The sequence below is a fragment of the Felis catus genome, chromosome E2 (assembly GCF_018350175.1).
Source record: "Felis catus isolate Fca126 chromosome E2, F.catus_Fca126_mat1.0, whole genome shotgun sequence".
Taxonomy (NCBI): domain Eukaryota; kingdom Metazoa; phylum Chordata; class Mammalia; order Carnivora; family Felidae; genus Felis; species Felis catus.
In genome coordinates this window covers 19,234,147-19,497,656 of record NC_058382.1, presented here as the reverse complement: position 1 = coordinate 19,497,656, position 263,510 = coordinate 19,234,147, and the positions used below count along the sequence as shown (strand labels likewise).

Below are 263,510 nucleotides of genomic sequence, written 5' to 3'. Positions count from 1 at the left end.
TCCCAAAGAGAGAATCCTCCCGCCCTTGTTTTGCAGACCTTGAGTGGAACCGGTGGCCAGTCCTCTGGTGCAATGGCTGCCAGTGAAAGGGAAACAATGTTTTAGGCATTTACTCATCAAGAAAGGGAGTCCTCCTCCCCCTCCCCAGGATTTGCAAGACAGAGCTCAGCCCCCTCCTCCCTTCTGATTTCCAGCTTTCTCTGTGGTTTCCATGGATTCCAAGATTGCTCCCAGCACCTGAGCCCAGAGGGAGGGGGAGGGGAGTGATGGAGCAGCCCAGACAGCCAGGGGAGGGCAGGGGAAGCTGCTCAGCGGCAGCCCCCCCTCAGGCCCACCTGCCTGACCCTCCTCCCAGAGAACCCAGAGGTTGGAGGGACCCCTGGGCTCCCAGGGGGCCTGACTGTCTCCTCCTCATTCTGGAAAGCCCAGGGCATTCCAGGAAACACGCCCTATCCTGAATGACTTCAAAGCCAGCTCACTGAGGGGCTGTCACTCCCAATAAGAAAATGCCAACTGTGGCCACAGCAAGAGGGGACAGTGTCCACACTGGCTGGTAAGGATCACACTATTAGTGAGAAGAGCCGGAGGTTTTAGGGAAGTGGACAAGGACATCCCTGGGTCAGTCTCTGTTCCGCGGGACCCAGAGTAGCAGAGAGCTCACTTGGGTTCCATATTCCTGGGGCTCTAAGGGCTAGCTGCAGAATCTGGACCACCGGAGAGAAGGTAAAAAAGGTTAACGATGGAGAATCACTGACCATCGTTCACCTGGGGGTATCCATCGTGCCCTGTTTAGTCCCTTCCAGAACATTCTTCACCCCACTCCCATCCTGCCAGAGCCCATCGGGCGCTGTGACTGTGGCTGCTCGGCACCCCAACATCCTTTCTCCCTTGAGCACAACTGTGCAGACCCCAAGCATGGCCGGGCCAGTGCCCCGCTCAGCCAGAAAGGCTTCAGCGGGCTTTTGGAGCACTGTAGTCAGAGCCAGGGTGGGCAGCTGCGTGGGCTACAAAAGGAGCCAGTCCCTGTGGGGCCTCTAGGCAGAGGCTGTCCTTCCTGGGTCCTCCCCCAGCCTGGCCCCAAGTTCTGAGAGCTGCCTCACACCCTTCCAGTGAGGTCCTTGTCACCTTTGTTTGCCCAAGTCCACCTTTAAGAGCCCTGCCTGACATGTGTGCCCGTGGGTGGGTGGTCTCCACTGGTAGGTAGATGCTTGGGAATCCATTGTGATATCAGGGACCTGCCACTATCAAGACCTCTTCGTGTTCTGCCTCAGCTTCCAGAAAAATCTCCCAGAGAGTCTTTAAAACTCGTGCCTGGCTTCACCCCAGACAAAGTGAATCAGAATTCCTAGAATGGAGACAGCACACTGGGATTTTTGAAAACTCCCTGGTTGATGCTATTGAAAGTCAGGACTGAGAGAGCTTTGGAACAGAGTCTTCCCCAGATTTGTTGATGGGGACGGTAGGGTAAGGGTCCTACCTGACCGACTTCACAGCCAGTTCCCCACTGGGTCCACATCCCTCAACTCTGCTCCAGCCTCTGGAAGGCTGCCCCTGGGCCCGGCCTCCTCCTCCTCCTCCTCCTTGTTCCTTTCCCTGAAATCCCAAATCCTTAAGACACACTGCTCACCTCTGATCCGGCAACCCCACTCCCGGGATCGCGCCCAAGGGGAAGCCTGAGCGTGTGTCTATCAGCAGGCACTGGCCAGCCTGCTGGAGGCTGAGCTGCTCCGAACAGAGCCGCGGACTGGGGCGACGCAGGGGCCTGTCAACGATAGGTTGGATAAATAAAGTCGTGTTCTCATACAGAGGAATGCACACCAGGAAGAGGAGGAATCTCAGAAGCACAGTGAGGAGTGACATCAGCCAGACACAGACGAGCACATGCTGGATGATTCCATGGCTGCCTTGCTCTCTGCAGTATTGAGTAACTGCCACAGAGACCGCAGGGCCTGCAAGCCTAAAATATTTATTACTTGACCCTTTACAGAAAAATTTGCCAACCCCTGACCCACATGGGAGGCAGAATGGAAAGAGACAGGGAGGGAAGCAAGACTTCTCAATGTGAACCCTCTTTTCTATCACTTTGGGTTTTGTTTTTTTTTTTAAGTTTTTATTTATTCTGAGACAGACAGAGAGAGAGAGACAGCACGACTGGGGGAGAGGCAGAGAGGGAGGGAGAGACAGAAGTCCAAGCAGGCTCTACACTGTCAGCACGGAGCCTGATGTGGGGCTCGAACCCACAAACCATGAGATCATGACCTGAGCCAAAGTCAAGAGTCTGATGCTTAACTGATTGAGCCACCCAGGTGCCCCTCACTGGTTTTTTGAACTTGTCAATCAATGTATGGCCTGTTTACTTAAAACAAAAAATACGGTAAAAACAAGATCAATGAAACAACATTTTTAAAGAGCACTAGAAAACTCATCTAGGGGCGCCTGGGTGGCGCAGTCGGTTAAGCGTCCGACTTCAGCCAGGTCACGATCTCACGGTCCGTGAGTTCGAGCCCCGCGTCGGGCTCTGGGCTGATGGCTCAGAGCCTGGAGCCTGTTTCCGATTCTGTGTCTCCCTCTCTCTCTGCCCCTCGCCCGTTCATGCTCTGTCTCTCTCTCTGTCCCAAAAATAAATAAACGTTGAAAAAAAATTAAAAAAAAAAAAAAGAAAACTCATCTAAACTGTGGGAAATACGAGTCATGGCCACCCATGGCTCACAGGGCCTGGAGGGGGCATGGGAGAAACTTTGGACCCTGGTGGGGATACTGGGTTTAACTCCTCCAGGCGGCCCCACGGGCGCATTCAGTTTGTGAAAATGCATGGGCTGTATGGGTAGGATGTATGCACTTTGCCCGGGGTACACTTGTATACACTTTTGCTAAACATAAACAAAACGTTGCAGTAATTGATGGGGATGCCCTCTGGGAAGATGGGGGAAGCATCTGCAGTCCCTCTTACTAAGGCAGGAAAGAAAAGGAACCTAAACTTTCAGGTGCATTTTAAAGTCAGCGGAATATTGGCATTCTGCTGGGGATGTGTCCCTCTGAGCCCCCAAAGCCACCTTGAACCCTACCACCTAGGTGCTGGGAGGTACGGACTGGAAGAGAGCCAGAGCAACCCAACCCCCGATCCTTGTCCCCCTGCAAGATCCGGGTGCCTTTCAACCTTGTCTTACGTGGCCTCTTGACACCACGGGGTGCTGGGGTCCACTCTCTCCTCCTCGAAACTCTCCCTGCTGTGTCTCCCACCTGCCCTCCCTCTGTGGAGACTCAGCCCAGCCCTCACACCAAGGGCACCCCCTCCCCGGGTTCTGCTGCAGACCATACATCCTTATAACTGCTGCCCGCACGCTAGTGGCCACAGCTTTATCTCTGGTTTAGATTCTTCCCTTGGTTCCATTTCTGTGTTGCCCGGTGGAATCATGGGGCCTCTCGGGAATCATCGGGCAAGACAAACAGCCTCAAACAGTCACTCCTTATCCTCCATTGTTATTCCCCATCTCAGTGACCGTGCAGCCAGCTGTCCACACAGAAATCTGGTGTCACCTCACCTTCATGGATACATCCCATCTGTCACCAAATGCAGCCAGCTCTCCCCTAAATATTTCTGGAATCCTCGCCCCTCCCACACCCACTGCTCTGGAACAAGCTCCCTCTCTCTTCACCAGGGTTATCGCTAGAACCTTCAACAAGGCTCTCCCTGCGGCATCTGCCCAGGAATCCTTTAAATAAAAGAGATCTAATCTTGTCCCTCCCGGCTGCTCACAGCACTTCAACCCTTAGGCTAACGCAGGGAGGTGTCAGGCAGGGCTTCATTTTAGAATCGCCTGGAGAGCTTTTAACAATGTTGTATCCCACCTTACCCCAAAACCCCAACTGACCCCAGTCTGGGGCTCCAAACATTAGTACAACTCCTCCTGCTTCCTGCTGTCGGCCCCATCTTTCTCTGGGCCCACCTCACCCCCTGCCCCCCTTCCCTAATTCCACATTCCTGGCACCCTGACTCTTATGGTGCCAACCCTCACCCACCAAGTACGCTGCTCCCCCAGCCTCGGACGCTTGTCTTCCCTCCACCCCCTGCAGGAACCACCTGGACCCTTTCCCTCCTCCTGTCTGCTGAGGAGTCCTTCCCCTGTGTGCCCCCTGCTCTGGTCTTTTCCTTCTTATCCCTCCCCCTGAGCCCTGATCTCTGTCTTCCCACTAGGACTGCACTCCAGGAGGGCACTGCTCATGTCTGCCTCCATCTCCTTGACAGAGACTCTCTCTTTGCCTAAACTCCAGCTCCTCTGACCCCCTTGTCGACTAGGCCCCAACCCTGGCCTGTAAAGGCTGCAGACCACCCCCCATCCCCCCCCCCCCCCCCCCCCCGAGAGACTTGAGCACACTCTGGCATGATTTCTGACAGCTCAAGGCCCTAGTCCTGCACAGCCCAGCCTGCCTTAAGCTCCTGCCCGGGAAAGCTGAAGGCTGCCTTAGAAATGTGCCCTTTGCTCCTGCTAATGTCTGAGGGTAGGGCCCCCTCTCCCAGTTTCTGGGGGAGGATAGGAGCCTATTTCAGTGAGCCCCAGTTAGCAACAACCACCTGCTTTTGGCCATTTTGCACTTCCCTGACTGCCCCAGCCCTGCTTGCTGGCCCTCCCCATGCCTCCCCCTTTAAACACCCAGTCACCTCCACCCAGAGGAGTTGAGCTCAGTTATACCCGCGGCTCTTTCTCCTTTTGTAGTGGCTACTGAGATCTGTCTTTACTGCCTTCACCTAGCCTCCCTCTGTCTCTCTTGTGCATATTCTGCTACCTTTTCTTGAGAGAAAGGCAGGCAGGGTGTAAGCAGGCTGGCTCCCACGTTTCTGATGAGGATCTGAGGCCCCAGGCTCTGTATGTGGCCAAGCCCACTCAGGAGGGAGTGCCCCTACCCCTAAGTGAGCACCCCAAGGGTATTGATCTCCAAGGGCTGCTCTAACAATTCACCACACACGGGGTGGCTCTAAACAACAGAATTTGTTCTCTCATGGCTCGGGAGGTCAGCAGCAAATCGGGCTGTCTGTAGGGTTGGTTCCTTCTGGAGGCTGTGAAGGAGAATTGTTCCAGGCCTCTTCCCTAGCTTCTGGTGGCTCGCGGAAGCCCTCGGCCTCCTTGGTTTGTGGTGGCATGGCTCCAGTCTCGGCCCCCGTCTCACATGGCCTTCTCCCCTGGGCTGTGTCTTCTCCCTTCCTGTCCCTTATAAGGACACTTGTCATCAGGTTTAGGGCCCGTCTGGATTCAGGATGATCTCGTCTTGAGATCCTTAACTTAGTAACCTTCACAAAGACTCTTATTCCAAATCTGGTCACATTCTGAGGTTCCGGGTGGGCATGCCTTTTGGGGACCACCATCCAACTCACTAGACCTAGGGCATGGTGGGCACCCCACCTTCCTTGCTGGTACTCACACCAGCATCACCAGGGTGATAAGACAGATCCATGGGGGAGAGGGCCAGGCAGGGAAGGTCTCAGGAGTATGGGACGGCCTGAGACAGAGGGTCTGAGAACCCCACATTCCAGCAGACAAACCCTCCCGTCCTCTGTCAACTCCTCCCCAAAGATGAGCACTCCGCTCAGAGTCAGGACACCTGGGTTTGAGGCCTGGCTCTGCCCCTCTACTCACTGTGATCTCTGGCAAGCAGGTCCCCTCTCCAGGCAAGATGAGCCCCCCACCCCCACCCCTTGCAGCTTGGCTCCAGGACTGTGAATGTGAACCACAGTACATCCTTCTCACATCTCAGAGAGTCAGGTCTCCCCCACACATCCCAGCCCGGGAAGGGGGAGAAAGAGTGGCTGGGTGTGCCTGGGGGCGGGATGTGCCTGTCTGAACTGGTCATGTGGCATGATTTGGGGAGCCCTAAACTTCCCAGATGGTCATGTCCCCACCGTGGTTTGTGCAGATGGCTTCTTCCAGCATCCATTGAATCCCCTGCAGACAGTAGGGGAGGACACATGTGGCCAAGCACAGAGCAGGATGCAGTAAGCCAGACACCATGGGGAGTCCTCTGGGAACAAGGGTGGGGTTGTGAGCCCACTCAGCAAGGTGTCCTGGAAATCCATCAGTGGGGTTTGATGTCCACACGGGATATCAGGGGACTCGTCTGCACAGGAGCCCATGGGGCAGAGAGGACCCAGATGGAAACAAGAGATCCGTACCCACGACACTTGCATGGACCCCAGACCTGTCCTAAGGTGTGCAGAGGAAGAGCACATACCTGTCCACCCTCACCCCCACACTGAGACATGTGACCTTTCCGGTTCTGGGGTGATGCCAATACCCAGGATTGGGCCCAGAGTTGGGCCATCCACATTCTCTTGTTGAAATATTCAGGTCATGGAGTGCAGCCACGACCAGGGTGTGTGTGGCCATGTTTGTGCAGGGGCTAAGCCGGGGTGGGGGTGGTGGGGGTGAGGTGGGGGGGGGTGGAGGGAGAGGACTGATACTCATTCAGTTCCGACTCATTTTGGTCTCATAACACACTAATGACATAAGTACCATTAGAATTCCCATTTTATAGATGAATACACTAAGGCTCAGAGAGTCTAAATAACTAGCCTAGGATCACACAGCTCTTCAACAAATAAGACAGGCTCCCAACCTGGTTCGTCTGGCTTCCAAGTTGCTCTTTACCACCTCGGCCAAGGCCCAGGGCAAGCCATGAATGGCATAATGAACACATCACATGGGCTTATCAGCCAACACCAAAGACTCTGCCATGATGGTCCCCAAATAACATTTTCAACAATGGTTGTATTAGGGTTGTGGGACTGTAAGGGACATTCTTCTCTGTTTTCCAAGTGTTTGTTAATGTGCTGATGTTATCTTTAAAAAGCTAAACATTGAAAAATTATCTCCCCAGTTGCTCTTGTCGAGAGTACAGCTAGGATAATTATCATTCAGAAGCGGGTGCTCAGGGGACAAGCTGGCCATTCACAGATTCTGCAAGCCCTATTTCCCCCATTTCAATTCAGAGCGCCAGAAGGTTCCACACCAGTACTGCCTTTCTGCACGTTCACACAGAGCCGTTTCTACCAACCCACAACTTAATGCTGTGCCCTCAGTTTCTGCTAAGGATAAATAGACACAATCCAAACGTGTAGATAGTCTCTGCATTTTCCATAAAACTGCTCTCACAGACACCATCTGCTGTGTTGTTCACATCCCTTGCAAAGATCCAGTTGACAAACCCCAATTCATAGTGGGAGGAAACACTCTCTTGATCAACCTGTAAACTCCTGAAGAGCTCAACCATGCCTGTTTCATTCACATAGTTTTCATTGTTTTCAAATGACCAGTGCTACACTGGGCATTTACTAAGCGCTCAAGCATTATTTGTAGAATGAAAAAAATTATAATGTATTGACTTGCACAACCAAGAAGTCCAAAGGTATGTCTTGCCTCAGGTACAGCTGGATCCAGGGATCCAAATGGTATCATTAGGTGTCCACCCTCCCATCCTTGGTTCTGCTTTCTTGTGTTGTTTGCCTCCTTTCTCAGGAAGGCTGAGTCCTTATGGCAGCCAAGACAACCACAAGAATTTCCAAAGTTATTTCTACACACCAGCTTGTGATCCCATAGAAAGAGGGTACTTCGTTCCCCCAAAGACCTAGGGAGGACTCTGGTCAGCTGGCATGGGCCACATGCACATCAAGAAACCAACCAGGATGGCTAAGGGAATGAGGTCCTCTCATTGGCCAGGTCTGGGTCATGTCCCACCCCTGAAGCAAGGGGGAGGAGTCAGCGGCAGACCACTCTGGGACACAGAGCCTCTTCTGCCTAGCGAGGACAAGCTCTAGCACTAGAAGATGTAGAGGGAAGCTTGGTGAGTCGGGGCCACCCCCAAGCCCTACAATGCCCCAACCCCGACTCCAGATTTTTCCCCCTCTGTCCTGTACTTCCCCATCCTGATAAATGGTACAACCACCAACTATTCAGTTCCTAGAGCCTGAAAAGTTCAGATTATCCTTTGCTCTTTCTTTCCCTCTCCTGTGGGCTTACGGAAACTTGAGGCATGTGGCCACATGGGCCCAGCCACCCAGCAGTCCAGCCTTGGCCCAGAAGCTGCTTGACCAGGCCTTTCACAGCCCAGGAACAAAGAAGTCATTATGCCCATTCTATGGATAAATACACCAAGGTCAGGCTGGGCTAATGATGCCTCTCCTAAGGATATGCAGAACCAAGGCAGAGTCCAGGTCTCCCAAGACTGAGTTGAGAAATACACCCCCTACTGCACCACACCTTGGCTTGTGGCCCTGTTTGCAAATGACCACCTGTACCAACAGGCCATGGCCCAAGGTCTCTGGCTTGGGAGCACTGGGTTCTCTCACTGTGGGATAGGAGGAGACAAGGCTCCTGTGTGGAGAGGGACTGGTGGCCACCACTGGTTGGCACTGAGCACATCTTTCCTCAGGAGCTCCTGGGCTTGGGTTCTGAGGCTAGCCATCACCATAACAGGCTTCTGGACACCCGGGAAGCTGCCAGATGTGTCTGCACATGGGCTAGGCTCTCAGTAAAGCAGGACCCCACATGGTGGAGGGTAGGAAGGCCTCCAGACAGGGCCAGTTGTTCCTGGAGACAAACATGCCTTTGCTCATGGGCTCCTTGGATTTGGGGAATTTTAGTCTCTGATACAGAAGAAAGGCTGTACTTTGATTTAGAGAATCCAACTCAGCTCACATCACCTGAGCCCCACAAGGTGTCTGGCAGGTGCGAGGTGCAACTCTGGGCAGTGCTGCGCTCAGTTCCTGTGCACGGTGACCCCGGGAGTTGTGCATCCTGGCCTGGCATTCTCATTTACATTATTACATATTACATCATTACATTAAATTATCTCATTCCAACCTCCCTGAAGCCCCATGATAGCCTGGTCATCTGGGCCAGTCGGGTCCTCCAGGAAGTGGAAACCGAGATGGAGTTAGGGGTGCAACAGGTTTATTGAGGGCAATGTCTGTGAGAGATAGCAGGAGATGAAGTGATTGGGCAGGGAGAGCCTCAGACCCCAGTGGAGATGTGACAAGATCTCAGCCAACCTTACAGGGAGCTGCACAGCAAACACCGCCCACTAGCGGAGCCCTGCATGGACCCAAACAGCCAGGTCCTAGTACCCCTGCTGTGCTCGGTCACAGCCAAGGGATGCCCAGGAAGAGCCTGGCTGTGGCTTGCAAGTTCTTTGCAGCTCAATGACAATCCCTGAAGGGGATAGGAGGACTTTCATGGCAGCCTTGTGACCATTTCGCAGATGCAGATGCCTGTGCCAAGAGAGGTGAGTGACTCCCAGAGATGTGTAGCTGGCAGGTGGCAGAGACAGGCCAGTGAGGGACTGCCTGGCTCAGACCATGGCCTTGTCAAGCATAGGCTATGCCCAGCTCTTAGCTGGTGAGACGCCATTTTCTGCCATTTGTCAGGACTCTAGGACACATTCCCTTCCCATTCTCTGGAAGAATGACCGCTGCAGCCAACTGAGGCAATGGCCTGTCAAAGGCCCCAGGTCCCTGCTAAGCCTTGCCCAAAGCTCCTGTCCCTGGGAAATGTGAGCAGGGGCAACAGGCAGAAATTCAGTCTTCCTGAACATCACAAAACTCTTGCTGTGTAATGAGAAGCCACTTGGATGTGGAGGCTCCGGTTCTAACAGGGATTCATCAGAAAGCTGTAGTGTCCCCCCACTCTTCCCAGGGCCATTCTGAGCCATCTACCTGTCACCCACAGAGGTGTCTTCTCACTCCCACCTGCCCTATTGCCTGTGACACAACACGAGAGGTGATTTTATGGCTGCCTTTTCACCCTACCCCGTTGCCAGCTGCCATGATTGTCCAGAAATGCTTCTGGTTTGGGTTTTAAGAACTGGGGAAGGCAAAGCTTTTGATCCCCGTGTGTCCCACAGATGGAAAGCTGACTCCTTTAAAGGGAAGCTCAGACACACGTAAGTTCATTCTCCGACCCCAGACTTTTTTCTCCAGCCCCCCAATTCCCCCTTTCAGCAAATGGTTCCACCCTCAGCCCTATTGCTCAATCTAAAACTTCAGAAGTCGGTACTACTCCCTCGCCTTAGCTTCCCCTCCCCTGATCTCAAGGAATGAGGAGCAGACCAGCAAACCCTGTGGTTCTGCGTACCCTGGGGTTACCCCTCTCTCAGCGGCTCCACTGCTGGTCTGCCTGCTTCAGCTTGAAACCTATGAGGCTGCTCTTCACCCTGGAACTGGAGAGGCCTGGTTACATTTTACATCCAGTCACCCTCCTCTGGTGGGTCTTCTGGCACTCACAGTGATAGCAGACCATGAGGTCCTCAACCCGGGCTGCACATTTCAAAATTGCAATGTCAGGATCTCACCCCTGAAATTGGTCTGGAGTGGGGCCTAGACCTTGGAATTTATGAAGCCCAGGGCGCCCGAGTGGCTCAGCTGGTTAAGCATCTAACTTCATCTCAGGTCATGATCTTGCAGTTCATGAGTTTGAGTCCCACATTGGGCTCTGTGCTGACAGCTCACAGCCTGGAACCTGCTTCAGATTCTGTCTCTCTCTCTCTCTCTCTCTCTCTCTCTCTCTGCCCCTCCCCCACTCATGCTCTGTCTCTCTCAAAAATAAACATTGAAAAAAATTTAAAAAAAAAAGAATTTATGAAGCCCTCCAGGAAGGCTAGCTTTTATGTGCATGCAACCAAGACAATGGCATAGAGCCCCATGCTCAAAGAGGGCCCTGTGCTTGGGGCTGAATCTCTGCAGCCACTGTCTTGAAATTCCTAATAATTTTTATCCTTGAACTGGTGTTTTATTTTGTAAATCAAGTCCAAAGAGACAATGGCAGGCAAGTGGTGGCTCAGTCGGTTGAGCATCCAACTCTTGATTTCAACTCAGGTCATGATCCCAGGGTGGTGGGATTGAGATGCATGTCAGGCTCTGTGCTGAACATGGAACCTGCTTAAGATTCTTTCCCTCTCTCTCTCTGCCTCTCTCCCCTACTCGCACACCTACTCTCCCTCTCTCTCTCTAAAATAAATAAATAAAAATAAATAAAAAGTTAACAAATTAAGTATTTCACCATGCATATCTTCTTTTTAAAATGTGACAATGGAACATGTGCTGAGGGCTTGGAGTGTCCCACTTTTATCATCTCCTCATATCCCAGGACGGGTTCCCAGATGCCTACTCCCCAGCCCCACCCAGCAACTGCTGTCACCTTCCACTCCCTGGGGGCCTGAGCAGAGTCAACGGGGGTTGGGAGTCAGTGTTGGGCTGCAGGATGAGGCCTGGGGGCCTGTGAGGATCTGCATTCATCTCACAAGTATCACCTATGTCCAAGGGAGGGAAGCATTAAATAGCAAAATAATAAAAACAAACAAACAAACAAAAACCCATCAAGAAAGGAGGAAATGTTTCCTGCTCTTTGAACCAGCTTTCTTGCTTGCTTTCTCTTTCTTTCTTGCACTGGGCCCTGCAATAATGTAGCCCTGCCTCCAGCAGTCGCTGTTAGTGCTGGTACTCACCATCTGAACTTATACTGGATCTCTCTACTGACAGGACCATGGCGCCTTCCCAGAGGCCTTTCTCTGGGAGAAGATGGAGCAACCACAGCTGCAGGAGAGTCCCTGGGGGCCTGAGCACAGTCAATGGGGAGAGGGGGGAGTGTCAGGGTTGGACTGCAGGATGGAGGCCTGGGGGCCTGTGAGGATCTGCATTTATCCCACAAGTATCGTCTATGCCCAAGGGAGGGAGGCATTAAATAGCAAAACAATAAAAACAAACAAACAAACAAACAAACAAACAAAAAAACATCAAGAAAGGAGGAAATGTTTCCTGCTCTTTGAGCCAGCTTGCTTGCTTGCTTGCTTGCTTTCTCTTTCTTTCTTGCACTGGGCCCTGCAATAATGTAGCCCTGCCTCCAGGGGTCGCTGTTGGTGCTGGTGCTCACCATCTGAACTTATACTAGATCTCTCTACTGACAGCACCATGGCGCCTTCCCAGGGGCCTTTCTCTGGGAGAAGATGGGGCAACCACAGCTGCAGGAGAGTCTAACAGGGCAGATGGAGGACTATCACCCTTTACCCCCTTGTCTGTCAACCTCTCTGAGCTCCAGTCCTCTGCTTCCCCCTCACTCCCTACCCATCAACCCCTGGCCTTCTTTCCACCCTCTCCCACCCCTCTGTGTCCCCTTTGCTTGGACTGCTCCTTCCAGCCTTTTCCATGGCTGGCTCCTTGGGCTTTCTTTCAGAGGGGCCCTCCTGAGCCCTGTTGCCTTTCCTCCACGGCTCATGACTATCTCTGAAAGTCTATTTCATTATGTGTCTGTGGGTGCTCTGCCTGTCCACTTTCCCTCCCTGCTTCCTGAGGGCAGGACTCTTTCCGTGTGGCTCACTGACATGTCCCCAGCACAGTGCTGGACACAGAGTCGGAGCCCAGTAAACATCTGGTAAAGAGACAAGCGAGCAGAGGACTAGCTTAGCATTTGGGCTAAGCTCCATCTAATGGAGACTCCATGAGTCTCCATCTAAGGAATGACTTCCAAGGTGCTAGGCCAAGACCCGACTGGACAGACCCTGTCCGGCTGGCCCACGCAGGGTGCGATGTGGAGCTGACCAGACCCACTGCGAAATGTTCAGCTCGTGCCATAACCCACTCTCGGCAAGGTGGCGGGGAACACCAGCGGCCCAGAGGGAAAACCATGGCTGCTTCAGCTTGAATGACGAGGGAGGAGGTGAGGTGTTGGATACACTCAATTATTACCCCAAACCCTATCATCGCTCATAATCTGCCTGAGATAAATCACAGGCAGGTAATTATTATGTCAGGCCAGGTAGCAGGGAGAAGTTTTAAAATAGCAATCAAAGAACTTCCTGGTTAATTCAAATCTACCCTGACTCCCTCCAGGGGATAGAAGTGCTTTGGCTGTAGAATTGGCCGGGCGCGGAGAAACGCAATTGCTCAATGCAAAACAGGGACTCCTGGACTTAATGTTTCTCTCTGTCAGGTTTCAGACCAGCACACCTGTCAAGAGCCCTAAATCAACGATCACCCATCCAGAGTAAATCATATTGCAGTGGCGTCCTATATTTTGGGTGTCAAACCCATACTCCCCAGCCTGCTTGCCAGAAGTCACCTGCCTCTGCTCCTGTCAGGCCCCAGGAAGCAGGCCCCTCCTCTCAGTGCTACCTCTGGCCTTTGGCCCTTGGGTTTCTCACACTAGCATCCCCTCCCCCCCCATCCAAATGCCAGCTCAAGCCACCTGGGCCCTGGGCATCCTGTACCCCAGGCCTGTACCTGCACCTCAGGAGCTCCCACGTGCCATCCCTACCCTCAGAAGACAGTGCTGGGTTATCTGCCCCTGTACTGGTCAGAACCCTGGGCTTTCTAGAGCTGAGGCTCCCCATTCTCGTTCACTTGAACAATACAGCCCTCTGGGACTGGCTCTGCCCAGCCGCAGAAACCGGTGTGGGCTAACGTAAGCCAGAAAAGAGGGGCGGGTTGACTGGAAGGGTGCTGGGCAGGGAAAGGTCTCGTGGGGTGGCAAGCACAGAACACCCAACCCACTCTGGGCCAAGGAGACCCTTTCCAGGCAGGCAGGCCTCGGGCTGGGCTGGATTCAGCCACTATCTCTGGGCTCTGGTTGACTCTCCTGGTGGCATGCCTGGGCTCCACGTGGTGGCAAGGTAGGTGTTCGCACCTGTCCAGGTGCAGGCCCACTAGGACATGGTGGACAGTGCTCCCCCTTACTCAGATAAAAGCCCTGGGGTTAGTTCTAGTGGGACCTGTGTGGCCAGAGTCACATGTGCGCCCCAGAGCCAATCACTGCGGCACGGGAGAGCAAGGTTCTGGGTTTGGGCCCTGGGTCATATGCCGTCCTGTGACACAGCGTGCAGGCTGAGAACGTGGGACAGCTGGGGCCTTCCCAGAGAAGGGGGAAAGGGCTTCGAGCGCAAGGAGGCATCCTGCCGGCGGCTGCTGTCACCGCTGCAACGTGGCCCGCCTGAGCTTTGTTTTCCAAATTAATAATTACGTGGTTTTCCTTGTAGCTTGTGCTGTAATTCCATGGTGGTGAATTATCCGAGTGGAAAAGTGCCCTTGGAGTGCATCCTCCCCTGGCCTGGAGCTCGGGCTAGCCAAAGGACAACTGCAGCAACAAGGGGGTGGGTTGTCCATTTTCTCCCTCACCGTCAGGTGGGGCAGAATTTACCCGGGATTTGTAACTGGTCAGATCAGAATGCCGCTAAGCGAGGGGGAGTGGGCAATCCCACAGAAGGCCCTCAGTACCCAGGCCCCACCCAATGGCAGTGATTTTACGCCCAGGCCTGAGCCCCTCACCCTCAGCCTGAGACCCTCCAGATGAAGTCCAAGCCCATTACTTCGGTCCCCCAAAGCCTCCATCTGCCCGCAGCCTTGTGTCCTCTCCAGTCCAGCCTCAAATCCTGCCCTGGCTGGACCCCAGATTTGGGTGGTCAGCGCTCCTTTCACACCTCTGGGCTGCTGTTCCTTCACCTGGCATGTTCTTCCGGATTCGTCCACCAGGTAACCCCTACCTGTCCCTCACCACAGAGCCAGGTGAGAGAGACTGCTCTTACCTGAGCCCAGCAGCACCCCTGCCAGCCCCCCATTCCTGGGTCCCCCCCAGGAAACAGACAGGAGCATTGGTGCCACTGGGGGGCCCTGCAGCGAGTCTTGGCAGGTGCACATGCTCTGGGGGCCCTTAGGGACCCATCTCCGGGGCCTCCCTGAGAAGCTGGAGGTGACCTCTCTACCCACAGACTTTTTTTTTTTTAATTTTTTTTTTCAACGTTTATTTATTTTTGGGACAGTGAGAGACAGAGCATGAACGGGGGAGGGGCAGAGAGAGAGGGAGACACAGAATCGGAAACAGGCTCCAGGCTCCGAGCCATCAGCCCAGAGCCTGACGCGGGGCTCGAACTCACGGACCGCGAGATCGTGACCTGGCTGAAGTCGGACGCTTAACCGACTGCGCCACCCAGGTGCCCCAGCCCCACAGACTTTTTTAAATGAGGGCTCTCGGCCAACATAATAAGACTACAAATAAAGAAAGAGAAAAGCAGCACAAAGATTAGAAAGGAAGAGACAGTATTATCATTCTTGGCAGACAATATGTTTATGTTTACCTAGAAAATCCATGCCCATTAACTGCACAACAATTAGAGCCACTGAGAGAGCCTGGGAGAGTGGTTTGCTGGAAGATAAATTGGGAAGAATCCACAGCTTCCCACATACCAGTGGAGGGCCGACTGGAAAATGAAATGAAAAAGGGGCCTCGTTCACAACATTGATGAAGCTACAAATTCTGTAAACTTGACATGACCCATGCAGGACCCAGAGGAAGAAACCATACAACATTAACAAGGACAATAGGATGTGCCTGGTTGGAGAGAAATGGTTCTTTTGCACGGGGAGACCTACTATTGTAAAGATTCCAGCGCTCTCCCCGTTTATCTGTGTTTTTACTGCAATTCCACTTAAAAAAAAAAAAAATCCCAGAACAAACTCGCTGGCGTTTGAGAGGAAAATGCACAAGTTCATCAGCAGCCATAACCCCCCGCGGGGACACCACGGCCAGCTCTCCTTACACAACCATGTGGCACCGTGGCACCGGGGGTGTTCTGGCTCCATGACCTCTGGCCTTGGTGCTGTCCCCTGGGTGGGTGACCCAGGACAGACAAGGTTGCCTACAGTGTGTTCTGAATCTGTGATGGGTAGGTGACAATCTTCTGAGGGAAAGGGTGGCGGGCCCAGGGGAGGGGACTCCATGGTGGAGTCTAGACCAGGGAGGATGGCTGCCTGGTGACGATGTCTCTTTGGGCCCTCAGGGCTCCCACCGCTGTGCAGACGTGCAGGGGAGAAGCAAGTAGGTCAGGGCACAGAGGACTCCACCTCTGTCCTGACGCTCTTCTGTGGCTTCCTGACACTGGGAGGCAGAGATCGGATCCCCTTGGTCGGCCACTCCTTTAGTTGTGACCCTGGACCGCTCTGCCCCTGATGTTTCTCCATCTCCCCATCTGTAATATGGCGGGTGGCTGCATCTCAGGGACTGGGGCTCTCCAGCAGGGCCTCCTTTCTTGGCAGGTGGAAACTGCCTTCAGATACAGGGAAATTCGGATGTCCAGCTGGCTGGGGGGTTGGGGGGAGGTGGACCAGAGCTGAAAGCCTGGGACAGCCTGGGAGAGAGGTCCAGAGCAGGCCACTCATCCTTCTACAGAGGGACGGACAGACAAACAGGCTGTAGGGAGGGGGCGTGGACTGGTGAGTGGGTCTGTGTCCTCAACCCTGCACCCGGCCTTCCCGCAAGCCTGGAAGATCCCGTTTTCCCGATAAGCCTGGGAACTGCGGTTGGAGCTGGGGCCTTGCACTGGTGGCCCAGGGAGCGCCCTTTCTTTCTCTCCCCTGACCTGCTGCCCCATGCTGGAATTGGGGACGTTTTGCCGCAGGATGCATGATGGGGCTGGGTGGGGGCTGCAAGTTCCGCCTCAGAACTTAGGTTACTCTCAGATTCATGGGAGCCATAAACCCGCGCCCTATTTCTGCTCTAATTGAGGCTATTTGTATTGTGACTAAAATAATCAGAGACAATTTTATTGGTATGTTCTAAAAAATAATTACATCCCATACATTTAAGTTACGTAACCACAGTGACAATCCGACTGGGGACCCCAGGGCCCCAGCTTGGAGGCTCTGTGTCAGAGGAGCCCTGTCCCGGCTCCAGCACCCGACACCTCCCCAGAATCAAGAGCAGAGGTGTCACTGACGGAAATGCATCCCTAAGACCTGCGGCACAGTCAGGGGCCCTCCAGAAGATGGCCAGTAAAGATTTGAGGGCGGGCATGCCAGCCCAGTGACCCCAGAGCGCTGCAGGAAAGCAAAAAGAGGGGTTCCCTGGATCCCGCCCAGACCTGGGCCCGAACTCGCCTTCAGGGTGGACATCTCAGCTTTGCCGCTCCGCAAGGAGTCATCTGCCTTCTGGTCACCCCGTTCCCGTCTGGGGACCCCCCCACTCTTTGCCCTCCAGCTTCTGCAGCAGCTGACTGTCCCGCCCGCTCTGGGGCAGGCCAATCAGAGCGTGGTATTCCCCAACCATGGCAACCGGTTCAGTGTTAGCTAAGCGTGTTACCTACTCAGCGACCTGGAGCCCCAGGGCTATCCCCGGATTTCTCCCATACACGAGCCAGCGCATCCCACTTTGGGTTAAGTATGTTCGAGCTGGGCTTTTGTCCCTATGACCCGAGGAGTCCCAAGGATGTGATTTGCATAAGGGAGGGCAATAGCCTTCATCCATGCGAAGATGCGTGGAGGTGAGTCACGTGCGGCGCCAGGCACAGCGCCACCATAAACAGTGGCTGTAACTGTTGTCAGGGGCATCATGGAGCACTCGTCACTGGTGCGAGGAGAAAGGGAGGGGTTGGGAGGGCACCCTGCAGCCCAAGAGGGGCCTCTTGTTGGGAGGTTCTGGCCCACGTGTTCATGGGAGGCAGGAAGTGTTTTCCTGCTGGTTTGGCTGTGCCCCTTGCTTTCTTCCTCGGGGCCCTCCTGCGTGGGCCTAACACAGCCGATTGTGCTCAGCCGTGGCCCTGGGTCACCGGAGGCCCTCAACTAGGCTCCTGCTCCCCTTTCTTCCTCGGCATCCCTCAGCTCTCAGCAGAGCTGACTGATGGACGCCTCAGCATTCCCAGTGGGCGCCGCGAAGCCCTCTGGGCCCTGCATTTGGAGCCGAGCAGGGTCTGGTGCGTGTGCCTGCCAGCCCACAACGCTACCAGAAGCAAATCTAAACTCCCAGCTGCTGGGAGCCGGTTCTCTCTCCCACAGCAGCCGCTCCCCCTCCCCCCGACTCCCCAGGAAGCCACATTTGTCAAAGCTGCTGGCAGATGGTGGGAGCCTTGCCACCCTGTCCAAGAAAGCCTTCCGTCTGCTGGACTCAAACCGTCTTGATCTTAGGGAGAAAGCCCACTGTCTACCTGGTGGGGGCGACACCTTCTATTCCCGGGTCTTCTCTGGTGGGTTCACTGCCTGGGGAAGGACCAAGAGACATGCTGGGGCTGGAACACCCCTGGGGACCCCTAGTCCCCCAGACCGCGTGGTTCAGTGGAGACGCTCACGCTTGCACGTGTGCATACTCACGTGTGCACACCCATGCACACTCACATGCCCCGAAACTCTCGCTTGTTCTGCCCACACCAGAGCAGAGAAAGTTCAGCAGGCACCCCTCTATGGAGCTCCACAGCACCCACATGCCCCGGGCTCTATGTGATGTAAGCCCAGGAGACCACCTGCTTCTGGATGTCCTTGTCCTCCCTGTCCTCGGGGTCCCCAGCCTGACGGGTAGGTTGTAGCTCTTAGCATCCTTGGTCCTTGTGAGTGTTGGGCCCACCTTCTCCATGGGACATTTTCTCTTTCCAGCCGCAGGAGCCTTGCCAGAGATCCCTGATTTCATTCTTTCCTGTGGTCAGCCCATACGTGCCACAGACGGCTTTGAAAATCCAGCTACCCTCACAGGCCCAAATGTGAAGTGCAGAGGACTCCAGGCCCACGGCCTCAGGGAGACATGCAGACCCAAGGTACCTTTGGTACAACCAGTCCCTGGAGTTCAGTGTGTGTGCATGTGCGTGTGTGTGCGTGTGTGTGATGGAGGCACCCTCACCTCTGGGTCTGGGTTACAGGCCTCCCCTTCTTTGGGTCCTAGAGGGCACAGCCTGGCAGTGCACATACCCCTCTCTCCCCCACCAGCGGCAGCCCCTTTCTCCCAGTGATGGCCTCAGGGATTCCCCACTCCTACCTACCTGCTCCCACAGAGCCGTCCTCCAGACAAGGGGACTCCTGGACAACTTCCCACAAGCATCTGCTCACCCAGGACAGGCAGTGCCTTCCTCGAGCCACAGTGTAGGGCTCCCGTGCCCTGTGTCGTCTCTGATCACGAAGAACATGAGTCTACCTGACCTTAGACACTACAGGGGGCACCTGAGAGTCCGTTCTCAGGAGACCTCCCCTCTCCAGCCCAGTGTCAAGGAGCCAGGCCCTTCCAGTGCAGCCCCACCAAGTGGGACCCTTGTGTCTCCTGCCAATAGCCTAGTCAGCCGGGCCTGCTCAGCTCTTCCCTGACTTAGCTGTGCAGGAATCGAGAAAGACGGGAGTGCCCTGTGGGCCCAGACGAGCCAAGAAGCCTTCATGCAGGAAGCCCTCTGCCTCCTCCCTTGGCCTCCAGGCCAGCTGGAGACCTGGGTCATGGTCAACCAGAACCTGGAGCACGTGCAGCCTCGGGCAGTGGGCAGGGGGCTGGGCCTGCAGGAATGTGGAGCCCCGAGGTCCTGTCTTCGGGCTCCCAATGTGCACCCCTCAGGGGGCTTTGGGAGACACCATCCTCGTTCCCTGCTGGTAGACGGGTAGCACAGACAACCTGGAAAGACGTAGAAGAGAGGAGGAAGGAGGGAGGAAGAGAAAGAGTAGGAGAGGGAGAGGGAGGGGAAGGGAGGGAGAGAGGGAGAGAGAGAAAGAGAGATTGAGAGTCCCTCAGAGGTATCTGGGGAAGCTGTCAGGCAGACTGGGAGCTGTCAAGGAGCAAGGGGAGTCCAGGTGGGGCTGCTAGAGGGACAAACAGCATCTGGGTCCCACAGGAGACAGGTAGGTCCACCCTAAAAACCAACCTTAAGACATCTGTGCGAACAGCCCCAAAGACCTCACTCCACCCCATCCCCACTCCTTGTTCATTTTTGTTAATGTCTATTTTTGAGAGAGAGAGACAGAGAGAGACAGAGAGAGAGAATGAGTGGGGAAGGGGCAGAGAGAGAAGGAGACCACAGAATCCTAAGCAGGCTCCAGGCTCTGAGTTGTCAGTGCAGAGCCTGACACGGGGCTCGAACTCACGAACCGTGAGATCATGGCCTGAGCCAAAGTCGGATGCTTAACTGGGTGAGAGGCCCGGGCGCCCTCCCCCACTCCTTGTTCAGAGGAGGAAACTGAGGCAGGCGGAGCTGTTCCAGGTTCCACTGTGGGCCGTGGGTGTTCCAAAACCCAGACCTCTAGACTCCTAGTCCGGTGCCGGGCTCTCGCCAGCGACTGCCCCACACCACGGCACCCGTCCATCTCTCCACTCTCCATCTGCAGGATGGGGGTGTCGAGCCAGAAAGTTGCAGATGCCCCTTCTGGCTTGGATATCCTGAGACTTCAGACCCCTCCCTCCGAGTCTTTGGGAGCCCAGCAGGAGCTCTGACAGGCCCAGAGTCCCCTCCCCTCTCATCAGTCAGCACCGGATCATTTTTTCAAATTAGCTCTGTCAATTACAAAAGTAATACCTGCCGGCTCGTTAACCTATTTCACACAGCACAGAAAATACAAGGTGGAAGCTGGAAGTAAGTGCCTCCCACCCCGGTCTGTCTCCACTAGGTGCCAGGTGTTCTGTGCAAACAACAGGCAAACCCTTCTCTATCTCTTTAGGCTCTTCTTCCTGCAGCATCAAAGAAGACAGTCCGGAGTGGGTGAGCCAGGGACAGTCCTGAGGCCAGGCCCAGCCATCCCACACCAGAGCCAGCCCCTGCCCCCTGCCTGCACCGGCCCCTCCCCGCGCCAGCCCCCTGCGCTGAGCCCAGGGACAGGGGCTCATTATCCCATCCTGTCTGCCTTGGATGCCGCAGAGTGACAGCTGTTCCGTGTTTAATTACTGATGGGCTGCGGCTATGCCAACCCATGAATAAAATTACAAGTTGTTCTGCAATGCAAATACCACGCCGCTAAGTCTGAGGGTCTGTGAGGTGCTTATTTTGATTGGCTGGCTTTTTTAATGAGAAAAGTTTCATTACACTTTAAAGAACATTAGTAATGATGAAACTCACACACCTAAAGATTTATATAGCACCGCAAACAAGTAGCAAGGAGAAGGGAAGTTATTTATAACTTCAAATATGCTCCTGCTCGGCTGATCGCATTGTTTTAGGGAGCAGAGCATTTTTAGCTGATAATTGCTTTAATGATAAATGTGGAAACTCAGGAACCAAAATATCTGAAGTGTCTTTAAAAGGCAAAAACCTCAGCTAAGATTGGGATGAGCTGACCTAATTTAGGGGAGGGGGCTGGAGAAAGGGGAGGGTGACCTCAGCAGGGCACGGTGGTTAAGAAAAAATTACAAACAGTGGGCACTGGGGGGGACTAGCCACCTGTGGGTGCCACCGGGGACAAGTTCAGCCTGTGGAACTGAACCGGAGTCGTGAGCTTCTCCTGTTGAAGCCGCCACTGCCTGGACCGCCGGACTATTTCTCCTCTGTCGTTGGGCCAGTCCCTTCCGAGTGATGCACCCACGCTCTGCGTGACCAGACATCTCCTCTGAGCCACAGCTGGATGCTAATACAAAGTGTGGATACGTGACCTAAAATCCACAGAGATCTGAAGACAGAACATCTGATCCGGCTTCCCCTCTCCCCGCGAACATGGAACTTCCCCCGGGAAGGTGGGCATTCGCTGATTCATGGGCCTAGGAGTTGTCATTTCCCACACTAAGTTTTCCACGGAGATCCTTCGCTCTGCAGACACAGCTGAGCAGCAGTGTAGCTGCTCCCGCTGGCCTGGGTCCTCGTCTCCAAACGGAACAGAGCTGACAAACGTACATTCTTTGTACTAGCCTCTGGTACATTCTTTTGCTCATTCTGCCAGCGTGTGTTTGTTGGGGGTTTACCATGGGGCCAGATGAGGAGGATAGAGCCTGAGCCTCCAGAAGCAGCCAAATGGGGATGGCAGAGACAAGCCGAGCCCCATTAGGGAGCGATAATGGAGGTATGGATGCCCAGCTCAGGGGCAGCAGAGGCGAAGGACCCAGCTCTGCCTGGCGGGAGGAGGGGGCATCAGGGAAGGGGTCATCCAAGCCAGCCTAAGAGTTTGCTGCAGGCACCCGCCGTCTCCAGGGCTGTGGAAGGGAAGGGGACTTTTAGGCCAGGAGCACAGGGTGGTGTCTGTGAGGGGGGTGATTTGGGGCGAGGTGGAGTGTCAGGGCAATGCACCATGGCTTGTCCTGGAGCGCACCTTTGCAGCTCAGAGCTGGGGTTCAGAGAGGCCCCGAGGTGGCTCTGATGGGGGCAGGGAGGGAGCCTGGAGAACGGGGCGGGCCAGCGGGCAGACCCGTTTAAAATAGTGAGAAGGTAGAGTCAGTGTTTTCTGCTTCCTTTCCCGGAGAGGTCAGCCAAGCAGGGTGTCTCCTGTCCCCTCGGCCAAGGACCCCATCCTGGCACGGAGAAACGGAAGAAAATGGGGCAGGAATCCCAAAACAGCTTGGGAACGTGTGCGCCTGCTGTCTTGTTTCTGTGCATGCGTCCACCTGTGTGCATGTCCGTGTGTGTATTGTGTGTGTGTTCCCACGTGTGCGCACGACCGTACACGCGTATGTGTGTGCGTGGCGTGTGTATGCATGTCTGTGAAAAAGCGTACGGGGTGCCCACATCTGTGTGAGCGTGTGTGCGGGTATCAGTGCGTGTGTCTCTCGTGTGTGAGCGTGCACGCTGTGTCAATGTGTGCATTTGAGACGCGTGTGTGTGTGTGCGCGCTCACCAGAGGATCCACGTCTAGAGCAGACACTGCATTGTTTTAATAAAGCCTGACACTCTGGGAGCAACTCGGTCTGACACCGTGTTTGGAGCCTCTCAAATGAATCTGGTGCAGCCACGCATACAGCTTGTTCCCTTGGGCAGCTCAGGTTGCCGGAGTCTCCTCGGTGAGGGAAGCAAATAACCCGTAACTACCACTGCTGCCCCTGGGACAGCCCACGCCAGTCTCGGGAGAAGGCAAGGGCGAGAGGGCATCTAAGGAGAGCCGGACCAGGTCCCCCCACCCGGGCCCACCCAGCCTTCAGCCTCAGGGCCCCTGAAGACAGGATAGGTGCCCCAAAGCCCAAGCGTCTGTGTACGTGCACATGGGTGTGTGGGGCGTGCACACACGTATACATAAGAGTATACGTGTACAGGGGCACCTGGGTGGCTTCAGTTGGTTGACTGTCCGACTCCTGATTTCAGCTCAGGTCATGATCTCACGGTTCGTGAGTCTGAGTCCCACGTTGGGCTCTGTGCCGGCAGTGAGGAGCCCGCTTGGGATTCTTTCTCTCTTTCCCTCTCTCTGTGCCCCTTTCCTGCTCACGCTATTTCTCTCTCTCTAAATAAATAAATAAATAAAGCATTTTTTAAAAAGGGTGTACATGTGCATATCCGTGCAGGGTGTGTGTGTGGGTGTGTGCGTGCGCATGACCTGTGTTTCCTAATCCAGAAACAACCATCTTCGTTGACCACAGATTTACTCAAAGGGGCGTGGGGAGGGGGAGAGCTCTCTGACCCGCCAGTGTCAGAGCTGCCCAGGCAACAGAGAGGTTGCTCCGTGAAATCAGGACAAGCCCCCGGCCCTGTGCACCATGCCACGGTGGGAGGGGAATTCACGGCCCGCGGTGGAGGCCTGGTCTCTTCCCACTGGCTTGTTGGAGGTCAGCGGACAACAAAGCCCGCAGGGACGGGGTCATTATTGGCTTTGAGGAGTCTTTCCTGGGTGGCCAAGTCACGCGAGCTTTGTTTCCTCTTCCTTCCTCAAGGCTGGGGCAGGTGAGGGGCTGGGAACCAGGGTGCGGCTGAGGGATTGGGAGACTGACTGAGTGGAACTTGCTGATTTTGGTGACAGCAGCGGGCCGCAGTTGTGACACGGCAGCCTGAGTGGGCCGAGTATCAGGGATGCACTAGACAGAGACAAAAGTGTAGACCGCTTGCCAAGCCGCAGGGCCAGAGGCAGAGGGGAGGTAACCCAGTGGGTGGATGGACAGAGCGGATCCAGCTACGGAACACCTCTCACCACAGACCGTCTTCACCCAGGAGCGGTGTCATTCTTGCTCATTTCACAGGCAAGAAATCGAAGCTCAGAGACATTGTACAGTGGCCTGTGGCCACTCAGCATGCCTGCTCAGAGCTCTGGCCTGCACTGAGATCCTGAGCCCATGGTGCTGCCTCCTCCATGCAGCCCTCCTCTCTTGTCACTCCAGCCAGGTAGTAGGGCCAGGAGGGCCAACAGGACCTTGAGCTGGAAAACGCACAAGGTTTTCCTTTCGCCTCAGCCCCAGGCCGCAGATCCTCATTTGCTGAATGATCTTCCTTTGCAAATTGTGCTCTAAGAGGGGGGGAAAAATGCCTTACTTTGCATTTTAAGGAAAGGCATTAGTGAGGTGGTGGGTAGAGATCTGGGTTGTGAGGCTGCATTTCAGAGGCTCTGCAGGAAGAAGAGACTGACTCTGGGTCCCAAAGAGGAGCCCAAATTATACTCAATTTTGTGAAAGGATAAAATATTAGGTGTTAATTAGTCCCTCTAAAGTCACTACCTGGTGTGTGTGTGTGTGTGTGTGAGTGCACAAGCCTCGTGTATGCATATAAATACACGTATGCATATATCTACGTGTATATATGTATATATGTGTGTGCATATATATGTGTATATACATAAATTATTATTCCTAGATGAGTTTGGGGCGAGATTAGTTTTACAGCATAAACCTAAATAGCATAGTGGTGGTTTTTCCCCCTCGGAAGTAATATGCTTATCCACCAATGTTCTCTAGTAAAAGCTTGACTTTGAGGTAAAAAGATAATCCCAACCTTAGGCTTTCTGTATTTTTGAGACTTGCTGCATGCATCCCTCACTGTAAATATGGAAACACAGAATGCGATTTCACCATAACACAGGATTGAAGCAGGGACGTCAGGTTGTAACAGGAATACGAGTGACAACTTTTATTCTGATAAAGAAAGCCTAAGCCTCACTCACTGATCTCCTCCGGCACTGATCGAAAGGCTTTGCGGATATTCATTGTCTTAATGAATTCAAGCCATGGAACCTGAAGTGGCTGTTAGTTTTCCCTTCTTCAGACAAAGGAGCTGGGCCTTCTTTATCTCCACATTTCCCAGAGACATACCATCGACTTTATCATAAGAAAAATATGTTTGCCCCTTGTTACCGTTCACAGGGGGTTGGGGGGAATGACTCCTCAAACCCTAGCCATCGACGCGCGTGGTGAAGAAGTATTCAGAGGGTCTTAGCTGACGGAGCACGTTACTTACCAGGCGTGGGCTGTGTGCGCGGAGATGGTGGTGGAAGGAGGCCTCAGATCCCTCCCCGAAATGAGAAAAATGTAAAGACGCAGACTGGAACGCCCTGCTGATGTTCAAGAGAAGCCGCGGCCGTGTTTTGCAGACTTCCGAGGAGTTTCTGCCGGGGGCTGGGCAGCTGAGCCAGACGCGGTGGTCGCTTGGTGTGGACCCAGAGTCCTCCTTCCTGGGTGTGGAAAGAAGTGAAAGAGAAGGGTAGTGACAGGGAAAGTGAGCAGATGCTGGAGGACATGATACATGTCTTCTGCTCTCCGGGGTGAGGCTTGCGGTGAGCGCAGTCACTGGAAGGGGGGGGGCCAGTACCTGCTACATCTCCAGGGCCCTCGGGGGCCCCAGCCACAAGGCCATGAGCACATCCCTGGCTGCACCAGGGCAAAGCCCTGGGTGCTAGGTGGTTTATCTGACCTGGGCATTAACTGGTGTGGAAGAACTCCTTCCAGCACTTTTTAACTCAGGGAGCACCTCTTGTCCCAGGGACCACCAGCCACGAGGCAGCTGTGCCTGGCCTGGACCGCCTGAGTGTCCACACCATGCTGAGTTCTGTAGCTGGGCTCTTATCTTAATTGCCCCTTCCCCATCTTGTTCTTGTCCAGAACAAGACGGATGCACCTCATTCACGCAGTGGGATGAAGCATACCCCAACTTAGAGGCAGAGACCCGGGAGTGAGAGTGAACTTCGTCACACAAGAGCTGAAGAAAAGGTGGATGGAACAGAAAACCATATTGTGCTAATATCAAGGAAGGAGAAAGAAAAAACCAAACTTTAAAAATATTTACTCCAGTGACAGTAAATATCTGGAGAGGCCCCATGGACGGTTGACTCGGACGAGTGACATGGAGAGTGAGTTTGGGAGGATTTTTCGGAATGCAGCAAAAAAGAACCAGACGAGGGAGAGGTAATCAGAGAAGGGACGACACCATGGAAGGCAAGATATTGGGAATCCAATAAGGGTGAGGAGTGCCAATGAAGAATAGAGCACAATTAGCAGAAACGAAAAAACATTCAAAAATGCAAAAGAGGAAAACTTGCTGAATCGAGACAGATGTGACCCGTGTGTTGAAAGGGTTCCCTGTACACCTAGACAAAATGAATAAACATCAAAGGACGGCTGGTGGAAGGATCTAAACTCTTGGATTAATGTGGAATAAGGGCCTCCCGTGACAAACATACCAGACTGGCCTCATTCCTTGGAGTGAGCCTTGCCCTGACCTTTTGGCTTCTCTTTCTCGGCCCTCCCTGCTCCTGCCGCCAACCCATCACTAATCCCAGTGCAACGTACTTGTACTTCTCCTGGTCCTGCCCCTGGGCTGCCCAGCAGCCCCAGGTGGGACACGAGTCCTCAGTGCCCAACAGGCAGAGTCTCGGCCAGTCAGGCTTTCCCAGACCAGGACCCCTATCTGCAAGTAGGATCTGGGTAGTCAGAGGGGAGAGACCCATCCTTCTTTAAATCTGGATCAATCAATGGACAAACCCTGAACAGCAGAAGACACATAACTGTTGGACCACATTGTAGACCAAATGTGTGACCTGCTGCCCCAAGTCAGTGGGCCCACTGAGAGTGTGCCCAGGCTAACCCAGATGCCACCAGTTAGGGCTGCCAAGTCCCTGACGATCTACCTACCTACCCCATGACCCAGCGAGGGAAATGGCCTGCTCACCAGTCTCTTCCGCAGCAACTGTCTCCCAGAAGGATGAGAAACATAATTAAAATCTCAGGTGCCTTTACCCAAGGGTCATTCCAGCTGGAGAGCCTAAATATCATACAGTGTATGAATGTGCTGCATTTATTATTTTCACCATGGAGACGTCCAAGGAAACTGACCTTTTCAGCTTCAATAAAAACGGATTTTCCTGTAGGTCCTTTGACAGCAGCTGTGATGGTGAGCCAGGCTGAAACTCAATATTAAGCACCAAAGAACAGAAAAGGAGGTGCCTTCTCTTGGCCTGGGGAGGGTGGCAGGGAGTTATTGACTCTCATCTGTAGTTACATATGGGAAAGGATGTGGGGGCCTGAGCCCTGCTCTGAGGAGAGGCCTACCACTCCTCTTGGACCCTGATTGTTTCGACACCCCTCAGCATCAAAAGTGCCTGTTATTCAAGCACTCAGTTCAAGGAGAATTATATTCAAAACAAAGCCACAATAGTGGGCTGTTTTGGAATTCAGAAGGGCTGGGTCTGACTTGCTCAGGATGCAATATCCCCTCTTGTAAAGTGCCCGAGAGCCCCCAGATATCCGACTTTGACCCATATTCCCCTAAAATGCAGCCTGGGGCTGGTCATCTTTCTGCTGCTTGGTCACACTGATGGCAGAAAACCTTGCAGACTTTCTGCTCCACCATAGTAGCCAATACATAGAGGAAAAATTAACAGTCAACTGGCAACAAGGCTGCCTTGCACTGAAACAAGATGTTTAACAGTAGCAAAACCTGGATTTGCTGTTAAAAATCGGTGGCTTGGTTGGGGGATGGATGACAGTTCCAGAGTTACCGCAATATGATACTCAGAATGTCTAGGTCTCCACGAAAAAGGTGAAGGAGATTAAAAAGTAAAATCTCCCAACTATAAAATAAATAAGATGGGAGGGAGCAGCTCCTGGGTGGCTCAGTCAGTTAAATTTCTGACTCTTGATTTCAGCTCAGGTCATGATCTTATGGTTTGTGAGTTCAAGCCCAACATAGGGGCCACTGGCAGCACAGAACCTGCTTGAGATTCCCTCTCTCCCTCTGTGTGCCCCTCCCCTGCTCATGCCCTCTCTCTCTCAAAATAAATAAATAAAACTTAAAAGGAATAAAAATCAAATAAATAAGATGTGGGGATATAAAGTACAGTATAGGGAACAGAGTCAGTAACATTGTAACAACTTTGTATGGTGATGGTTGGTAACTTAACATTGTAAGAGGACCATTTTATAATGTGTATAAATGTCTCATCACTATGTTGTGCACCTGAAATTAATACAATATGGTATGCCAATTATTCTTCAATGAAAAGCAAAACAAAACAAACAGTGGCTTGACCTCAGGCATTTCCTCCTCCCCCTCCCAACCTAGCCACAATGAAAGTGAATAAATTGTAAAAGGTAAAACCAACAAGGACAAACATAGATGAGGAAGTAAGAGCAGTGAGGGATTTCAGTGAATTCTGCAAGGCAGAAAGAACAGGAAGAGTGAAATCTGAGAGAGCAGAGCAGAGAAAATAACACTGGAGGTGCTTTGGAGGGGACACTGGTGAGCATGACTCCACAAAGCACAGGATGCCCAAGCTCAGGTGTGTAGGAGCTGTGTTCCTGGAGCTGGGAATGGGAGAGAGCTGTAGGGGGGGATTAAAAACAGGGCAATTGAGGAATATCACAGAAGATGGCAGGGTAGGAAGCTGTCCCTTCATCCAAGTAACTATTGAGCTGTCAGGAGCTCTCTGAAACTGCTGTCATGAAGACAACAGCCCACATTTATGCTCCTGGTGTGGCTTACAAGTGCCAGGGTGGGCAATAAGGAACTTGTCCCCTAAACATCAGGGTTGTGGGGTTTTTAAATTTTTTTAATGTTTATTCATTTTTGAGAGACATAGAGAGACAGAGGGTGAGCAGAGGAGAGGCAGAGAGAAAGGGAGACACAGAATCCCAAACAGGCTCCAGACTCTGAGCTGTCAGCACAGAGGGCAATGTGGGGCTTGAACTCACGAACCACAAGATCATGACCTGAGCCGAAGTCAGACACTTAACCAACTGAGCCACCCAGGAGCCCCCAAGGTTGTGTATTTTGATTGCTGATTGCTGCTTTAGATCACTGAGGTACTGGCAAGTCATTGCTTGAAACTCCGTGGGCTGAAGCAGTTTTCCCATCATGAGAGAATTTAGAGATAGTACTCCACCCCAGCCATTTAACTGAATGACCACAGAGACAACAGAATAGAAACTTTAGTGACTATCCACAATAAGGAATACACACTTTGCAGAAATAGCTTGGGAAACTCACACGTTGGTGCTCCCAGCCCTCAAAAAGCAAACTTCAACGATCTCTGGGGGATTGGGAGAATTAAAGTTCCAGAATTACTATAACATAATATTCAAAATGTCCAGTTCTCAACAACAACAACAACAACAACAACAACAACAACAACAAACTACAAAACATACAAAGAAATGAGAAAGTATGGCCTATTGACAGGGGAAAAAAATAATTTAATGGAAACCATCTCCAGGAAGACCAGGCATAGGAATTATTAATCAAAGGCATTAAATTGACCATCTTTAATATATTCAATGAACCAAATGAAATGTGCAAAAGAAATAAAGAAAACAAGGGAAATGATGTAGAAAACTTGAGACTATCAACAAAGAGAAATTATAAAAAAGGAACCAAACAGAAATTTTGAAGCTAAAAAATACAATAATTGATACGAAAACTTGCAGGAGGGTTTGACAACAGATTTGAATAAATAGAAGAAAGGTTCAGTGAACTTCAAGATGAGACCATTGAAATTATCCAGCCTGAAAAGCAGAAAGAAAAAAGAATGAAGGAAAATGAACAGGTCCTGAGGGACTTGTGGGACACCATCAATATAACACAGAAGAGAAAGGGGCAGAAAAAATATTTGAAGAAATAATGGTTGAAAACTTCCTAAATCTGATGAAAGACATGGTATAAACACTCAAGAAGTTCAACAAACTCCAAGCAGGATAACTCAAAGAGATGCACGCCGAGACATATTATATTCAAAATTCCAAAGATAAAGAGAACAAATTGGAAGTGACTAAGAGAGAAGTAAATGGTCATGTACAAGCGTTGTTCTCTGATTTATCATCAGAGATCGTGGAGGCCAGGAGGCACTGGGATATATTTAAAGTCCCGAAAGAAAAAAAAAAAGCTCAATCAAGATTTTTATACTTGGTAAAACTATTCTTCAAGCATGAGGGATAAATTAAGACATTTATAAATAAACAAAATCTTAAAGAAAATCTTTACCAACAGACCTTCTCTGTAAGACATGCTAAAGGGAATCCTTCAGGTTGAAATAAAAATACACTAGGTAGTAACTACAAGCCATAAGAAGAAATAACACCAGTAATTCATAGATAAATATAAAAGCCAGTATTATTACAGTTTTGATTTGGGTTGTAACTTTTCCTTTTTCTTATATGATTAAAAAGAAATGCATAAATTATTAATAGTAAATCTATATTAATGGGCATACAATGTGTAAAAATATGATCTGTGACAGTAATAATGTAAAAGAGAGGGATGGAGATGTATAGGAACAGAGTGTTTACATACTATTGAAACTAAATTGTTATTATCTAGATTCTTATAAATTTAAGGTGTTAATTATAATCCCCAAGGTAATCACTAAGGGACTAACTAAAAAATATACAAGAAAGAGAATCAAAATGGAACACATGCAAAAAAAATCAAACTAAATTTAAAAAAGGCAGTAATGGGAGAACTGAGGAACAAAAACATGTCAGACATATGAAGAACAAATAGACACATATTTGTTTCTATTTACAGAAATGGAGAGATTATAGAAAACAAATACAGAAAATGGTAGAAGTAAGTCCTTCTCTATCATTAAATGTAAATGGATCAAATTCTCTTACCAAAGACAGGCATTGGAAAATTGAATAACTAAAATAAGATCCATTAATATACAGTCTACAAGAAATGCACTGTATATACAAAGACAAAAGAAATAGAAAGTAAAAGGATGGGAAAAGATATTACAGCAAATAATAAGTGAAAGAGAGCTGGGTGTCTATATTATTGCAGACAAATGTGACAAAACTTTATCTAAACTAAGAAAAAAAGTGAGAAGACTCAAATTTCTAACATAAGAATTTAAAGTGGACACATTTCTATAGATTTGATAGAAGGAAAAAGTGTTTTAAAACAATACTGTCAATGCCAACAATTTGGAGAACCTAGACAAAATGGAAAAATTTCTGGAGACACACAATCTACCAAACACACTCAGAAAGAAATAGGAAACCTCAACAGACCAATAACTAGTAAGATTGGATCAATATTCAAAAATCTCCTAACAAAGAAAAGCCCAAGACCAGATGTCTTCACTGGTGAATTCTATCAAACATTCAATGAATTAACACTAATTTTCCCTAAACTCTTACGAGAAATTGAACAGGAGGGAATACTGCCTAACTCATTCTAGGAGGCCAACACTATACTTACACCAAAGTCAGAAAAAGATTCTTATAAGTATCATGTCAAATTCTCAATAAAATAGTGGTAAACTAAATTCAGCAGCATATTAAAAGGCTTATACATCATGGCTAAGTAAAATTTATTCCCAGAATGTAAGGATGGTTCAACATACAAGAAAGAAAATCAATCAGTAGAATACACCATATTAATAGAATAAAGGAAAAAACATGTGAACATCTCAATTGATGCAGAAAAAGCATTTTACAAGATTCAGCATGACAAAAACACTCAATAAACCAGGAATAGGGGAAAAGTTCCCCAATATGCGAAAGGCTATGTAAGAAAAACCCACAGCTAACATTATATTCAGTGGTGAAATACTGAAAACTCTTCTCCTGAGACCAGAAAGAAGACAAAGACACCTGCTTTACCATGTCCATTGAATTGCTATTCACGACTTCTATTCAGTTGTAGTGCAGGTTTTAGCCAGAGCAATTATGCAAGAAAAAGAAATAAAAGCTATTCATATTGGAAAAGAAGAAGTAAAATGAATTCTGTACACAGATGACAAGATCTGATAGGGAGGAAATTCTAAAAATACACACAAGCAATTAGACCTAATACAAATTTGGAAAAGAGGCAGAATCTAAAATCAACATGAAAAAGATAAGTATGTCTGTATACCTGTAATGAACAATTCAAAAATGAAATTAAGAAAACAACTCCAGGGGCGCCTGGGTGGCTCAGTTGGTTGAGCGTCCGACTTCAGCTCAGGTCATGATCTCGCGGTCAGCGAGTTCGAGCCCCGCGTCGGGCTCTGGGCTGATGGCTCAGAGCCTGGAGCCTGCTTCGGATTCTGTGTCTCCCTCTCTCTCTGCCCCTCCCCCGTTCATGCTGTGTCTCTCTCTGTCTCAAAAATAAATAAACGTTAAAAAAAAAATTAAAAAAAAAGAAAACAACTCCATTTACTATAACACCAAAAAGAATATTTAAGGATAAGATTTGTACACTGAAAACTATAAAACATTGTTAAAATAAATTAAAGGAGATCTTAGTAAACAGAAAGACATCATATGCTTCTGGATTTGAATAATATTATTAAAATGACACTACCCAAAGTGAACCACAGATTCAAAGTAATCCCTATGAAAATCCCAATTGTATTTTTTATAGAAACATGAAAACCCATTCTAAAGTTCATATAGAATCTCAAGGGACCTGAAAAGCTAAAACAATCTTGGGGGAAAAAACCGAAGCTGGAAGACTCACACTTTCTGAATTGAAAACTTAATAGAAAGCTACAGGAATGAAAAGAGTGTGGTACCTCCTTAAGAAAAAACATTAAGACCAATGCAGTAGAGTAGAGAACACAGAAATAAACCTTGAATGCATGACCAGTTGACTTTTAGCAAGGGTGCCAAGATGACTCAATGGAAGAAAGGCAATGTTTTCAACAATGTCTGCAACAGATGTCATCCAAAGAACTGGAAGTGAGAATGGCATCAGACTTTTCAATAATAACAGTAAAAACTAGAACACAATGGAAGAATGTTTTTAAAACTTTGAGGAAGATTTCTTTTCAATCTAAGATTCTATACCCAGCCATACTATCAATCAAGAATGAAAGCAGAATAAAGACATTTTCAGACCTTCAGACACTAAAATTATTTTCCAAATACCCTTCAGGAAGCCAAAGAACATGGCACTGAAGAACATGTCCCAGCAAAATAAGAAAGAAGAAAAATGGCATCACAGGATCAAGGGAATGGGGGATCCACACAGGAGAAGACTAAAGGCTGCTCCTAAGCAACAGCTTCACACAGATCGTAGCAAGAGGCAGAAAGTTCCAGAAGGGAAGTCCTCAGGAATGAGACAGAATGAATGTGTCAGAGCTGAGGCTCCCAGATTTTCTTGGTTAGTGGTGTCCTTGTCTTGGTCATTTTTTTCTCGGTGCTCTTAGGCTAAAAGACACAACTAACATTTCTGTTTATTAAATACTTAGGCCCAAACAACATAACCAATATTTATGTCCTAACAACTGAGTAGCCATTTGAAAACCTAATGCACATTAATTGAAAGAAAAATATTTGAGGGTGCCTGGCTCAGTCAGTTAAGCGTCCGACTCTTGATTTTGGCTCAGGTGATGACCTCACGGACGTGAGATCCATGCCCTGCCCCTTCCTGGTCTGCTGTCAGCACAGAGCCTGCTTGGGATTCTCTCTGCCCCTCTCTGCTTCTCTCTCTTTCAAAATAAATAAATAAACACTTAAAAAAGAAAGAAAAATACTTGAATTCCATTATTTAATAACTACAGTTACTTCCTAATGGGATGTGTGTCCCTGTTGGACACTGCACAGCTTCTTGAACCTTTGACTCAGGTATACACCTCCACCCTCATTTTCTGTTTTGCATCTATATTTGCCCAATGCTTGCTTTCTATCATAGTAATTACCAAAAACCCAGCTTTGCAAACATGGGGCATGATTGAAAGGAATGTAGTTTACACTATCACTGAAACAGTGAACTACTTTGTGCTAGTAGTTTGTGATATCTAACAAATACCACTGTGTTGCCCTCGAAACTTTAAAATGTCCCATGGTGCTTCTGTGTATTCACTACAACGTCCTGGGGTGCCTTGGTGTAAATTGGGAATTGTGATATTAAAGTGTATCAAAAAATATGTTCGATAGGCTCGTGGCAGGGATTTCAAAATGTGTGGAAAAAAATAATGATGGGTGTACTGAACACCAGGCAAATGAAAAAGTGAAGCAATTGCCAACTCTAGAGGGAAAGCAAAGTTTGGACAAGAAAGGAGATGAGGCGATACTTCTTGATTCAACAACAAGCAATACTTGCAAAGTCATAATAACATAAATACTGACTGTAGTCTTAACCAGAAGAGGGACCCAGGATGGTGGAGACACAGTAGGGAGGGGGGCCCTAGGAACGCTAGAAACTCATTCACACGGTGGGATATTACTACGGAACAACAGACCCCATGAATGAAGACAGAGCCAGGATTGTGACTGCGGATTGGAAGCGTGGAGGGAAACACGGGGGAGCAGGTGTAAGAGGTAAAAGCGTTGTCTCTGGGAGCAAGATTGGGACGTAGGGAAGGAGAATGTTGTTCCTTATTATAAATCTTTTGGTAATACTTGACCTTGGAACCATGTGCATGCATTGCTTTGATAACAACATTTAAACATTAAACAAAACAATACTAAAACCTAACAGATGTAACCCAGATGCCCCTTACGATCTGGATAATATTTCATATGCAACAGAAAGTCTAGGAACTCTCCTGAGATTTGTGCAGCTCTGAGCCCGAGAGTGGCAGAGATGGATTATATTCTCATGGTGCTCTAGGCCCCGGCAGCCGCTTCTCTCACTTGTCCTCTGCTTGCCATCCCAGCCCGCCTTCCCCAGCTGCCCCAGCCTCTCCAAGCCAACAAGGCCAAAGCCTGTGAATGTGTGAATGTGTGGACCTCCGAAGAGGGGGTGCCGATTGGACACCCCTTTTTTCCACGCCAGGCCTGGGCTCTCCCACTCCAGCTGGCCCTCTGACCCCGAACCCCCCACCCCAGCCTGTGCCAGCGACGTTAGCCCCCAGTAGCTCGGCCCCCAGCCCACTGCGGCTGTGCACAGACATACACGCAGACACATGCACTTGTACCCACACACAGGCTTCTGCACAAAGAGCAGACCCTCTGAGAAGAACCTGGAATGGTCATCTTTCCTTCACCGGATTCCAACCTCCCAGAAGAGAGTGGTGGTTTGAAGCAGCAAATTTTTCCTCCACTTCAGTCATCCCCCCGACACTGCTAAGCACAAGAATAACAGTGACTGTGGGCTGTGACTCACGGTGGTCCGACAACGTGATGGTAACAAAGCTCTTCCCTGGCAGCTCACGATCCCCAGGCTCTGCGTGTTTGCACGCAGGGAGCCACGCAGAGAGCCACGCAGGGTGGCCTGGCCACCATCCACCTTAACCGAATACAAGATTAGCGCTGAATGCACTTACATTTCCGTGATCCAGAAATGCAGACTGACTCACTTGGTGGGATCCTGATAGGAAGCCTGTGGTCAGGTGTTTTCGGCGTAAGGAGCTGTGCCTCATTCACCCAGAATAGCTGAGCAAGGACTTGCAGCCCCTGATGAGAGTCTCCTTCCCATGTGGGCCAAGGACTCTGTTCGAAGGGCAGGTCTGTGCCTACGGCATTACCCCAAGCTCTTGGGAAACAGCACTCTGCATTTCTCTCCCATCTCCCCGGTGGCATTGTCACAGCCCTGGGGAAAATCTGGAGTCTAATGCCTCTTCAGGGGGTGGCCAGGACCCACCTTTGGTCTTCCTGGCCTTCCTGAGGACACTGTCCACACAGATGTTCCAGAGAGGTGCTGCCTCCAGCTGGGCGTCACCAGGATGAAGCTACAAGTCTCCCCACGGACAGGGCAGCCTGTGGGAAAGGACCCGCTGCCCTTCCACGTGACCCATAGTGAAGTGATCCTCTCTACTCCGCCATGTGGGGCCCTGAGGAGAGGGCAGTGGAGGGCTCCAGGGAAACGTTCAACCTCCATGGTAAAGCCAGACCTCCAGCGTCGGCAATGAAGTCAGCATCCTTGCGACAACCAGTGACCACTTGACCTAGCCACACCGACCTCCAGTTGAGCCCAAGTGTGGACGCATGGCCTTTCCCTTAGGACTCCAGAGGACGGAGCTAGGACAATAAAAGAGGACAAAGGCCAGCACACCCAGGCAGGTTGGGCTCCTTCTTGGGCCTGAGTGCTTTAGGCTCTCCTCCCACCTCCTGGGCCATCTCATGGGCATCATCATCTTTGAACCTGTCCTCTGGAGACCACTTATTGGAGTTTTTGCCTTCTTTGGAATCTGCCTGCCCTCCCTCTCCACGCCCCTCCTGCCTCCTGCCTGGGCAGACCCAGCCTTCTCCTCTTGTCCAAGGTTCCCTGAATGAGGCCCTGAAGGACACTGAAATAGTCCTCTCTTTAGGCTGAGCCTCCACACTCCCACCCCCTTCCCCACCGCCCCAGGACCCCCTGAAAACTCAAGTGCCACAGGTCAGAGGAAGGGGAGCCAAGAGTCACTGAGGATGGCATGCCAGAGTCCCATCACATCCACATCTCCAATATTCTCCCTGGAGCAGGTCAGTCTTGCAGCCATCACCAGAATCCTGGGGCATGTGGGGTGGTGTCATCCTACTGAGGCAGGATATGTGTGTTGGGCAGGCACTGGGCTGGGTCCCCAGTGCTCTCCTGAGCTAGATGCACAAGGACTGTTGCCTCCCACTTCCTGGAAACCCCCTGCCCAAGTCCTCCACGGAAATTCCCTTTTGCTGGGGGCCTGGCCTTGAACTTCAAACACATCAGCTATGACTGCCTGAATAGCCAGCCCTGTGCCCTGGCCGAAGAACAGAATGGCGGGGAAGCACATACTGTCTGGAGACGTTCTGCGTCGATGGAAACCTTCAGTGTCTGGGAAGCAGGAAATGCTGTCTCCTTCCACAAGCGAGTCTGGTCCTCACTGGTCTCAATGCCACCGCAGGGCGGGGATCAATACCGGTGAGAGTGGAGCTGCGTCCTGAGTTGTTAGTTGTCCTTCTTGGTTTGGAGCATAATCCATAATGCTTGGCTCCCGGTGCCTGGCTCCCCACCAGCTCTGGGGATTACTGAGGAGTGGGGCATCCAGTCAGGGTTGGGGCACAGGGTCCTGGGGGCAGTTCTGGGAGAAAAGAGGAGCAGGAGGCTGAGCTGACTGTCAGCCTCTCCAGCAAGGAGCCTGGCTGCCCCTGATCTAGGGGACACACTCATCCCTCTCCCCCCAGCACCAGGTGCCCGGCCCCTCCCCAGACCTCCTCATGCAGCTGAGCAGCCCACACATCCCTGTCTGTCAAACTTGGCAAGGACAATTTGTTAAGAACCGTCTGTGCAGCCATAATGAGACTTGGCCCTTCCGCTCCAGTCCTGGTCGGGGGTGTTCCAGGGAAACAGGCTTTCCAGGGATGCTTAGGCATGGCCGTGCCGTATCCTGGCAACCAGACCCAAAGCCAAGTTCTCCTGAGACCCTGGCTCCAGCCCAGCGCTGGGCAGAGTGGGGACTGGCAGCGGTGCAGGGCTGCCCTCACTGCCCACCCCAACCCTCGGCTGGACCCGAACGGTGCAGGAGTCCACACCCCTCCTTGGGCAGCCAGCCACCCCCTGCCCTGGCGTGCTTTTCCACCATCTCCTCTCTGGGCTCCCGGGGCTGTCCTGGGGGCACCCCCATAAGGGGGTTGGAGGGGTGACACTATTCCTCCAGTGCCCACCCACGGACCCATGGCTCCCTAGCTGCCCCCACCCTTCTGCCACTTCTCATTCTCTGGACAATTTGTTTAATAGCAACAGGTGACCGGGATCAGCAGTGACTGTGGTGCCTGCAGACCTCCAGCCACAGAGCTCCCTGCCCTCAAGGCAGACCTTGTCTCCAAGCCCGGCCAGGCCATCTTCTGTGGACACTTCTGTCTGCCCTTCTGATCCAGGAGCTGGAAAGGGAAGCAGCATGCTCCCGGCCACAGACCACCCACCCTCTGTGGGAGGCCTTCTCAAGCAGGTGACGCTGCCCACAGCCCATGCAGTAGCCCAGAGAGGTGCAGGCCCCTCGCTGCACTGCAGTCTGCCTGCTCAAGCCCGCTGACCAGTCCATCAAACTACCTGCCCTCCTACAGCAAAGCTTTGGGGAGACAGGCCCCGGGCTGGAGCGGCACCCCCACTCCAGGGCTTCACATTTGGCCTCTAGTGTTCCCACTCACCAGGCTTCTGAGAGCATCTCTGATATCTCTGCCGTAGGCAGCTCTGCCCCCAGGGTCTGTGGTGGGCCCCCCCACCCCCACCTCCTCTGGGCTCCAGGAAGAGGACCTCCTGGTGGGGTGGGCCCAACCAATGGCCTCTGATCTGTTGTTCCCTGGGCTCCCCCTCAGCCCCTGTCCTCGCTGAGTCACAGCAGCTAGGAGCCTGCAGGAGAGGAGAAGGCCCATCTGCATGGAGTGGACACCATGGCGCTCCATCCAGACCCTTCTCCATGGCTGGTGCGCCCACCTCGGGCTGGGAATATTGCTGTGTACTTCCCCTGGAATCATCTCGGCAGCCAGGATGCACCTGTCCCAAGGTTATGCCCCTCGGGGGCGATCTTGCATTCTGGATGAGGAGGGGGTACAGAGGCCTGTTCCTTGCCTCAATTTGGGGTTGACTCTGAAGGGCACCTCTGGTGCTTTCTGTGGGACCGGCTGTGGCCCTCACTTGTGACCCCACTTCTCTCTCTGCCCACTCCTGCTCCCCTCATGTCCTTACAGGGGTCCCTCCTGAGAGCCCTCAGTGTAAACCCTGTGCCCCAAACTCCCCACCTCAGTCTGCTTCCAGGAAACTCAGCCTAAGATGGCACTGGGCTCTGGGGCCAGTGGGTCGTGGGGATGAGGGGCTTGTGCTCCCATCCTGTTGGAATCTTCACTGCAAGCTCAGAGTTGTAACTCCAGGTCTTGACCTCCAGCTAACCAAGGTATGGGTCTGACCCCCACGGGCCTGCCCTGGCTCACCACCTCTGTGAAAGTCTCCCTCCGTGGTGAACACTATTAATGCTCCCCCAGACCCTCTGTGATCCCCTTTGCACATCTGGGCATTGGTGCCCCAATTATAGGAGCTGCACCGGCAACTTCTCAAAGGGCTGCCCCAGGGGACGGGAGCTGCTTTGCCCACAGGCCCAGGGAGTCCATGTTCCTTGGGTAGCCCTTGGGGGTTTGTTGTTGTTTTACAAACACAAGAACAAAGCTTTCAATATCTTGTAGCTAAAACATTCTGGAAGGGAAATCAGCTCTTACAGTGCACTGACAACCAACCCGCCTGGAGTCAGCCTCATCCAGTCCCTGACTTACAGCTTGCAGGGGCCAGCCAAGCTCTTCTGTCATCAGCGGGGAACCCACGGAGGTGGAGGGAGGAAGGCCCACCAAGGCCCACACAGTGACTGGGGCAGGAGTGTGAAAGCCCAGCTCCTTGCTTCAAGATGGCAACAGCTGGGACTTAATCCAAGATGGCGGTCTTGTCTGGCCCCTTCCCTGCCCTGCCCTCTTCCCTTCCAGCCCGTCCCTGGGACCACGTGTGTGCTCACCTGGGGTCTGCTTCTGAGAAGTTCCACCAGAGACCTTCTTCTTTTATCAGAGAGAAAGCAGAGCCCAGAGAGGACTCACACACACACACACACACACACACACACACACACGCAAGCCTGTGGGCCTGTGGGATTTCCACATTTGTGTCAGGTAGGGAAGAACTTTCTCCCACTCAAGGATCCACCATGTGAAGGTTGCTCGCCCACGTTTTCCTCCATGATTTTTGAAAGCTTCGCTTGTTATAATTAAATCTTTAATCCACTGCTTGGAATTTATTTTGGTGCATAGTATAGGAAAGGAAACCAATTTAATATTTTTTCATAAACAGTTAACTAATTATCACAGCACTGCTTATTTATTTATGTGGTTTTTAAATTAAAAATGAATTAGTACATGAAATGATTGCCAAGATATTAAGTAAAAAAAAAAAAACATAGTGCAGAACAGTGTGTATAATAAGCCCTTATTTGTTTAGAAAACAACATGCATGGACAGTTCCTTAAAGGATTTATAGAGAACCTTTCTATAAACCGTTAATGGTCGTTGCCTCCAGAGAGAGGGACAGGGGTCTGGAGTGTATATCTACTTTTCACTGAATGCCCTTTGACTTATTTGAATTTTTTATCATGTGCAGCTATGACCTTTTTAGTAAAAAATAAATTAATTTTAAAAATTCAAGACTCTGTAAGTTGCAAGCAAGAAAACATAGCTGAGTTAACTTAAGCATAAAGGGACGCCTATTTTGAAGGATGTGGTGATCACCCACAGAGCCCAAGGGCAGGAGGGCTGCCGGTGTTGAAATGCCTGGAACCAGGGATGCAAATCTAACAGGACAGCCCTTCCTGCCTGTCCAACTGTCCCCATCCTAGATCAGAGCACTTTCTCCCAATGGAAAGTGTCTAAAACCCACCTGTCCCTGCCCTCTCCTTCTTCACTCAGGCAGTCACAAGGCTCCTTCTTCTTAGAGCCCACCTTCCTTTCACAGGGTGCAGGTCATTTAACTACTCTATCTGTGCCTGGCTCCTGTGGTGCCACCCGTAGGCTGAGTGATGACAAATCCCATGGAGAGTGGTAAGTTTCATTTAGAAGAGGTGACATGTTAAGAATCTTCTAGAACAGGGCTGCACCCCACTCAGTTGCCAGTCTAAAGGAGATACCATTTCTTCCTGCCTAGGAAGAATACGGGGGTGATGGGACCAATGAATTTTTGCCTTCCACAGATCTCCGGTGGCTTGCTTCCCTGGCCAGCAGTCGCCCCAAGGTCATGAGGGGAATTCTCGACCCAGTGTTTTATGGGGTCATTCCAGAAAAGAGCACTGGGGAAGATCCCCTTGAGGAGGCCAACTGCCTTGATAGTTTATTCCCAGCTAGACCCGGAGCTGAGAACTGTGGATTTCCTGAGGGAGTGAGAAGCAATAGGCTTCTGTTGACCAGGTTTTCTCTTTCCCAGCAATACATCTCTTGTGAAAATCCGAGCTGTGCAACTGCAGGAGTCCCTTATGGCTTTACTCTCTGTTGGCCCTTCACCCTAGACCCAAGAGCCAACAAGCATTAGAGGGGCTAATATGTAGCTCCTCTAATGTTGACGGGTTTCTCAGTGTTAGGCGTGAAGTCCTCACTGTTGACTTCCTCACTCACAACCTGCCTCAGTCAGCTCATTGTCTTTCAAGGACTGTCTACTTACAACTCCACTTCTGGTACCAAGGTTGATATCTCTTACTATTCTTCTGATTACACCATCCAACTAGAATAGGCTTAAACAAAAATACAGTTTTTTAAAGGCTGTAGAACTAGGGAACAGAAACGCAGGTCTCAGGAAGATCCACCGCTCAGAGCCTGGACTTCCATTGCCACATGGTTGAAAACATGGCCGCCAAACTTTCCTGGCTGTTTAAGTTACAGATTTAGTCACATGAAAGACTGACTTTCGGCCGGAAGATCTTGACGGGCCTACCTTGGGTTAGTGCCCACCCCAACTCAACCCCTTAGGCAAAGCTGGAGGTAGGGTTGAGGGTTGGGGAGAAGACAGGCACATTGTACAAGATGGCTGCTAGGCACTCACCAACTCTGTCAAAATAAGGAGCTATGACTGGAGATTATTTTGAGCTAGAAGACACCTCTCAAAGACGGACAAAATCGGGGCGCCTGGGTGGCGCAATCGGTTAAGCGTCCGACTTCAGCCAGGTCACGATCTCGCGCTCTGTGAGTTCGAGCCCCGCGTCGGGCTCTGGGCTGATGGCTCAGAGCCTGGAGCCTGTTTCCGATTCTGTGTCTCCCTCTCTCTCTGCCCCTCCCCCGTTCATGTTCTGTCTCTCTCTGTCCCAAAAATAAATAAACGTTGAAAAAAAAAAAAGATGGACAAAATCTAATGGAATAGAAGTTTGTTTTTCTTTATGTATGAGAAATATATGTGAATTACAGAAAAATCATTGAATCCAGGAAAACAGGAAACATCCTTGGTCTCATCTACTGAAACAATTACCATTAACAGCTTGGTGTTCAACTCTCTCACCCCCTCCTCCACTACATCCTTGGGTGGACATCCTTCCAGTCTTTTTTCTCTATATTTATAATAAATTTTACGTATATGTCATACCACAGTATGAATGCTCAGCCAGCTTTATTAGAGAATCTAAAGTCTTTGATCTTTTTTTTCTTCTCTGTTGCATTAGAGACGGAATGCAAATATTTCATCTCTCCTGCAGGAAGGTTTGCATATTAAGCCCTTCCTGCCCTTGAGGAAAGAAAGGGTAACCAGGTTTTTGGCTGCTAAATGATGGGCTTAATGGCTCATCAAATCAAGCCTATTGTGAAAGAATGAGAGAAGATGAGGGGTTTGTTGGCATTTGAGGTGAGCAATAAACAATACCCTTCTCTCCCCATCAAGTTTTGAACCAACCGAACAATAAAACTCAGTAATCAGGCAGATGGAGATGAAATTGTCAGCTTCAGTTTTGATGAGGCTGATGTGAAGTCCCTAGGCTCTGCAGCCCCTGTGGGGTTTCCTAATATTACACCCACCACCAATCCCTTCCCTACCAGCTAGAACAGTGGTTAGTGACACCCCCCTGCATAAGTATCTACAAAAATGGATCATACCATATACACTTTGCTCTGAAACCTGCTTTGTCCTTTATCAATACCCTTTGCTTTATAAATCTTTAATTGGGGTGCCTGGGTGGCTCAGTCGGTTAACCAACTTCAGCTCAGGTCATGATCTCATGGTCCTTGAGTTCGAGCCTCACATCGGGCTCTGTGCTAACATCTCAGAGCCTGGACCCCACTTCTGATTCTGTGTCTCCCCCTCTCTCTGCCCCTCCCCTGCTTGTGCTCTCTCTCTCTCAAAAATAAATAAACATTAAAAAAAATAAATCTCCTTTAATTGGCATCTCAGTTGTTTTAACATAGGGACTACTATGAACATCCTTATTTATATATTGTTTTTAACCTGTTTGATGATTTCCTTATGATAAATTCCAAGAAGTGGATTACATTAAAATTGTGTATGCGTATTGCTACAATGGTCTCAGAAAGATGGTAACAATTCAGAATCTGTCTAACAAGGTATGAAAGTTCCTGTTTCCCAATAGCATTGGTAATTATCTTTTTTTGCTCTTTGCAAATAGAAAAGACCAGAAATGTATTGTTTTAATTAAAAAAAATTTTTTTATTTTAGAGAGAGAGAGAGTGGGGGAGAGAGGCAGAGGGGGAGAGAGAGAGAGAGAGAGAGAGAGAGAGAGAGAGAGGGAGAGGTTCTTAAGCAGGCTCCATGTTCAGTGCAGAACCCAACACAGGGCTCAATCCCATGACTCTGGGATCATAACCTGAGCCGAAATCAAGAAATCGGACACTCAACTGACTGAGCCACCTAGGCGCCCCAGAAACATTGTTTTAATACATATTTCTAATAGTCGCTAAAGTTGAATGTCTTTTAATGTTTATTGAGGTTTTTTTGAGTAAGTAAATTTTTTTAAATATAATTTATTGCCAAATTGGCTAACATACAGTGTATATATACAGTGTGCTCTTGGCTTCGGGAGTATATTCCCGTGGTTCATCGCTTACATACAACACCCAGTGCTCATCCCAACAAGTGTCCTCCTCATTGCCCATCACCCATTTTCCCCTCTCCCCCACGCCCCCATCCACCCTCAGTTTGTTCTCTGTATTTAAGAGTTTCTAATGGTTTGCCTCTCTCCCTCTCTGTTTGTAACTATTTTTTCCCCTTCCCTTCCCCCATGGTCTTCTGTTAAGTTTCTCAAGTTCCACACGTGAATGAAAACATATGATATCTGTTTTTCTCTGACTGACTTATTTCACTTAGCATAATAGCTTCCAGTTCTATCCACATTTGCTGCAAATGGCATGATTTTATTCTTTCTCATTGTCATGTAGTACTCCATTGTATATATAAGCCACATCTTCTTTATCCATTCGTCAGTTGATGGACATTTAGGCTCTTTCCATAGTTTGGATATTGTTGAAAGTGCTGCTACAAACATTAGGGTACGTGTGCCCCTATGAATCAGCACTCCTGTACCCTTTGGATAAATTCCTAGTAGTGCTATTGCTGGGTCATAGGGTAGATCTATTTTTAATTTTTTGACGAACCTCCACACTGTTTTCTAGAGTGGCTGCACCAGTTTCCATTCCCACTAACAGTGCAAGAGGGTTCGCATTTCTCCACATCCTTGCCAGCATCTGTGGTTTCCTGAGTTGTTAATTTTAGCCACTCTAACCAGTGTGAGGTGATATCTCAGTGTAGTTTTGATTTGTATTTCCCTGATGATGAGTGATGTTGAGCATCTGCATTTCTTTTGGAAGATTGCATTTGTCTTTTCATTGTTTTCTCATTGATTTTTAAGAGCTCTTTATATGTTGAGGACAATAACTTTTTGCTCATTGTAATGTATTGCAAACCACGTCCCATATACACTCCCTGTCAAATTTTGTTTTCTGGTTTTATGGATGGTGTATGGAAATCATTTGGAAATTCTTCACCATACACATGTTAGGTACATTTATGAAGTATTTACTATATACCAGGCACTGTTCTAATTGATTCACATGTATTAAATTATTTAATCAATACAACAATAACCCTGTGAGGTATATACTATTACTGTACCAATTGTACAGATGCAGAGACAGGCACAGAGAGGTTAAATAACTTGCCCAAGGGCACATAATCAGGAATTAGGACTCAAGTCCATTGCCTGGCTGTGAAGTCCTTGATCTAATCATAACCTAATGCTGCATTTATTTACTGTAAACCCTGGAGAATCTGAAACATTTCCTTGGTTTGCGGCTGGCATATGAATGTTGAAAGTCTCCCCAGGCAGTTTTGTCGTACCCCAAGGATGAGCACCAGTGATTAGTGGTGTTTTATTTGTGTTTTGCCCTACAGAAGTTTTAAATTTTCATGCAGTCAAATTTGTCCTATTTCTATTTTTCTTTAGTACTGCATTAAGAAAAAAAGCCTTCCTCGGCCCAAATCTGTCAGTTATCAATTGCTGCACAACACTTCACTCTCATGCATAGTGGCCTAAAATAATAAATATCTATTAGTTTTTATGACTCTCTGGACAGCATTTGGGCAAAGCTCTGCTGGATGGTTTCTCTGCTGGTCTCACCAAGGATCACTCACGTGGTTAAAACTGGCAGTTGGTTCTGGCTTTTGGCTCAGATGCCTTGGTTCTCTACCACATCACCTGTCTTCCTCCAAGAACTTAGGCTGGCCTCCATCATGGCACAGTGGTCTTCTAGCTATGAGAGGGCTAAGTAGAAGCTGCCACGTCTCTTAAGGCAGAAGCTCCAGACCTGGTCCAGTGACACTTCCCTACACTATGCTGGCCAAAGCAAGTTATGAGGCCAGCCCAGATTCAAGGGGTGGAGAGACAGACTCCACTTGTTGATGGAAAGAACATCCAAAGAACACTGCAAAGCGCCACAGACACAGGAAGATAGATTCATGGGAGGACACTGTTGTAACAATCTACTGTAAGATGTTAAAATCGCTCTTCTACCGTGTCTTCTAGTACTTTTTTTGAGGGAAAATTCACACAACATAGAATTAACGATTAACCATTTTAAAGTGTACAAGTCAGTGGCATTTAGTATATTTACAGTGTTGGGAAACCAACATCTCTATCTAGTTCCGAGATATTTTCATCACCCCCGAAGGAAAACCCATACCTACTGATAGAGCCATTATTCCTTAATCTCCTTCTATGCAGATCCTGGAAACCAATGCATTCTGCCTCTATAGATTTACCTATTCGGGATGTTTCCTATAAATGGCATCATACAACATTTGGTCTTCTGCATCTCACTTCTTCCACGTGGCATCATGTTTTCAAGGTTCATGCACGTTGTGGCGCATGACCAATGCTCCATTCCTTTTTATAACTGAATAACATTCCATGGTATGGACATGCCACATTTCGTGTATTCACTCATCATTTGGCGACATTTGGGTTGTTTCCACCTTTTGGCTTTCAAAAATAGCGCTGCTATGAGCATCTAGCACTCTTGATTCTTCTCACGTTGAAATTTTGCCCACATCTGGGGTTCAGTTGTACACAGTTTGAGGTGGAAATCAGGTTCTTCCTTTTACCCCAATGGCATGTGTTTATAGACCATCCTCCTTACACCAGTGTTATCTGCCACCCTTATTGTCATGTGCTGGCATGTGCCCTTGGGCAAGTTGTGTAACCTCTATTGTGCTTTAGTTTCCTCATCTGTAACTTGGGGTAGTAGTAGTAACCAACCTCACAGGGTTATTGCAATGGATTCATACATGTCAAATGCTTTGAACAGGGCCTGGGACGTGGGAAGTGCCCATTATTATTCTTAGTATTCCCAAATTTCTACATATGCAAGAATCCACTGTGGACTCCTTCCTGTCCAGTCATTTTCTTTGTCTGTTTCCATTTGTAATGAGCATTGATTTATATTTGTTTTAATTTCCCATAAACCAAGACTACCTTCATTGTTCTTTTTTTAAAAAAAGTTCTTAGTTTATCTTGGCCTTTTGGAATTCTTCCAATTGAATTTTATCAGATTCTTCCCCCTAAATCCTGCTGGGATTTTTATTGGAGTTACTTTTATAGATTAATTTAGGGAGAATTGAAATATTTTTATTACCAAGTCTTCCTATGCCATAATATGTATCTTCACTTATTAAACTCTTATTTTATATATCACAGTACAATTTTGTAGATTTTTCTATATAGATATTATAGATTTCTTTTGGTTTATCCCTGGATATTTTATATTTTTGTTGCTATGGTAAATGGGATTTTTTTCATTATATTTAAGTAGTTACTATTTGTATACAAAGAAACTATGGATCTCGGTTTTTGTGTTGTTGATGTTCTGGTGGCTTTCATTTTTTTTTTAAAAAAAAGCACATCTTTGGGGCACCTGGGTGGATCAGTCAGTTAAGCATCTGATGTCAGCTCAGATCATGATATCACGGTTCATGAATTTGAGCCCCTCATCGGGCTCTGTGCTGACAGCTCAGAGCCTGGAGCCTGCTTTGGATTCTGTATCTCCCTCTCTCTCTCCCTCCCTGCTTGCACTCTCTCTCTCAAAAATAAATAAACCTTAAAAATTTTTAAAATACATAAAAAATAAAAAAGCATGTCTTGGAACAATTGCCTTCTTTTCTATTTTTTCCATCATTTTATCTCTTTTTTTTTTTCTTGACTTATTGCACAGACTAAGCCTCTCAGGTAACAGGCATTGCAGGCATGAGGGAGTATTGAGGAGTGGCAGTGGGTGGCAGTGAAGGTGTTCCAGTGGAACAGTGTGAATGGGAGTTTGCAGGAAGAAAAGTGGTGGTGTGTTTAGAGAATGGTGCAAAGAGAGGAGAAGCTGGTCTTGAATGCCGGGGTGAGGATTATGGATTTGACTTGGCAATGGTGGACATCAGACTGGTGTGGTCAGGTTGTATTTTGGAAGCACGGCTCAGACCGTCTGGCAGGTGAGACCCAGACAGAATGGCCGGTTAAGTCCTCAGGGATCATCAAATGAGTGGTGGTAAGGACGGGAGCTGGGTAAGAGTGTCTGCTGGTGCCCTTTGTGATGAGGGACACCAGGTCTTCTGTTGGATCAGGTCCTACGACCCTGGAGCCCTATGTAGTCTGGGGAGCACACCCAGAATGAAGGTCCATGCTTCTCCTAAAGAGGTTCAGGTTTGTCAGAACCAAGCTAATGGCTCTGCACCCCCTCCAGAAGAATGTCTACACTCTCAGTTATGCCTTCTAGAGGGCGTGGGGTTTTGTGGGTTTTGTTCTTGTTTTTGTTATTAATTGTTGGATGTAACATAAAGAGTTACCATAAAAAGTCAAGATTCCAGGCCTCAAAGGGATATGGCTCCACCCTTTAGGGTAAACTGATCTCTCACGTCAATGGTGGTGACTTCCTCATTCTGAGGTCAAGGCATCTCCAGTCCCCTCCTCCATCATCTGACTTTGATTTGCTCAGCCCCATAAGGGTCTGGGATCACAGTGGTCATCTCCAGGTTGGTGGGGATGGCTGGGGAGCAGGCCTGGGAGACAGTGACCAATGTGGGACCAGTACTTCCCCACCCTCCCCCCCCCACCTAGTATCCCCAGGACGGCCATTCAGACTTCTTCCCTACCCTCCCTATCCAGCCGTCATCAAGCAGAAGGGCATGAGGTGGCCAGAGGAGGAGCCCCCATCTGAAGACTAGAGAGGAGAAGTCAGCTCAATACCCATAGTAGCAGGGGCAACAAGGAGCAAATAGGCAACTAATAGGCAAGAAAAGAAGGGACAGCTCTGGGGCCAGAGGAGAGCAGGTTGATGGGCACTGGGGGGAGGGGCCCTGTGAGGAGTTTGGGCAGCCAGTGCGGCATGTGCTTAAAAATGGGAGTTTGGGAAAACAGGAACACTTCAAAGTCCTCAAGGGAAATCAACATGGGGGAGGACAAACCCTGGTGGAGAGCCCTTTGCTCCCCTGACCCCAAACTCCACTAAGGAACCCGAGCCCTGGTGGTGAGGAGCCTACCTGGACCACATTCTCAAGCCTCACCCTGGTTCTGCTGGGCTTTCTGTGGGGTCTGCCTGCCTTTTGTCATCTTGATTCACACAAGCATGAGAGCAATGCAAGTGTCCCTGGCTTCTGGGACACCAAAGCCCAAGAGTGATGGTGGACAGGGGACAAATCCTGATTTTCTGCCCAAGACTAGCCCTGGATTCCCAGCTGGGACTTTGATTTGGTAGGTGGCAAAATGGTATCCAGTAGAGATGCAGGTGATGGGCTGCTGGGTAGGCAGCACTGCTCCACCCACACCTGCTGGTGCTCAGCAGCCCCACCTGGTGGTGCTTGAGCTTCACCCTGGCAGGGTAGAAACCCAGCTCTATCTCTGGTAACAGAAGGTGTAGAATTTTCCAAGTTATCCTGGGCAGACCCCAGACTCCAAACAAGGTGGGAGGCCGTTCACCCCGCAAGCTGCTCATTCTGATTATGGGGATCCTGGGCCCTGCCTCAAGGAGGTCACCAAAGTTGCAGTCCCTCTTTCCATGACAGATCTGGGCTGGCAGGCCATGCTCCCACCCCATCTCTGCTTGGCTGGTTGCTCACAGTGGATGAGAAGACCCAATCCAAGCCTGGCGTCAGCTTTATTTCTATGCGTTCACATTTGCTGGGAGGAGAGCCTATCGGAAATCAGCATGGACGGAGCATTTTAATTAACGGAGCTGGTCTGAAACATTAGGCTGACGCAAGTTTGCTCGGTGCTGAGGATGATCACAGTTTAACGTCAGGAGAGAAAAAGCAATGAAGGAGATAGATCGGATGAGGCAATATTGGGAGTTTACGAATCCTGTGCATCTTCTTGTGGCTTCACAGTGATCGCTTTTAAACTGGCTGTCACCCATGCGTGAATTATCGTCTGAACCTGGGCGCATGGGGAGGCGGACAAGACATACACCCTCACACAGGACATGGGCACCCGCCCGGCTCATAATTCTTTCTTATGCTGCAGAAGTGGAGAGTGCTGCGATAGCAAAGAGAGATGTGACCCTTGTGATGTCTTTGGAAAAAAAAAAAAAAGAAGAAGAAGAAGATAGAAAAAAACCAACCCCGAGGGCAGGAGAGGAAAGAGGAGAGCTAAGAAATAAATAACAAAGCAGGATGCTATTTACATACCCAGAGAAGGCCTCTGAGACTGAGCTCAGTGCCTTGGATGTCAGTAATAACTCGGTGATGGAAATAAAGAGACTACTGCAAACCCACATCACCCGAGATGGTATCAGCACTGTCTTTGCCTTTGTTTCCAGGCAAATTCCAGCACAGCAGTGGGCAAGACAGGCCTGTTTCGGGGAACAGTGAGGTGGGTGGGGGTGGTGAGTCCAGTGGTCCCCATGAAGACTCAATTATGTTGGCTGTGAAGAGATTAATTAGAATTGAATTTCCTATTGATGTAAAACTGCCTTTTGCACCTGCTGCTGGCATCCTCATTACTGGTTTTCTATTACAGGGGATTATAAGATGCGGTGAAAGAAAGTTTATGCTTCCTGAGCAAAACTTTTAAAGCAGGTTTACTGTACTTTAACTGGTGGAGAAGAGGGTTACCTGGGAGAAATAGGATTGGACCCATTTTCTCCTTCTCCTTCTCCTTCCTTCTCCTTCTCCTTCTTCTCCTCCTTCTTTCTCCTTCTCCTTCTAGACAAAGGCACCTCCACCCGCTTCCAGAAATTTAAGGCACAGAGGTTTTAATGTCCGCTGCCCAGGTGATGAGCTGTGCGAGGGGAGGTCCGGGCTTCTCTTGCTCACTCTGTGCCTTGACACTTACCAGGATGATGAAGTGGGTGGAATCAGGGGTTCCCTGCACTCGGAGAAGTCACGGCCAGTGACTCTCTGGAAGAGAGCACCCAGAGATCTGAAGCAGGGAACTGGAGCCCCTGGGATTTCTGTAAGGGGCTGGAGGTGCATGTGGAGGCAGCATCTGTGGTCTGGGGAGAGCTGGCAAACAAATGCCAGGTGAGTGAAAGCTGCCTCCTTTCCCTCCAACTACATGCTCCTCCCTTCCAAAGTCAAGTTTAGGAGGCACTGCTTGGGAGTGGGACCATCCCTGCCCAGGTCAGGCTCAGCAAATGTGCATTAAATGGGAAACAGAGGTATCACCCTCAAGAGCCCTTTATCCTCTCCAACTGGGGTAATGACTAACCTCTTGGCCTCTTGTCCTAGCTATTAAATGGGTAGAAACCAGGATGGAGGAGGCTCTGGGAAGCAAATAATTCTCAGCAATTTTGTGTAAATCTGAATTTCATTGAAACCACCGTAAACGATGCCACCTTCCAAACATGCCCTGCATTTGGGTCTGAAAGGATGAAGGCAGTACCTCACGTTCTTACAACGGTGCACCTCACATCCCGGTTTTCTTGGGGCCCCCAGGAGTGGGAGTTGGGGGCCTAGATGGGAAGCAGGAGCAGCAGAGGGCCTGCCCACACCTGCACAGACCTGTGCTATCTTTCCCTGGTATTTGGGGGATGAACCCGTCTTGAGCCCCAGAGCCCGCAGATGTCCTTGCTTCTTCTGAGTAGCCACCATGGTGAATGCTTCCCCAGGGAGGGGAACTGGGGGTTGGCCATAGTCCTTGCCTCTCTGAAGCGTCACCAAACTGGCTCAGAATTAAGGCAAAAGGACTATCCGGCGCCTCCCCTGGCTGGGCCAGTCCCTCTCTGGTCTTCCTCTGGAAGCAGCAAGGCATCCTTCGCAAAAGTGGTTCACCAAGGAACCTCCTGCAGCTCCTCAGCCACCTGACCCAAGCGGTGGGAGCGCTGGTATCCAAAAGGGTCAGGAAGCGACCTCAGAGGTAAAGATACGACTCACTCCGAAACAGAGAGGAGCCAAGCTCTTGTGGTGGAGTTGCGGTGTCTTTTTTATGACTGACGATACTATACTCTTCACCCTGTCAAAGCGAGACCTCTGTCATGCAGTCATTCGATGAATATTGAGCACCTACCAAGTGCCGGGGGAAGCCAGGAATACAGCAGCAAACGTGGCAGACACAGTCTCTGAAGTTCCCGAGCTTATATTCCGGTGGGTCAGTGGGGCCTTCTAATTAGACAACGCGGTGTCCTTACTCCGGAGCTAGAGCCCTAAGGGAAATCTGTCACAGCCACAACCATTGCCTCTGGGCTTGTGGAGGATGAAGAAGCTGTGGAATGAGAAAATGTTTTAAAGAAATATTTTTATTGTAAAATGAAGCAGACAGAAAAAAAGAAGCCAAATAAATGTATAGCCTAAGGAGTTATTATGGAGACCATCACCATATCGAGGAACAGAACGTCACTCACGTCCCCAGAAGTCCATCATGCGCCTATCAATCTCAACTGCCTTCCTCCCTGGAAAAGTGACCCCCCCTCACCCCCACTCCCCCACCGGCTGACTCGTGCTTTGTTCTCTGGCTTTCTTTATAGTGCCTCACTTGGGTGTGCCTTCCTGGATGTATGAGGTAGTCTTGCCCATTTTAAGAGGTCAGATCTAAGAGGTCAGATCTCTATGCGTTGGACTCAGTCAGTTAAGTGCCCAACTTTGGCTCAGGTCATGATCTCATAGTTTGTGAGTTCGAGTCTTGCATTGGGCTCTGTGCTGACGGCTCAGAGTCTGGAGCCTGCTTCTGAGTCTCTCTCTCTCCTTGCCCCTCCCTGGCTCACGCTCTCTCTCTCACACACAAATAAATAAACATTTAAAAAACTCAGAGCTATCTTTTGATATATATATTTTTAACGTATAGGTTTCCCCCTTCCCTTTCTTTCCTTTCCAATTTATCTGTTGACGAATCTGAGCCTTTTGGCTCACGGTTTCCCTCAGTTGGGATTCTGCTGATCGATACCCTGGATGCCATTCAAGAGCGTTCCTCTGCATTTCCTGCAAATTGGCAGATGAATCCAGAGGTTAGATCAGCCTCAGGTTCAGTCACTTTGGCAAGACCACAGGTAGTGATGTGTTCTTTCATCAGGAGGCACGCGATGCCTGTTCGCCTCCCGCCTCTCTTTCTGTAGAGTGAACGGGGCCTGCCGGCCGTTGCTTCTCAATACCTAGATCTGTTCCTTCACCGGGGGTTTTGAAATGGTGATATTCTAATTTCATCGCTTCCTTTGATATGTCAACTTGAGTACTTCTATAAAGAGACGCTCCCACTAGTCTCCCCTGTGGCTACCCAGTGGTACAATTCACATAATAAAGGCAGGATAAATGTTTCTTTCCTTTTATTTACCCGTTTTTTGAGAGAATAAATTTGTTTCTTATCCTCTGAAGGCGGTGGTGTTTTAAGAAGTGTTATGAATTAAAGATTTAAACATATCTGATGGGTTTAATCCATTAGAATTATAATCTTCATTGAAGCTCAAATGGTCCCATATTTGGCCACTGGGAGCCTCTCGCAGACGGCTCATGTGTCCTTTTGACACAATCTTTTAGTCCCTGCTATCATGTTACCTGTTGTGGCAAAGACGTGTCTGGCTCATCTCACGCATTCCTCACTCCAGACTTGAGACGCGATCAGCCATGGAGAAGTCACACCTGGAGAAATCAGCCATTTCTCCAAGAAGTCATGGTGTCTATTAGCGGGGAATCTCTTTTTAAAAAAAACAAACAAACACAAAATGTCAAGAGTATGAGAAGACAAGCCACAGACTGGGAGAAAACATTGTAAAAGACATATCTGATAGAGGGCTGCTATCCCAAATATCCAAAGAAATAAAAAGAAATGAGCTATCGAGCCACAAAAAGACATGAAGGGAACTTAAATGCATATTGCTAAGTGAAGGAAGCCAATTTGAAAAGGCTACATCCCTCTGATTCCAACGATATGGCATTCTGGAAAAGGCAAAATTATGGAGACTGTAAAAAAAGATCGGTGGTTGCCAGGGGTTAATGGGGAGAAAGGGAAGGAAGGGGGGATGGAGAGATAGAGCACAGAGGATATTTAGGGTAGTGAGACTATTCCGTGTGATACTATGAGGGTGGATATGTGTCCTTATACATTTATCAAGACCCATGGAACATACAACCCAAAGAGTGAACCCCAATATAAACAAGGGACTTGGGTTGACGTTAGTCAATATTTGGATGTTGATTGTTGTAAATATACCACACCAACGCTGGGTGTTGTTGGTAGGGGAGGCTGTGTGTGTGTGTGGAGGGGATTTAGGGGAAAATGTCCTTTCCACTCAATTTTGCAGTGAACCTAAAACAGCTCTAAAAAATAAATTCTGTGAATTACTAAAAAAAGATAAAAAACCCCATGAATGTATACTGATTCTTAAATTCAAATTCAGAGTTATTGGGTGTTTATCTAACCTTTTTTATACTTGAATTTCTTTCTCTCCCCTAAGACTCATTTCACTCTGTAGCGTACGCACAACAGTCTCAGTGTAAAACATTATTATTTCCTCAGTCAACATCTTCACTGAAAACAGGTAACATTTTTCCCTGTGCTACCTCATTCTCTTATCCCTCCCATTCAACAGGGGAGGGGCAGAACGAGAGAGGGAGAGAGAGAATCCCAAGCAGGCTCCACTGTCAGTGCAGAGCCCAATGCAGGGCTTGAACCCGTGAACCATGAGATCATGACCTGAGCCGAAATCAAGATTCGGACGCTTAACTGACTGAGCCACCCCGGGTGGCCCATAATTTATTTATTTTTAAGTAGGTTTCATGCCCAGCATGGAGCCCAACATGGGACTCACAACTGTGAGATTAAGACCTGGTCAACTGACTGAGCCACCCAGTCACCCCTGCTATATGCTTTCTTTTTTAAATCCTCATTTATTCTTACTTCTACAGATAATTGTCTTAAATCTTTATTATTTTTGAGAGGGAGAGAAAGAGCGAGCAGGGGAAGGGCAGAGAGAGAGGGAGACACAGAATCTGAAGCAGGCTCCAGGCTCTGAGCTGTCAGCACAGAGCCCGATGCAGGGCTCGAGCTCACGAACTGCAAGATCATGACCTGAGCCGAAGTCGGATGCTCAACCAACTGAGCCACTCAGGCACCCCTAGATAATTTTTTAAAAGTGCTTATTATTGACACACAGAGAGAGGGAGAGAGAGAGAGAGAGAGAGAGAGAGAGAGAGAGAGAGAGCACATGCACGTGCATGAGCCAGGGAAGGGCAGAGAGAGTGAGAGACAGAGGATCTACAGCGGGCTCTGCACTGACAGCAAAGGGCCTGGCATGGGGCTCGAACTCACAAACTGTGAGATCGCAACCCGAGCCAAGGTGGGAGGCCCAACCGACTGAGCCACACACAGGCGCCCTCTTCTATAGATAATTTCAATTTAATGTTCACCTCCTTATGTTGATGTCACTCTTTGGCCCTCTGAGGCTCATTCCCTAGTAGATTCCTCAGGAAGTTCTCAGGGGGACAATATTTCCTGAATTTTTGCATGTTGGTGTGAGCTTATACCCTTTGCACTTGACAGTCAGTTTCCCTAGATATAAGATCCTTGGTTCATATTTTATGTTCTTGAGTATCTTAAATATAGTATTCTACTTGTTTGTGGCATGTGTTGCCATCAAAAAGTTGATGGTAATCCAATCTGCTAAATCGTGCTATTTTCGCTTAGCTACTTGCAGGATTCTTTTTCTCTAAGGTCTCATATTAAACTAAAATTATGGCTCGGTTTTGGTCACTCTGGGTCAATATTTTCAGGAATGTGGTGTGACCTTTCAATATGTAGTTTCAACCCTTTCTTATTCCTGCAAGATTTTCTGGAACCATGGCATTTGTTATTGGTTCTGTTCCCTGTTTGCTTGCTTGCTTTTCTTTCTTTCTTTCTTTCTTTCTTTCTTTCTTTCTTTCTTTCTTTTTTTGTTTGGTCTTCAGGGACTCCTATTCTCTGTGTGTTGGGTGGTCTTTACCTAGCTTTAAGATTTGTCATTTTTTCTTAAATCCTTGTTCATTTCTTTTTGATTTCTCAACAGTTCCATTCCCCCCGTATCCTCTACTCCTGTCGTGTGTGTCCATCCTTGTATTCTTTCTAATTTAATTTCTCAAAATTACTTCCTTTAGACCCAGTTCTTTCCTTAGTTTGTCATTTCACTTCTGAGCTTTTCTGTTTCTGACTTCTGTTGTTTGTTCATATATCAGTTCCTTAATTTATTCTAGCTCTTTTTGAAATAGTAGGTTATAGCTTTTTATTTGCTTGGTAGGCATGCCTTTCTGGTGTGCTTTTCACTGTCTGTAGAGATGGCATTCTACTGCTAATTCTCTTTTTTCTTGAAACAACTTTGTGTGGGATATGACCTTGATCCCTTTCTCTTGCCCGTTTTTGCAAAGGTGAAATTAATTTTTCTGGGCTTTTAAAAGGAGGTTTTGTTCGAGATAGCTTTTCTAACTTCCAACTTTCTAACTTCACAAAGCTCCCTGTTTCGTTTCATGCAGTTGAAAGGCAGGTCTCCACTTTCATCTGGCTCTTCTGTTTGCTTCCTCTCTGTTCTTGCTCTGTTCAGTTTTGATCCTTCCTTCAGCAGGGTCTCCCCAGTGTGGGGCCCTGTCCTGGAAGGAGGACCTGGCTGGTCGGCTTCAGGACTTCCCAGGGGCTGGGCTGCTCCGTCCCCTTTAAGTGTTCTTACCTGATGACCCTTCGCACTTGCACGCTCTCAGAACGGGCAAAATGCCTCCTGGTTTCAGCTGCTGTCCTAAAACCGGAGCTCTGGGCTTTCCAGTGAGCACCTATTGGCTATTTGGGGGCGCTTCTGTTCTCAGGCCTGACAAGCACCCCGTTTCTTCCTTTCGCCACTATCCTGATGTTTTGGGGGATACATTGCCCATGAGTTTTATTGTGAATGTTTCCCACAGGTGTTTGGTCTTCCTACCGAGTCGGGCTGTTTTTATTAGGGGATTCAAGGGTATTCAAAATTATAATCCCCTAGCACTGCCACCATTTCCTCAGAAATACCCCAGGGAGAACTTTTAACGTCGTCACTTTAATACCACCAAGGCGTGCTTTATCACAACCAGACCAGAGGAGAAGAACTATGTAGACAGTAATTTATGTAGAACATCTTGTGCTGATGATGACATTGTCGATCCCCTCCACACATCCGAATTCAACCCAGGGGACAGTTCCAAACTCCAGCTTCTACACCTCTCCTCATCTCTCTCTAGAGCTTTCCCACCAAAGCACATTGGCTTGCTTTATGCTTCCTGAGATCACTCTCAGATAAAGTACCTGAGCCTGGATGCTTGTCTTGGGTCTGCTTTGGGGGGAATACAACCCAAGACAGACACTAAACTGTGTTCCAGGAGCCTTGCCTGTCTCAAACATCTCTTGTGTGGTATAACCTGCTTATGATTTTCAAAAATGGAGTGATGTTGGCTTAATATTTTCAAGAGTCTTTGGTGAGAGATATTTTTATTCTACACAAGTGAAATGCTTGCCTCTCCTGTCTACACACCCCTTTATTCCCTCAAAGGGCCCTGGTTGATTAGCTGTTTCCCCTAGACATTGTCTTCCCTAAATGCTAAGTCTGTTTTCTTGAATTCGGCAACCCTATTCTCTAATTGTAGAGTCTACCCTTTTTCTGGGCATGACAACGAGAGTCCTTTATCTTTAGACATAGAGTATTCTTTGTGTTTAACCAAATGTATATTGAATTATCTCCGGTTCTCTGTGGCCAGAAGTCTTATGAATGAGGTCAGGCCAGGTGAGATAGGTCAGGTCAAATGCCACCTCTTCCACGAAGCCCTCACTGATGCCCCAGGGAAGACCACTCAGCCACGTCTCTCGTGCCTCCACCATAATCTGCCTTGCATTCTAGTCTGTCTGTCTGCCCATCTGTCTGCCTTACTCCTTGACTGTGAGCGGCCCTCCCCTGTCCCGGCCCTAGCAGGCCCTCAACAAAGGCTGTGCTGGGCAGTCTAAGCCTAAAGGCAGGTGGTCCAGACACCTGTACAAGAGGCTGGGGCTTCACCCTCGAGCCTGCCTCCACCTGGTGCACCATGTCAAGCACGCCCCTAAGCAGGGCTGAGCCGGGCCCCTGCCCTGCTCCCCTGATCTGGGGACAAGGCACCAAGTCTGGAACAGGCACAAAGGGTGGACTCATTTGAGCCCAAGCCATCACCGCTATGAGCAAGCAGACAGGAAGCTCTGTCTGAGGACAGGATGGGGAACAGAGTGTGACAGGCTCCGTGCTGGGACCTGCGGGGCTGCCTTCATGCCACAGGGCCCTTCGTGTGGTGTCAAAAGAGGAGATTGTTGGGGTTTTTTTTAACCTAACTTTAAACACTATTGACAGCAAGATGTCTCCAGCACGAAAGCCAACAGGGAGGCAATGGCTCTGTGTTTCCATAGCTACCGACAGGACGCCACTGGGCACTGCTCTGAACTCTAGAGCATCTTGGGCTCTGCCTGCAGGATGAAGTTTCCTGGGCTCTGGGAGAACTCAGCAATGAAGTGGCAGTTGCTTAGCTCAGTTGCTGCTGCTGCTGCCGCTGCCTTCTATTTTCAGTGACGGGGTTTCACTTCTCCAGGTGTCCAAGGATGTCTGCTCAGAACACTCCTGCACCCAGGAATCCTGGGAAGCCGGAGATGTCCCTTGCCCCACAAATCTTCTGCAGGGCATGGCATCTGCTTCCAAAGCCTGGTGGCCTTGGCGCCTTCTTGGCCCTGAGGGGTGGTTTGGCAAGGCTGGGAGGGCAGTTTCCTGGGTGGCTGGCTGGCTTTCAGTGACGGGTTGGGCACGGGAATGGAGAAGCGGATGATACGTTTTAGCATCACCTGCTTCCAGTCTGGAAAACCCTTTGGAAGGACCGCAGAACCAAACCCTCTCGGGCTTTTCCGGTTTTCTCCTTGAGAGGGGACCTGCAGGTGCTTCTTTCCAAGGATACTTGGATATTTCCCGTGGAGGCATCTTCACACAGAGGAGTGGGCTGCATGGGGACAGGCATTCCTGATCTTCTGCCCTCGTGGGTCCCACAGAGAGACATGCCGCCTGATTGACGGGCTCCTTCTGGTCTCGTTTCCTTGGATGCGTCATGCACCAGGCTTTTGTTTTGAGTCCCGGTAGAGAGATTCATGCCGCCAGGCGTTGTGTGGGCTCCCGGCACAGTGTGAAAATACCACTTGCTCAGGATCGCCTGGAGAAGCAGGGAGGTACCTGTCGCTGTTTTCCATCTCTGCTCACCTCCGCCCACGTGGACTGTGTGGCTCGACCTGCCTGTGCTAAAGGGGTCTGAGAAACCCTTGAGCAGAACTGACTGCTTTGGGGAGATTTTTGTCTCTCCCGGGACAAGCAACAATCGCTACTGATCTTAGTGACCCCTTTGCTTTTCCAGCTCTGAGGACAAAGACCTGTGGCTCCTCCAGAATGAGGTCCCCCGCCTGGCTGTGAAATTGCCACGTGTGTGACCTCTATCTTTGTGTCACATTTCTGAGCTCCTCTGATTATAAACCTCCCAAGTCAGGGAAGTCTCAAGGTACACATCCTTACCCGATGGCATGCTCCCGGTGGCATTTGATAAAGGTTTTTGGAATGTTCCTATGGCAATAGTTTGTTCTGTTCAAAACAATCCTTTCTTTCTTTTTAAAATCTTCAAGCCCGATTCTTAATAGTAAGCATTAGATGTACAATAGCATTCAAGTTCGCATCTAAAAAAAATGCTTTTAGCTAGCTCAGGAACTCAGAAGACACTTAAGCCCCACTTTCCTACCACACGATAGAAAGATGTGAGTGGATTTATAACCCTTGGTAAGAGCACAAGGAGTTTTGAAACTGCGCTCTGGGCTGATGATGCTGGAGAGGCGATCCTGCCCTGAGAGGCCCCACTGCCCCTCTCAGACCCCACGGAGCACTCGGTGATGTCGAAAACCCTGTGCAGCCGCCCTGCTCTGGGGAGCGACCAGCAAGCTGAGATGTGCCGACCCGGGCGAGGCCAGAGGGAGACCTAGAGAATCAGCAAGCTCTCCCGATTAGGCAGCATTTAAAAAGAAGTGCCATGGGGGCGCCTGGGTGGCGCAGTATAAGAAGTGCCATGGGGCACCTGGGTGGCTCAGTCAGTTAAGTGTCCGACTCTTGATCTCGGCTCAGGTCACGATCTCACGGTTTGTGACATCAAGCCCCACATCAGTCTCTGTGCACTGACCTCGTGGAGCCTGCTTGGGATTCTCTCTCCCCCTCTATCTCTCTGCCTGTTCCCTGCTTGCTCTCTCTCTCTCTCTCTCTCAAAATAAATAAATAAACTTAAAAAAAAAGAAGTGCCATGAATTGATTTCATACAGTAATCTCCTTATTTTAATAGTCACCTCAGTTAATAATGAACAACACAACACATAGCCAGAAAAGGAGGGTCAGCGATGTCAAGGTGATGGAATAGAGAATTATGCATAATGAGCTTGTTTGTATCTGGATGTAGATAGATGCACGGCACCACCACAGTGGCAACAGCAGTCAAAGCCGTTTACCATCTCGGTAGAGGAGACCGCCCCCCTGCAAGCCTAATTCCCACTGTCTTTGACTGACAGTGAGAAAGTCAACTTCAGCCCCATCCTGCATGACACGAATGCTGAGTTAGTTTGGTCCCAATGAAATACCACTAACTGAATTGTGCCGTATAAATAGTCTGGAATTTTAAATTCTTTACCCCAAAGCAAAAAAGAAAAATCTCTGTACCGCTTGTGCTCAGGGTCTCTTGGACCCCCTCCTGCAGGGAACCCCCACCTTTGTGTCTTCTCCCCATGATGGACAGGCCACCGGAGGAGGACTGGGCTCAAGGATCTGCGGGAACTGAAGGAAGGGGCAGCAGACCGCCCCAGTGGTGTTTTGTTTGTGTTTGTGTTTTGTTTTGTTTTGTTTTAATTAAGAAGCACTAAAATGAACTTGAGCTTGGCAAGACCTCAAGACCTCAGGCTGGCTCTGAGCCCAGTTCGCACGGATGGGCTGGACTTGGACTTGGGCCTGGCTCCCTCCTGGGCTGTGGGGTCAACAGGGGCGTGTCTGTAGACCCTCTCATCTTCGACGGGGGAGGAGGGCTCCCTTCCTGGAGACCCCAGGGGTCCCCTAGCCCTCTGCCCTGGTTGCTGCCGACCTCCCTCCGGATGCTCAGCTCTCCACTTGGCTCTGTGAGACACCCTCCCTGCCCTCCCCCCCTCCCCCACCCAAAGGACCTTTCAAGAAGTCCTTTTTTTGTTCAAGGTAGCCACAGTTTTTATTACAGGCTACCCAGAAAAGCCTATCTGCTCACCAATTCTCATTTGTGTTAAGGGTGGACACTCGCATCACTGTAGCCTGTGGCAGAAACCTACTCTTAATTTTATTTATTTATTTGTGGGAGACAGAGAGACAGAGTGCAGGTGTCTGGGATGTGGGATTGCCTGGAACCCCCAGCAGCATTGCTAATGTAAAGGACGTTCACACCGGCATCCTGGCATCAGGAAATTTCAGGCTACTCAACAAAGAAGGAAACAAAGGGACCCATTCCTTCCAACTTCTCCAAAGCCCAAGGGGTGACAAGAAAGGCGAATCGGGTCATAGGGAGAAGAGGAAAAGGGGCAGGGAGGGGACATTCATCTAACATGGTCCCACATGGCCAAGGGAACCTCTCTGGGCCTTCCTTCGGGTGAAGGATTTTTAGGAATTGTGGCATCACAAGGTCTCAAGAGCCTGGGCTATACTCCCCTTACTGCTCAAATGGGAAGGAAAGGCTTGGCCACTGTCCCACACCAAGGCCACAGCAGAGGCAGTTGGGGAAGGCAGCTGTGTCCCCAGGGAAGGGACTCCCATCTGAATGATGCCATGGTCAGCATGTCACAGTGCAGCGAATTAACTTTGGGAAGCCCCGTGGTCACAATACTTCAGAGGCCAGTGCAGGACAAGATGCTTGACACCCACGTCTTGAGGGGGCTGACCTGAGTGACCCAGAGCAGGCCAGCCTTGTGATTCTGCTTTCCAAAATGTTCTCACACCCGTCACCTTATCTGTGGGTCCCTGCTGCCCTGAGCAGGGTGGAGTCTATTTTTGCAAATAAGAAAACAGGCTGGGAAGGGCTAGGAGACACGCACAAGACCACCCAGCCCATGCCTTGGAAAGCTGAAACACCCCCCACCTCCGACCCCCTGTCCATGCCTTTATTCTATTCTTTCTCCCATGGGATGCAAGGAGATAAGGTGTTCCGGGATCTGCTGCTCCAGAGGGCTCCCACCCCTTCCCTGGAACCCTGCTCTAATTCTCACAGAATGGAAGGTATAGGACTCAGGACTCAGCCTTGCCAGATTCATAAGCCCTTCATCAAACACAAGGTGCTGCCCCACTGTCCTGCCTTCAGCTCCCCCGCCTCCCCCACAAAGGTAGGCGAGAATCTTCCCTCAAGGGAATGGTCCGGGGATCTGGAGCCCAGGGAGGGGATGGTTCGCCTGCCACCCTCAGCCGAACCTGGTTGGGCCCCCTCCTCCTGCCTCTTTGACAACAAACAGAGTGGCTTCTGAACCTCTCCGTGACCTCCTCTGGGGCCTGGGGTGTGGACTTGTGGGGGGATCCAACGTAAATGTCTTTTCACCTTAGTTGGGATGAAGGGAGAAGTTTGCCACTAATCTTACAGTGGAGACACATGTGTCAGAAACTGCAAGCAAGCACACAGGGCTTCACGCCGGAAATTTACAGCGTTTCTCCGCCTCCCTCGCTGCAGAGGCCAAACCTGACTTTCAAAAAAGGGACACGCAGCCCTTGGCAGATCCCGAGGAGGAAAACACAGGGCATGTTGGTGCCAGGGGCCTCGGGCCCACTTTGGGGATTTCCCCGAGGGCCTCTCAAAATAAGAAGCAAGTCTGAGTGACGAATTGAAAATGTAGCGTATGTCAAAGGAATGCAGCCCTGTTGATTTCTAGCAATGTCTGCCTGAATATTAGATGCAAATAAGTGCTAATAAGTACAGTTGGAAGCGCTAATGGAAAAACCGTCCTTCCCAGGAGGATCACTGCACACAGATGTAGGGGGAGCTGAGAGGGCCTGGCGGGCCCCACTTGCTGCTAGCTTGGTCCTGGTAAAGCCTGTGTAGACATGTCCCGTGCAAGTGGAGCTTGTGTGGACTCATCCAGGGGAGGCGCTTGTGGTTCAGAGCCTCCTCCTGGCTATAAGGCTGGGCTCAGGGGATGGGAACCCCTCTCCCCATTCCCTCCCCGCTGCCTCGTGACCGTGTGTGTGTATTTGCCTGCAGGAGTATGCATGGTACTGAAGACGTTCCCTGGACCACCAGGCTTCTTTGGCAGGTGCCCAGCCAACTAGTGGCCGGGACCCTGGGTGGTGAGAAGGGACAGGGACTGGAGGTGTGGAGACAAGCGGGCCCAGGGGCAGGTACAGGGCCAGTGTTCTCTGGGCTCATTAGGCAAGTAGCTTTCTGCTCACTTCACCCCCACCCTCGCCTTTGTTCACCATCTTCTTTCCTCCCAATCTGCTCTGATAGCTTTTGGATAAGGATGCCACTGCCCTGTCTTTCCTGACACTTGAGTCCTTGTCCCTGATATTCTGTTCATCCAATCTATACCTGACTGAGGAGGAGTAGGGCACTTTAGCCACACACATACCCCACCCCTTCTATATGCAAACAACACACATCCAGTGGTGCACAGCTAGGCCTAGCACCCTGGGTCTGGAACAGTCTCTGAGCTCAGGATCTTGGAGAGGGCATCCCACTGAACCCCTTCCACTTTGGAATCAGTAGCCCCACCCTGGCTCTACCACCCTCCAGAGGTGTAGACTCCAGCAACCTGGTGGCATCCTTGTATCTTGGTTCCCTCAACCATGAAACGGAAGTAATAGTGCTTACTTTGTTGTTACAAGAATTAAGGAAGATCATCATAGTGTTGGTCTGCTAAAGTTTGTCTTCTCACCTTTCCTGTTCTCTCTTTGAATGTGCTGAACTCACCTGGGGCATTAAGGAGGGCTCAGGGCTGCCCTGGGCAGCCTGAGTGCCACCCAAGCCTTCCAGAGCCCTACTGCTGGTGGCTCCCTAGCCTTCCTCAGGAGTGGCTCTGCTCCCTGCCAGGTCTGCCCCCGGCTGTCCCCTCCCTGGTCAATCAAAGGCCATGAGCCCACCCCACTCCCCAATTCCATCCTACGCTCTGAGTCAGCAGGGTGGAGACATGAGGCCAACCAAACAGCAGATACAATGAGAGGAGGGTGAACATCCTGTATTTTACTAAAGCGTTCTCTGCAGCTTCTTCAAAATACTGGGGTTCCCCTAAAGATTAAGGGGTGACTGATTTTACAGTTTCATCAAGTTCCTGTGAGAAGCCAGCCTGCCTTCCTTCCCAGAACCTGCTTGCCCCCTGCAGGTGGGGGCTGCCTCTTCTCAGGAAAAAAACAGGACCGGAGTCAGAACCCCTGCTCTCCCCTTCACATCCCTGCTCTGTCCTGGTGCTCTGTGTGGCTGTGGATCCGTCGCTTCCCCACTGTGCTGTTGATGGCATGTACAGGGAGCAGTCGGCTGACCCACGTTGACCTCGTTCACGACTCCCCTCCCCCACCAGATCTCAGGACGTGACCCAACCAGGACTTCAAGAGGTAGCCCTCGAGGGAGAGCCTGGGTCAGCAGAATCCAGAGCCCAGGAATTCAGGGAACGGTGAAGACACTCGGGACCGCCCAGGACCTTGACCAAATTCCACTGAGGCTGAGGCCCAGGGATCCCCCAGAATGTACCTAGGGATCGGTCCTCTGCGTTTCACCAGCCCCACGCCCCCGCAGCGTCGGGTCCTGAGCGTGCGCCCCTGCCCAGCGGCGGTCACGGCCCGCTCCGGTGACGCCTTGTCATTTTCCCAGGTCGGCGCCGGCGTGCGACCCACCGAGGCAGCGGCGGCACTCTGGCCGCGCTCTGGAGCCAAGTGGCAGCCTCGAGTCCGGCTCTCAGGGAACCCGGGAGACGGGCGAGGCCCCCAACACGACCGCCCCCACCCCCGCGGCCGTTGGACCGCGCCCAGCAGCGGCTCCTTCGAAGCGCGCGGCCCGTGGGGCCGCGGGAGCCGCAGAGCGCGCGTGGGCGCGGCGCCCGCGAGCTCCCGGGAGGGACCCGCAGATCGCAGGAGTGATCCCCTCTCCGCCCGGCCCCCGCCGCCACCGCCACGGCGGGGCGGGGCCCAGGCCGGGGGCGGGGCGCCGGGCGGGCGCGGCGTTATTTCCAGCCTTTTGCCGGAGGCTCCGCTCGCACTTCGCTGGGAGCCTTCCCGGCGCGCAAGCCGGATCCGGCGGTGCTGCGGGGAGAGAGGAGAGGGCGGCGGCTGGAGGTGGGAGGCGGGGGACGGACCCGACCCCGGGCCGAGGAAGAACACGCCACCGCGCCCTCTCCCCCTCCCTCTCCTGCGCGCTCCGGCCGCCGGCCCGCGCCGCTCGCCTCACCCACCGCACCGGGCTCCGCCTGGAGCGGGAGGAGGCCCCGGGCCCGAGCTGGGGCGGAGGTCCTCCCTGCCGCCCGGGCGTCCGGGAGCGGAGGATTCGCCGTGGAGTACCGAGCCCGGGCTGGCGGCGCCCGCGGCCCCGCGAGCGCCGGCTGCGCCAGGTAAGTGCGCTGCGCACCCCCTGCCCCAGCCCTGTCCCCGCCCTGTGCAGGCTCCCGGCTGGGAAGGGCGCCCCGAAGGGTCCCGGGAGGACCCGGGACTGCACTGCGTCCCGGCGCCGAGAACCTACAGGGTTAGGTGTCCAAATCCGCGGGCGGAGACAGGGCGCGCGGGGTTCCGGTCCGTCCGCGCTTTGGGGACCGGCTCCAGTAGCGGGAACTTTAATTAGACTTTTGCTCCGTGGCTTTCACTTGCCGCCGCGCGTCTGCGAACTGCCGCCCCTCGGGCTCCCTCGGTCCCTGCGGATGCTCTGCTGATGTTCCCAGCCCTGGGTGCCGGGCGTGTGGAGGCAGCGTCGGCAGCGGAGAGGGCCGGGCTGGAGCGCCAGGGGCGCCCAGGGCTTTCCCGCGCGTTCGGGTCTGGGACTCGGGGGCGGGTTGCCGCGGGCAGGGGCGGGGGAGGAGTTAGGAGCTGCCTGGGCTTCCTACGGAGTGGCGGAAGGTGCCCCCGCGCTCCGTAGCGCGCGTCCCCACCCCGCGACTCTCCTGGGCACCGGCCTGTTTTGTACTCGAGGCGAGTGTGTGTGCGTCAGTGATCGTGTGAAGGTGTGTGCGTGCGAGTGTCGGGGAGGGAGGGAGTCCGAGCCTCAGGCGGCTCTGGTGGGCGGGGGAAGGATCTGCTTGGCCGCCGGACCCAGCCGAGCCCGGCAGCGGCTGCAACTCCCAATTACTAGCTTCCAGGTTTGCACGCCAGCTCTGACCTCGCGGGAGGCCGGCCCCACCAGGCGAAGGTGCGTTGGCGGGTTTTGGTAGTGCCAGTGTTGACGCTCGGGTCGGAGGGGACCCCTGGCCTCTCCCAGGCGCAGGACTCCCGCCGCCCTAACTTTCGCCGTACATCTGGGCCCCAGGCCCCGCGACCCCGACCCGGGGCTAGCGCGGCAGCCTCACAACGCCTTCGGCTGTGAACCCTGGCTCCCGGGTTGCTCTCACTGAGAAGTAGGGGCCCGATCCTGGAGCTCAGAGTCTTAAGCTGTTTAGGGTCTGGGGGGGGCACCGGGTCCTTGAAGCGCCTCCCAGTTGGACCCTGTGCAGTGATTGGCTATGCTGGGGAGACTGGGCGGCAGAGCGGTCCTGGGCTGGCCCTGTAGCAGAGCTGGAGCGGGAGGCTGTTTGAGGGAAGGGACGGTAGCCCCCGTGGAGTGCATGGTGGGAGAGGCGGTGGCAGAGGGATAAGGGGCAGACTAGTCCCTTCCCCATTTCTGGGATGCTTACAAGCTGCACTACTAAACCCACTTTCTTTGGGTAACCTCTCACATCCGAGTTCACCTTGACCCTTGCCTATGGGTGGGCAACTTCTCTGAAGTCCTGCCCTAGAACAGCGTAGCCTCTCCAACGGAGTGGGAGAACCCTTTTTAAGATTTCCCAACTCTCATGGCCTCTCTTGCCCACCCTCTGTCCCTGTCCCACAGGCAAGGCAGACAGGCTGCAGGAAGAGGTGACATTCTGCTCCCTGTGGGAGACCCTTTTTAAATCCAGATAGTCCATCACATAGGGCAGGACAGGGGCTGAGGAGCCCCCTTGGGGGGGAGTTGGAAACACAGTTCAGGGCCTTCATCAGACCTACCTCGGTGAGATGACCCACAGAAGGGATAAAATGCAGACCCTGAACGAGATTGAGTCTCTTAGGGAGATCAATAATTTAAAAGCGTTTGAACACAGTGAAACCTCAAAATCAGGCCCCATCCCAGAGCCTAGCCCATTCACCCTGAGACACATCGATGGCACAGCTTATTTATTTATTTACTTATTTACTTATTTATTTATTTACTTACTTGGAATCAGACTCCACAGAGTGAATTATGTTCCCCTGGTATTGATTTTTAAAAAGACCCCAAATTAAAAAGTCAAGGCTTTCTTAAAACAAGGTCAAGGATTAATTATTTATAGAGAGACATCAATCAGCTGATGTGGGGGCTCATTTATAAAATGCCTGAGCGGGCAAAAAGGAGCATGGGCTGATTTTCTCTGGCTCCGGCTGGGAGAGGAGCAGGCTTTTCTGAGCTCCTGGCCTTGGCAAAGCTTTCCTGGATTGTGACCGGAGGAGGATCCTTTGTAACTCAGCCTGCTGTTTGAGAAGCCTTTTTAATCTTGTAGCCAGAATACCACTTGGGAAATTTCATGCATATTTGCTGTGTTTCCATAATGAACATTTACTGATTACAGAGTATCAGGGGAATTTCATTTTTTAAACATTTATTCAAATGTCTGTTTATGTAAGCTAATAAGTCTGGGAAAGTTGGGCAGCTACTTTTTTGCCGGATGGTTGTCGGGAAAGTACGCCTCGTGGGCTCACTGCAGAATTTGCGTTGGATTCGTTGAGAAGGTGGGAAGTCAGAGTCTCCTGGTTGGAAACGCCCTGTAGACTGCTTGACTGCTCTTCACTGAGAGTTTGTGCCAGCGGCGACCTGATAGGCTTTTTGTGGTTTTGCTGATCGAAGAGATGGGCGCTTAAAGCTTTTATAGTGATTTTGCTGATGCATTTTGGTTGGAGGCACCTGTGGTGGGCGCCGGAGTCTTATGGGGGCCGGTGGGGGGAGGTGTGATGCCCCCTCCCCTGCTGCCTGGCCTCAAGGGTGACACGTCTGCCTTAGCTGTACTTGCAGTGCCTCCCATGTGTGGTAGCTACATCGGAGAGCCGTGGCGCAGGGAGGGAGCCTATACGCAGCAATGTGGACCCAGGGCATGGCAGTGCCTAAGTGAACAACTGTGGCAATTAGATCCAGTAAACACTGTGTAAAACAAGGGCCCGGCCTTTCAGCTAATCAGAAGGTAATGAGTCAGAAACAGGAGATCTATGTAGTCCTGGCCCAGGGAGATCAATGTGGCCCTGCTGTGGGACAGTGAGAAATTAAAAACAAACAAACAAACAGGATGGTTGTCTGGATGTGAATGCGGGAGATGGTGTCCTCGAGCCTCAGGAGGTGTGCTGGGAGCAGGCAGCCTGTGTGGTGACAGCACGGGGACAGTAGGTTCCCTCGCACTGTCTTTGAGGTCACAGCCAGGACTAGGCTGACCCCAGAGCAGTTGTGTTCCCTCCCTCCTTGGAAAAGTCTGCCCAAAGGCAGAGGGAAGCCCTGCATGCAAACAACCAGGGGAAAGGGCTGCATTAACTCAGGTGGCAGAGGACACAGGAGATGCCGTCTCATTTCTTCCCGGCTCGAAGGCGTGTGACCCTGCGGTCCGCAAATCACCGTGGCGGAGGATGAAACTTACAAATTGGTTGTGGGAAAAAGTTGTGACTTTTCCCCTGTACAAAACTACCTGTCATTTGTGATCTGGGGCTGTAGCGTGCACCTGCTGGCCCAAATACAGCCTCGGTCACCACCGGCAGGATGGGGAAGCCTGCATCCGGGGGGCTGACCCCGAAAGCAGCCCTGATTCCCTCTCAGAAGCCACCTTCCGGGAAGTCCTGGAGTGTCCACACGCAGGCAAGGAGCTGGGTCTCCCCACCCCGGCTCCTTACCTTGAAGGTGGGCCGTGCGTTTCTGGGAAATCAGTGCTTTTTGCTGCTGGTGACTGAGGGCCAGAGGTGGCCCTGGCGAGCAACAGTTATTTGAACTGAATTAGAGTTGTCAACATTGAAGTCTGGAGCCAGATGACCCCATCCCACATCCCCATGGTCGGACCCATTGTGGCTGTCCTTCCTTCTGCCATCAGTGAATGTTTGAGGAGCAGGTGTTAGGTGTCTGTCTCTGTGCCAGGCTCCGGGGACAGAAAGTGAACCAAACTAAAGAGCAGCCCCTACCCTTGCGGACAGCCATTCCCTCATGACTGATTCATCACTCCCTGATTCATGGTCTGCCGGGCGACGCCATCACTGAACAAATAACCGACACGTGTGGTTCTAGGCTGTGAGAAGCATATAAAGGAAACATCTGGGTGTTTCTGAGATGCAGATAGAGTGATCTGAGCTGGACTGGGGGGCAAGAACCTCCCCGAGGGGATGACACTTCAGCTGAGGCCTGAAGGAGGAGCCAGAACTAAGCAAGAAGGGGACGGACAGAGGGAGGGAGAGAGCTTGGCAGGCATAGCGTGCGAATGAGTGACAGGGAGCGTGGAGGGCCAGCCAGGAGCCGTGGGAAGGCCCATGTGGCCAGCACAGTGGAGGGGTGGATGCAGAGCCCTGCCCATACAGGGCCTTGAAGGCTAGGGAGAAACTTAGGACTTGACCCTAGCAGCTGCTGCAGAGGAGGGAGCCCAGTGAGGAGGGAGCTACTGCAGGAAGGGGACGGAGGTCTTAAAGAGGAGCAGACCGAGGGGAATCTGCCAGGGCTTGGTGTGGGATGGAGGGTGGTAAAGGCCACTGGGACCCTGACTTCTGGGTCACCAGTGGGAGCTGTCAATTCCCTGAAGCAACAACTTCCCCCCTCCCCCAGCCCTGCCCCGCCAGACCAGGAGTCCCAAGCTCCTGTCCCCTCTGGCCGGGTTTTGTCCTCCCGGCCTGGGGCTCAGGCAGCTGCTTGTGTAGCCCTGCCTCCGTGCCCCTGCCCACATGGCCCAACTTCTAGCTTTTCTGTAAGCTCTTGGGCCTTCTGCTAGCTTCCTGCCATCAGGCAGTGAGAGTCAGTAGTGACAGTCCAGTGCCCCATGCTCTCTAATGAGGACAGGCTACTTTGATGCCCACTCTCCTCCGGAGCTGATTGTCTGCAGGGCTGCCGACCAGAGGTGGCCTTGGCCTGTGTGTCATCCCCTGAGCGTCCTGGGACCCTGGTAGGTACTTTATCTGCCACCCACTTGTGCCTGACCTGGCAGCTGGCCAGCACCAGAAGGATCTCCTCTCCTGTGCCCTTCCCTCACTCCAGCCTTCTCTCCTCCCTTCCTCCCTGTGGGAGCCAGTCTGGACCTGCTCCTGCCCTCTGCTGGGGGCTCTGCCCCAGGCTCAGAGCTCCCCCGCTCCCTCCCATGTCAGCGGATTCCCTGTGGCTGTCTGCAGCTCAGCTCAGCATCCCCACAGACATCGACTCCGTCCACCCAGCTCTGCAAGACAGAGCTGGGATGGGGGGAGCGGGTCTGTGAGTCACCCCGCTTCCCGTTGTGCCCACGCTGCTGGCTGTGGGCCCTGAGCCGAGCGGCCGCTGAGCTGCAAGCAACAGCCCAGGTCGCTGTCACCTTGTCCTCACTCTGCCTGGGCCTGAGCCAGCTCCTCCCCGGCTGGGCCAGACTCAGGGACAGGAGGGATGAGAGCCAAGGAGAGGATGCTAGGAGGTACAGATTACTCCTCGGGCCCCAGGCCTTTCGGGAGCTGATCTCTCCAACACTGGGACCCTTTGCTTGGAGGGTGGCCTCCCCGGACTGGCCCTCCTTCGTATTCTGGCTGCTGCCTCACCACCATAGACCACCAGACGTGCCCAGGTGCTCATCTGTGGGAATGTGGCACAGGAGAGCCCTTCTGCCAGCAGCCCCTAGCCCAGGTTGACTCACACTTGGCAGACTAGTCACCCCCCCCTTCGAGGCTGCCTCTTCTTGGGGGCTGACTCATCTCCCTGGACAAGACCCATCTGCCCAAGCCTCTGAGCAGTGAGACCCTCCTCCAGCCCTGAGATATGAGGGCTTTGCTTCCCGTGCTCCTGAGGGGAGCATCCCAGACACCCAGCGGATACTGACTACAGTCCTTCTATGGGCAGAGCCGCCTGCCACGCCCCGGGGAGGCTGAGTGAAGGTACAGCAGGTGTCACTGCCGGTACGCATATCTCTAGCTGTCTTGGCCATGGCGAGCTCCAGAGAAGGGACTCGGTGATTGCCGCTGGCAGGCTGAGTGAGCACAACCGTGCAGTCTGGCTACACTGCTGGAGCCACTGTGTGATGCAGGCACTCTGTCTACGCAGGCTGAGCCAGTGCATGGTGCAGGCAGTCTGTCTATACTGGTTGAGTCTAGGGTGTGAGCGCTGGGACCTTCCATTTAGCCTGTGCCAGCCCCGTTCCTTGAAGGACTTCGTACGAGGTTCAGAGCTCTCAAAGTCTCTGTGGCTTCAGGTGCTGTGCCTGCACCCGGGCTCTCTGACACTTCCCTTCAGACGCTGGCCCTGTCCGTGAGACTCTGTGTCCCAGAGCCGAGGTGGTTGAGCCCCATGCGCAGTGCAGTCAGTCCACACTGGTTGAGCCCAGTCCGTGGTGTAGGCGGTTTGTTTGTACTGGTTGAGCCCAGCACACGATTCAGGCAGTCTGTCTACACTGGTCAAGTCATTGCATTATGCAAACCATCTGTCTAAAATGTTCGAGCCGGTGCTCCAAGCAGGTACTCTGTCTATACTGGCTGAGCCAGAGGGTGATGCAACCAGCCTGTTTTGGCTTCTTTTGCTCCTTCACTAGGAATATTCTTTTCAGCCCCTTCCCATGTACACTTCTGGGTCCGATTCGAATCCTCCTTCCGAGAAGGTTTTCTTGACAGCTCCCTCAGCTTTCCCACATCTTATTCCAACCCCCTTCGCAGAGGCTGGCGCCACGCTGGGAGCAGTGTGGATGTGGGGCCTGGTGATGCCTCATCATCTCACCCGGATGTCCGCTCCCCGGTTTTTGCGCTGCGGGCTGAGCCTGTTGCTGCCTCTGGGTGCAGAGGCTGCCCGAGGTCAGCGGACCTTGCCACCTCACCGTCGTCACAGCAGCCACACACAGGCCTTTTCTCACAGGAGTCCCACGGGCGGGGATGACTGCCTCAGTGTGCATGGTAAACGGCCTTTCTGCGGTTGGGTCTGTCTTGCCGTCTCCTGCTTAGATTTGGGGCCTCTTTGTCCATTGATGTCGTCTCACCTCCCGAGGGTTGGTGTCATGTGCACATTTAATGTCCATTCATCCCTGTGAAAGCACTATCTGTGCCTCTCATTTATCTCTTTAGTTCCCTGGGCCATGAATTCAAGTGTCAATGGACAGCCATGACAGCTGCCATGTCAATGCAGCCAGCTCGGTGTTATGAAGGAAGCCAGCATCTGGGGCCAGACTGCCTGGGTTCAAATCCCAGCGTCACCACTTGGTCACCATGTGAGCTAGAGGCTCAGTTTCCTCATCTATAAAATGGGGATGAGTAGAATCCACCTCATGGGCCATCGTGCTTCACATACGGCCAGCCCCAAATAGTGGCAGTATTATTACCGAAATTATTATCTCCTATGTTTGTTCTCTTGGCTGAAGCTTATTTAGTCCCTTTCTATCTCTAGTGCGAGGAAGCATGTCGATCGGGACCCTGCCTGGCAACATGACACATGCTTAGGGAGCATGTGGCCCCACTGGCTTGTGCCCTCTAGAGTCTCGCCCTTTCTAGGCAGGTTCCCATCCATATCTTTCCCTGTCCTGTATTCAGGACCTTTTAAAACTTTTGAAGTATAGTGTGCCTATCAGGATTGTGCAGTGCAGTGAAAATCTGCAAGCCAAACATGCCTATATGCCAGCACCAGAGCAGGACCATTGGGGCGCCTGGGTGGCTCAGTCAGTTAAGCACCCAACCCTTTTTTTTTTTTTAATTTTTTTTTTTTAACGTTTATTTGTTTTTGAGACAGAGAGAGACAGAGCATGAACGGGGGAGGGGCAGAGAGAGAAGGAGACACAGAATCGGAAGCAGGCTCCAGGCTCTGAGCCATCAGCCCAGAGCCTGACGCAGGGCTCGAATTCACGGACCGCAAGATCGTGACCTGAGCTGAAGTCGGACGCTTAACCGACTGCGCCACCCAGGCGCCCCAAGCACCCAACTCTTGATTTCAGCTCAGGTCATGATCCCACAGTTCGTGAGATTGAGCTCTACATCAGGCTTTGTGCTTTCAGCATGGAGCCTGCTTGGGATTCTCTCTCTCTATCTCTCTCTCTCTCTCTCTCTCTCTGCCCCTCCCCCACTTGCTCACATGTGTGAGCGTACTCTCTTTCTCTCTCTCTCAAAAATAAATACATAAACTTAAAAAAAAAAAAAAACAGGATCATGGGGGCACCTGGGTGGCTCAGTTGGTTAAGCGTTCAATTTTGGCTCAGGTCGTGATTTTGTGGTCTGTGAGTTCAAGCCCTGCGTCGGGCTCTGTGCTGACAGCTCAGAGCCTGGAGCCTGCTTTGGATTCTGTCTCCCTCTCTCTCTGCACCTCCCCCCCACTCACACTCTGTCTCTCTCGAAAAAGAACAAATGTTAAAAAAAATTTAAAAAAAATCATGACCAGCGTCCCGGGGGTCCCTGGGTCCTCTTCCAGACACTTCCCCTCTGCCCCAGGTAACCTCTATCCTTCCTCGGAAGGGCACTGATTGGTATCCTTGTTTTAAAACCCGATGTAGGTGGAATCAAAAGACTGTATGCTTTGGGGTCTGGCTTACCATCATGTTTGTGAGATTCACCCATGTTGCTGTGAGTGGTTTGTTCACTCTTGGGACTCCATGGTGTGAATATACCCCAATGTGTTTATCCATTCTCCCGTGGATGGACATTGGGAGCCGGGCTGCTGTGGACATTCCTGCACGTGTCTCTTGGGCGTCTGTACACATTTTAATGAGCATATACCTAGAAGAGACTTGCTGGGTCTCAGGATGTGCGTTTTTTCGTCCCATGTAGAGGCTGCCAATTTTCTAAAGTGGCTGGTTAATCCCCTCCGTGCTGACACCAGTTAAATATGAGAGTTCCAGTTGCTTTATGTCCTTGTCACTACCTCATGTGGTCAGTCTTTTTCATTTTAGCCACTCCATGAGTATGTAGAGATATCACACTGTGGTTTTAATTTTATATTTCCCAGATGGCTAATACAGTTTATTTTTTATTTGTATGCTAAGGATATGTTGAACTTGAAAACGTTATTAAACAAAGTTGAACATTCACTTCCATCTCCAAATTGTGGTTATCTGGAACGTCTGGGGGTGCTTGCGGTTCCCTCTGCGGGGTGGGTTTGAATCTGCCACGTTGGAATGGAGGGTGGAGTAGACAGGCGTTTCTCTGGATGAGGCTGGGGACCCGGCCACTGGCCTCAGAATCACCCCAGGGGCCGTGAGAGATGCAGGTGCTGGGCCTCTGCCCCGGCCCCCAATCACCAAGTGAATCCTGGTGATCTGTCATTCTCTCTGTGGCTCATCTTTCCCTTCACAAATTCCATGAACATATACCACCCTGTCCGTCCTGTTCCCTGCTGTGACTCAGTACCTAGAACAGTCCTGGCACTGAGCGGGCTGGGGCGGGGGGGGGGGGGGGTGCTGAATACGCACCGAATGAAGGAGCAGAAGATAAAGCCTCCCGTTGACCTTTGCCCTCTCCCACCCCAGCTGACTTGACCGGCATTTGTTGGTAGCCTAGGCTGCCTTGGGGAGGGCTCTGGAAGTTGGGCTCTTGGACTTTGGAGGGTGTCCTGTCCTGGTGCTGTGTCCCTTTAAATGACCTCCTTATCCCCAGAGCCAGCTTCCGACCGATGCCTTTGGGTCCTAGGTTCCAGGCTCTCTGCTGGTGCCTCCAGAGCCATGTTCACCCCCAGAGCTCCGGGCACTGGCTGTTTAGGAACGTCTCCCTGGGTGACCTTATTTCTGATGGGCTTGTCTATCTTTGGGTCTCTCTGGAGAAGCCTGAAAGCCGCCCTTGAATGCAGCACTCCACCCCTGCACCGTGCAGCTTCCTCTGCTTTCTGAGCACCACGTTTTCACAAACGACCTGCCCCTGAGCCAAGTGAAGGCGAGAGGGCCAGGTCAGTTACCACCTCATGCATTCAGGCTTATCGCATTTTGATGGGAACCCTGATAAAGCCCCCTTTCTCTGGGTGTGGCTTGTTCCCATCCTCCTCAAGTCTGATATTTGTTACTGTAGAGAGCAGCATGGCCTGGGGGATGAGAGTTCTGGGTCAGACCCCTTGGGTTCAAGCCAAGGTTCTGTTCTTGTTGGGTTTTGTGACCTAGACCTTGCCCCCAGGAGACAGAGGCAGATTCACACACAAGTCAGGCCACCAGCAAAGGGGTGGCTAGGGTCACTGAGATCTCTGAGGTTGTGGAGTGAGGACAAGGGATGCTGGCTGGGGCGTCTGTAAGGGGGCTTCATGAAGGAGGGAGGCCTCGTCTGGTCCTCAAAGATGGGGAGGGGAGAGGTGGCACCTCTCAGTGTGAGCCCCACTCCTGGGAGCCCGCAGGGAAGGAAGTGCACTGAGCCCCCACGAGAACATAGTCTAGTTTACCCAACACACAAGGGTGTAGAGCCATGATCAGAGTTCATTGGTGAGTTATGGAAGGCTTCCTGGAGGAGGTGAGCTTGGGACTGCATATCAAATGCCAAGAGTGAGAACTTTATCCTGGTGCCAGTAGAAGTTCTCTCCAAACTGCGGGATCATGGGGGCACGGACAGCGTGAGCCAAACACCTTTCACTTGAAAATAGGGCAACAAAGAAGCCATAACAGACACATTGTTTATGTGATGTGGAGGCGGGTATGCAAAGACGAAGAGCTAAAAGCAGTTAGGGAAAACAACACCTTTTTTTTTTTTTTTTTTTTTTTTTTTTTTTTTTTTTTTTTTTTTTTTTTTTGTTGGAAAGACAGATGAGAAAGGTTGATGCTCTTCTGTGATAACTAATATGGAAGGTTTATCAAAGTTTAAAAAAAAAACAAAAAAAACCCTTGACACTTTCTCCAAAATTGATTTGAAGACTTGGCAGATTTGAAGAATCATTCAGTAGCGTTTTATGGGTCGATGCTAATTTGAATCAGCAGACCCGTGCATCGCGCCAATTTACTGCCAAACCAACATTAAGCACGGACCTTTCGTGCAAGGTTTATAGGCGGACAGCTCATAAAGATGCATGCTTGACAAGTATTCTGCTTCTCTTAGGATGTGCAGTATGAAGTGTTTATCAAAAACCAACTAAATCGTCCTTGCCTTTTACTCGTAAACAATCTCCGGGGACTCCAGGCCTGGATCGCAGGCGATATTTCATGCAATATTTCCCGTGCAGTATTTCACCACTCCGGGTACTGGTACATGGGGAATCTTCGTCTCCAAAAGCCCCGGGTAGGGGTAGGAGAAGGAGCCCTTTGGGGTGGAGGATGCCCTTAGGGACCGCTTTGGAAATAACTTGTAACCCGGGCCGTGAGAAAGCTGGTGACATTCTTCCTAGCGGGGGTCTCCTAAAAGGAATCAAATGGCATCTGTGGCCCCAAGGAAATACATCTCCTGCTTTCGCTTTTGTTTCCTGCGCTGATGTGTGATGGATGATCGCCGCATGTCTCTCTTGGTTCAAATACGCATCAGAACCTCGTCCATAAGGAGATCCCTGAGCTTTATTTTGCACGTCAGAAAGTGCTTAACGATGAAAATTACCGAAACTCCTGTCCGTCATCACTGAAAGCCGCGGCTCATAGTGGCCACAAAGGAAAAGTGGACTTGGGTGGTGCTGGGCTTGCTACTCTGCACCACTCCAGCCCCCCCAGTGCCGCCCAGCACGGTGGTAATCACCCGGACTCAAAGGAAGCAGGTTGCTGGGACGAGGGGGGTGCTTAGCGTGCAGACCGCCGGCAGCACAGAGCCTCGTGGGTTTTCGCAAGGGGAAATTTGATCTTGGGCAAATGTCAAGACGTTTTTGAAATCTGTGTTATGATATCAGCTCATTGCCAGCGTAGGGCTTCATCTGGATTTCATAAATATTGTATGGACCTCGGCCAGCTGGAGAACACAACAGCTACCCCCGCCCCCAACACGCACACGCGCGCGCGCACACACACACACACACACACACACCATCAAAATTGCAATCTATTGCTGAGTTGTCATGAAAAGCCAATTGGTGATATTTCAATCACAATGTTCTTGTAACAAATTCCATTCAAATTCCTTCCGAAAGGGAGCTGAGCCTTCCTCCTGCTGCTGAGAGAATGGTATGCTAAATGTAGCTTCCTGGGGCCCTGGCAGCCATCCAGGGCTTTGTAATTTATAGTTCTCCTTCGTGGTTCTCCAAGTGACCTTGGAACCTCCATGCTGGTGGATTCCTCAGGTTCACACGTTGCCCTCCATCCTCTCTTGTGAGCACGGTCCCCAGGCGCGCTTCCAGCACCCAGCAGCCCGGAGCTTGAGAGAAAGGATGTGAGCAGGGGCGCCCAGGGAGCACATGGCAGGTGATTGGAAGATTGCTTGTTGCTTGTGACCTTTCCTCTGAAATTGATGTCAGCCACGAAACAGTCCAATATTGTGTTTAAAGGCAGCCTGCAGGTGACAGGAGCCTCTCTCCAGCCCCAGCACACAGCAGGTAATCCTGGAAAAGAAGGGGAGGGACACTCCACAATTACATTTCATCAGCTATTTTGGGTTGGGGAATAAACAAAATGGCCCAAAGTGCTGCTCTTACAGATTCTAGCAGAGGAGTGGCATGTAAGAAAGATTAATGCACAATTAAAACCCATGTACGGGTAAATTACAGGGTGACAGCTATCTAATGCAAACACCGCAGACGTGTAATTAAGAGGAGTTACGGGCTCTCGAGGATGGATTTGCTGAGGAAAGTGTGAGGGAGCTGTCTGTTGGAGCCCGCAGGACAGGGCCAGGCTGTCGGGACAGCCTGGTGGCTGGGGAGGTGGTGGGGGGGGGCCCATAGCCGTTGGGGGGGGGGGCGCCCAGGGTGTGATGGGAGCCACAGCCCGCCTCCTCAGCTGAGTCTTGTTTCAAGCTCCCAGCCCTTTCTGGGGCCACCCTGCTCCCCTCCTCCTCCTCACCTTTGGCTCTGTGGCAATGAGCGCCATGGATGTCTTCTTTTACGTTTTTAATTTCTCCTGCTTTGTCAGCTTTTTAAGGAATATGTTACATTACGTGGAAATTGGATGCTAACAAGATTTGTATGAATAAATTAGACTCTTAACTTTTTATGTTATTACAGAATTGAAATGGACTCTAATGACAGTCAGAATTAATGTTCTGTTTCAAATAAATGCCGGGGATGTGACTGAATTTTCAGTGCACTCTCCTGTCTTGAGTCTCTAGCCCTTTTCTGCGAGGCCTTTCGGGAGAGAGTGAGTCTCTGGGAGACCTCCCGGCCTTTCCCATGGGGCCGCCTTCTCGCACTGCCTGAGAACCGCGGGGCTGCTGGGAAAATCTCCTGCTCCCGCTCCCCCCGCAGTACCCACCCCCAGTAAGCCTGGCCCTTGGCCTGGGGTGGGGGACTCCTTGTCCAAGATTACACCCCATCTTGTGTCCTCCAGCCCCAGAGCACCCTGTGGACCAGCTGAGGTCTCATTGTGTTTCCCTCTGCTCACTCCTGCCCTCCTCACTTCCCACAGGGGTCTCCCCAGAACCCGCCCCAGGGAACTCAGCCCACAGCACTGGCTCTTAGGGATTTTGGATTCCCTACACCAAGCCTCTGCCAGGTGGGTCTCTTCTGCTGGAATCACAGTCCTCAAGGACCAGCATTGTTCTTTCTGCCCCTTGTCACCTTCTCGAACCCAAGGCTGGGTGAGTTGCTGACCGGGTCTTGGCCTCCGTCCTGGTCCTTCTGAGTAGGGTTTGAACAGCAGCTCTGAGTTGGAGGCAGATTTGGAGGGATTTTCTGTGAAAAAACTCTGATGTCCCAAAGGGGCATGGCATAACGGGTTGAGGACACTGGGTTGTGGGGACTGGTTCCCACAGCTGATGGGGGGAGGGAGGAAGGGCCTGGTAAAGTGAGCAGAGAGCGGGAGGCAGCCCAGACGTGGAGCGACACATGTGGGAGATTCGTCCCCACTGCTGCCGGGACTCACGGCAACAGAGAGGTGCCGTCTGGGACTCCAGGAACCTTACCCCTTGGAAGGGGGCATCACACCTCAGTTCCAGCTGTCCTAGCAGGAAGGGGTGGGGGCCCAGGGTGGCCAGATCTTTGAATATTCAAGAACAGGCAGATTTTAAAAAATTTTTTTAAGCTTATTTATTTTGAGAGAGAGAAAGCACACATGTGTGCACACACAAGCAGGGGAGGGACAGAGAGAGAGAGAGGGACAGAGAGAATCCCAAGCAGGCTCCACGCTGTCAGTGCCGAGCCCCACGCGGTGCTCAAACTCACAAACCGTGAGATCGTGTCCTGAGCTGAAGTCAGAGGCTCAACTGACTGAGCCTCCCCGGCAACCTGGAACAGGCAGATTTTTGTGTAAAATCTATTCCTTTAGAGTATGGAGACTAATTCAGAATTTAAAATCAAAGTCTCACACTGACCAAACAATGTTATCTGTGAACTGCATCTGGCTTCTGGGCTGGAGGGATTTGCACTCCAGAACTTTATTGGCAAGGTGGCCAGTCTTCCCTCTGGAGGGTGAGGGCCAGAGCCCTGGAAAGTTACAGGAACTGTCAAGACCACAGGCCATGGCTGCAGAGATGGGGGCCTGCAGGCAGCGGTGGCCTGCCCAGATGTGGCCTCTGTCCTTCCCCCGCCATCTGCTGGGAAGGAGGTCCTCGCCGTTGGGGTTTGGGCATCTGGGCTGCTGGCTGGGCCCTAAGTATGGTTGGATTCTGGCAAGCTTAGCCTTGCCCAGTCGGGCCACTCAGCTTGGGGCTCTCTGGATGCGTGGGTAGCAGAGAAGTCCATGTGGACCCTTACCCTACCTCTGAGGACCTCACCTCAGCGTTCCTGTCTCCACCTTCACTAGTCCTAGAAAACCCCTGCAGCAATGCTTTAACAAGAGTAAAAATAAGATTAAAAAAAAAAAGTAAAAATAAGAAAATAAAAGTCTCACCACCCACTCAGCGCATTTTCTGGAACCGGGGTTCCCATACATTGTTATAGAGAGGGAATATCTTATGTTTATATCTCTTTCTGTACATAAACCCATAAGTCCTATTCATTTTATAAAAACGCAATAATTTTTATGCCTATGCGCATAACCTGTTTAATCACTTTATATATCACAAACGCCTTTCCGGGGTAATGGATCTATTTCCATCCTGCTTGTGACACCTGCACAACATTGCTTCGTAGGAATTTATCATAATTTACATAAACAGTTCCCCTTTGGACATTTTAGTGGTTTTCATTTTTGTTTTTTCGATTTTAAAGAATGTTGAAGCGAACATTCTTGCTGTATTCCTTTGTGTCACTTCAGGATAAATTTCTCGAGGTAGAATTGTTGGCTCAAAGGGTATGCTTGGTTTTAAGACTCTTAATATTTCCCTACAAATCACCTTCCAGAAAGACCGAGCGGCGCACGAGTGTGCCGTTTTCACACCAGCGAATCTTCATTTTTTAAGACTTTGTCAATTTGGTAGGTTAAAGAGGGGCATGCTTATTGCTTTTTAAAAAATATTGAATTTTCATCAAAGTAATACATCTACATAGTTTTAAAAGCATATGTAAGAAAAGGCTCGTAATAAACCCAGCACTTCTCCGCTTCATCCCTTACCACGTCTCCCAGTCCTGCTCCCCAGAGGCAACCACCTAGGACTCTTCGAGCCACTTCCCTGCCATGTATTACTACCTCTATATTTCTGCATAACATGTATACTGCAGGTGTAAAATGGCCAGCCAACTATCACAGTACCATTTATGGGGCACTCACCCTTTGCCGACTGATTTTCAAATATGCCAGCTTCCTCGTTTGCTTAATTTTTATATTTCCTGGGGCCACTTCTGGACTCTTCTGTTTTACTCTGCCTATTCTAGGGCCAGAACCCATACATCGATTAATGTATCGTATGAACACCTTTTTAATATCTTAGAGGGCAAGCATTCTCCCCTTATTCTTGTGTGATATCACATTTTTATTGTTTCAGGTGCTCTTTAGAAGTATTGGGTTAAGTTTCAAATAATACCCCATAGAGATATGTGTTGGGATTGTGCTTCATTTATAGATAAACTTAGGACACTTTTGTAGATAAACCGGCCTTTTAACACATTTGTTTGTTATGTTTTGCCATATGGAGTCTCGTGAGCCATTTGTTCAACACATATTTCTCGAGAGCCAACTGTGTGGCAGGCACTGTTCTAGACATTGGGTATACACCAGGAAACAGCAGAGGAAGATCTCAGCTCCTGTGAAGCCACCATGCTAGTTACTTTGAAAAGCCAAGCAGGGTAAGGGGGATTGGAAGTGGAGGGGGGGCAGGGGGGTGGTCCCCATTGTGAAGGTGAGGCATGAGCAAAGATGAGATTTGAGGGGAATGTTGGCATGGACCATGCGGATGATCCAGACCAGCGGTTCTCAACCTGGGGCAGCTGTGCCTCCAGGGGAAGTTGGGGGGTGCTACTGGCATCTAGTGGGTACAGGTCAGGGATGCTGCTGAACACCCTACAATGTACAAGACAGTTCCCACAACAAAGAATGGTCTGGCCCCAAATGTTGATCATGCCAAGGTTGAGAAATCCTAATCCAGGAGAACATCTGCCAGGCAGGGAGGCACTTAGTGAAAAGTCTTAAGCAGGAGTAAGGAAGAGAAAAGAAGTGGAGAGAGGGAGGGCACGAGCAGCTGGGAATGAGGCCACAGAGGTAGGGGTGGGAGGGAATGGGGAGAAGGCCGAAGATTTGGGCCTTGTAGGGCAAGGTAAGTAATCTGGCTTTACTTGCAGTGAGGTGAGGAGCTACTGCGGGGTTTTGGACAGAGGAGTGCCATGATCGACTTGGGTTTCAAGAGGATCACTTTTTTCACTGCCATGCTGAGGGGCAGTGAGAGATGATGGTCTGAGCCAAGATGGTGGCAGTACCGTGGAGCGAATAGGTAAGATTCCAGATCTATTTTGAAGGCGGGATTCCCCATGGATTAGATGCGTTGTGAAGAAAGCTTTTGGTCTGAGCCCCTGGAAGGATGAAGTCACCCCCCAGCTGAGCTGGGAAAGACAGTGGGCAAAACTGGTGTTGGAGGGGTTTAGACGTTCAGTTAACGATAGACGATATTTGAAATGTCTCACACACGTGCAACCGCAGATGTTAGATGTTTGGTTGGATATACGAGGGCGGAGCTCTCGAGAGAGGTTGGAGCTGGAGATATAAATTTGGGAACCAGCAGCACACGGTTTTTGAAGCCACAAGACTGATTGAGATACATAAAGGAGTGCGCGCAGGAAGAGAAGAAAATAGGACCAATAGCTGACACCTAGAATATTCCGACAGGAAAAAGTCAGGCTGATGAAGAGGGACCAGGAACAGAGGTCCAGAAGTGACCAGTGAGGTAGGAAGAGAGCAGGAGAGTATGAGTATGGTGTCCTAGAAGCCAGGTGAGGAAAGTGCTTCATGGAGGAGTGCATGGTCGTCTGTGTCAAATGCTGGTGGCAGGTCAGGTAAGATGAGGACCAGTGGTTGACCAATGGATTCAACAGTGTGGCCTAGGAAAAATGGCTTTGGTGGAGTTCTGATCTAAGTGGGGCTATGAGAGAATGGGAAGAGATGAGATTGTGAATATGGTAACAAGATGCTTTGCTGCAAAGGAGGGCAAAGAAATGGAAAGGTAGCTGCTGAGGGAAGGGGGTGCCGAGAGGGTCTGTTATTGCTTTTAGGATGGGAGAAATCACAGCATGATTTTATGATGATGGGAATGATCCAATAGAAGGTGGAAAATTCTGTAGGAAGGAGAGGAGAGACTTTCCAGAGTGAAGTCCTCGAGAAGGTAAGAGAGAGCATTGAATTTGGTGGAAGTAGAGGAACTGGCTCTGGGAGCACAGACACTTGAGCTCTGGAGAGAGCCAAGAAGGCAGACTAGCGGTACCAATATGGCGACTGGAATCTGGGAGTTCTCTCTCTCTCTCTCTCTCTCTCTCTCTCTCCACCCACTCTGACTTTATTGAGATATAATCACATACCATACCATTCACCCATTCACTTATTTTTAAGATTTTTTAAAATGTTTATTTTTGAGAGAGAAACAGAGCGCAAGCAGGGGAGGGGCAGAGAGAGAGGGAGACACAGAATCCAAAGCAGGCTCCAGGCTCTGAGCTGTCAGCACAGAGTCTGATGCGGGGCTCGAACCCACGAACCGTGAGATTATGAACTGAGCGGAAGTTGGATGCCCAACTGACTGAGCTACCCAGGTGCCCCCCCCCTCATTCACCCATTTAAAGTGAATAATTCAGTGCTTTTCACCATGTTCACAGAGGTGTGCAACCATCACCACAAAAGGAAACTCTGTCCATGTTAGCAGTCACTCCCTACTTATACCTCCCCAGTCCTAGGCAACCCCTCTTCCACTTTCTGTCCCTATAAATTTGTCTATTCTGGGCATTTCATGTAAATAGAGTCATGTAATATGTGGTCTTTTTCTCTTTTTTCAGCTTTTTTTTTTTTTTTTTTTCACTTAGCTTAATGGTTCCCAGGTTCATCCATGGGCATGGTACTTTATTCCTTTTCATGGCTGAATAATATTTCACCACAATTATTTTATCCTTTCATCTATTGATGAACATTTGGGTTGTTCCCACTTCTTGGCTATTATTAGTAAAACTGCCAGGCACACATTTGTGTATAAGGTTTTTGTGAACATATGCTTTTGTTTCTCTTGGGTACGTAGAGAGGAGCAGAATTTCTGGGTCACTTGGTAAGTCTATGCTTGACCTTTGGAGGATTGTTTTCCAAAATGGCTACACCAGTTTACATTTCCACCAGCACTGTACTGGTACTCTAATTTTCTTCATCTCCTCACCAATACTTATTATTGTCTGTCCTTTTGTTCCTAGCCATCGCAGAGAGTGTGAAGTAGTATTTGATTTGTGTTTAGTATTTGATTTCACTATAGTTTTGATTTGCATTAGCCTAATGAGACATGATGTGGAATGTCTTTTCACATGCTTATTGGTCATTTGTACGTCTTTGGAAAATGTCTATTCAGATCCTTTGCCCGTAAATTGATTTTGTTTTTTAAGTTATGGAATTGTAAGAGTTCTTTTGTATATTCTGGATACAAGTTCCTTATCAGATGTATGATTTGCAAATATTTTATCCCATTTTGTGTATTGTCTTATCACTTTCTTGATGGTATCATTTGCAGCGCAAAAGTTTTTAATTTCTGATGAAGTCTGACTCACCTATTTTTTTCTTTTGTTGCTTGTGTCTTTGTTATTGTGCCTGAAAAGTCCTTTCCTAACCCAAGGTCATGAAGATTTACTCCTTTCTGCTTTTTTGTTCGTGTTTTTATTTAATTTTTCTCTCTAGTTGAATTGGCAAGTATTCCCAGGATAATGTGAAATACTAGCAGGTTTCCCTTGTTCTATTCCTGACATTAATGTTTCAACATTAATTATGATGCTGTCTATGGAATACGATTTTTAGAACTTAAAAAAATATCCCATGTACATTTGTGTTTATAAATAATCAAGGACTCCTTCCCCCCAAATTTATTTGATCTCTCTATGGAGATAAACATGGTTCTTCCCCTTTGACCTATCGATGTAATAAGTGGTACTAATAGATATTCTAATATTGAGCAATTCTGTATGCATTTCTGGATTAATCTTAATTTGTTGGGGTACATAATTATTTTATTATACTGCTGTTTAATAGCCAGAAGTTTTATAATTTCCTTTGTGACTCTTTGACTCATGAATTATTGAGGCTCTTAAACATTTCAGGGGCAGTTTTTCCTTTTCTGCTTTTCAGTCTTATTGCATTGTACTCAGAGATTGTGGTTTGCATGCTATTAACTCTTTAATTTTCTTTTTTTCTTCTTTTCTTTTGATTATTTAATTTTAATTGAGAACTGTTTTGTGTCCTGGTTGGTATATGGTCTTTATTATTATTATTATTATTATTATTATTATTATTATTGTTACATTTGAAATGATACATTCCTTCTAATTGTTGGGTGTAGAATCCCATCTATATCATCTATATATACCTATATCCAATCTTTAGCTCAATCTTGTTACTTGTATTGTTTGTATCTTTTTATATCCTTATTTTTTTGATGCTTAATTTATCAATTTCATAGTGAGAGGTATTAAAATTTCCCACTGTGATTATGAATTTGTTAATTCTTTTTTGTAATCTTATCAACTTTTACTCCATATTTTTTAAAAGCTATATTGTTAGTTGTGTATAGGTTCAAGATTGTTATATTTTGTTAGTGAATTATTCCTTTTTTCTTTGTGTAATGACTCTTTTAATCCCTATTGATGCTTTTTTGCCTTCCATTCTATTTTGCCTTATATTACTCTTATAAAAACAACCTTTGCTTTGTAATTTACATGATATATCTTTTTAGTATCTCTTGACTTTCAGCACTTCTGCATCATGTTTTGGAAGGGTCTCTCACAGCGAGTTAATCTTTTTTTCATGGTTACTGGTGTATTTGCATTCTTTTGCTTTCTTTTGTGTTTTCTACTTTCCTTGATTTTTCATTTTTTCTTCTTTTTTAAAAAATATTTTCTGTGTAATATTCCATTTTACATATATACCACATCTTCTTTATCCATTCATCAGTCAATGGACATATTATTGCACAGCCATAAAAAAGAATGAAATCTTGCCATTTGCAATGACATGGATGGAGCTAGAGAGTATCATGCTAAGTGCAATAAGTCAGAGTAAGACAAATACTGTATGATTTCACTCGTATGTGGAAGTTAAGAAACAAAACAAATGTGCAAGGGGAAGAAAAGAGAGACAGAGGCTAAGAAACAGACTCTTAACTGTAGAGAACGAACTGATGGTTACCAGCGGGGAGGTGGGTGGGGGGATGGGTTAAATAGGTGATGGGGGTTAAGGACGGCACTTGTTTTGATGAGCATGTATGTAAGTGTTGAATCACTAAATTGTACACCTGAAGCTAATATTACACTGTATGTTAACTGGAATTTAAATAAAAACTTAAAAAATATTTTCTGCTTTCTCAAGGATTAATTGTACTTTCCCGCCCCAGCCATTTTGCTCCCTCTACTGATTGGGAAGCTACACATTCTATTTTTTATTCTTTCAGTGATTACTTTTACATTTTTAATGTGCATACTTGACTTAATACAGTATGAATAGAACCAAGATTTCTGCCTTCATCCATTACAACACAATGATCACAGAACACGTCAATTCTGATCATATTCCCATCTCATGTCTTTTGTCTAGTTTTAGCACTATATTAATAAACTCCCCAATCTTTATCATTATTACTGTGTTATTATTTACAATTAATGGTTATTTAGGTTGACAGCTGTTTTCCAGGGTCTTCACTCACGCTTGCTGATTGCATCCTGTCTCTTCTCTCTGGGTTCTGTTTCCAACTGCTTCACAGAATGGATACTACGAAAAGTATTTCATAGTTCTTTCAGGCAAGACTGTGGAAACTCTCTTGGACTTTGTTCTTTTCAATATGATTTTGCCCTGATTGGTTGAGCTGGGTCTAGAACTCCGGGATGATACGTGTTTTCCTTTAGTCTTTGGAAGACCTCATTTGTTGTTTTCTGGTCTCCACTATTTGTCAGAGGAGCCTGGAGTTGGTCTACCCATCCTTCATGGATAATATCTTTCTAGATGCTTTTGTGATTTTCTCTTTGTTTTGATATTCCTCATCTTCACTCAGATATATCTAGGTATATAATTTTATTTCCCCTGCTTGGGAGTTGAACACTTATTTATTCAATCTTATGGCTGTCTCAAGTTCTGAAAAGTTTTCAGTCATCCTCTCTTCAAATAGGTCCTTTCCTTTATTCTCAGTGTTAGCCTTTGAGATGCCAGCCACATGCATGAGGGACAGTGTGGCATGACAGGTGAGAACATGGACTCTACAGATATCTGCATGGATATGACTCTACTTCAGTGCTTATTAGTTGAGCAAAATCACTTAAACTCTCCATTTCTCAGTGTTCTCACCTATAGATTGGCATGGTAATATTACTAAACTCTTAGGTTGTTGTGATAATTAAAGGAGTTAATATATGTAAAGTGATTAAAATAGGTCCTGGCACGTGGTCAGCTCTATGTGAGTCTTAGTTACTAGTGTTCCTTGAAATGCTCCAGAGACCCTGCACCGACACTTAACATGTTTACCTACAGATCATGATTGTAAGTTTTCTAGATGGATCTGACTTTGCTTCAGTCCCTGGGGATGCATTTCTGCCAGTCTCCATCATCATTAGTATTATTTTGGACCTTCTCATTTTATTCTCTTCCTTGGAACCTCGGTGTCATATTTTCCCTGAATGTGTGCTGGGTGGTTTTGCGAGATTTATGTCTCGTTCACTGCATCTCCTGGCTTACTAATTAATCTGTTATTAAACTCTTGTATTGTATTTTTAATTTCAATTGCTCTTTTTTTTTTTTTTACTTCTAGAAATTCTATGGAGATTTTTAAGACCTCTGTGCTTGTGTGTGTAGTTTCCTGTTCTTTCATTGTTTTTAGTCCTTGTACTCAATAATTGAAAACATAATTATATTATCTTTTCGGGTTTTTCCTTTTCACAGGTTCATAGAGTGCTGCTAGTCCTTATTGTTTTCAGCTGATTTTCCTTCCTGGATCATTTCCTTGAGCAGATTATAATTTCTATATGATATTCTAGGGAAGCAAAAATTATCCAAACTAATTTAAGATTGGTGATTTTTTTTTTTTTATGGTAGCCTTGTGCTTCCTGAGTCGTAAAAGTGTTGCTTCAGAACATTTCAAAAATTGTTTCTGCTGAGAATCCCGTGGATGCATCAGTTGGGACCCATTTTTCCCATCATTTCTATATGTGTGGATTCTACACCACACAGATAGTGTAAATCTGGACTCCATGGCCATGGGCAAGGTTGGGACTTCCATTCTTTCTGGAAACTGCCCACCCCCCAAGATTCTTTGTGTGTCCCCAGAGTAGGGTTGAGTGTTCCCACCCCCATTTCACTGAATGGGATGCTTTCTAGAGACTGAGTTTTGTGCAGGACCTCCCTTCCTACTCCTTGTCACCTTGTCACAAGAGGGATGAGAGCCCAGGCTGGATCCCTGTCCCTTGTGGACACTGGCGCCCCTGTCCTGGCCTCTGGGGTCTGCCATCTGTCGCTCAAGGCCTCTGGGGCACCAGCTGACAGTTTATGCCTCCAGCTCTCACATCTCTTCATTTTTTGCACCTGAGGATTTCCTTTTCTTTCCTTCAAGGTCAATTATGTATTTAATGATTTTATATTGTGTTCCATCCAGCATTTCCATGCATTTGGAGCTGGGGGTGATGATGATGGGGAGGGGGAACTACATGTCTGCCATAATCTTTTATTTAGGGTTTTTACATCTAGAGTGACAAGCAAGATTAGTCTGTAATTTTATTTTTGTTTCATCTTTGGCAGGTTTTGGTACCAGGGTTATGCGTTATTCATAAAATTAATTAGGAAGTTTTTCTCCTTTCTTTATCCTCTGGAACATTTTAAATAGCATAGAAAATTTCAGTTCCTTGAAGGTTTGAAATTTTCTGGTGAAATCTGTCTGAGGACTATGCCTCTGGGGGTAGGGATGATTGTTTTCCACACTTACTTTCTAGTTGGCTTTTCTACTTCTTAAATCGGTTTGTATAACTTCTGCTTCCCTAGACTATCATACGTTTAATCAAGATCTTAAAACTTATTAGCATAAAAATTCCATGTGGCATTCTTATATTTTAATAATTTTTTTTGCATCTCTGGTTATATCTCTTTCCCATGAATGCTTTTTTCCTCTTTCTTTTCTTGATTGGACTTTGTCAGAGATTTATATATTTTATTGACCCTTTCAGAGCAACAGCTGTTGAGTTTATTTATTCATGCTGCTATTGAATTCCTAAAAATCAGTACTTCCTCCTGTCATCTTTAATCCCCTTTTGAGGTTTATTATCTTGCTCTTTCTCTAATTTTTTAAGTTAAACGTCTAGGCCATTTATTATTTTTTTCTTTAAGAATGGAACACTTAAAGCAATAAAACTTCCTTTGAGTACAGTTCTGGCCACATTCCATACATTTTGGTGTGTGCACGTTGTTACCATCATAATTTTTCCTAGCCGAAAATTGCTATTTTTATCTCCTCTTTGAGTATTTCATAGCTTTTTCATTTTCCTCTTGTTGTTAATTTCTAGTTAGATACTATTGCATCCCATACATTTGATAAAAATGACAATATTTTCTTGAAATCGAAATGATCTTGATTGTAACTCGTACCCTTATTTTATGTTCCACAAAGAAAAGAAAAAAATCTCCCACTTCTAACATCCTGTCAATCGTAAGCTGTATCTTGGTTTCAGAGATGATGTGAAGAAGTACATCTTAGAATGTCTGAAAGGTGGAACTTATCACTCATTTTAAATGTAAGTACATCGAGGTTAGAGAATGTGACCTCTCTTGTATTAGTTCCTTGCAATAGATTTGAACCTGGTATGCAGTCTGTTTTTATACATGTTTTACTTGTATTTGAAAATAACGTATCTTCTCTATTTGATGGCTAAAGGAATACACACACACACACACACATATATATATATATATATACACATATATACACCGCACACACTATATATATTTCTGTACGTTCCGTATATATATATGTACACTCACACACGTGTATATAAAATCAATCTTGAAACAGTGCTTTTTCAAAATGTCTGTATCCTTGCTAGTTTTTGTTAGTGGCTTGATCTTTTCCATTTATAAGTGAGACCTGTTAAAATCTTCCACTCTGGAAGATTTGTTCACTATCTTCGTGACTGCCACTGTTTGCTTTAGAGTTGACCCTTGGACAACGCAGGAGTTAGGGGCACCTACACCCATGCCGAATAGTTCAGTATAACTTTTGACTCCCTCAAAACTTTGCTAATAGCTTACTGTTTAGCAGAAGGCTTACTGATAACATAAATAGTCGATGAACATATTTTGTATGTATGTTATAGTACCTCACTTTTCCTTAATGTTTTTGGTATCTATAGGCTGCATGGTTCATCTGGGAGCTTTTTCAAATTGTCACAAATCTCTCAAAAATCTCTAATATATTATTTGAAAAATCTTTGTATATAAGGGGTGCCTGGGTGGTTCAGTCAGTTAAGCGTTTGACTTCGGCTCAGGTCATGATCTCACGATTCGTGAGATCGACCTCCGCATTGGACTCTGCACGGAGCCTTCTTGGGATTCTCCGTCTCCCTCTCTTTCTGCGCCTCCCCTGCCCTTTCCCTCTCAAAAATAAACTTAAAAAAAAATAACTGTTCCTGGCCATGGGCTTGTTTTGAGGATTAAATGAGATGGTACATGTAAAATGCTTAGGCCATGGCTTGGCATACAGGAAGCACGACTAAATGTTAGATGGGCTTAATCCCTTACCATTTATCGTCATCACTGATATTTGGGATTTATTTCTATCACCTCATTTGTGGCTTCTGTTTACTTCTTTCCTTTCTTGTGCTCAGTGTAATCGATGTTTTATTTCTTTTTTGTCCCTCTGTTGATTTGAAAACGATAGATTTTTTTCCTATCCTTTGAGTACCCTTAAAATGTTTATGTACATATTTATACATTTTTTAGCATGTCGAAAGTTATCATCTCTGTCGTCCTTCAAAACAGTCAAGGATCTTCACCTGCGGGAACTGCACACTGAATGGTCTGTCCCTGTATCTTCCTCCTTGTTATAGTTGAGGATTTTTTTGACCTTAATACAAAACAAGTATTGTCAATAGATAGAGTCAATAGTTAATTCAGTTTGCTGACACATTTCTATCAATATTTGTGTTTTTTAAATCCTGCTCATTTCTCTCTGGGTTCATTTTTCCTGCAGAAATGTATCCTTGTGTAGTTTTTTCACTAAAAGACCCCTGTTTTTATTTTTTTAGTTTTTCATTAAAAAATAGAATGACTTCTATTTACCTATAGCACTTAGACAAAATAAATTCTCCTTCACTGTCTTCTGGGCATCTCTCTCTCTCTCTCTCTCAAATAGATCTCTGTATGTTTGTTTGTCTTGAGAGGGAGTGCAAGTAGGGACGGGCCAGAGACAGAGAGAGAGAGGGAGACAGAGAATTCAAAGTGGGCTCCAGGCTCTGAGCTGTCAACACAGAGCCCGATGTGGGGCTCAAACTCAGAAACTGTGAGATCATGACCTAAGCCAAACTCGGACATCTAACCAACTGAGCTTGCCCAGGTGCCCTGGGCATCTCTTGATGCTAAGATGTCTGCTATTGGTCAAACTGTTGGTAGATAATCTGTCTTTTCTTTCAGGTAAACTTTAAGATTTTTGGTTTTGGTTTTGGTTGTACCAAGATGGGTGAATTTTTTTTTTTTTTTTAATTTTTACCCTGCTTAGCAGTGTGTATACATTTTCAGTATAAGAAATCATGTATGGGGTGCCTGGGTGGCTCAGTTGGTTGAGCATCCGACTTCGGCTCAGGTCATGATCTCACAGTCTGTGGGTTCGAGCCCCGCGTCGGGCTCTGTGCTCACAGCTCAGAGCCTGGAGCCTGTTTCGGATTCTGTGTCTCCCTCTCTCTCTGACCCTCCCCCATTCATGCTGTGTCTCTCTCTGTCTCAAAAATAAATAAACATTAAAAAAATCATGTATTTCTTCAATTCTGGAACATTCTTAGTCATATCCCATCAATTTATTGCTTTTCCTGCCAGTTCCCATTCTCTTCTTCAGAAACTCTGTATTCAGTGAATGGGATGATTCTTTCCAACAATTGCGTAAGATTCCAGTGCTTGGATGGACCAAAACTTAATTAAACCTTCTGGTACTGATGGGAATTTATATTTTTCCACCTTTTTTTTTTGTTCTATTAAAAACAATGCTGTAGCCAGCATTTTAATCTCTCTCTTTTTTCCTTAGATTGTATTTTTATTGCATTCTGTTAGATAATGACTTCTCTGAGGTTTTTTTTTTCCCATAGTGAAATATAAGCCTATTTTTCTAACTACTCTGTGAGTGATTGAGAAAACTATATTCTATTTGTTGAGTTCAAAGGTATAAGAGAGAGTGCAGAGTTTAATTAGTCAAATCTTTAATATTCTCATTTAACTTTGCTTGCATAATTTGTTCATTTAAAAAGTGTTAAAAACTTTATGACTGGGGATCTCTCAAGTCTCCTATTGCTCTAATCGTTTGCTTTATAGACTCTGAAGCTATGTTGTGAGATGTATCGGTGCCTATGTGTAGAGATCACTCCATGGATTGACCCCCCAGTGTCCACCGAAGCCTTTTTGGACCTCCTTCATGGGCACTCAGGTCTGCCAGGTGCCCTGACCTCCCAGTGCCTGCCCAGTCACCCATCCTGTGCCTGCTGCTCTGGGTTTGCAGGGATCCCTGGCTGCACCTGCTTTGCTGCTATACCCTGAGCAGCTTTCCTCCCTGAATACAGGCTCCACACCCCCACCCCATTTTTATATCTGTTGGAATCCTTTCAATGGAAATTGGGTGGGAAAGGAATTAGGTTGTTGGTGCCTGTTGCCTGTGCCCTTAACACAGAAGTCCCTTTCCTTCTGGTAGCAACTTTCCAAGCATGAAAGTTCTTTCCCTTACTCGGCTGACCTCCTTCCTTCGCTCCAGCCTACCCATGTGTCCAGGTGAACGCTGTCCATTTATACATGCGTTCATGGTTGGAAGGAAGGTTTCCAGCACCCTTGGCACCTACATGGGGACACAGAAGCTGTGTGGGGCTGACAGGCTGGGCTTGATTCCAGGAGAGAGGCTTCTCTGCTTCCCGGCTTGTTAACAAGGCCCGGGAACTCGTTCTGCTGATGAGATGTTAGCGTATGCCAGCAGTGGCATCTGCTGGGTACCTCCGGTGGGCCCGGCACTGGGTTGGGTGCGTTCCCGCGTGACCTCATACGTTCTCATGGCAAAGCCGAGAGAACTGCTAATGAGGAGGAACCTAAGGTTCAACCCCATGGGTGTGGTCTTCCAGCCAGTCAGGGGTCCAGAGGGATTTTCACGCAGGTCCTCTATTCCTGGCCACCTCGTGAATTTCAGCTGGGGTAGAGCTTAGCACTCCCTGGAGCCCCTTTCTTAACCCAAGGGAGGGTTGACGGAGCGCTTTGCATGAGGGACAGTCTGGCCTCCACGGCTGGACCATCAGGGGAGAGGCAATGCCCACTGCCCAGCCACATTGTGCCCTGTGGCCTGCACAGCACCTGCCCCAGCCACATGGGGGATCCTTGCTCCTTTAGCCAGGTGTTTACCCAGTGCTACTCAGGCTGCCTGTGGGTGGGCAGAGTGGACAGATGGATGGCTGCCTCCGAAAGATCTCTTCTCCACCTGCTGGTGGATTTTTTTTTTTTTTTTTTAAAGAAAACTGCAGGGGTGCCTGGGTGGCTCAGTCGATTAAAGCGTCCAACTTCAACTTAGGTCATGATCTCGTGGTTCGTGAGTTCGAGCCCCACATCGGGCTCTCTGCTGTCAGCACAGAGCCTGCTTCAGACCCTCTGTCCCCTTCTTGCTCTCTGCCCCTCCCCCACTCTCTCTCTCTCTCTTTTCCTCTCTGTCTCAAAATAAATAAATAACTTAAAAAAAAAAGGAAAATTGCATACATCTGGTGGGAGAGGTTCATGCCCCTGCTACCAGACTTTTGCTTGGGGGAACCCCCACCCCCATCCCTTACCGCCCCTCCTTCAGTCCCTATGCCACACATTCTAGGCACAGGGACCTTTCTTTGGCCAGACTCAAGCCGCACACCGCGGTCCCTTGCTTCCGGACTGTTTGCATCACTGGGAACCACGTGAGGGTGTGGGAGGTACGGGCTGGCACACAGTAGGTGCAATGCTCAGTGAGGGCTGGCAACCAGAGGGTGAGGTGAAGGTGGGGAGATGGTGAAGGCAGGGGGAAGAGGAGGAGATGAAAAGGTGGGGGAGGATGCTCTTGAGCCAAGCACCAGGTTCTGCCTGTTCTGAACGCCTGCTGCCTTTGCTGCACTGTTCCCAGAGGGTGCCAGCTCTGAATGCCTGTTTAAGTCACTCCACGAAGCTCAGCTTCTCAATCTGTTTTTTATTTGCAAGGGCCAGATTCATCTTCCTTTTTTAAAAGTCAAGCTTCTGAGAAAGTCATTTAAATTCACAGTGATTCTCCTTTCAAATAGCTTCTTTGAATGGGGTTTTTGGAGTCATGGATCTTAGGGGCTCTGCCAGGAGAGGCTGAGGGTCGTGCAAAGACTCATTGACAAGGGTGCTTATTGTAGATGAGGCCCCAGGGGTCCTCAGGGCGGGAGGTCTCTTCACATAATGGGGTGTGTGCCAGGGACCTGCAGTCCGTCCACTCAAGGTCACTTTCCGAGGTGACCAATGGTTATTGATTCTCCTGGGAAGAAGGAGAGCTCGGGCAGCCACCACTCCTGATGTTTGCGTTCACTGAGATTAGAGTTTGCAACGCCCACACCTTGGAATATTCTGGACAGCTAAGGAACATGAGGTAGATCTGTACGTACAGTCTGGGAAACATGTCCAAGATGTGTATTTTTTTAATGTTTATTATTTTTGAGAGAGAGACAGAGAGCAAGCAGGGGTGATGCAGAGAGAGAGGGAGACACAGAATCCGAAGCAGGCTCCAGGCTCCGAGCTGTCAGCACAGAGCCCGATGCAGGGCTCAAACTCATAAACCGTGAGATCCTCACCTGAGCCAAAGTTGGATGCCCAACTGACTGAGCCACCCAGGCACTCCCCAAAATGTATTGTTAAGTGAAAAAGCCAAGTGTGGACAATACATACACATACATTTATGGCTAAAAAACACATAGATGTAAAAACGCCACAACTATATATTCACTATTTACATATCTGTAAGTACATATCTAGAAAGGAGTCTGGAAGCAATTACAGCAAATTACCCCAGTGTGGAGTGGCCTGGATTGGGCTGGCTTTCAAAGGGCTCTTTAATTGTACTGTTTGATTTTTTTTCTGTGAGAATGTATTCGTGTGTGTGTGTGTGTATGTGTGTGTGTAATTTAAAGAGATGTGTGGATTTGGAATTAACGCTCTTCATGATTTACCCTGAGCTTCTGGGATTTTCATTTTTATCTCTTCAAGTGATGGTGTTGAATGGCTTACCCAAAGTTTATTGGACATCTCCAATGGTTATTTGATGATTGATAAATAAATCACATGTATAGTTTAGGTCAGAGGTCAGCATACTTTTTCCTAAAGGACCAGATAGTAAGTATTTTACCAAAAGGTCTCTGCTGAATCTGCTTAGCTCTGCCACTGTCACATGAGGCAGCCATGGGTGTTATGAGGATGAATGGGCGTGGTTGTGTCCCAGTAAAACTTTATTTATAGAAACAGGTGGCTGGTAGGTTTTGGCCTGTGGACTGATGGTGGCTGATCCCTAGGGGTTTAATTGAACCTCAAGGCACAGATGGGTATGAAAATAGAGAAAAATGGCAAATGGAAATACTTTAGGAATTTAATCAGAACTGTCATGTTGAAAGCATTGTTTGAGGGGCCACAAAATTAAAAGCAAAATAGTGTGGCTTTTCTCAAGCACTGTCCTGCAGCCTCTTCCAGCTGGACCAGGGTGAGGGAGGGGCTGCCGGCACCCAGGAGAAAGGCCCTTGGATGAGTGCGTTCTCTGTGGCTGTGGCAGAAGCAGGCCCCCTGGAAAGTGCCCCAACAGTTCCCCGATCCTGTGTGAGTCTGCGAGGCGCCTTATCTTGCACATGGTTGGCCCTCAGCGAGCTTTGGTAACGTGAACAGGGCTCCGAGTGGCCCGGGGGAGGCGGTAGACAGGGTCCGACTTGGGGCAGATGAGACACATTGCCAGGTTTGGGGAGAGGTTTGGCATCCCTGCAGCTGGCTGCTGGGAGCTGAGCCTCTCCCAGGCTAGCCTCTGCCCTCCTGGATGGGGTGTCAGAACTGTTCTGCCTCACTCAACTTTCTCCTGGGTCACGGGGCTGAGGTTAAGCACCACGGGCTGCTGGACAGGAAGGACTCATTAGCGCCCAGCTATGTAGGCCATGCTAATTAGACACATAGCTGGGGATGGAACACTTGTGTCTGGCATTGAGCACCTCACACCCCACGTGACTTGGAAGGTCAGGCGACCCCTAGAGAGTGCGTTTCCTCTTGTCCACACCCACTGCAGCCTTCCATGCTGAACCATTGTGTGTGTGCACACGCGCTTGTGTGTGAACAGGTACACACATACACGTGCAGATGGGTGTGGCGGAAAAACAATCACTAACACACAAGGACCTGAACGTCCTCTCCTCCCAGCTTCACAAGGGGAATTGTGCCTGCTCAGCATTTCCCAGGCCTCTGTGTGTAGTCAGGGTGACGAGAAGAAAAACAAATCCCGTGGTCCTGGAACAAGAGGGGACAGGGTTACTCAAGGAGGAGCAGAGTTGTCACAGTGGAGGAAAGAAGGGAGTAGAAGGAGGGGGGCGGGCAGTGGCCAAGGAGGCTGAAAGCTGGGTGTGAGGGGAGAAGGGATTGGGGGTCCGCTGCTGTGCATACAGGGGAGATCTCAAGGCAGGATGGAGACAGGGCTCTAACAGGCAGCTGGGCATTACCAGCGGGATCCCTTTTGTTACCTTGGGGAGCTTTAGGGATAGATTTAATTAGAGGTTGGTTGTTAAATGGGTATTTTTAAAATTCAGTTTGTTTAAACTATAAAAACAAAAACAAAACCAGTTCGTCTCTTCCACCCCCCACGTTCCCCCACCTCTGGCAACCACCAATCTGTTCTCTGTGTCTATGAGCTTGTTTTTTCAAAAAACTGTTTATGTATGTTTAGATTCCTCATATAGGAGAGATCATATGGTGTTTGCCTGTCTCTGATTTATTTAATTCAGCATTATGCCCTTGAGGTCCATCCCTGTTGTCACAAATAGCAAGGTTCCATTCTTTGTTATGGCTGAATAGTATTCCGTGTGTGTGTGTGTGTGTGTGTGTGTGTGTGTGTGTGTGTGACCACATCTTTATCCATTCAGCCATCGATGGACAGTTAGGTTGTTTCCATGTCATGGCTTTCGTAAATAATTCTGCAATGAACATGGGGGTGCGTTTATCTTTTCAAGTTAGTGTTTTTCATTTTCTTTGGATAAATACCCAGAAGCAGAATAGCTGGATCATATATGGTAGTTCTGTTTTTAATTTTTTGAGGAACCTTCACACTGTCTTCCACAGCGGCTGCACCAATTTGCATTCCCAGCAACAATGCACAAGGGTTCCCTTTTCCCCACATCTTTGTCAACGCCCGTTTTTTATCTCTTGGATGATATCCATTCTAATAGGAGTGAGATGATATCTCATTCTGGATTTGATTTGCATTTCCCTGATGATGAGTGATGTGAAGCATCTTTTCATGTACCTGTTGGCATCTGTATGTCTTCTTTGGAAAAATGTCTCTTCAGATCTCCTGCCCATTTTTAATCTGATCGTTTGCTTTTTGCTATTGAGTTGTATGAGTTCTTTATGTATTTGGGGCATTAGCCCCTTATCAGATGTATGATTTGAAAATATTTTCTCCTATTCAGCCCTTTCATTTTGTTGATGGTTTCTTTTCTTGTGCACAAATTTTTTAGTTTGATGTAGTACCACTGGTTTATCTTTGCTTTTGTCGTTTTTGCTTTTGGTGTCAGACTCAAAAAATCATTGCCAAGACCAAAGTCAAGAAGCTTACCACCTATGCTTTCTTCTAGGAGTTGCATAGTTTCAAGTTTTTCATTGGAGTCTTCAATTCATGTTGAGTTATTTTTTGTGTATGGTGGAAGAAAGGGGTCCAGTTTCACTCTTTTGCATGTGGCCATCCACCATCATTTGTTGAAGAGCCTGTCTTTTTTCCCATTGTGTGTTCTGGGTCCTTTGTCATAAATTAATTGACCATAAATCTGTGGGTTTAATTCTGCGCTCTCTGTTCTGACCCATTGATCTATGTTTCTGTTTTTATGCCAGTACCACAATGTTTTAATTCCTATAGTCTTATAATAAAGCTTGAAATCAGGGAGCATGATAGCTCCAGGTTTGTCCTTTTTTCTCAAGATTGCTTTGGCTATTTGGGGTCTTTTTATAGTTCAATACAAATTTTAGGATTATTTTCTCTATTTCTATAAAAAATGCCATTGGAATTTTTATAGGGATTGTATTGAATCTGTTGATTGATTGCTTTGGCTAATATGGACATTTTAACAATATTAATTCTTCCAACCCATGGGCATGGAATATCTTTCCATTGGTTTGTGTCTTATTCAATTTCTCTTCATTATTGCCTTACAGTTTTCAAATATACAAGTCTTCAACCTATTGGTTAAATTTATTACTAGGTATTTCATTCTTTTTGATGTGATTGTAAATGGGATTATTGTCATAATTTCTCTTTCTGATAGCTCATTATTAGTGTATAGAAACAACAGATTTTTGTGTATTGATTTTGTATCCTTTAACTTAACTGAATTTATTAGCTCTAACATTTTTTTTTGATGGACTCCTTAGGGTTTTCTGTATATGAAATATTATGCCATCTATAAATAGTGACAGTTTTACTTCTTCCTTTCTAATTTGGATGCCTTTCATTTCTTTTTCTTGCCTAATTGCTCTGGCTAGGACTTCCAATATTATGTTGAATAAAAGTGGCAAGAATGGACATCCTTGTCTTGTTCCAAATTTTAAAGGAAAGGCTTTCAGCTTTTCACTGTTGAGTTTGAGGTTAGGTGTGGGATTGTCATATGTAGCCTTTGTTATGTGTAGATACATTCCTACACTTGCTTTGTTGAGAGTCTTTTTTGTTTTTATCATAAATGAATGTTGAATTTTTTCCATTGCTTTTTCGCATCTGTTGAGATGATTATATGATTTGTCTCCTTTGTGGTATATTACATTAACTGACTTATGAATATTGAATCATTCTTGCATTTTTGGAATAAATCCCCCTTGATCATAGTGTATGATCATTTTAATGTATATTGAATTCAGTTTGCTAATATTTTGTTGAGGATTTTTGTGTTTATTTTTATCAAGGATATTGGCCTCTAATTTTCCTTTCTTGTGTCATTCTTGTCTGGTTTTAGAATCAGAGAATTGCTGGCCTTGTAAAAAGAGTTTGAAAGGGTTCATTCCTCTTCTGTTTTTTTGGAAGAGTTTGACAAGGATTAGTATTAATTCTTTGAATGTTTGGTAGAATTCACTAGTGAAGACCCGTGGTTCTGGACTTTTGTTTATTCAGAGGCTTTCGATTACTGATTGCACTTCCTTGCTAGTAACCAGTCTGTTTGGATTTTCTATTTCATCATGGTTCAGTCTGGGTAGCTTCTATGTTTCTAGGAATTTATCCATTTATTCTAGGTTGTCAAATTTGTTAGTGCATAGTTGTTCATAGTAGTTTGTATCTCTGTGGTATCAGTTGTAACATCTCCTTTTTCATTCCCGATTTAATTTATTTAAGTCCTCTATTTTTTTTCTTGGTGAGTCTAGCTAAAGGTTTGTCAATTCATTTTTGGTTTTTCCTCTAAGAACTGGCTTTGAGCTTTTCATTGGTCTTTTCCATTGTCTTTTGATCTCTGTTATTTATTTCTGCTTTAATCTTTGTATTTCCTTCCTCCTACTAACTCTGGGTTTCTTTTGTTTCCTTTTGTTTTCTTTTCTTTTTCTAGTTCCTTAAGGTATAAAGGTAGGTTATTTATTTGACTCTTTTCTTGTTTCTTGAGGTAGGCATTTATTGCTATAAACTACTCTCTTATACCTGCTTGTGCTGTATTTCATTTATTTTGGTATGTTGCTCCATTTTCATTTGTCTCAAGGTATTTTTTCATTTCTCCTTTGATTTCCTTTTTGACACATTTGTTGTTCTGTAGCATTGTTTAATCTCCACATATTTGTGTATTTTCCAGTTGTATTCATGTGATTTCTAGTTTCATACAATTGTGGTCAGAAAAGATGTGCAATATGATTTCAGCCCTCTAAAACTTGTTAACACTTGTTTTCTGGACTAACATACAGTCTATCCTGGAAAACGTTCCATGTGCACCTGGGAAGAATGTGTACTGTGTTGCTTTTGCGTGGAATGTTCTGTAAACATCTAAGTCTATCTGGTTTAATGTGTCACTGAAGGCTGATATTTCCTTATTGATTTTCTGTCTGGAAAACCTATCCATTGATGTAAGTAAGGTATTAAAGTCCCCTATTACTACCACAATGCTGTCTATTTCCCCCTTTAGGTCTGTTAATATTTGCTTTATATATTTAGGTACGTATATGTTGGGTGCATAAATATTAACAAATATTATATCTTCTTGTTGGATTGACCTCTTTATCATTATGGCATATCCTTCTTTGTCTCTTATTATTGCTTTTGTTTTAAAGTCTGTTTTATCTGATAATCCTCCAGATTTCTTTTGGTTTCCATGGAATATCTTTTTCCACCCCTTTACCTTCAGTCTATATGTGTCCTCACATCTGAAGTGAGTCTCATGTCGGCAGCATATAAATGTGTCTTTTTTTAAAAATCCATTCAGCCACTCCATGTCTTTTGATTGGAGAATTTAGTCCATTTACATTTAAAGTAATTATTGACAGGTATATGCTTATTGCCATTTTGTTTGTTGTTTTCTGATTGTTTTTATAGTTCTTTGTTCCTTTCTTCTGGCTCCCTTCCTTGGTGGCTTGATGACTCTCCTTAGTGGTATGCTTTTATTCCTTTCTCTTTCTCTTTTGTGTATTTTCTATATATTGTGCTTTGTGGTTACCATGAGGCTTACATGTAACAACTTATATCCTATTTTAAGTTGATGACAACTTAGGTTTCATCCCATTGTAAGCTCAACATTATTATTCTCCCTCCCCCAATGTTTTATGTTACACGTCTTTTTTCTTTTTTTTTTATTTTTATTTAAATTTTTTTCAATTTAACGTTTATTCATTTTTGAGAGAGAGAAACAGAGCATGAGCGGGGAAGGGGCAGAGAGAAGGAGACACAGAATCTGAAGCCGGCTCCAGGCTCCGAGCTGAGAGCACATAGCCAGACACAGGGCTGGAACTCACGAACTGTGAGATCATGACCCGAGCTGAAGTCAGGCGCTCAACCGACTGAGCCATCCAGGCACCCCTATACTTTTTTTTTCTTATGTATCTATCCCTTAACTAATTGTAATCATAGTTATTTTTTACTACTTCTGCCTTTTAACCTTCATACTAGTTTTGTGAGTGATTAAAGTGGATTGAGTGGGTATTTTTCTGAAAAGGACCTCAGGGTTGCCAAAGGCAGCCTCAAGGGCTGAGCTCTATGTGGTCACAGTGGCGCACACGCATGTGTGTGTGCGTGTGTGTGTGTGTGTGTGTATGTATATCTAGGTTTGGACACACGACATTAGCCCAAATTGGTATAGCCAGCATCATTTCACCTTGACAAATGATGTCCATAGGAGGAAGGTGAAGAGTATATTCACTTTTTTCTATGTCCTGGCAGGCAATGGCCAGCCTCATGTGGATGTCACCCAGAGCCCTGGGTCTGGACTTGGCTGTGTGAAGGGCAGTGGGAGAAATGACATTGGAGAAAGCCTTAATGCAGCACCCAAACGGAATTTCCTCCCCTGCTGGAAGTTAGATCCAATTCACACCCTCGCGCAGCTTGAGGGCTGGCGCTGGCTCTGTTTGGTAACATCACAGCAAACGGCTGCCTCGTCTCTATTTTGGTTCTTGCCACTGCAGCTTCTTTCTGCACCTTTCAAAAAGTGTTCCTTCCTACTGGAAGGCTGGGGTGCCAAGCTCCCCCAGCTCCTTCCCATTTTGGTAAATTAAGGAACAAATGGTGCCAAATCGTCCTCGTCTCTTTCGCAAGATTATTCGTAACCAGCTTATTTTCTTTTCCTCTATTGAGTGAACGCATTAAAACTAAAATTAAATCATTACCCGAAGCACAGACTACGATCCCTTTCATAATTACATCCTCTTAATTGGCATCTGAGGGCCCAGCTCATTTTAAGGCTTGCTGGAAAATGTCTGAGACACGTTTAATTTTTTTTTTAGGTTTAAAGGTCAACAAGAATATCTTACCTTAATTTGACAAGCGTGCAGGAAATAATGTAAGACTGGTTTATGTTCAGGTAATGCACAAAGAAATCTATAAATCAGGCTGGGCGAATATTAGATGATGCCATATCGGAACCATCTGCCTTCATTCTCAGAAGAATCGATACCACAGAGAAAGCGCCGAAGATGTAGTGATTTATGCCCTTGTGTCGGGGGAGAAATATTGGCCATTTTTAGAGTCACTTCATATCATCCTAAAACAACAGGGCCTGAGGGAAAGAATGAGAGTGGCCATAACCCCACACATGTCAAGGAGCAAATCTGATGCTTGGCGTTTGATTGCCTCTGCTTGAGAAAGGATGATTCTGAGGTCCCTTCATGCCACGACTCTGCCTTCTCTGCTATCGTGTGTGGGAAGGCTGCCATGAACGCTCAGATAGTGCAGACGGGAATTAACTGAATTGCATCTGGGTGATTGTTGCGGGGGGTGGAGGCTTAGAGCTCAGGGACCCTGGGTTTTCCATGCTAGCATGCTGCTTAAAGCCCTGCCTTCCTTTCAAGAGCCTTCCCTGGCCTTCTTCATCACTGGGCTGGAAGAACACACAGCCTCCAGGAACTCTACCCTCTGTTACATTGGATGTTGGGGCTTGGCCCAACCAAGATGTCTGAAATGGGAGGAGGTGCCGCGGCTTTGGGTGGCGGGAATGAAAGTCTCTGAGCAATTAGGATTTGGAAAAATAAGTGACATTGTCTCACCACCTTTCCCAGAGGTGGTGGTCGATGGCAGGACTTCTCCAGGGAGACAGAGGAGGAGGAACAGATCAGGTGAGCCTCAGGCAGGTGTATCAGTCTCTGGGGAGGGAGAGGAGGACTTGTAAGGCTTGCAAAAGAACATTTCATAATTGGAGAACTATTCTTGGGGAGAGGTGATTCAAAGCATCAAATTATATTTTCAGACTCAAACTAACAAAGTAAAGCTTTTCACAATTTATCCTGGTGGGTGGGGCTCTGCAGACTATGGAATAAAAGAGACTTTGGCGATTTCGCTCTGTGATACTTGTGTCTGATACACTGTGGACTGTCACTGTGCGTTTCTGTTGCCACGTGGTACTACAGTTCCCGTTCCGTGTCATAAACAGAAGCGTTTTCTGTTTTAAGGTGAGGATGGGCTTTGAGGAAAAGTTTGAGTTTTCTGTTTACTACAGAGCAGCACAAAAAAGGGACTGCGAGCCTGTTATATCTCCAGTTTTATCCTTTCCAAGAGTCGAAGTTGCTCCTAACACTACAAGCTGGAAATCGAAGTAGGATCATTTCCATCGCCACAGGCGCCAGTACACTGTGCCCATGACTTTTTGCGCTAAACAAACCCACAGACACATCCTGCTTCTCGGAGCCTGGGCATGGCTGGATGCCTGGCCTGCTACACCTCCCTCTGGCTGCCGGCCGTGGAGGTCACGTTGCCGTCTGCAAACCAAAACTGAGCATCAGGACCCTTGGTTTTGCTTTTCTCTGTCTCTTTTGGGGTAGCTGACGATGCTGGAGGCTCAGATCAAGAGCAGTGCGTATCTGTTGCAAAGTTGAGACACACCTTCCTTGAGGTGTTGGCACGCTCTGGGCAGCGATGCCAAACCACCCTCATCCCTTAAATAGTATTGGACCAAGATCACATGTAATGTATTCTAAAACCTGTGGGTTTTATTTTTTTTCCTGCAAAACACCATTCTCTGCTTCACAGGAGAGGAGCTGATAGTGGAACACATCAGGATCTGAAATGCTAGTCACCTGTCTGTACGAACCCCTAGGTATCTTTCAGGACACAGCCCCTCTCGCCCCCATGGGGAAACCCCCATGAAACCGGCACAGGGACAGCCAGACCTTGCCTGGGAGGAGAAACTGAGAACATAGCCTGGTGGAGTTCATTGAGAAGGCCAGATGAGCGACTTAGCAAGAGGAGCGTGTTGAAAGTCTTGCAAAGAGTCAAATCTAGTATTTGGCTATTAGTTGTGATGAGTGGATGATAAAGGGCCCCAGGCACAACCACCTGGGTATAGGTGACACATGGTTAAAAAGGTGATCTGAGGAGATGCTGTTTGTCTGAGCCTTGGAGACCGCTGATAGCCTTGGTGATGTCTCTGAGCTGGAGTCAGGTTTCTTTGAAGTAAATGAGCTTAACTGGAAAGTAATATTAGACTTCCATTATAGGTGTTTTTGCAATGCCCAAATCAAGACACGGACTGTGTACGTATCTGTGTCTGTGTCTGTATATGTAAATAAAAAGGAAAACTTCACAGATATTTTCAGAACATGCTCCATCATTCCTCGCCAAAGCTTCAGCTTCTAGAATCTTGCCAATTTTTAAGGAAGACGTCAACCTCGCTTGCAAAGTAATTAATTACGTACACAGGTAAAAGAAAAAAAAAACTGACCAAAACACCCACCCAAACCCAAGGCATCGAATGCCATGCTGTTTTCCTAATTCTGTGAAGATCTGAACGTCCGTGAATCCACAGTGCATACTGGGTTCTTTTGGTCCGAACTGAAATTGTCAAAGGTACTTGGTGACTATATGAGCTGAAGGTAGAACTTACCTTATTTTTAATCATCAGGGAAAAGGCCAGTTGCATTCAACTTTCAAGATGAACCATTCTGGCTTGCTTGGCACTCAGCAGACAAGATTGAAGTAGTTTAGCAAACGCAGAACGTCAAAATAAATACCAGCCCTCTTGCTCATCGTAACACACGCCAGTAGAGGTGGCCCAAGGCCGTCACTGGCTGCAGAGGCATAGTGCTGAGAACGGCTGCTCGCTTTCCCTTCTTGATGAAGCACTCGACGGCCAGTTCCACGGAAGCCCTTCCCAGGAATGTCCCGGTTCTCTGTGGGTCTGCTTGTAGCCTGAGCTCCTGAGATATTTGCCAGAGACCCTCGTTAGAAGCCTCTCCAGCTCCTGTCTCTTTACCGGCCTCCATGCTTTGCTAGGTGATGTGCGAGAGGGCATTGTTGCTCCCGCCCCAGGTGGACGGACTTGCCCGGGAGAGAAGCACTTTGGGGAGCTCTGGTCACTTTCCCAAAGCAGTCACTAACATGATGGAGCACTCCCTGTGTCCCTTATTGCTCGGTTAGTCCTTATAACAACTTGTGAGGTAGTCATTATTAGCCCCATTCCGCAGGTGGGAAAATCGAGGCACTGAGGGCTTAAGTATCTTGCCCAGAGTGACACAGTCAGTGAGTGATGGAGCCGGGATTTGGACCAGACAGCCTGGAGGCTCTAGGGCCCTCTTCCCACTCATCACTGTGTGTCTCACTGTCCTGTGTACCAAGCCACTGAGCTTCCTGCACTTCCAGCCATGAAACCAAACAGGGAGGGCAGGCTTCATGTTGAGAGTGACTTACAGCTCTTTCAGGATCCAGAATACTCACATCAGAAAATCTCATGGCCAGCAAGTGGACCTAAGACACATTCAGAGCATCAAAGTAAAAACATGTAATTTTCTTTTTTAAAAAAAAATTTTTTTTAACGTTTATTTATTTTTGAGACAGAGAGAGACAGAGCATGAGCGGGGGAGGGTCAGAGAGAGGGAGACACAGAATCCGAAACAGGCTCCAGGCTCTGAGCTGTCAGCACAGAGCCCGACGCGAGGCTCGAACTCACGGACCGCGAGATCATGACCTGAGCCGAAGTCGGCCGCTTAACCGACTGAGCCACCCAGGCGCCCCAAAACATGTAATTTTCAACATCAAAATAAAGTCCCCTTACAAAAGTTCCAGTTCTTGTAAGAATGGCAGACACGCATGTTCACATCGTATCCAAAATTTCCCATCCAGACTAATTTCTTCCTTGGCCTTCCTGATTCTGCCTACCTATGTGGCCAGAGGTGTCCTGCTGCAATCCAAGCCAGATAGTGTCCCCGTTTTACTCAGGATAAAAGGCACCTTCTTGTCAATGGCCCACCGCACTGGCCGCCCATTACTTCCCTGACTGTGTCTCCTTTCCCTCTTTATGTTCACTTCTCTCCAGATACGCTGGGTGTAAAGGTATGCTCCCACTCCAGGGCCTTTGCCCAGGCTGTTCTCTAGCAATACACATGGTTCAAATATCACCCTCTCAATGAGGCCTCCTTCTACCCACTTAGGTCTTGAGCCTCCAGTCCCCCCACCGTCCTCCTCACCTTGCTCTGTTTTTTTCTTTTCTCCATAGCATTTATCACTCTCTCTTGTCAAAATGATTTGTTCATTTCTTTTGTTTATAGCACTTCTAGTCCTGGCTGTCTCTCTCCTGGTTGGTTATTTAATTCTGTGAGGGCAAGATCTTTATCTGTTCTGTTCCCGATGGATCTCGATTGCTTAGAGCAGGGCCAGGCACATAGTAGCTGCTCATTAAATGTTTACCACAGGTCTGGCTACCTGTAGAGGGGAGGGAGCGGGGAAAGTAACAGGATGGGTACTAAGGACACTCCAGATATTGATTATTGTTTTATTCTTTAAGTTGATGGCGAGTATACTGGTTGTCCCTTCCATTCTTTATATAAAAATTTTTTTAGGGGTGCCTGGGTGGCTCAGTCGGTTAAGCATCCGACTTCAGCTCAGGTCACGATCTCACGGTCCGTGAGTTCGAGCCCCGCGTCGGGCTCTGGGCTGATGGCCCAGAGCCTGGAGCCTGGTTCCGATTCTGTGTCTCCCTCTCTCTCTGACCCTCCCCCGTTCATGCTCTGTCTCTCTCTGTCTCAAAAATAAACGTTAACAAAAATAAAAAAAATATTTATGTATTTTTGAAAGAGAGAGAGACAGAGTGTGAGCAGGGGAGGGGCAGAGAGAGAGAGGGAGACAAAGAATTGGAAGCAGGCTCCAGGCTCTGAGCTGTCAGCACAGAGCCTGACGCGGGGTTCAAACCCACAAGCCGTGACCTGAGCCGACGTCAGATGCTTAACCGACTGAGCCACCCGGGCGCCCCTTTGCATACATATTTTGTATATGTGAAATATTTCATTTTGAAGAATCAAGCAGGGTCAAAAAGGCCAATTGTTACATGGTTTGTGCAAGTGGGAGAGTCCCCTTCCCCATGTGAGCATAGTGCCTCATTTTGGGGTATTATCTTAAGTCAGTGGCCGAAAATGGAAGTGCTCGGGCAGATGCGTTTGTAACAGGGGAGCTGCAGAGGGATAGAGAAAAAGGTGGGGCGGGGACTCTGACCATTAGGGTAGCTTGGCTTGGAAGGTAAACCCAGTGAAGGGCACCCGAGCTGATTTGCAGAACTGACTGTCAAAGCATATTGGGGACAGATGAGAAATGAGACAAGTCAGCTAGGATCACAACGGTCTGGGACCAGCTTCCCAGGGCAGGGTGCCTGGGGGCGGGTGTCAGATGACTCTTGGCCAAAGGGCCTGCGTCCCCTCTGTTGGCCAGAGGAGAACTGGAAAGAGGAGTGATGCTTCCTGAGCCACCAGGAAGGGCAGGGCCAGACCTGGAAAGACCTGGGTTCGGGGATCTGGCCAGAGATGTCAGAGATGGGTTGGGATTGACCTGAGCAGGACAGAACTCATTGCTTAGCTAGGTGACATCCCGTGGCCCCATCAGATCCCCAAATCCTCCCAAGGAAATCCAGTTTTTGGATGTGTTTTTACTCCCGTTCTGTTTATGTCTGTGAGACTGAAAGAATGAGCCTGTCGGCCTTGGGGAAACACTAGCCCTGACCAGGGCCTGTGGTCTCCGGGTGAGGCGAGCCACTACCGGCTCACAGCTGGGCGGACACATCTCGTCCCTGTGCATGCTGGGCAGCTTCAGTGCCTCTGATGAGCACGACTCCTTCAGAGGAGCGCCATTGATCAGGCCGGACGGAAAACAAGTGGCCAGGACTATGATGAGTGAATATTCATTTGGAAATGTCAATGCGCAAGGGGACATTATGCGTGCCGTGACTTGCCTGGCAGAATCGATTCAGGACCGGAGGTGAATCAGCTCTCTATGGGGGCTGAGGTTTCTGGCCAGGGACCCTGGGTAGTGTGGCGGGTGGGGGGGCAGAAAGGGGCCCAAGAACGTCATGAACAGTGAGGTCAGACATTTCCCGGCCATCCCACCCCTCCACAGGACTGCCTGTGTTTATAGGGTGTGGGCATCTTGTCTGGGCCCTTGTCTTCAGGGGTCCCTCCCTGCACAGCGGCCACCAGGCCTGGAGACATCTGTGTGTATGGATAGGGGTTGAAAGCCCTGAGGACACACAGCTGCTGGGGGAGAGGGGGACCTGTTGACCTTCCTCAACCCAAGGGTCCTCCTCCCTCCTGGGCACACTGCGGGGAGGGGCTTCAAGATGTCCAGCTAGGGGCGATCTCCAGTCTCTAGCTGAGACCCTTCTCCTTGCTTCTGTCAGCACATCCCACCTCTGCGGAAGTGGGGGCCGGGGCCAGGGGAGGCTGGGAGATTTGGGGCCAGGGTCTTGTCTCTTCACCCTGCAGTGGGAGGATGGATGTTCGGATTCACCCGCTTCACCCTGGGAGCCCTGGTCCCTGGCTGGAAGCTTCCTGGACTGAGGTGAGAGGTTATCACTCTTGGCCTGGGAAACCAGGAGCCCTGCCAGGTGCACTGTCACCTGGGTGCAGTCCGCCTCTCCCCCCAGCCCCAATTAACCATCTGCAGGAGCTGCTATCAGCATGGGGGAGGGCTACGGTCCCCACTTCTCCGTGCAGACTGCTCAGCTAATGAGGGGGTTTGTGAAATTTTTAATTATGGCTTCCATGCCTGGCTTAATTATTTGCATATGGCTTTTACAAGTGAGAAGAGGGCGCCTGCGTGCCGTGCTTCTCCTCAGCCCCACGTTTGACTTTAATTAAAGGCAGAACCTGAGGTCTTTCCATCACTAATGATCGTGGAAAATTAGCTTCCAATTCCCAGGGGTCGCCAGAGTGATGCACCCTGAGGCGGAGAGGGGACGGAGGGGGAAGTGGAGCGGGAGGTACAGATGGCAGATGGCCCTGCTGGGCTGCCACTTCTGAGCCCCTCTCGGCCCACCCTCCCCCCGCCCTCGCCTGCCCTCCAGACCCCTATGGAAAGGGGGGCCTTGTTCTCCTCTGCCAGGAAGGAGGGCTCACCCCAGGCAGCAGCGGAGGGCGGGGGGAGCACTTCTGAGCTTCTCATGGTCATTGTCCTGGTGGCTACAAGGCAGAAGGATGAGAGCTTCTGAAATGCCCACATGCGTGCTTACACACACAAACACATGTCCCCTCACACACATGCTCACCCAGACACACAGACATGAGCCCTCACCCTCTCCATTCACAGGATGGCGTCACAAAGACACACGTGCATGCTCATCCATGCATGTGCACACACACACATTCACAGATGGGTTCACATGGGAGCCCAGGGCCCTCTCAAGGTCCTTCTTCGCTCTCACGGTCCCTCAAGGTCTCACTGAGGCCGGGGACCACTTGGGAGCCTGCGGGCCAGTGCTGCAGACAGGAGGTAGCTGTGTGGGGAGGGCAGGCCAACAGAGCAGGCTCAGAGAGGGCTTCTGAGAAGGATGGAGTGGCCCTCACCCCCTCCCTGCTGACAGACCAGGTCTGTGCTGACGTGGATCCAGAGTGTGCCTTCCTGGGCCACACGCGGCAGGGTTAGTCCTGGGACACACCATGGGGAACAGCAGACAGCACTTCCTTTGGACTTAGACCTGAATTCAAATGTGCCTCCACTGCTTCCTCACAGTGTGGCCTTGAGCAAGTCACTCAGCCTCTCTGAGCCCATTTCCTCATCTGTAAAATGTGGTTAGTTATTCATGCAGCTTTTGTACAGAGCAAAGGGAAGAATGCATAGGGGACTCAGTAGCCAATTCTATGTCACCCCTTCCCCTTGTCTCCTAGTCTTTGAGTTTGGGGGTGCTGACCTCTCAATACCAGCTCCAAGAAGGGCAGCTTCATCCCACTGGTCCCAGGCCTGCACCTACCAGCATGGGGCATTCCCAGCCCCTGGCATTGGGTCAGGGAGGTGCCGTCGGCTCAGGGTCCAGGAGTCTTATCTCACGGTGAGGGACGGGGCTCCCCCTCTCCTGCAGGATGTAGCAAGGATGCCTGTAGGCTGGACTGTGGCTGTAGCCATCAAGCAACCATGTAGAGGCCATCTGAGGATAAAACCTGCCCAAGGACAGAGGAGTGGAGCCTCAGGAAGGACCCGGGTCCCGATGACACTGTGGAGCTACAGGATTCCCACAGCACATCCTGCTTGTCACAAGTCCTGTGTCAAACGCTGGCCTGACATTGTCTACACACAGTTGATGACAAGCACTGAAGCAGGCAAAAGCTTGTCTCCTGGCAGCTTGCCAGGCATGCTCATCCCTCCCCCTGCCCCCCAGACACTGCTGCGTTGTGCATGCCAGGGCTGAGCCTTCTCTACAAGGGCTGTGTTACTTTGCTTGGGCTGCTGTAACAGAATACTACAGACGAGGGGGCTTCAGGAGCCGAAATGTGCTACCTCTCAGTCCTGGAGGCTGGGAGTCTGACTTCAAGGTGTCAGCAGATTTGGCTCCTTCTGAGGGTGGTCAGGGAGATGTGTTCCAGGCCTCTTCCCTGGATTCTGGGCATTTTCGGGTAATCTTTGGCATTCCTTGGCTTATAAATCTCTGTCTTTATCCTCACATGGCATTCTCTCTGTGTGCATGTCTGTCCAGATTTCCCCTTTTTATAAGAACAGTAGTCTTTTAGGCTAGGGGCTCATCCTAGTGCAGTGTGACCTTGTCTTAGCTAATTATCTTTGCAATGACCCTTTTTTCAAATTAGATCATATTCTGAGGTACTGGGGGTTAGGACTCCAACATGTGAATTTGGCAGGGGCAACGCCATTCAACCCAAAACTGGTGCACATGAGTGTGTGTGTGTGTGTGTGTGTGTGTGTGTGTGCACGCGTGCACCATTGCTGGTGGATCCTGTGCCACTGCAGTGACTGTCCACCAGGCAGAGGCCAATGCCCTGTGCTGGAAGCCTGTGTTTCTGCATGAGTGCCATCCACTTACAGAGCGGTAGGACACAGCTCCTGACCAGCCAGGCTGCTGTAGCCTCTCTCCTCACCAGCTGACTCATAGGCTTTTTTCTCCTCTCCGCTGATTTTGCACAAAACTCCTTGAATCATTTTTATCCAGAGGTCAGGTGCTTTTCCCCAATATGGACTATGTTTTTCATGGCCACGGTGGCAATGGGTGGACCCTAGGTCAAATATAGCTTGGACATGAGTTTTGATTGGCTCAAGTCAGTTTAAAAAATGTGTCTTGCTTGCCAATTTGAGAATCAAGAAATTTCTGACTAAAAATCTAGGTTTCCAAACTAGAAGATCTGAAGGCCTGGGTCTGCTACCAAGGGTCATTGGCCATGTCATTCTAAAAATAACTTTCATTTTTATAAAGTGTCATATAGTTAGTATTAGAAATGGGCTTCTTCAAACAAGTGTTCACTGAAGAACAATGATTGGCCACTCTCGTTCTCATTATGAAAGTGTATATTTCCACTTGTATCTTTCTCCTTGCAAATGCAAGAAGTTAGGGCTTAAGTGTCCCTTCATTTGACACGCTGACACAAGGGCATGAGTGGGATCTCTGTGGGTGCCATCCTGCTATGGGATGCTCCCAGTCAGCTGACTGCTGCCTACATCCTTGCCCTAGCACTCCAGCCTGGCAAACATACCGAGGAATACCATGTCCAGGGATCATTAAAGACTTAGCACATTTTCTGCCTGTGTCCTTGAGGCCAAGAGATGAGAATGCATGGACATGCGACAGCAGAAAAGAGGCTGAAGGCTCAGGGAGAGAAAAACCAGACTCCCTTCTGTGTTGTTTTAAGGTAAGCAAACAAGTCCGCAAAGCCATTTGGAGACAAGGGCAAGACCACCGGGAGGAGCATGTGCCCTGCAGGGAGAGGACTACCCAGTGGCCTACCCCACCTGTCCTGAGCCTCTTCCCTCTACCCAAGGACGGTAGTATTCATCACAAATAGCCCTGTGGTATCAATCCACCAAACCAACTCACTGTTGGGGAAAACTGAAGCTCAGAAATGTAAGATGATACCCAAAGTATTCTAGTGAGAGAATGTAGTGCTGAGTGGCAAACACTTGGAGCCCAGGTCTCTTTCCTCTACACTAGTCTCTCACTGTTACCTGTGTTAGGAGAAAGCCCAGGGGCTCCAGGAATCCACGGGTGAGTGTCACAGCTGACCTGGGGACCAACAGGGGATGGTGAGAAATGAGACTGAAGACAGAAGAGCAGCAGACAGTGGATACTCAGTGGGCCTTGTGGGATATGCTAAGACATTCAAACTTGGGCCACTGAGCAATGGGGGGCCCTCAGACCCTTTTGAACAAGAGAGTGGTAGCTACTGTCCTATGACCACTCTTGTGGAGGTAGGGAGCTGTCCAGGCCCTCGGTGCTGAATCAGCCTCACTGAGGGCCTGAAAAAAAAAAAAAAAAAAAAAGATGGACAGGACACATGTAGGAGGAGTGGGGAGTGAGGGTTAGGGTGGACCCACATTTCTGACTTCCCAACACCCTGTGGTGAAAGAGGGAGAAACCATTGAGGATCAGTGGGATAGAGGAGACCCGAAGCACAGGATGTCCCCTGGAGAGAGATATGAGGCAGAGACGCATGGAGGAGGCAGGCTCCCGTCTTATGCATAGCCACTCATTAGAAGCTCCAGGTTACTCACAGCCCTGGCCCCCTCCCAGTAGCCTGAGGGAGACCCAGTTCTCCACAGAACAACCAGGACAGGGCCAACAGACTTGATTGCTCTGTCGTATTCTTAGTCTTTGAGCCCCCAGGTTGGAAGACACCAGCTGTTCTGAGGAGAGCTCCAGGGTAAATCATGCTGGACTAGTGGGGATCAAGAATGTGATGATTAGCCATGGAGCCAGCTTAGAGAGGCCAGCCTCTCCCAAAGGGGATGGCTGTGCATGTGAACTGTGCAGACCCACAGGGTACACCTGCTGGACTCCACATGACCTCAGCCCAAAGGACCCAGCTGGTCCTAGTGTGCAAGGATCCCTCCCCCTTCTCCCTCCTCTTACTATCTCTGTCTTTGCTCACCGCACATTGCCCAAGCACCTACTCTGTGCCAGGCATTATTAACAGCTGGGAATACAAAAGCAAGTCCTCTGGGGCCTCCCTGTGCCAGCCACAAGGAGAGGGATTCCCTGGAAGGAAGCCAAACCTCCTTGCCATTCTCTCTTCTTCTGGAGTCTATGGATTGCCGTTTGCAGCTTGGAGGCAGCTGCACCCTGCCAGGGGCCAGGGCATTCTAGGTTTACTCATACACTCTTTTCTGTCCATATTATACCCCAACTTTCAATTTTGAGAAGTAAATATGCAATTTTTTCCTTCCCTATAATTTTCCCTGCTGTGGCTGTGGATGTCAGAGCAGCTGGAAAATGTGAATAGCTCAGTGCTTTCTAAAAGTAAAAGAAGGCCGTGCAACATCATACATTGTCTGCTGCTCTTGGCAAAATCCAGCGGCTCTGTTGTGGCGGGGGTGGGGGGGATGCTCTCCAGGCTGTACTGTCAGGGGAACTTTTAACCCAAATAATCCATGCCCCCACCTTCCATTAGCAACTAGATAATCACCAAGAACTAAGCATGTGTGTGCACACACACGTGCATGTTGCAGGGATGTTAGTAGAGGTGAGGTGAGGGTATCTGCTTACGCAGTCAGACTTTCTGCGTGTTCCCCTGGAGACTTTCAGACCTTCATGTCTCAGTAGCTGAAGGTCAGGACAGTCTGATCTATGCTTTTGTCTGGGAGAAGCGGTGAATGGGGAGTGGGAAAGCAAGATTTGAGTCAGGCAGATCTGGGATGGCTTATGGAGAGTGTAACCCTGGCCATGTTTAGTCTCTCTGGGTCTTAATTTCATCATCCGTAAATTGGTGGCAAAGTTGGGAGATGTGCTGTCCAGACCCCCTTCCAGAACACACTGACCACCCATGAGATTTGTGGTCAGCAACCATCCCCCAGCTGTCAGCTCCTTTAGGATCTTCTTTGGCTGCAGCAGCAACTGTCTGATCTGGGGTCTTGCCTTTCTCTGGGCATGCCACATCCAGGTACTGAGTAAGGTGAGGCATAAAGGTGCAGCCATTTCTGCCTGCTACAGGACACTCCCATGGGCTACATCTACTTCAGAGCTCCCTGCCCAGCCTGGGTTGGACCAGCATCCTTGTCTGCCTTCTCCTGCTCACCTTGGCTTCCTCCCTTTTCCCTTCACAGGTGTTCATCCTTAATTAACATCTTGCACCCCAGACTCCACATCTGCATCTCCTCACAGAGAACCAAACCTGTGTCAAGTAGGGAGAATGATTTTCACTTCAAGAGGTTATTGTTCAAGGGGCTCCTGGGTGGCTCAGTCAGCTAAGCATCCGACTCTTGATCTCAGCTCAGATCTTGATCTCAGGATCGTGAGTTCAAGCCCCACATTGGGTTCCATGCTGGGCATGAAGCCTACTTAAAAAAAAAAAAAAGTGGTTACTGTTCAAAAGTGAAATGAGATGTTTATATAGTATTCAGCATGGTACCTGGAAGGTTAACAAAGCATAATACACGTCTATTCCTTCTCCTTTTCTTTCCCTAAAAACTATGACACTAAATCCCATTCCAGACCTTGAGCAGTTGTTCATAGCCTGTGCTTTGTAATATTGGCTTGGAGAAAGTGGCCCTGAAAGTCTGTGCTGCCTGCTAAGTTTGAGGGCCTGGCGGAGGGCTCTGAAGCCAGTCTTGTCCCTGTGAAGTTCATTATCCATGGATCACATCAGCCCTCTTCAAGGTTCCTCACTGAAAAGAAATTGAGCATGCAAATGCTCTTTTATCATAATCACCACGTATCCACAGGGTAATTCATAAAAGAGCTGGAAATATATTGAAATTCAATATTGTTTGAGTCCAAATCAATATTAATAATTGTTTGCATTTTTAAAGTGCAATTTGCAATTGAAAAATGCACAAAGATCAACCAGTAGTTGCTAACACATCAAATTTTCCTATTAAAGGCATAGTCCCTTAACTTTAAAATGTTTCTTTACAACAAAAGGTGGCACTGATCCATGAAAATGGTTATCTATTATTTACATGCACAACATTAGAATTTGTTTCCATTATGCATGAGTTGAAAGGCCAGTTACTTTTACTTTTAAGTTCTTGTTTTTTAAAAAATTAGACGTTTCATTTTGAGATAATTTTAGATTCACATAACAGTTGTAGGAAATAACACAGAGAAATCTCATGTACCGTTTTTCCTGTTTCCTCCAGTCCATCTTATAAAATTATAGTACAATATCACAATGAGGATATTGACATTGATACAATCAAGATACAGGACATTTCCATCACCACAAGGGTCCCTCATGTTGCCCTTTTAAATTCTTTAAAAATTAAAGATTTTTAAATGACAAAGGTGATGATGGATACAGTGGGATCCCCATCATTAGCCTTGTGTCGATTTCTGCCTTGAAATGTATTCTATCACTAAATGAGGCACTGTCTCAGCTGGGCTCAGTGTAGATGTTGAAACATGGAGAGCAGTGGTCATCTAGGGAGGGAGTGGCCTCAGCTGGGAATCACCTCAGCCAGGCAGGCCTCAGGGGAGCAAGACTTTGTGGCTTAGAAAGAACCTGAGAACACAATTTCCAGATTAACACTTGCATTGGAGCCCTTTGCTCCCTCCAAAAGGTCAAAGTGGTCTTAAAGGGAAACAGCTTGGCAGCTTTGGTCCATCGGAGCCCAGCAGCTATCCAGATTTGTGGCAAGAGACAGGTGGCAAGTGTGGATAAGGGATGTCCTAGCCAAAGGATCTCCTGCTCTGCCTGAAAGAGGCCTCGTGTGAATGAAATTCACAGAAACGCCTTTCTGTTTTGACATTTGTCTCATACCAGAGCTGCAAGGAACTTGAAACTCATCTACAATGGATATTTTGGATGCAGACTGACTCTGAGATTAGTAAATTAAGTCATGAGGGTCCCACAGCTGATTGGGGGGGAAGGGCAGCCAGACCTAGAACCTGGCATGGGCTCCCCGCTCTGAACCTGCTGTCCATCTCATGATATCTAGCTGCTTTGTTCAGGCTGCCCGAGCCACAACCCCAGCTCCCCCATGTCCTGGTCATGTTTCACATGACCATGAACTTGACCATTCTCTGGTCCTCAGCTCCTGGGCCCACATGCAGTCATCTGTGGCATGAGTGAAACTTAACAGGAAGAGGGTGATTTTGGCTCAGTATCAAGTTTTAGTTTGCTTTTGTTGATTTTTTTTTATTGTGGTAAGGTACACATGATATAAAATTTACTATTTTAATCAGTTTTAAGTCCAGAAGCATCAAATACATTCAAATTGTTGTACAGCCATCACCACCACCCATCTCCAGAATCTCTTTCAACTTCCCCAACTGAAACTCTGCCTATTAATTAACAACTCCCCATTCCTCTCTCCCTCACAGCCCCTGGTAACCACTATTCTACTTTCTGCTTCTGAATTTGACTGTATGGAATCATACAGTGTTTGTCCTACTGCAAATGGCTAGTTTCACATAACATAATGTCCTCAACGTTCATCCATGTTGTAGCATGTTGTGTTCATTGACTTGTCATGTGTTTGTTTTGTCTTTAGATTCCATATATAAATGAGATCATATGGTATTTGTCTTTCTCAGTCTGAATTATTTCACTTAACATAATATCCTCTTGTTCCATCCCTGTTGTTGCAAATGGCAAGATCTTATTCTTTTTTATAGATTAATAACATTCCATCATGTGCTTGTCTGTATGTGTGTATACACACACACACACACACACATATATATATATATATGTATATGTATATATATGTATGCACAACATCTGTTATCCATTCACCTATAGATGGACACTTGGGTTACTTCTATGTCTTGGCTATTACAAAAATGCTGTAGTGAATGTATATTACCTTTTCAAATTACTGTTTTTGTTTTCTTCAGGCAAATGCCCAGAAATGAAATTGCTGGATCATATATGGTAGTTCTATTTTTAATTTTTTGAGGCACCTCCGTACTGGTTTCCACAGTGGCTGCACCATCTGCATTCCTACCAACAGTGCAAGAGGGATCCGTTTGTCCATATCCTCCTCATATCCTCTCCTTGTTATATCTTTGTCTTCTTGATGCTAGCCCTTCTGGCTTATGTGAGGTGATACCTCATTGTGGTTTTGATATTCATTTCCCTGCTGATTAGTGATGATGAGCACCTTTTCCTGTGTTTTTTAGCCATCTGTATGTCTTTCTTTGGAAAAATGTCTATGCAGGTCCTTTGCCCATTTTTTAATTGGATTATTTGTGGGTTTTTGTATTGAGTTGTATGAGAGTTTTATATATTTTGGATATTAACCCCTTATCAGATACATCATTTACAAATATCCTCTGCCATTCAGTAGGTTGCCTTTTCATTTTCTTGGTGGTTTCCTTCACTGTGCAAAAGCTTTTTTGTTTGATGTAGTCCCAGCTGTTTGTTTTTGCTTTTAATTTGCCTGGGGAAGCATATCCAGGAAAATAATGCTAAAGCCAATGTCCAAGAATTTACTGCCTATGTTTTCTTTTAGGAGTTTTAGGGTTTCAGGTCTTATGTTTAAGTCTTTAAGCCATTTTGAGTTTATGATTGTGTATAGTGAAAGAAAGTGGTCCAGTTTCATTCTTCTGCATGTAGCTGTCCAGTTTCCCTAGCACCATTTATTGAAAAGACTATTCCCTGTTGTTTATTTTTGCCTCTTTTGTTGAAGATTAATTTATTATATAATTGCGGGTTTATTTTGGGGCTCTTTATTTTGTTCTGTTTATCTATGTGTCTATTTATGTGCCAGTCCCATACTGTTTTGATTACTATAGCTTTGTAGTTTAGTTTGAAATCTGGGCTTGTGATACCTCCAGCTTTGTTCTTTCTCAAGATGGCTTTGTCTCTTTGTGGTCTTTTGTGGTTCCATATAAATTTTAGGATTATTTGTTCTGGTTATATATAAAAAATAATATTGGTATTTTGATAGGGATTACATTGTATCTGTAGATTGCTTTGAGAAGTATGGACATTTTAACAATATTAATTCTTCCAATCCATAAGCATGGCGTATCTTCCTATTTATTTGTGCCACCTTCAGTTTCTTTCATCAATGTCTTATAGTTTTCAGAATATAGGTTTTTCACCTTCTTAGTTAAATCTATTCCTAGGTATTTTATTCTTTTTGATGCAATTATAGATGGGATTGTTTTCTTGATTTCTCTTTCTGTTAGTTTGTTATTGATGTATAGAAACACAACAGATTTCTGTATATTGATTCCATATCCTACAACTGTACTGAATTACTTTATTAGATCTAAGTTTTTTGGTGGAGTCTATATATAGTATCATCTGCATGTCATCTGCAAAAGTGGCATGCTTCTTCCTCACCAATTTGAATGCTTTTTATTCCTTTTTCTTGTCTGATTGCTGTGGCTTGAACTTCCAATACTATGTTGAATAAAAGTGGTGAGAGTAGGCATCCTTGTCTTGTCCCTGGTCTTAGAAGAAAAGCTTTTAGCTTTTCATCGAGTATGATGTTAGCTATGGGTTTGTCATACATGACCTTTATTATGTTGAAGTGTGTTCTCTCTATACCCATTTTGTTGAGAGTTTATCATGAATGGATGTTGAATTTTGTCAAATTTTTCTGCATCTATTGAGATGATCATATAACTTTATCCTTCATTTTGTTAATGTTTTGTATCATGTTGATTGATTTGTGAGTGTTGAACTATACTTGCTTCCATGGAATAAATCCCACTTGATCATGTTGAATTATCCTTTTAATGTATTTTTTTTATTTTCTTTAAAAAAAATTTTTTTTTCAACGTTTACAGAGAGAGACAGAGCATGAACGGGGGAGGGGCAGAGAGAGAGGGAGACACAGAATCGGAAACAGGCTCCAGGCTCTGAGCCATCAGCCCAGAGCCCGACGCGGGGCCCGAACTCACGGACCGCGAGATCGTGACCTGGCTGAAGTCGGACGCTTAACCGACTGCGCCACCCAGGCACCCCCCTTTTAATGTATTTTTGAATTCAGTTTGCTGATAATTCATTGAAGATTTTTGAATCTGTGTTCATTAGGGATATTGGTCTATAATTTTTGTTTGTTGTAGTATCTTTATCTGGCCTGGGTATCAGGATAATGCTGACCTAATACAATTAATTTGGAAGCATTTTTTCCTCTTCTATTTCTGGGAATAGTTTCTGAAGGATAGATGTTAACTCTTCCTTAATTATTTGGTGTTGCCAAATTCACCTGTGAAGCCATCTGGTTCTGGACGTTTGCTTGTTGGGAGTTTTTTGGTTACTCATTTAATTTCATTACTAGGAATTAGTCTGTTCAAATTTGCTATTTCTCCTCGATTCAGTTGTAGAAGATTATATGTGTCTAGCAATTTACGCATCTCTTCTAGGTTGGACAATCTCTTCTAGAATTGTCATTTTTTTAGTAGTCTCTTATAATCCTCTGTATTCCTATGCTACCAGTTGTAACTTCTCTTGTTTCCGATTTTATTTATGTTGGTACTCTCTTTTTCTTGATGAGTCTGGCTAAAGGTTTATCAATTTTGTTTATCTTTTCAAAGAAACAGCTAATAGTTTCATTGATCTTTTCTAATTTTTTTTCTAGTCTCTATTTCATTTATTACTGCTCTGATTGATCTTTATTATTTCCTTCCTTCTGCTGACTTTGGGCTTTGTTTGTTTGTTCTTTTTCTAGTTCCTTTAGGTGTAAGGTTAGATTATTTGAGATTCCTCTTGCTTCTTGAAGTAGGCCTGTATCACTATAAACTTTCCTCTTAGAACTGTTTTGCTGTGTCCCAATGATTTTTAACCATTGTGTTTTCATTTTCATTTGTCTCCATGCATTTTTTTTTTTTGCCTTCTCTTTGATTTCTTTGACTTCCTCTTTGATCCATTGGTTGTTTGGTAGCACATTGTTTAGCCTCCACATGTTTGTGTTTTTCCCAATTTTTTTTTTTTTGTAATTGATTTCTGGTTTTACACCATTGTGGTTGGAAAAGATGCTTGATATGATTTCAATCTCAAACTTCTTGAGAATTATTTTGTGACCTAACATATGATCTATCCTGGAAAAATGTTTTATGTGCACTTGAAAGGAATGTGTATTCTGCTGTTTTTAGATGCAATATTCTGTATATATCGTTAAGCCCATCTGGTCTAATGTGTCATTCAAAACTTCTGTTTCCTGATTGATTTTCTGTCTAGATGATCTAGCCATTGATGTAAGTGGGATGTTAAAGTCCCCTACTATTATTGTATTACTGTCAATTTCTCTCTTTATGTCTGTTAGTATTTGCTTTATGTATTTAGGTGCTCCTGTGTTAGGTACATAGATATTTTCAATTGTTTTATCCTCTTGTTGGATTGATTCTCTTACCATTATATAATGCCCTTCTTTGTCTCTTGCTACAGTCTTTGTTTTAAAGTCTATTTTGTTTAAGTATTGCTACCCTAGCTTTTTTTCCTCTCCTTCCTTCCTTCCTTCCTTCCTTCCTTCCTTCCTTCCTTCCCTCTCCTTCCTTCTCCTTCCTTCCTCCCGTCCTCCTTGTTTCTTTCTTTCTTTCTTTCTTTCTTTCTTTCTTTCTTTCTTTCTTCCTTCCTTCCTTCCTTCCTTCCTTCCTTCCTTCCTTCCTTCCTTCTGGTTGGTAGGGCTCATTCCCCACTCCCTGGGTCAGGATTTGCTCTGGAGGTGTGCCAGTTCTGACCAGAGCTGCCTGCTGGGTGTGGCAGGTGATAGTCACTCTGGAAGGGCACAGATCCTGGCTGGGGCTGCCCAGTGTGAGAGCCGCTTTGGAGGGGCACCTGCTGGTGGGTTGGGTTGAGTGGGGCTAGTCTGCAGGGAAATTTGGGGGCAGGGCAAGATGCTAGCAAGGTAGAGGGAGAATGTCAGAACTGGCTCCCACCAGAGCCTGCCAAAGCAGAAGGAGGACAAGAGAAAGAATACCTGCCAGCACTTCCATTCCTGGAGAAAACTCCTACATATCCTGAACCCTACAATATACATCCTAAAATTAGTCAATAAGTCCCCTTCATGAATACCCCAGGCACTTTTTAAACTGCTACTTCTGTGCTGGGTCTTGGGCCCAATGATATAGTGCATTGGCCCTTTAAGACTAGAGATTTGGTTTCCCTATAACTCTCCAGCTCTTCTGAAGGCAGGCCCTGCTGATTTTCAAAGCCAGACATCGTGGGGGCTCGTCTTCCCTGTGCAGGTCCTCAGGGCCAGGGGAGCCTGATGTGGGGCTGGGTCCTCTCACTCTGTGGCTGTGTTGTCCCTCCTGTTCATGGGTTGCCACACGGAGGGCTGGGTTCCCAACTTCATCTCTTTGGCCTTCTCTTTATGTCTTTAGCTCGGGAAAATCTGTTTGGCCAGTCTTCAGGTTTTCAGAGTGAGCTGTCACACATGTAGGTGTTGCCTTGGTGTGTCCACAGGTGGAGGTGAACTCAGGATCCTCCTTCTCCACTATCTTCCCCCACTCTCTTCATTGACTTTTGATCAACACATTCAAACATTAATTTTGTGTAGGGAGTTTCCTAGTGTAATCCATTTTATGGCATCTAAATGACTTGTGTATTTGTACATATATAATGTGCATTAATACATGGGCATGTATAGTGATAGAGTCCACATTTACCTCCACGAGTGTATTAGTCTTCAAGCCCTGTGATTTGAAATCTGCCCTACCAAACTGAGGATACAAAAGTGGTATCCTGGTGTTGAGTGTGCGCTGGCTATGTGGGAGCTTCCAGGCTCCATCAGGCTCTCTAACGGAGCTCACTTCCTTGCCTCCTCTTTTCTCACAGGATTGGGCTACTCTTTGGACGTAATTCTAACCCAGACCTGATCAAAACAAAACCACAGCTCCCTAAAACATGCATGACATTTTAGAAATTCCAGGTTCGTGGAGTGCCTCTCTTCAGATGGCCCAGACACCTCCATCTGTTAATCCATGCTCATGTCACATGAGGCACAGGTTATGTTGGTCCCATTCCCTGTGCCAGGCACTGTGCAGGGAATACAAAGATGAGAGACCTCGATGCTGCTCTCAAGGCTCTGAGGGTCTGAGATAGGTGTGTGAACACTCTCCACGTGGTAGAAGAAGGGCTGTAATTGAGGTACACATGCTCATAGGATTGGGGGTGCTGAATCCTCATCCCAGATTCTGCCAGGGTAGGACTCAGTTTCTCTACCTACTGAATTACTATCCCCTACCCTGCTTCATAAAATTCGCCGAAGTCCTGGGCAAGAGACTGCATCCATGGTGTGGTCCTACCCCTGAAAGTAATCAAGGGCATTGTAGCTTATGGCACCTTGGCTGGGCTCAGGACCCCCTCGCTGCAGCTGCGTGTTTGCAGGCTTCCCTTCAGGCTCTTTGTGTAAGCAATGGTGGGAAGCCATGCCGTAGCATTCCTAGTGGGTCTGTGGGGACAAGGCTTCGGGGCTGTTTGAGCCCGACTTATGCCTTGGCCTCTGCCTTAGGCCTCCCTTTCCTCTCCCCCTACCCCCAGAAGAAATCATGGGGGATTGGAGAGAATCCCTGCCTTGTAGTGGGGAGGATTCTGGCGGGTGAATTACCTCCCCCAGGAGTGGGGTACAGCCCTGTGCGCTGGGGTGTGCTGAGGCTGGGCCTAGGGCATTTCAGGACCTAGGTCAGCGCTCTCCCGTGTCCAGCAGGGCTGGAGTCTGCAGCCCCGCCCCAGAGTCTGAGCACTTGCAGCCATTCGTCACCCTCACAGAGCATTGCAACTTTATGCCTACGCATAAAAACTGGAGGGACTCATCCCAGAGTTTGCTGCCGCCGCTGCCGCCGCTGCTGTTAGAACAGTTTTAATTAGCTGCAGGATTTTAATGAGCTGAAATCAAGAAGAACCCCATCTCAGAAGCAAGCAGGAGCCGCACACACGGAAGAACTCGTCTGACAAAACAGATGGAGGTGGTGTTCTCAGGGGACTGGGCTGTGTGCTCCGTTTCGGTGAGGAGCAAATGAGTTACTGAGGCCAGGAGGCTGCGGAGGAGAGGCGGGAGGTCAGCCCCAGCACAGGAGCCTCGGCAGGGGCAGAGCGGAGGCACAGCCCCCTCTGCCGCTCCGGTGGAATGCTTGGTGCCGGATTCAAGGTGACGGCAGTGCCTGGCTCCATTCTCCTCAAGTTGCCATAGCAGCCTCTCTCCCGATGAGCAGCTCCTCCTGGAGCCCTCAGCCGGGAGGGACGTCATTGTTCGCTCCTGCCCGTGCAAGGAGGAGACTGACTGGACAGAGAACTTTCTGGGGCCCGGGGTCCACACACCAAGTGGGTGCTCCCATGGGCACATGGCCGGATGCCTCCGGCCGTCTCCAGTGGGGCACGGGAGCGGGTCCTCACAGCCAGAGGGGGTCCTCTGGGTGACTGGGGGAAGCATCCAGGCCTTGGAGCAGCCGCAGCCAAGCGTGTCCTTGGAGCCATCCGTCCATCCGCCTGCCGGCCTGTCGCCACTGGAGGTGCGTGTGTTTTGGCTGAATTCCCAAGTCCTTGCTTGTGCCCTAAAGTGAATTTTCCCAAGAGACAAATTTTTAAATCAGATAAATAAGGAAATGGGAGGAATCCTTGGCCTTGACCTGTGTCCCAGGAGGTGTTTACAAGATTAATTGGATTTTTTTTTTCTTACAGTAAAAAATTGGCAATGCCATTCAGGCCTCAGGGAGAGAAAGCCACTGGGACGAGGGATTGTGAGCACAGGACCTTCTGGAAACTGAGTGGGCTGTTTATTTTTCTTGCCTCACTCCTCCCTACTCCACCCCCAGTTATTTGAATTGTCTTATTGTCTGTTGGTCTTGGCAGAGAGGCAGGGAGGAAGGGGAGGGTCTTCCACTTGTCATTGGAGCCGAGTGCGATGCACTGTGTCCCAGATGGGAGCAGAGGCCTGTGAATGTGTTTACGGGGCCCTGGGCAGCCTGGCCCCAGCCTGTGACGGATCGTAGGGTCCACTTCCCAGGCAGCAGCTGGACTCCCAGGAGAGGGAGATGAGCAGCCTTTGGACCAGCATCTTCCCATTGCCTTGAAAATAACGTGTGACTTTGAAGACAAGGACCCTCACAGGAACAGTAGGGGATCAGATGTGCACACTCTCTGAAGTGTCTGGTGATCTCCTAGCTCCCCTCCACCTGTAAAGGAAGGAGGTTCCTACAGATTCTGTGATGTTGGCCCCCTCCTGGGGCATTGAAGACCCAGCCAGACTGCAAACCAGCGACCCAGGAGGGGAGGCATGCTAACCTTTTGATTCCCATTTGCACAGAGCAAGGAGTTAGCTGGGTAGGTGGTCTCCAGTGAGAACAAACACCGAGAGGAAGGTCTCAAAGGGGAAGGCTGAGGTCTGATGCTTAGGGCTGGCCGGGGAAAGCGATGCGTGGCTCTAATACCAGCTTCCCTCCCTTCACAGAGAGGGTGCTGTGTTCTCGTGGAGGGGGGCGGGTGTAGAGGGGTCAACAAAAGGGAGGGTCTCTGAAATCAGACACTTGAGTCCCTGATGCTCTGGCCATGGTGAAGGTGCAGGTCCTGGGGCTGGTTTTCTTCCCCTCTCCCCAGATTTGGGGGCAGAGATGTGGTCCTCATCCTGGTTCCACGCACATGGGCTGCTGGGGCCTGGTTCCACGTGGTGGGTTTGGTTTGGGTAGGTTCAGGAACAAATGAGGACAGGTCGTTGCTGCGGGACAGGGGTAGTCAGTACTGGCTTGTATGGTGACAGTGTGACAATTAGGGAGAAGAGAGGGCTGGCCAGTTCTTTTGTAGTCACTTGTGCAGTGCTATTGACCATAAATAATGCAATGATGATCGCATGTGCTTCTGAGTCCCCCCCCCCCTTTTTTTTTTTCCATCAAATAGAGCCTTTGGGTTGAGATTGGGTGGCATTTTATTAACAGTTTTGCCAGGTAGCCCTGTGCCCTAGCCGTAAACTTGCCGTTCTTTTTTCCCCCCCTTCCTCTCTTTCCCTCGCCCTAGGTCAGATTGGTCTCCTGACCACGTCTGTCTGACTCAGGAGGCTGGTGTGGCTGCAGGCAGTGTGTCACCACCACGGCCAGGATAATCAGGGTTTTGCAGCAGTTTCTTTACAGCCGGGGCCTTGCTGGGGCCTGTTGATGGAGTGTGTGTGCCGTGGCATATGTGTGTGTGTGTGTGTTAGTGCGTGTGCCTCTGCTCCAGAAAGGTCTTGAGCTGCGCCCCTTGCTCCCTATCTGAGGGTCTTGTCCTTGATGAACCAGTGTGTGTGACATTGTTCCCACTCTTCTGACTCCTTTCTGTGACTGCATGCCCCCCCCCCCAGGGGTTAAGCCAACTTCTCTGGGGCAGGAGGGCCCAGAGTGAGGGCCAGAGAGAGCAGCTCCGTCTCCCCCCATCCTCTCCCACACCTTGGGGCTGGCCAGGGTGGTCCCGGCACACAGTGCCTATCATTACGAAGGGAAGGGCTTGGGAGATCTCAGGACACAGGGCATCCTATGGGCAGTGTTGAGAGCGACCTTGCCCTTCAGTGGGGCCTGGGCCTGCATGGCTGCACCTGTGTCTCTGCAGGACAATGAGCCAGGTCCCCAGGACCCATCCCGGGCAGCCGTAGAGGGAGAAACCACAGGCCCCCATGAGGGGCTCCAGGGTCTGAACCTTTGGGGACAGGTGGCTGCCTGTTTTTACCCTGTGTAAGCCCTGTGGGTGTCCCTGGCAATGGCAGGAAGCAGCAGTCTTTCTTGGGGTGGGGCGGGGGGGAGGCCATTGGAAGGGAAGTCAGGGCCAACTTCAAACCTGGAGCCAGCTCCAGAGACAAAACTGAGCCCTGCTCAGCGCTGCCTCCCAAACATCAAAGCTGGGAGGTCGTGGGAACCACCTGCTCAGCACAGCCCAGAGAGCCCGGCGTTCAGGCGCGTTCCCCATGCATAGAGGCCTGGGGCAGGTTAATTAAAGTTAACTGAGTGAAAACATAATTACAGTGACTGCAGAGGGGAGAAACCCAAACCTGCAATTTAACACTCTTCAGCACCAGAGCTTTGCTGAGGACAGTCTAGTCCTTGGGAATCTTTGTCTGGGCCTGGGAGGGAAGGGCTCCTCTTACCACTTCTTGCCTCCTGCCCCCCAGGAGCATGAGGACACAGAGGGACCATAGCTGGGGCTTCCTCCCCCAACGCCTGGGTGCCTGGTCAGGAATGGGCACCCTGACCAAATTACTGTGCCTGAGAAGACCCCCGGCAGGGAAATGACCCTGTGCCAAGCAGCACATCTGGCCTGGGGTCCCCGCCACCCAACTATGATCTCAGAGGCTGCTGGAAGCTGTCCCCCTGGCCTCTACCTCCCTGAGCACTGCCCTGTGCCAGGGCTGGGGAAGCTTCCTACAAGCCTGTTTTGGTAGAAAGAGGGTGGTATCTCTAAGCCCGAACTTAGGAAGGAGCAAAGACAAGGGCACAGAGCAACCTTCCACCACCAACAGGGGAAGTTCTGGAATGCCACGTAGCATGGCCTCCTGTGCAGATCCCTCTATGGCCCCTATCCTGCTCCACCCATGCCTCCCCCTGCTGCAGAAACTTACATCCTTCCTATGAGCAGATGGCCTTGGGGTGCCCCCCCTCTTGACCCACAAGCTTGGCCCATTTGGAGTCACTGGTTGGTATTTCTGTGCCCTTCAGGAGGAACCAGGGGGAGGGGCAAGTCACCTGGGCATGCTCTGGGTCTGCAGTGGCCAGAGCAACAGGTGTCACAGGGATGTTGTCACCGGTCTCTGAACCTGGGATCTGTCAAATGCAAGTCAGGCTGCCTCAGCTCCAGGCCAGAGGGCCTCATAGTGGGAGTAACCGTGATCGGGCCAAAGCTTCAGTTCCCACTGATGCGACGGACTATCCAGTGGGGTCTCCATCCTACCAGCCCATCTGTGGGTCAGGGCGGCACAGCTCTGGCTGGTGAAGGGAGCAACCAGGAGGGGGAGTCTCTGTCCCTGGTAGCCTCTGGGCCTGGGAGGCTCCTTCTCAAAGTATCTCGCTCTGTGGAGACACTTGTCCCCAGCATCCTGCAGGGAGGAGCCAGGGCAGAGAGATCCAAGAGCTCCTCTGTCCACCAGGACAGTTATAAGGGACAAAGGCCCAGATTGCTGCCTTTTCTAGGGGCGTAGACCCTTTCTAGGGAGCACACCTGCTCTGTTGGAAGCTCAGAGAGCCTGGACAGTGCAGGGCCCATTACAGGCTCTGGGTCTCGGGGCTCCAGCCTGGGCTTCCCCAGGCAGAGGCTGGGGAGTGTCTCTCTCCATAATTTTTCTGGGGGTGCAGATACAGGGGACCCTGCTGGGAAGCTGGTGTCCCAGCAACAGGTAGTGACTGGACTTCCCTCAACCTCTTTGGGCTGGAAGGATGCAAGGGACACACCTGAGTACATTCTAAGGGATGGAGGGATCCAGGGATTATGCTTGGTCATAGGCGGTGACTGGGGCCTCAGCCCACGTAGGATGCCCTGTGCCTCAGTGATGGACCATCTTTCTCCCCATCTGCCCTGTAGACTGTGGCCTGATGGATGCTTGGTGTGGATGATGAGGGAAGAACGCACCTCCCACACCCGAGAGGAGGTGAGCCCGGAGCAAGCCCCGGATGACCCCACGAGCCGGAACGATGCGGCTGGCCTGCATGTTCTCATCCATCCTGCTGTTTGGAGCCGCAGGCCTCCTCCTCTTCATCAGCCTGCAGGACCCCACGGAGCTCTCCCCTCGGCAGGTGCCAGGTGAGCCCTTGCGCTCGGCCCCGCCGCCCACTTGCCCCAGCTTTCCTGTCCACAGTGCAGGCCTCCACGGCTGCCCTGGTGCCCAGTCTGTGCTGAAGGTCCTCGGCAGGCAAAGGAGGGGTCCTGGCCTTCTACTGGCAGGCATCAGCCTCTGGCCTCTGGCCTCTAGCATGTGGTCACTCCTCTTGAAGTGAGGGCCAGGCTGCCTGTCTCTCAGCCAGTTGTTGCTTTCGGTGAAGCTGAGGCTTAAAGAGGATTCTGCCATCTCTTGGGGCCTCTCCCACACTGTCTGGGACACCAGAGGGTGAATGGCTTCTCCTTGAGCCTGTGGCCCCCATGGGACTCTGTTTCTCTGCCAGCCCTGGAACCCCTCGAATCCAGCCCCTTGGCCTGGGCCCCTCCTGCCTTTGTGAAGCTGAGATTACCCCACCTCCCACCTGCATCCCACACGTCCCTCGTGAGCCACTGAGGGGAGCACCCTTCATGACTTACAGAGGTCTGCTGAGGACAGGTGGGGTGCAGCGGGGAGACAAGGGGAAGGATGGTTCTGGAGCCTCAGGCAGGCAGAATGTGGAGAGGGGAGCTTAGGAGGGTGCCTGCTGCTCAGACACAGCCCTTACTCGTCTCTCAGCTGGGGGCCTGGGGGCCTTTAGCAGGGAGGTCTGTGAAGGCACCCATGTGCTCCAGGACGAGGACAATATGGAAGAGTAGAGGCCGTGGATTCAGGCAGAGAGATTCCTGCACCACTCTTGCCTGCAGGGCTCACCCTATAGGAGAGCAGTGCCCAGCGCTTCCCCAGCCCCACCCTCAGCTCTGGCTGCCTCACCCCTCCTAAGCACAGATTGAAGGCCCATAGGCATCAGGTAGAAAATCCGAAGGGGCACAAGGAGACTAGAGCGGGGGCCCTGGGCCTGGCAGCTGCTACCAGAGGCCCCGGTCGGGGAGGCCAATGAGTTCATTCTTTCATCAACTAGAGGCAGCCAGGGCAGTGGGACCCCAGGAGACAGCAGGCAAGTCACAGGTACTGACTCACACCTGGGCTGGGGCCTCACAGAGGGTGGGGGAGTGGCTGTCAGAAGTGGTTCTGGCTCCTCCCCGGCTTCTGAAGCAGCAAGGACATGTGACCAAGCTGGCTCCTCTGTGGGGACCTCACAGCCTCACCTGAGCCTTAGAGTGGCTGACGGCCCTATGTCGGCAGAACCCAGCCCCATGGGTCAGGCCGGCTGAGATTGGCATCCCCAGTTGTATGGTATCTGTGCAGAAATGAGGTCCTGAACAGGGGTCCTCAAGTATGGCTTGGGGTAAATGGTGTATCCTTGGGGGTGACCCAGGGATCTTTGGTGCCTGTCTTGGTGCGTGTGTGGTTGGGGCACACACATGGGCAGAGGGTCTTTGTGATCGGGGTCTGTGCTCTCTGGGACAAGCCCGGGAGGGAAGGTGTGAGCGTGCCTTTGGGGCAGGGCCATGCCCCCGTCCATGGTACACTGCTGGGACAAATGCTATATTCCTGGGTAGAGTTGGGATCTGGTGGCCGGGATGTGTGTCCTGCCATGTTGCAGCCGGCCGTCAGATCAGAGTGCTTGATCTCTGTGTGTCCTGTGGGTGGCAGATTCTTGCCCCTCACACCAGCTGGCCTTGCCCTGCACACTGTCCCTGAGCATGTGGATCTTTTCCATCACCAGTGGGGCCAGGGCCCACAGGACGGCTAGGATCCAGGGTGGAGTGACAAGCCAGGAGAGAAACCGAGAGCCTCGGGCTGGCAGGGTGTGTGGGATGACACGAAGCTCAGAGGAGTGTCCCCCTACAGTGGGGATAGCGTGGGCCTGGCAGACCGTGCACAGAGCACACTTGGGGCTCAAGCCGTGTTCTTCTGGCTGTAAATGGAGCTGGACCACTTTCGCCACGTGGCGGGTGAGAGGCAACCTTGACGTTCTACGTAAATCACATCAAACGCAGTCATAAAACTTTAAGTAATGCTTATGTTACTTTCCCTGAGCAAAGTGTTCCTGACACAGGCTGTTTGTGTTGATTTGTTACTATTCATTTATTCTTTCCCTGTACTTCTCACAGCAGCCTAATTGTGATTCGGTACCAAGAAAGCAATATCAAAGTAATTTTCCACAACATTAGTTACAATTTTCTTCTGATCTTTCAAGTGAAACAATCCCATCCTGTTGGCTTCTCTGAGCATATAAACCTTGATTACATTTATCTGTTGGAAACCAGTGCTTACAAAGTGTATGTATCCAGTTGCATGGGTGGGTGGCCCCCAGAGCCTGGACAAGCCTTCTCCCTGTGGATTTCTGCCTGTGGGAGGTACAAAGTCAGGAGGCTGTCCTGCCATCCAGATTGGGTAAGGCCATTGGGAATGCCATCTACAGAAGGAATTCCACACACGCTATACTGGCTGTCACGGTGGCAGAAACTTCCCTGGGAACGCAGTGTCCGGGAGCCACTGTTGGTGGCGTTGACCAAGGCAGAGGGCAGAGGGGTTGGGGCGGCAGGTGAAGATCCAGAAATAAGCTTGAAAGTGGGAGAAGGAGCCTTTAGTTGCTTGTGGCCCCTCGGAGTCGGGTGTTGTTCAGATTTCTCCTGCAGAGTTATTAGGTATTAATAGCATCTGAAGCTCTCAGGGACCAGACAGCCAACCTCGCCTGACTCGTGCATTCGATGGAATCGTATGGGCTTGCCAACTTTTGTAAATCAAGCCATTTTTCCAAAATGTTTGCTGTATTTTAAATCAATCAAACCTCTTGAAACGTGAATCGCTGCTGGTTAACCTGTTGGGTAAGATTAGGTTTTGGTGTGCATCAGAGAATTCACCTATCCAAATGATTTTCCAGTCTCCAACATTGCCAGGCCACAAGGCCTCAGGAAACTCACTTCTTGACTCAAGAGACTAGACTTGCCCCTTCTGTAGGCGGAAGACTCAGAGAATAGGCCAGAACCTGGAATAACACATCCCAGCCGGCTGGCCCTGGAGAGGCAGAAGACAGACTCCACGTGTGTGGCTGGGCAGACTGAAATTGCCCCTCTTTATGAGTTTTTTCTTACGGAGGGTTTAGAACCGCCCAGAGTTGATGAGAATAATATGATGGCTCCACGCACCCAGGACCAGCATGCTCCAAATGCAGTCAGGCTGCCGCACCTACGGCCACATCCTCATCTGTCCTGATTTTTTTTTTTAATTTTTTTTACACTTTATTTATTTTTCAGAGAGAGAGAGAGAGACAGAGCACAAGTGGGGGAGGGACAGAAAGAATGAGAGAGAGAGAGAGAGAGAGGGAGAGAAAGAGGGAGGGAGGGAGGGAGACACAGAATACAAAGCAGGCTCCAGGTTCTGAGCTGTCAGCACAGAGCCCGACGCGACATGGGGGGCTCGAACTCACAAACCGCGAGATCATGACCTGAGCCAAAGTCAGAGGCTTAACTGACTGATTTTTGAAGCCTGTGCCGGTACCATATCAATTCAGCCAGAAATGTTACGATATATTTCTCACTTTAAGAGATAAGAACTCTGTTTTAAAACTTTCAATAATTCTTTACTATCCCGCGTTCAAATTCCTAAGTTGAATCCCAACTCTTATAAATACTTTTATTTCCACTTTGTTTTATCCAGTATCCGGATACAGCCCGCACGCTGCAGCTCAGAGGATGAGTCTTTCAAGTCTCTTTCAATCTGTAATATTCTCTCCTCATCTTGATTTTTCTCTTGCTATTTATTGGAGGAAACTGGGTCACAGGTCCTACAGAGTTTCCCACCGTTGGGATTTTTTTTTTAATTTTTTTTTAACGTTTATTTATTTTTGACACAGAGAGAGACAGAGCATGAACGGGGGGAGGGTCAGAGAGAGGGAGACACAGAATCCAAAACAGGCTCCAGGCTCCGAGCTGTCAGCACAGAGCCCGACGCGGGGCTCGAACTCACGGACCGTGAGATCATGACCTGAGCCGAAGTCGGCCGCTCCACCAACTGAGCCACCCAGGCGCCCCCCACGTTGGGATTTTTGTTGGTTTTACTCATTTGGTGTCGTTGTCTTCTGTTCTTTGCATTTCCTGTAAATTAAGTAAACCTAACAGCTTGAACAGATAGAGGTTTCTTTTCTTTTCTTTTCTTTTCTTTTCTTTTCTTTTCTATTCCTTCTTTTCTTTTCAGCAAGAATGTCCACGTGGTCATATGTGCTTTCATCAGGAGGCACATATCTGCCTGGCTCTCTTTTGCAATGTCAACTAGCCACTGATGATGCACCTAGATGTATCCATTCTTCCGGGGCTACACAATGCAGTGCTCTGATTTCATCATTCTTTCTTCATTCTTTTAAGTGGGATGGATTTTGTTTTAATGGGACGAGGGGAGTCGTTGGTAGTGACCCAGGAAGCCAGGGTGACGGTGGATTGATTGGTTTATTCATTGGTAAATAAAAAAAAATTTAAAACTTGACCTTCTGATACAGATTCTGTGGTTAACACACTACGAGTTCTTTCATTTTTTTGATGTTTGGTTTCTAGAATGAGTTTTCTTGAGGCAGGGCCACCCCATGTATCAGGGAAGTAGCTCTTTGCTTTCCTGAAGCCGTGGAGGTGTGGGTGGTGGATCTGGGGACTGGGCTGATGCTGGGGTGTCAAAGGGGGAGGCAGCTACAGTGACAGCAGGGGTCCCTTCCTGCTCAGGGGCCCCGAGTGCAGACAAAGGGACTGGACAGCCCCTGGTGACTTCCTGGTCTACACTAACCTGCCCCCGGGGCATTCCTTCCACAGCACAAGGGCATCCAAGGATGGTAATAATAACAAACATTGACCAGGCTTTTACCATGTGCCAGATCTTGTGTCAAGCACTTTACAGGTATTAATATGTATAATTCTCATAGCTGATTATTCCCATTGACAGGTGCAGTGCCGACCGGTCGCTTGCGTGGACACACAACGGCACTGCTGCCACTCTCAGGCACCTTACGTGCGTTTAGTACTCACTGAATACTTTCAGAACCCCAGGAGTTAAGTACTATTACACCATCTGACAGATGAGACTACTGAGATAAGAGAGGTTGAGAGCCATGCCTGAGGCCACACAGCCTTGGGATTCAGAGCCAGGATTTGTCCTTAGACAGCAGGCTGTCGCCACTGCACCTGCTGCCGTCCTAACAGCTGTGATGCTCCATATTGTCTGCTCTGGGCCCAGAGCAGAGCCTGGGCAGAGAGAAAACCTGGATGAAGATTTGGAGGCATGAGGGAATTTGGCATGGGAGGAACTCCTGGTGGATTAGGGGCAGGAGTGTGACCCGGGATCTAGACTAGTACTGCAGACATGGCCAGTCCCGGGGCCCATAAGCCCTTTTTTGGAGCATCTCAGAGGAGCAAGCCTTTGCTGCAGGCTGCGGGGAGCCCCGGGGATCCTGAAGTGGGGGCGGCTGTTAGAAGGCTCACTTTAATGGCTGCGTGTTTGGAGCTGTGGGCAGGAGCAGGGGAGGGGAAGAGAGTGCGAGGAACCACAGAGTGGTGTGGGAGAGAGGGCAGGGACCGGAGAGGGTAGATTCGGGGTGTTGGGGCAAGTACACAGGGGGATGGTGATGAGGGTGAGGGGGGCTGTTGTCTCAGTTCAGGATGCCTCTGGCTCTGGCAGATCGAGACGGGGATACCACTTACCGAGGCAGGACACGCCAGATGGGGAGCAGTTTGGCGGAGGGGGCCGGAGACCACGCGTTTTGTCTTGGGCAGGGGCATCTGAGTTGCTGGGCGGAGTTGCTCTGGATTCCAGACACACAGGCCGCAGGGGACAAGAACCAGCAATCCATCCCTCCTCCACCCGCATCTCTGCTCTCAGAATGCACACTTCGCTCCTTTGGTCTCAGACACCTGAGGGCAGTAGTGGCTGGAAGAGCCAGGAGGGCTGCCTGGAGGAGGGGAGCTGTGGTTGTTAAGAGGTGACCACGTGCTGACCTACGGCGGAAGCAGAGAGTAGTGAGACTGTCCTGGAGCCCGGGTCTCTCTGCAGAGCACACGGTGCTGAGCATCTTGCCTAGTCTCTTACCGCTAGAAATCAGCAGCGCCAGAATTCCCATGCCCGTGGGCCCGACCGACGCCAGGGCTCCTGTTTTTGTTCCCTGGAGGCAGGGCTGTGTTGGCTGGAAAGAGTGTGGCCCTCACTCTTGGTCCCATGGTTACCAGGGACGCACAGCCCTGCCCGTGCCAGATACTTGTCTTGTTTGTCTTGTTTCTACAGCAACTCTTTGTCCAGGTATGTCCCCTCGGAGCCCTGAGAACACCCCGGGTGGGTCAAGGCCACAGGAGTAACTGCTGAGGGGCTCTCAGAAACTCCCCACTGTGAGGCTGATGGACCAAGCAGAGGTATGGCGGCTGCCCCTCCTCTGCCCTGGCACCTGGGCCAGGCTGGTCTCGGGGGAGGGGCAGCCTGCTGGAGCCAGGGTGTCTGAGCTATGCTCCTTCTGGGCCATGGGAGCCGGCAGCCCCTCCAGCTTCCTGGAACCATCTGCTTTCCCCGGGCAGGTGGGTTTTATTGGAATCCTCTCGAGTCTGTTTCCTGAAACCATTTTCTAACGGCATTGCGGAACATCATATATATTTTCCACAAACCTTGCGAGGCTGACACATCCTTGTTGTGACTGTGAATATCAGAAGTGACATGTAATTGCAGTGATCCATCCTGTTAAGTAGCTGGCAATATATCATTGCAAAATCAGCAGGGCTGGGACTCTCAGAACCCGGTGTTTCTGAACAATGCACCTGCAGCATGTTCAAACTCTCTTACCAAACACCGCCGAAGGCTCATGAGGGCCGCCTCGCCCTCCCTCACCTTGCTTTTCTGTGGCCACAGCAAAGAAAATTTTACTCTAGGTAAAACCACCCTCGGAGTTTCCCATTCTTCGGAGTGCCCTCTCCTCGGCACAGAATGCATTGGGGTCAAAGTCAAGGCTGGGGGTCAGGATCCTGGTAACAGTGCTCCTTACAAGCATCACCCTTGGACTTTTGGGCCCCCCCCTTTTCCTTGTAGCTCCAGGGCAGCTCTGTGGGGTTCCTTCTGGTGCCATGGGGTGGGCAGTGAGCCGGGCAGCCCAGTCATCTCTGTGTCGGCAGGGGAAGGAAACCCGTGGACTCAACAATTGTAGAATTGGAGACCCAAGTGGCCAGACGCCCAAAGATGTGATGGCTGAGCCCACCTTGATGGGGCGGGTGCACTGAGGCAGAGTCTGCATATTTCGGGGGTACTACTCACACTTTGTTCTGTGCTAATTCTGGGGTAGTGCTGACTTAGACTTTGGGGTGAAGGGTGCCTTGTGGATGTGCAGAGGGCAATACTGATGGAGGGACAGACATAGGTCCTGCTGGAAAAGGGGGTATGGTATTAGGACACACAGCCCTCAAGTGTGGCCACCTGGAGCCCACTGATTTGGTGGGCCCCGGGGTGCTGGCTTTGGAGCTGAGTCCGGAATCTGCTTTTGGAGGTGGGGCTTCATGACAGACCCTCCCTCCTGCCCTCCCTGGGAGGCCATGTAGGCCCAGTCTCTACAGGGAGACCTTCTCTGTCCCCACCCTCTCACACTGAAGCTGGGGCATCCCCAGTGGCACCCCCCGGCCCACAGCTCCCCAGCATCTGCTTCTCTGACTGGGCCTCAAACATCTCCTCCCCTCCCTGCAGAAGACACCCTGGGGGTCTCCAGCCAGAACCTCACTTTCCTTTGGTGCGTTAAAGTATGCTAAATGAAAAATAATGAGCCTGTAGGAACTAATAACAGGAATCACCTAATTAAATTAGGAAACAGACATCCTATCGCTGTAATCTGAAAATTGATATTAATAGAAAGTGGTCCCAGAATTGTTATGCTAAAGGTTCCTAGGGGTGGGGAAATTAAAAAGGAGAGCAGAACGGAAAATTGGGACAATCGTATCCAATAAGAGCAAGACTTAGGTTTTATAGGAACTAAAGGAAAACGCTAAAAATAGAAGACAGGATCATTGTGTGGATCTAATGAAGTAATGGACAAACATGGCTTTGAAAGCTACAGAGCTCCACGTGCGTGTATGATGATAATTTTTTAAATGAGACAATGTAATTAAGCTTCAGTGTGCATGAAACGTGGTGATAGTTACCGTTTATTGGCGCCTGGCACTGTCCCCAGTGCCTTTGCTTGTTCCTCCGCCTGTGAGGCAGGCATGATTGTCCTCAGCTCAGACTCAACAGAGGGTAAGGTGGTTGCCCAGAGTCCTGTGGCCAGAGTGGCCCGAGCCAGGATTCAAACCCAGATTTAGCTGGTTGCAAAGCCCCTCCCCGGCTCACTCTGCCTTCCTTGCCCGTTGCTACTAGTTGGTGTCGTGGTCTGCATTTCTTGTCTCTTCTGATGTTTTTCTGCCGTTTCTTCAAAGTGCATTTCTTGCTGACACCCAGCGGCAGCCCCGGCCCCAGGGCTCCTCTGGTGGCTTGGGTAACAAAGCCCACACAAAGCCACCTTCTGAAATTACAGTCCAGCTGGAAAACTGGGTCTCCTATTGTGTCTGGGCCTGGGCAGGGGCCGCGCGGGGCCGCCAGTTCCGATGCTCAAGCCGGCTCCCGGAAGCCCCGGTTTCAGGTTGCGTGTCCACGGCACCGGATTGTTCCCCTAGGCCCCCTACTTGGAGGGGTGAATCAGGCTCTGTTCACCTGCGACGTGAGTCATGGCTTGGCGGGCCCAGAGCGGGGCTCAGGTGTGGGGTGACCCTTTTCCCACTCTGCCCGGCCCAGAATGAATTGGAGGGACCCAGCGGGGAGGGGAGGAGGGGGTCAAGATCTGTATGTGATATGCCCCAGCATCACATTTGGTCTGGGACGCTGTGACTGCACCTGGGCCAACGTTGAGCCCCAGGAGGATTAAGCCAGGGTGTCAGCGGGGGGAGGTGGGGGGGGGTTACTCCCAGGACTGAACTTCCTCTCCCTCCTTGTGTGCCCCACCACCCCCACCCCTGACCCCATTCACCAACCAGGCATCTTTAGTGGGGGCCGCCTGACATCAGAGCCAAACCCCCCACTCAACTCAGGGGTTCTACCAGGAGAGCAGAACTCCAATCCCGAGGGGTGGCCCCCTCTGCCTGGCTTGCCTCCCTCTCAGCCACATTTGACCTGGGGGCTTGGGGCTGTGGCGGGAGAGGGGGTGCTCAGGACCCCCTCAGATTCAGATTCAGTGAATCTGAACGTTGCACTCCCTGCCAATGTGGGGAAGGGTCCAGTGGGGTCCTAACGTGTGCTTATGAAGTCCCTCTCACCTTTCTGAAGTCCTGCCTTGCTAGTGTGGGCAGCAGAGAAGTGATTCTGTGCCAGAGAAGGGTGCAAGGACAGGGCTGTTGCTATGGTTGCTGTCCTTCTCCATGGCCACTGGGTGGTTCTTGGCTTTTTAAACCCTGAAAAGGTCATGGTGGTAGTTATGACAACAGAAGCACCGGGGAGTTGGTTCTGAAGGCCGATGCGGGTCCACAGTGAAGTGAGCCCATCAGGGACACTGTGGGTGTGGGCTGGGGCCCCGCATGCCTTGGGTCAGGCCTCGGTGGGGCTCTCACCGGGACCCCGCCTGCTGGCCCCTCCTGCTTATGGTGACACCTTCCTGGTGGCCTGAGGGTCAACGTGTGTCTTTTCCCTCCTGAAGTATTTGTAGGAAGTCAGGAGCTCAGGCAGACCCCATCTGAGCCACAAGCTCACTGTTACCTCTCTGCTGATGTTTTCATGATAAAGCTTATTTCGGGGATTTGTGGCTCTGAAGTTTTGACTTGAATCATGGTGGAGCTCAATGGACAATTCTGTTGAGGAGGACACCTTTTGGGATGAGCACTGGGTGTTGTATGGAAACCAATTTGACAATAAATTTCATATTAAAATAATTAATTAATTACATGAAATACTATACAATCATAAATAAAATAAAATAAAATAAAATAAAATAAAATAAAATAAAATGTTTTGTTTAGATGGGAAAACTAGCTTAATGGGTTCTGTTGCCCCCGATAGCTGAGGTCCTGGAGCCCCTGCACAGCCAATGGCTCCTAATGGAGGGGTAAGAAGCACCTGGGGTGGTCTTCCCATTCTCATGGTCTGGTATCCAGATGGGACACTGAGGGCTGCTTCTCACCAAGCCCTCGGTCCTGGCCATGGCATTTTCCAGCCCTCCACAGATGTTCTGAAGACCATCTATAGAGTAGACAGGCCCCCATGCAAGCCCCGCTTCCCCCAGCTTGGTTGTACCCAGAGCAGGTCAAGCGTCCAGTCCCTGGACAGTGGTTCTCAGCCCAGGTGGTTCTCAACCTGGGTTGGACCGAGGGAGTGGTCAGTGTACCTTTCACCACATTTTGGTCGCATGTCCACATGTGGCTCATCCTGGGAAGGAGAAACCTACAGACATTTGTGAATGCATTCGACCTTTGCCCTCAGGGTCTGGCCTGCCTCCCGAGAGAGGGAGATGGGGAGAGAAAGGATGAGGTGGGATGTCACTGAAAACTGTGTGGGGTCACTAGGTCCATCAGAAAATGCATCCAGGGAGGGGAGACTAGGGAACTGGGCCACCACTCGGCTCCAGCCGAGTTCTGGGCAGTGTGAGCCCAGAGTGCCCAGACCCTCTTATTTTATTTTTTCCAAAGAAGCTAGGAGCCTGTACCATATTTCTGTGAATTCTCCTGATTTTTAAGTGGCAGCTCAAAGTTTTGAAGTTTAGAAGACTGTTTCAGGGTCAGATAATAGTTCATGCTTGGTACCTCCTGTCGGCTGGATGGGCGGGAAGGAGAGGGTCTGTCCCATATCCCATACCTCGGGCTGACAACTGCCCCCTCTTGCCCTCCCTGTGCAACCCCCGCCCCCCAGGACAGAGAGGCGGTGGGTCTTCCCGGTGGGGAGGGAATTGGTTAACTATTTCCTGCCCTGGGAGACTTACATGAAGCCAAACCCCAAGCAAGTCATGGACAGTTTCTCTGGGTACGTCCAAGGGCCCTTGTCTGGTTCAGGGGCCAGGAGCCCTGCCAGATAACTGTTCATGACTTCAGCACGGGGACTGGGGGATGAGTCGGCAGAGGTGTGGGGGAGACAAGGGCCAGGGGTAGGGGCCTGGGGAGGCACACACTAAAAACCTTCCTTCATTCGCACACAATTACTCATATGCAGATATCTTTACCACTAACACCAGCAAATTGCTGTGAGTAAAGGATCTTTTATGGACAAATCTTCTTGCAAGGGTGGGCCTACCAAAGAGCTGGGAGTGGGCTGTGGGCACCCACTGGGGTGGGTTTGGGTTAAAAGGGATATCCTGTTTCTCACAGTGATGCCAGGGATGGCTACGCTGGCCTTCTTTGTTTCCCACCGGGGATACTGTCTGCAGTAGTCACATCTGTCAAGGGTCTCCTGTGGGAGGGACCAAGGCTAGCCCAGCATGGGACGCTTTGCACTTCCCTTCCCTGCTGCCTCCACGTTGGGGACGATGCCACCAGAGCTGTGAGTGGGACCAGAGAGTTCGGGAGAATCCTGATAGCATCCAGGGAGTGTGGTCTGAGCAGTGATGACGGTATGAGTGCTGAGCACCTGCTGTCTACTGCACTTTATGTGCTTTGCCAATACCCTTTCACCGCAGCCTCATAGCACCAGGTCTCTATTTTAACAGATAGGGAAACCGAGACACAGAGAGGTGGAGTCATTGGCCCAAGGTTACACAGCCAGGAAATGGCAGTGCCTTAAACTAGATCCCAAAGATGCAGGGTCTTATTGGTGACTCTGACAGCCACTCAGCTGAGACACAGTGTTGGAGGCCAGGCTGGGGGCCCGCACCACACTGCCATGTTTGGGGTGTGCATCATTCCTGTGTGTTGCAGACTTGTTCTGGTCTGTGCATACGCGTGTGTGGGTGGAGGGATGGGACCTCTGTGAATGTTGTGTGGGCGTCTGGCTCTCGTCTACAATTGTGTGAATAACCGTGTGCATGCACAACCATGGGGTACAGGTGTGTGTGCTTTGGGCTGTCAGCTCTCATGGGAAACACTTTCATGTGGGGAAGGTTGGGGCTGGCTGCTTTGAGTGCACGCTGATGCTCACACCTGCCATGAGCAGGTGTGGGACGCGCGGTCAGGGCCCAGGCAGGGGCAGGTGACTTTGGCACCACAGGGCGAGTGGCCTGTGGGTTGTCAGTCACAGAAGTGGGTGAGAAATCGCCATTCCAGTAGGAACTCGGTTCTTGTAACCCCCTTGCCTGAGACCTGGGTAGACCAAATAATGAAATTATTCATAATGAAATTACATTCATAATATTTCAGGTCGAACGATCGCTGTTCGAATTAGTTCCTTCCCAGAACCAAGCCAGAAGTAGCAGCGGTAATTAAAGGATTTGTGGACTTAAACCAAGTCTGCTCGTCGGGCATGTACAATATACGGAGCTTGGAAGATCAGTGTGGGCCTTGCATCCCCCTGGGGAGTGGGAAGGACAGTCAGTGAGAACAAGAAGCCCACACGCCAGAAGGAGGTGGGTTCTCACTGCTGGGGGCACTTTTCCACTTTCATCCATTTATTTCAGAAATATTTACTGAACTGCAGCCTGGCTGGGCACTGTGATTCTGCAGAGAGGAGGACCACGGGTACCCTGCTCTAATGGAACTCACAGGGAGTAGGTGGTGGGGAATTCTCAGTGTCCACCCTGACTCCTTCCCCAGCTGGCCCTTCAGCAGTGTCCCGGGAGTGTTGTGATGTCTGATCCTCCTTCCACTTCAGGGCTTGCAAGTTAAGGTCTGAGCCTGGGACCCAGCTAGGACTTCCTGGTAATCAGAGAAAGAGCAGGACAGGCATTTGTGTGGCTTGGCCCCCACCTAACGCAAATTGTGTCCTAGAGGAGGGTCATGGGAGCTGGGCCCCACGGCAGAAGTCACACCCAAGGCCAGAACATCCCTCCACCCAGCCAGTTTTTTTATTTCTTCCATTTGCTTCACTGAGGGGAATACACAGCCCCCTCCTTAGGGAGCAGAAAGTGCCAGAATCCCATGAAAGCAAATACCAACAGTGTGGTCAGCCTCGGCAGTATGGCTGACTGAGCCGATGTGCCCACCCATCCTAGATAAAAAAAGGACCTAAAACCTCTTTAAAATCCAAGAAAGAGGGGCGCCTGGGTGGCGCAGTCGGTTAAGCGTCCGACTTCAGCCAGGTCACGATCTCGCGGTCCGTGAGTTCGAGCCCCGTGTCGGGCTCTGGGCTGATGGCTCAGAGCCTGGAGCCTGTTTCTGATTCTGTGTCTCCCTCTCTCTCTGCCCCTCCCCCGTTCATGCTGTCTCTCTCTGTCCCAAAAATAAATAAAAATGTTGAAAAAAAAATTAAAAAAAAAAAATCCAAGAGAGAAAGAGACATCCCAGGAGCCAGAAAATGAGAGGGATTCAAGAGAAGCAGTGAGCTCTCGGGGATGCCTGCCACCGGTGCCCGGGGCTAGGGCTTTAAAAACAAAACAAAACAAAACAAAAAAACCCAGCTTCGTTCAGGTATAATTCACATGCTGTAACATTCACCTATTCAAGTTGTACACTTCAGTGATTTTTTAATAAACTTAGAGAGCTGTGCAACCATCACCACAATTCAATTTTATGGAATTTCCGCTGCCCCCCCAGAAATCTCTCATGCCCATTTATAGTCACCCGCTGTTGCCCCATGCAACCACAAATCTGCCTTCTGTCTTTATATGTTTGCCTTACGTGAACCTCTCACATCAATGTGATCATACGATATGTAGTCTTTCACGTCTGACTTCTTTCACTTAGCATGTTTGTGAGATTCATCATGTGGCAGCATCTATCAGTAGTCTGTTCCTTTTTATCCCTGAGTAATATTCCATTGCATGGCATTGTGGTTTGGCTATTCAGCAGCTGATGGACATTTGAATTGTTTGTATGTTTTTGGCTATAATGAATAACGCTGCTGTGAACATTTACGTCTTCATGCAGACCTATGTCTTTATTCTCATGGGTGGATACATAGGAGTAGAATTGCTAGTCTGTGTAGTAAATTTATGATGAATTTTTTGTTTATTTTAACTTTACTTATTTTGAGAGAGAGAGAGCATGAGCAGGGGAGAGTAGAGAGAGAGGGAGAAAGAGAATCACAAACAGGTTCTGCGCTGTCAGCACAGAGCCTGACACGGGGCCTGATCCCACAAACTGTGAGATCATGACCTGAGCCATGACCTGAGCCAAAACCAAGAGTCCGATGCTTAACCGACTGAGCCACCCAGGCACCCCAAATTTATGTTGTTAAAGAAACTGCCAAACTGTTGCCAAAATGTCTCCACTATCTCCTTTCCCCCCAGCAATGCACAAGGGCTCTGATTTCTTCACATCCTCATCAACACTTGTTATTATCTGTCTTTTTAACTATAGTCATTCTAGTGGGTGTGAAGGGATATCTTATTGTGGTTTCAATTTGCCTTCTCTAAAGACTAATGATATTGAGCATATTTTCATGTGCTTATTAGCCATTTGAATATCTTCTTCAGTGAAATATCTATTTGAATCTTTGCCTATATTTTAAATTGAGTTATTTGTCTTTTTATTGAGTTGTTATTCTTTATTTTACAGATCCAAGTACTTACTAAATTTGCAAGTGATTTCTCCCATCTGTGGTTTGTCTTTTCAGTTTCTTAATGGTGTCTTTTGAAGTGCAAAAGTTTTTAAATTTGGAGAAGTTCATTCCATCAATTTGTTTTCTTTTTTGGATCATGATTTTGGTGCTGTATCTAAGAATCTTTGCTTAACCCTAAGGTCAATAAAGACTTTCTCCTATGATTTCCTCTAAAAGTTGTATAGTATATAGTTACATACCACTTATATAACTCTATATAGTATATATTATATATAGTTTTATCTCTTACATCTATGCCCATGATCCATTTTGAGTTAATTTTTGTGTTTTGTGTGAGATAATGGTCTATCATTTTTGTCTGTGGATATCCACTTGTGCCAGCACAACTTATTGAAGACTGTCTTTTTCCCATTGTATTACCTTTGGTCAAAAATAAATTGCCCACAAATATAAGAGTTTCTCTCTGGAGTCTCAGTTCCATTCTGTGGAGCTGTATGTCCATCCTTACACCAATAGGACAATGTCTTGATCACTGTAACTTTGTAAGTTTTGAAATCAGAAAATATAAGTCCTCCTGCTTTGTTCTTCTTTCTCAAGATCATTTTGGTTATTCTGGGTCTTTGTAAAGACCATGTAAATTTTTATGTGAATTTTACGATTTGCCCATTTCTGCCAAGAAAAAGCCTACTGTGATTTTGATAGGTGTTGCATCGAATCCAACAAGCAACAATATTGAGTCTTCCAATCCATGAACATGGAATGCCTCTCCATTTATTTAGGTCCTCTTTAGTTCCTATTAGCAATATTTTATAGCTTTCAGTATACAAGTCTCATCCTTCTTTTGTTAAATGTATTCCTAAGTATTTTATTCTTTTTGATGCCATAGTGAATGAAATAGTTACCTTAATCTTATTTCTGCATTGTTCATTGCTAGAAATACAATAGAATTTTCTGTGTTAGTCTTATACCCTGCAACCTGTTAAGTCTAGTAGTTTTATTGTATGTGAATTCCCCAGGATTCTTAAATACAGGGTCATGTTGTCTGCAAATAGTTTTACTTCATTTTCAATCTGAATGCCTTTTTTTTTTTTCTCTTACCTGTCTGCACTGGCTAGAACTGCTAGTACAACATGAAATAGAAGTGGTGAGAGTTGGGGCGCCTGGGTGGCTCAGTTGGTTAAGTGTCTGACATCGGCTCGGGTCATGATCTCACGGTTGGTGAGTTTGAGCCCCACGTCAGGCTCTGTGCTGACAGCTCAGAGCTTGGATCCTGCTTCAGATTTTGTGTCTTCCTCTTTCTCTGCCCTTCCTGCATTCATGCTCTCTCTGTGTCTCTCAAAAATGAATAAATGTTAAAAAAAAAAAAAAAGTGGCGAGAGTGGACTTCCTTACTTTGTTTCCAATCTTAGGAGGAGAGCTTTCAAGTTTTCACCATTATGGATACTGGTAGCTATAGGCTTTTTGTAAATGACCTTTACTAATGTGAGAAAGCTTTTTTCTACTGCTAGTTTGTTGAAAAAACATTTTTTTACCATGAATGTCAGGTTTTGTCAAATGCCTATTCTATATCTATTGAGATATTTATGTGGTTTCATCCTTTATTCTGTAAATATGGCATATTACAGTAATACATCAACCTTGCATTCTTGATATAAACCCTGCATGCTAATGGTGTATAATCCTTTTTATATGTTGCCAGACTCAGTTTACTAGGATCGTGTTGTGTAAATTTTTGAGGAATAGTTGTCTGTAGTTTTCTTGTGATGGCTTTGTCGGGCTTTGGTATCAGATTAATGTAGGTTTCAGCATGATTTGGGAGGTATTTCCTCCCCCTTTTCTATTTTTCTTCAAGAGTTTGTGTAGGGTTGACATTATTCTTTAAATGTTGGATAGAATTTGCGGTTAAAGCCATCCAGAACTGGACTTTTCTTTGTGAAAAGATTTTTAAATTACTAATTCAATTTCTTTACTATAGATCTATTCAAACTTTCTACTTCTTCTTATGTCAGCTTTAGTAATTTATGTCTATCTAAGGCTTTATTCATTTCATTCAAGTTGTCTCATTCATTAGCATAAAGATGTTGATAGTATTTCCCTGTATTCGTTAGTGACATCCCCTCTTTTGTTCTTGAGTTTAGTAATTTGTGTATTCTTTTTTGTTTGCAAGTCAAGCTAAAAGTTTATCAATTTTGTCAATCTTTTCAAAGAACCAACTCTTAATATCATTGCTTTTGTCTTTTTTTCTGTTTTCTGTTTCATGGATTTCTATTCTAATATTTATTATTCTCGTCTTTTTGCTTACTTTGAGTTTAGTTTGTTCTTCTTTTTCTAGTTTCTTAAGGTGGAAGCTTAAGTAACTAATTTGAGATCCTTCTTTTCTAATAGTCATTGTAGCTATAAATTTCCCTCAAGCACTGCTTTATCCACTCTCATGATGTCCTGAGCCAGAGCTCTCTCGCAATATCTGTCAGATCTGCATGTCTATTGCTCCCCACCCACCCACCTCCCCTCCCCCCCCCCCCCCCGCAACTTGTATCACAACCTCAGGCTAGCTGAGATTTTGGAATTATTATTTTCAACAACATTCCCAGACATGGGATGTTTCAGACTTCATGGCCTACTCTACCTTGGGAAAACTTCAGTCACTAGGGAACCGGGTGGGGGTGATGGAAACAGACCCAGGCTAAAATGCCATAAACTCACACTCTTCTTCCTGAGGTTCAGAATTTCTTGAATAAATGCTTCTTCTTATGTTTTATCTCTGGTTCATTTCTAGAAGTATTAAATGGTTAGGTTTTTTGTGTTTTAATTTTTTTCCTGCTCTGTCATTTCTTTTGGGGAAAAGAATTTGCCAACCTCCTCACTCAGTCTTTCCAGAAGCAGTACCTTCAGGACTGGGATCATGATGTCTACACAGACAGGAGATGAGGTCTACGGCCTGACCAAGAGCTACACTGGAGTGCAACTGCTCTGTAAATAGCACCCTCAGAAGGCATCAGAATCCCTGCCCACTGGCTCAGTTTGCTTAAGACAACCCCAGTTTACACCTGTGGCCTGGTGTAATTATTAGCAGTGTCTCTCCCACACTTAGAGGTGACTTAATTTTGATGACAGATCATGGCATAGATGTCATTCTGTAAGACGAAAATGTAGCCAGAAAGCATGGGATGCAAGAAATAATGCTAAGAAAATAAGTTGTCAGTATGTAGATAAAAATAATAATAAGCACTCATTTTGGGGGGGAGAGGTTAGGAACTGCAATGATGTGGAAGTTCAGATGGGGGACAGTAATTGGAGTTAAAAATCTAAGGGGGGCGCCTGGGTGGCGCAGTAGGTTAAGCGTCCGACTTCAGCCAGGTCACGATCTCGCGCTCCGTGAGTTCGAGCCCCGCATCGGGCTCTGGGCTGATGGCTCAGAGCCTGGAGCCTGTTTCTGATTCTGTGTCTCCCTCTCTCTCTGCCCCTCGCCCGTTCATGCTCTGTCTCTCTCTGTCCCAAAAATAAATAAACGTTGAAAAAAAAATTTTTTTTTTAAATAAAAAAAAAAAATCTAAGGGAGTCTAAGTCTGTTAGGGAGGAACACTGGGATCCTAATAAACTTTGGACTTTATTTTAAAATATGGCTAGGGGCGCCTGAGTAGCTCAGTTGGTTTAAGCATCCGATTCTTGATTTCAGCTCAGGTCATGATCTTACGGTTCCTGAGATTGAGCCCCATGTCGGGCTCCAAACTGACAGCATGGAGCCTGCTTAGGATTCTCCCTTTCTGCCCCTCCCCTGCTTGCATGCACGCATGCTCTCTCGCCCTCTATCTCTCAGAATAAATAAATACTTTAATCACCTCCTGTTTGCCTCACCGGAAGGGGTGGATTCCCAGCCAGTGGTTATGAGGATGGCCAACACTCAGTACTGGACAGATGAGCTCAACAGCAGTTGATGAGTCACGTGTGCTCACAGCCTGAGGAGGACACTGCATGCCATGCAGGGTCACAGGGAGACTGAACAGCAGGAATCAGCTTTGGGAGGCAGACCAGTAGTGTCAGGAGGGTGGGGTGCTCCCTGGTTCTCTCAGGAAGATGCCACTGGCTATTTGAATAATTCCATGAGCTGGTAGGGCATTGATACCTGTCCTCAGGTAAGCAGGAGCTGTGTCTGGTCCCCTTGATGAGGATGGTTGTTTGGCTGGGGGATCTCATCTGCAGGAGCAGAGTGGAGAGGGAACTTGCAATGATGCCTCCCATATTTTACCAGGTATCAAGGTAGCACATGACATTGAGCCTTACTTGTAGGCCTTATGCCGTGGTGGCAGAGTGTCCCACAGAACCGAGTAGAAGAAACATGTCATCCCGAGTGGGGGCTGCCTTGAGTCAAAGTGAGCTGGAGAGGAGGCTCCTGCCCCAGTCACAGGACTTCCCCAACCCCAGCTAGGGTGCCGGGACCCTGGTCATCCTCTGCCTCTCCACTCTGCCTGTCTGTATGTCCATCCCTCTTGCCACCATCTGTCTATCTTTGTTTACAGGGACATAGTCCCAGGGTCTACGTTGTGCCTCCTTCAAAACCAGCATAGCTGGAGACTGGCCAACCATGTGACCTCACCCCATGGACAGCCACCAGGCATCAGCCATGAGGCCCTGAGCCCAGCATTGATGTTTCTGGCACTGATATCCCCTACCTGCCCTAGGTAACCCCAGTGCACCTGGCACAAGCCCGCCATCCCTGACCCACACAGGGAGTCTGTAACCTGGCAGTGCTTGCTGCCATTTCCAGAACCAGTATAGTCCAGTGGGTGGGTGACGGGCTGTGCGGAGGTCCATAGCTAGTGTCTGCTCCCCCAGTGTAGGAGTGATGACTGGTCACCCCTGGCAGGCACTGCTGCTTGGGACCAGCCCTGGCATACTGATCAACAGCAAAGGAGAAACAGGTTCCCACCTCAGGCGTCTCTGAGGCACTGTCGCAGATGCGCCGTGCAGGTAGGGGCAGATGTGTGGGCAACACATTCCTCCCTACTCCCCACTCCCCACTCCCAACTTCCTGGGGTCTCTATTCCTCAAGGCACGTGGCTACCAGGCAAAACCCAGACATTTTGGGTTATTACTGCTGCACAGGCTGGGACTGGGGGTTTTGAACCTGCCGGTTATTTTGAGCCACAGATTCCCCACAGAGCCTGGCTGGGGAGTGCAGGGCTGGATGAGAACATTCGGCTTCCATCTACCTAGAACCAGGAAGGGCAGCTACTACATAGATAACTGTTCTCAACCTGGTCTGCTTGTTAATCAGGCCTGTGGAGGTGTTAAAAACCTGATGCCCCAGCCGCCCCCTAGACCCAGAAAATCTGAATCTCTGAGAGAGTCCCTCAGGCAACTCCATTGTGCAAGCAAGTTGGAAAGCCATTGGATTCCGAAGAGCGTTTCTTGACTTTAATGTAACTACCAATCACTTGCATAACCTGTGAAATTGCAGATTCTGATTCTGTAGATCTGGGTGGGGCCCAAGATCCTGCATTTCTATCAGCAAGTGCTTATAATGCTGGTATATATACCAGCAAGCATATATACTGAGAGCTTCCTGAAAATGCAGGCTTTCAAGGCCTGACCCTAGATCTGCTGAATTACAATCTGCATTTGAACAAGATTCCCGGTGGTCTGAATGCACTTGAAGGCTGAGAAATGCTGGTTTAGACTCTAATGGCCCAGCAAGCCTAAGAGAGAGAGAATGCTTTCAGCTTCATCAGGGATCAAAGGCAAACATGTCTTCGTTACCAGATGACAAAGCCTCGGGTCCTTTCAGCTGCTGGCAACTCTTTCAGGAATTAGGACCCAGCTGAATGCGGCTGTCCCTTTGTCCTCCCCAAGCCCCCTGCTCCAGCCTCTTCCTTCTCTATCCCACCCTGGTATGAGATCCTGACTCTGGGCTTGCCCTAAGCCTCTGAACTTGGCTCAGCGTTGTGAATCAGCCCAGCCCATGGGAAGGACCGTGCAGCCTACTGAGCACATAGCACCCTCTCCAACACAGCTTACCACCCCCAGTCCACCCTGGCAGACACCTGACCCCAACATCAAGGCCACAGTCACCTTTTCCCACACACCCACTTCTCTCTAGATGACTCATCCAGGATGCTTGCTCTGTTTTCATGTTTGCCCAGCTGCCATCTGAGCTGTAACCCCCTTCTCCAGCCAGTAAAAAGCTCCAGCCTTGCTCTTGAACAAAGTCACTCCCTCTCCTTGCACCCCAGTCCTTCCCTTCCCCACTCACCCAGGGCTGCTGTTTGGTCAAGGCCAGGGGTGTGCTGTGAATGGCCTGAAGCTCCTGATCCACTGTCCAGCACTTGTCCCTGATCCACTGCCTTGTCCCTGATGTGGTCTGAGTCCCACAAGAGCCCAGACCCAGGCCTCTATTCCCTGGGGTGGATAACATGGGGATCTTGGCTGGTGTATTGCAGCTTCCCCTGGACCTGGGGTCAGGAAGGGAAAGTAGATCCAGAGGGCCAGTTTCTGAACTGATGGGGATAGGCCTTGAGGGAGCACTAGTAGGTCTGTGATTTAGTAAACAGAATACAGTACTTTCTGGGACTGTCAGCTCTGCATCCCAGCTCACTTCTGGTTGCCTTGGCAACTCAACAGGTTCAACTTCTTTTTTGAGCATCAGTGTCTGCTCAGACAGGAGGTGACAGGACCCCTGGAGGTGTACAGATCTTCAGATGGCAGACAACTTGGCACTCAGGATGACCTTCACCTTCCTGCTGCATTATCTGGCCTTGGTTGTCTCCTAGCTACCTGCACGATCGTATGATCCTACCCAACTACCTATCCATCCATTCATCTGTTTATCCAGAATGTAGTTGTTGAACACCTGCTATGTGCCTGGCCTCATGTTGGCTTCTTCAGACAAGCGTATGAGTTCCTGGCCCTCCAGGTCAAACAGGAATGTCTCCGTGGGTCCACAGGTACCTGGGCAAGCTTGGAGGTCAGGAAGTCCATGGGGACTTTTTACCAGCACATATGGGAGCCCATTTAGAAGATAATGTGCACTGCAAGCCTGCCTACCATCTGCCAGACCCTTCTTATGTACATGTGATTTGCATAAACACAATCACAGTCCACATACTATAATCTGTTTTCTCTCGCCTATCGCTACATGGTAGCCCATTTTTCACATTGATCCATGTAGATTTTTTCTTTACGCCTTTAAGCAGCTTGATGGTATATCATTGGTTTGTTTAACCAGCTCCCTACTGATTGATTTATGCTTAGGCTGTTTGCAGTTTGGGGCTAGTTCATGAATCATTTCTATTTCCTCTGTTGTCATCTTTTTCTGTTTGCTTCTCTTGGTCTCTCTCGTGTTGGAGGCTGTCCTCACATGCTTGGTGGCCCGTAGATATCTATTCATAGTTGAGAGTGGGGCAACAAGCACCTGATTGATGTGGTGTGGACGGCAGGGCTTCCTTCGTAGTGTGTGGTGAGAAGTCAGCCATCTTGCTGGAGATTTCCAAGGGTGAGAATGTTAGTTCCCTCTCACCACCACAAACCACCATAGACCGGAGGGCTCAAACAGGAGACGTTATTCTATCAGTCCTGGAGGCTAGGAATCCATGTTCAGAGTATCGGCAAGATTGCTTTCTTCTGAGGCCTCTCTCCTTGGCTTATAGATGGTGTCTTCTCTCTGTGTCTTTACATGGTCTGTCCCTGTCTGTGTCTGACTTTTCTGTTGTGAGGATATCAGTTCCTTTGGATTAGGACCCACACTAGTGACCTCATTTTAACTTCATTTCCTCTTTAAAGACCCTGTCTTCAGTTGCATTCAGCTATCTGTCCCCTTGACCCCGTGGATTCTGTTACCACCCTCCAACCACTTTCTGACTTCCAAAAATGTATTGGAATCTGTGCCATCCTCCTTCCAGTTCTCTTTGTTCCCATGGGCATCTGTTTTATTCCTTTGCTGTCATTACACTGGGACTTAGGAGGAAGATGAGACAGATGTACACATTCGGTCCACTCTGTCCCCCCGCAAGCCTCCTGGCTTCTCCCCAAGAAGAGGGATAAGCCGCAGCCTGCAGTGGGGGGCTCTGAAGCAGGATCCAGTGGGGAGGGCTTGCAGTTGCCTGGGGCTTGGTGCGCCTATGGAGCTGCCCTTTGAATCCTGAATCCCTGTTGCTGCTCAGAGAGGGAAGGAGCCTCCCTGGGAGGCTCGGGTTCCCAGGGCCTGGCACCTGCCTTCCTGCCAGCCTTCTCTCCCCATCATCGGTGATGTCATAGGTGTGACACTCTCGAACCAGAGACAAGGTGGGTGTCTGACACCTCCAAAATAATACGTGTTTTCCAAACTGTTGCTGAAGCTGCTAAAATGTTTTTTAAAACCATTTACACTTCCCTTGGTATGAAGCAAATACCTTCTGTCAGCCGGGCACGGGTCGGGAGGGGGCGCGTAAGACTGGAGAAGCCAGATCAGAGCAGCCCTGGGCCTCAGTGCTCCCTGGGGCATAAGGGTGGGTATGGGGGAGACCCAGGCCTGGGGAGGGGGGTGGTGTCCGCCCTGTGTCTGTGAGGGAGGGGGCCTGCAGAGTGGGCAGAAGGGGCCACACAGCAGTTACCGTGGTGGCAGTGATCTGTGTTTGGTCCTGATGAAGTTTTCCCTTCCAAGGCCTCTCTGTGCCCTTGCAGGGGAGCAGGGTTGTATCTGAGGGTACACTCCCACTTCTGGCTTCTGTTTTGGAAGGTCTGAGCTCATCGAGGCGTTGTTCTAAGGAAAAGGGACAGAGGGGATATCTTTGAAAGACATGAGGCAGATTCAGTGACCAAAGCTGAGAGCAATGGAATTTGCCCAAGGCTAGGAGGCGAACGGTGTTTGGGGCTCCCTGGGTAGTGGGTGACAGGCCCAGGGAGGTGGACCCTGGGGAGACTAGACAATGCCAGAGGGTTACACCATGCACCTGCTTATAGTGATCAGGGCGACCAAAGCAGCAGAGGGCCCTCCCTGGACACCCTGGACTGTCTAGGTCCAGTGGCCCAGCGGGGGTGGGGGTGGGGTTACTTCACAGGACCCCAGGGAGGGGGAGGGGCCATACATGGCTGAGCCTGGGGCTAAGCTGCCCTTAGCAGGATGGGGCCTGGAGCAATATATTTTGAGTTACAAGAGATAAAGAAACTTGTGCAGTGGGACCCAAATGGTTCACAACAGGCCCGGGCTTTACATGGTGTGTGACCTCCTCCTGCAGGCAGCACTCCGGCCAGCCAGGGAGGTGACACCATGTGCCAGGGAGGCTGGCTGGCCTGTGTTGTGACAGCGCCACTGATGCAGCCCCACACACCCTCATATGTGTCGGCTGCTGGATGACTGCGGAAAGGCTTAGGGCCGCAAAGGGGACACTTCCCTTTCTGAGAGCTTCAGCACCATTTTCTCCGTGGGCAGCACTTTGGTAGGAGGGCAATCCTGCTGTCTGCCTCAGTGGCTCACTCCTGCAGAGGCTGGGAATTTACCCCCATGAGCCAGGCCTGGCCAATTAGAGAGCCCTCCAGTCAGGGGAGGGAGAAGACCCAGAGGTTTCTGGTATGTTGGGGAGTGGCAGGGACGGACTGTCTGGGCCCCGTGCCATGCACACCACACACCACACCACCATCCCGTGGGCGTCTGTTCCCCAGCCAAAGTCATGCCCAGCTGACTCTCCTCCTCCAAGCCTGGCGTGTGCTCACTGAAGAGGGGGCAGCCCTTTCCCCACCTTACCCCCTCAGGGGCTCCCCCGGGACAGAAGCACCTCGTGCTGATAAGAACCGGGTAGCTTCTCCACCCCAAAGCCATGGGGAAGCAGGAGGTGGGGAGCAGCAAGGGTGTGCAGCCTAGGAGCTTCCAAGGGCAGGACCCTGCTCACTTACCCTGAATGCTACCCCTTCGTTCCTCTCCCCCTGCAGTGGTCGGCCTAGCCCGGGAGCTGGGGCCACAAGTGGGAGAGCCCCCATCAAGGATGACCATGGCCATTGTCGCGGAAAGCAGAGGTAGCCGGCCCTGTGCTCTGGCCTAACCTGGACACAGGGAGGAATGGTACTCGGACCCCAGCAGACCCAAGCCAGGGCAGCCAAAGCTTGGTCTGATCCGAGATGCTCTCTGCCTGTCCTTGGCCTATACCTATGGCCATTTCCAGGCTCAAGGCCATTTGGTCCAGATATGCCTGCTCTGTGGCAACAGGAAACCCAGGGTCCACACATCCACGAATGAGACCCCTGTGGGAAGTGATAGGGCCTGACAAGAAGGCTGCAGTCTCTGGAGACCTTTCCTGGGGTCCCCGTGGCCACTCCTTAGAAACCCACTTCCAAGGTCCCTAGAGTTCTGTTGGCATTAGAGTGTGCACTTGGTGTGCCACCAGCAGAGGGTGCCCTGAGCCAGCTCATGACATTCTAGTCTGCCCTCAGTCCTCTGAGACTAGGCACCCCAAGGACAGGACTCGGGTCTGTTCCTGTCTCTGCCCACCTCCAGCCACCTACCCACCTCCCATCACCGTAATGGATGCAGGACTAGCACATGCTTGGTGCTTAATAAATATCTGTTGAGTGGTTGCGGGGATGAATGGATGGACAGGTCGATGAAAAGGAAAGGAAGAAAGAGGGAGGGTGGAAAGGACAAATGGATGGATGGCTGCATGAATGGATATATGGATGGATAAACAGACGGATGGGTGGGTGAGTAGATGGATAGATGGATGGTGGGGTGGTTGGACAGATGGACAGAGTATGGACAGATGGCCGGGTGGTTGGGTAGATGGACAGAGGATGGACGGATGGCTGGGTGGATGGATCAGTGAGAACGTGGATGGGTGGACAGATAGCTGGGTGGACAGATGGATAGGTTAATGCATTCTAAGAAGGAACCGAAAGGTCAGGAAAGGTTTATTGCTGGACTGAAGCCGTGGCCCCATCTATGGATGAAACTCTCTTAGGAAACAGAGAACACTTAATAATACCTCCAGAAAAAGGACCCAGTTGGTGATATTTTCTTGCAGGTCTCATGCCCAGTATTCCTGTGTTCTTGTCACCAGGTTCTTGCTCTGTCCTCCCTGTTTCCTGGGTACAACCCTTCCCCCCCTCCACCCTGGACGGGGCATTCAGGACTGGAAACCGGAAGGGGCGTGACTGCAGAGATGAGGTTTCTGGGGAGAAACTACTGTTTCCCACCCGAGTGTAACCGCCGGCCCAGCCTTTGCTGGCAGCACTCCCTGCCCCTTACCCGGACACGGCCCTTCCTTCCCCTGCTTCCTGTGGTCTTTAGCAGGGGTTCTGGTATGAGTACACTAAGTGGATCAATCGCGTGTCAGCCCTTTGCCAACAGCGAGCCGCATCAATCAAGTGCTGAGTGACAGCTAATCATTTTCCACCTGGTGTTCATCCTTGCAAAGATCCGAGGGCTCTGCTCCCAGACCTGCTGGAGACCAGGAGGCTGTCAGACTCTGCCCCACTCCCCTGCAGTCTGAGGGCACTCTCCCGGCTGCATTTCCAGCCCCAGCATGTGATCACGCGTGAGTGTAAGGCTTAGTGGGAATCTGTGCCCACCCAGGGCCTGTGAGCACACATGTGCCTGTGAGTGTGCACAGATCTGCATGTGTGAGCATATCTGGAGGGTGAACACCCGGCCCGTGGGACATGACATGCCTGAGGGCCCATCCGCCAGTGTGTGCATATGGCTGTATGTGTTTGTGAATGTGCCCGTCTCTATGTGTGTGCGTGTCTGTGTGCACATCTGTGCACATCTGAGTATCTGTGTGAGTGTGTGCATGCACAGGCATATAGGAACACATGTCTATGTGAGCATGTGTCACTGTCTACATAAAGGGGTGTGCTAGGTGCCTGTGTTTGTCGTCAGGGTGCTGCTGTCATCAGGGTGCCAGAGGCTACAGCCCCTTGGGTACTCCTGAGTCCTCTCCTGCAGGATGCCCTCCTTGTACCATCTCAATGTCACTCCTATCCTAGCTGGTGCCTGGAAGGGACGAGTGGTGGCCAGAGCCCTATGCTCACTCATTGTCCCTTTCCTGCTGGAGAAAGCAGGTGCTAGAGAGAGGAGGGCAGCTGGAAGGGAGGAGCGTCCTGGGTTGACAGGAATAATTGAAAGGGATGGCATCAGGTCAGGCTGTATTCAGGTGCTGCCTTGGTGTCATCAGAACTCAGCTTCTCCATTCCTCCCCTCTGCTTTCCGCTATGGGCTTCACTCCCAGACAACCTTGCGCCTAGAGGTGGCCCTTGCATCTCCCAGCCTCCATTGTCACCCTAACTTTGTCACCTGATGCTCCATGGGACAATTCCTATGGCTGGGGGATGGACTAAGCCACTGGTCCATCTGGATCACACGCCCCTCGTGGCGTGTGTGGTGTCACCCTGTCCAAACCACAGGGTCCGAGAGCAGGGAGGGGAAAGCAGGTACGGTGGGCCAGGAATGGGAGATTTGGTGGGCAGAAGCTGTGGAGGGGCACTTTGCTCCCCACCGTTGATCTCATGTCCCAGGCATTAACAGTGCATCCCAAAGGGCACCGGGCCTGCCTCCTTGGTGCCCCCAGCCCCACCTGGGGGCTCACAGCAGCTATTACACAGGCCGTGGGGGAGGCCAGCCATTCTGGCTTTAGGCTTTCAATGACCCTGGCCTCTGACCACATGCCCTTGACCAGGCTCCAGTGGTTTCCAGCCACCCAGGCCCCGAGCTGGCTCCTGCCCCTGAAACCCAAACCCTGGCCGGGCCCCATCCACCTGCTCCACTGCTGCCTTACCTTCCCGACTGACCCTAACCCGCAGTCAATATCTGCCCTAAGCAGCTTCTCAGAAGAAGGGCAAGGGGCTGGGCCAGGCCCCCACCCCTGGGGCCAGGTACCGTGTGGGAGGGGTTCCCCCATCCTAGACGAGGACACCATGGCTCCTCTGGGTCACAGCCGTTCTGCAAAGTGCGACTGCAGGGTTGCTCACAGCAGGCAGGCAGCTCTTCCAAGTCTCCATGAATAATTGAAAACACCTTAAATGTGCGCCTGCAGCATGGAGGATGCCCCCTCCCCCACTGTGTGTAGGAGCAAGCCCAGCCAGTGCTGCCGGGTGGGCCCCATCTGCCTGGGATGGCGCTGGAGTTCGGGGCGGGGAGTGCCCTCTCTCCTTCCCCATTTCCCTCCCCTCCGAGCCCCCAGGGCAGGAAAGGGTCAGCTGGGAGGGCTTGCTGCCGAAGGCAGGCCTGGCGAGCCTCCCCGGGGGCTCAGGGTGCACCTAAAGGCCTGCTCTGGGTGGGGGTGGAGGGTGGGACTGGGGAGGAGGACTCCGGGAGGACTGCCTCGGGGCCATCCCCGGGCAGCCCCTTCTCTGGCAGCTGCTCTAGGAACCCCAGACGGAGGTGCCACACCTGGGCAGACCCCAGCCAGGGGCCTGGCTAGAGCATAGCCAGCCTGAAGCTGTTCTAAGGCTTCTCTCTGGAGGAGGGACCTGGCAGGTGACAGGCAGAGGGGGCAGGTAGGTAGTGATTGCCCTGAGCTCCAGGGAACTGTGTGTGTGTGTGTGTGTGTGTGTGTGTGTGTGTGTACACATTGAGGGGGGCGATGTCATGAGGGCCATGAGCGTGTGTGTGTGCAAGTGTGTCACATGGTGTGGCTGGGCGTGGGGTTGAAGGAACACACCTGAGTCTGCACGTCTGTGGCTTTGCATGTCCGAGGTCCGATCAGGACTAAGAGGCCCCAGAAGGGCGTCTCCCTCTGGCTCCAGGCTGACCCCCGACAGCTCCAGGGCATCCTGCACCTGAGCTCTCTCCCCTGCTGCTCCCAGTGGCTCCTCCCAGCCCTGGAGTCCTAATCCCTCCAACCTGGGATTCCTGGTAATGACATTCATGGAAGGTGAAAATTGAAAACCAGCTGCCACATCCTTGGGGCACTGGGCCGGCCCGGCTCTCTGCTGGGCCCTGTGTGGAGTCTCGGGGGCCACACACGGCCCTTCTCCTGACTGTTCCTCCTTCCTCATTAGTAGACAGGGGTGACTCTTCCTCATTTGTTCCAAACGCCACACGAGCAGGAGACAGGATTTCGCCCCCGCCCCCAGCTCTCCCCTGTCCTTACCTGGGACCCCGGGGTCTCAGTAGAGGGCGTGCAGAGGGAAGGGGTCACGGTATGAGGGGAGTCAGGAGAACCTGGCTGGGCAGTCCGCTGCAGGTCACCCCCACCTCTGGCCCCGACCTTCCCTGTCCCCTGTGTCCCCTTGTGTGCCATCATCCAGTAATGCTAGATGCTTTGGGGAGGCTCAGGCCAGAGTGGCCTAGGCTCTCTCCTGATCCTGTCCCGGTGAGCCCACAAAGCAGCCACCAGGATCGGCACAAATATAGGTGTCCTGCACTTTCTGTCCTCTTCCTCTTCGGACGTGGAGAGGGTGATCGGCTGGGGGTAGAGTAGCCCAGCTCTACCGTGAGCCCTTTGTGGACGGGGCAGAGGGCCCTGGGACCACTGATCTCTTGAGGCGACCGTGCTGCCCACTGGGAGTGGAAGATGGGGTGTCGGGTAGGGCAGGGGACGAGGCGAGTTGCACAGCAGGTCACACAGACCTGGCCGTGCTGGGTAGGGGCACTGAGCCCCTTAAATAGGAAACATCCGGGTCCGCTTCCCTGGAGCAGAGAGAGCCACCAACTATGTGCCTCTCGACAACAGTGCCGAGCTCCAGACTTGGCAGCGGAAGGACTGGGTTTGCTTCTTCATCCCGACTGTCACAGAGGAGGGAGCTGCCTGGTAAGCAGCGAGGGAGACGAGACTGAGCGCTGTGAGCAAAGCCGGTGGGAGGAAAATGTGACAGCAGGCTTGGCCTTCGGGTCCCCCCACCTGCCCAGCCTCAGGGCCATGGCTCCCACCCTATGCACTCTAGCCTGTCCATGATTCCCAGTTGCGCCTGACCCGAGGTCCCCTTCCAGCACATGCTGAGATGATGCACTTTGTCCAGAATCACCTGGGGACCATTGATGGCCGCGCGTCTGGCTCCCAGATGTATCTCACAAATCATGATCCCCCACCACCCCATGTTTCCTTACTCCGAGGCTGTGTTCCCTGCAGGGGGAACACCGGGTATCTTGGGCATGCCCCCCTCCCCAGGAAGCCGTCCATCTGTAGAGCTTGGGGTGCACAGCCTCCAGGAGGCTGGACCGGTTCCCATGGAAGCTCTCAGCACCATCCAAGAGGTCCCCGCCACGTGGGACCTGGGGACAGGAGTGGGGGGTGGCGTGCGTGCGTCTGTGTATACACTGTGTGTGCCTGGGCTTCTGCAAGCCTGTGGGCATGCGCATCCACGCCCATGATTGTCTGTGCACACGTGTGTGCCACACAGTCCCGGAGGGGGCCACAGCGGGGCCCAGAGTCTGTGGCTGGTCAGGCTCCTGCTTCCCACCCGAGGGGCGGGGCTGCTGCTGGCTGGGGGTTGTGCATCTTGTCGCGGCCGACTTCTTTATTAATCCCTTTTGTGAGCAGACTCAGGAGTTCATGTTGTGAATCTGGCCATTTGCTCCCGTTTCGTCTGTGCCCCCCGGGAGGAGGAACACATGTTAAATATTTGCGGTTTTGCTGCGTTAGGTTTTAAAGTTCAGCCGTAATTACCGTGACCAGGTGCCAAGTGGATCTGCTCCCTGGGGAAGGCTCCTGCCGGAGCGGGCTGGTGGCCGTTTGCCAGGCCAGCCTCTGTGTGCTGTTCCCGCAAACCTGTGCGCCTTCCCTTCCCAAGGCCCCTCTGCCTTCCCTTCCGGACCCCACCACCTCACCTGAGCCCTGAACCCAGCCAGGCTGACCACCTGTGGGTGGGGCACAGATGGACGCCCCACGGTGGGTGCTCTCGCCAGAGGGCCAAGGGCAGGGCTGTGGGCCGCCGGAGCACCAGGGTGGGGGTGCCGTGAGCAGGGTCTGGGGGGCCCGCAAGCCCTTTATGCCCCATAGCAGGTTCGCAGCTGCACCTGTGACCATGGCAGGCAGAACTGCCTTTATTTCCAGAATAGATTTTCATCGTTCAGCTCCAGACCCCCAGCCGGGCTTGTGTCGGGCTTCCTGGCTATCCTGTCAGGTAAATTCAGTCCAACCCGTGATTTCTTGGGCAAATTCAGGATAATGAAGACCGTGCCATCCACTTCAGAAATCGCTCTGGGCCCAGGGCTGGGTGGGGGGTGGGGGTCCGTGTCCTCCATCTGGGTATAGGTAGATGCTGCTTTGGGGGTGGCTCTGTTGGCAGAGGTGGGGCCCTTATGCTTTCTGGGTGGCAGCTGCTTCGCCCCTTGGCCTTTCCCAGGACTACATGTCACACCCCCTCAACAATGGATCCCTGAAGGGTAGCTGCCAGCTCCCAAAATGGGTGGGGGGATGTAGTGCCAACTGGTGCCAGGCAAAGAAGGGGGCAAGTTCAGGCCAAACCTCCCATAAAGACATCCCACGGGCCTCATGCAGTCCCGGGAGGGAGCTCCTTGCCCAGATGCCCTTCTGACCATCCTTGGGCCGACTGTAGGCATCCAGATGTGCACCTGCCCTCAACAGGCTCACAGCCCACCGGGGAGAGAGGTGTGGGAGAGCTCAGAGCGGGGGAGGGAGGCAGACCCCACCCCTGACAGCTCCCCGAGTGGCTGTGAGCTGGAGGCAAGCGGATTTGGGAAGAGAATGCACCGTGAGGCAGGCTTGCCCCATTGAGGGAGCCTTGGGCCTCTGGGCAGAGGCCAGCTCACAGACCACATGGCATGGGCTGCACCAGTTCAACTTCTGGGCTTGCCCTCAGTGGACCACGTCCTAGTCCTGTGGGAGGGGCTGGGAACAGACAAGAAGGCGTCTCACCAAATGCCAACAAAGCATTCTGGCACAGGGAGCTGCGGGAGTGGGAGGGAGGGGAGATGGGCCCACTTCCGTGCTGTACCAGAAGGCCCTGCCATTTGGACATCCCCAGAGCTCCAGGGGAACTTAGAGGGAAAGCCAGTGGAGGCCCAGAGGGCGACAGGCTTCAATCAAGGTGCCTCTGGGGCAGCAATCTCATCTGAAGGTTCAGCTGAGGGTGCATCTGTTTTTAAGCTCAGCCAAACATCTGCTGGCAGGATTCATTCCGTTCAGGCTATTGGCCTGAGAACTCCCTCACTCAGTTCCTTGCCGTGCGAGCCTCTCCCTAGACCAGCTCACAACACGGGAGCTGGCTTCTTTCGTAGTGAGTTAGCAAGAGAGGGCAAACAAAACAGAAGGCTGGGCGTCTTTGTAAGTCGCTCTCAGAAGCGACATGCCGTCACGTTAGCTGTGGCCGGCCCACACTCACGGGGAGGGGGTAACAAGGGCAAGTTACCAGGCAGTGAGCTGAGAGGCTGCTACCCGAGGGGGGATGTGATTGAGGGGCTTTCGGGCGGGGGGGGGGGGGGGGGGGGAAATGGCGTGTTCTGGTTTACAGTGCAGAAGGACCACTCTGGCTGCTGTGTGGAGAGAGCTGAAGCCAGGGGACCATTTTGGAAAATCTTCACTGGGAGTCTCCCCATGTGTAAGGTGGGTGTAAGGCTAGTAATAGCGCCTTCCTCAGAGAGCAGTGTGAGAACCAGTGAGACAATAAGGGACCGTGCCCAACAGGGGGCTGGGCAAACGCTTGGACGTGGTGTTGTCTCCCCTAGGGTCTGGCATTTGCCACTGCCCCCTTCAGGCCACTGGAGGTGTCTTTACGTGTCTTTAGGAGTACGAACAATGACTGGAGACTGCTTTCTTTTTCTTCTTTTTTTTTTTTAAATTTTTTTAATGTTTATTTATTTTTGAGAGAGAGACAGAGTGTGAGCAGGGGAGGGGCAGAGAGAGAGGGAGACACAGAATCCAAAGCAGGCTCCAGGCTCCGAGCTGTCAGCACAGAGCCCGACACGGGGCTCAAACTCACGGACCATGAGATCATGACCTGAGCCAAAGTCAGATGCTTAGCTGACGGAGTCACCCAGGCGCCCCGGGGTTCAGGTTCATTCTGGAGCACTTCAGGCCCTGTGTGTGGGGGGGGGGGCAGCCAGGTTCTCTGGTTTGCCCGACTTGGGCAGAGGAGAGATTTGAAGCCCGGCTATTCTCCTCGAGGGCTGCCTAACACCCCATTTCCACCTGAAGCAACTCCCGGCTTCAGGGAAACAGGGCCATCTCAGCACCTCCACTGTATGAGCAGAGATTGGGACACAGGCAGAGGGGGTCCCTTATCCACGTGCTGGGATGGCAGGGCTTCCACCACACGGAGGGAGGGCCGAGGCTGTGTGAGTTCGGCTGAGAGCCGAGTGTGTTCTGTTGTGTTGCTGCCTCTTTCTTGAGTGCCTCTGAACACCAGCCCCCCGGGCTCCTGATTGCCCTTTAGGGACGAGGTCAAGCACATCCACCCGTCCTCTGGTCCTCAAGCCAAGAATCCTCGTTCTGCACGGGCTCTTGGGAAGCTCCCGCTCGACGTGTGAACCCTTGTTCTATTTCTCCCCGAGCTGGGGTGTTACTGCAATACAGTTCTGCTGCTAACGCCCAGAATTAGCATCACACCCCACACACCTTACTGCGGACACCAGCCACAGTGGGGTCTCCAGGCCACCCGCACTGCTGACCAACAGGCCACAAATGGAGGGGTTTCCGTGACCTCCTCCAGTTGGATAATTCCCTACAATGGCTCACAGACCCTGTGAAGTGCTCTGTTTACAAATTAGTCTTCTTATGAAGGATACACATAGGGCAAGGTCTTGGGAGGGTCCTGAACGCAGACTTTCCGTGTGCCCTGCCTCCATGGAGTCGGGGCACATCCCTCTCCCAGCACGTCAGCGTGCTCAACTCAGGGGAGCCTCGCTGTCAGGAGTTTCTATGGAGGTTTCAGTAGGTAGGCATGATTGATGAATCATTGACCGCATCACGGAACTCAGTCTCCAGCCCCTCACCCCTCCTCAGTCAGGCGCTGAAAGTTCCAAGCCTCTAATCAAGTGGTTGACCTTTCTGGTAACCAGCCCCCATCCTGAAACTGTCTGGGCACCCCCACCCCCAGTCACCTCATTAGCATAACAAAGACAGTGTCACTCAAGAAATTCCAAGGGTTTGGAAGCTCGGTGTCAGGAGTCTGGAGACAAAGACGGGTGATATTCTTTATTATACCACAGCCCGTTCCCAAGTGAACGCGTCGTTGTGAAATGCAACGTTAGCCTTCTTTCCGAATCCATTTATAATCCCCTTGTTTTTCCCTCTCCCATCAGTCCCGCTTTTAATTTATGCTATCATTTCTTGTATGCCAAGATGGAGTGGAACAGGTAAATTATTACTGGGTCTAGCTTCAGCTCCAGAAGAACATGTAACCTAAGAGCAGAGACTTCCTCTGCGTGTCACATTTAACACGTAGGAGCACTGTGCTCGAGGGCCCCCCTCCACATCTGCAGCAGACACTTTCGCCCCTGAGCTTGTGCATTTTCCAAGTCAAGCCTCCTCTTTCTGGGAGCAGACAGCAGCAGGGACCCACTGGGCACAGGGGTAGAGATGAAGGGACTGCGTGGTGGCTAGCTGGGCCAGACCCCGGGTTCCTAACTATCAAGAGAATGCCCTTCCCTTGTCCCCCCAGCTGCAGGAGCTCTGTGAGGGGACAAGGGAGAGGTAGAGCACTTACTCAGAGCTCAGGCCAGGAAGGCACCAGCTGTGGAGTCCGCTGGGAGCGGGGACCCACATTTCTGATCCAGAGCTGCCCCTAGCTGGGCCTCTCCTGCCCCCTTCTGCCATGCCCAGAGCACCACCCTGGGAGCTCAGGCTTACCTAGAACACCTTCCCTGCCTGGTAGGGCACGGGAGTGGGTGAAGACCCTGTAGGGTGAGTTGGGGTGAGGTCACAATGACAACTATGAATGATGGGAGGTAGGTTCCCCAAACATCCCCCGCCCCCAGCATCAAGCCGAGCAGCCGGTGAGTGGGCGGTCTCTGTCTCTGTCCCAGGGTCCTCGATGCTGTCCCAGGCAAGGCCAGAGACTGTAGCAAACATCAAGGCAGGGAAATCCTGGGCCCAGGGGAGAAGGAGGCATCCTTTAAAGGCATGAGCTTGCTGGCAGCCAGCAGTGCTAAGCCTGGCTTTGGATCAGAAAATCCCAGCTGTTGGCAGAAGCCAGACAATCCCTGGAAACAGCCTGGCTGGGGAAAGATGGAAGAAGAGAGGGGCGGGGAGAACTCCAGGCCCCCTCCCCCACTGGCACACAGCCTCCCGCCATGGTGGCCACCGTGGCCGCCTTGCTTCTCAGTGGGGAGTGAGGGACACATCCAGGAGAGGCTTAAAGTGCCTCAGACACAGAGCAAGCAATTGAGCCGGAGAAGAGAACTCACAGATTGATGGGGAAAGGCATCAGATGTGCCCCACAGCAGCAGGAGGACGTGGACCTGAGAGGGGGTGATGCCTGCCTCCAGCCTGGTGCTTCCCCTCCTGACTCCCCAGCCTGTGGGCGGCCTGAGGGTTTGCTCTAGTGCATTCTCTCCTGCCCTACCCCCCATGCACTCGAGCTTGCACACACACACACACACACACACTTTGCTTTCTACAGCAGCCATAGGAAACCATCCTCTCTCCCTGCGGCCAGAAGGATTGCTCACGCCTGTAAATGGAATAGAGCATCCCCTCTCTGTTTCTAATTGAGGATAGTGTTTTCTCAAGTACCATCCCACCTCCTACAAAGAGGACTGCTCCCTGCTGAGAGGCCACGAGTGGCCTCAGCCCAACAAAGCCAAGAACTTGTGACCAAGACAGACATGGGGAGGTGGGGGAGGGGGGCACGCCTGCTAGGATTGTGGGCCCAGCTGTCTCTTGGGAGAGCCTCTTGCCACACTCCCCTGCATGGACCCTCCTCTGGGACCTTCTTGGAGGCTGTCTCTAAAATTCTTGCCTGAGCCTGTGCTCCACTGAGTTTGGGGAGTCTAGCAGCCCAAGAGCCCAGGCTCTGCTCTTGGGCTGTATGATTTGCATTCGTTCTTGTCACTCTCAGTGGTGCTCACTAAACTGAGCCTGGGCCCCTGGGAGGCCAGAAAGGAGGATGGAGGATGGCTAGGGAGTTGCTTCAAAGTCCAGATGTGCTTTGGAAGTCGGCAGTGAAGAATTAGCCAGGAACTCAGCACTGACCTGGGTCCCGCGTGCCTTCCCCGGTGCCCTCTGGGACCCCCTCCCTGTCTTCCCCACCCCATGCCAACTCCTGAGGGCCCCGTATTTATTCACAAGTACGAGCATGGAGGGAGTGGGGGAGGGGCCACACCAAACTCACACGGGACTCTCCCAGATCCTGCCAATCAGAACGGAGTGCTGGGGCTGGGTGGCGATTCCTAGCTGGTACTGATCTCGGTGCTCCCCGGCCTGCTTCCCCCTGCCCTGCCTGTGATTTGCACCTGGCTGGTTCTTTAGTCTGGGACTACCATCTCCAGAGAGTGAGACCTCACCTTTACAAAGAAGGTCCCTCTGAGGGCCCTTCTGGGGCACTGTGGGATGTCTGCTTGAGTTCAGACTGGATATACAGTCCAGCGCCTCCCAGGCCAGCTGGGGTGACCACTTACCTGGCAGATGAGTGTGTGGGGGCAGCTTTGGGGACATGATGCACTACAGGGCATCCCATGCCCTTGGGGCTGTGGGAACGTCCTATCCAGACTTCCTTCCTGTTCTTTAAGAGATTGACAAGTGCCAGCAGACACATCGGCCCCCACCCCATGCCCCCAACCCCATACTATAGAAGTTATGGGTCTGTGGCCACGCAAGATACAACCCACAATGCTGTCCCCAACACACGTGAAAGAAAGAACGTGTGCTGTGTCATTGTCATTCCACACCCAAGTGCAGGGCCAGTGGGACGTGCGTTCAGAGCTGTCCCCAGAAGTGGGGATTGGCCGGGGTAGGATTCGTCATGGCCACGATTAGAGCTGAGACGAATGGAGGAGACAGTTTGCCTCCCCATGCTATCGGGCTTCATGGTCAGCTTTTCAAAACCCAGGAAATAGCCTTAGGACAAAACTCGGGGGAGCGAGGGCTTGGGCTTGTCACACTCTCCTCTGAAGGCTGGCCGTTCTCCCAGGATGGACACCTTAGTGGACCCTTCACTTGGGCATCCCCTGGGCCTTCTGCAGTTTGCTCCCTGCCCAGCTCAGTCCCCTTGCCTGATCCGAGCATCTCACTGTCCCCGTGACCGCTTGTTATGTTGCTTCTGCGGTTGATAGCCATCTACCTGGCCCTGGGCTGTGACTCGGTGCTTATCTCCAAGTTCTGGAGAATTTTCTCCTGTCATCCTCAGCAACAAGTAGGTGCAGTTTTCATTATCATAACACCAAAAAAAAAAAAAATGTAGCTGAGAAAATAGATATGTGCCTTCTACCCTACACTGGGAACATCTTGACATTTAAATCCAATTACCCTTTTCCCATTCTTGATGAGGATATGACATGCAGCTAGAGAACAGTGTGCTAGATAAATACATCACATTCTCTGATTGCTTAAAACTTCCCAGGACTGATGTGGGGACTGTGTGCCCCCCCCCACCCCCGGTCACCATCAGCCTGTGGGAGAGGCCAAGGTCATGGACCGGCCAAGTGAAGAGCCTTGGCCATGGAAATGTTTGAAAAATTTGGGCGGCATTTGACCCCTGCCCTTCCCCGAGCCATTAATTGGGGAAATGGAACGGCAGGAGCAGGACTCCCGGCAGCCTTTGTAAAGAGCCTGTGGTCATTCCGAGCTCCCCATCCCTGGGCTTTCAGCAAAACGCCACCAACCAGTCGGTGGGATTAATTAAACACATTCCCATATTTCTTCAGAGCTTGAGTTGTCTCAGAAGCAAAGAGTAATTGACTCCAGATGAATCAGGAAGCCAGTAAGGAGCCCTTATGCTATTATTCGGATGTAAATACTGGTTCTCTTTGACATCCGTAGAGAGGGGAGGCAAAGCTCCTTACCAAGTGCACAGACCCATCCCTGGCTGGAGAGAGACAGCGGGAGGAGAGGAAATTGCCAGGATTAATTAAGGCCGCAAGAATCCCGCCTCCTCTGCCTTCCAGAAGGGCTCCCTGGTATGGGCTGTGTCTGAGGAGACCAGGCAAAGCTCTCCACCCCAACCCTGCCCCCCTGCAGAAATCCATTTACAGCTAAAGTTATAGGGTTTGCCTTGACTCTCCTTGCTCACTCCATTTCCATTTCCGAGAGACAGACAGACAGACTCATTTCAACTTGGTTCCAACCACCTGATCTCTTCCCCAGTCTTGACTCAGCAGCCAGAGCTGACGCTTGTCTCCACCCACATGAGGCAGAGGGACCATCAAGCAGAGAAAGGTTACCCCACCTGACTTCACCCATCCCCCAGAAGTCATCCAAGCAGAAAACCTTCCCCCCCTCCCCTCCCATCAGGGCTGGGTGACCAGCTCTTTCTTCCCCAGAGGAGTAGATCATCCTCAGACACCCCACACAGCTGTGTCCCAAATCAACACGGTTGGTGGTGGGCTCTGTGCTCAGCGCTGGTTCCTAAATGGAAATTAAGTCCTTCATTTACTTTTTGCTGCAAATCACAGTGTGAGACTCGAGTGGCACTTAGGTTTGTAAATGCATGGGTGTGATATTGTTCATCTGCTTGTGTGCTAAATGGAATTCAAGACTCACTCCATCAGCCCTAAAACACCTATTCCCAAGGGTTCACATGTGTTTATGGATTCTTACAAAAGCACGTTTTTGTCTCTTGTAATATTGCCTAGGTAAGAGTTGAAAATGAGATCTCTCTTCTCTGACATCCAGGCTCTAGGCATCTCTCAGAAAGAGACGGTCAAAGGATCTGATGAGGTCTTGGCTGACAGACAAGCTCACATTCTGGCAAGTGGCACCTCACACACAAGGCTTTGGTCTGGTGTCGTCTGGTTAGAAGTCAACCCTCAGAAGCAGGGGTGATGATGGAGACCCTGTTATTTTCTGTGTAAGTCCTTACACACTGCTTTTGAAAAGAAAGTATGTGTTCTAATGTGTTTTCTAAGTCAATTTGTGATCGATTCCTGTAACTTGTCCTGGAATCCGATGCCAGTAGGAGGCTGTGCTCGAACCATCCAGCAAGCCAGAGAACCCCTGAGTGGAGAAACTCAAACTGGCTCCATAGGAGCAGCTCCCTCCAAGAGTTGCCTCACAATAGGTGGTGGGATTCCTTGGTGGGTATCCCCAATCCCTGAGGCCAAGGGGAGCCCCTCCAATGACCCGCTTTCTCAAGGCTCTTGTATATTTGTGGAACTGTCTCACAGAAAGCCCATGCCATACTAAGTTCAAAGTCTGAGCACCTGCCAGGCTGGGAAGACTCGGGTTTCCCTGTGGACTTTCAGCCTGTGTGGCCATGTGCCATGGGAAGTTGGGTCTGGGACAAAGACAAGCTGCTGGACTGAGTCACTTCAGAGAATTGGTGGAACAGTCTTCCCAGGGAGCAGAAAATCACACTGAAACTGATCAAGACTGGCCGGTTAAGGCATATCCTTAGACTCCTGTGGTTAAGCCACAGTGTGGAGCTTCAGCCAAAGGTCCAGACCAGTGGATCTTAGCATTTTGGGGGACCCCCTCTTTCTCCTCCCCACCCCTCTCTCTCTCTACACACACACACACACACACACACACACACACACACACACACACTTTGTTCACCATTTGAAGAGAGTCCAGGACCCCTAAAGGCCATTACATGTTCGCCTCCTTGCACAGTGAGCCCCTCTGGAGATAAATTATTTATTTTGGTATCAGCTCCCAGACCTGGTATCTTCTGCATGTGCAGATCTTGGCTTCTGAGCTTAGATTTGGACCTTGAGGAACTGTCTGTAATGTTAAAACTCACTTGTGACCATTTCGGTGAATCATGATGATGGCCACAACCTCACATAGGCTCTCCAGGGTATCGACAGACTTCACATCTTCCATTTACAAGGGCCCCTGGGAACCGGAGAACAGAGCGTGGGGTTAAACCCCCACCTAAACGTTAGGTGCTGCCCATTGTCCTGAAAGCAGCCTTGCTTCTTTCAGCTGGCCGAGCTGCCTCCACAGGGTCCCATTCTCAGAGAATTCTGCGTGCCAGGACTCTGTCTGGTTTTGATCACTTAATCGCTAATTGCTCTATTTCTTGGTCCGGCTTAGATCCCAGCCAGAATATGGTCTTTTGAGCTCCTCAATCTGACATGGTCCTGCCTAAGTCAGCTCTGCCTGTGACCTCAGTGCTGCCGGCCCCTGGACTAGGGTTGGCCTCAGACCACAAAGCTATATTTCTATTTTAGCCTGTCGCCTGTTGGGTTCCTTGGAAAAGCAGACTCTGAGACAGAGATTTGTGTGCAGGAAGTTTATTGGGACAATATTACAGCAGAGGAGAGTTAAATTAGCCTCGGAGCAAATTATAAATGTCTTACTGTTGTCCATTCCAAGTCCGTGTGAACTGTTTCTGGGACTCCTTTTTGACAGGGATGGAAAAGAACCTATTTGTTAGAGCAGTGGTCGCATACCTGAGGCCACGTAATCTTCTCTAGCTAAGATACCACACCTGCCACGGTGGTTACAATTAGAGCTAAAGCTTGATAGAGTTCATGGTCATCTGTCTTCTTCCAGAACCCATTCATCTTATGTAGGGACAAGACTGGTGAATTTTATTTTATTTTATTTTATTTTATTTTATTTTATTTTATTTTATTTTATTTTATTTTATTTTTTTGAGAGAGAGAGAGCACACAAGCAGGGGAGGGGCAAAGAGAGAGAAAAAGAGAGAATCTTAAGTAGGCTCCATGCCCAGTGTGGAGCCCAACTCAGGGCTTAATCTCACAACCGTGAGATCATGACCTGAGCCAAAATCAAGAGTCAGTGCTTAACCAACTGAGCCACCCAGGTGCCCCTGAACTTTAGAGGTCTTTAGAGGTAGTACTAATCTCTGCCATTCCTCTAGTAATACTGCCTTTGATTCAATATCCTGGTTCAGGGGATGAGTAAATTTCCAAGGCTTCCACTAGGCATTCCTGACTATGATAACTCTTGTCCCAGGGGTCACAGACATGGGTGTTCTGCCAATTATACATCCAGGGACTGGGGGAGAATGATCACTCAGTAGGGAAGTTTGTGAACCCAACTTGGGCCATTTTTTACCTGACCTCTGTATGCTCTCACTCTACCAGGAGGCTACAGTGACCCTACAGATTCCCAAGGATCAAATCCCCATGTGTAAATGTCAATTCTAGAAATGTTTGGGTGTACCCCTTCCCCCACAGTGTATACTTAACCAAATAAATGGCTACATGTCACTTTGGGGAAGGACTGGGGAAACTTTACTTTTTACACTTGCCATGATGTTATAGACTTCTTCTTGGGGACCTAACCTCTCCTTAAGTCATTTGGTTCTGGATCTGAAAACTGACCAAGGGGTCATACATACCCTTTTATTAGGACAGCTGCCCTTAGCCTCCTGATTCTTCATCCCTGACTTCTTTTGGTTATATGTGTGGATCAATACCTTTAAGAGCATCTGGGTGGCTCAGTCAGTTGAGCAACTGACTCTTGACTTCGACTCAGGTCATGATCCCAAGGTGATGGGATTGAGCCCTGCATCGGGCTCTATGCTGAGTGTGGAACCTGCTTAAGATTCTCTCTTTCTCTCTCCCTCTCCCTACCTCTCTCTATATATAATAATAATAATAATAATAATAATAATAATAATAATAATAATAAATTCCTTTGTTGGCCACGCATCTTTCCTGCCCTTAGGGTGGTCATGTTTTAGTAACTATCTTCATAGCTCACTGCAGGTCAGTTCCTCTTGGCTGCCACACCGACAGTGCTGCTCACTAAGATTCATTTATGTTGGCCAAGTACTGCCATGTGGCTTCTATCATTTCAAGATCCTATCGTCCCCCCCTTGTTATCTGGGAATCCAGGTCTGCGATGGCATCTCCCACGTTCAGCCCCATCCTACAGAGGAGAGCCGCCTCTGAGCTTCTCATCGATGCTGGTGTCGCTCTCACCAGTGAATTCTCTATTGCTTTAGCCAAGGGGGTAGCCTCCGGGACCTCCCACAGAACATCATCACGTGGTGGGTTGACCAGCTTTTCATGGATCACCTCTGAGAGTGCTTTGATCTCCTCATCCAGTGTCTGCCCCTGCAGCTCTGTCATTTCTGCTTCATTCGGTGTGCGCCATGGTCTTCTCTGTGTTTCCAAGAGCATCCTAGCAGTGTGTTACCAACATCATCTGGGGTCCTTGCCATGCTGTTAAATCCTGTATGCCAGGAGAATGCTCCCCTATGAAGTATTCCTCCTTATCCAACTTTATGTTCTGCTTGCTTATCTGACACCCTCAGAATCAAGTTTGGTGAACGCTCCTGGCTCCTGCCAGCACCTGTTTTCCAGGTCCTTCACCTCTTTCTGGGTGTGGTCCCGTTCCTCTTCACATACAATCTAGGTGTCTCCACCCCGTTTCTCAGGGTCCCAGTCCTTCTTAATCAGGCACCTGACACTGCTGAGAATTCACCTTCTCTGCAGCTCAGCCACTCTTACCATTAAGCCCCGCAACTGTCCTCTTGCTGCAGAGGACAAGTCTCTTGATAGCTCGCCAAAGAGGCAATAGCCAACCAATACCATTTTCCCTCAGTTACCATTTGCCCCATATTTCTCAACATTTTGATACATTTTGGGACACACCAGTGCACTTCCGCTGGCATGCCGTCCTAGTTCACCCACAGGAAAAATTTTGACAATCACATTCCTGCGTCTTGCCAGGGGCTGCCTGTGCTCCACCTACAGCCAGGTCTGGGGTCCTCATTGGTGGCTGGTTGCCAGGCGATTCTAGTCTAACCTTAAATCGTAGCATCTGCGTTTTCAGACCACTGGCACTGAGTGCCACATTCCTGGGGAGGAAGACTCAGAGGAGGTGCAGGGAGTGTATAGGAGGGGGTTTCCGATGGAATTGATACCTGTGGGGGGAGAGAAGGAAGCAATCGGGCAGGTGAAGAAGCTGGACTGTGACGTAGCCAGCCAGTCCCACAGGGAGCTCTGGAGCTGGGTGGGCCAGAAGAGTTGTCCTGAATTGATGCAAGAGGTCTGAGCCTTTTTACTTCACATCAACCCATTGTTGGTTACAGGCAGCCCCCAGGATAAAGATACAGCCTCAGTTGAGGTGACTGACCTCTGGAGGGAAACGTGGCTGTGCACCCCATCATCCCCCCCAGTTCCATGACTGCAACCTTCACCTCCGGCTCCCACCCCCCATCACCTGGCCGCTCTGTCCCACCTTTGGCAAGGATTGCCCAAGGCTTCGGTTGCGGAGGGGGCAGGGGGGGTATTTTTTCCACATTGCTTTGCTTACTCAAGGATCATTGAAAGTTAACTGCAGCTGATGTTATTGAATTCGGTTCTTTTTTCAGTTCTATAAAAGCTTTTTCCTTCCAGGTATTGCCGTTTGGTTTCTGAGATACAAGCACGACGTCTGCAAAACTGAAATAGCTTTTTTTTTTTTTTCACACGGCACTTTAGAGTTCTAAAATCCGCTCATACAATTTTTTAGCAATTTAATTGAGGTATAATTTATATACAGGGAAACACCTTCATTGTGAGCTTTGACAAATGTATACCATCACCCCACTCAAGATATACAACATTTCCCTCACCCCAGAACCTTCCCTCGTGCTCCTGCTCACCCCTTTCTGTCCCCGTCCCCCGCGGCACCGATGCGCCACCTGTCTTATTCTCTCGCTAGGGATCAGTTTCGCTTGTTGTAGAACTTTGTGGGTGAGACCCTACAGTGTGGACAGTGTGGCTTCTTTTGTTCCGCATGTTTGTGAGCATCGCCCACATTGCCACATGTGTATATTGGTAGTCTGTTTCTTCTTTATGGACAGGAGCATTCCATTGTACGGAAACGCCATACTTTTTATCCATTCCCCTGCTGGTGGGCATGTTCTTAGAGTTCACTGTCACAGCACACCTGGACACAGGCATCGCTGTCCTTATTGAGGTGGTGCTGGGACCGGCACACAGGTGTGTGGCCAGGCGTGGCCAGGACCCCAAGAGCCAGGAGGCCAACGGCTACCCTGCACTCCAGCATCACTTTACGAAGGAACCCTAGACAGCAGCGATCTGACCAAAGCCCTGGTGCATGTCGTAATTTCTTCCAAGCCATGTATTTTTCCAGAAGATGCTCTAGGCATTTTCTTTGGATGCTACTTGAGCTAGCATCCTGCCACGCAGTATTAATTCTCCTTTTTAATTCAGGGTAATTTGTAATTGAGGGGCAGACCTACAGAGCCATCGTTTTTGGCACATGCACATCAAAGGGACAATATATCATGACATCAGACATTTTGAGAAAATTGCTTTTCCTCCCTGAATGCCGAGTCATAAATAATTTCAGGTTGGGAATACCTCTGGTAAAAGCAGAGGTGATTGACTCCAGGGAGTGGCCTGTAAATACTGAGCCCCAGAATAAAAAATGAGTGGACTGATTTGTGGGGTCACTTCAAGTTTGGACCTTGGTATCACTCATAATAGATGCTGTGGGTGCCCTGCCCGGATCTGCTTTCCTGGTGGGTGTGCCTGTCCCCCGCTGCTGTGCAGGCTGCTAATGGCTCACAGCTGTGCCCTTAATCAGAGACTTGACCTCCGCCGACAGGGGCTGCTTCTGGAAGGCGATGCCTTCCTCCTGGAGGTGGTCTACAACCAGCCACGTGGTGGTTAATGTGCTTTGGAGGCAAGGGACAAGCAAATGATGGCATTTGCTCATTTCTGTGGTGTAAATACTCCCACTGTAGCCAGTTCTAAGCTATGTTGCAAAAATAAATGATAGGGGCACCTGGGCGGCTCAGTTGGTTAAGCATCTGACTTCGGCTCAGGTCATGATCTCAACGGTTCGTGAGTTCAAGCCCCACATCGGGCTCACTGCTGTCAGCTCAGAGCCCCACTTCGGATCATCTGTCTCCCTCTCTCCACCCCTCCCCCATTTGTTTTCTCTCCCTCTCTCTCTCTCTCTCTCTCTCTCTCGTTCTCGCTCTCTCAAAAATAAACATTTAAAAAATGTAATAAATAAGTAAATGATAAGTTGCTTAGGGGTACAAGCACATGCAAATAATACTGTTTAATAAGTCAAGAGAATGATTAACACAGAATTCAGTGAGTACCCCCGTTTGGAGAGGGATGGGATGTCTGAGAGGGGCACAGAGGGGTCCTCCGTGGTATGATAAAGCTCTGTTTCTTAAACTGGGCGACTAAGACCTGGGTGTTTCTGTTCTTATTCTTTTTACTTTATATGTATATTTCTTTATGTGTATATTTTGTACACTATTTTTTTTTTTTTGCATGAATGAAATGTTTTGTGAAAAAACAATTCTAAGGAAACCCTTTAAGCCTTGAACTTGATTTCCCCTACACATCTATGGGGCATGGCTCTTTGGTGGAGACGCAGAAGCCAGTGAAGGCTGGGCTGGGCTGGCCGCACTTCCAAGTTCACGCTCCTGACGAGCTCTGGGCTGGGGGAGCGGTGTGGCCGTGGATGGAGCCCGCCATTTTTCCTCAGGGTGGGCAGCAGGGAGAAGTGAATGAGGGGCCGTGGATTGTCTGGTGTCCCCTCCCACCCTGGCAAAGGGGAGAGCTGCCCTCTGGCCTGAGCCCAGGCCTCCCCTCCCACCCCCCCCCCCCGACCCCCACATCCATGCAATTCTTCTTTGGACCTGGTGGGGCTGTTAAACCCAGGCCATCGATACATTTGGACCTTGAAAAATCCGCAGTCTCAATTGCCCCAGGCACTCTGCTCCCCACCTGCTGTGGGTGAGGAGAAGCTCTCTCCAGTCTTCATTGCCATCAGTCTGTCTTCCACATGCACGTTGGGTGTGGCCCCACAGCCAGCGGGAAGCGGATCCACAACTTGGGGCAGAACGGCTTGTGGCTCTGTCCCTACCAGCAGCCCCGGTGCCCCTTCAGCAGAACGTTCCTTCCTCAAGGTTCCACTTCTGCTGGCAGCCTGGGCTGGGGTCCCAGCTGAGGAGGGGGAGATAGAGCGTCTGGCCCACATCGGGACACCCGGGGGCTCTTACTGTGTGAACACACCGGGGGGTTCCTGTGTGTTCCTTCACCAAGCCCGTGCGTGGGCCAGGTGGTTCACATCGTCCTATCCTCTGGGAGACACATTTGTCTTTGGGAACAAAGCCACTGATTGCCCATTATAGAGACGGTGAGACTGAGGCCGCAGACAGAAAACTTGCTGCTGGCCACCGGCTCTATGAGGATGCTCGGTGCTCAGGCCACCTTCGTTAACTAGGGGCCGGTGCAGGGAGGGAGGAGGGGCCACAGTCAGAAGGCAGCCAGGACCGAAAGCAGAGAACAAAGAGGGTCTAAAGAAAGAAGTCAGGCTGGGAAGCTCATGTCCCACAGGTATGCACAGACACCTGAGGGCATCAGAGAAGTTCCGGAAGCTGTTTCTGTTAAGGCCTGGGCTGCAACTGGAGGGAGAGCCACAAGGAGAATCCGACCCCGAGGGGAGCACTCGAGAGGCCCCTGTGGGGAGGAGGGGTGCTGAGCACTGAGGCAAGGAGGCGAGGGCAGCCCGTGTCCCGCGCTCAGCGGGGCCCCACCTTGCCGCCACCAGCCCAGCACCATGAGAAAGCAGCAGGTGGCGAGCACAGACCCTGGAGCCAAAGACAACTGGGTTCAAATCCGGGCTCAGCCATCTACCAGCTGTGCACCCTTGGGTGGCTTAACATGTGTGCATCTCGGTTTCTTCATGTGTCCCATTGGGTCAAAATCACACTGACCTCATGAGCTTCTGTAAGAGCCCAGGGCTACCAGGATCTTTTCGGCTACTGGGGCTTGGAATCAAAGCCCTCCACGCTGACCAGGACAGCGGGGTGGATGTGAGAGCAGAGAGCGGTGGGGCTGGTCACTCGGGCAGGTGCTGCAGCCTCTCCTCCGTGGACAAGCAGGCTGGTGTCCTGCCACATCTCTCCTCTGAGGCACCGTGGGTGTGGTGAGTGGGTGCACCTCCCAGAGGCCCCGGGCTGCGGAGACAGGAGACCAGCCTTCTAGGCCAGGCTTACACTCCTGGGAAGGGAGGCAGGAGCCTTTGTGGAGGGCACTGTGCCTGGGCTCACACAGTGCCAGGGTCACGAAAGGGCCGGGGTCATTGCACAGGTCAGGCAAGGCGCCGTGGCAGGCACTCTGGATCTCTGAGTGGTTCTTGCCCTCTCTCTGTTCACGAGCTGCATCGCATGAGTCCCGTAGGGCCTGAGCGCCTCCGTGAAGCCTGGAGCCAGTGCTCATGGTGACCGCAGGTCCCAGGTTCCCTGACGTGACTGAGGGACCACATTGCTCAGAGACACGCCAGTGCGGTGAGTCCTGGAAGGACCCAGCCCCTGAGTCAGGGGGCTCAGCATCAGGCCTGCCCAAGAAATGGGGACCCTCCCCAAGAAGGAGAGGCAAACAGGTCTGGAACCTGAGAGAGAAATGGGACCCAAGCAGGGTGTGCTGAGGGGGATGGTGACAGCATGGGTCACTGAGGAGACCCTCTCGGAGTCAGTGATTGGGATCATAGGGGTCACAGTGAGGGTTGGGAGGATGCAAAACTAGATGCCTTCGTCGGGGGCTCTGGCCCCAGCGAAGTCACCAAGGGGGACAGACCGCTGCCTCCTCGGAGTCTGTTGCTCGTTGCCCTCTGGGATTACCTGGGCCTGAGGGTCGTCTGTCCCTGAGGAGAGGCCAGAGTTACCGGCCGCCTGTGTCTTAGACCACTCCTCCCTCTGGGCCCCCACCCCCAGGCAGTCCACAGAGGCTACCCAGAGGGAGAGAGAGCCGCACCCCCCCCACCCCCCCGCACCAGCAGCCAGGCTCCGGGAGGCCCACCTTCTCAGTCTCCCTGTCAGGGGTCCAGAGCTATTCATCCTCTTAATTGGTTGCTCAGAGGAGACCAAAGGAAAAAAATAGGCGAAGCAAAATAAAACCTCCTTTGTAGTTTTCCACAAGTCTGGACACCAAAGCCTCATGGTTCTCGAATGAGACGCTGGACACCAGGCACCCACCCCCCAGGGAGAGGAGAGGCAGTAGTGGGCGGTGGGCCGAAGCCCCTCGCCCTGAGCCTCCCTTCCAGAATAGCACCCGTCCCTCAGCAGGCAAGTGCACCCCCACCAACCCCTGCAACCCTTCTAGCCGTGCCAGGGAGGGCCCGAGGATTTCATTATGAGCTCAGATTATTATCAAGTACAAGGGGGAGCGAAGGGGACGTTATAAGCTCTCCTTTTAATAATGAATTCCATCTCCTCTTGCATTTGGTTTTCTTGCAACAGATGCTGTTGCAGAAAATGGAACAAAATGGAAAAGCTAAAAAGGCGAGTCATTAACTCGGCCCGAAAGCCTTCCCACCAGATGTCAGGGACAGTGGGGCAGGGTGCCCAAGGCCCGCCCACCGCACCCTCGCCTGGCACGGCCGCCCGGCGGCTGCTTCGGGGACCCATATGTTCGGATGATTCTCGGCTCGGCTTGGTGTTGGGGAAGCATGGAGCCCCCCCCTGCTGTTCAATAACTGATGACCATTTTTCTCCAATTATACTGAAATTGAAGGATCCTCAGACTTAGACACCCAAGTAAAATAATTAGTGCTTAAAATGTTAATTGTGCTCAGATGTGCCTTTGCCTGTGGAGGCTGTCTGCAAGTGAGGGTGCCGGGAAGCAAGCTCTGCGGAGAGGACGCTGCCTTTGCACCTCTGCCTCCCCCCCCCCACCCGGCTGGCCTCCTGAGGAACCCCAGGAGGAACCCCCGCTGCCCGTTCGGACCTGTGATGGCTGTGTTGAGACCTCTGTGACCTCCTCCCTGGCCAGCCCACTGTCCCCCGAGCTACCTGATGATTAGAACAAGGGCACAGAGTCAGGTATGGCCCTGACCCCAGCTCTGCCACCCACCCAGCCAACCAGCGGTGTGGACAAGGGCGGGACACCCGACCTCCCTGAGACTCATTGCCCTCATGCAGAACAGGGATACTACAACCAAGCCTGCTGAAATGCCTAAGAGCACAGAGCATTCCTTTAGCTGCCCTTCTGTCCTCAAGCACCAGCAGGCCCCAAATGAACAAATACAAAAGCAACACTTCCCCTCCACCAGGGCCAGGTGGGTTGGGGGTCAGGGCAGAGTTGTCCCATTGTGGATAGTCCGGGGGCCACTTCTGTGCAGCCTGCTGGTCCCCGGGGAAGGTCCTGCAGATCGCGCCCCACGCGGAAGGGCTGTGGGAGCCTCCCACACCCGCCACCGTCCCCCCAACCTGCTCACCCACTGGGGAGAAACACCTCCCTGCCCCTCGGAGAGGAATTCACTTTCCCTGCTTGTGACTTTGCCCATGCGTGCACCCCAGGTCCATTCTCTGCGGAGACGACATGCCTAAGAGGCTTAGGCTCCTTTATGCTGTGCATCCCAAGGAAGTACGCTTAGATATTCCGTGTTCCCTGATCCACCACATAATAAGATTCCTTTATCTCTCGTTGTCATGGGAAGTGTATATGAGCTGATTAATATTAATGTGTTGGCCGATTAATATTAATATCGGAACCGATTCATACTTCACAAGGCAGTGATGTTGATGAGCACCGAGAAGCCCGGGCAGCTGTCGGGTTTGGCAGTTCCCAGGGGAGATGGCAAAATCAGTGGTGACCCCATCCGCCGTGCCTCGTTATGGCCACCGTCATTAGCAGTGTCTGTCAGAGCTGGCGTGGAAGTGTGTGTGGACTCTGATCGTGGCAATTAAAACCCTTGCCATCCGAGACAGCATATTTTATCATCTAAATAGCATTTTACATTCTCCTAACATATTTTCCCAGTAACATTGTTAAATTAGGTGATAAAAGGTTATTTCTTGCTTCTGAAGTTGAAATAACGTTACCATTATTCCTTATCTGCCTGGAATTAGAAAGGTGTCGGTATTATATGTTCTAAGGGTTTCATTATCAAAATTTGCCAGACTTCAGAAAACAAACAGCATTTTATTTTTGCCCTTGTTTAAATCAAAGATGGACAGAGCTTTGTCTTCTGCCGTCGGAGATGGCTTCTGGTGTTTGGTGGAAAGGGAAGGGTCATTTTTCGCAACAGCGAGACACGTACCCTCAGGGCCCAAGGGGGTCACTGGGGACCCTGGCTTACCTTCGATTTGGAGCTGTCCCTCTTGCCTCCAGGGAAGGCACAACCAGAGGCTGTGCCTTTAGCCAGCGGGGCTGGACTGGAGCCTGTCTGTGGCCCTGTGGCTTCCCCATCCCTGTCTCCTCTCCATCTACCCACCTGTCCAGCCCTAGCGCTTGCCTGGCCTCTGTCTCAAATCCTTTCCTCTGGATCTCGAACCATCTACCCACCACCCACCACCCACCCACCCACACGCCCAGCTGCCACCAGTGTGCCACCCACGTGCCGTCTTCCCATCACCTGTGCTCCATCACATCTGACGTGGAAGACACCCCTTGTACAACACACGAGACTCCCCCTACCCCCACTTGCCAGTCAAATGTGCCGTGAGCAGGGGCTGGGGCCACACACCTGGTAGTGGATCACTTTCTCCCAGTGCCCAGCATTCCTGAGTCACCCTGTAACACGACTTCTTATAGGCAGTGTCTCTGATGTGGCATTTTAGGCCGTGGGCTCTTCTGAGGACGACACATCTCTGCCTTGAAGAGACGTGCTGTGTTCCCCTGGGATGAATAGACCCTCCCTGACACTTGATCCCAGTTCTACCTCCTCCCATCCTCTTTCCCAGGGCTTAGATGCCAGGGACAGGATTAATTTCACCGAGGAGGAAGCTCCTGCTCTCACAGACTTCTGGCCAGAACAGAGCGGTAGCTGGTTGGCGGAAATGGTCCTGCTGCACTGTGCCCTCCCCCCCCCCCCCCCCGCGCCTTCCCCAACCCCTGCCCTGCCTCACAAGGTCAGCCTGTCCCAGATGTTGGGGGCATGGGTGACGGCGTCTCTGACAGAATACTTCAGCCAAGGACGGGAGCTGCCAGTTTCTTCCTGAACCTTGAGGCTGACGTCAGTGTTCCTCTGAGCTCTTCTTGGCAGGGTGAGGTCTCAATGGGAAGCGATCACTCTCTACTGATTGAGTGAGAGATGCCAGCCCAGGGGCGCCTGTCTGCAGCCAGATTGGTCCTCACTCTCCTGAGGAGCTCAGCCCTACAGAGCGGCTCTAGCCTGACCCATCCTGCTCTCTCCCCGCCCAAGACGGGGCTGCAGACTAGAAGACGGCCCCGGTGTATTCCAGAAGCTGTCCTGAGCGCAGAGGAAAGGTGTCATCCTTGGGAGGATCCGTTGCCCTGACCTCAGCTAGCTCATGCTCTTCGCTAGGGATGCAGCCGGGCAGACAGCGGTTGAAAGCTGGAAATGACATTCTCAGGAGGTCCGCCACCCATGACTGCCCCCAGCACCCAGGGTAGTGCCCTTCCTGTACACGTCCCGCTCTTCCAAAATCCCCGCCGTCTCCAATCGCAAATTCTCACAAAGCCTCGGGTATTCAAAGCCTGCTGCACCCCGTTCACGCTGCCCACTGCCCCCACACCCCATGTGTCCTGTGCTCCCTGTGCTCCTACACAGCACCCCCTCGCTCTGTAACCACCTCCCGAACAAACAGAAAACATGCTTGTTGCCGTTTGTAAGCAGCCCTGGCGTGATTTATTGCCATCATCACAATATTTTGTTTGGAGCCGTAAACCTCCAGACATAAATCAAGTCATTAGAAGGAATGACGTTTAATCCTGCAGAAGACGCCTCGGTGGGCTGCACAACTCTCGCCCAGCTCGCGAATCATTAATTCTAGAGTGGACGGCCCAGACGCACACCTCCACCAGCAGCGCCTCATACGCACCACACACAGGCGTGGAAAGCCGAAGGCACAAGCCGGGCTCCTTTTGTTTCTTGGAATAGCATATTCACAACTGCAAAGAGGTGCCCCAAACACACGCAGGGTCGTCTGGAAGACGGGAGCGTCTTAATTCCGCAGGAAAAACGCGCAGCCAGGTGGGGCCGTCTCTGTGCCTGCGATGGCTCACGTCGTCCTGAGAGCTGCCGCCGGTCGGACTTCAAAGGAAGCCGGAAAACAGCTCAGGACCGTCGCCAGCAACTTCTTTCACAGAGATCCCCACCACCTTCGAGCAGCCATTACACGGGACCAGGCTCCATCTGCAAGGCCGGCGGCTCCCATTTTCTGAAGACACCTGCTGAGCTTGAAGGGAAGGTTCAGAGACCTCAGACAGTGCCTTCCAGAAGCCCGGCAGCCCCTCCCCACCCTGGCAAAGGGCATTGGGCTCCCAGCAGATGGGGCCTCTCATAGTTAAGGAGGCGTCCCCCAAAACGCTGGAGACGGGAGGGGACCCAGAGTCTCGGCCGAGAGGTTGCCTTAAAGACTTCGGCAAGTTCTCAGGGCACATCACAGTTGTGAAAATTCTGGATGACATTTGCGGGGTTTGGTTCTACTTAATATTCCTGTGCTCAGAGCTAACGAGGGTGTTGTTATGCTGCGTTATGTTGGCTGTGCTCTCAAGGATGCTGGAAGGCGCAGGGCTGGGCTGCATGGTTTGTGTCTGGACAGTTTTTACCCACGCTCTGCACTGTTGCCAGCTGAGAGCTTCTGTCTGCGAGCCTTACTCAGTCTCGTGTCTCTGCATCGATATGGCCTACCCCGGGGTCGGGTCTTCTCCCCTATCGGCCTCTGTCCCCCTGGACCTCCCTGTGACAGTGTGGGGGGGGGGGGGACGGACATTTTCCTACCCTCCCCCTCACACACCGGCTCACCGAGCCCTGCAGCCCTCCCTCCTCTTCCCATCTCCCCACACTGCCTGAGCTCAGGCACCCCATTTCTCACCTGTGTTAGGATGTAAGAATCCTAACCAGTTTTGCCCTTCCTTTAGGCCTTACTCTTCTCCGGGCCGTTCCCCAGCGGCCTCTAGAAAGACCTTTGAATATGCAGCTGGCAGGGCCCTCCGTCTTATCTCAGCCATGCTGTCGGTGCCCCAGAACTGGTCACCTTCCCTGAGCCGGGGGCTGTGAGTCTGTGTGTGAGTGTGTGATGTGGGTGTGGAGCCCAGCCCACCACCCAGTGGTGAGAGGATAGGATGGCCTGGGGTTGGCTGCGGTCAGGCCACAGCCAGCCCAGTGTGGCCCTCGGCTGGCCGGACCCCAGGGCACCGGGCTGGGCAGAAGCAAGGGCCGGCCCGCCGGAAGGGAAAGGAGGTGGGTCTTGGCTGGATGTCCAGCGACGGCGGTGTCCCCTACAGTCAGCATCCACCAAGGCCAAGATTACTGCTATACTCCAGGCCTTGCCCCTCAGAGAAGGGGGCCAGAGGCTCCCTGAGCTGCTGGGGGGCCCAGTTCCTTGGTTGGGTGTGACTCGACATTCAAGGCCGCGCCTCGGGAGTCACCTCTCCTCTCAGATATGGACTGCAGCTATGCAGGCGCGTGGCAGGGATCAGCTGGACTGACTGCCAGCTCCTGCCCGCAAGTGCTCCAAGCAACTCCAGGCCGACCCTGGTGACCTGTGAGTCGCCAGAGGCTCTGTTCTGCTCAGGGGCACACGGGACGATCCCTGAAATGCAGCTGGCGATCCACGGTCTCTGTGGTACCGGAGAGCCTAAAGCTGCAGCTGCCGGAGTCAGGCTGGGAGGGAGGGCTTGCTGCCCAGGCTCGGGGCCCCTCTGGGTACAATCGGTGGGCAGTAGGGGTGACCACGTGTGCACGGCCTCTGGGGCGCCTCCGTCCCTGAGCCCCCTAGGCAGCCCCTTTGTGGGCCCGCCTCCAGGAGCCTGACTCCCCCACCCCCACCCCTGGGGGGCCTGGAGTGCGTCCCTCAGGACAGAGCGGCTCTTGCAGCAGGCCCAGGGTGGCTGGGGAGTGGGGAGCTCCAAGGAAGCATCGGCTAGAACGGATTTACTTTTGCGGCTCTCAGGGTATCGCAGGCAGCGGCTGTGACGGGTCTGACAGCCACAGGCCAGCTCAGTAATTGACGCGGCAGCCGGAACGACACATCCTGAAGCCAGCCGGAGCTGGACCGATCATTATCTTGTGACGGGGCCACCACAGGAATGAGGCTGCCCCGCCGGCGGCCTCTGATGGCCCAACTGGGTTCCAGGGAAGAAGCGCCCGTCACGGGGCTGGGCCGGTTGGTGTCGCGGGCACTTCCCCCTGCAAACAGGCAGCCTCAGGCTCCAGCATGACTCACTCATTTTTATTTCTTGGAAACCTCTGGTGGGAGTTCACCGATACTTACACCAAATTAGGCCCCTGACAGCCAAGCAGGAGGAGTGCCATTTGACCTGGCCACAGTCGCCCAGGACCTGAGTCTGTGGCTCCCTGTGGGCTCTGGACAAAAGGCAGACTCTGATTGGCTGCCGCAGCCCGGCTTGCCCCTCCTCTCACGCACCCTCGCCAGGCCCCGGACAACCCCAGGCCGGGACCTGCTTCTGCACACATACGTCCGCCCGGCTCATCCCCTTCTCCCGCATCCTGCGTCTGCCCTCTGGACGTCTACACTTGGGAGACCCCGTAGACCTCTGAAACTCAATGTGGATCTGCACCCCCTCCCCAGGAAATGGCATCAGGGTCCCACTGCTCAAGCCAGAAACCGGAATCTCCCTTATTCTGATCCCAGTCAGTCCCCAGGTGGTACTGACCCAGAGCTGGCTTGCACCAGCAGCCCACAAGGGCCCAACCCCCTGTTCACATCACTGGCTTGAAATCGGCCATGGAGAAGTGTTTACACCACAGGAATCCGCAAGCACTACAGAGTTGGTCCTCCCCACCACGCAGGGAGCCAGGGTTAAGCATTCACCGTGCACCGCCCTGCTCATTCTCCCCGGAATACTCGCCACGTCTTCCTCCGCCTTCTGCCATGAGCGCCGGCATTCAGGCCTCACACGTGTCCTCGCTGGACGGTGGCAACAACCGTGGACCACCCTTTCTGCTTCTGTCTTCCGCTCTTCATCTCAGAATGGTCCTTAAGTTCCAAAATGCTGCCAGCTTAAAGCCTTTGTAGACTCCCCTTGGGCCTCAGGAGATAAGACGAGGGGTCTTTGCCAGGACGATAAGGCCCCCAGGTTGCTGCCCCCCGCCAGCCACATTTCTCGACACCCTTCGGTCTCTCTGTCCCTTCATCCCGTAAGCCCTGGTCTCATGGTGCAAGGCGATCTCCTACAGGAAGGCCCTCGTTACCCCCAGGCGCCGATGACTTGTCACTACCTTAGGGAGACCTCACCTGATACCCCTCCCCTGTCACATGCCACCTGCTGACGCGCCCCTGCAACCATCACACGTGAACTGCTCCGTGCCTCATTTCTTGGCTAGACCGTAAACTCCACAAGGGCAGGGGCCATGACTGTCCCATTTATGGCCAGGACACGGTCACCGGTGTGTAAGACTCTGCCTGGCACGCGCAGGTGCTCAGTCCGTGTGTAGAGAATGGACAAACCGTGCTGGCCAGCATGCTGTGTTCTGTCTCCTGCAGGGGAGGCAGAGACGGGCCGCCAGGGGGCACTGGGGCTTAGCCGGCCAGTGTCAGGAACTTCATTCTCTCTCCCCTGCAGCAGCATTCACAGGCTCCTGCTAATCCTTCCAGGCTCATGTGTTGAAAGAACACACGAAGGCAGGAAAGGCATGACCTGTTCTAAGCCATGCGCCACGTACTCTCTGAAGCTGTGCACGGACGTGAACACACACGCTCCCCACCCAGAGCACGCTGCGTCACACGGCAGGATGCATGCACGGAAAAGCAGTGTGATGCACCCCCTCAGTGTGCATGCTGTCCCTCGTTGGTTCCATGTGACATGCACACGTGGAGGTACAGGGCAGTGCGTGGCCCCTGTGGGGGGGGAGGTGCACGACCCCCCCCCCCAACATGGTAGGAATTGCCCCAGGCTCTGACAGAGGAGAGCTTTGGAGCAGGAGCTGGGGACCCCTTCCTTGTGGATAGGCAGGCATACTGGAGTGGGGGGAGATGCTCAGGGACATCCCTTCAAGTGATGGGCAGATGGGTGAGTGTGGAAAAGCAGAACAGCTGTTGGGTTTGCAGACCGGCTAACTGGCTGGCTGGTTGACTGACAGGCAGCTCCAGTGCCCCGCTCTGACAGCCGAAAGGGAATTCGCCGCCCAGGCTGAGCTGACAGAGAACCACCCAGTTGAATCGTGGATCCTAATCACGGAGGCGAGGGAATGGAATCGCTAAACAAAACAAGTAGTGGTCGGAGCCGTCAGGTGCCCGTCAGCCCGAGACGGGAAGGTTCCTGCTTCCCTCCTCTGCAGACAGGTCCCAGAGTCCCCGCGCTGGTGCAGGAGCTGGGCTCAGAGGAACTCAGCTGCTGTGAAGGTGACCCGGCGATAGTAGCCCCAGGCTCTGGCGGCCTCCCTCCCATGGGCTCTGTGTGCCAGGCACCGTGCATGTTTCATTTGCACATTTACGGACCTGCAAGATGGGTGTTTTTATCCCATCTCACAGATGAGGAAACTAAGGTTCGGTGAGGTCGAGGGATCTGTCCAAGGTCACACAGCTGTGCTCTTGCTCTTTTCTTTTAAAATACATGACCCCTTGTCGAAAGCTATGACTCCGAGTGGAGTCTCCAGGAGAAGGGAGGGGAAGCCCCTCCTCTGGTCTGGGCCAAGGGTCAGGGGTTACTGTGTCGCCTCACCATGAGGTTGGTGGTCTTCGAACAACTGGAAGAAGCCCACCCACAGAGGCTGAGGCAAGAGGAGAGGGTCCTGCGGCACCACCCACCGCCCTGCCCGGGTGGGAGGCGGGGCGCTCCTGGCCTGGCTCCTGGCTCCCCCTGAGGTCCACACTCTGACCGCAGAGCAGCCGGGAGCCCTGTCTCCCTGCCCTGGGCCTGGGGCAGCAGAGGCGGGCACGGCTGTGCATGGAGCCCGAGCAGAGAATTTAATGAGTCGGATTTTCCTGTGATCACAAGTGAGAATTTAAGACCCTTCTGTGAGGCTTCTTCCATCTGAATTCTGTGCCTTGAGTCCAGGCTGCCCTCTAATTGCTGAGTGTGTTTAAACTTCAGTTTTGCATCTCATCTGCATAAATTAACAACCTGCCCAGAGGAAGGGAGCGGCTCACAATGAGGCCTCAGAGGCCGATGAGGGGTTTGCCCCTCAAAAGGGCGGAGCCTGAGCTGGTGGGAGAAGAGCCGGAGGCGGTGTGGCCACACTGGGGCCACAGGCCTGGCCTGGTGCCCCACAGATGGCAAGGGGAGGCCGCCAGTTGGGTGCGTCGTAGATCTAACCACCCCTCCTGGGTGGCGTGGACAGGCTGCTAGACCGAGCTGGAGAAGCTCCTCCAGGGGCAGCTCTCAGTCCAAGCAGCACCAGCCTTTGCATGAGCATTTATTGAGCTCCTGCTGTGTGCTAGGCATTTTGCCAGACTGTCCGACACAGAAAAGACATGGTCCTTGCCCAAGAACATGGAGAACTAACACAATCTACTGATCAGCTGGGGACATGTTTTCTCACCTCCTCCAGACTCTTCCTGCCCTGCCTCTAGAGTGCTCTTAAAGCGCCCTGAGGTCACATTACCCCCTGCTAGGGGTTGAACTGTGTCGCCTCCCCCAAATTATGTTGAAGTCCCAAACCCTGGGACCAGTGAATATGACCTTATAGAGCCCTTGCAGATGTGATCAAGTTAAGATGAGGCCATTAGGGTGGGTTCTAATTCAAAATGACTGATGTCCTTTGAAGAAGAAGAAAAGTGACAGGCACACACAACGGAAGATGGGGGCAGAGGCTGGTTTTCAGTGGCCACAAGCCAGGGAGCGTCTGGGGCTGCCAAGAGCTAGAAGAGGCTGTGGAGGGAACACGGCCCTGCTGACACTTTCATTTCAGACATATAGCCTCCAGAACTGTGAGAGAATTGTGTTTGTTATTTTAAGCCACCCAGTTTGGTGGTGCTTTGTTACTGCAAGCCCTAAGAAATTATTATACCCCTTGTGACAGTTAATTTTGTGTCAACTTGACCAGGCTGCCGTGCCCCGATGTTTGGTCAAACACCAGTCTAGATGTTACTGTGAAGCTATGTTTTTAGATGTAGTGGATATTTAAGTCAGTAGACTTAGAGTAAAGCAGGTTACCCATAGTGTGGGTGGGCCTCGTCTAATCAGTTGAAGGCCTTAAGAGAAAAGACTGAGGGCCTCCAAGGAGGAGAGAATTCTGCCTCCAGGGGACCCTCAGACTCGCCCTATGACATTGACTCTTCCCTGCCTCTCCAGCCTGCAGATTTTGGTCTTGCCAGCCCCCACAATTGCATGAGCCAATTCCTTAAAATAAACCCCCCGCATATATATGGCCTGGTCACAGAGGACGAATTGAGCCCCTCATTCAGAGCCCTTCTGTACTTCCTGCGGAGCGGGGCCTGGCAGTTCCCTCAGGGCTTTCTCCCCTGATCCCAATGAGCAGCACACCCTCCTGGCTCAGTTTCCCCTGCCAGCATCCCTGCCTCACTCCTTGTGGCTCATCACCACTGCGTGAGGACCCGAACGCTGCCGGGCCCTGCCGGCTGCCCCACGGCACAGAGACCTTTCTCACGGCACATGTGTTCAGCGCAGGAGCTTCTGTGAACAGCAGAGCTGGGCAACACTGTTCATCCGGCAGACACGCCTGCCAGGAGTCTGGGGTGGGACCGAAGCTTGGACTCTGTATCTCATACGTGGGGGGAAGCAAGATGCAGTGGGGGCCTCGTTTCCAGTGTCTTCCCTGGCTCAGGCCAGCCTGAAAGCCCTGGGAGTTTCCTGGCCTGTTGGGCAGCAGAAGTGGACCTGTGGGTGGACAGAACGGATGATGGTGGCCATGCAGGCACAGCCACCAGAAGATCCAGGGTACATAGTTCGATGTAGCTCTGAGGATCCAAGGACCACAGGTCTGAGACTGCACAGAGCAGGGACTGTGGACTCACACCCATGCCCCAGGGCCCTGCCGGCCCCTTCCGTTCTCCCATCTGTTTCCCTTTGCAGGTCTGACTCCTTTGGGGCAGCCCTGTCTGCTTCCAGGCCACAGCGTTCAGGGTAGCAGGACCCTCTCCCCACTTATCAGGACCTGGGACTGAGATTTGAGCAGCCAGAATAGCAGTCGCTGTCCTCAGACGTGGTCAACCAAGGGTTCATGTGGCACTTCCAGCCCTTTCCAGGGACTCGGGTCCTGTTTTAACTCACATCAGTGTCGCCGGTCTACACAGCCTGACCCTCTGTGGGTCCTGGGCAGCAGAGATTAGGGCTTTAGAATTGAACCCAGCAGGTCTCTCTCCTGTGACTCGGACAGAAGGAGGCAGCAGCCCATGTGACCATGAAGCCCCCTCCGCAGCTCTGCCCCAGACCCAGGCTTCACAGCCTAATTATAAGAAACTGGGCACATACACCATCATCAGCCTCTGCCTCCCCTTGGCAGGTAACCAGCAAGCTTTCAGCCAAACGCTCAGAGGAAAACCCTCAGCCAATGAAGAGTTCACAGTGTGGAGCCCACTTGGCAGTCTCAATAACTCATGCCTTGTTTATTCTCACCAATGCTCACTCTTACCGTACAGCCTGTGTTTCAACCGCTCTGCAAATGTCATCTGTCCAGAAAGAGAAAGTGGTTGTTTTTTTCTCACCGTGCAGGGGATGAAGCTTCCTTACAGATTGTTAACATTATGTTGAAAGGAGAGGACAGGTAACTCAGACGCTGAACGTGGAGCATGTACATGACCGGCCTTGGGATTCCTCTGCCGCAGGGTGGGGGTGAGGGAGACTGCGGAGGTATGCGGCAACATTGGTGACATCAAATGGAAAAGGAGGCTAGGGGTTGTGGCTTGTGTTGCTCAGCAAGCCCACTGTTTTTATTTGATTGCGTGTCCATTCGAGGGCTTGGGAGGGGCTGGTGGTGGTTATATTGAAGCCAAGCGCCGCCGCCCCCCCCCCCCCCGGCATAAGTCCCCCCACGGCACTGAGTCTGGTGGCTCCTGGTGGCAATACCTTCTTCGTGGGTGCAGCAGACGTAGGACCCTTAGCTCCCCTTCCCTGGTCACTCCACAGAGCTGTCCAGTGTCCTGAATGCAGCCCACTGTGGGGTATGCAGACCCCAGCCTCAAGGCACCCAAGGCCTTCACTTGCTCAGAGCTAGGGGTGATCTTTGTTTTGGCTTTTATCCAAGCAGTGCGTGGAAGAGTGGCTTCTTCCACAGGAAAAGTAGGGCCAGTGGGCCCCTGGCAGGGGGGAGAGCCTGTTACATTTCCTTCATTAACTTCCTGTCTTTCTTCCAAAATGGCATATGGGAGAGGGTCAGTCTTTGCCAAGTGAGCTGTGGTAAGTTGAAAGGTTGAGAACATACAGCTTGTGGCAAACTCGGGCTCCACATTAGATCTGTTGTTGGGTTTTCCACAAGACAGTTATTCTTTTCAAAGGGGACAGTTGCAGCCGAGTTGACTTTATTGGGTAAAAGTGGCCAAGAGGTCAGGGACTCCCCCAGACCGGGGCTCCGTCCAGCAGGCATGTTCTCTCCAGCCTTCAAGTGGGCCAACCTCGAAAACCCCCTTGAGGCTCAGCACCCTTCTGTCCAGTCTGCACAGATAAAATGGGACAGGTCCCACAGCCCACCACCCTCCAGGCTGTGAGGACAGGGCCAGCGGGAGATCACAGCTGTGAGGGCTGACATCTCCAGAAGCACATCCTTGTCCGGCTCCACCGGCTGGCAGGGTGCCTTTTGAGAGCGGCTTTTGAGTCCCACTCTTGGCCAAATCTGGCATGACTCATTTGCTCTAGAAAAGGAATATAAATAAGTGCCACCATACCTTGACGAGTTGACAGGATTGACAAGCAGAGTAAATTCCCGTATCTGAGACTCTGAGGAGGAGAGGTGATTTAGCAGAGCCAGCTGCCGTCACCGGCAGAAAATAATTAAGGAAACCCAGCAGCGTGGAGGAAAACTGAACGTGCAGTGAGTCCCTTTTGGTGAAGAGACCTGTGATCACTGGCTGCAGGAGGAGACCCGCGTGTGTCAGAAAGGAAGGAGCTGGAGAGGCTCAGGCTGGAATGGGGCAGAGAAGGGTAGGGGCGGGGGGAGGGGGGCTGGCAGGAGGGAAGTACGCGCTGGGATGAGAAGGGGACCCTGGTGAGGGACTCAGTGTGAAAAGACTCCTGTCTCAGGGTCAAGTACCCACTGCGTGCATCCCATGCCCCAAGGGGTGCAGCCAGTTCTATGTGGAGCTCCCCCTCAGCCTCCGTGGAAGAGTCTGGAAGCCCTGTTTCAGGGCTCCCCCACCTGTACACACATATTGCCCATAAGCTTGGGGATGCCCAGGAAGGTACGGACACCCTGTCCTCTGCCCGGGGAAGGGCACACCCCTGTTCCCAGCCCAAAGGGATCAAAGAAAAGAATTGCAACAAAAGAAACATGCAGCATGCGCACGTTCCACCTTTGTGCCACGTTTGGAACTTGAAGAAGTTCCCAGTAGGCCCCGGGAATATCAGCTTTCCGAAAAGCCCAGGGGTGACCTCGTGTCCCCACCTCCTCGGTAGCTGGCGAATGAAGGAGACGTGTAGGCACATCCTCAGACTGACCAGTATGAGGTCAGGGTCATAGCAGTGGCTGAACCTGTAAGACTGGACCTCGTGGAGAAATCGGCAGAGTCCCTGGGTCAGGGACAGAGGACCTGGATGTCCTCTCAGCAACTGGGCTCCAGCCACTGGACCTATACCATGTATACAGAGGCGGCAGGACCCCCATGGGGCCCCATGCTGGGCGCCCAGGACATCTCGCACACACAGCCCAGCAGCAGCCGGAACTCGGTCAGGTGTGCCCCATCGTGCCAACTGGAAGTTCAAGTCTTCGCTTGTTTAAAGGGTGGCTGGTTCGGATTGTGACTGTGGCCTTTGGCAAAGCCTCAGAGTAGAAACCGCCGCTTCCGTGGCACCAGAGCTGGAAAAGCCCTGATGCCTCGGTGGCCAGGCAGGGATGGGGGAAGGAGGCCGAGACTCCAAAATAAGTTCCCCCAAAGGAAATCCTCATGTTTCCCTAGGACCTCCTTCAAAACAAACCAGAGTGTGAAGCAGAATCATCTTCTCTGACCACAGGTTCACTTCCCCTGAGCCTGTTATCCCGGTGACTTTGGCCTCAGCGAAGCTCAAGGGAAGGCGGGGACATTGCGGGGTGTGGTCAGCAATGCACTGATCTGTCTTCATCTTCCTCCAGTGCCAAGTGCTTGCCGGACAATCACTCCACGCCTGGGCTCTGCTCAGCCCTTTGGGGGAGACCAGCGTGAGCAGGAGGTGGCCAGCTCACGCCAGAGCCCCAGGGCCAGCCGAGTTGGCCAAAATCTCGAAGTAGATGCCTAGGTTAGAGGACTCCCCAGAGCCAGTGGGAAGGCACATCCAAGGGAAGGCATGTGTTCCACTCCCAGGCCTGTGTGTGCAAAGGTGTGGGTGTATGTGGGATTCCGAGTACAGAAGCTCCACATGGACTAGATCGAGGGCTGGCCAATGCATAGAGAGGATGGGCAGAGCTTTCTGAAGGGTCCTTTCCCCATGGCTTAATGATAGCGTGAGGTGGTGTAGGGGTGTGGGGCAGTGCTATGAGATTCCTGGCTGTTCCACTGAGCAGATGTGTCGACACACCTGGGCAGGGCACCTTTCGAGAACTTCCAGGTCACATTGGGAGGTAAGATACTGAGAAGTCATCAGCTTGGGAGCCTGTGGGACCACATCTTGCTGCACCCTCATTTTCCATGTGGGTAGAGGAGTTGAGGGACACTCACACTGAGCCATGCCTGCTCCTTTCTGCCCCCCTGAACTGCCTTTTCGCAGATCCCACCCCCAGTGCCCTGCAGCCCGCGTGTCCAGCATCAAGAGCCCCTGAGCAGGTCCTTGGGAGCCACATGGTACTTCTGCTGCTAATATTGTCCTCTCTGCTTTTCAGGAATAAAGTTCAGCATCAGGCCACAGCAGCCCTACAACGTGAGTTCTGAGAGTCAGATAAATCTCAGCACCGGCAGCCTGGGGAAAGTTGGGGAGGGCAGGGGAGAACACTGGGAGCTCATGTTGAATTCATTCTTGGAAAGAAAAATGCGTCCGGTCCTTCCCAGGGGCCTTGGGAACAAAGCCCACGGCTTTGGCCCCATGAATTTCCCTTTCCTGTCGGATGGCAGCTTTGGACTTGTGCTAATAGAGGCAGTAAATTTGCGCCAGCCTCCTCAGGCCGCCGTCTCCCGCCGGCTCGCCTCGCCAGGTGCAGGTTCCTGGGAGGCCTGCGCCATCTCGTGGCTGAAAAGATACCTGCACCTCTGCCCAAGACCATGGCCAGCTAGGGGTGGGGGTCTTTGGGGACCGGACCTAGGCTCAGACCAGAGGGGTCAAATCCCACAGGGTCAGCTAGTTTCTTCCTTCACCCGGAATAAACTCAGGCCACAGAGGGGGCAGGGACCCCGGCCACTGTGAGCGTCTGACCTGTGAGACCCTCGGCGCCCAGCTGCCGTGTCCACCCTGATAACCATTTCTCTTCTTGACTCAGGATCTCCCACCAGGCAGTTCCCGGGATGGTGACTTGAAGGCCCCTACGGAGAAGGTCACCCGAAACTTGTCCAGCCGGGCCCCAAGGGGCCTCAACCTGCTGGTACCCGACCGGCCTCGAGCCCCCCGAAACATGGGGGCCCGTCTGCGACCCCGGCAGCGCCGCCGGCGGCTGCTCATCAAGAAGACGCCCGCTGCTGCAGCAGCCGTCCCGGCCAACAGCTCGGCCGGTGCCTTTGTGCGGCCGGCGCCCTGGGCCGCTGCCGGCCACTGGGTCACCCTGCAGCGGAGCCAGCAGGAGCGCAAGCGGGTGATGCGCGAGGCGTGCGCCAAGTACCGGGCAAGCAGCAGCCGCAGGGCGGTCACGCCCCGTCACGTGTCCCGCCTCTTCGTGGAGGACCGCCACCGGGTGCTGTACTGCGAGGTGCCCAAGGCGGGCTGCTCCAACTGGAAGCGGGTGCTCATGGTGATGGCCGGGCTGGCCTCGTCCACCGCGGACATCCAGCACAACACCGTGCACTACGGCGGCGCCCTCCGGCGGCTGGACACCTTCGACCGCCAGGGCATCCTGCACCGCCTCAGCACCTACACCAAGATGCTCTTTGTCCGCGAGCCCTTCGAGAGGCTGGTCTCCGCCTTCCGCGACAAGTTCGAGCACCCCAATAGCTACTACCACCCTGTCTTCGGCAAGGCCATCCTGGCCCGGTACCGGGCCAACGCCTCTCGCGAGGCGCTGCGGACCGGCTCCGGCGTGCGCTTCCCCGAGTTCGTCCAGTACCTGCTGGACGTGCACCGGCCCGTGGGCATGGACATCCACTGGGACCACGTCAGCCGGCTCTGCAGCCCCTGCCTCATCGACTATGACTTCGTGGGCAAGTTTGAGAGCATGGAGGAGGATGCCAACTTCTTCCTGAGCCTCATCCGGGCGCCGCGGAACCTGACCTTCCCCCAGTTCAAAGACCGGCACTCGCAGGAGGCCCGGACCACGGCCCAGATCACCCACCAGTACTTCACCCAGCTCTCGGCCCTGCAGAGACAGCGCACCTACGACTTCTACTACATGGACTACCTGATGTTCAACTACTCCAAGCCCTTTGCAGACCTGTACTGATGGGCGGGGCCCGCGGCCACTCACCTGTCCCCGCGGGCATCCCACTCTCCGTGGTCCCTCACCCGAGAGCTGACACGTACCCGGAGCAACAGGGCTCTGCGGATGTGAGGAGCCGTGGCTGCTCCGTGCCGCTGGCCCGAGGTGGAGGACAGAGGCCCGGGCCTCGGGTGGGGACTCTGGCCCTTGTTCCATACCCACTTTCTCACTCCTCGGCTGAGGTAGATGCCGGGGGCTGAGCAGGACCCCAGGAGTCCTAGCTGCATAGGCCTAGCTCGGCCAAGAGTCAGGATGACCAGGGAATTCTGAGGCCCTGAGGACGAGGGCCCCAGCGGTAAGGGATTTCCTGCAGTCCCTTAGCCATTGCCTTGTACCAAACCACGTGGTTTGCAGCTTTTCTATGACCCAGGGGGGAGGTTCCCTCAGAATGAGGTTCCAAATAAAGCACATGGTTTCCAGAGTAGCCGTGTCTACACTTTGTGTTGGTATGGGAACACACGGACCCTTCCCCAAGCTGTGGGGGCTCTGTCTCCCTCCCCAGGACAGCCTGAGCCGGGCACCCGCAAGCCCCGCCCAGGGGAGCCCAGGGTGGGAGTGGCCTGTGCGAGAGGGGCGCTCCGGTTCACCTCCCACTCAGGCTCCTGAGGCCAAGACAGGGTTCTCTGTTATCAGTACCAGCACATTCATCCTGCAAGGAGAAAATAGACCTATCCCTGTGGATGCCCACTGGGGTCCCTTCTTGTCACTTTGTGGGGGCCCCCTGAGGACGGCCAGAGCTCTCTGGGCAAACCACTGGGGTCAGCGGGGCGCTGCACAGGGGTCTCAGGGGGTGTGGCATTTCCGGTGGGAATCGATGCTATCCCTCTCCCTAAGCAGGGCTTTATCTCTGTCATCTGCAGACCCTCATGACCTTGGCCTTGGCCCCTGGCTCCACTCACCTGACCAGGCCACTTTAGAGATTTCAGGACTGCCCACCCCTAGGGGACCACATTCTGGGGGAGGAGCAGAAGCCCCCGGGGGAGGGGGAGACGTCTCCCAAAGTATATATTTTCATACACAGAAGTGGCTCTGAGATGATCAAAAGCCAGGGTGATTCTTGAAAGGTCTCAAAGTGTGTTGGAGCTTTGAGTGCGGCTGTGGCCGTTCCTGTTGGGGGTCTTGTCTGTAGTGGAAAGTGCTGCCTATTTGTAAAGGTCTGTCTGCTTCCAGGTCCCATCTCTCTGTCAGTCACATGCCCTTCTGACTCTCTCTGTGGGTCTCTTTGTGGATCTCCCCAGGAGAGTGCTCTCAATCGGTTCCCATTTGCTGGGGGAGAGGCTGCTGGGGCCCAGGAGGAGGGGACATGCTGGTGCCTGCTGCTCCCTCCTTTGTGTCTCCACCATGGGCTCTGGAAACTTAAAAAAGTAGGACAAGGAACTGAGGCTGCCTCCCACCGGCTTGGGGTCACATGCCTCCAGGAACCCTGAGCAGGGTGAGTGCCCCCTACCAGGTTCCAGCAGGAGGGGCTGGCCATCTGGTGAGAGGAACTCACAGAGGTGAGAAGGAGGCTGTGGTCAGTGCCCGAGGGGCTCTTGGGTATGGAAGTGGGGAGATGGATGGATGCCTAAGGGCTCAGAGAGCCAGAGAGGCTATCCTGTACCTCTGCCAAGGCCAGGTCAGTGTGCGAGGAGGCAGGGAAGGAAAAGGGAGATGGAAGTCACCACGTGAAGCTAGTGTCTCTGGTCGTGGACGCATCTGGTGAAGCCTGAGGCAGTGTCACCATGTCACCTGATCAGCAAAGGGAACTTCTGGGAGCCTGAAGGACACTTCACTCATGGCTGCTGCTTGGAGACTATTCGGGTTGTCATGGGACCATCCCCCCATGGTGTGTGTGTGTGTGTGTGTGTGTGAGAGAGAGAGAGAGAGAGGGAGAAAGAGACGGAGGGAGGGAGGAATGTGTGTGGGAAATGGAAGCAAAAAAAGACGTCTTGACTCCTGAAGAGTCAGAGACAACCAGGCCTGAGTTAGGCAGATGTACACACACAACACATCCATCCAAGAGGGGCTTTCTTTCTGGGTGGTGACAAAGAAGCCAGCCAATGATCATGACCACTTGGCCCTCAGCATGACCTCCCACTGTAGGCCAGAGGCCTGAGCCCCAAGACCTCCCCTACCTCCACCGAGGTGGTGCCGAACCTCAACACCTCCGGCCCCCAGCCCCAGACTCAAGCCTCATGTAGCCTGAGGACTTGAGGACAACACATGAATAAGTGTGGGTGTGAGTGTGTGTGGGTGTCTGGGTGGGTGGGAAGTGGGGTAGAGTGCTTCCCCCCCAGGGCCTGTGAGCCACAGGAACCCTAGAGTCCCCTGGAAGGGGGATGTGATGTCCAGCCAGGGGGTCAGGTGGGAGATTCGGGCACCACCGGCCTCTGCGATGTGGCCAAACCTTCCCCCCTGCCCACATCCCCACAGGCTTGGCTACACACACAGGGGCCCAGGACAGACATGGTCAGGCGTAGATGGAGAGTCTTCCAGCACCCACGTCCCCTCCCAGGCCTTTGCCAACTTCATCCTCTGGGTTGAGCTCATTGGTGGGGCTGGGAGCCCCAGGAGAAACCCAGGGCCAGGAGGTGGCCTGCCCTCACTCCCCCAGCTCCTCCTCGGCCTTTTTTCTCTGGGGAACACCCATGGCTGATCACGGGGATTTCCTCCCGGCGTCTCCCCACCACCCCAGAACTGGGCACCAGGGGCTGAGGGAGACCATGGGCCCCAGAATGGACCCCGTAATCTCCAGGAGCTGGGGGCAGGTGGTGTGGGGCTGAACAGGGCTGGAGTAATGCTGCCCCCATCTCTGGGGGCCCATGCTGATGGTACAGTGAGGCTGAAGAATGAACACACACCCTGAGTAGACTCACAGAAGCCTCGCCTGGGGAGGGGAGAGGATGAAAGGTGTTAGCCTGGCTGCTCTGGCTGGAGGGATCCACTGCTCAGGCTTGTGGGGGGAGGGGTCGGTTGAAGGCAGAGGCGGGGGGAGGGGAAGAGAGCATGGAGAGTCCTGAGCTCTGCTCCATCCCGTTGGCCTGGCCCGGCCTGGAAGTGAGGCCTGCTTGCTGCGCCCCGACTTCACGGGGCCCAGAAGGGCCTTTTTGCACCGGAGTCCCCGCTGTGAGGCGGCAGCAGAGGGTACCCAGGAGTCTGGCTGGGCTGGTGCCACTTGCGGCGAACAGATGCTTCTGTCCTCGCCCTCGCCTGTGGGCCTGCCTCCTGAAGCAAAGGGGGAGACAGTAGGCTGCAGGGCTGCTCCCCAAAGCACATGAAACCTAGGGCAAGTGGCAAGGGTCACAGGTCAGAAGTGAGTCGTTCCAACCCAGGGGCGCCTAGGGCCTGCCAGCCTGACTCAAGCGCCGTGGTGGGCCAGGCTGTGCTGGCCTCTCCCATAACTGCCCGATATACCCCTCCCAGCACCCCTGACAATATGCGCGCCTCGCCCTACTTCATAGGTAAGGAGCTGAAGCACAGAGAGGTTGTCAGAACTGCAGAGCGCCAGGACCCGGAGCTGGGATCCCACCCACGCGGTGGGGCTGGGGCCCCTCTTGTGCCATCACCGCGCCCCCAGCTCCCACGACTGTGCGGTATCGGGTTGGGCGCTGGGATGTCGCCGGTTTCCGCCGGCAAGGCAGCACTCGGCCACAAGGGGACGCTAAGTCCTCGCTCTTGAGCAGCGGCCCGGGCTTCCCCAGCCCGCCCACGAGGTGGCAGCAAAGCTCCGACCGCGCCGCTCTGGGCGCGGTGGCGAATCCCTCACCGCCGCCGGAGACCCGGTCCCCGGCCTGCCCCCCCCCCCCCCCCCCATTGGCCCGTCTTCTGCCCTTTCTCCTTCCATGGAGTCATGGGGGTCCTGCCTCCCCAGATATCTCTGGGCAGACCCCAAAGGCCACTTCCAGAGGACCCACCGGCCCTAACTCCAAGTCCGAAAACAGGCCCAGTCTCCCCACCCCGCACCCAGCCCACCTCACATGGGCCTAATGGGGCTGGAAGGTCCCGGACTCTCTGGAAAAGACAGACACAGGGAGGACGCAGAGCATGGAAGGGCCACGTGTCACCAGGGGTGAGGAGGGAGCTTCCACTGCCCTTGCTGGCTCCACTCTTGTCTCTGGCGACAGGCTTAGACTGGGAGTGGATCCTGACCTGCCTCAGGACCTGTAACACTGCCTCACTCCCCCCCCCCCCCCCCCCCCCCCCCCCGCCCCGGCAAACCCCACCCCAGCCAGCGCCCCCCTCCAACCTGACCACCACACTGCAGGAGGACATGACAACAGTCAGGAGCACAAACGACACGGGCCCGTTAGCAACCTGCTGTGTTCGTTCTCCCATTTTCCTCAAGGGTGACCTCAGCACGCATATGTGACACACTCATGCAGGCATGTCCCTGCACACACACCCATCCTCGTGAATACACACGCACACAGAGATACGGATGCACACACACATGCAGATGCACACATGCTTGTGAACTCACACCTACACACACACACAGACCCGGGTGCACATGGACACGGACACACGTCCACGCACTGACACAGACACACAGAGAAAGGTGCACAGCTAATGGCGTGCCTCTCGCGTGCCTCTCACTCCTGAAAGGAACAGGAGGGACCAGAAAGGCCCTCACTGTCCTCTGTTGTATTTTTGCTCCCTCTGTCCAGCTCTCCTTCCCGCCCTGTCGGAGCCCCCACTCACTCTTGCGTCCGAGCCCTTTGTCTCTCCTTCAAAGACGTTGCTCACACACTCACCCCTCCTTCCCCATCAACAACCCATCTTTAAAAAAGAAAAAGCCAGGGGCGCCGGGGTGGCTCCATGGGTTAAGCATCGGACTCTTGATTTCAGCTCATGTCATGATCTCATGGTTCGTGAGTTCAAGCCCCCACATCAGCCTCTGTGCTGATGGTGCTGAGCCTGCTTGGGATTCTCTCTCCTTCTCTTTCTGCCCCTCCCCAACTTGTGCTCTCTCTCAAAATAAATAAATAAACTTAAAAAAACATTTTAAAAAGAAAGGAAAAAGCCACAGCCCTACATCCCCTCCAGCTCTTGCCCTGTTTCTGTCACCTCCTGCCCTGCAAAATGTATCCGGCTGCCCCAAGCCTCCACTGGCCTTTTGCTCTTGAACCTGCTGTGGTCTACCTTCTGGTCCCACCACCTGTGGAAAGAAACGGCCCACTTCCGCGTCTTCAATTCTCCCACCTTCTGAATTCTACATTCTGTCTACACACGCCCTGGATGAGCTCAGCAGTCTCACATTCGTATGATCCCTGACCTCCAGACCCCCATGGCCAGCAGCCCGGCCCTCGCCTCTGTTGGCAAGGGTAAAGGCACATCCCTCCGAGCCCCGAATTTCTCCCCTGCAGGCCTCCCCAGCCCCAGGCTTCGTGTCTCAGCCCTCCACCCCTGCATCAGCCTGGACTCTTCCCTTCACACTCGTTCTCTCTGCCACCCCAGTCCTGAGTCCACGGGTTGCCTTCCCCCTCCAGTGCTGTCATCTTAACCCAAGCCACTGACATCTCCTTCCTAGGCTCCTGAAGCAGAAATACTCATGGTATTCACTGGTTTACGAGGAGCTGCTCTAAGCATTATATGCCTATTAGTTTATTTAATCCTTACTACAACCCTGTAAGGTAGATGCAATCATTATCCTTCTCCATTTTTACAGATGAGGAAACTGAGACACAGAGGGGTTGAGGCACTTGCCCAAGCCCACACAGCTAGTAAGAGGATGTTCCAGGATTCGAACCCTGGCAGTTTGGCCCTGGTGTCCACCAATGTGCAATCCTGCTTTTTGTGCAGCGTGGAGGTCAGAGCTCGGCTCTCCTAGAACTATGTGGTGGGTGGAGGGAAGCGGACAGAGACTGTGGCCCAAGGGATCTAGACTGGACAAAGAGGAAGGGCTGCTGGGCACAGGGAAGGTGGGGGTTGGGAATCCGTGAGCTTGGAGATGATGCGGCTTCCTGTGGCAACGAGGGTGGACCGTGGCCAGGGATGGGGGTCGGTGGCTGGCCAGGATGGGCAGAGGGAAAGGTTACTGGACAGAGATGACCTCAGTTCCAGAACTGGCAGACAAGTCATGTCCCGCAGACATACTTGGCCTCCTCGGGGGTCCGAAGATGCCATCATCCTACACCCGTGTTGCCACCCAGCTCACTCAGATCACGCCTGTCGCCTGGAGCAGCCTGTGTCTGCCCGACTGTGCTCCAGGACTGTCTGTATCTACCTGACTGTCTGGCTCAGCCCATCTGTCTGAGGACGTAGTGATGCCAGGGCCACGAGTCAGGCCTCCCCTTGGGGTACAGAGCCTGGGAGCCAGGGGTGAGGGGGTGGAAACCCGGGCTGCTGATGCTGGAAGTTGTTCGCGGGGAGACCTGAGTGCGCAAAGGGCAGGTCCCACAGACCCAGGGGAAGGAGAGAACCCAGGGGTGCAGGGTAGGCAGGGAGGGCCAGTGCAGGCCAGCAGAGAAAGCTACATTCTTACTCTGCAAGCCCATGTGCTGAATTTTACTTTTCCTTTTATTTATTTCTTCTTCTTAAATCCTGTTTCTCTCCCTGAGGCATCTAATCTATTATTTAACATTGGATTGTACGATTGAAACTCCCAGGCAAATTGAAAATTATTTGTGTTTGAGGTTTCAGGCATGAGGCGGAGGCAACCATTTCTGGGAGATCCTGGGCACCGAGGTGAAGGAGAAGACCCCGCAGCCCTGCTCCTTCAAGGGGCTGGGTGGAGCAGGGGGTCCGCAAGGCCCAGCAGGCCCCTCCCGGGGGCTCTCAGCCCTTGCGCACCCAGACCCCGAAGCTCAGGGGTCATTAATCTCCACGCGGCATTTCACTTAGGAAATGCTGTCGACACCTCCCACTGGCCAAAGTCCTCATAGGCCAAGCAGGTGCAATCAGTCACCCCAGCCCCGTGCCCACCCTGGGGGAAAGGCCTCGGTCACAAGAGAATTAATGACACGGGGACAAGGGCTCACCAGCATTTTTCAGGGGTTAGGCTCTCCCGGAATTGCAGCCAACGTTGCTGGCCTAATGGGGTGCCCAGGGGTGAACTGAGGTGGGTGGGAACTAAGGGGCGGGGCTCAGGGTGGGGCTGAAGTCTGACAGGCTTTGAGAAGGAGAGAGGTGTGGTCGTATTTGCATAGCAGGAAGGACCATTAATGAGGCCGGGAGGCCATCAGCATGCATCCATTCCACATTTTCTGAGCGATCACCGGTGTCAGATGCTGTGCGAGGCACTGTGACCACCTGATGATGGCACACATACTCTCCCAGCCCAGAACCAGGGCCCAGCATCAGGGATAACGGTGAGGCTGAGCCCGGTGAGGTTTCCCCACATGGCCCTTGGCCACTCAGGTCACTGGAGCCTCCATTGCCCCTCCAGGAACACTGGGAGAGGCAGGGGGTCACAAAGGACCGTCCTGGACCAGCCTGCTGCCAGCCCCTTCCACAGATGCTGCCAGGACTCTGAAGTTGTGCCCCCTCAGTCCCTCACTCCTTTGCGCAGCGACACCCACCCTCCACCCACCCCATTATGTCCACAGACATCTCAACTCCTGGGCAGTGTCTGGCACCAGGACTGAGCCGCTACATATGCTTATCCATTTTGCCTCCTGTCCTCCCTCCTGTGACCCAGAGCCAGGCCTGGGGACCCAGCCTGGCCCCCACCAGGGCCAACAAGAGGCTCGTGCTAATATGCGTGTATTTAGAATGAATATAACTTTGCAACCCGCAGAGCGTGCATCATCTTTGCAGAGGCTTGTGGAATATATGCAAAAGCTTATATCACACGCACATGCACACACACACACACACACACACCTCAGTTTTCAAGGAGGGAATGTAAAAGCCACATGTTTAGACAACAGCGACAAGGACTGGAACTTGTAACAGCCAGGCCCCTTTGGTAGCAAGTATAACGAATCAGTAGCTCCAGCTTCCGATGAAGGAGGCCCTTCTGAGGCTCCGATACTGCGTGGGCACACAGCTGAGCCGCAGGACCTCAGAGCCTGGGACCCTGAGTGCCACAAAGCCTTTCGATATCAGGCTCAACCCTCCCCCCTCTCCCTCTGCGGGATGTTTCATGCTTCTCTGTCCCATTAGGACCCACTTCCTCTGCTGTTTCTATGCCCACGGCAAAAACACAGGCGGAGAGCTCGCTGTGGGCCCCGCTGCCCTGGGTGGCCCCTCCATGCCCAGTCCTGACCCCAGGAGACTCCGACGGCCCCGCAGAAATCTGTCCTGCAGAAATATCAGGCAGGGGTACAAGAAGGTGTGTGGACGATGTTCACTGAAGCACGATGTGAACTATCAAAGCTCTGCAAGCAGCCTAAATATCCATGTGCAGGGGAATGGATGGACAAAGCGAGATCCGGCTCTGGCTACCCGATACAATGTGTCCATTAAGACAAATGTTTTAGTGTTTATTTATTTATTTTTAATGTTCATTTATTTTTGAGAGAGGGAGATACAGACTCCGAAGCAGGTTCCAGGTTCTGAGCTGTCAGCACAGAGCCCGACGCGAGGCTCGAACTCATGACCATGAGATCATGACCTGGGTGGAAGTTGGACGCTCAACCGACTGAGCCACCCAGGCGCCCCAATGTTTATTTATCTTTGAGAGCGGGGGGGAGGGGCAGAGAGCAAGGGAGACATAGAATCAGAAGCAGGCTCCAGGCTCTGAGCTGTCAGCGCCATAGTCCCTCTCATTCATGCAGCAGACACCTTCTGAGTACCTGTTGTGAGAGACCCACCATGCTCAGTGGAGGGGACACGACAGTCAGCGAGAACAAACCCCAGCACAGTCTATCTGGGGAGTCAGACTCTAATGAAATAGTAGCACCCAAAGCTGCAGCATCAGGACCCTCAAAGAGCTCTGAAGACAACCCAGACAGAGAAATCAGGGAAGGCTTCCCAGAGGAAGTGGCAGTGGAGCCAAGATGAGGACAAGTGGGAGAGGATGGGAAGAATATGTGCAAATGTCCCGCGGCGAAAGATTCTACGGCCGGGCGCGGGACAGAAGGAGGTTGCTGGGGTTGGGGCTGGGACAGAGAGGCTGGGGTAGATGTCATGATGAGCCACCCAGGTCCCCTTCAGGGAAAAAAGATTTCCAGTCTCTAGATTGCTGCTGGCAGACGGTCCACCACTGCCAGGTCTTTTAAGGGATCACCCAGGCTAAAGACAACTGTCTGCCTAAGGTCACATCACGCCCAATGACAAGTCAATATGGGAATAGAAAGGCCCTGTGTCCTCACAACAATTCTGAAAAGTTATCCAATTCCAAAGCTCCACATGTGTAGACAGAACAATGGCCCCCCGAAGATGTCTGTGTCTTAATCCCCAAAACTGGTGAACGTGTTGGCTTGCACATCAAAAGAAATTTTGACATGGATGGATGCATGGATGCTTGCTGATGGCCTCCCAGCCTCATTAATGGTCCTTCCTGCTATGCAAATGTGACCACACCTCTCTCCTTCTCAAAGCCTGTGGGACTTCAGCCCCACCCTGAGCCCCGCCCCTTGGTTCCCACCCACCTCAGTTCACCCCTGGGCACCCCATTAGGCCAGCAACGCTGGCTGCAATTCTGGGAGAGCCTAACCCCTGAAAAATGCTGGTGAGCCCTTGTCCCCGTGTCATTAATTCTCTTGTGACCGAGGCCTTTCCCCCAGGGTGGGCGCAGGGCTGGGGTGACTGACTGCACCTGCTTGGCCTATGAGGACTTTGGCCAGTGGGAGGTGTCGACAGCATTTCCTATGATTAAGGATCATGGAGAGATGACCCTGGATTACCCAGGTGGGCCCAATGTAATTCCCTTAGAAAAAGGAGACAGTAAGGGTCAGGGTCAGGGAGGGGGTGGGACAATGGAAGCTGAGGTCAGAGTGATGGCAAAAAGCAGCCGTGAACCAAGAATTCAGGAAGCCTTTAGAAATTGGAAAAGGCAAGGGAATTTTTCCAGAGCCTCCAGAAGGAAGACAGCCCCGCTGACCCATTTCAGACTTCTCAACTCCAGAGGTGTAAGATATTCAATACGTGTTGTTTCAAGCCACTAAATCTGTGACAAAGTGTTATAGCCGCCAGAGAAAACTAACACAGCATCTTCTCCAACTTCTCTCTCTGCCCAGTCCCGCTTTCTTCCCCTCCACTCCACGCAGGTTGGTCCTGGGAACCTTCCCTAACCAGTCTCTTGCATGCTAATGAGATCTGGTTCCTGGGAAACCCCCCCTACGGCACTGAGCACCCAGTGTTCTGAGAAAGCTGAGGTTGGGTGGGATTTCAGAGCAGATTCGCCCCTCCTGACTGTCTAGCAACAGGAGCAGGTGGGGCGCAGGCTGTCATAAGGTGACCAGGCAATTGTCAAAACTTTCACCATTGGCGAATTGGGGCTGTTTTGCCCCTGGAAGGAAATGCAGTGGTACTGGAGAAATATCAGGGAAAAGTGAAATCAGTGGAATTCAGTGGCTATGGCTAAATTCGGCTAACACTTTGATAAGAGATAAAAGGCTGAGAACCGTTAAGAGCTAAGTGTGCCAGCCGGGAGACCTCTGTAGACCAGAAGGGGGCCCTCCGTCCCCCTGCAGCGAAAGGGCGGAGAATGCGGGGGACCGCAGAGCAGCCAAGTTCCAAAGAAGATTGGGCGACCTAAGCAGGTCTGCTGTGCCAAGGCCATGCTCTGGGTGGGACAGAATGGCACGGTGACATGTCAGATGGGACATCTGAACTGATGCCCTCCAAAATCTGAGATCTCAAGATTGCCTTGAGCCCTCTGAGCCTGCAGAAAGCGGGCCAGTCTTCCCTGTCAAGGACTAATGCTCCCCTATTCTTTGAAGAAGAGCAGAGGCCTCTGTTCTGCAAGACAGGGTGCAGCTCCTCCAGGATCTGCCCCATCTCTCCTCCTGGCCACTAGCCTTGTAGTCAGGGATCAAGTCACAACATAACTAAGCCAGAGAAGTGCTGGGTTTGATAAGGAAGGAAAATAACTACAGCCCAAAGGAGCTCCAGGGCCTGTAGCCCACGGGTACCGGCAGGAGCCAGAGAGCCCAGGGGGGACTGGTTTCTGAAGGAGCATGGGCCGAGATCACGTGGCAGGGAGGGGTGGAGGGGCAGGGGCATAGACTAAAATAGGGTTGCTGAGCTTATCAATACAGAATTCAGTCTCCTAGCAAGGGCTACAGGAGATGGGGCGGACTGTGGCAGAAGCGTGAACAAAGAAATGCCTGAATTTCCGTGTTAGGTGATGGCAGAGTGTCCAGCTAATGCTGGAGTGAATGGAAGACCCAGAAAACAGTCGAGACCATGCCCTTTGGGGGCCTGGTGGACACACTGTTTGCCAAAGCAACAGGGGATGGGCTGGCTAGAGTAGCACCAGGGTCACCAAGGGCAGGAGACAGCTCACCTCTGTAGGCCAGGGCTGCTGGTAGGAGAGGCTCTCATAGCAGCAATGAGGACAAGAGGACCCCGACCACAGAGGGCTAGTGGTGGTACTTCCCCATCACAAGCACGGTGGCTACGGTTATTGCAGTGAATGGTCAGGTCAGCGTGGCAGCTGAAGTGGCCTGGCCTGTGGAGAGGCAGGGAGCCAGTCAGTAGAACAAGGTGCTCCCTGGGGGCAAAAATAGATGGGAAGCCAACAACCGTGCTACTCGGTCATTACAAAGAAATCAAGAATGGATGATCAGGAGCCTGAGGGTAATCTTCCCAATAAAAAACAAAAACAAAAGCAAAAAACAACAAACCTCAACGATTCTTTGCCCGGTTCTGGATGTAAGCCAGTTTTCAGGCTAGGAACCCGGCGACTGAAAGAGAGGTCGAGCCCCCAAGATAAGCCTATAACAGCAGAGCAACTACATCTAGTAATTATAGTCCTACTTCTTCCCCCAAAACGTACACTGGAGAAATAGGACACCCAAACAAATCTAGGACTTGATATTGATATGGTGAGGTCTGGTAGGTCATGGTGGCCTTCCTTTACAGCAGGGACATATAGGGCCAGATAATAAATGGAATGCTGGCCCAGGTCTGGCTTACAGTGGACCCAACAGATCCATGAATTCACCCAGTGGTCATTTCCCTACTCCCCAAATGTGTAATTAGAATAGACATACTTAGTTGTCTCAACTCCCTCGTTGACTCTTTGGCCTGTAGTGGGGCAGGCCAAGAGGAAGCCTCTGAAACTGCCCTCTGCCCACTTCCAAGATAGTAAATAAAAAAACACATTGCAGGGGCACTTGGGTGGCTCAGTCGGTTAAGCATCCAACTTCGGCTCAGGTCATGATCTCACGGCCAGGGGGTTCGAGCCCCACGTCGGGCTCAGAGCGGGAGCCTGCTTCGGGTTCTGTGACTCCCTCTCTCTCTGCCTCTCCCCTGCTCACACTCTGCCTTTCTCTCTCTCTCAAAAATAAATAAACATTAAAAAATTAAAAAAAAAAACATATTGCATCGGGGGGGGGGAGGGGGATGGCAGATATTGGCGTTACCCCTCAGAACTTAAAGGATCCAAGGATAACGGTCTTCAGTATAGCTCCATGGAATTGACCAGTTTAGCCCCTGCAAAAACAAGAGAGATCCTGGAGGACAGACAAGGGATTATTGCAAACTCAGCCAAGTAGTGGTCAAAATTACAGTTGCCATGCCAAACATGATATCTGTGCTGGTGCAAATTATCATGACCTCAGTACATGGTCTTTGGCCATTGATCTGGAAAATGCATTATTTTCTATCCTCATCAGAAAAGAGGATCAAAACCAGCATCCCTTCAGTTGGAATGGGTAACAGTATTCATTTACAGTCTCGCCCCAGAAATGTAACTCTCCAGCCCTCCGCCCAAGCATAGGCCCAAAAGATCGGGACTGGCTAGACAGTCCAGAATATCACACTGGTCTGCCATATCAATAACCTCATGCTAGTCAGAATGAATGGGCAAGAAGCACCTCGTACATTGTGGCCTTAGTGAGACCCATGCACTCCGCTGGGTGAGAGGATAGCCCAGTGGCGTTTCAGGGGCCTCTCATATCACTAACAATTTTAGGAGCTGCAGGGGTCTGGGGCATTCCAGGACAATCAGGGCAGAGCACAAATAGCGGCATCTTGTACCTTACCTCAAAGAAGGATGCACAACGCTTGGTAGGTCTCTTCGGGTTCTGAAAACATCGCTCACATGTAGGAATACCCCAAACCACATACCAGGAGACATGAAAAGCTGTCAGCTTTACGTTAGCCCAGAGTAGGAAAGGGCTTGGCAGCAGGTGCAGGCTGTGTGACAAGAGGTGCTGGCTTGGGCTCTCTGACAGAGAAGACCCTATGGTACTGGAGTATCAGTATGGAGTATCAGTAGTAGAAAAAGACACCATGTAGAGTTGTGGGCAAACCCCAAGGAGAGAATTCTAATGCAGAACTTAATGTTCCGTCCCCAGGCCGTGCCACGTGGAAATTTACACATCTTTTGAAAATCGCTTCCTGGCCTGCTGTGGACTTTGGTACAGACAGAGTACCTGAATGGCCACGAGACACTGTGGCTGTGCAGCCGTCATCACCTGTCTTGGTCCACTCAGCCTGCTATAACAAAATAGCATAGACAGGGTAGTTTAGAAACAAAAAAAATCTCTCTCACAGTTCTAGAGGCCGGGAAGTCCAGTTCAAGATCACAGCACCAGCAAGGTTGATGAGGGCCCTCTTTCTGGTTTATAGTTCACACCCTCTCACTGTGTCCCCACATGGGGAAGGAGCTAGGGATCTCTCTGGAGCCTCTTTTATAAAGCACTGGTCTCTTGAATGAGGATTTAAGGACTTCCTAAAGGCCCCACCTCCCAGTACCATATTTGGGGGTTAGGATATCAATATATGAGGTGGGGGAGGGGCGCCTGGGTGGCTCAGTCAGTTAAGTGCCCTACTTCGGCTCAGGTCATGATCTCCCAGTTTGTGAGTTAGAGCCCCGCGTCGTACTCTGGGCTGATGGCTCAGAGCCTGGAGCCTGATTTGGATTCTGTGTCTCCCTCTCTCTCTCTCTCTGCCCCTCTCCTACTCATGTTCTGTCTCTCTCTGTCTCTCAAAAATAAACTTAAAAAAATTTTTTTGATGAAGTGGGGGAAGCACAAACATCAGAACACGGCACTGCCCATGATAAACTGGGCTCTGTCCGACCCACCCAGTCACAAGGTCAAGTGAACCCAGCAGCATCCAGTATAAGACAGAAATGGTGCCTCCAGGACCAAGCGTGAGCAGGACGAGAAGCCACACGCAACACGTGTGAGCATATAACCCAGGCTCTCTTTTTCTTCACCACTATTGCAACAACGCCTCTCTTTTCTCACACCTATAGCCACACGGCAGGGGGTATGATCTGCTAATGAAACAGGGAATAGCCAGAGCTTGGTTCAGAGGGGTATTGGCTTGTGGTAGCAAGTTAAAAAATGTATGATGTCTGCACTGCCGCCCCACTGAGGGGTGGTCTTGCTAGATGGTGGTGAAGCGAAATCCCCCCAGTGGGTACAGCTCCGGGAAATGCCCCTGGTCATCCCCTTCGGTAGAAAGAGAAGCACTCATGGGCCCAGAAGGAGACCAATTAGAAGAAAGGACAGGGCTGCGGGGCAGTCATGGTGATGGGACGTGGCTCAAAGTGTAAAGCTTGCTCTCTCACATGTGAACATTCATTGGAGAGCACCCATCATGGGAAGGGCACTAAACAACTAAAGCAACAGAATGACTTGGCCAAGTGACATCACCCAACTGCTGGCACAAAAATACAAGAAAGGAGTAGCCGTGGGGGCAGGGATGAAGGGTATGAGAAGTCTAACACGTGGGATCTTGCTCACAAGGCTGATGTAGCTGTTGTGCTGGCTGCAATCCTCCAGCGACAGAGCCCAACAGTAAGTCCCAAACCCAGCATCATTCCTTGGGGACACCAACTGGTCACCTGGTGGCAAATTGACCACACTGGATCCCTTTCATTCTGGAAGGAGCAGTGATTCAATTTATTAGGAATAAACACATATTCTGGGTACAGGTTTGCTTTTCCTACCCACGAAGTCTGAGCCAGGCTCCCATCCAAGGACTTATAGATGCACCAGCACAGGACCCCACAAAACATGTGTTAGATAAAGGGTTACAGCAAAGGAGGTGGGGGATGGGCACACGACCACAGGCTACACTGGTCATATCACTTACTGTAGCACCCTGCATCTGTCAGTCAGATAAAGCAATGGAAGGGGCTGTTACAAGCACAGCTAAAGTACCAGCTCAGATGTGATATTTTGCAAAGATGTGGTCCCATTCTTGAGAGCAAAGTGTACACTTTGGGTTGTTGTTTTTTTTAATGTTTATTTATTTATTCTGAGAGAGAGTGCACACACATGAGTGAGTTGGGGGTGGGGAGGGGTAGAAAGAAAGGAGAGAGAATCCCAACCAAGCAGGCTCCATGCCATCAGCACAGAGCCGGACGCAGGACTTGATCTTGCAAACCGTGAGATCAAGATCTGAGCCAAGATCAAGAGTTGGACACTTAGCCAGCCGAGCCACCCAGGCTCCCCAAGAGCAAAGTGCACACTTTAAAGCAACAATAGCTTGACATGGGTCTACTCCTATGTGATATGCAGAATAATGACCCTTTCCCCCAAAGATATCCATGCCCTAATTCTAGGAACCTATAAATATGTTCCCTCACATGGCAGATGTGATGACGTTGACCTTAAGGTAAGGATATTATCTTGTATTACTAAATGAAAGAGGGAGGCAGGAGAGTGTCAGAGAGATCCAGTATGGGAAACACTCAACCAACCATTGCTAGCTTTGAAGATGAAGGGGAGTCACCAGACAAGGAAAGCAGCCAGCCTCTAGGAGCTGGAAAAGGCAAGGAAATGGATTCTCCCCTAGAGCTTCCAGAAGAAATGCAGACCTGCCTGCACCTTGATTTTTAGCCCAGCGAGACCTATTTCAGACATCTGACATCCTGAACTATATATAAAATGACAAATTAGGTTGTTCTAACTCACCGAGTTTCTGATAATTTGCTACGGTAGCATTAGGAAACAAATACACTAGATCATAGGCAAGATGTGCCTGGGAGCCAAGGAGCAGAAGGGTGTCCTGCTTACCAGCCACCTACTTGGGAAATTTGGGATTCCCATTCCCACACCCCTGGCCTAGAGATTGGCTTCTTCCAATGAACACAGCAAGAGTTTCATGAGCTATAAGCTATGGATGTTGCCTGGGCACTTTAGGCAACTTGTGCCAAGGGACCAGCAAATAAGAGTCACCATCTTGGCAGGGGTAAAGGACCCTGATCATCAGAAAGAGGTAGTTGTGAGATACACACACGCACACACACACACACACACACACACACACACACACACACAGTAGGGGCAGGAAGAAATGTATTTGGTGTTTGGTGTTTGGTGAATCCACTTGGGTCCTTCTTGGTACCTTCCCCAAGTTTGACGCTAAATGGACAAGTGCAGCAACTCTGGACTGAGGTCATGTTGGTCAGGGTTTCAGAGCTCAGGGCTGAGGGTCTGGTTACTCTGCCAGGTAAGCCATGGAGGCCAGGACAGTCATCAGCTGAGGATGGGGGGGGGGGCGGTGGCGGGGGAAGAGGAGAATTCCGAAAAGATCACCGAGGTGAGGGAACATGAGTACAGCTGTAGCCTCAGACCACATGCAGCAGTGGGGGTTGTCGTTAGCCCCACTAAGCTTCCTCTTCTCTCCCCCAGGGACAGGCACACCAGGACCCTTGAGAGGCTACTCCCCGAACGTGTATGAAGAAGTAGGGCCTGGTCGTGCAGGAGATGGACCGTGTTGGACACTGTGGTCCAGGACCCAGATCCCCCTTCAGTAATGAAGGACTTACCTCCCCAGCTGGTGGGGTCTGCAGAGAGCCTTCCGCCAGGAGCTCCCTTCAGAGAAGGCTCCAGGTGAGGAGTGCTGCCCGGCCCAAGGTCCCACCCCCATCCATGACACATCCGGTGATCAATATGGTGACACAGAGGCCCAGCATGCTCGTCCCAAATGAGAGACAATCCTGTGCTCCTTGTGAGGTCAAACGTGGCCACCGTTGGGACTGTATGAGAGTTCAGCTTCTCCCCCGGCTAACTCCTCCCTTGCTCTCCCTTTTACAAATGTCAGTGTGAAAAAGCACCCCCTGATAAACCTGCAATAACCTCCCCCCGAGTCTGCTTCCCAGGTTGCTGTGAGAGGGGGCTGGAGAAGAGGTGGGCCCGTCCCCACACACCACACGGGATGGTGTTATCCTCAGATGGAGGGAAGCCTTGGCAAGGTCTGAAGCAACAGCTACATGATCTTTTGAAAAGATCTCTTTGGCCACCAAGGAGAAAACAGATTGTGAGGGCAAAATTGACAGCCGTGAGGCCAGAAGGGTGGCCGCAACAGACATCCAGATGAGAGGTGATGATGTCTGGACGTGGCGTGGCGACAGAACCGTGGGAGGGGCCGAGGAATAACTGGATAGGCCGTGGTGATGATAAGAATGGACAAGGGGGTACAGAAGGGGGCGGATCCTGGGTGACTGACTCCCCGGCTGTCAGCTCACACAACTGAGTGGTGGGGGAGATGGGGACACTGAGGAGGAGGCCAGGCTTGGAGAGGGCAAGATCATGAGCTGGAGTCGGGACATGTTGAGTCTGAGAAGCCTCTGAGACACCCTGGGTGAGGCATCAGGCAGGTGGTGGGATGTAAGTCTGAGGGTCACTGATGCGGCAGAGATGCAGGAGATCATGCAGGGAGGAAGTGAGGGAAGGGGAGGGAAGGGGAGGGAAGGGAAGGGGAGGGGAGGGGAGAGAAGGGAAGGGAAGGGAAGGGAAGGGAAGGGAAGGGAAGGGAAGGGAAGGGGAGAGAAGGGAAGGAGGGAAGGGAAGGGAAGGGAAGGGAAGGGAAGGGGAGGGGAGAGAAGGGAAGGGAAGGGAAGGGAAGGGAAGGGGAGGGGAGGGGAGAGAAGGGAAGGGAAGGGAAGGGAAGGGAAGGGAAGGGGAGGGGAGAGAAGGGAAGGGAAGGGAAGGGAAGGGAAGGGAAGGGAAGGGAAGGTGAGGGGAGAGAAGGGAAGGGAAGGGAAGGGAAGGGAAGGGAAGGGAAGGGAAGGGAAGGGAAGGGGAGGGGAGAGAAGGGAAGGGAAGGGAAGGGAAGGGAAGGGAAGGCGAGGGGAGAGAAGGGAAGGGAAGGGAAGGGGAGGGGAGGGGAGAGAAGGGAAGGGAAGGGAAGGGAAGGGAAGGGGAGGGGAGGGAAGGGGAGGGAAGGGAAGGGGAGGGGAGGGAAGGGGAGGGAAGGGAAGGGAAGGGAAGGGGAGGGGAGAGAAGGGAAGGGAAGGGAAGGGAAGGGAAGGGAAGGGAAGGGGAGGGAAGGGGAGGGGAGAGAAGGGAAGGGAAGGGAAGGGAAGGGAAGGGAAGGGAAGGGAAGGGGAGAGGGGAATGAATCAGCAAAGCAAATTGAAAAGCAGTGAGCTGAGTAGGAGGAAAGGGGATAGGTGTGATTTCTGCTCTGCAGAGGTCCAGTGCAACAGGCAGTGCAAGCAAAGTTATGCTGCAGACACGCATGTCCCTAACATCTCAAAGACCTAAAAAGGCAAAAGTCTATTTCTCCCTTGCCATGCAGGTCCTGCGTGGGTCAGCAGGGACTCAGCTCATCACGGTCAATCAGGCACCAGGTTGATGGAGACTCCATCTCTCAACCAGCTTCCATGATTGCCCAGGCAGAGAAGGGGCGTGGGAAAGGCACACTGGCTCCTCGGGTCTCTGCCTCACATTTTGCATGGCTTCACCTAACTTCCAAGGAGGCAGGGAAGGACAGTGCTGCCCGGAATCCACGGAGGAACAGAGTGGGGAGTTCTTGGTGGCACTACCCTCCAACACACCGAGGAGAGAGGAGTGGTGGCTGAGCCAGATGTCACCGAGGCCGGGGAAGGTGCAGGTGGAGAAATGCCCTCAGAATGAGCAGACGTGGGTCCCTGTGACCTGAGAAAGAGGTGACATTGGAGACTTGAAGGGATTAAGGCTGGAAAGTGAGGACGGACTGGAGGTGTGTAGGAGACAAGAAGCCCCTTTCCAACACGTCAGCTGGGATGGGTGGAGGGAGGCAGGGAGGAGGCTGGAAGGGGCTGCTTAGACTAGAGTTTTGTTCTTGTAGTGGGAGAGAACACGAACATGTGTTGAGGCCAATGGGAGGATCTATTGAAGGGAGAGGCTAACTCGGCAAGAGGAAGACAGGTCAGCACTAGGGTAAGAGGGCATATATGTCTGTGTGTACCAGTGCACCTGAGACCCTGGGGTTTCCTGAGCTTACTGCCAGGGCCTGCTGGGCATATGCCTCGGGTCCTTGTCCTGAGGGTGGACAGCACCCACCAGTGTGTGCATCCCAAGGCCCAAGGGGTGGCCAAGGGGCTGCCATTCGTGGGGCATGTGCACACAGTATGGATGAGGCCCCCGACAGTGTGGCCTAGCCACTAGACACTGACAGAGCCTAGCCAGGTGAGACGGGGTGGACTCAGGCCAGCTCTTCCCAGGCCACCAGATTCCAGCACAGTACTCCAAGGGATCTAAGAATTCCAACTGAACCCAACGTGCCAGTTGGGTTCACAGTAGGCCCCCCAACAGTTAAAAATCAACGTATAACTTTTGCTTCTCCAAAAACTTAACTACCAATAGCCTACTGTTCACCAGGTGCCTTACCGATAACATAAACAGTCAATACATATTGTGTATGTTATATGTATTAATAACTATATTTTTTAAGTAGGCTTCATGCTTAGCAGGGAGCCCAACGGGGGGCTTGAACTCACGACCCTGAGATCAAGACCTGAGCTGAGATCAAGAGTCGGATGCTTAACCAACTGAACCACCCGGGTGCCCCAATATACTGTATTCTTACAATAAAGTGGGCTGGTAAAAAAGGAAATTCAGACTATCGTAAGGAAGAGAAAATACACTTGCTGTACTACACTGTAAAAAAAAATATGCTATCAGTGGACCCATGCAGTTCAGACCCACGTTGTTCGAGCTGTTCAAGGATCAGCCCTATATACATTCCCACACAAATTAGATTGGGAGCGCACACGCACACACACACACACACCCAGAAGGATACGGTTTGTATTAGTCAGCTTTTGCTGTGTGACAAAGAAACACGAAATCTCAGTGGTATACAAAAAGGCATTGATTTCTCATGCATCTGGGGTAGCTGGTGCGGTCCCCCCACGTGTCTCATTCTGGGGCTCGGCCTCGAGGATCAGCATTTCTTCCTACTACAGTGGCAGGATCCAAGAGGCAAGCTCGGCCACAGGACTATATTTCAAGTCTCTGCTCCTGCCACGTCCGCTAACTCCCCTTCAGTGAAGCCCAGTATCAGAGAGCAGAAAAGTACATTCTGACAAGCATAAAGCCACAGCAAGGGTAGAGATGTCTAAAGCTACTACGGGGCAGGGAAACATTGGAATCAATCATTTAACCTATCGCATTCCAAACTGAGGCTCCCCTAGGAGGAAGATGAGATAGCTGGAGGGAGGGGGGGTAACTTGTAATTAATTCTAACTACTAAAAGAATAGGTGTTTTAATTTTTTACAACATACATGCATTCTGATATCTCTTCTGCAATGAAGCAAAAATAAGGAGACCTTGATTCTCTCCAGTTCCAAACAAAATCCTAATAGAAATTTTTTACTAGTTGATTCACCTAGAAGACTGGCTAGCCATCTTCAAACAACAGATTCTGTTTTAGATCCTGACCTCACACTATAAGCAAAAGTTAATTATAAAAGGATAAGGGACCAAAATGTAAAAATAGAATTGTAAAACATCCTAGGGAGATCATATTTTGAAATATATCAAGATGTCTTTTCTTTTTGCACTTCCTTGGGTGACCTTCTAGCTTTTCAGCCAGAGGCTTGCATTGCCTAGAGGTGGAGGAGGATGGAAGAAGGGAGGGGAGGAGGGAGGGAAGGAGGGGAGAGAAGGAGGAAAGGGCGGAAGAAGCTGGGGAGAGGGAGAAGAAGAGGGGGGAGAGGAGGTGGAGAGGAGGCGAAGGAGGAGGAGAGGAGTGGGGAGAAAGGAGAGAGGGCAGCAAGCAGGCAGGAGGTGGGAGGGAGGAGGGAAAGAGTGGACATCACCTGCCAGGCAATGCCCTCTTCCAAAAGCAGTCTGGTGGGAGGTGGGAGGTGGGAGGTGGGAGGTGGGAGGTGGGAGGTAGTCTTTCCTTCCCTCTGACACTGAGAACCCACCAGTTTCAGTAAATGCATTAAAGACCCAATTCAGGCAGGAGAGGCTCTTTGGGGGCCTTGGCACAGGAGACACAGAAAAGCTGGCTGAGGGAGGGGTGAGGAAGGAGGCAGAGGCCGGGCGTGCATCAAAGAAGGGGCAAGGGAGGGCACCCACCATGCCCAGTCACGTGGGGAAGTGAGTGGCAAAAACAAAATGCAAGAAGATACACATGTTGACTATCATTTATGTAAAAGCTTAAAGCTAACACAGATGTTATCACTGTTTATAAATACATTCATGTGTTGCAAAAAGTATAAAAATGTGCTCAGGAGTGTTGCAACTAAGGGAGGGGAGAAGGGAAGGATTTTAAACTGGTCTGTATCATTTCATTTGGTTTTGATTCTGAAGGAATCAGAAGGAGAAAGAAAGAGAGAGAAGAGAAGAGAAGAGGAGAATCTTTTTTTTTTTAATTTTTTTTCAACTTTTTTTATTTATTTTTGGGACAGAGAGAGACAGAGCATGAACGGGGGAGGGGCAGAGAGAGAGGGAGACACAGAATCGGAAACGGGCTCCAGGCTCCGAGCCATCAGCCCAGAGCCTGACGCGGGGCTCGAACTCACGGACCGCGAGATCGTGACCTGGCTGAAGTCGGACGCTTAACCAACTGCGCCACCCAGGCACTCCAAGAAGAGAATCTTAAGCAGGCTCCATGCTTAGGGTGGAGCTCAACATGGGGCTTGGTCCCACAGCCCTGGAATCATGACTTGAGCTGAAATCAAGAGTGTGACGCTTAACCGACTAAGCCACCCAGGCTTATTGGATTTTCAAAAGAGGAATCTGAAATAAATATTCAAAAGTGTAACATTTGTTATATCTGGGTAGTGGGTATAGGGGTGTTTTCCATATTTTCTATATTTTGAGATATACAGTAGGGGAAAGACAGGCTGTCGATTAGTATGAGTGGTTTGATGCCATAGTTTAAAAACCATGTGCACCTGTGTCTTTGTGCCTGTGGTTCTATGTGACTCTATCCGTGTACATTACATGTGTGTGCCGTGTGTCCCTTTGTGTGTGCCACTTGTGTGAGCATGTGTGTATCTGTGTGCATGTATCTGTGCAACTGTGTGTGTTTCTGTGGCTGTATATGTCTGTGACTTTGAGTGTACATATGTGTGCGTATCTGTGTGAGTCTGTGTGATTGTGTGTCTGTGCATGCTTGTGCATCTGTGTGTATGAGCGGGAAGAAGGATGGCTGGACAAACACCAAATCATTGACACGTTTCTCTCTGGGAAAAGGGAACAGGATTTTGGTTTCCCCTTCATACATTTTACACTGTGTGTGTGTGTGTGTGTGTGTGTGTGTGTGTGTGTGGCTTTTTTTTTTTTACAATGATAATGTGTTCTTTATTAAAATTTCAAAATACTTTGAAAAAGACAGTGAAGACTTTCACAGTTTGAAAAATGAAAAGAATTTACCAGCAGATCGTTGATGCCTTCCAGGGTTCCTCTTTGCTCCCTGGGCCCCAGCCTGGTGGGGTGGATTCCATCTATCCCCCAGGGCCCTGAGGACACTTCCTAGCTCCACCCCACGGGCATGGCCCAAAGCAAGCATGAAATTTCTCTGAAGTCTTGTGTCTTATCTTTAAACGTTAGGCAACTTTTACGTTCTCCTCTTTAATGTATACATGTTTATCTTAATTATACAATCACGAGGTTTTAACCCCCAAGTCTTGGAGCCAGGGGGCCATTCAAGGGGGCTCCCTCTCCCGCACATTCCGCGGCTCCCATGCATCTCCTGTTGGAGGGAGGGGGGTACGTGCCTAGCCAACTGCAACTCGAGTCGGTGGGGGGGTGGGGGGGGTGGAGGGGGTGTAACCACAGTCTGCTGGCGGCTCTTGGAAGGTCAGCTGGAAGAGGTGGCTAACCATCATCGTTTCAAGAGCACTTACACTCTTGCAAGTTCTTTGCACCTGCCGTCACACTGAAATCTCCCCGCGTCAACTTGGTATTGTTATAGCTCTCTTGTTCTACAGGAGGATACTGAGACTCCGAGAGATGAGGCCCAAGGTCACCCAGTTGGACTCAGACTTCCAAGTTCACGCAGTGGACTGACGGTCTCCCTACAGGATAGGCCCAAAGAGAAGGGATTGCCTGTGCCAAGGAAGAGCGTACTGAGCTTTGGCCGGAGGAGGGGGTCCCGGGGCAGGGTTTCTGGCTGACCAAAGGCTGCTTTCTTCACTGTCTCAACTCTTTTTTACCCTTGGACCCGTGCAAACCCATCTGTAGTAAGTACCCTTTGTGCCGTGAGTCCAGGGTCACTTCAGTGGTCACCTGGAGCCAGAGTGGCAGCCACACAAAGTCATTTGGGGGCAAGACTTGGCATTTAAGGCCACAGACCAGGCTGACACGGACCGAGTGACCTGGAGAACCCCAGAGAGGGCCTCACAGGTCTCCAGAGGCTCCAGAGGCTGCAACAGCTTCGTCTTTCTGGCAATCTTTTTTGCACCGGGAGAGCAGTCCTGGGCGCTGCTTCTGCACCTCTCCCCAGTGTCGGAGGCCAGGCCTCTGTGGAGATCCACTGCCCTACTGAGCAGATGCTGCTCAGGGAACAGGGAACAGCCTCATCCCCCACGTCCCCCTGCTGGGAGGACCTGGCACTTTACTAATGCAGCTGGAAAGAAGGAGACCTTGGAGGAACCTCAAGGGGAGGTGGGCTGGGGGCCTGGGGCCGGCCACCCGGTTTGGCTGCCTCCACGTTTGGGTCTGGTGTCTCCGGGGGCCACAGAAGGGCATGGATTGGCATCGCTATTTCAAGCTTCCCTGGAGGTGCCTTTGGGCTTTGGGGCTTCCCTTCCGCCTTCCTTCCAGCTCAGCGTTTGGCAGGCCCCAGCCCCCAGAAGCAAGCCCATTCTCTCCCCCTTCCCCCAGGCAGAGCCCGGCTGTGCCCAGCGTGCACCTTCCTCCCCAGGGCTCAGGACAGACTAAGCCCCAGGCAGGACAAGGGCTAAACCTGATTGGTCCGAGCTAATGCTTTTCCCAGGGATTGGCTTGTAAATTGGCCAATGGGATCATTTCCCTGCTCTCCAAGAGTGCCCAAGTAGGGGTGAAGCGCGGAGCTACAAGAATCTTGAGACCAGAGAGGAGTGGCCTGAGGGCAGGCCAATCAATGTGCGGGGGACGGCAGACAAGTGGAGAGAGCGTGGGTCCTTGAATACTCTGCTAAGGCCCCTGGATCTACACCGGGGCCACTCAGCCTCCACTTGCCCTTATGTGAGAGAATCAACTTCTTCCATCTTGAAGCCATTCGGAGGTAGCTTTGGTTTTATTTTTTTGCACCCACATTCACATAGACCCTTCGAGACTCTGGTAGAAACACTAAAACTTCCCTTGGAAGAAACGCTCAAATGCAAAGTGGTGAGCCATTTGCGGGTTTGGGGGGGAGGTGGTTTCTGGTCCCTCACAGGCCATCCACAGGCCACCACTACATAAGAATGCCTGGTCAGGAGAGCTCAGTCTTGTGTCATTCCTGTCACCCCGATGCCGGCACACAGGGAAAGAAGGCTGATTTGGCTCTGAGCAGAGCGCCAGGGCTACAGGAGGAAGGCAAGAAGGGTGGGTGGTCTAGGGCACCCGGAGGCAATCCCTGCTCTCTGTTCCCCCAGAAGCTGTAAGTGCCCATTGAGCATCGTGCTGGGGACTGGGCAGAGTTCTGTGACAGCTGGCTGGTCTTGTTTTATCCCCTTCAAGGACAGGCAGGGGCAATCTGCAACCCCCCCCCCCCACACACACACACACTGCTACCCCTCAGACACGTCTGGACCTCTGCTCTCCCAGGAGTGGGTCTCCAGCTGACAGGAGACCCAGTTTGGAGTGGGGACGTGTGTGTGGCAGAAGTCACATGACTCAGCTTTCTGTTTGGTCTCCAGGTTCTCTGAGATCCTAACCACGAGGGTTTCTGGGATGCAAGCCACGTGAATGTCAGACTAATCTCTGGGCCAAGCCAGTTTCCATCCTATCCTGGTCAGGGGCCATCTCTGAGCCTCGAGGTGGGCACAGACCTAGGAGGGCCAGGCTTTCAGCCCAGGGGGGATCTGGAGTTGGGGGAAGAGCTCTGCCTTAAAACCCCAGCACCTCCCCCGATCCCTCATTTTGAGTTCATTTTACTTTCCTTATTGAGGTCCTTGTTTCTAAATATTGTCTGCAAACAGCAACAACTTAGATCACACTGGAAGCCACTAGGAAGCATCTGGAGACTGAGGTCTTGTCCGCAGCACCTGGACGCAGGGCCTGACCTACATCGTGCTTCACATGAGCACCCGTGGAGGAACCCCAAAGCAAGCACAGGTTTGAACCCACTTTTCAAAATATGAACTGTAATGGTTTAAGCTCTAGTCAAATCTACTGATAGGGCAAGTGACATTCTGATTACACTCACGTCCAATTTCGCCTCTTGGACCACAGTAATGAAACAAGGTGCATTTTACAACATGTTTCAATGTTTTCGGTCCTAATTATACCTCTTCGATTAAAAAAAAAAAAAGCCTCACCCTTGCATTGTATACCACAGATCATTAAATGCCTATCACAGTCCATGCCCAAGTCTCTCAATGTAAAAGATGGTTGACATTTAGCCAGGAACTTTTAAAACACTTGAGAATAAATTATGACCCAAACTTACTCTTCTTAATGACACGTATAAAGTTCAGCTCTTTAATAAAAGGATTCAGGAATATGAAAACAAAGTTCCCAGCAATATTAAGGAAATAAAGGTCCTGCAAAATGGTCAGTTCTCGTTTCGATTAAATTGTGCATTTTTAATATAGTTGGTATAAAGTGGAACTCTTAAAAAAACATGGAGGAATTTAAAATAAAGTGGAACATCCTATTTTCAGGGTCACCAGTACCACAGTGAGATTTGTCTCTTAAACAATGACACTTAGTATCTCTGTAGTTCCATGAATACTTTTGAAGTGTCATATTAAAACCAATCTCATGGCCTTGAGGCAAAGAGAAGCAATTAGTCTTGGAGTTGTGAATAAATAAAAATCCATTTATACACCCGTCCTTGACATGTACCTTGCAAATCTTAGAAACTTCATCTAGTGGGAAAAGAAATGTTAAATCATGAATACCAATACTAATCACATCGCCATGTGGCTTCCTAAAACAGTTTGGTTTATACCAACCTTTCAAGTATGAATTTATATGTATATATTCATCCACATCGAACAAAAAACAAAGACACCGTAGCAGACACCTTAGGAGAGAGTGGGAGAAGAGTGAGGGACACTAGGGGCCACGAGGGCCATGACAAGCAGGTTTTCAGTGGGTCTGCCCCTCAAACACCAGCTTCACCAGTGCATTTTTCCTCGTGCTCCCCTTCGCCCCAAGCACTCAAAAGCTTGGAAAGGGGGTAATTTCTGCCCCTGCAGAAGTCTGGGGAACCCACACCCTACGCCATTTGTGGTCCCAGCCAGTATTTAAGGGAGGACACAGGAGATCAAAATATTTGGATACTTGCTTCGTTTTTTCTTTGGGTCCACTCCTTCAGGGCCGGGTGGGGTTAGCGTTGATGGGGGCTTTGCTGTTCCGTGGCCCTGCGCAGCCCTGGAGAGATTGGGGCCTCCGCTCCGTAGCAGAGCAGACCTCCCGGGCCTGGCTTGGCCACAGCTGGGAGAGCAAAGAGTGCTGCTGTCAGGCCAGAGCTGGGAGCCAGAAGCCCGCAGGCGCCAGGGCGTGGGGAGCTGAGTGGGCAGCCCGTGGGCCGCGCTGGAGCTGTTGCACAGATCCCTGACCTACTTCCAGGCCCCCTTTCTGTTCTAGGAGCAGCTAAAAATCCATAAATTAAGGAAATTAACTGATGGGGCCTGCGGCATCTTTGTAAGCTATTTAAATCTATAAATTTACAACATCTTCTGCATATATCAAGTAATTGAACTAACTGCAGGGATGTAACTTTAATGAGAAAATTTCCCCCTTCTCCTGTAGTTCGAGCTCTAAAATAAATAAATAAATAAAACCTTCCCTTAGGAGGAAAGTTTCTGCTTATTCCCGCGCGGAGAAGTTACAGAAGCGCGGTCCGGGCGCTCTTCCCACGCGCCAGGTGCCCTAGTGAAGGGAAGCAGGCCCTGACTCGGTCCTCCTGCCACCCGCGCCCCCCCCCCTCCGCCCCCGCCCCGAGCGCCCCGGGTGAGCGAGGCCGCTAGAGGGCGTCTAGGTCCGGCTGGAGCTCGAGGTGGGGGCCTCCGAGCCGCTCCCGGCCGGAGCGCACCCGCCCTCCAGCGGGAGCCAGGCTCCGGCCCGGGCGTCCCCGGAGCCGGACGGGGGCGCAGTGCAGGCCAGGCGCACTAGAGACTCGGCGCACCGTTTCCTAGGAGTCGGGAAATGGGAGTTGGGGGGGGGGGGGCGGGGGATCGGGCGGGGCGCAAGGGAAAAAGCGGAGCGAGAGGAAGGTGGGGGAGGAGGTAGGAGCGGAGGAGGAAGGGGCAACCGACCCCGGAGCCCGGGAGGGACGCCCCGGGCGCTGGCCGCGGCGCCGCGGGGAGTCTTGGCCGCAGACCTTCTCCACCGCGCCGCGCGCGGAAAGGAAATGGCGCATCTGGCCGCGGGCTGCGGGCCGGGCGCCCCCCGCGCGCCCCTCCCCCGCGGTGGCCGACCGCGTGTCCGCAGACGTCACGGGCGGCGCTGCTCCCCGGCAGAGGGGCAGTCGGGGCCGAGACCCGGAGAGGGAGGCCGTGGAGGGGGAGGGGCGGCCCTGGCCCCCGGCTCCGCTCCAGCCCCGGCCGACTCGCAGCCCAGTTTCTTCCCAAGTCCCGCCCCCTACCCCCGGGCGCCGCGGCGGCGGCTGCTCTCCTCTTTGTAACCGAAGAGTCAAGAAATGTGAGAAACGTGCCCTGTGTTACTTATTTGGGAGCCGAAAATTTATGCCCAGCTGAAAGCGCCCGGGGAAATATTACATCAGATGAAATGACAATGATTAAAATCAGCTTCTCCCCCGCCCCCTCCCGAGCCCGGAGGAGGCCCGGGCGCCGCGTGGCCGGCCGGCGGGGGGCGGGGGGCTGGGCGGCGGAGGGCGCGGGGGCCCGGGCGCACCGCTCCCGGGAGGGTCCTGGCGGAGGCCCCGGCGGGAAGGCTCGGGCTCCGGGAGAGGCGGGTGGGGATCGCCCGGCGAAAGGAGGGGAACCAGCGCATTTTTGTCGCCGAGCGCGGCAGGCGCGGGCGCGCGGAGCTAATTGCGACTCTAATCCTCTGCCCCGCGGCGCAGCCGAGCCCCGAGCCAGGAGTCGCCGCGCGCTCCCGCTCGCGCTCGCCGCGCTGGGTAATTTGGAGCCGGATCGCTGCCCTTTGCGTCCGGGCTCGGCCGCGACGGGGCGCGGGCTACGGGCTGGGGCGGGGGGCTGGTTTTCTCGCCAGCAATCAGGGAAGGCCGCTGGAGAGAGAGGAGGGAGGAGAGGAGGTGGGAGCGGCGGGAGGGCAGCCGGAGAGCGGCGCGAAGAGGAGGCGGCGGTGGCGGCGGCGGCGGCCGCGAGGAGGGGAGGAGGCGAGGGGAGGGCGGGGAGGGGAGGCCCCGGCGCGCCGCGCCGCGAGGGGCCGCGCGAAGCGGGGGCCGGGGCGGGAGGGGTGGGTGGGGGGAGGGTTGGGGGCGAGAGAGAAAGTAACTCCAGGACGAGACCGGAGCGACCCGCGCAGCGAGCATAGGCGGCCAGGCTGCGCCCGGCGCCCGAGACCGGCGGCTGCGGGGGGCGGGGGCTGCGCCCGAGCCCGATCCGCCGCTCCGGCTCCGAGGTAAGCCCCGCGCGGGCGGCCACCGCTCGGCGCCGCGCACCCCTGTCCCCAAAGTGGCGGTGATACCGAGAAAGTAGCTCGGCCGGGGTTCGGACCTGGGTAGGGGCGGCTGCTTTGTCCCGGTGCCGGGCGGCGGGGGCTGGCGGCGCGGGGGCACCCAGCACAAAGGCCTGGCGCAGGAGGGGGGGTTGCCCACGTGGGCTGGCCCTGGCCCTGGCCCCGGGTGGACCCTCCCCACGCGGGCGGGCGCCGAGCTTCCTGCCGCGCGGGGCGGGGTGTGGGGGTGGTGGTGTTGCAGGTCCCGGCACTCGGGCCTCAGTGCAGGGCCGAGCGCCCTGCAGGGCCAGCGAGTTTCCGGGGTCAGCCCCGGGCTCACGCCTCTGGGGCTTCGGGGGCGCACAGGGCCCGGCTTGGCGCCCAAATCAGAGAGAAAAAGTCTCTAACGGGACAGATGTGCGTCGTCTGACGCCCACCACGCGAGTCCGAGACGGGGCGGGGGGGCCGGCGAGCTGGTGGTGGTCCCAGGCGCGCGGTCTTGGGGGCCCCGGGCGGGCCTTGCGGAGACGCCTCGGGCTCCTGCTGCCCACGGGTACCCCCTGACCTGGACGCGCGCACGGGGCACACATTCGGAAATGCCCCTCTCCCGCAGCCCAAACGCCTTTCCGTCATCCCTTGCCCCCCACCTCGACTGCAGAAAGATAAGCTTCAAGTTTTCACTCCGTGTCTCAAATGTGCATGAAGGAATTTAACTGCACGAGTGAATAACAGCATTAGTTTCAATTAATTTTTTTTTAATCCCGGCAACAATAAACTTTGAGAACAAAAGCGCTTTTACGTCCTTAATTAGGCGAGCTTCCCATCTGTGGTCTCTAAGTGTCTGCCTCTTGATTTAACTTTGTCCTCCGCCCCGCCCCCGCCGTACACCCCTCCCCGCCCTGCCAGGCACTCCGGTTCCGTGGCCACCCCCGCCCCGCGGCGCCGCCGGCCTCGGCCCAGCCGGCTCCGGCCGCCCCGAAGTTCACACCGGCCGGCGGGCTCTGCGGCGGGGCTGGCGCGCACCAGGTGGCATGCCCGCCTCCCTCCGCCGCCCTCCCCCTCCATCCCGGACAATTCCGCAGGCCCCTGGCACTCTCGCCCGCGGCTGGCGCCCAGGGCGCAGAGCTGAAGGGAGCTCGCGAGGCGCCTTCTGTTTACCTTTTATGGTTAAAATAACAGCTTAGCAAAGAAGCGACTTCACGAAGAAGCGATTTAGTGAAATCGTCTCAAGCTGCCGCAGCTCAGCCAGTTTAATCACCCCCAGAGAGCTGAACAACTGCGAACACAATGGGACACAAAATCATTTTGTGTGTAAATGAGCGTGGCATTCTGCTCGCTTCCCTCCGCTCGGCGGGCGGGGCGCGGCGGCGGCGGAGGCGGCGGGCGGGCGCGGGACCCGGGGCTCCCACCGCAGCTCAGGGAAGCGGGTCAATACCTAGCCAGTTTGGAGACCCGCGGGCCCTGGAGCACGCTACAGCGCGGAGACCCCTGCAACAGGCGGTCTGGGCGAGCCTCGGGAGGGCCGGGGCGCGCTGGGGCTGGGTGGTGGGTCGTGGGTTTGCCGGTGATGTTGAAGAAATGAACTTGCGTCTCTTACTGCACCCACTTTTGTGCTTCTGACCTCAGCAGTGGTGTCGGGGAAAGGGTCCTTGTCCAGCACAGATGCGTTGGCCGGAGGCAGCCCTGGAGGTTCTGGTGGAGGCGTAAAGCCTGGGGCTTCCAACGGTGAGTTTTTTGGTTTGCCAGTGAACATCAGGTTGCGCTTGTGATGGAGAAGAGGCTGGATGAGAACAGGATTGAGCAGCTTCTGTGATGGGTACTTGGTGTTAAATGTCACTTGAGTGAAACATTGCGCAGTCCGCTTTGATAGAATTTCCATTGGAATCCCTTCCAGCGCACTTTATCCGCAGTTGTGGCTTTCCTTGTGACTCCTCCCCCAGCAGAACCTCCCAGGGCAGGAAAACCCATCCTGAGGTCTGTTTTGGTTTCTCAGAACTTCCTTGAGATAAGTGACCTGCATTTCTTTTCTGAGCTGGCCGGAAGTCAGGAATGCCAAAAGCCGCAGACCCTGAGTAGCCCCCCAGTGAGAGTATAAATTAAACATCACTGTTTAATCGCAACCCCCACCCCAGTTTCATGCCAGGGAACCTGCCAGAGCACTGAGGGCAGAACAGATCCTAGGATGGTAACCTCACTTAAATGTGCAGTATTGACGTTCGTTGGACCTTGGTCCATGTTTTAAAATTGGATGTTGAATTTCAAGGCACAAAGTCAAACCTGCGACGGAGAAGTCCAGGTTAGGCTTGTGGGAGCCAGTGTGTGTGTATGTGTGTGGGAGGGGGTTGGTGTTCACTGTGCCCTATGAGACAGCCTCAGGTCAATGCAGAGGGCTGCATAGACCTCTTCTCCCCCCACCCCCCGCCCCCCTTCGGCAGGGTCCTAAGGTGGCTTCTAGTGACTGAGAGACAGGCTTATTTCAGGTGGTCGTGGCACACAGGAAAGTCACTAGTGGAGAAGAGCAGAACGGAGGGTCCGTTTGCTGAGCTGCTCTCTGTTTCCTTCCGGCCAGCTCTCTAGTGCCTTGCGGGGGGGGGGGTGTGATCCTGAGGGGGTCTGGAATACATTAGGCACAGACAAGACCATTCTGGGGGTCTGGGTTGAAACTGCAGAGGTGCAGGCCAGGCAAACAAAGACAAGTTTCCTCTCTTAGGCGCCCTAGGGGAGAGGTGGCTTCCTAAGTGACTTTCACTCTTCCCTATGCCCTGGCTTCTGCCTAAAGAGACTTCTCTGTGACCGGCCATTCTCACACTGCATCTTAACACCATGGAGACGGTGTTCAGAGTCCTGGGCTCCCGAGCCCATGGAGGCTGGGGGATCCTCCCTGAGCTGTGGTCCACAGGGCTCTCTGCTGATGCAAGAGGAGACACGGTTGGTAACATGGCTCTGAACCAAAATACCAGGAAAATCAGATTTGTTCTGAAACATTTTGGGGCAATAATGGTGAGCATATGTTTCAGCACTGTCATTAGCCGAATTAGACGTGGAGCTGCCCAGAAAACACGTGTGTGTGTGTGTGTGTGTGTGTGTGTGTGTGCGCGCGCGCGCGCGCGTGTGTGCGTGTAAGCTGCTACGGCTTTGGAGCGTGGGGATAGGGTAGTGGCGGGTGGAATCTGGAGAGGGCTGTGTGGTGGGGGGTCCCAGAGAGAAAATGCAGAAAGGAGGATTCCAAGCGTCTTTGACTCTGGGAGACCCAGCGCCCACGACTCCTGAGGAGTAAAAGCCCTATGGTTTTGTCGGTGCTCCCCACAGATACTCTGGGCAGCGATGGAAGCCTAGATGCCTCACCGCAAGGAGCGGCCGAGCGGGTCCTCGCTTCACGCCCACGGCAGCGCCAGCACTGCGGTGAGAGCCAGCAGGGTGGGCTGGGGCAGCGGCCGGTGGCCCCCTCTCTGCCCTTATCCCCAGCGCCTGCCTGCTTACCCGCCGCCCTTCCTCCCAGCCGCCGCAGTCAAGAGATGGCTGTTGACTGGCTGTGCGATTATGTATTTTTTGAAACAAAAATGCTCTTAATTTGATGTGAAATTTACTACATGTATAAAACTCAACGCCTTAGGTGCTGAGGAAGTCACTAATTTAGAGGTGTCTCGTTACTGAGACAAACTTGCAAAAACCCCTGAATCCCAATTCACAAATTGGTGATTCGTTTGTCAGGGGATATTTCACATCTAACACATAAGCCCGCGACCTTTAATTAGAATTTTGCAGTTTGTTTTATGCCCCTGGAGGCTGACACCTTGAAATTTTTTTTTCTTGATTTCTTATTGCTAATAAGCATCTTTCTTTTTCCCTCTGGTTCTTTGAAGAAAATGATGCAAATACACTTAATTACAGTGGTGGCCATAATTTGTCAGCTGAATATGTGATCAGGCACAGGCAGAAGTGATCTGATTAGATCTGTGATCACATTGGCAATAAAAGGGAGTGCCCAGCTCTGTTGTGGAGAAGCTCTCGTTTTCACCTTGTTTCCATCTCCAGGAGGGAGGAAGCATGTCCCGGTTGTCTCTTACCCGGTCGCCCGTGTCTCCCCTGGCCGCCCAGGGGATCCCACTGCCAGCCCAGCTCACCAAGTCCAACGCACCCGTGCACATCGATGTGGGTGGCCACATGTACACCAGCAGCCTGGCCACGCTCACCAAGTACCCTGACTCCAGGTAAGAGCTGAGCCCCTTGGAGCACCAGGCGCACGGTGGTTGTTGGTCCCATCTGCAGCCCGCTGCCAGTGGGCTCTGTCTCCTCTGTCAGCCACTCAGGCTCTCCAGGGCCCTCCCACTCTCCTGGACCTGGAGGACTAGAGTTTGGGAGGCCGAGTCTACCTCTTAAGAGATGTTTTCTGCAGGGACTTGTGACCCTGTGCTGGTGGTATTGAAAGTGCCCGGTAGAGCTCCCGACCCACCGGCAGAAGCCCCTTACGCAGGGCCAGCCCCACCTGAAAGTGGCCAGCAGCTGGCTGGGGAATCTCAGGTACCTTCAGGGTCCCCTTGAGCGAGCCTCAGGCCTGGCCTTTGCCAAGGATCATTTGTGAGCCATGCTGCATGCTCCTTGGGATCCTGGGGGAGAGAAGTATTTAATCCCGTTTCCTACTCTGACCCTTGGTTAAGTACACAAGGGGGAGGATGAGGGGAGCTGCAGTTCCCAGCTTTGTCTGTCCGCGTGGCCACTGCTAGACCCTCGGGTGTAGCAGCCGGCTCCCTTGGGCAGGGGTGGGGAGGTAGGGGGAGTTGCAGATGAGGTGTCTCTGACCAGGAGCATCCCAACAGTGCACCTGGCTCTCCGCCCAGCTCCTGGAGCTCCTGAGTCCCGGGCCTATTTGTGGGAGGTGCTGGGCGCTGTCAGATCCCCCGCTCCCGCCACTGGGGCACGTCCCTCCCAGGGACCTGGTTTCCCATTGGCATAGGAGCAGGGCGGACCAGAGATGGGCTGGGTCTCTGAGCACCCCCTGGAGATGGTACAGCACGCTGCACGCAGAGCCCACGACTGCTTGCTCCCTGGCACAGTGAGGCGGCCACCGCCGAGGGCTGAGCAGCAGGAGGGCCAAGGCTACGGGGTATCGCCCTCGTTTTATACACTTAAAAAAAAAACAAGAGGAGTTAATTAATCCCCCAGACACCAAGGGATCATCTCTGGGAAGCCTTCTTGTCAGTCTGCCTTGTCGCTGTTGCGAAGGCTCGTTGTGGAGGAGTCCTAGCGCATGGCGGCTTGGTGAGGGCCAGGGCGGAGCCCTCCACGGGGGCAGGAGTGCTCCCTCTAGGAGCACATGCTGGAGGTGGATGTAGAGTCCAGTTCAGAATTTGGGGAATCTGGGGCACAGATGGCAGTTGGGACTTCATTCCCTCGGCCCAGCAGAGGCTGAGGCCTGGGGCAGGCACTGGTGAACTTGGGGCCTCGCCGGGGCCGCAGCCACGAGGCCACGTGGCGGTGGCGGCCTGTGAGCTCTGTCTAGGATGGGAGATGGATTCTGCTTATTTAATTTCAATTTTGCCTTCTGCGGCATTCCCGGGTTGTTTGAGATAGATCATCCCTTAATCGGTTGGCGACGTTTGTGAGTGAAATTCATAAAACCCTTGCCCACAACCTCTCTGAAGAGTGTTTCTTGAAATCAGACACTTGCCTTTCTAGAGCCATCGCAGCTCAGGCCTGCAGGGAATGGCTGCCTCATTCGCGTCTCCAGGCTGCTGCCTGGGAGCAGCAAGGACAGGGGGTGGCCCTCCCCTCCCATACCCACAGGGCAGCTCATCTTTGCCCATCGTGCTGCTCTGTGGTGGGGCAGGCCTCCTCACCAGGGAGCCGAGGCCACGTGGCTCGTGATCTGGCAGGTGGGACCCTCGGCGGCAGGATGTGCCTGGAGGGGGTGGCAGTCTGCGTGCCTTCCCCGAGGCTGGGGCTCTGCGATGAATCTGTTGTTCTTGCCTGGATGGCTTCTGGCTCAGGGCAGGGCTGCTCCCAGGGCCTGAAGCTTCGGCCTCGAGGCCAACGGGCGGCGTGACCTGTAGGACAGTCAGCGGACAGTGAGTCAGGCCGGGCCTGGGAGGTGGGTGGGGCTGCTGTGCTGGCAAGAGCCCCTCAGATCTCTCTCATCCTTCTTTCGGTGAATCATTAAAATTAAAAAGAAATGTTTTTCACCAATTCCGGAAACCAAGATCAATCCCTCACCCGGTGGCATTGATGTATGAGTCACCAAGCGATGGAGAAGATTGCTAAGGTCACCGAGGAGGCGGGGGGTTCTGGGTATCAGGAAAGTCCCACCTCGGGCAGTGCTGTGAGACCAGGGGGCTAGTGCCCTGCACCCTCGGGGCCCGTGCCCACGGGACTATGTCTGGGCTTCTGGTTCTTGGCTCATCAGGGAGCAGGTGCTACCACTGGGTGGCCCAGGGAAAGCCATCAGCCCTTGCCCATAAAGAGCAGAGCACGGCTGCCCAGGGCTGGAAATGAACTCCAGGGGCTGCCGCCTCCCTCGTCCCTGCCGGACATCCTTTAGCTGCTGCCATCACAGTCCCAAGCTGGTATCCATGCCGGCTGTGGGAAGCTGCAAATTACTAATAAAATCTTCCACCGAAACATCCGGGAAATTGGAGCCAAAGCTTAAACAAAAGACCTCCATCAGCTGGGGTCAGAGGCGCCCCAAAACCCTGTAGCCTCTCTCAGAGGGTAGCCCAGAAAGGAGTTGGCTCCCAAGACCCTGCGAAGTGATGGGGGGTGGGGGAGGCGGGGGTTGTCCTTTTGTGACCATTGTCCTAACCTGCCCTAAGCTGCTCTCATCCTTGGTAGCCTCAAATCCTGAGGGCATGGAAGGCCTTTGTCCTTTGGAGAGACACTGATGGCAAGGTCTAGAACCAGTCTTAAAGTAAGGCGGATTGAGAACCTTTTGGCCATGGACCAACAGGACAACCTAGAACCCAGCCAGCCCTGGAATGTGGGTGACCCAGGAAGCCCTCTAGACCAACAGGATGGTGTGGAGCCCCAGCCAGCCGTGGCCTAGAACATCGCTTGCTGCACAGAGTGTTTGAGCTCAACCAGGAACGGGAGAGAAAGTCCCACAGGGAGGCTGAGGCTGTGGACTTGCTGGCTTGCCTGTGGATGTGGCTCTTCCTTCTTCCTGCTGGTGCCATGTTTGGGCCCTCGGCTGTCTGCTGCTGAGGACTGCCCATGGGACAGGCAGTGTTGCCTCGTCCCCTCTGTCTCTAGGGTGCTGGATGGCCCTCATTCTGACATCTGAATGCCCAAGCTCTGTGGAGGTCAGGTTTTGGGGACTTGGGCAGCTGGAACAGGCCATGAAGCCCGTAAGGCTTTCCAGCAGGGGCTGCGTCCCCCGGGCGTGGGGAGGTGAGAGAGAGGGCTCCATGGCTTGAGGAGTCCTGAGATGAGTCGTATCTGGGTGATGGCAGTGCTGGTTCCACAGGCTGGGGCCTCTCCACGCCACATCATAGACTCTGAGCGGCTCACGCGCGTCCACGAGTTAGCCTTGCCTTTTCTACAGCCCCACTGGGACAGGGGCTGGGCCATGTCCCCAGAGGGAGAATGTGTGATTGCATGGCTGCTGCACACCTGAGCGGGCCCTCCCGGCCAATGCCTTGAGTGTGCCAGGCCACCAGAGTGGGGAACAGTGTAGATGGGAGGCTCTGAGCGAGGCTCTGGAGACTCTAACCCCTCAGCTTCTGCCCCGCTCACATGCACTGGCACACAATGGTCGGGCAGAGCAGGGCCTCAGGAACAGTGAGTTGGAGTGGACGGAGGACTGGGCTGTTGGCGGAGAGGGGAGCACCCCTGGAGGGTCCTTGCTGGTAGGGGCAGTGAGGCAGGAGGCTTAGGCACCAGCTTGTGCGGGCTGGGCTAGAAGGCCTCAGTCCCAGACCAGGCCACCGTTCTCCCGGGCTGTGCCTACAAGCTGCCGCCTTGGCAGGGTTTAGCTGGTGTGGGGCCCCGCCTGCTGAAGGATGTCTGGGGGTGTCATTGCTGAGGGGACACTGCCAACCTCCCACCTGCTCCTGAGTCAAGCTCTCGGCTGTCCCCACCCCTCCTGGGGGCTCCTAACTGTCCACAGCTGGGCCTGGGGGCAGCCAGGGAATCAGCCAGATGGGGCCAGCCACCCTGGGCATCGCAGAGGCCCCAGCCCTGGCCCTGAGGCCAGGGTCCTCCCTGGAGCGGATGGGGACAGGTATCAGGGGCTCCCCACGAGCATCCTGCAGGTCCTGTGTTTCTGTCAGAACCAAGTGCCCTTCAGAGGACAGGGTGCCGGGATGGGACCTGTCTGCGTGCATCCACCAGCATGTGGGCACACTGGAGTGCGTGCTTCTGTGTAGACCGTGGTGCGTGCAGACGCATTCACACCGCAGTGTGTGTGCAAGCATGCTGTTGAGTGTACGTCTGCTGTGGCACATGCTGTCCCTCCCGCCTGCCTCTCTTCCTCCCCCAGGGCCCCCTGAGCAGGTGACTGTATGGTCTGCCTGTGAGTTTGTCCAGTGCAAACGGCTGTTTCTCTGCTCGGTTCATGCTGGCCGGCATGTCCTTTGCCTGGGCGCGTCCGGGTCTGCGTGTGATTTGTGTGTTGCAAGGGAGGGGACCGTGGGAGCCTGTGCCTCTCGCCCAGGTGTGTCCTGTGTGCCGCTCATTTGTGTGGCTTGGGCGAGGTGTGGGACCCAAGACTGTCTTGCCGGGCTTACGCGTGTTAGCTGGGTGTGTGGCCATGGGCTGGGGTATCTGACGGTCAGTGGGAGTTTTCGGGGGGGGGGGCGGGGTCTTTCTGGCAGGGGTTGGCGTGCATGGGGCAACGAGGCTATGTCTTTGTCTCGCTGTAGTTTTCCAAGCCTGTCATGTGTCCGTGGGTGCATGCAGCCAGGCGCGTCTCTCTCTGGCTGTGGCTTGTGAGTGTAGGCTGGGTATACAGCGTGTGCCAGTGTCCTGACTGCGGCCTGGGCTGCCCTTGGTGTATGCGGACATCCGTCATGCCCGGTACAGTCCCAGAGTGACCCATGTGAGGCCCCCCGCCCCTCCAGCAGGGCAGACCCTAGGGGGTGGGGGCAGGGCAGGTGGTCTGGCCCTTCCATCAGACATCCCACTCTCTCTCTCTCCCAGAATAAGCCGCCTCTTCAATGGCACTGAACCCATCGTCCTGGACAGTTTAAAGCAACATTATTTCATCGACCGGGATGGGGAGATTTTCCGCTACGTCCTGAGCTTCCTGAGGACGTCAAAACTGCTGCTCCCAGATGACTTCAAGGTAAGTCTGCAGCCGGCAGCTCCCCAGCGATGCCTGTGCGGTGGCATTACACAGGGGACGCTGTGACTTAATAAATGGACCCATGGTCGTCATGGCAACCATAAAAAGTTAAACGATGAAGCCGAGGGCTAAATCAGTTTTTCTAAACTAATTTTGTTTTCTCACGTTTTTAGCTTATTTATCAGGGTGTAACAACAATTAAGCAGTGGCGCTTACCCCATTTCATTTGCCGTGTTGAGTGAGGGACGGTCGTGCATCAGAGTTACGGGACTTAGAGGTTCCCACGTGTGCTCCTTGTCAGCAATTTGCAGGGGGAAGCCTGGTGCAAACTCAATACCTTTCAAATGAAAGGTTATCCCCCGGTCTTGGGGTGAGCCTGTCCAGGGCAGCCAATCTGGCTCTGAGAGGCTGCCTCAGTGCTGGGCCCCTCCGTGGCTCTGGGGATCCCAGAGGAAGGAAGCTTAGACCTGCCTTGAACCAGCAATTGTCCCTCCCTCCCTCCCTCCCTTCCTGTACCCTGAGGACCAATGGCCCTGGTGCTGTTTTGTCCTCCCTCCAACTGATGCTGGGTGCCAACAACCAAAGTCAGGCCGAAGATACAATGAAATCCGGGGCAGAAATGGGTCCTGTCCTCATCACACTTACAATCTAGTGAGAAGACAGATGTTCAACAACAACGAAATGCTTGAATCCCCTTGGTGGGGGAGCAAATGTTTCCTGGAAGTGAAGCGTGGTGAAGGGGAAGCATGGAGAACCTGGCCCCAGGGGGGTTGGGGGGAAGGATGCTTCCCTGGATGGCGAAGGAGGAACAGGGGCAAACAGGTGTGAGGGTCTTGGTGAGCGGGCAGGGTGGCAAGAAGCTTGGTACCATCCAGAACCAGAGAGAAGGTGTCAGCCTGGGGCTGTAGGAACGGGGACGGGAAAGGAGGCTGCTGTTTGAGGTGGGACCTTGGTGGCTAGCTCGGCATGTGGCTGGTGGCATTTTACCCTGAACGCGGTGGCAGGGATGTGAGCAGGGAGTGACAGGTCTGCTAGCCCTGGCTACTGTGTGGAGGAGGAGGGTGAGGGGCGGGAGCAGGAGGCCAAGGGAGTTTCCTGAAGGCCTTGGTCCTGATTGGAGGCAGCAAAGATGGGGCAAAGGGGCAGACTGGGTTTATGTTTAGGACTTGGCCATAGAAGGCCGTGGTATGGACCGGTGGGGGGTCAGGGCATTCTTGAGGCTGCCTCCTGGTCTTTGGCTTGCGGCCTGAGTGGATGCATGGAGGCCCAGGGGTGGAACGGGCTGGAGGGAGTGTTACACCTCACTCCTGCGTGGAATTGGTGGTGTGGCATCGGGTGGAGAAGTTCTGGGCCATAAGAAAAAATGTGTGCCGATGTCGTTTAAAACCTCTGGAGTGGATGAGAGCAGATGCCCAGGATGGCACCCTGGGGAGCCCCTGTGGAGGGAAATTGGGCTTTCCTCGGAGGGGTTCCAGAGGCTGGGGGGCCAGCAGCGGGAAGGAAGGGGCTTAGGGCCTATAGGATGGGCCCTGCTTTGGGGGTTGGGCGTCCTGACTCAGCCTTGAGCTGAGCCCCAGTGACTGGCCCGAGTCATGGGTCCTGAGCTACTCAGGGCCAGGGCACATATGGGTGCACATGTGTTTGGGGGACAGATGGCATGAGCATGCCAGCCTGGGAGTCGGCTGCCTGGGGGTGGGCTTCCCACTCCCAGACACCTCCTCACCTGCCTGCTAGAGCGGGGTGGGCCCGGCACCTGGCGCATTTTGTTGTCCTTTGGCCCTCGCCCCCTTCTCTGAGATGGGCGTTTATGTCCATTTTAGAGACGAGGAAACCGAGGCTCTGAGGAGGTAACTGATGACCAGAGGCCTCAGAGCTGGTAGACAGCATGCGGGAAATCCAACCCAGGGAGGTGTGCCCTGCCTCCCTGCTGGGCTGTGAGCTCCTCCGGGGCAGATGAGGGTGCTGCTGCTCTGTGCCCAGCCTCACTTCTCTGGGATTCTAAGAAGGCAGCAGGTCTCCAGACATAGGCACAGCCTCAGGCTCCACTAGTGCAGCCCCCTGGTCTTTCCAGAGGCCCCTCTCTGCTCCAGGGGTTTGGGGCCAGATGGGAAGAGAGCGAGTGTGGGACTTGTGGGACGAGTCTGGCAAAGGTGGACACCAACTGCTGCCTTTCGGTCAAGGCTAGACTCCTGTGCCTGTACGCATTCACCTGAGCCTCATTTCCCCCATCTGTACAATGGGTACAACCATCCCAGTCCACACTGAGCCCTGGGGGTCGCAGCTCCACAGTATTGCATGGGGCCAGGTGGCGGCGTGGGGGGCTGGCCTTGGAAAGACCGGCCCCCACCTCCCACCATCCCCTCTGCGCATGCCCACAGGACTTCAGCCTGCTCTACGAGGAGGCGCGGTACTACCAGCTGCAGCCCATGGTGCGCGAGCTGGAGCGCTGGCAGCAGGAGCAGGAGCAGCGGCGCCGCAGCCGCGCCTGTGACTGCCTGGTGGTGCGGGTCACGCCGGACTTGGGTGAGCGGATCGCGCTCAGTGGCGAGAAGGCCCTCATCGAGGAGGTTTTCCCCGAGACCGGGGACGTCATGTGCAACTCTGTCAACGCCGGCTGGAACCAGGACCCCACGCACGTCATCCGCTTCCCGCTCAACGGCTACTGCCGGCTCAACTCCGTGCAGGTGAGGGCTGCGCGCGCGCGCCCCACCCGCCTCACCCCTGCCTCCCCACAGCCCTCCGGCAGCAGGGATGGGTGGAGGGAGGCGCGGTCCCTGAAACGGTGAAGCCCTCCGTGCCATCTCACAGAAGAGGCAACAATGTGTCGATGCATAATTTATGTCCCGCTCATAATTAAATGATGGCGCCTGGGGGATGGACTTAAAAAAATTGATCCGTGCTTTTTTTTTTTTTTTTCCAAAAGGATGTTCTATAAAAATGGCCCAGAGTATTTTCAACAGAGTGTGCCTCATTTGACACCCAGAGTCTCCCTTTCGATTCAAATTGAACCCAGGCCATAGGAGCGGCAGGTCAGAGGCTGAGTGGAGGTGGCCTGGAGCCCCCTCACGCACCCTGCTGACCCACACAGCCGCAGGCGCCCAGATGGCTGCCCAGAGCCGTTCTGAACCGGCCTCCCTCCGAAGCGTCTCAGAGCTGGAGAACCCCAGATGGATGGGGCCTATTCTGCACCAGCTCTTTCAGACCTAAGAGCAGACTCCTATTTCTGCCTGAGGGCAGAGTGGGCATTGGGGGGGGGGGGGTGCGGGGGGGGGAGAGTCCCATCCTCTCCCCTCCATGCACACATTCCCCAGGCCGCCAGCCAAAACTTAACTACTTGTGGGACACAGGGGTCAGACACAGTGACAAGACCCCCCCCCCAGGGGCACAAACCCACGTGGACGTGGAGGCTGGTAGAGACTCAGACCCCAAGAGGGCTCCTCCTTCTCCCCACCCCGAGTTCCCTTGAGCTGATGAGCCCCCAGGCCTCAAACCATCTGGGACTCACAGCTCAGGGAAGCAGGTGGCTGCCCAGAGGCCAAGGGCAGAGCCTCTGTGGAGTCAGGCCTCAGTGAGGCGGGGGAAGGAGCTGGGTCTCTCCAGAGAGAGGGGGCACGTTACATCATGGCGAAGAGAAGGGGCCCGAAGACTCTTTCTGCCTCTGGATGAGGGCTGCGGACCCCTGGGCGCAGCAGGCTGGGGCAGCCTTCCCAGGTTTGGTCACTCAGGAGGACCCGGGGTCTGGCTGCTCCTGTCCCTCCTGTGGTTGCTCAACTTGTGGGCTGTCAGGGGAGGGTGGCCTTGCCCTGGCTGATGCCTACCTGCCCACAAGGCCCAGCCAGGCAGACTCTTGCAGCGGGGCATTGCTGACCATTTCTGTCTTCCCTGGCAGGTCCTGGAGAGGCTGTTTCAGAGGGGCTTTAGCGTGGCTGCATCCTGTGGGGGTGGCGTGGACTCCTCCCAGTTCAGCGAGTACGTGCTTTGCCGTGAGGAGCGGCGACCGCAGCCCAACCCTACTGCGGTCCGGATAAAGCAGGAGCCCCTGGACTAGGCCCTGCCTCAGTGCCCACCTGAGGCCGTGTGGCCCTGGGGAACCCCCCGGGGCCCTGGAAACGGTGCTGGGGAGTTCTGCCTGTGCCTGCTTAGCAGTAGGCGTGAGACTGAGGGTGGGGCTGGAGCGTCCAAAGCCAGCCCAGGGAACCCCAGGTATCATGGCAACAGAACGTGGGGCGCCGGAGGCATGCCCGCGGAAGGACCGTTAATGTGACCCAAAGATGCTGCGGTGGGGACAGTTCTCGGGGCACTGCGGCTCCCCGGCCTGGCACAGCGTTCTCCGAGGCAGGGTCAGCAGAGGCCTCCCGGCCCACTCCGGAGGAGCCGTTCATCCTTCTCCACGCGTGGCAGACTCCGCAGGGTCTCCTTGCGTCACAGATGGCTTATTTTTCTACAGTATTTAAGATGGAAGTAACTAACTGCACAAGCCAGAGAGGCCGACCAGGACCAACGCTTCTTCATCTGGTGCTCAGTTCTTAGCCGGACGTGTGCGTGCCCCCGTGGCAGAGGAGCTCCCGGGGGCCGGGGCCCAGGTGCCCGCAGAGTGGGGCTTGGGAGACCTCTGGTCCCTGTTGCAGAGACAGAGGCAAGAGTGGCAATACCATAGGAACGGAAGCAGGGCCCCCACGGGGCAGGGCTGCTGGGAGGAGGGCTGGGTGGGTGTGGGGGATGGATGGCTCTGGAACCATCCGAGACCCTCACCTTTGCTGCCACCCGGGGTGCAGGCCACACTTTGGTGAGTCACCTGACCTACCAATACCCTGGGGCTTCCAGTCCTGAGTGTTCTCACACCCGGGCTTCTGCAGAAGTCTCTCCCCATCCAGACCAGCCACGGGGCCACACCGCATCCTTACCTCAGGAACGGGCCCCACGGTGAAGGGGCCCATGTGTCAGCGTCCTCTGGGTCCCCAGCTCAGGAAGCCGTCCCCAGCTCCGATTTTCCCACACTAATATGCACACTGAATTTGAGTTAAACCGTTCCACTAGCCTGCCAATAAGACTGGGACACAAGGCATACCTGGGGCTGTTGGCCCCGGATTCCGACAAGGACTGGCCCCGAGGGGTGCTCACAGACCTGCTCCCTCCCAGACGACAGGCCCAAAGATGGACACCCCTGGCCTTGTCACCCTTCCCTGCGCCGCTGGCTCCACCCGGGTGGGGAAACCTCGGAGGGGCGCCCCAGCCAGCCCCGCGCTGTGTAACAACGCCTGTAGACTTGTATATGACTCCTTTAATATTGTAAAGATGCCGATGTACAATTGTCGTGTGTTTGTGTAAACACATTACGTTCCTAGTTCATGCCATAAATGATGCTATAAAGCGAATGACTCAGGCTCCGTCCTGTGCAGAAGCGACAGCCGTATCCCGCATTCCACGTAGCGTGGGGTGGTTTGGGGGCGGGGTTCGTCCCTGATGCCGGAGAACCAGCAGACCCTGCAGAGGTAGCTGGGGGAGGGGGAGGGGCAGGGTCCCGAGCCGGCCGTTATTTATTGCATTTGGGTGTTTCCTCTCTGCTGTGCCTGTCGCCTCTGGGCAGCACAGATTCTGAATTCTGATTCACTGCCCCTAACCAGATGCGAGCCGGGAAAAGGCAGACAGAAGGTGTCCGAGGGCTTTTGAACCCAGTCAAATGTTTGAGAGTTTCCCCTCTCTGGCTCTTGGTTGAGGCTGGCGTCCTCTTTAGAGCCCCACGGAGCAGAAGGTGGCCAGCCACGGAACTTGCAGCCCCCAGCCTGAGAACTGCCGGTCGCCGGAGCGCAGAACAGGACCTCGGTGGGTCTCTTTCCAGGGGAGCGCCCTCCGTTCTAATGAGTCTTTTTGTGTTTTTCCTCAAAGTCCTTATGTTCCAACCCACGAGGACCCTTTTCCATGCCCGGTCAGGGACACCAGCTTCAACCTGCCTGCAGGACAGGAGCACAGAGCAGCCTCATCCCGTCTGAGGCCACAGAGCAGACGCCATCAGACAATCTAATTTGCTGGACAGAGTTGCTAGCCTTTTCCTTTGCTTAGCAACGCGCCTGTGGTTGGCACATCTGTATTTGGGCATCTGAGGTTCACATCTGAGAGGAGGAGAAAGTGTGTTTATTAGAAAGGAAGTCTTGTGAAAACAGCTCAGTGCCGTGTGCGTTTTTGGATTTTTTTTTTCTGGTGTGACTGCGGGAGACTCCCTGACATTTTCAGGCAAACCATCTTTTTGATTAAACCATTGTGCTAAAAAACAAAAAGAGTAACGACCTTACTGAATGTTACTCCCGTTTCTTTACTAATTGAGTAAAATCAGGAAGTCGATTTTGCATAAATCGGGGAATTTCAGACTTTGGAGACAAAACTGTGCTCCCGTAGTAATGCTAAAATTCTAATATATGCAGTCCCTTAAACAGCACAAATTATTGATTCCTTTAAAACATTTTTGTACTTCTGGAATGAATATATTCTAAGTAATCTTTTGATCAAATACCAGCAGCATAAATGTTTCTTCTGTTCTTCATAAGCCTCAAAACTGATTATTTCTTATAAGCCCATGCTGCCAAACCTCTAGCAGTGCAGGGTGAACTAGGCAAGCCACAGCAGGTGGCTTCTGTCACTGTCCTCACATGGGGCTCAAAGCCAGGTCATAGGGGCACCTGGGTGGCTCAGTCGGTTAAGTGTCTGACTTCAGCTCAGGTCATGATCTCACGGTTCGTAAGTTCAAGCCCCACACTGGGCTCTGTGCTCACAGCTCAGAGCCTGGAGCCTGCTTCCTATTCTGTGTCTCCTCTCTCTGCCTCTCCCCTGCTCACGTTCTCTCTCTCTCTCTCAAAAATAAATGAACATTAAAAAAAAAAAAAAGCCAGGTCACAACACTAAATATCTTTTAAAAAGTGTTTTTTTTTTTTTTAAGCTACCACTTGACTGTGTTCCTTAGAATAAATAAAGGCTATTTTATAAATTACACACACAGCTTGACTGCTTTGTTTCTAATCCATTGAGGCAGCCACAAGAAGGTACTCTGGCTTAGATGATTCTGAAACCAGCACTCCTCACACTTGGCTTGGCCAATGACTAGCCCTGAGTAGCCCAAGTCCCAATTCCTGACCTCATTTGAGGAGCTGCTTGGAGGGCTGGGCCCTAAGCGGCTGCACGGTCCCTAGGCAGCCCAGCATGCACCATGCTGGCAGACCTGGGAATGAGGGCAGTGAAGAAGGCATGGGCTCCCTTCACCTCTCCCAACCCCCCAACCCTGACCCCTGTGTCCAGGGTGCAGTGGGCCTTTTGCACTACTATATTGTGTGTGTGTGTGTGTGTGTGTGTGTACCAAAGCAGTACATTTAGAAAATGGGCAGAGAAATGCAGATGTGAGCAGTGGGAACAGGATCTCCATTGAGCCCCGACCGAGGGAAGACAAATCTGGCTGAGCCGAGCAGAGCCTATGACTATGAGGTTGGAGCACTACCCTTTCTCCCATCCGGGAGGCAGACCTGCGTTCTCTGGAAAGATGGACTACCTACTAGGATGGCCCCATCCCACTGGGCCCTGTCCTCCCTCCTGACTCTCCGGAAACAGGAAAACAGCTACAGCGGCCCTGGAGGACGCAAAGACACACAAGATCGGAGTTTCTCCTAAGGAGGTGACAAGGTGGGGCATACAAAAATGGGAGCAGCCAGAGGATCTTCAGTTTGACCCTTGGTCCAACCCAATGGGAGATCTGGACAGAGGGACAACTGTTGGCCACACAGGGCAGCCTCTAGCCTTGAGCCTGACACCTAGGCTAACGCGGGGTGTTGCAGATACTAATGTCCAGTTTGATGGCCACAACTTCCATTTGGCTTTAAGGTGGATGGGCCACGAAGCTCAAGACGGCTACATAATGGTGGGCTTAGCCAGGTCACAACACTGATGAGGACATGGCTGTCCCTCTTTCTGCTTACTTCACCCCCATCCAAAGGGGGTGGCTCCAGGTAGAGAGAAGCCTCACTCTGCCTGGAGATGGGGGCCCGTGAGGTAGCCCTTTCTGGACCAACAGAAAGAGAAAGGTATTGGTGGCAGGTAAGAGCAGCATCCTGCTGAGAGCCAGCCTAGTTCTAAAGTGGCCCAAGTGAAACCCAACCGCAGTGAGAGTTGGAAGGTCAGAAAAGGAAGGCTACCCAGGAACTCTCCCTGGATCTCACAGCCCCTGCCTCAGTCCCTGCCCTCAAGGCCCAGGAAGGCCAGGTGCATTTTTCTGTGAGCTTTCAGTGGAGCAGAGACCACAGCCCCTGGGAAGCCCTTCCAACCCCATCCCCTGCCCGTAGCTGATCTTCCTGGGAACACAGGATGTCAGCCCTCTTCCCCTAAACCCCAGAGCCAGACAAGCAACGTACCTGCCTGAGCCGTGTGAGTTCAAACCTCTGAGCTGCAGGCGGAGTGAGGAGCCGCTAGGCATGGCTGCCTGTTGGTAGCTGTTTACTCACAGGGACGAAGGCCTCCTTTGTTTCTCATCCCACCCTCCTACCCCCAATGGAAGGATGTCTTGGAAGCTACCTGTGCTATTTTAGGCTCATAAAACCTTGACTTGAAGAGTGGGCTGATGTGGCTGCTGAGGCTTTGGACATCGGCTGCAAAAGGGTCCCCGCTTCCTGCAAAGGTCCTCATCTTCCCATCCACTTGATGCGCGCCACTGATGGATGGCCAGCATGTGCCAGCCACTGCGGGTGCTTGGGGGACAAGACGGCCCAGGGGACTGAGAGAAAACATTTGTTTTCCCACAAGGATTGTTTACCCGAGGTTCCGTAGAGTTATCAGGAAGAGAATTTCCCCCAAATTCCTTGATTTGCACAGAGAGCCAACAAGCTCTCAAGCTAGCACCTCCACAAGCCGCCTTTGAAATTCTAATGAGAGACCCAGTGGCAGAGGCGGGGACACTCCCTGGAGGGAACACAAAGGAGAGGGCTGGAGGTCAGCTGCATTTGGATTTTCGTCTTTATTTCCATTACACAGAACAGCCAGTCCTGACAGCCATCTCTGGGCCTGGTGGCCATGCTGGACAATGCTCTTCCTGGACCCAGAGCCATGACTCGGGGATGATAGGGGCTGGGTCACCCAGGGCCTCCCTCCCAAGACCTCCTCACACAGCAATCACAGACCAGGGCAAAGTCTTAAAAAGCAGGGGCGGGGCCAGAGAGGGGCCAGGACGCCCAAGCCAAGCGCCTGGGAGGATGCCCTCGGCGCCTGCCCTGCCCCCACCCCCACCCCCACCCCGCCACCCCCCATCCCCTTCCCGGGAGAACACAGGTCCTCACGTCCCTGCCTGGACAGCCGGAGGTGCGCCACCTGCCAGCTGCTCGAGCTGCTCCGGGCCAAGCCTGCTGCTCGAAGCCCGTGTCTACAATGTCACCAGAGCTTCCTCTTCTGTGTCCTGGACCCGGTCCAGGGCTCCCGAGGAAGCTGCGGTTTGGGGTGAGCAGTCTGCACCAGCAGGGCGGGGCGGCCGCTCCCACTCCGGACGCGGGCCACGCCTTCTTGGACGCGAACACACCCCCATTTCCCGGGGCCCACGGAGACACGCCTCGCCCTGCAGCCAAACAGCAGGAAGGCAGATTTGTACGAGTATATACAAGGTCCTGGAATTCTCGCCCGGTTGCCACACAGTCTACGGAGCATAATTGGGGGAGGTTGTGCAACTGCCCGAGAAGCCAGGGCTCTCCACGTTCTCATCACAGGTGTCCAGTGAGCCCCGGGACAGGGCCAGACGCCAACACTGCCACCTTTGGGTGGCACTGATGGCCTTGCTCCAGCAGGCTCTGCCTAGGGTTGGGGAGCCCAGGTCCCTAGGAGCTGGGCCAATGGGAGTGTGAGTTGGGGAGAGGGGACAAGGCCTGCAGCGCACCCCCCCCCCCGCCCCCACCACCAGCCTTGGTGGTGGCAACAGCCCTGCCTGGCAGGCCTGCAAGCACAGGGTTGCCCGGAAGGCCCCCAGGCAGGACTCACACCGGGTCTTCTCGTAGAGGAGGGGTCCCAAGGGGAAGCCCCACCCAACTAAAGCCACCTTCCCCACCCCATGGGGCCTGTGCCCAGCAGCTGGGCTGCATTCTCAGTCTCTAGGAACCCCATGGGTGGGTCCTTCCCTGGGGCCCAGTGAGTCACTTCCCCAGGCCCCTGAGGCCCTAGTTGAAGGTGCCTCCCTCTCCGGCAAAGCCTTCTTTGTTCTCTTGCTGGCGTCACTTCACAACCCTCTCCTCCCCTCTCACTTGCAAACTCAGGTCCTGCGGGATTTAGGGGGCACCAGCTGTGAGCGGCACAGAAGTAGGCAAACATGCCTCCTGGGAAGTGGTCTGGCTGTGCGGAAAACTGGAACTGCGCTCTGGCTTCCTGCGTCCCTGCCCTTTCAGGGCTCAGTCTCTCACCCTTCCCCAGGCAGCTGGGGAAGCCCCTACCTCCCTACACAGGTGGTGGGTGTGCAGCCCGCAGGGCACCATTATTGGATGTGCACCAGGAGGCAGGGTGCTTTGGATGCGCTCACCCTGGTCAGCACCACCCGGAGCTGCTGAACTGGCCCCTGACACTTCTCTTTCATTAGGGAGAGGCTTCCTCCGCTCAGATGATGGCAGTTACCATCACTCACTCTCCTTGTTCTTCCTTTCCTTGGTGTCCCTTGCCCTGGTGGAGGAGCCCAGTGGAAGCCCAGCCCAGGAAGGGAATTCAGTAAAGTGCTTTTAGACACAGCTTCCAGTCGGCCTCCTCTCCCCTCCCCACCTGCCAGCCCCAGCCAGACAGGCCACATGGCGGGCTCACTGTCCAGGGAGGTGCCCAGCTGCTGGGTGAGCTGGACCACCCTGTGCTAAAGGCAGCTGTTCCGCAGTGCATCTTGTGTGTGTGAGCACCAGCCTTGCAGCCAACTTGGGCTCTTGTTTTGAAGAAGTAGAAGATAATTTTTTTTTTTAAAGACTGCATGCACGTGTAAATTTTATTTACAATAGTAAAAAAAAAAAGAAGAAGAAGAAGAAGAAGAAGAAGAAGAAGAAGAACTTGGGGAGAAAAACCCCAGTGTCCTAAAAGCAAAGGAAAGATGAAGTCCATTATGGAACATCATTTGATGAAATGTATTTATCCTTCCACCGATATGTATTGCCTACTGTCTCCCAGACACTTGCAGGACCTCTGGTCAAGAAGAGGGGTTACAGGAAGCCAGGCCCTGAGCCATGTGCATTTCACCCATCAGATCACCAAATCCTTAAGCTACACCCATGATGAAGGAACACTCAATAGTCTTGTTTACACAGAAGAAGAAAGGTGTGAGGTCCCTCAGCTAACAAGGGCCAGAAAAGCAGCCCCAGCTGGCTCCAGAGCCTGAGATCCTGCCATTAAAAACAATGGCTAGTGTATTAGTTTCTTATTGCTGCTGTGACATATAACTGCAGACTTAGTGGCTTTAAAACAACACAAATTTATCATCAGACAGTCCTAGAGATCAGAGGTCTGAAATGGGTCTCATCAGGCTAAAATCAAGGTGTCAGCAGAGCCATATTCCCATCTGGCGACTCTAGGAGAGAATGCGTTTCCTTGCTTTTTCCAGCTTCCAGAGGCTGCCACATTCTTTGACTCATGGCTCCTTCCTCCATCTTCAAAGGCAGTAGTGTAATATCTTTAAATCTTTTTGACTGTGACTCTTCTGGACTCATGATTACATTGGGCCCACCCAGATAATCCGAGATAATCTCCCTATTTTAAGGTCAACCTATTAACCTGAATTCCATTTGCAACCTTAATTCCCCCTTGCCATGTAACCTAACATATCCAGATTCCTACATTTAGGATGTAGACATATTTGGGGCATTATCCTGTTTACCACAGCTAGGTAGCAACTTCATCCACTCAAAAACTACTTATTGAACACAAGCTACGTGCCAGTTGAGGTTCTGCTGGGGATACAGCAGTGAATGAAGAAGACAGAAATCCCTGACCTTATGGAGTTTACACTGCAGTGGAGGGATATAGACAATAAATAAAGTAAGCAAAATGTAACAAAGTTAGATGGTGCTAACTGCTAAGGGGAAAGGTAAAGCAGGGAAGGGGGTAGGCAGTGTGTGTGTATTGCTATTTTGGTCAGTGTGCTGGACATCTGTGATGTGCTCCTCTCCCTGCCCTATGCCTGGCAGTTGGTATCTATGAACAACACAAAGAGGTTCCCTTCCCCTCTGGCTTCCTGTTGGGCATGGATGGTGGGAAACACCTTCAGGAGACTGGAGGGATGCCAGGGAGGTCAGCATCCCTCATTCTCACTCCAAAGGTCTCAGCTCCTACTAGGAAGCTTCTCGTACGCAGCCCACACCCAGCTCCAAGAACAGCTTCCTTTCTTTGCTCCTCCAGGCCTAGGGATGATAATTGTGGCTGCCTTTACTAGTCCCAGGGGGATTCACTACCTCTTCTGCTTTCCCTATCCAAACCTTTGTAAATAGTACTTTATTAAACTCCCCTCAGATAGTCCTCACTGGAGGCTGCCATCTGTTTTCCCTGGAACGACTGGCTGTGCTGATAACATTTAGAGAAAGCCCCAAAGAAGGTAAGGTGGGAGACATGCTGGTGGGAGAGCACTTGGGGCTAGGTAGTATAAAGGCCCTGTGGCTGAAGCACGCAGGATGTGTGCGAGAAACAGTAAGGAGGCTTGGGTGGCTGGAGCGAGTAAGAGAGTGTAGAGTGGCAGATGAGGTCACTGGGATACCTGGGGTAGGACAGATGTCAGATCACGTAGGGCCTCGGAAGAAGGTGCTGTGAGTGCTCTACTATACCCCCTCAGCACTCCCCACTGGATGCACACAAACTCTGTGGCTTCCTACTGCTCCTGCAGATCTCTGTCTGAGGGCCTTTGCTGGCCACAGGTATACACCCTGGTGCATGGACCAGGCCCGGGAGTTAATGCTCCTGGGGGTATCCCCCAACCTATGTGGAGCTGGTGAATAAATACATAGGTGCCTTGCCTCTCGGGTTTGACATTTGTGAGGCGTGCTCTTGGCAGATTCTCAGAGATCCCCAGGGGGGTTGAGCTCCAGCTACCCACAGCAGTAATTCACTTATTAACACACACTGTACTGGCCTCCTTCCTTTTCCCTGTCTCATTTCCTTGTTTATCCCCACCCCCGCCCCACGCTCCCAGAATCACCTCTCAAGTGAACTACCTATACACAAGCCCTTGTCTCAGTATCAGCTTCTAGAGCATCCCAATGTAAGATACCCCGCGGGCCATTATTAGAACTTGGGCTTCTGTGAGAGTGAGAGAAGCGAGCAGAGGAATGACGTGGGCTGAAGGGGGCGAGGGAGAAGCAGGGAGACCAGCTAGATGCTACTGTAATAGTTCTGAGGACTGGGGATGTGGCTTGGAGCACGGTAGAGGCAGTGCAGGTGGTCAGAAGTGGGTAGATTCAGGGTTTTCTTCAAGGGAAGAACCCCTGTTCACCTGTGGGATATGAGAAACAGTAAGGTGTCTAGGGTGATTTCAAGGTTTTTGGCCTGAGCAAAGGAGAGAGAGTTGCCTTTTACTGGGATGAGGAAGACTGTTTGGGGGAGAGCAAAGTAAACAAGGCCGGGAGCTCAGTTTTGGACATGCTGGGTTGAGATGCCTGTCAGATGTGTGAGTGGAGATGTCCAGCAGGCAGATGGTCAGGTGCACCAGCAGGGAACCAAGGAAGGAGTCCAGGCTGCAGGGAGAAGTTGAGAGTCTTCAGTGGCATGTACAGTCAGGACTGGATAAGGGCTCCAAGGGAGGGAGTGTGGAAAGAAAAGAGAAGAAGCCCCAGGACTGAGCCCCGGGCACCCAACACCCAGAAGTCAGAAGAGAGAAGATGGGACCAGCAGGGGAGTCCAGAAGGAGCAGCCAGCGATGGGGGAGGAGGGCCAGGAGGCTGAGAGTGGAGAAAGGGATCAACCTGCCAGATGCCACTGATGAGGCAGGTAAGATGTGGTCTGGGGCTGGATGGCTGGATCCAGCAGGTCAGCTCATCAGTGACTTTAATACCAGCTCTGTCAAGTAGAATGAGGAGGCAAGGACCGAAAGGGAGATTATTCAAGAGAGAACAGGAGAAGAATCTAAACATACATGGACAACTCTATTTCAAGTTAGTTTTGTTTCGGGGTACCTGAGTGGCTGTTGGTTGAGCGTCCGACTTCGGCTCGGGTCATGATCTCATTGTGGGTGAGTTCGAGCACTGCATCAGGCTCTGTGCTGATGACTCAGAGCCTAGAGCCTGCTTCAGATTCTGACTCCCCCATCCCTCTGCCTCTCCCCCTACTTGTGCTCTGTCTCCCCTCTCTCAAATATAAATAAGCATTAAAAAAAGTAATTGGTTTGGTTTCATTTTTGCAATAATCCCAAATTAACAAAACAAAATTGCAAGTGCCAGGCAAATTGGTTTTTTGATGAACCGTTTCACAGTAACGTGTTGGGATGATGCTCCATCACCCCCCAGATACTTCAGTGTGTTAGAAAGAGACCTAAAGAGTTGCAAAGAGGTGACAGAACAAATACTTGTATAGCACTATGCACAACAGCCAATAGGTGGAAACAACCCAAACATCTATCAATGGCTGAGAAGATAAACAAAAATGTGGTATATCCATACAATGGACTATTATTCAGCCACAAAAAAGAATGGGTAGTGATAAACGCTACAACGTGGATAAACTTCAAAAGCAATATGTGTAGTAAAAGAAGCCGGTCACAAAAGACGCACAGAATGTATGATTCCACTGACATGAAATATCAGAATCAGTAAATCCATAAAAACAGAAAGCAGATCAGTGGTTACCAGGGGCAGGGGTGGGAGAAAGGGGGAATGGGGAGTAACTGCTTAATGAGTATGGGGGTTCTATTTTGGAGTAATGAAAATATTTTGGAACTAGACAAGGGTGGTAGTTGTATAACATTGTTAATATGCTGAATGGCACTGAATTGTTCACTTTAAATTGGTTACATTTAGAGGTGTCTGGGTGGCTCTGTCTGTTGAGCATCTGACTCTTGATTTCAGCTCAGGTCATGATCCCAGGGTTGTGGGATCAAGCTTCATGTCTGGCTCTGTGCTCAGCATGGATTCTCTCTCTCTCTCTCTCTCTCTCTCTCTCTCTCTCTCTCTCTCCCTCTTTCTTTCTCTCTCTCTCTCTCTCTCCCTCTGCCTCTCTGCCTTACTCAAGCTCAGTCTCTCTCTCTCTCTCTGTACCCCCCACCCCTCTCCACTGCTTGTACCCACACACACCTTTTCTAAAATAAAAAAAATTTAAATGGATACATTCATGTTATATAAATTTCACCTCAATTAAAAAAAAAAAAAGTCTCAGATCATGCATCCTCGGCAGGAATATCCAAGAAGGGTCTTTCTGTTCATCTCATTGGTCCTATGAGGTGACACATGGTTTCTATTTGTCCATTACCAACGGTGCTTACTTTGATCACTAGATTAAGACGGTGTCTACTAGGCTTCCCCTCCATAAAGTCACTTGTTTTCTCTTTGTAAGTAATAGCACATTGTGGGTGGCTGCTTTGAAACTGTAACACCTCTTCCTCATAGAATTTCCCATCTATTCATTTATCTGTTTAGGTCAGTGACTTCCTACTCATTCATTTATTCTACTCAGGGGGTTATGATCTGTTACTTTCATTGCTTATTTTGGTGCTCTAACTCGCCCAGATATGGCCAGTGGGAGCCCCCCTAGGTTGGCTTTCATATTCTTTGGACGCATCTGCCTCATTTTTCTAGTACCTCCTTGCCTACTGGCACAACAAGCTCATCCTGTGTTTTCCCTGTTCTAGTCCTGCGGTCAGTCCTTCTGGCAAAGAACACTGGTTCATCCCAATGGATACTAATGGAAAATAGTATTTAGAAGCCAAGATATAGGGTTAGGTGTACTCATTACTACTGAGGTGTCCACCTTCCCAGTGGACAATCCCAGGGAATACATGGGTGCATGTACACATGTACACTCATGTTTTTATGCATGTTGTTTCTGTATATATAGAAAATCATGAGTTCTTACCAATACTTCCGATTCTAATCCAACACCACATGTCTCAGTCTCGTGTTCTCCTGCTCATATTTGAAGCTCTTTTCTAGCAGTGAGAAACATCGCTCCCATAGCCTTAAAATATCCAGTCACTGCCCTCCCCACACTCAGACGCCTTCCTCATCCTGCTTGGGCTCTGACACATGTGCTAGGTCACACCCCTGCACAGATGCTCCCCGCATCCACTGTGGGTTCACAGCCTGCCCCCCCCACACCCCTGTGCCGAGCTCCTCCCCCATGCAGATGTCCTCACCGTTCGGTTTGCAAGCACCGAGCTTTGGACCACCACAGCTTCCTCCCTTGCTCAGCTGCACCTAATGAATTTTGGCCTGAATTGTTCAGGAGAGAAAGAGAGAAAGGGAGCACTGATAAAACATCATAAAAAGCAGATGAACAGACCTCGTACATTCTATATTTACAGTTTTGAATTTCGCATGGAAATAAGACTTGTAGAAATCAAACTAAAATTATCATTGGTATGGTTGTGGGTTAAAATTATGACGGCTTCTTCTTTTCCCTGCTTCCCGAATTATCTCTAATATGGTTACGTTGCTTTTCAATTAAAATATTTCAAGGAAAACATAATTAAAATTTTTTTTCAACATTTATTTATTTTTTTGGGACAGAGAGAGACAGAGCATGAACGGGGGAGGGGCAGAGAGAGAGAGGGAGACACAGAATCGGAAACAGGCTCCAGGCTCTGAGCCATCAGCCCAGAGCCCGACGCGGGGCTCGAACTCACGGACCGCGAGATCGTGACCTGGCTGAAGTCGGAGGCTTAACCGACTGCACCACCCAGGCGCCCCAGGAAAACATAATTTAAATTGCACTCTCTACATCAGCTCAAGCTGCATACAGCACGCTCAGGATTCATGCTGATGGTCCGAGAAGAGGCCCACAATTTTAATAGAAGTAGTTTTATATCAAAACAAACCTGGATCAGAACACAAAGTTCTCATGAATTCGAAAAATAACACCTGAGTTCCAGTTCTGGGGGGGAATGATATTCTTCCCTGCTTCTCCCTGTGTGGGAAGGCTCAATATCATGTGCTGCCTTGACATCAGGGGACTTCGCGCCCTAACCGGAAGTTTCCTCCTCAACTCCTGCTCATAAATTAAGTTCCCCAGCCAGACGACTCTCCTTACCAAAGTGACCGGCACAATTCCTGTTCATCCCTGATCATCAGGTTTCGGTGCCCTACTAGCTCATGGAATTATTGAAACAAGCTAATCACATCCTCCTGCAGGAACCAGGGGGTACCTCACTCTCTTGATACTCTGTAGCCTGCCTCCTGTAGCCCCTGCTGGTTCATTCTGTTCCCAAGTGCAAGCCCCATGTGACCCTGTGTAGCATGTGGTGTCCTCCAGGTTACGAGTATATGTGACTATTGATCTCACTTGCCCAGTCTCAGCGGTTGTGTATTCAACCCTAAGGCAGGAAGCCCTCCCTCACCAAGGGGGTAAAGAAGAGATGATCAAAACATTGCCCTCTAATTACAACTAAATATCCTGGAAACTACTTAACAGACAATGATTAGAAGACTCTGAAAGCTGGAAAGCAGAAGGTGGCCTAGCCAGGGACCTCAGGACTTGAGGGACAACAATGTAGTTAGTTCCCCAAGGACTGGGCACTGAAGATTCCTTCAACACCGAAGCACCAGTAGGCACAAACACAAACAAAAACAAACCAGAAAAGCCTGCCTTCACTGGACCAAGGGCAAGTAAAGGAAGAGTCCAGAGGAGACCCAGTGGGGAGCCTCAATGGCTCCTCCACGACAGAGGCACCAGCAGGCAGTCTGACCCACCTGTAGCAGGTGTACAATCAGAGTACAGGTTGGTGAGCTGGTCCAAACGCACAGGGGGCATCGGCTGAGCCCTGTGTCTACTTACCCTAGTGGCATAAAAAGACCCAGACCCAGCAGCCTCTGTCCCCCATCCCCAGCCCTCCAACGGAAGAGAATGACCCAGCAACACCAGGTACCCCTGAGAATGACACCAACAGAGGACACCAACAGAGACTAAGCCCCAGCAGTTCTAGAAGAAAAAAAAAAAAACTAGAAGACAGGAATCACATTGGAAGCTCTCTGATAACCAAGCCATCATAAATATATGCATACCAGAACCTATACATTAAATCTAAACAGAGCAAGCGCCCACTAAAACAGATTTAAATAGGTCAAGAGTGTCATAACATAATAACCAAAATGTCCAGGATACAACTGAAAATCACTCGTTTCCCAAAGAATCACAGTTTGAATGAGACAAGGCAACTGACTCCAGTATCTAGATAAATCAACGTTGGAAGTACCCACCAAGAATTTTAAAGCATTAGCATAAAAATGGTTCACCAAACACTTACAAATTCTCTTGAAACAAATGAAAAAAAAAAATCTTAGCAAAAAGTAGCCATGATTAAAGAGAACCAAATGCAAATTACAAACTGGAATATACAACTGAAAAGAAAAACCTGCTGGAGAGTAGGTTCTCCATAGTAGAATGGAGGTGATAGAAGATATAAACAATAAACTTGAAGACAGAGCAACAGAATTTACTCAATCTAAACAACAGATGGCAAGCAGCCTGACAAAGAAAATGGCGGAGACTCTGTGGAGTTCTGTGGGACAATAATAAAAGATGTAACATTCATACAGAGTCCCAGTAGAGAAGAGAGTGTGGGCCTGGAAAATAGTTGAAGAAATGTTATAAAAAAAAAAAAAAAATAGGGGCGCCTGGGTGGCGCAGTCGGTTAAGCGTCCGACTTCAGCCAGGTCACGATCTCGCGGTCCGTGAGTTCGAGCCCCGCGTCAGGCTCTGGGCTGATGGCTCGGAGCCTGGAGCCTGCTTCCGATTCTGTGTCTCCCTCTCTCTCTGCCCCTCCCCCGTTCATGCTCTGTCTCTCTCTGTCCCAAAAAATAAATAAATAAACGTTGAAAAAAAAATTTAAAAAAAATAAAAATAAAAATAAGGGGCACCTGGGTGGCTCAGTTGGTTAAACACCTGACTCTTGATTTCAGCTCAGCTCTCAATCTTGGGGTCCTGAGTTCAAGCCCCAAACTGGGCTCTGCACCGGGTGTGAAACCTACTTAAAAAAGTAATTAATTTATTTATTAATTAATTACAAATAAATCAATCCCATGCCAAAATGTGTTACAATCAAACTTCTAAAAACTAAAGACAAAGAAAAAAATCTTTTACAAAGCCAGAAAGAAATGACACATTACCTGTTAAGGAACATCAGTTAGAACGAGAATGGTTTTTTCATCTGAAACCACAGAGCCCAGAAATAAGTGGCCTAATATTTTTCAAGTACTGAAAGAAAAGAACCGTCAACTGCAAATTTCTCTATCCCGTGAAATTCTCCTTAGAAATGAAGAGAAAATAAAGTCATCTCAAGCAGGGAAGCTAAGAGAATTTGTTGCTCGCAGATCTATCCTTGGAGGAAACTCTCCAAACAGAAAGAAAAATGGTAACAGAAGAAAGCCGAGACATTCAGAAGAGAAAGAAAAACAATGGAATGGGTAAAAAAAATAAAGGTAAATACAATAAACTCGTCGTCACCTCATGAGTTTCTTTAATCATATTTTGTGGTTAAAGCAAAAGTTATACTATTATCTGATGTGGTGTTCAATATAGCGAGAGGAAATGCTTGCAACCATCATGTTTAAAAAGCAGACATAGGGGCGCCTGGGTGGCACAGTCGGTTAGGCGTCCGACTTCAGCCAGGTCACGATCTCGCGGTCCGGGAGTTCGAGCCCCGCGTCGGGCTCTGGGCTGATGGCTCAGAGCCTGGAGCCTGTTTCCGATTCTGTGTCTCCCTCTCTCTCTGCCCCTCCCCCGTTCATGCTCTGTCTCTCTCTGTCCCAAAAATAAATAAAACGTTGAAAAAAAAAAAATTTTTAAAAAGCAGACATAGTAAAACAAATGGTTTTTACACTTCACTTCAAGTGGTCAAACAATGACACCAGTAGACTGTGATATGTTATATATGTATAGTCAGTCCTACAGCAACCGCAAAGAAAACTATACAAAGTCATATACTAAAAAAATATATCAAAACATCAAAATGAAACTTACAATGCTCAAATAGCCCACAGGAAGGTAAAAGCAAAGAAACAGAAGGATGAGAATCAGAGGCAAAAAACAGAAAACAAATAATAAAATGCCAGACTTAAGCTCCAACATATCAATAAATACTTTAAAAATAAATGCTCTAAATTCACAAATTAAAAGACAGAGATTGACAGAGTATGCAAAACAAAACAAAACAAAACCACAACCCAAGGATATGCTATCTACAAGAAACTTACTTCAAACATAATGACATACGAAGGTTAAAAATAAAAGGATGAAAAAGAGACATCATGCAAACACTAATTTTTTTGAAAAATTGACAATGACTTTTTGGGTTTAACACCAAAAGCAAAGGCAACAAAACCAAAAATAAGCATGCATCAAACTAAAAAGCCTTTGCACAGCAAAAGAAACCATCAACAAAAATGAAAATGTAACCTACAGAATTGGAAGAAAATATCTTCAAATCACATGAGTTAATATCCACAATACATAAAGAGATCGTATAACTCAATAACAACAACAACAATAATAAACAACACACAAACAATCCAATGAACAAGGATCAGAGGATCTGAATACATATTTTCCAAAGAAGGCATATGATATTCAGATGGGCAACAGGTACATGAAAAAGTGCCCAACGTAACTAATCACTAGGGAAAAGCAAATCAAAATCACAATGAGATATCACCTCATGCCTGTTAGAATGGCTGTCATCAAAAAGTTAAATGCTGGAGAGGATGTGGAGGAAAGGAACCCATGTACAATCCCCCTGTTAGTAGGATTGTAAACTCGTACAGCCACTATGGAAAACAGTACGGAGAATCCTCAAATTATTAAAAATAGAACTACCATATGGTCCAGCAATTCTGCTTCCGGGTATCTATCTGCAGAAAATGAAAACACTAACTCAAAAAGATATACGCAACCCCGTGTTCACTGCAGCATTGTTTACATCAAATGTACATTGATGGATAGAGGGATAAAGAAAATATGGTATAGTTGGGGCACCTGAGTGGTTCAGTTGGTTGTGGGTCCGACTTCGGCTCAGATCATGATTTCTCGGCTTGTGAGTTAGAGCCCCAGGTTGGGCTCTGTGCTGACAGCTCAGAGCCTGGAGCCTGCTTCAGATTCCGTGTTCCTCTCTTGCTCTGTCCCTCCCTTGCTCATGCTCTGTCTCTCTCAAGAATAAATAAACTTAAAAAAAATTTTTTTAGAGAAAATATGGTATAATGGTATTCCATTATATATGGAATATTACTCCACTAAAAAAAAAAAAGAAATCTTGTCCTTTGTGACAACATGGATGGCACCTTGAGGGCATTACAGTGAGCAAAATAAGTCAGAGAAAGACAAATACCATATGATCTCACTCATATGTGGAATCTAAACAAGCAAACAAAGAAAATACACAAATTCACAGATACAAATAACAGATTAGTGGGGTTGTCAAAGACAGAGGTGCGGTTGGGGAAAATGGGTTACAATAGTTCTTCTATTTATAAAATAAATAAGTCCTGAGGATGTAATGTAAAGCATGGTGACTATAGTTAATAATACTATATTGTATATTTGAAAGTTGCTAAGGGAGTGAATCTTAAAAGTTCTCATCACAAGAAAAAAATTTGTGACTGTGGGTGATGATGGATGTTAACTAGACTTATTCTGGTGAACATTTTGCAATATATACAAATATCAAATTATTATGTTATATATCTGAAGTCAATATAATGTTAAATGTCAATTATATCACAATAAAAATAAATTAATAAAATGATGGAAGAGATATATCATGCAAAAATTAATTTTTTAAAAAAACAGGAGTGGCTATATTACTATTAGATAAAGTAGACCTCAGAGCAAAAAAGGTCACTAAGCACAAAGAGGGACATTACTTAATCCACTAAGAATATCTAGCTATCCTTAATGTATGTGCACCAAACAACAGAACCTCAAAATACAGGAAGCAAAAACTGACAGATCTAAAAGAAGAAATAGACAAATTCACAGTAATAGCTGGGTACTTTAACAGCCCACTATCAGCAAATGATGGATATACTAGACAGAAAATCAGCAAAGATATCAAAGAACCATCAGGATTTAATTGCCATGTGTAGAATATTCTACCCAACAACAGCAGAACACATTATTTTTAAGTACCAATAAAATATTCACCACGATAGATGATATCTTGGGTCATAAAAGAAACCTTAACAATTTTAAAAGAATTGAGGGGTACCCGGGTGGCTCAGTTGGTTAAGCATCTGACTTCAGCTCATGCCTGGATCTCATGGTTCATGAGTTCCACCCCCACTTCCAGCTCTGTGCTGACAGCTCAGAGTACGAAGCCTGCTTCAGATTCTGTGTCTCCCTCTCTCTCTGTCCCTCCCCCACTCACATTCTGTTTCTCTCTCTCTCTCTCTCTCTCTCTCTCTCAAAAATTAAAAAAATAAAAATAAAGGAATTGAAATCATTCAGAGCATATTCTCTGGCCATAATGAAACCAAACCAGAAATCAATAACAGACAGCAAGAAAATCTCCAAACACTTTGAAATTAAACAACATACTTCTGAATAATCCATGGGCCAAAAAACAAACTCTCAAAAGAAATTTTAAAAAACATATATCACTGAGTGAAAAGGAAAACACAGCATCTCAGAATTTGTGAGATGCAGCTAAAGAAGTGATGAGAAGAAATTTTAGAGCCCTAATGCTTAGATTTAAAAAAAGAAAAGCATCAAATCAATTATCTAAGCTCCCATCTCAAGAATCTAGAAAAAGAAATTAAAAGTATACACATTGGAATGTCAGAAATAAAACATTCTCCATGTGCAGATGACATGTGTCTGTGAGTGAAATCCCAAAGAATTGACAAAACAAAACAAAACAAACCTTCTAGAACTAATAAGTGAGTTCAGAAGGTTGCAGGAGATAAGATCAACACCCACAAATCAATTGCATTTCTATATATTAACAATGAACAAATGGAAATCAAAATTTAAAAATGCAATACCATTTAAAATTGCTCCAAAAAATTAAATAATTAGATATAAATCTAACAAGACATGTACAAGATTTGTGATAAGTTACAAATCTTGATGAAATAAATCAAAAGATGTAAATATGTGGAGAGATATACTATGTTCATTGATTGAAAGACTCAACATCATAAAATGCCAGATCTCCCTAAAATGATTTATAGGTTCAATGCAATGTCTCTCAAATTCTCAGCAAGATTTTTTTGTAGCAACAGGCAAAGTTATTTGAAAATTTATATGGAGAGACACAGGCCTTCTCTTGGCCAAAACTATTTGAAAAAGAATACAGTTGGAGGAAACATTCTCCCTGATGTTAAGGTTCGCTAAATAGCTACAATAATTAAGATAGTGTGGCTATCGGCAGAGAGATAGACACATAGCAGGACAAAGTAGAGAACATCAAAATAAGATTCATACAAAATGCTCAATTCATATTTGGCAAAGGAGTAAAAGCAATTCAGTGGAGTGTTTGCCTTTTCAATAAATGCTGCTGGAGCAATTGGACATTTCTAAATAAATAAATAAATAAATAAATAAATAAATAAATAAACAAACTTTGACTTAAGCTTCATTCCTTATACAAAAATTAACTTGAGGGGCGCCTGGGTGGCTCAGTCAGTTGAGCATCCGACTTCAGCTCAGGTCACGATCTCACAGTCCATGAGTTCGAGCCCCGCATCGGGCTCTGGGCTGATGGCTCAGAGCCTGGAGCCTGCTTCTGATTCTGTGTCTCCCTCTCTCTCTGCCCCTCCCCCATTCATGTTCTGTCTCTCTGTCTCAAAAATAAATAAAATGTTAAAAAAAATTTTTTTTTAAATTTAACTTGAAATGGATTGCAGACTTAAATGTAAACTATAAACTCACAAAATATCTAGAAAAAAACATGGGAAGAAATGTTCAGGACCCAGGATGAAGGAACAAATCCTTAGAATGACATTTAGAGCACGATCCATAAGAGAAAAATTTGATAAAGTACACCTCATCAAAATTAATATGAAAAAACCTTTGCTTTGCACAAAACTCAGGATGAAAAATGCAAACTACAGACTGAAAGACAATATTTGCAAATCATTTATCAAATCACTTTATACAAAGGACTAGTATCTAGAATATATAAAGAACCCTCAAAACTCAACCATCAAAAAACTCAAACAATCCAATTTAAAAATGGAGAAAAGAGCCACACAGACATTTCACTGAAGAGGACGTACAGATGGCAAACAAGCACACGAAAGAATGCTCAGGAATGGGTGATGTATGGAAGCGTTGAATCACTATACGGTACACCTGAAACTGATATAATGCTGTATGTTAACTATACTGGAACTAAAATAAAAACTTAAAAAAAAAAAAGAATGCTCCACACCATTAGCTTTTGAGAAATGCAAATATAAACCCCACTGAGGGGGTGCCTGGGTGGCTCAGCTGGTTAAGCACCCGACTTCGGCTCAGGTCATGATCTCACAGTTGGTGGATGTGAGCCCCGCGTCGGGCTCTGTGCTGACAGCCCAGAGCCAGGAGCCTGCTTTGGACTCCATGTCTCCCTCTCTCTCTGCTCCTCCCCCGCTCATGCTTTGTCTCTCTCTCTCTTTCTCTCTCTCTCAAAAATAAATAAACATTAAAAAAAGTAAACCCCGGGGTGCCTGGGTGGCGCAGTTGGTTAAGCCTCCGACTTCAGCCAGGTCACTATCTCACAGTCCATGAGTTTGAGCCCCGCGTCAGGCTCTGGGCTGATGGCTCCGAGCCTGGAGACTGTTTCCGATTCTGTGTCTCCCTCTCTCTCTGCCCCTCCCCCGTTCATGCTCTGTCTCTCTCTGTCCCAAAAATAAATAAACGTTAAAAAAAAAAATAAAAAGAAATAATAATAAAAAATAAACCCCACTGAGCTGTTACTATACATGTAAATGTATAAATGGCTAAAATAAAACTGCTGCTGAGTATGTGACAACTGAATCGCTCACACAATTGCCACTGGGAAAATAGAAAATGGTCAGCCACTCTGAAAATTAGTTTGACAGTCCCTTTTAAAACTAGAAATGGGGGCGCCTGGGTGGCTCAGTCAGTTGTGTCCGACTCTTGATTTCAGCTCAGGTCATGATTCCACAGTTCATGAGATTGAGCCCCACATCAAACTCTGCACTGACAGCACGGAGCCTTCTTGGGGTCTCTGTCTCCCTCTCTCTCTCCCGCACATCTGCATTCTTTATCTCTCTCAAAATAAATAAATAAACTTAAAAAAAAATAAAACTAGAAGTGGACTTACCATACAACCCAGCAATTGCACTTCTGGGTATCTTTCCCAGAGAAATGAAAACGTATTTTCATGCAGAAGTTGTGAAACACATTAAGTGTTCATAAAAGCTTTATTCATCATAGCTCCAACTTGGAACCTATCCACATGTCATTCAGTGGGCAAATAAACAAACTTTGATACATCATCTCATGAAATATTACTCAGCAATAAAAAAGAAAGATCTGTTGAAACACACAACAGCTTGGATGAACCTGAAGAAATTATGTTGAAACAAAAAAGTTAATCTTAAAAAGATGATACTGCATGATTCCACTTATATAACATTTCTAAAATAACATAATTATAGAGACTGAGAATAGATAAGTGGTTGCCAGAAGGGATGAGGGGAATGGGGAAGTAGGGGTGGGAATGTCTATAAATGGGTAGTTCCAATGTGATGGTGCAGTTAATTATCTTGACTGGGGTGATGGTTACATGAAGCTATCTATGTGATAAAATTGCATAGTTTCATAGACACACACACACACACACACACACACACACGTGTGTACATGTATAACTGGTGAAATCTGAACAAACTCTATGGATTATACTGACATCAGTTTCCTAGTGTTTTACTGTATATAGTTATGTAAGATGTCACCACTGGGGGAAACTAGGTGAAGCATAGACAGGCCCCTCCCTATATATTTCTTTGCAACTTCCTGTGAATCTGTACTTATTTCAAAATAAACATGTTTTAAAAATAAAAACAAAACTTGAGGCTTTGAGCTCATGCCGCAGGCCATGGGGCTTCTCCTCAGACTCTGGGAGGCTAGTCTCCATGCTCTGTTTCCCGCTCTGAAAGAAGCTCCCCATTTTATCCTATGCCCCTGGCACAGTGCCTATGAGGTGTTCAGTACATGTCTGCTGAAGGATTTCATGTGACTCCAATGATGCAAACATGGAAAGAACACCAAACAGGAGTCTGATTCTTTGGCATTTTCAGTAAGAGCAGGCAGGTGACAGGAGCGCAGAGCTAAGGTGCTGATGCAGAGGGTTCATCACCCATTTTCCTAGAGGGCAGGCAAAGGAGGTCTGCTGTTAGAGAAGTGCTTCAGAAACCAGGTGAGGCTAAAGACACAGAAATGTCATGGTGGGTGGTGAGGGCATCAGGAGAAGAGGCAGGGAGGTGTGTACTCAGCCACCACATGGCCCTGAGAGAAGACGGAGCCCTGGCATACACAGCCCTTTTAGGCTCTGGCTGTGGGCAACATCCCCAGGCGGGCAGCCTTCTGGCTTCCTGTCCCCAGCCCCTGAACCTAGGGGCTTATGCCCCATCTGTGGGCAGGCAGGGGCAGGCGGTTTTGCATTCTCGCCACCATTTTTCTTCCTCATCATGGCATACACCACCTTCTTTCTCTTCTTCCAGTTACAAAACGAGAGCTCCAGTGCATACACAGCAATAAATGTAAACAGTTGTTGAGATGAGAGTAGAGGGTCTGGGTGGACGTTTCACATGGGCTCAGCACACAGGACCTCTTGGATTGTAAACAGACCTGCTTTGGGGCATCCTCTGGCTTCTGCTCTGTTCTTGGCACCCACTGTGGGCCTGTCTCTGGCCAGGGGCAGTGACAGGGAGCATATTCTTAAGTTCCCACTCAGTGACTGTTTTAGAGATGGAAATGCTACCTAAGTGACTCCAAAAGGAATTCTAGGATGTGCACGGGAGATCCTGCTTCTGCTGGAGCTGCTGGCAGCTTCCTTGCCTCTGGAAAAGCCTACAAAGGGAACAGATGCCCAGGAGAGAGAGCTGAGGGCTGGAGGAGGAGTCTGAGACCTGAGGAGGGTCTCTCCTGCCTCCAGCCATGTCTGAAGCAGCCTGCTCCACTGCCCCTGGGCTTTTCAGTTATTTGAACAAACAGATTTCCTTTTCTCTCTTAAGGCAGTTTGAACTGGGTTTTCATTGCCTTGCAACATAGAGTCCTGACTGATAAAAGGATTATCTACACTAGTATTGTCATGGGCCCAGTTTAGTCAGCCAAACATGATGTAAATATGGATTTCCAGGATCACATCTACTGCCTAGCATAATAGGGAAAACTCCCCATTACAGTGATAAACTAAAAAATGGTGTGAGACTAGCCCTCAATTTCTTATAAAGGGAAATCTCATCTGAGGAGTAGATAGCAGAACTGAATGGAACAATGTTAATGATACCTCTTCAGAATTTCAGGGACTAAAGATGAGATAAGTTTGAGGCAGTTATTAAAACTTCTAAGAAATGTATTCGGCCCTGGAATACCCAGGATTTAGGATTTCTCCCACAGTGGTCCAAGAGAGATAGGTAAGAAACAGGAAAAATGATAAAGATCTAATTAATATTCATAATTTTGAGAGGCGATTGCACCTAAAAAGGGAGAACAAGAAGTAATGAAAATAGAACAATCTGGAGACGGAAATATTCTTGGAAATGAAAAACAGATTGCTTTTTCTATGAAGCCATGAGAACAGAACACTCAAGTTGGAAAAAGAACATAATTATAAGCCAATCTTATTCATGAACATACACACAAAAATACCTATAAAGTGTTACAAACTAAATAAAGCAATTTAAAGCCCATCATAACCAAGTAGGGTTTAACCCAATAATATATGGAAGGTTTATCATTCAAAAATGTTGATGCAATTAACTAAAAATAGATTAAAGGAAAAAAGAAACACATAATCACCTGAATAGATGCAGAAGAAGCATTTGATAAAATTCTATATGTACTCATTATAAAAATTAGGATAAAAGAACTACAGCAAAAACCTACAGCAAATATTTTACCTAATGGTAAAATCCCAGGAATCTTTCCTTTAAAGTCAAAAGACTATGAGGGTGCCTACTATCACTGATCCTATTTAACCCTATACTGGAAATTCTAACCACCTCAGTAAGGAAAAAGAAGAAGAAGAAGAAGAAGAAGAAGAAGAAGAAGAAGAAGAAGAAGAAGAAGAAGAAGAAGAAGAAGGAGGAGGAGGAGGAGGAGGAGGAGGAGGAGGAGGAGGAGGAAAAGGAGAAGGAGAAAGAGGAGAAGGAGGAGGAGGAAAAGGAGAAGGAGAAGGAGGAGGAGGAGGAGGAGGAGGAGAAGAAGAAGAAGAAGAAGAAGAAGAAGAAGAAGAAGAAGAAGAAGAAGGAGGAGGAGGAGGAAAAGGAGAAGGAGAAAGAGGAGAAGGAGGAGGAGAAAAAGGAGAAGGAGGAGGAGGAGGAGGAGGAGGAGGAGGAGAAGAAGAAGAAGAAGAAGAAGAAGAAGAAGAAGAAGAAGGAGAAGGAGAAGGAGGAGGAGGAGGAGGAGGAGGAGGAGAAGGAGAAGAAGAGGAAGAAGAAGAAGTAGGAGGAGGAGGAGGGGGGAGGAGGAGGAGGATAAGGAGGAGGAGGAGGAGGAAAAGGAGAAGGAGAAGAAGAAGAAGGAGAAGAAGAGGAAGAAGAAGAAGAAGTAGGAGGAGGAGGAGGGGGAGGAGGAGGAGGGGGAGGGGAAGAAGTAGTAAAAGGATTGGAGACATCATAATTACCTACATGGGGAAAAAAAGCTGGAAACAAGTAGAACTAATAAGAGAGTTTAGCAAATTTCCTGTAAGCCTAATCAACATACAAAAATGGCATGACCTGATGCCAGCAACAAACTATTAGAAAAAGCAGTTTTAAAAAATACCATTCACAGCCACAACAAAACCGTAAAGTACCTAGAGATAAATTTAACCAAACACATGCAAGATATTTTGGAGGAAAACTTTACAGAAGGACATAATAAAATACTTAAATAAATGGAGAGGTACATAAACAGTGCTCATTGATGAAAAGATGGCATCGTGAAAACATTTGAATTTGCCTATATAAGCATTAAACACACTGCGTCTCCAACTAGAATGCCAACTTTTTTGTTTTGCAACTTGAAACACTGATCTTAGAAGTTACATGGAAAAGGTAACAAATAGACAAGAAAATTATAAAGAAAAACAGAGAAGTATGACTTGTTCTACCAGAAATAAAGGCTCATTACAAAGTTATGGTAATTAAATCAATAAGGTACTAGCATGGGTAGAAGAGAAGAGCCAAAGGGCGGGGGCAAACAAAATGAACTGACGAATGTAAATATAAAACCTTGGCATATCACAGAGGTGACTAAAATGAGTGGGGGAAAGAAACTATTTGGTAAGTGTTGTTGGGACTACTGGCTACATAAATAGAAAAAAAATAAAATCACCTCCTCCCACCTTCACACTATATATAAAAGTAAATTCCAGAAGGACTGAAGTCCTAAATATAAAAAGCAAAATGTAAAATCTTTTCAAAAGATAACATAGGTGAATTTCTACTCCTGGTCATCATACATCATAAACAATTAGAAAACTGGACAAAATATATGAATCAACTGTTTTCTGACATTGAACAACAAGCAGTGTGGGACTGAGAGAAAGGAAACAAATGAAGTGGGCTCTTATAATCACCTTGGCTTTCTGCTTGGAAGCATCTTCTGGCCTGTGCCACAAGGGAAGGAATTCAACAGAGCATGGCATTCTTATTCAATTGAGAAGACAGAGACAGAGACAGAGACAGAGTTCAGAGAGGCTAAGGGGACTGGAGTTTGCAGGACACAATAGAGGCGAAGAAGGAACTATGCACAGAAAAATCTCATAGGTGTCCTCTTCAGTCTTTAGCTGTGCGTATATAGAGTGAGACTCAAAGAGGCTAGATAAGGAACAACTACCAGGAAAAGAACAACTACTAAGGAGTAATAAGTGGAACAATTCCCAGAGCTCACAGAGAGCTGGGAGACATTGGAATTCTAACAGGCAGAGTGGAAAAAATTTATTGAACACTGAGGCCATTCAGTAGATACTCCAGAAGAAACACAGTGTGATATTAAGGCTACACTAGCCCTAGCATAAAGACTACTATAGATTCACCCTAACAACTTTTAAAAACATGCCTCAAACGATCCATGGGTTATTTAGTTGGCTGCCAAAACAAAACTTAACTCTTTTTAAAGGAAGAGAACAAAATCCAGGCACTAAACAATGTCTAGCATCCAATAAAAAATTACTAGACATGTGATAATGTGAACTAGAACCATGAGGGAAATGAGTCAATTCAATAGAACAGAAATAACAAAGATGATAAAACTATTAGACAAAAATTTAAACACTTATTTTTAAAAATTCAAGTATATATATATATATATATATATATATATATATATATATGCCAAATAGAACTTCTGAAAATGAAAAACATGCATTTGAAATGAAAATTTCACTAGATAGGACTAATATCAGAATAGACACCAAAGAAGATATAAATCAGCAAAAATAAAGACATAGGATTTAATACATAGAATAGAAGCAAAGTAAAGCAGAAAGAAAAAAAGACTTAAAAAAATGAACAGAGTCTTAGCAACTTGTGGAAGAAAATCAAGCAGTCTAAAACAACTATAAAAGGAAACAAAGAAGGAAGTGGAGGAGTGGCTTTTTTGTCAGGAAATGATGATCCAAAACATCCCACATTTGAGGAAAAATGTCCACCCATAGATAGAAGAATCCCAAACCCCCAAAGAGGATAAGCATAAATCATAGTTAAATAGCTAAAAGCAAGTGATGAAGCTATTTTATTTATTTATTTATTTATTTATTTATTTATTTATTTACTTACTTACTTACTTAAAGGTGCATTACAACATTACATACAGAGATTACAAAGATAATAGCTAATGCTAAAAAAAAAAATAGTTAACGCTGACTTCGGTCAGAAACAATGTAATCAAGAAGAAAATTGAATAACATCTTTAGGTGCCGAAAAAAATGTCAATTTGTAATTCTACATCCAACAAGATAATCTGCAAAGTTGTTTGTTGGAATCTGTCTTTATTTTACTTCCATCTTGAAGGTTACTTTTGCTGGATATAGAATTGACCTATTTTGGGGCTCCTGGGTGGCTCAGTCAGTTAAGTGTCCAAATTTGGCTCAGGTCATGATCTCACTGTTTATGGATTCCAGCCCCACATCGGGATTTGCACTGACATCTCAGAGCCTGGAGCCTGCTTCAGATTCTGTGTCTCTTTCTCTCTCTGCCCCTCCCCCACTCATTCTGTCTGTCTCTCTCTCTCTTAAAAATAAATAAACATTTTAAAAAATTGACCTTTTTTTTCTTTCAGCATTTCAGAGAATATGTCACTTAGCAGACCTTTGCCTCAAGAAAAGGTAAGAGAAATTCTACAGCTGAAGGAATATGACACTAAATGGAAATCTGACCAACACAAAAAAGGGAAGAGAGGTGGAAATGGTAAATAGGTTGATAATAAATATTAGCTCTCCCTTTTCTTGTTTTTTAAAAAATTTCTTTGGGACACCTGGATGGCTCAGTTGGTTAAGTATCTGACTTCAGCTCAGGTCATGATCTCACAGTACGTGAGTTTGAGCCCCGCATTGGGCTGTGCTGACAGCTCAGAACCTGGAGCTTGCTTTGAACTCTGTGTGTGTCTCTCTCTGCCCCTCCCCCACTTAAATATTTATGTCTCTCAAAAATTAACATTAAAAACATTTTAAAAATTCTTTAAAAGATATTTGATAATTTAAAGCAAATTTGAGATTTATAACATATATAGAAGTAAATTATATGATAACAATTGTACAAAGCACATGAAGAGGTAAAAAGGAACTATGCTATTGTATTGCTCTTCAATTATACATAAAGTAATATAATAATACTCGGAGGCAGACTGTGATAAGTAAGATGCACAAAGTAAACCCTAGAACATGACTAAAAATATAATGAGGAAGTATAGTTACCAACATAGAGTGGAATAATAAAAAAAAAATGCTTAATCCAAAAGAAGACAGGGAAGAGGAACAAAAGAACAATGGATATGGAACAAGAAGAAAACAAATAGCAAGATGGTAGATTTAAACCCAACCATATAGATAATTACTTTAAATATAAATGATCTAAACACTCAAAGGCAGAGATTGTCCAACTGTATAAAAAGGCAACATAAAACTATATGCTGTTTAAGAAACACTTTAAATACAAAAACACATACAGGTTAAACATAAAAAAAAAGAAAAAAGAAAAACATATATCATTCAAATATGCATAAGAAACCTGAAGTAACTACATTAATATCATACAATGTAGACACCCAGAGAGAATATTATTGTAGATAAACAAGAACATTACATAATGATGAAAGGATCAATCCATCAAGGAAACATAAAAAAATTATATACACTTAATAATACAGCTTCAAAATGCCTAAAGCAAAAATTAACTGAAAAGGAGAAATAGATAAAATTACAATCATGGCTGGAGATTTCTATATTCCTCTCTCAGTAAGTACATAGAATATCAGTAAGGATATAGAAAATTTGAACAGTATTATCAACCGTCTTGACATAACTGACCTAGAATATTACATTTAATAAGGATACACTGTCTTTTTAGTGTATATGCATCATTCATCAAAATAAACTATTTGCTGTTATACAACACAAGTCTAAATACATTTTAAAAGATTTAAATCATAGATGTTTTCTGACCACAAAATATTAAAGATTAATAACAATTAGATATTTTTTTCACAAATATTTGGAAATTAAACAATAGTTTTAAATAATCTATGAGTAAAGAAGAAATCACAAAAAAATAGAAAATATCTTGAATCGAATAATAATGGAAACGCAACACACTAAAGTATTGGTACACATCGAATGTGGAGTTGAGTGCACCTACGTGGTGCTTACAGGAAAACTAAGAGCTTTCAATGCATATATTTAGAATACGAGAAAAGTCTAAAGTCAATGATCTAAACTATAACCTTAAGAAGCTAGAAAAAGAAGAGCAAATTAAACTTAAAGGAAGTAGAAGGAAGGAAATAACATAAACAAGAGTGGAAATCAATAAAACTAAAAATGGACAAATAATAGAGAAAATAATTGAAATAAAAACTGGATTCTTTGAAAAAACCTCAATAAAACCTATAGACTTATAGTTAAACTGATCAGAAAAAAAGAGTGAAGGCACAATTACCAACCTTAGGTATAAAAGAGGAGTCATCGTTAAAGATCCTACAGACATTAAAAGAATAAGGAAATATCAAAACTTTAATGTTAGTAAATTTTAAAATGTAGATGAACTGAGCAAACTCCTTGAAAAATACAAAGTATCAAAACTGACCCAGGAAGAAATAGAAAGTCTGAATAGTCCTCCATCTACT

At 50.7% G+C, this 263,510-nt stretch overlaps 2 protein-coding genes and 1 long non-coding RNA gene across 8 annotated transcripts; 2 read left to right on the top strand and 1 right to left on the bottom strand.

Moving 5' to 3' along the window:
• Window positions 1–50,688: 50,688 nt before the first annotated feature.
• LOC109494671 lies at window positions 50,689–64,414 on the bottom strand. 2 transcript variants are annotated; one of them, XR_006590360.1, is made up of 3 exons: window positions 64,224–64,414; window positions 52,885–53,023; window positions 50,689–51,601 (listed from the first exon to the last, which is right to left on the bottom strand). It is a non-coding gene; the product is annotated as an uncharacterized LOC109494671 (long non-coding RNA). The 2 variants fall into 2 exon arrangements; XR_002149658.3 differs by having other exon boundaries at window positions 64,081–64,405.
• Window positions 64,415–64,561: 147 nt separating this feature from the next.
• CHST8 (carbohydrate sulfotransferase 8) lies at window positions 64,562–192,008 on the top strand. Of its 4 annotated transcripts, none has more exons than XM_023245166.2 (4): window positions 64,562–64,933; window positions 127,244–127,462; window positions 189,848–189,885; window positions 190,439–192,008. In XM_023245166.2, the coding sequence occupies exons 2-4, from the start codon at window positions 127,333–127,335 to the stop codon at window positions 191,546–191,548; spliced, it is 1,278 nt and encodes a 425-aa protein (XP_023100934.1). In that variant the 5' UTR covers window positions 64,562–64,933; window positions 127,244–127,332; the 3' UTR covers window positions 191,549–192,008. The 4 variants fall into 4 exon arrangements, with proteins under 4 accessions (XP_023100934.1, XP_019675163.1, XP_003997996.2 ...); XM_019819604.3 differs by lacking the exon at window positions 64,562–64,933 and adding an exon at window positions 65,621–65,721; XM_003997947.6 differs by lacking the exon at window positions 64,562–64,933 and adding an exon at window positions 122,476–123,219.
• Window positions 192,009–220,388: 28,380 nt separating this feature from the next.
• On the top strand, window positions 220,389–235,228 carry KCTD15 (potassium channel tetramerization domain containing 15). 2 transcript variants are annotated; one of them, XM_023245084.2, is made up of 7 exons: window positions 220,389–220,543; window positions 222,206–222,304; window positions 223,889–223,981; window positions 224,615–224,790; window positions 229,709–229,853; window positions 232,232–232,537; window positions 233,743–235,228. In XM_023245084.2, exons 3-7 carry the CDS (start codon window positions 223,916–223,918, stop codon window positions 233,899–233,901), a joined length of 852 nt encoding a protein of 283 aa, XP_023100852.1. In that variant the 5' UTR covers window positions 220,389–220,543; window positions 222,206–222,304; window positions 223,889–223,915; the 3' UTR covers window positions 233,902–235,228. The 2 variants fall into 2 exon arrangements, with proteins under 2 accessions (XP_023100852.1, XP_023100853.1); XM_023245085.2 differs by having other exon boundaries at window positions 220,390–220,543; window positions 222,209–222,304.
• The last annotated feature ends 28,282 nt before the right edge of the window (window positions 235,229–263,510 follow it).

Bases quoted from the DNA above. Each gene is read 5' to 3' on its own strand.
- KCTD15 (XM_023245084.2), top strand. From the start codon at position 223,916: ATGCCTCACCGCAAGGAGCGGCCGAGCGGGTCCTCGCTTCACGCCCAC. The intron at 223,982-224,614 runs GTGAGAGCCAGC...TTCCATCTCCAG, and splicing joins ACGGCAGCGCCAGCACTGCG to GAGGGAGGAAGCATGTCCCG. The intron at 229,854-232,231 runs GTAAGTCTGCAG...GCATGCCCACAG, and splicing joins TGCTCCCAGATGACTTCAAG to GACTTCAGCCTGCTCTACGA.
- CHST8 (XM_023245166.2), top strand. From the start codon at position 127,333: ATGACCCCACGAGCCGGAACGATGCGGCTGGCCTGCATGTTCTCATCC. The intron at 127,463-189,847 runs GTGAGCCCTTGC...TCTGCTTTTCAG, and splicing joins CTCCCCTCGGCAGGTGCCAG to GAATAAAGTTCAGCATCAGG. The intron at 189,886-190,438 runs GTGAGTTCTGAG...TTCTTGACTCAG, and splicing joins GGCCACAGCAGCCCTACAAC to GATCTCCCACCAGGCAGTTC.